Source organism: Pinus tabuliformis, chromosome 8 (assembly GCF_031772625.1).
Source record: "Pinus tabuliformis cultivar Carrire ecotype Pingquan chromosome 8, CPIR1, whole genome shotgun sequence".
Taxonomy (NCBI): domain Eukaryota; kingdom Viridiplantae; phylum Streptophyta; class Pinopsida; order Pinales; family Pinaceae; genus Pinus; species Pinus tabuliformis.
The window spans coordinates 222705541-222993898 of NC_142294.1; the positions used below are offsets into that span (position 1 = coordinate 222705541).

The 288358-nt window shown below is 37.8% G+C and overlaps 1 protein-coding gene across 2 annotated transcripts; it reads right to left on the minus strand.

Moving 5' to 3' along the window:
- Positions 1-60223: 60223 nt before the first annotated feature.
- LOC149234955 (uncharacterized) lies at positions 60224-169850 on the minus strand. Of its 2 annotated transcripts, none has more exons than XM_089372020.1 (11): positions 169213-169850; positions 143680-143757; positions 114365-116299; positions 74510-74595; positions 73193-74361; positions 71815-73072; positions 71454-71684; positions 71095-71219; positions 70881-70958; positions 70447-70784; positions 60224-61908 (listed from the first exon to the last, which is right to left on the minus strand). In XM_089372020.1, exons 1-11 carry the CDS (start codon positions 169279-169281, stop codon positions 60508-60510), a joined length of 6768 nt encoding a protein of 2255 aa, XP_089228146.1. In that variant the 5' UTR covers positions 169282-169850; the 3' UTR covers positions 60224-60507. The 2 variants fall into 2 exon arrangements, with proteins under 2 accessions (XP_089228146.1, XP_089228145.1); XM_089372019.1 differs by having other exon boundaries at positions 74510-74598.
- Between the last annotated feature and the right edge of the window lie 118508 nt (positions 169851-288358).

Consider the following 288358-nt stretch of genomic DNA (forward strand, 5'->3'; position numbering starts at 1 on the left):
GGAGAGATTGTTCCACATTATTCCAAGCAACAAAGATACATCCTTACAGCCACGGACTACTTCACAAAGTGGGTAGAAGCAATTCCATTAAAGGTAGCCAATTCTGATACAATCATTGAATTCATTGATCAATTCATCATCACCAAGTTTGGTGTACCAAATTCCCTTATTTTTTATAATGCATCTTATTTTTTGGGGAGTAGTATAATTGAATTTGCTCTCAAGAGAGGTTTTAAATTAAAATATTTTGCAAATTACTATCCTCAAGGTAATGGTTTGGCAGAGTCAACTAATAAGAATCTCATTAACATTATTAAAAGAATTGTTGATCAAAATCAAAATAATTGACATAAATCTTTAATATTTGCATTATGGGCAGATTGCATAACTCATAAGGCCTCAATAGGTACTTCTCCTTTTAACTTAGTGTATGGGAAAGAAGCTGTAATACCTTCAAACTTAGCACTCTCATCTCTAGCCCTAGTACAATTTATTGAGAGAATCCTTCTTCCTCTATCCAATTAAGATTTGATCAAATCCTGAAATTAGATGAAGAAAGAGAAAAGGCCAAAATCACTCATGCTAAACATCAACAAATCATTAAATCTTCTTTTGATGCAATTTCTACTGGTTCAAAAACATTACAAATTGGTTTGAAATGGGACAAAGCACATGAAGACAAAGGTAAACATACCAAATTTCAAAAGATGTGGCTTGGACCATTTCAAATCATTGAAAAGATAGGCTCATCAATGTTCATACTGCAAGATTTATCAGGAAAGAGAGATTCTCTTCCTATGAATGGGCTTATCTTAAAGAAATTATTTTCTTAAGGAGGTAACCCCTTCTTACCTATAAATATTCTTTATGCAAGTTTGTTTATTTTAGAAAATAATGTTGTAAATAGTCTTCCCTTGGCCTTTTACTATTTAAAAGCTCTTTAAGAGAATATTGTACATACTTGCTTTCAATAGGTGGAAAAAGGAAATGATTACAGTTTGGAAAGATGAATCAAACATGAAACTCTGAGAACCTCTTTAAAGTTTGTAAAATCTTTCAAAACCTTTAAAATATTGTAAATCATTCTAAGTTTTATAAAGTTGAGAAAGGTTATTCATAAAAAGTAAATACTTTTCCAAGCTTAGCATCCATAACTCTAAAAATGTCATCCATAAACTCTTAAGGAGAAATTCATTCACCCCATCCACTAAGTTTATGATTTTTCAGAGTGTAATTCTAAAATATGTCTGATATAAAAGATAAGAGGTCTCATCATGAGCCTGCTTACCATGATCATAGGGAACTAATCAAAATTAAATTACCAATACTGCATATCAAAACAGTGTAATGGTTTATAATCATAAGACAAGGGGTCTCATTACGAGCCAGCTTCTTCAGTTCAATTGCAACCAGTGAATGGCATTGTTATAAGCTGGCTCCCAAACTAGGACAATGGATTTTTATCTTAAAAAGTTAAAGGAATATAAAATCAAAAAATATATATGTAAACATATCTTTATGGATTTATCTTTCAAAATTTATACTCTTATATGGACGGGACAATGAATGATTGATGGTCAAAAGGTAACCATGTCGAGACTATAGATGTTTGCTGGCAGCAGAGGCACTACCTGTGACAAAAGAGTAAATTTAAAAGCTAAGTTGGAGGAGCCCCCTACTTTATCTTTATCAACCAATCAAAGCTTGAAGAAACCAAAATGTTTTTATTTTTAATGGATCGTAAAAGAAATTGCAAAAAATTGTTATATTATTTAGAGTTAATTTTTATTTAACTATTCTTAGATGGTTTTCTTTATTCTCAATTGTTTCCAAACTAAGAAAGTTTTAAATATTGAATTATTTTTTAGAGATAATTGTTTCTCCTAGTGAATCGCCAATTGTTGTGCTATACAACAACCCTCCCCATTTCAAAAAAATATATATAAGACTTTAATAAGAAATGTGTCCCCTTTAGAAATAAATAAAATCAATAAAATGTTTGAAAATAAATTTTTATAACAGGTCATATAAAAAATTCTTTTAGGGTAGGTTAGATCGCAATCGCAATTTGCAAGACTTTTGAACCCATGGAATTCCTTTCAAGAAAATCCGATCCAATTTGAGTCATAATAAAACCTTATCATAAAAAAGCTTCATCAAAGGAAATAATTATAAAAGCAAATTATTGTATCGCATACATCCTTTATCTCAATGGTGGACTTAAAGTGTTCCATTGAGATCCATCGATGCGATAACTCTATCGAAAATCGCATATCGCTACTCATTAAGAAAGTGTCCCAAGTGTTCCATGGAAAACCTCCAATGCGATAAGCCGATCGCAATCGCGCATCGCTAAAATCATAAGACACATCCAAAAAGCTCCTTTGAAATCTTCTGATGCAATTTCATTATCGTATATCGCGCTTTCGATAAAGGTAAAACATGAAGTATTACAAACATGTGCAGTTTAAAGTTATAAGTCAATTATAAAGAAAATTTAAATGATCTATCAATTTTAAAGCATGTCGCCTCCCCATGCCAGCTCATCACTGATCGCAATCGCAAACATGCAAAGGAACCATTTAAGCATGGCACTTGTAACTCCTGATCTACAGTATGCGATTATCGCTAATCGCCAATCGAGAAGTCACGATAACCATTCTAAAAAGGACCGTTATAAATTTGCGATGAGATGTACCATCACAGCATTAAAGTTTCACACTGGAAGTTATGGGGAAATCATTAAGAAGCAGTTATGGTTGAATCCTTCAAAGATTTCATCTGTGGTGGCTTAATATATCATAGATCTATAACATCTATTACGCTTAATTGCTGTTAGTCTTGTGCGTTGTGTATTAGCTTTTAACAAGTTTTTCCACTATTACGTCCTTCTGTTTCATTTTGCAAAGTGAATCTGAAATCATCAGTCCAGCAAAAATGTCTAAGAGATCTCAGAAAGTAAAGGTCCCGGTCATAGCGAAAGATGAACCAACAAAATTGGTACTGATAGTTGATACTACCTGTTTAGGCCTTCGCAAGACTTCATGGGAAGGCATATATAATCTACTCGAAGCTGACAATCCAACCGAAATTGAAGAAGGAGGAGTAACGGCTAATTCAAGTGAAAAATTAGAAAATACTCTTAAGGATTTAGCCAGCTCCTTCCTCCACAAAATAGTAGCCCGTGCGAAAGTGTTACCATACAATGACCTGGTGAGATGGGTAATAGAAAATATCAACATAACCGACAAAGCATTCTTTATAGCCGATGGAAGGATGTTTAGGACATTCAGCGAAGAAGATGTCAAGAAGATGTATCATTTGCCGAACCCCTAGAAACATTACAACAAGGCATTTTTAGAAGCTTTCGCCAAGGAGAATGATGTAGAGTCAAACACTATCAAGCAATGGAGACATTTCCCAAACAAGCATAAGCATGAATCCTCTGGTATGTACTCCATGGACTCTTTATTATCTCCCTATTGATATGTTGGTGCTATGATATGTAGACACTTTGGAGCCTTTGATTCAGCTAGATTTTCCATAGAAATGGTGCCTTTAATGGAAGCAGAAATTTACTCTTTTATCATGGATTGGGCAACCATTTTATTAGATAAAATGGCCAACCAAATCCTTTATTATGGAAGAAACAGGTATGTAACTACCCGAATAATACCCCCATTCTATATGAGCGCCTACATTATGGATACCATCTGTTTCAATTTTGACTTCCCCATTCTAGGTTGGAAATGGACACCTCAAGAACTAACTCCTATTCACATTTATCATAAGTATTTGTGGAAGGCCCATTATAAAGATCATATATATAGAATTTGCCATGGTTTTGTTTTACCCATCCATCAGGCCATATTCAAAAAACCTGCTCCTTGGTTATCTGATGAGGCCAGCATTGACCTAACATCAATCAGCAGTTGCTTCGGTGAAGAAAACTTCACCTATGTCAGACTTTTTGGCAGCACCACAGATCCACATGTTCTCCCATTGTAAATTCCTGATAAGCTATTGGCCAGAGGACTAGCTCACCAGATAATAGAGACAGGAATGTCCAGGAGCCTCAAAGATTCCAAGAAACAAATGTGGCCTACATTTCCCCTCCGCTATGGTACTTACTCATTGCATGATTTCAAACATGCTGAGAAATAAGCACAGAAGATAAAAATTCTAAAGTTAGCAGTCATCCCAGCTAAGAGACAGTATGACCCAAACGAAGTGGCTTACAACTTTACCACTTAGGTGAAACTTTCCAAATTTGAACATGAGAAAGATGACTATGATGACTTGTTCACTTCGGCTTAGTCATTTTCACAGGTAAAACATCTAGCAAGGATCAAATTAGGAGCAGGGGAGATGGATAAGTTTATGCAGTTCAGGACACAAAGGTTACAAAACATACCTCTGGATTTACTGAACACTACCCCTATGGTGCAGCAAGAAGGCCATAGTGAAGAACACACTACTAAGAAGATTCCTGAACAGGAGCAAACAAATGAAAAGACCAACGAGCTCCTAGATACCAATGTGCATATTAATGCCCACTTAATCAAGGAATGGAAGCAATTTGATCAGCAGATCAAGAACCAAAATGACTCCCAAAACATCACTATACCAAAATCGCCCGCAACACAGGAGCATATTGTTACTAGTACTTTAATTGAAGGGGCAGTCAGCACAATGAACACTCAGCATGATATTTAAATAATTCCAGAGAATCCTTCCGAAGAGATTGTATTGAAAGTGGAGGAAATACCACCCCTGGATGTATTTTACAGTCCAAAGCATAGGTTTGTGGTCAAAAGACAGAGGAAAAAGAGGAAAATTGACTAGGGACCATTCTCAACTCCTCAAGCTGAACTGATGAATGTGGTATCGAAAGACTCAGAAGTTAATCCTTCTGAGGATTTGACTAAGTTATCTCAATATGCAGGTGTCTATACAGTCGCTATAATGGACAAGGCCTTCAAAGTTAGCCAACTAATCAAAGAAAAGGATCTAAGGATCACCCAACTTAAAGAGAAAATAGCAGTGGAACAATAGAAAATCAGTTAGCTTGAGCAACAGCTAACAAAGCAAAAATAGCAGAATGAGCAACTGAAAGAACAGTTAAATCTGGAGAAACAAAAGATCGATCAACAGGCTCTCCAGAAAGAACAAAAGTTGTCTCAAGAACTCAGCAAGCTTCAAGTGGTACTTCAGCAAGAAAAGAAGGCCAAAGAAGAAAAAATCACACAGCTGCAATATAGGTAGAGAAATTCAAAGGTTATCCAAAGATTGATGAATACAAGAAAAAATCCTTGGAATTGACTGAAGCCTTATCTCGGCAACTGAATATCTTTTGCCATAAAATATCATTGATTGACCCATTTTTCATCATCACTGCATCATTCATTGAAGAGGCGATTGACACCAAGTTAGAATTTGAAAATGCAGATGATAAGGTCACAAGATTTCTCTCTTGGCAAAGTACAGAAGAAGGCATGGCTGCTAATCTACCAAAAATCCAAGAATTGCATAAAGAAGTCTTGTTTTCGGAGTGGGAATCACAGTTAATAAAGGCCGAAAGAGCTACTTCCAGAGCCAAGACTCCAATGAACAGTGTGATTGAGTTGATAAATGATAGCTTATATGGTGCTAAATTGACCTCCGATTGCTCCCCAAGAAAGCTCTCGAAAGCAAAAGCGCTAGAAAATCAATGGAGACAGCATTTGGCCAGCAAAGAAGAAAAAATTGGCAAAGTGCAAAACTTGACTTGGGATGCATTTTGGTTCTTCCTAGTCAAGCCGCATAGCCAGAAAATGGCCACCAAATGCCTTGTCGACACTGTCAATCGCATGGTTTCTGAGCTTTCAGATGCCACATACACAGGTCAACTACATTCCAGGCTAATTCATCGTCCGAAAATTGAGGAAACGCTCTCAATCTATCACCTGTGAATGCAAGAGAAGAAGTAGATACAATGAATCAGTTCAAAGGCTATCACACTGTTTTTTTCATAAATCAAATCCCAGATTTTCATGTTTGCAGTTTCAACAGCTCAAAATGATTTTTATTGACATTTGGTTTTTATTTTATTATTTAAACCCTTTCATGTCTTTGAAGAAAGGGTCCTCAATTTGTATAAAACTTGACTTGAGAAGTTATGCTTTTGTACTTCTGAATATATTTTTATCAGTAGTGGATAAAGGTTCTGCATTTTTGTGAAGAAAATTTTTCAAGACCTGCACTTTGTTGGCATTATGATTCTGGTTTGGCTCTATGGTACAGGTGTTGTACTTGATGGCAACTCACTCAAGTGGCAAAACTCTATTCAGGCTCTTAAAATAATGGAAAATAAGAGGTTCGCAGGTGCATTGTTCAAAAGGTGCAGACCCACAGGTTCGTCGTCCAGGGAGTGCGGACATACCCACAGGTTCACTGTTCATAAGGTGCGGTTCCCCAATTCACTCACTCCAATGCAGCGAAGCGCACTCACATGGGGTTTCCTATGTTTGGCCCTTGGTTTTTAGCTCGTCTTTTACGATCCTATGGTTTTGGCCCGTGGTATAGGATCTCATTTATTGAACCCCGGTTTGGATCCCTTGTATTGGTTTTTGATGGTTTTGTCCCATGGTGTGGATAAGGGTTTGACTATAAAAGGGGAAGGAGATCACATGGCTGGTCACTTGTGAAAAATTGAATAACTTAAGATCTGAAATTTTGGGTGTTTGGTTTTAAAAAATCTAAGATCTAAATCAAGGAGAAATCTCAAGGTGAATCTATTGATAAGTCGTGAACTCTCGGGTGCATGATCAGGTCTGTGGATTTGATTGACTGTGGCACATTGGAGGACTGTTAATTTGGCCCTAATCAGAGGTTCGCAGGTGATCCACGGCGTAGGTGCGGGGGTACGCAGTACAGGAGAAGACGCAGTGCGGGGGTACGCAACACATCAGAAGGCGCAGTGCGAGGTACGCAGCGCAGAAGAAAGCAAAGTGCGGATATACGCAGAGGCACAAAAGGAATAGTGCGGAGGTACGCGGTCTGACACACAGTGCAGTGCATATCTGAGTTGAGGTACGCAATTCAGCAGAAGGGGAAGTTGCGTTGGTACGCAAGCAGCAGAAGTATAAAGTGCGGATCTACGTAGATCAGGCACAGAAAGGCTGCAGATACCCGCAGATTTATATTGGTGAAGTTGCAGACCTGTCTTGAAACATTTATTGGTTGTCTTTTATCTATTGTTGCAGAGTTCTGGGTTTAGATTTATGGTATTACTTTTCTGTTTACAGCATTCTTAGTAGTTGGGTGATTCATTAGTTATATAAGGAGATTGGGTGATTTGCATGTACTTGATGATTATTTGATCTTCTTGGATCCAGTCTGAAAATTAATGAAACGTGGTCCTTAAAGAAGTAGAAGAGCAAAGGGGGTTGTAGCTCCCTTCCAGGAGGGACTGGAAAACGAGAGAGAGTTGTAGCTCTCTGCAGGTTGTAGCCTGCGTACTGGTAAAGGACTGCACCAGTACAAAATCATTGTAAAAGAAGTTTCTAAATTGAAAGAAGATAGAGACATATTGCAGCAGGTGGTTTTCACCCACATTGGGTTTCCACCTTATATCTGGTGTTCTTTGGTGTGCTTATCTATTTTTCTGGTTCTTGTTCATTATTATATGGTACTGACATACAAATTAATGATCAATATCTGAAGAATAAATTAAAGTATAAATCTAGAAGGCATATTGAAAAGAATTTGATAATATTGATTCATCCCCCCTCTCAGTATTATTTCCAACAATTGGTATCAGAGCAGGTTCTTCAGAAGAAACTTGATCGCTTGAAGAAAGATCTTGCATCATGAGCAACTACGAGAGGGAAGCATCAATCAGGCCACCGATTTTTGATGGGACAAACTTCGTTTATTGGAAGGTAAGAGTTACTGCCTATCTTCAATCTCTTGGTACAGAAGTCTGGGATATCATAGATACAGGGTATACTTTTCCTTCAGCAACTCCTACAGATCCGGCTGAGAAGAAGAAATATGAAACAAATGCAAAGGCGGTCAATACTCTATTAGGATGCCTATCTCAATCAGAATTTGTCAAGGTAATGCAGTTTAAATCTGCAAAAGAGATATGGGACAAGATTGTTCTGAGCTATGAAGGAGATGATCAGGTAAAAAGAGCAAAACTTCAAACCCTCAGGATTCAGTATGAAAATCTCAGGATGTATAATGATGAAAGTGTGGCTAACTATTTTCTTCGTGTAGATGATATTGTTAATTGTATGAAAAAATTGGGTGAATAAATAAAAGAGGTTGTTGTGGTTGAAAAAGTTCTAAGATCTTTGTCCCCTAGGTTTGAATCTAAAGTTTCTGCTATAGAAGAAAAAGAGAATCTACAAAGCCTTAAAATGTCACAGCTGCACGGAATTCTAACTGCTTATGAAATGAGGAAAGGAGGTCCATCAGACAGGAGAGAAGCTGCCTTTAAGGCTTCAGCAAAGGCGAGTACTACGAGTCAGGACACGTATCAGAAGAAGAAGAAGAATCAAATTTTGTCAGAAATCTCCAACGGGGTATTGGACGATTCCGAGGAAATTTACCTTTCAAATGCTTTTCTTGTGGGAGAGTCGGTCACTATGTTGCCAAATTTCCTCACAAGGATAAGATTGACAAAGGAAAGGAACCTGTTAGATGGAACAAGAAACAGAATGCAACTAAGAAAAGTTACTACACTCGTGAAGACAGTGATGGACTATCAAATAGTGACGAAGATGAAAAAGGTAATGATTATAAACTTTTAATGGCCTTTGAAGATGATGATTACATGGATGCTATAGATGTGGATGACTTTTATGAAGATATTTCTAGACTCAAGACATGTTTAGAAGAAAAGAATGTGATCATTGATACTCTGCAATTTCAACTTGATGAAAAAAGAAAAATCTCTTGAGAATTTAGAATGTGAAATTGTTGGCCTTAGAAAAGAAATTGAGAAAACAAAGGTTCTTAATCTTAAGTTTGTTAAAGGATCTGAAACTCTGGATGAGATTATCAATGTACAGCGTTCTCCACTAATCAAGACAGGTCTAGGTTATAATGGAGAAACATCTCAAGCATCCACCTCAAAGAGTTATCTTGATGCAGCAAGGAGGAATGAGCAAAAGCCCAATGGAGATCATCAGGTAAAGCAAGGACGAATTACATCAAGAACAAACAGAGACTACCAGGTAAACCAGGGGCAATCCATCTTAAGGGTGAACAAAAGCTACAACCAGCCACAGGTAAAAACTTCTCAATTTGCTTCAAGAATGGATGACAATAGAAATTACAATTATTTGGCTAGTAGATTTGATAATCGCAGAAGTTTCTTCAATGGCCAATGTTTCTCTTGCCATAAATTTGGTCACAAAGCAGCTCAATGTGTTGCCTATAAGACAATCACGACTAGAGAAGCTCAAAAACAAAGAAGTATGACCGGGATTACGAAAAGGACCTATAACAATTTTTCGGCCCTTGAAAATGAAATTGAATGTTCTATTTGTAATAACTTTGGTCATGAAGATTCTGAATGCAAGAGCAGGTTTCGGCAGACAAAGGAACAAGCCTCAAGCACCCGAACATGGAGAATAAAGGAACCACAACCAGAAAGATGTGGGATAGCTTTTTATGCAGAAGGACAGGAAAATCTATGGTACATCGACAGCGGATGTTCGAAGCATATGGCAGGTGATAAAGAAAAACTTGAATCATATACTGCTTTAGAAAAGGGTAAGAAAGTTTCTTTTGGAAATGATACCCCTACAGCCATAAAAGGAAAAGGCATTGCTCACTTGAAAGAAAAGGTCAAAGCTGGAAACGTTTTGTATGTTGATGGCTTGAAGCATAATCTACTGAGTGTCAGTCAGATGTGCGATCAAGGAACCGAGGTAATATTTCGATCAAATGGATGTAGCATTCGTGATCTTGATACTGGAGAAACAGTGATCAAAGGCAGAAGAACACCAAACAATTTATACATATTTGAAGAAGGACAACAACAATGCTATTTGAGCAAAGATGATGAAAATTGGTTATGGCACCGGAGGTTGGGGCATCTAAGATTTTCACAAATAAGGAAAGCATGCAAATACCAGGAAGTTCGTGGTCTTCCAGATATAAAAATTCCAGACAACACCATATGTAAATCATGTCAGTTTGGTAGGCAAACCAGAACTAACTTCCCTGAGAAGGAAGGATCAGCCAGTAGGCCTCTTGAACTAGTCCATACAGATGTATGTGGTCCATTTAGGACAAGGTCACCTCGAGGAGAAGAATACTTTATATTATTCATTGACGACTTCTCTAGGATGGTTTGGTTGGGACTTATGAAACACAAGGATGAAGCATTCGAAAAATTCAAATCTTTCAAAGCCTTGGCTGAAAACGAATCAGATCACAAAATTAAGTGCCTTAGGTCCGACAGAGGTGGGGAGTTTACCTCAAATGAATTTTTTGATTTCTGTGAAGAACATGGAATAAGAAGGAAATTCTCTACAGCTAGGACTCCTCAGCAAAATGGAGTGGTGGAAAGGATGAACAGAACGGTCCAACAAATGGCTCGTGCTATGCTTGATGAGTCTGGGACTCCCGCAACCTTCTGGGGTGAAGTTGCATTTGCTGCGGTTGTTATTCTCAACAAAACAAATGTCAGAGTGAACAACACTCAAACTCCTCATGAGCTCTGGTATGGTGAGACTCCTTCGGTAAAGCATTTCAAAATTTTTGGGAGCAAATGCTATATCAAGAACACTAATGAACAGCTTGGAAAACTTGAACCTAGAGAAGATGAAGGCATTCTCCTTGGATATTCTCCCCACAGCAAAGCATATAAGTGTTACAATAAAAGACTTGGAAGAATTGTTGACAGCATTGATGTAGTGGTTGATGAAAAAGGATACATCCCTAGGCAAGTAAATCATGAAAATATCGAAGAGGATGAAGACTACTCTCCAAATCAGAAAAATGATGAAGAAGAACCTCAAGAGGCACCTGAGGAGCACATAAGGATAGAAGAGAAGACTCCATCTAGGTACGTTCAAAAGAATCATCCAGAATCTCAGATTTTGGGGCTGAAAGAAGCAGGTGTACAAACAAGAAGAACAATTGCAGAAGCCTCAAGCTATTTGGCATTGCTCTCCTCCACTGAACCACAAAATGTAAGAGAGGCATGCAAAGATGAATGTTGGGTCAAGGCGATGGATGAAGAACTTGAGCAGATCGAAAAGAACAACACTTGGGAGTTGGTTCCCAGACCAAAAGATAAGAATGTCATAGGGACAAAATGGATCTTCAAAAATAAGTTGAATGAAAATGGAGAAGTAATTAGAAACAAGGCCAGACTTGTGTGTAAAGGGTATGCTCAACAAGAAGGAATAGACTTCGAAGAAACTTTTTCTCCCGTTGCTAGACTTGAGGCCATCCAAATGTTCCTTGCTCTCTCAAGCTATCAAAAGTTCAAAGTTTTTCAAATGGACGTGAAATCAGCCTTTCTAAATGGGGACTTAGAAGAAGAAGTGTACATTGAGCAACCAGATGGTTTCATCCTTGGGAATGATCCAAATCTTGTATGCAGACTAAAGAAGGCTCTCTATGGTCTTAAACAGGCTCCAAGGGCTTGGTACTACCGTTTGGACAAATATCTTCGTCAACAAGGTTTTTCAAAGGGGTCAGCAGATAGCAATCTTTACATAAAAATTGAAAATGACAAATTACTAATACTTGTGGTGTATGTAGATGATATTATCTTTGGCAGCAATGAAGAAGCTATGAGTCAAAGCTTTGCCTTGGTAATGCAGAAAGAATTCGAAATGTCTTTTCTTGAAGAACTGACATATTTTCTTGGATTGCAAATCCAACAAAATGAAGGCGGGATCTTCTTGTCTCAAACCAAGTATCTCAAGCAGATTTTGAAGAAATATGGCATGGAAGATGCAAAACCAGTATGTACCCCCATGGTCACAGAATGTAGCCTCAGTGCAAATGATGAATCAGCAGCAATGCATCAACCAACCTACAGATCTATGATTGGAAGTATACTTTATTTGACAGGTACCCGACCAGACATCATGCATGCAGTGGGAATAGTTGGAAGATTTCAGGCAAATCCAAAGGAAACTCATCCTCAAGCAATGAAGAGAATTTTCAAGTGCCTTCAAGGAACTCAAAACTATGGCTTATGGTATCCTAGAGATACAGATATCACACTTCATGCTTATACAGATGCAGATTGGGCCGGAAGCGTGAATGACAGGAAGAGCACAAGTGGTGGTGCATTCTTTATGGGTTCCAGATTAGTATCTTAGTTCAGCAAGAAACAAAGTTCGATTGCTTTATCTACAGCTGAAGCAGAATATGTGGCTGCTGCATCTTGTTGCACTCAACTCCTTTGGATGATGCAGACCTTGCAGGATTTTCAGATCACTTGTACTCCACCTATCTCCATCTTATGTGATAATACAAGTGCAATCAGCATTTCAAAGAACCCAGCCATGCATTCAAATACCAAGCACATACCGATCAAGTATCACTTTCTCAGGGAACAAGTGCTTGAACAAAAGGTCAAGTTGGAGTATGTTCCTTCTAAGGAACAAGTTGCTGATATACTCACCAAACCATTGCCCAGGGAGACCTTTGAATACCTCAGGCAAAAGTTGGGGGTTGTTGATGCATCATCCTGTTGTTGAATCTCATCTGTTTCAGAGATTGTTTGTTGTACGCGAGGTTCATATGGGGTATACGCGTACATTTGTTGGTTTATGGATTGGTCGAAGATCGCATAGCACTGGTTCAGGGGGAGCACATATAATGCATTGTTGGCATTATGGTAGCACAGAAGGCGAACATTGATGTTGATCTGAATATCGCTGCAATATGTCTCTTTCGTTCATGGTGTATGGTGGATTATGGTTTGCAAATCTGGTTTACAATCAGGGGGAGAATGATCAGCAGAACAAAGACTTAAGCATGGTCTCAGGGGGAGCATAACCCTTTGCCCTTAATGTCAAAGGGGAGAATGACGATGAGGATCTTGAGGTTGCCATCAAGTCCAAAGGGGGAGATTGTTGGCATTATGATTCTGATTTGGCTCTATGGTACAGGTGTTGTACTTGATGGCAACTCACTCAAGTGGCAAAACTCTATTCAGGCTCTTAAAATAATGGAAAATAAGAGGTTCGCAGGTGCATCGTTCAAAAGGTGCGGACCCGCAGGTTCACCATCCAGGGAGTGCGGACATACCCGCAGGTTCACCGTTCATAAGGTGCGATCCCCCAATTCACTCACTCCAATGCAGCGAAACGCGCTCACGTGGGGAATCCTATGTTTGGCCCTTGGTTTTTAGCCTGTCTTTTACGATCCTATGGTTTTGGCTCGTGGTATAGGATCTCATTTATTGAACCCCGGTTTGGATCCCTTGTATTGGTTTTTGATGGTTTTGTTCCATGGTGTGGATAAGGGTTTGACTATAAAAGGGGAAGGAGATCACCTGGCTGGTCACTTGTGAAAAATTGAAAATCTTAAGATCTGAAATTTTGGGTGTTTGGTTTTACAAATCTAAGATCTAAATCAAGGAGAAATCTCAAGGTGAATCTATTGATAAGTCGTGAACTCTCGGGCGCATGATCAGATCTGTGGATCTGACTGACTGTGGCACATTGGAGGACTGTTAATTTGGCCCTAATCAGAGGTTCGCAGGCGATCCACGGCGTAGGTGCGGGGATACCCAGTGCGGGGGTACGCAGTGCATCAGAAGGCGCAGTGCGAGGTACGCAGCGCAGAAGAAAGCAAAGTGCGGAGATATGTAGAGGCACAGAAGGAACATTGCAGAGGTATGCGGTCTGACACACAGTGCAGTGCGTATCTGAGTTGAGGTACACAGTTCAGCAGAAGGGGAAGTTGCGTTGGTACGCAAAGCAGCAGAAGGATAAAGTGAGGATCTGCACAGATCATGCACAGAAAGGCTGCGGATACCCGCAGATTTATATTGGTGAAGTTGTGGACCTGTCTTGAAACATTTATTGGCTGTCTTTTATCTATTGTTGCAGATTTCTGGGTTTAGATTTCTGGTATTAATTTTTTGTTTACAACATTCTGAGTAGTTGGGTGATTCATTAGTTGTATAAGTAGATTGGGATTTGCATGTACTTGATGATTATTTGATCTTCTTGGATCCAGTCTGAAAATTAATGAAACGTGGTCCTTAAAGAAGTATAAGAGCAAAGGGGGTTGTAGCTCCCTTCCAGGAGAGACTGGAAAATGAGAGAGAGTTGTAGCTCTCTGCAGGTTGTAGCCTTCGTACTGGTAAAGGACTGCACCAATACAAAATCCTTGTAAAAGAAGTTTCTAAATTGAAAGAAGATAGAGACATATTGCAGCAGGTGGCTTTCACCCACATTGGGTTTCCACCTTATATCTGGTGTTCTTTGGTGTGCTTATCTATTTTTCTGGTTCTTGTTCATTATTATATGGTATTGACATACAAATTAAATGATCAATATCTGAAGAATAAATTAAAGTATAAATCTAGAAGGCATATTGAAAAGAATTTGATAATACTGATTCACCCCCCCTCTCAGTATTATTTCCAACACACTTTTGTATCTCCTGGAAGTTTTCTCAAATAAGAAGGTGGAATCAGAGTGTTATTTGCATTGGAAAGACTCAAGTGCCTTGTTTCCTTATGTGATGAAGCATTCCTTTTTAAAATTTGCTATTGTTGATATATATATGCTCTTCAAACAATTCTTTATCATGTCATTTCTGAAGATTTAGAATTGTTATAATTTAAAGATATATGTCAGCGATATACATTGTTATGAATGTGATATGTTTTTTATAATTACTTTGTTTAATTTCTTAAGAAAAGTAATCATTATATATGAATGCATCTTTTAATTGATAAGTAAGCCATCTATATGATTATTTGTCTATTAGGAATAATCAGAAATCGCATTGTTAATACATTACCCGGGTTAGATAAGTATATTTGTATATTTTTGAGTTATAAGTTAAAGCACTTATCATCTTTATTATACATTATAAAACAGTCATCCATCAAATCATACATTGCTGGGAAATTGGTCCCATAATATCCAGTCGCAGCCATCATACCAAATGGAAAAGGAGTTGTACTAAGGTCCGGAGCGGGTGGTTATCCCCAATGTTGGTGCTAGGATTTTAGAAGTATCAACAGGACCGTTCAAGATTGTTGAAAAGATTGGAAATAATGAATTCTTGTTAGAATTACCTCCTTAATGTGTATGTATTCTATTGTAAATGTGGAAAATTTGAAGTTGTATGAACCTCCCATGATCATGGATCCAGAGGAAGATTCACAGATTCCTACTATTGATGATTTGACACCTGAATATATGAACGAGTCGTAGGAAGATACCATCTTGGACAGGAAGGTTCGATCTTCAAGTCTTGTAGATGTTGAATATCTTCGAGTGGGACTCAAGGGCATGAATCCGGGCAAGGCAAGGTGGATGGAGATTGGAAGAGTGAGGGATTTGTACCCTCACCTAAATCTGCTTAAATCAAACTTTTGTGGTCCAAAAGCTTTCAACTGGAGAGGATTGATCCAAGAGGATCTTATGTTAGTCCATTTTGTCCAAGAAGTCCATTACATCTTCAGTTTTCATCAGCTTCGTTAGTATTGTCTTCATTGTGCAGAAATCCTTCTTGGCGAAAAGGTGGTTGATTGAATGTAATGTTGTGACCAAATTTTGTAATGGTTTTAAGCCTAAGGTTAAAACCCTATCACTAATCCTAAAGGCCTAAATCCTAAGTCCTATGGACCTAGTGCATACATAAATCACATAACCTAAATTAACAAAACCCACTTTGAGACTATATGCTAAAAACCATGCAAAACAAATGTGTTACACAGTTCCTAACCTCGCAATCTGGATAACCGCAGCAGAGGTCCTAACCATCGAAGCTGGCGACATGTGAACAAAGTTGTTTTTGAATGCCTCGAAACTGCAGTAGCAAACTGTTGGAGATAATTGTTGTCACATGCAGTTGGGATGCGCGTCGGTAGCTGGAACCATCAGGATTAACTGCAAGGTGGCAGCCTGTGATTATACCGCGATGTTCACATGCTGACAATCAAACCTACCCACGTTGTTAGCAAGCCCATTAGCGAATTTGGATATCCAAAGTTTATTTTGGATGTTTTCAATGGGTTTTGTTCTATTTTAATTCAATCACCATGTAACTAAACTCCTAAGTGTCGTAAGGTGACAAGACTGAACCCCAAATACTTAATGCAGCACATTCATGCCTAAGTTTAGCATCAAGGGCTCGAATGAACCAAAAGAACTATAAATTCATCACTTTTATTCATGAAGGGGATATTGGATGTATTAGAGTGGTTTTGAAGCTTTGTAGTTAGATTTCTGTGAGAGAGAGACAAATTTGTTTTCAGTGTTTCTTGGTTGTCTGGAGGTGGAATTGGGAACCGAGATAGGCGTTTGAAAGCTAGGAGAGAGAGATTTTTGTTGACAGAGATTAAAGGTGTCTGTGAGAAAATTCAGCCTGGTTTTTTTACTGTGTAAAGACTTCCTTGGGTCATTCCTTAATAAAATGGATGCTCATCTTGAAAACAAACCTGGAGACGTAGTACATTAGGGACAAACTCCATAATCAATTTTTGATGTCTTCTATCTCTATTATTCACTGCAAATTAATGTTTAAATATGTTTCTTATGTTCTGGATTAAGTCATTAAATCAGTTGGTTTCCTTCTGTCTTCCACATTAAGCACTTAAGTTAACAATCAATTCATTGATGGAAAATATTCAATTCTACTTCAGTTTTGTTTATGATCAATATCAGATCATATAATTTGGTATCAGAGCAAGTTGCATTCTGTAGAATTTTTACCAGTGTATGTTAACCAGGTCAAGGTCACGATGTGGAGAAGGAACACTTGAGGAGTTCGATCCAGCAATTGGAAAGAAAAAAGTCACTCATCGATCGATAATGACAGGATCTGATGCAGGGGAAACTCCGAAAGGGAAGGTCATGGATCAGGAAGAGTTTCAGCAAATTTTTTTGAACATACAGCAAATGATAGGAGAACTCTATGAAGATAAGAAGGAGAGAGATGCAGCTTCTTCTTCAAAGACATCGAAGAAGCATAAGGGAAAAGGCGAGGCTAATAAACCTCCTTCTCCTCCATCATCTCCATCATCATCATCATCTTCTTCTTCTTCTAGTTCTGATTCTAAAACAGAAAAGAAACCTGAGAAATCATCTCTTTTGAAACTTGATGTTAGATTTGAACGACCTATTTATGATGGTGAAATGAATCCTACAAAGCTAGATAACTCAATTAAGCAGTTAGAAGTGTATTGTAGAATTCAGAACATTTCTGATGAAAAAACAAAAACTCAGTTAGCTACACCTAGAATGAGGGAACAACTTTAATCTAATGGGAAAGTAAAACTCAAATAGATCTAAAGTGGAAAGGTAGAGTTATCTCTTCATGGTCTAATTTTTTAAAAGCTCTCAGAAAAAAAATAAATAAATAAATAAATAAAATAAAATAAATAAATAATAATAATAATAATAGCAATAATAATAATAAATAATAAATAATAAATAATAATAAATAAATAAATAAAAAATTAAAAAATAATAAAAAAATTAAATTAAACTAAAATTAAATTAAAATTAAAAATTAAAAATTAAAATTAAAATAAATAAATAAATAATAAAAAATAAAAATAAATATATAAATAAAAAAAAAAAAAAAAAAAAAAAAATAAAAAAATTCTACCCTATGGGATACATGCAACAACCTGTTATTGATTGGTAGCATTTGAGGCAAGGAAAAGGGGAAAATGTTTAGGACTTTACTCAGGAATGTTGAGAATAGCAACAAGAAATGCTAAAAATACCATTTAGAATATTCTGATTTTAATTTGTTCTTGAACTAAAATTTTGAATTAAATTCAAATTTAGTCTCACCAACTACTTGAAAAATAATTAATTAATTCATCTTGAGTTAATTAGTTGGAGAAATTCAAGCTAGAAGTCTTTGTGAAGTCATGCAACAGTTATCCCTTAAATTAAGGAGATTATACCTTAATTAAGGAGATAAGGATGAGTTGTATTTGAGTTGTAATTAGTTAGCTCAGTTAACTGAGTTATGTCCAGTTAAATTAGTTCCAAACAGTTTGAGGAACTAATTGTGAGTTCAGTTAGTTAATGCATGCATGCATCAAACTAGTGTACTCCAGATAATTGAAGATTCTCTCATAAATAACTCATGCATGTCTATTCAGAGAAAGACCTAGTTGAGATTAAAGACAAGGACATTGTACTATCAGTTGCATGAGTTTTCCTATAAAGGAAACTCATCCATGCAGAAGGAATAAGGTTCCTTGAGGATTGCACATTTTTACAGGGTGTGAGATCAGTGTGAGTGATCAGTGTTACACTTGGTAACAGTAGGATCACCTAGAAGAAACAGCGCAAGGAAATAGGAGGCTTGGAGGGCAAGGGAGAAGGTTTGTAAGAAGCCTTTTTTGCCTGTGAGCTTCCAGGAGGATTGTACTAAGAGCTGGTTAGCTGTGGGAGCTAAAGCTTTGTGTAATCTTGATGTATTTCCACCTTGTATGATAATACAAATAGCGGGGTTTTTAGCTTAGGCTTTCCCCAGAGTATTCTTCTGCTTTTCATGTGTATTGATTCTCCTTCTCTGTTATATGTGTTCTATTTGATCTTGCTCAAAATCGATTAAGCTTCTGCAAGTTTGATTGTAGAAGTAGATTAAGTATTTTGCTTTAGTATATTGTGTAATCATGTTAATCTACAGTGAGAATTTCTACATGGTATCAGAGCCAAGTTTATCGGAGCTGAGAACAATATACTAGAGGAGATTTTGAAGTTTTGAGTTTTGGGCCGCGAGTTTGCAGAGCAGATTTGAAAACTTTTGCGCAAAATTTTCAGAAACAAATATAATATTTGGATTCCTGTGAAAAAATACCCAACATCAAAAAACAAATTGACTGATTCGAAGTTTGGATGAGGGAAATATCATTGACTTAAAGTCAGCTCTTTTTCCAGAAAATTCCATGATGGCGGGAAAGATGAAACAGATTGGTGTGCTAGCCAAGAACTTGTATGCACTTAAGGTAAAAGTTGCATGAAAATTCTTGAGGAGCAAGGCAAATGTTAGAGACTTGGTGGTTGAAAGGGAAAGTAAATTACCGCTCAACATGCAGCCCTAGAAAAAGTCTCAGACAATTGTGGAGGAGCCACAATTAGAGTCAGCAGAGCGATCACATGCAGCCATACCTCTAGGTGTGAGGTGGGGTGATGTGAAGTGATAGTCCCAAGAAGGCTGAAATTAGGCAGGGTCCATTGAGAGGTTTTATCCCATGGATCGTACCTTGCTACAGGAGCCCAAAGTACATAGCAGCGGGAGGAATCAGTGGGATTGATGCAGTCAGAGATCAAAGTGACAGAGGCTAGAGCAGTTAGATACTGAAGAGCACAGAGAAGGATTGACAACAGTGCAGAAAGGCAGAGTCAACAGAAATGCAGAGTTTTTTTAGTTAACAAAGGCAATAGCAATCAGAGACTTTGATGACAGATGCATCACACTGATTCAGGTTGGATTTTTTTTGTTTATGGAGATTGTTGGAGCAACAACACTAGAGAGAAGTGTTGCATGCAGAACATTCCAAAGGTTTAAGATCAGATCGAGTTGAATTCCTTTCTTGTTGAGAGGGAGTGTTGAGAATAGCAACAAGAAATGATAAAAATAGCATTCAGAATATTTCAAATTTAATTTCACCTTGAAATAAAATTGTGAATTAAATTCGAATTTAGTCTCACCAGATACTTGAAAAATAATTAATTAATTCATCTTGAGTTAATTAGTTGGAGAAATTCAAGCTAGAAGTTTTTGTGAAGTCATGCAACAGTTATCCCTTAAATTAAAGAGATTATCCCTTAATTAAGGAGATAAGGATGAGTTGTATTTGAGTTGTAATTAGTTAGCTCAGTTAACTGAGTTATGTCTAGTTAAATTAGTTCCAAACAGTTTGAAGAACTAATTGTGAGTTCAGTTAGTTAATGCATGCATGCATCAAACTAGTGTACTCCAGATAACTGAAGATTCTCTCATAAATAACTCATGTATGTCTATTCAGAAAAAGACCCAGTTGAGATTAAAGACAGGAACATTGTACTATCAGTTGCATGAGTTTTCCTATAAAGGAAACTCATCCATGCAGAAGGAATAAGGTTCCTTGAGGATTGCACAGTTTTACAGGGTGTGAGATCAGTGTGAGTGATTAGTGTTACACTTGGTAACAGTAGGATCACCCAGGAGAAATAGCGTAAGGAAATAGGAGGCTTGGAGGGCAGAGGAGAAGGTTTGTGAGCAGCCTTGTTTGCTTGTGAGCATCAAGGAGGATTATACTGAGAGCTGGTTAGCTATGGGAGCTAAAGCTTTGTGTAATCTTGATCTATCTCCACCTTGTATGATAATACAGACGTAGGTTTTAACCCTGTACAGAAATTACCTGCATACGAATTCTAAAACACAAAAAATAAACAATGCGAGAGCATAACACATAAAACACATATACACAGAGATTTTCCCCTGGATCCCAAAACCTAGACTACCAGCTTGATTTTTTATTATGTTCCTTTCAATGTTACAATACATATTTATACATGCCAAAGCATCCAATACCATGGACCGAAAACCATCGCATCCAATACCATGGATCGAAAACCATTGCGTCCAAAAAACATGTGCAAAAATCATGCACAAAACCATAGGTGGGTCCGCCCAACCTAACATAGGGTCCAAAACCAAAATTTTCTGGGGCGCTACCCCAGACCCCATAAAGTGGGGTTACGGGTGCCCTTCAAACCCCCTATTAACTATGTGGAAAGAATATAAAACAACCCAACATTCTACCACTTGTTGTTTTCTTTCCACAGGGGGCCACAAGAGAGCTTAGTCATTTTCCCAGCCCCGAAATACCCATTGGCTCTCTACACCAAGAGAACTTCTCAAAGCTCATAGATTTTGTCAATGCATCTGCAGTATTCTTCAAAGTGTCCACCTTTACCAGCAACACCTTTTTTTCCTCTATCATATCCCTCACAAAGTGATACTGAACATCAATGTGCTTTGTCTTTGAATGATATTCAGGGTTCTTTTCCAAGAAAATTGCACTTTGGCTGTCACGGTCTATCCTGACAGCTTCCTGTACTAACCCCATACTTGAATACAATCTCTGCAACCAAATGGCTTCCTTGCTTGCATGAGTGGCTACCATGTATTCTGCCTCTGTAGTTGATAGTGCCACTACAGATTGTTTCTTACTCATCCAACTGACTGCACATCCAAATAGGTTAAACACATACCCACTTGTAGTTCTTCTCTGATCCAGATCTCTAGCCCAGTCTACATCAACAAAGCCATGAATATCCAACACTCTGTCCAATCCTGGTCTTCCTTGGCAGCACAAACCATAATCACTAGTGCCACGCAAATACCTGAAAACCCGCTTCACTGCTGTCTAGTGCTCCTTCCTTGGTTTTGACATAAACCTGCTCAATACTCCCACTGCATGTGCAATGTCTGGTCTAGTACAGACCATTGCATACATCAGGGTACCGACTGCACTTGCATATGGAACACGGGACATGTCCTCTTCCTCTTCTTGTGTTTTGGGACACTGTTCAGCAGATAACCTCACACCTACAAGAATACGAACCTTCACCAATTTACTATCCTGCATATTAAACCTCTACAGTATTGTCTCGACATACTTCCTCTGGTTTAACCAGAGCTTCCTCTTTATATGATCTTGTTTAATTTCCATGCCCAAAATATAGTTTGCAACACCTTTCATGTCGCATTTGGAAGACAATTAGGTCTTCAAATCCTGGATAATTTCTTTGTCATTTCCAACCAGCAACATATCATCCACATACAAGACCAAATAAATAACACGGTCACCAATTAATTTAAAATATACACAGTGATCTTCTCTGCTTCTGGTGAAGCCAAGTCCCCGTATAAATGTATCAAATTTCTGATACCACATCCTTGGTGACTGTTTTAACCCATACAGAGACTTCTTTAACTTTGCATACCAGTTCTTTCTTACCCTTCACCGTGTTATTTTCAGTCTTCTCAGCCTTCCTCCAGTGATCAAACATGCTCTTACAAAGTGATTTTAAAGTGTCGAGGTCAAATTTTGTCATTTCAGTGAGTCTTCAAGAAAAATTTGGTCACTAAGTACTAGGTCTAGGGTTTGATTTTACTCCTGTCAAAGTTGTCCAAATGTCGGTCCATGTAACCATTCAGCTGAGTGTACCATCATTCAGAGGGTTGTCATCATCATGTCAAGTTCCACTAGGTAATTTTATACCTTGTTCATGCTTCAATTGCGCCTAGGCAAGGTTCATTTCCCTCTCCTAGGGTTTTGAAGGCAATTTCTCTTGGATGGTCAAATCATCGGCAAAACTTGTATCCTGATGTTCATACACCTTCCCCTATCCATAATGTACCTTATTAAACACTTCCCATCACTAAAATCCCCCAAATTCCTCATTTTCGCACAAACCCTGGTTTCTTGCTACAAACCCTATTTTCTAGGCTAGGCCTGTGTTTTGCCCTTTTGGACCCCTTCCCCCCACTCAATATTTTAAATTCCACTTTCCCTTGCTTCCTAACATCCCTTCTCACTTCCAAAAATTTTCTCAAGAATTTAGAAGCCCCTTATCCCCTTCATTTCGTTTCATTTCGACAAATCCCCTCTTCCACACATTGGGGTAGATTTTACTAAAATGATGTTTCTGAGCAATAAAATAGGAATTTGGAACAACTGAGAGAGGTTTTTGTCCAAAATAGGCCAATGAAGAAAAATCTCCTTCACGTTTTACACAGGTGTCATCGTTTTAGAGAAATAACAAACATATAGTTGCCTCGGGAGAATTGATGCACCTCTGAAGTGACCTTGGGAAAATCAAGTTTTCTCCTATATTGGTTGGCCAATGACTTTCTTGATGATTCAAATGATAGCTAGACACAAATATATTTCCAATTAGCTATCATTATCTCAATTTTGAGTTGAGGAAGACCTTCAAAAGTTGACTATAACAGCACTCTGCCTTTAGGCAGCCTCATTTGGCACATTTTGAACAGTGTTGGGAGATTTGATTTTTGATAGGGTAAATGAACTCCAAATTGAAAAATTCTAGTTGGGTTGGAAAGTAGGCTCAAATACCTTTCCAAAGAGCTATTCTGCACCCAATTTGGACATCTTTAAGGCCTCCCAAAGGCTCCTTCACAAAGGCGCAATGCACTGGAGAGGCGCGGCGCATTGGGCAGCAATATCCAGTGTAAATTTACACAGGCGCAACGCATAGGGAAGGCACGGCGCATTGGGCTAAAAAGCCTGAAATTCACTCAAAAAACTCTGCCAAATTGCAAACTTTTCTCAATCTTCTTGTGCTCAAGTAAGTTAACATTTCTCCCATGACCAATGAATGAGTTACCTTGGTGTTTATGGTGTTTTAGTGAGAAAATTTTCAAACCCTACCTCCTTGCAATTTTTCCTCAAAAACAATTGCTTAGGGTTTGAATTTTGAGCTTTTGTTGTCAAGTCCACTTCATCACTCCCTCCCTGATTTATTTTCCAATTTCATAAACCCATTCCCTAACCCCATATCCCTAATTCTCATTAACCCTATATCCCTGATTCTCATTATCCCAAACCCTAGCTACACGTTCCTAAATCCTAATTGTTATCCCAAAATCTAAAAACTATCCCTAAAACCCTTCTATTCCCAAAATTCCAGTCGGAAAAATTCTTAAAACCCCTCTTACCCTCTCCATCCACAGTTCCACCTATCACTATTCCTCTTGGTGGCAAAGGTCAAGGCACGTCATAAAATCACCTATCTTACATAAAGACAGTTCAAGGCAGCTCCAAGACATTTCATCCACTAGTAGATATGGCATCTGATCCGTCATATGATCATGGAGAGGAGACCCACAGTGATTCACCAATAGAAGTACATGCACCCAGGAGGCCTCATAGAGGTGGCAAAAACATAAAGAAAAACTGCCAAGCTGCCCAAAGAAGGAGGGTGGAGTTCACTTCGCTTGAGCAAGAAATCAACGCTGATCGAGAGTCTTGGCTCGAGAGAGTCAACATCCACTTAGAGAGGTTGTTGGACAAGGTTGATAAGGATCATGCATTGCTGAGACACATGGCTTTCCACTACATGGCACGGAACAAGGTCTGCAAGGCACGAATCAGGAATTTAAAGGCAAAATTAAAGAAGGCAATAAGGAAGCAAAAGAGGTAAAGGGAGCTTGATCCTCTATAGATATTGGCAAAAGCCTCTTTAGCCCAGCATGACACTTAATGAAGAAGCTCCAGCCCAAATTTCAAGAAATTTGGGACATTTTTGGCATTTTGACAAATTTTGGCACAAAAAAAAGGTTTTTCTCCCTATGCACCGCGGCACGTGGTGCGCGCTTTTGCTAGGGAGGTCCAAATTGCAGAAAATTTACATCATTGGATTTGGCATGAAAAATCATGACTTTTGGTGCATGGCCAAGAAGTTTGGGCAAGTTTTGAGTCCTCATGAGGTCAAAAACACTCACAAAATGACCTCACTGCCCCTATTTTGACACACAGGAAGTAGTCTTGGGAGATTGAATTTTTGGAGGGGCAAATGACATCCAAATTCAGAAATTCGACTTGGGTTGGAAATTAGACAGGTAGGGATTTCCAATGAGCTATCTTGGGCTCAATTTGGACTTCAGTAAGTGCCTCAAAATCAGCCTCAAAGTGGCCCAACGCATAGAGGATTTGGCACAGCGCATAGAGGATTTTTGCTCAATTTTTCACCTTCCAGCTCAGAAATTCGGCCAGTTTGACTAGTTTTGCTTTGTGATGTAATTTTTGATCTATCTTGATGTAATTGGATAAACTTGATTTAATTTTGGCACTTATTTACTTGTTCTAAAGGATTCATTCACTAAAAAGTGAAAATTTAATGAATGAATCAGTTTCCTACCTTATAGAGGCAAGTTGTTTTGATTGCCTAGATTTTAGTGCTTTGTTTAGAATTGGTTGAAATAGCTCATAGAATGATGAGCTCTACCCCTAGAGGCAAGGGAATAGTTTTGGCTTGTATATATTATGTAATTTCTAAGTCATTTTCAGGGTTGGACACTAGGGATTGCTTTGGCATATCATTGTACATTCTATCTCTACATTTTTTGCTAAGGAAAGACCAGGGTTTTGCAGCACTGTTTGCGATCCATGTGGCTTTATGTTTTGATGGTGTTCTTCTCTAAGTAATTGTAAGTTCATTAGTGTTATGTGTATCATTTTCCTGTCTCTTCTTCTAAATTTGAACAAATGAGTGATTAAGGTAGAATCCATTAACTTCTATGCTCTGCCTTTGAATTTGTTTAAATTTCCATGTTTTCATTTGTTTAAGGAGAATTCTTGAGACTCTCTTGCTCTCCTTAGCTCCTCACCAGTATAATCTATCCATTTCACTCAATTTAAAGCATCAAAAAAATTGCCTTCCTTGCCCCAATCAGAACTCTGCAGAAACTGTGCCTCATCCCCAGACCCAAATTTGCCTTTCCATTTTTCCAACAAAAACCCCCAAAAACTCAAACCAAATCCTTTGTACTTCATACTTAGCCTAAAATTAGTTTTTTACTCAGTTATCTCAAGCCCCATTGATTATCTTTCACTGATATTGACCCGGAGAGAGCCCTCTCCTGTCCTCGTAGGGCTAGCTACGAGGCTAAGCGTGATTTGATGTGGACCTAGAACCTTGTCTTTTCAGCCTGAGGCAAATCTAGGCTCCAACATAGTGGCGACCATACTGGGGACCAAAATTTTTTGCTTGTTGATGTCATTTGTTTTATAAGCTACATACGAAGCCTAAGGTTATGCCAAGAAGCCTTCGAAACGCTTTTTCTTTGCATTAGCGCAAGTAGATAAACGTTGCTTCAGTCAATCTTCGGTCTAGCTTGTAAACGTGACATAATTGCCCCAGTACATGTATCAAGTTCAGATCTGATGGTTGATGGTGGACAACGATCAGACATAAGAAGACTGAAATCATTCACCTGGTGACTCCATTCATTGAAAAATCAGAGATCAATGCTTCATGGTGACTCCACTGCAGGAAGATCAGTAGCTTTAAGATTTTCAAGATGGAACAGGTTGCAAGAAGATACACTCCAATGAGCTGAGATAACATTCCAGGTTTTCCAAATAAAATTCCGAAGGTAGATTGGTCAAGGAATTTGCCTACATTTAAAGATGATGGTAGGAAGGATGCTACTCTACATCTGGTTAGATTTCACATGCATATTCGCAAGTTGAAGGTTGATTTTCTTGAAGATTGCTTGATGAAGATATTCTTAGCCACTCTGGAAGGTAAAGCCCAATCTTGGTATGAAAGTTTTCCACCTACTTGTATTTATTGTTTAAAGGATTTTCAGGCCATGTTCATTGAAAGATATAAAGACTCTTATCCATCATTAAATTTAGTTAAAGACTGTTGCAAGCATGCTTATAGTTTTATTGAAAATCTTGATAAAGTTTATGAAGATGATAATTTCATGGATGATGAGATCATGGAAGCCCTGTACGAGAATCCATTTCAGCAACATCAAGAGAGCCTAGAGGATTCCCATCAAGAGGCTCAGGAAGCTTTGCAGCAGGATCAAGATCTTGGTACAATGGAAAATGATGAAAGAGAAGGTTTTGTTTCAAATCTGTCCATAGAGGAAGATGATATGCAAGAAAGTCAAGTTTCGATTTCAGAAGGTGATAAAGTCAAGTCAGCTATTTCAGATCCAGATTCAGATAGTGACGATCAAGAATACCTTGTGCTGAATCCCATCAAGGAGAGCTTTGTTGTTGAGATCGTTCTCAGTTCATTAGAACACAGCCTTCATGAGGAGGTAATCTAGTAATTTCATGAAAAACGAGATGAGATCTTTGTTCAAGTAAGTGAAAAATATTCTTTCGATAACTCAGTGATAAAGGATAATTTGATTGCCATGTCATATGAAGATGATCAACAATGTTTCCAAATTTCAGAAGATCAGGACTGTCATTCAGGTTTGTCATGTTTTGAAATGTTATTTCAAGAAGATAGTAATCGCTTGAGCAAAACAAAACAGAAAGTATTATCTCCCCTATCTGAAGATGAGATAGATCAACTCTTGAAAGGTCATGTTATAACCCAGGCTAAAGCCGATTTGCAGTGCACACATGGTCAAGAAAGTGTTGGTGAAACTTCTTCCTCTTTTGAAAATGATGATGATCTTGTAATCAGTTTTATAGATCAGCAAACAAATAATATTTTCTTTCACAAAGATGATAAGGCTGTCATGTTTGATAATCTTGAAGATTGTTTTTTGTTTAAGAATGACCTAGACCATGAAGTTGATGAATATGAGCTTGAGAGAGACAATATTCCAGGATTTCTCATGGTCAAGGAACCTACAGCTAACACTCAGATGGCAAAAGCACATACCTCTTTGTGCATTCCTATCCCTCGGAAATCAATTGTTCTTCCAGATCAAAATGGAGGGAGTACTTGTATTTTTGCAGTTGGATCTTTAGATAAGCCAGTGCTTCAGGAATTTCAATGTCCCTTTGGCATTCTTCTGCAAGCATTATAAGAGATAAATATTGCCTAGTTCATTATCATAAGCTTTGGTTTCAGTAGTTATTGTGAGTTGCCTATAGGTTCATCGTTCCGCCTGCTCGAGAAAAGTGAGAGCAGAGATTTGTTATGTAGCCATCTACTAGATTGGTTACATTGGAAAGCTCATTACACATGATTGTACATATTTCATTAGTATGCAGGTGGTTGTCATAATGATTTGAAATCTTGATGGACTGCTGCCCTTCAATAAGCTTTGTAAGTTCTTGTTTTAGTTAAGTCAGTCATGATTCATTTGTGAGTCAGTTTTCAGTCTTGTGGATAAGTTAGTTTGTGTCGGTTTTCAGTCATCCATTTCAGCTTGAGTTTTTGACTCCATTGCCCAATGGATAAGGCATTGGTCTGCTCTCCGAAAGATCTGCCATTCTTGGCACCTCCAAGGAGCTACCATTCCCATTGGAGCCAATGTTAGTTTCAATCTTTGTAGCCTTTCTCCAGTGATCAAACATGCTCTTACAAAGTTATTTTAAAGTGTCAAGGTCAAATTTTGTCATTTCAGTGAGTCTTCAAGCAAAATTTGGTCACTAGGTACTAGGTCTAGGGTTTGCTTTTACTCCTGTCAAAGTTGTCCAAATTTCGGTCCATGTCACCATTCAAATGAGTGTACCATCATTCAGAGGGTTTTCATCATCATGTCAAGTTCCACTAGGTCATTTTATACCTTGTCCATGCTTCAGTTGCGCCTAGGCAAGGTTCATTTCCCTCTCCTAGGGTTTTGAAGGCAATTTCTCTTGGATGGTCAAATCATCGGAAAAACTTGTATCTTGATGTTCATACACCTTCCCCTATCCATAATGTACCTTATTAAACACTTCACATCACTAAAATCCCCCAAATTCCTCATTTTCGCACAAACCCTAGTTTCTTGCTACAAACCCTATTTTCTAGGCTAGGCCTGTGTTTTTCCCTTTTAGACCCCTTCCCCCCACTCAATATTTTAAATTCCACTTTCCCCTACTTCCTAACATCCCTCCCCACTTCTAAAAATTTTCTCAAGAATTTATAAGCCCCTTATCCCCTTCATTTCATTTCATTTCATTTCGACAAATCCACTGTTCCACACATTGGGGTAGGTTTTACTAAAATGATGTTTCTGAAAACTAGAAGATGAATTTAGAAAAATTGAGAGAGGTTTTTGTCAAAAATAGGCCAAGGAAGAAAAACCTCCTTCACTTTTTACACAGGTGTCACGGTTTTAGAGAAATGTCAAAATTACAGTTTCCTTGGGAGAATTGATGCACCTCTGAAGTGACCTTGGGCAAATCATTTTTTCTCCTAGCTTGGTTGGCCAAATGACTTGCTTGATGAGTCAAATGATAGCTAGACACAAATATATTTCCAATGAGCTATCATGAGCTCAATTTTGAGTTGAGAAAGACCTTCAAAAGTTAACTGTAACAGCACTCTGCCATTAGGCAGCCTCATTTGGCACATTTTGACCAGTCGTGGAAGATTTGATTTTTGACAGGGCAAATGAACTCCAAATTCAAAAATTCTAGTTGGGTTGGAAATTAGACTCAAAGACCTTTCCAACGCGCTATCCTACGCCCAATTTGGACACCGGGAAGGCCTCAAAAAGGCTCCTGTAGAAAGGCGTGGTGCACTGGAAAGGCGCGGCGCATTGGGCAGCAATATCCAGTGTAAATTTACACTGGCACGGCACATAGGGAAGGCACGACACATTGGGCTAAAAAGCCTGAAATTCACTCAAAAAACTCTCCCAAATTGAAAACTTTGCTCAATCTTCTTTTTTTCGAGTAAGTTAACATTTCTCCCATGACCAACGAATGAGTTACCTTAGTGTTTATGGTGTTTTAGTGAGAAAATTTTCAAACCCTACCTCCTTGCAATTTTTCCTCAAAAATAATTGCTTAGGGTTTGCAGTTTGAGCTTTTGTTGTCAAGTCCACTTCATCACTCCCTCCCTGATTTATTTTCCAATTTCATAAACCCATTCCCTAACCACATATCCCTAATTCTCATTAACCCTATATCCCTAATTCTCATTATCCCAAACCCTAGCTACATGTTCCTAAATCCTAATTGTTATCCCAAAATCTAAAAACTATCCCTAAAACCTTTCTATTCCCAAAATTTCAGTCAGAAACATTCTTAAAACCCCTCTTACCCTCTCCATCCACAGTTCCACCTATCACTATTCCCCTTGGTGGCAAAGGTCAAGGCACACCATAAAATCACCTATTTTGCATCAAGATAGTTCAAGGCAGCTCCAAGACATTTCATCCACTAGTAGAGATGGCATCTGATCCTTAATATGATCATGGAGAGGAGACCCACAGTGATTCGTCAATAGAAGTACATGCACCCAGGAGGCCTCATAGAGGTGGCAAAAACATAAAGAAAAACTGCCAAGCTGCCCAAAGAAGGAGGGTGGAGTTAACTTAGCTTGAGCAAGAAATCACCGCTAATCGAGAGTCTTGGCTTGAGAGAGTCAACATCCACTTAGAGAGACTGTTGGACAAGGCCGATAAGGATCATGCATTACTGAGACACATGGCTTTCCACTACATGGCACGGAACAAGGTCTGCAAGGCACGAATCAGGAATTTAAAGGCAAAATTAAAGAAGGCAATAAGGAAGCAAAAGAGGCAAAGGGAGCTTGATCATCTTCAGATATTGGCCGAAGCCTATTTAGCCCAGCATGACACTTAATGAAGAATCTCCAGCACAAATTTCAAGAAATTTGGGGCATTTTTGGCATTTTGACAAATTTTGGCACAAAAAAAGGGTTTTTCTCCCTATGCGCCGCGACACGTGGCGCGTTATTTTGCTAGGGAGGTCCAAATTGAAAAAATTTTACATCATTGGATTTTGCATGAAAAATCATGACTTCTGGTGCATTTCCAAGAAGTTTGGGCAAGTTTTGAGTCCTCAAGAGGTCAAAAACACTCACAAAATGACCTCACTGCCCCTATTTTGACACACAGGAAGCAGTCTTGGGAGATTGAAGTTTTGGAGGGGAAAAGGACATCCAAATTTAGAATTTCCACTTGGGTTGGAAAGTAGACAGGTAGGGCTTTCCAATGAGCTATCTTGGGCTCAATTTGGACTTCAGGACGTGCCTCAAACTCAGCCTCAAAGTGACGCAACGCATAGAGGATTTGGCGCAGCACATAGAGGATTTTTGCTCAATTTTTCACCTTCCATCTCAGAAATTCGGCCAGTTTGACTAGTTTTTCTTTGTGATGTAATTTTTGATCTATCTTGATGTAATTGGATAAACATGATGTAATTTTGGCACTTATTTACTTGTTCTAGAGGATTCATTCACTAAAAAGTGAAAATTTAATGAATGAATCAGTTTCCTACCTTATAGAGGCAAGTTGTTTTGATTGCCTAGATTTTAGTGCTTTGTTTAGAATTGGTTGAAACAGCTCCTAGAATGATGAGATCGACCCCTAGAGGCAAGGGAATAGTTTTTCCTTGTCTATATTATGTAATTTCTAAGTCATTTTCAGGGTTGGACACTAGGGATTGCTTTGGCATATCATTGTACATTCTATCTCTGCATTTTTGGCTAAGGAAAGACCAGGGTTTTGCAGCACTATTTGCGATCCATGTGGATTTATGTTTTGATGGTGTTCTTCTCTAATTAATTGTAAGTTCATTAGTGTTATGTGTATCATTTTCCTGTCTCTTCTTCTGAATTTGAACAAATGAGTGATTAAGGTAGAATCCATTAACTGCTATGCTCTGCCTTTGAATTTGTTTAAATTTCCATGTTTTCATCTGTTTAAGGAGAATTATTGAGACTCTCTTTCTCTCCTTAGATCCTCACCAGTCTGATCTATCCATTTCACTCAATTTAAAGCATCAAAACGATTGCCTTCCTTGCCCCAATCAGAACTCTGCAGAAATTGTGCCTCATCCCCAGACCCAAATTTGCCTTTCCCTTTTTCCAAAAAAACCCCCAAAAACTCAAACCAAATCCTTTGTACTTCATACCTAGCCTAAAATTAGTTTGTTACTCAGTTATCTCAATCCCCATTGATTATCTTTCGCTGATATTGACTCGGAGATAGCCCTCTCCTGTCCTCGTAGGGCTAACTACAAGGCTGAGTGTGGTTTGATGTGGACCTAGAACCTTGTATTTTCATCCTGAGGCAAATTTAGGCTCTAACACACCACAAAGCCTTCATGTTGCTTCATGTATATTTCCTCTTCCAGATCTCCATGAAGAAACATTGTCTTCACATCCATCTGTTCTACCTCAAAATCAAAAGCAGCAGCAACAGATAAAAGTAATCTAATAGAAGTTACCTTAGCAACAGGACAAAAAATATCACCAAAATCAATTCCCGGCACCTGAGAATAACCTTTTACTACCAACCGAGATTTGTATTTCTCCACCTTTCCTTCTGCATTTGTATTCTTCTTGAACACCCATTTGCTGCCAATGGGTTTCCTTCCAGCCGGCAACTCCACTAGATCCCAAGCCTCATTTTTGTGCAAAGATGCCATCTCATCAACCATGGCCTCTTTCCATAGTTTTCCATCCTCTGAATCCACTGCTTCCTTCATATTTTTGGGATCATCATCAGCTGCAACAGACAAAGCAAAATTTGAACAGAAAGCAGATGGACTATACCTTTCTGGCTACCTTCTTTCTCGAACTGATCTTCTCACAGCCGGAGTTTGTGGCTCTTCATCTTCTGATTCCTCCTCTGTTGTAGAGTCTGACTCTTCCTCCTTTAGCTCAAACTCTATCTTCTCAGGTTCCTTTGGTTGGACTTCATGTTTAATAACATCTTTCACCTCTCTGAACACAACATCTCGGCTATACACAACCTTCCTTGTTACTGGGTTCCAAAGCTTATAACCCTGTAAACCATCCTTATACCTAATAAAGATGCACTTTTCAGATTTACTATCCAACTTGGTTCGTTTCTCCTTTGGAACATGTACATATGCATCACATCCAAATATCGTTAGATGTGAAAGAGAGGGTTTCTTACCAGTCCATATCTCTTGTGGAGTCTTATCCTCCAACACTAATGAAGGTGACCTGTTGACCAAGTAACATGCAGTATCCAATGCCTCTGCCCAGAATTCTTGTCCTAACCCGGCACCACTGAGCATGCTTCTTGCCCTTTCCATCAACGTCTTATTCATTCTTTTTGCAACTCCATTTTGCTAAGGTGTATATGGAGTAGTCTTCTGCCATGCTATACCACACTTCTTATATAATTCTTCAAATTCCTTACTGCAAAACTCTCCACCGTTATCTGTCATCAGCACCTTTATCTTCTTCTCTGTCTGGTTTTCCACTAGAGCCTTAAATTATTTAATCCTGTCAAAGACTTCATATTTCTTCTTAAGGAAATATATCCATGTATTCCTTGAGAATTCATCTATAAATGATACATAGTACACTGACTTACCCAGTGATGGAACCTTCACAGGTCCAAACACATCATTGTGCACAAGTTCTAATACATGTTTCGCCCTCTTACTACCAGAGGGGAAACTCACCCGATTCTGCTTCCCATATACACAATTTTCATAGAAATCAAAATCCAAAGAGCTATTACTCATACCTTCTACCATACCTTTACCATGAAGTATTCGAAGGCCCTTCTCTCCAATATGTCCAAGCCTTTGATGCCACAACATGGTATTTTCTCCAGAGACCACTAGATTTTCTGCTCCACTTTCAATAACCACAGAACTGTTGCACCCATCAATAACAGTGCTACCTTGCAGCTTGTACAGAGTTCCAGTCCAAACTCCCCGCATCAATACCAGTGCTCCCCGAACCATCTTGCAGGTATCCTTCTCGAACAATGTTTTACAACCTGCATCATCCAACTTGATTACAGAAATTAGATTTTTGGCCAATGCAGGAATATGCAAAACACCCAGAAGTGTTCTAACTCTTCCACCTTGCAACTTCAACTTTACCTTTCTGCGACCAATGATTCTACCCTTCCTATCATCCCCCAAGAATACATCACCACCATCATATTTCTCATAATCACAGAACCACTCTCTATGGGGAGTGAAGTGAAAGGATGCACCTGAGTCAATCAACCATGCCTCCTGATCTACATGTGTACTTGAAGAAGCCAAATACACATCCCCACCTTCATCTGAGGTGGTTTTCGCCTCTGCAGAAGGAGCCTCATCAGATCCCTTTCCTTTGTCAGGAGCTTTAGATTTACAGTCCCTTTTGTAGTGCCCTTCCTTTCCACATTTCCAGCACACCGCCTTTACAGGTTTTCCTGGAGATTTAGATCTCCCTTTAGATTTAGATCTCCCACTCGATGAATTATTTTTGTTTATGTTCTAGGACTGTCCTCATACAGACAAGACATCACCATTCTGGCTCTCCATAGTTTTCCATCTCATCTCCTCCGTCAGCAAGGCTGAGACTATTTCATCAAACTGTAAGGCAGTTGCATTGCTACCTATTGCAATAACCAAACTATCCCACGAATTTGGTAGAGAACACAACAAACTAATGCATTTATCTTCATCTGAAATTTTAATATCAACAGATGCTAACTGACTTACCACAATATTAAATGCGTTTAGATGCTCTGTCACCAAGTCTCCATCTTTCATCCTCAGGTTATACAGCTTTTTCTGCGGGAACAGTTTATTCACCAGAGACTTAGATTGGTGCGAAGTCCCTAACTTGTCCCAAAAGCCTTCGTCGTAGCTTCCCCTGATACATTCAACAATACTAAATCTGAGACACACAATCGTATTGTGCTCTTTCCCTTCTGATCCAACTTCTTCCATTATTCATCGGATACTGTCGTTGGTTTAGTACCCGGATCTACCATGATCCAGTGATCTTTATCCACCAACAGATCCTCCATCTTGAGTTTCCACAACTCAAAACTCTAACCATTAAATTTCTCGATCTCTATCTTTCCACTGCTCGCCATCTTCTTTCACCACCAGAATCGATCTCACAAATCTCCCATTGAATAGGGTCTACCACAGACCCGAGCGAAACCCCTCAGCAACAAAGGCATCCCCTTGAAGCCAAATCTGCTCTGATACCAAATGTATGTTTTAACCCTGTACTGAAATTACCTTCATACGAATTCTAAAACACAGAAAATAAACAATGCGAGAGCATAACACATAAAACACATATACACAGAGATTTTCCCCTGGATCCCAAAACCGGGACTACCAGCTTGATTTTTCATTATGTTCCTTTCAATGCTACAATACATATTTATACATGCCGAAGCATCCAATACCATGGACCAAAAACCATCACGTCCAATACCATGGACCGAAAACCATCACGTCTAAAAAACATGTGTGAAAATCATGCAAAAAACCATAGGTGGGTCCACCCAACCTAACATAGGGTCCAAAACCAAAATTTTCCGGGGTGCTGCCCCGGACCCCATAAAGTGGGCTTACAGGTGCCCTTCAAACCCCTTGTTAACTACATGGAAAGAATATAACACAACCCAACAACAGATAGTAGGGTTTTTAGTTGGGCTTTCCCTAGAGTATTCTTCTGTGTTTCATGTGTATTGATTCTCCTTCTCTGTTTTATGTGTTCTGTTTGATCTTGCTCAAAATTGATTAAGCTTCAGCAAGTTTGATTGTAGAAGTAGATTAAGTATTTTTCTTTAGTATATTTCATAATCAGGTTAATCTACAATGAGAATTTATACAAGGAATTCAAGAAGAAGATTTGACACTTGGTATTCCATTGAATACACGTGAAACTTTATTAAAGTACATTGGAAGTTTACATTCAGATTTACAGCATACATTGTTGATGTTTAACCCTGGTGACCTTGATGAAGTGTGTGTTCAAGCCATACATATTGAATCATGTGGCAGACCGTTCAGGTTTTCACCAAAAACATCCAGACAGTTGGAAATCAAGGATTCCAAAGACAGCAAGAGGAATATCAATTCGAAGGGAAATAGATGAGAGTTAGCTCAGAAGGAAAGTGAAATACCTACTTGTACTCACTACTAGAGGATCGGACATGATGAAGCCAAATGTTGGAAACTTCACCCAGAACTCAAAACAAAGAAGTTCTAGAAGAAAAAATGTGAAAAGAAGGCTAATGCAGCAACCCAACAAGATTTGGGCTCCAACTCAGGTGATGAAAGGAAAATAACCGAAATGGTTTTGACAGGTAGAACTTCTTACACTGGTTCAAGTTCTAGTACTTTTGCATCTTCTTCAAACATAAATCATTTGAATGAGGATACAAGGGTTGAATTATTTCATATAAGGATAACTTCTAAGCACAAAAAAATAGATACATTGGTTGATAGTGGATCATAGGCAAATTTAATATCTGAAGATTTAATAAAGAAATTGGGTTTGGAGACACAAAATCATCCAAGACCATACCCATTAGGTTGGCTAAATAAAGAGACTTAGATTAATGTCACAAAGAAGTGTCGTTTAAAATTTTCCATCACAACTAATTACATTGATGAATTGGATTTAGACGTGATTCCAGCAGACATATGTGGAGTAGTGCTAGGGAGTCCTTATCTTTATGATCGTTATGTAGTGTTTCATAGGAAAGAGCATAAATATCACCTTAATAAAGATGGGATTGAATACATTATCAGGGCACATAAACTCAAAACACAATTGGATTTAATTATTATTAATCAGATGAAGTGATTAATAAGTTCACATAAGAGATATGTACTCGTGGTTGTAAAAGAACAACATAAGGATCAACATGATGCTTTTTTAGGTTGTGAATCTCAGTTTAAAGATAGATTGGTTAAAGTGGTAGATTCTTTTCAAATCCTATTTAAAGAACCAAAACATCTTCCTCCTAAACAAGAAATACAACATGAGATACAATTGATGTCTGATGCCCCTCTTCCTAATGTCGAAATGTATCACATGTCAATTATATAGAACAAAGAAATAAAAAAACAAATCCAAGAGTTGATTGAAAAAGGTTTCATTCGACCCAGTTCATCTCCATGTGGCTCACCCATAATTTTGGTTCCTGAGAAAGATGGGACATGGAGAATGTGTGTCGACTTTAGGGCCTTGAACAAAATCACAATCAAAAATAGGTATCCTCTTCCCAGGATAGATGATTCACTTGATCAATTGAAAAATGTTGTCTATTTCACTAATTTGGATTTGCGTAGTGGGTATCATCAAATTCGCATTGCAGAAAATGACATCTATAAAACTGCATTCAAAACTAGGCAGGGAATGTTTGAATGGTTATTAATGCCTTTTGGTTTGTGTAATGCTCCAAAAACTTTCATGTGGGTTATGAATGATGTATTTGGCCCATACATTGATAAATTTTCCATAATCTACTTAGATGTTATCCTGATTTTCAGTTCCAGTATGGAAGAGCATGTTAGGAATGTTAAGCAAGTTTTTGAAGTGTTGCATAGGGAAAAATTGTACCTTAAACTTTCCAAATCTGAGTTTGGAAAAACTTCATTGAATTATCTTGGTTACATAGTTGGAGGTGTTAATTTGAAAATAGATCCATCTAAAATCGATGTGATTTTTAAATGGCCAAGACCACAGAATGTGATTGAAGTTAGGAGTTTTATAAGTGCAATTCAATATTGGAGAAACTTTATTGCTCAGTTTTCTTTGATTGCATCATCGTTACATGCCTTAATAGGTTCTAAAGTTTCCTTTCATTGGGGAGGGAAACAAAAAAATGATTTTGATACACTTAAGTGGAAAATCAGCTCCAATCTTAGCTTTACCAGATCTTCAATAGCCATTTGAAATTGAAATAGATGCTAGTGGTTATGCAATGGGTGTAGTTTTACTTCAAAAAGGGAAACCAATTTGTTTTCATTCTGAAACTTTTTCAAAATAAGTTATAAATTACCTTGACATATGATAAATAACTGTCTGCTTTGGTTGAAAGTGTAAAGAAATGGAAACAATATTTAATGGGTAAGGAAGTAGTGATTCACACAGAACATCATCTGCTTTAGTACCTTCAGTCTCAGACTAAGTTGCAACAATCTCATCATTACGAATGGATGGGATTTTTTCAGCAATTTCACTTAGTAATTAAGTATAAGAAAGGGGTAACAAACAAAGTAGCTGATATGTTGTCTAGACCATCTTTCAATGATTCAATAGTGCTACAGAATAGTTCTTTAAAACATGAAATTTATATAGAACAATATAGTACAGATGTTGATTTCAAAGATATTTATGAATCACTAACTCATGGTACTCAGGTGGAAGAATTCAATTATCATATTCATGACAGGTTATTTATCATCTGGGTAATTTGTGCATACCATAGACAAAAAGGGTGCATGTTATTTGGGAAGCACATTCTTCTCGCATTTCAGGGCATTTTGGTGTAAGCAAGACAATGGCACAAATTCAAAGGTATTGTTATGGGCCTCGTATGTATGAAACCGTTTTTAAGTACATTAAAGGATGTGTGATGTGTTCAACCAAAAAACCAAGCAATCGAAAGATTGGTTTGTACATGCCACTTCCAGTTCCTTTCTGACCATGGGACAACATTTCCATGGATTTTGTTGGAGGACTTCCTATGTCCAAGAGAGGGCATGATTACATGTATGTTGTGGTTAATAGATTCAGCAAGATGTGCATTCTTGTTCCATGCAAAAAGCAAGTGAAAGCCGAACAAACTTCACAAGTGTTCTTTCAACAAGTATGGGTTCATTTTGGGTTACCTACTTCCATTATTTTCTGATCGAGACACTCGTTTTGTAGGAGAGTTTTGGTCCACTTTGTAGAGACTCATGGACACAAAGCTAAATAAGAGCAAATATTTTCATCCACAAACTGATGGACACACAGAAGTGGTGAACAACTCAGTCATACATATCCTCTGAGGTTACTACAGTAAACATCCTAAACTGTGGGATGAATCTTTACCTTATGTGCAACATGCTTACAATCAAACCTTACATTCTTCAACTAATCGATCACCATTTGAAACATGTTTTCGGTATCTATCAAAGTCACCGATGGATTTCATGTTCGGTGAAGAAGATAAAGTGGGTGACATGATGATGCAAATAAAGAAGTTAAGTTCATTCAACGGATACAACATGTACATGAAGCAGTGCAGGATCAGTTAGAGAAGAGTCAGGCCATGTACAAAATGCGCCATGACAAGCATCAAGTAGGTCATCATTTTCAGGTCGGTGATCAGGTATGGTTGTATATCAATAAAGATAGGTTGAAAGGCGATGGTAAGAAACTGTAACCCATCAACCATGGACCTTTGAAGATTGTTCAAAAGATTGGAAATAATTCATTCTGGTTAGATTTACCTCCTTACATGCGTATTTATTCAGTTGTAAATGTGGAAAATTTGAAGTTTTATGAACCTCCCATGATCATGGATCTAGAGGAAGATACATAGATTCCTACTATTGATGATTTGGCACTTGAATATATGAATGAGTTGTAGGAAGATAACATCTTGGACAGGAAGGTTCAATCTTCAAGGTGTGGAGATGTTGAATATCTTTGAGTGGGACTCAAGGTCATGAATCTGAGCAAGGCAAGGTGGATGGAGATTGGAAGAGTGAGGGAGTTATAACCTCACCTGATATCTGCTTAAATCAAAATTTTGTGGTCCAAAATCTTTCGAGTGGAGAGGATTGATCTAGGAGGATCTTATGTCAGACTAGTTTTCCCAAGAAGTCCAGTTCATCTTTAGTTTTCATCAATGTCATCAGTATTGTATTCATGGTATAGAAAGCCTTCTTGGTGAAAAGGTGGTCGAAATTGAATGTAATGTTGTGACCAAAGTTTGTAATGTTTTTAAGGCTAAGGTTAAAACCCTAGCACTAATCCTAAAGGTCTAAATCCTAAGTTATAAGGACCTAGCGCATACATAAATCACATAAACTAAATTAACAAACCCACTTTCAGCCTATATGCTAAAAACCATGCAAAACAAATATGTTACAGAGTTCCTAACCACGCAGTCTTGATAACCATAGCAAAGGTCCTAACCGTCGGATCCATGGACATGTGAACAAGGGTGTTGTTGACCGCAGTAGTCAGGTGATCGTGTTGGAATCGCAGTAGCAAATTGTTGGAGATAATATTTGTCACGTGCAGTTGGGATGTGCGCTGGTAGCTGGAACTATCGGGATTAGCTGCAAGGTGGCAGCCTCCAGTTAGACTGTGATGTTCACATGCTGATAGTCAAACCTCTCCGCGCTGTTAGCAAGACTGTCAGTGGATTTTGATATCCAAAGTTTATTTTTGGTTTTTTCGATGGGTTTTCTTCTATTTTAATTCAATCACCATGTAACTAAACTCCTAAGTGTCACAAGCTGACAAGACCGAACCCCAAATACTTAATGCACCACATTCATGCCTAAGTTTTGAATTAGGGGCTGGAATGAACCAAAAACAATATAAATTCATAACTTGTATTCATGAAGGGGATATTGGATGTATTAGAGTGGTTTTGAAGCTTTGTAGTCAGATTTTTGTGAGAGAGAGACATATTTGTTTTCAGTGTTTCTTGGTCGTCTAGAGGCGGAATTGGGAACCGAGACAGGCGTTGGAAAGCTAAGAGAGAGAGTTTTTTGTTGACAGAAACCAGAGGTGCCTACAAGCACATTCAGTCTGGTGTGTTTTCTGTGTAAATACTTCCTTGGATCAATCCTTAATAAACGGACGCCCATCTTGAAAGCGGGCCCGGAGACGTAGTCCATTAGGGACGAACTTCGTAATCAATGTTTGTTGTCTTCTATCTCTATTATTTACTACAAATTCATGTTTAAATATGTTGCTTATGTTTTGTATTAAGTCATTAAATCATCTAGTTTCCTTCAATCTTCCACATTAAGCGCTTAAGTTAACAATCAATTCATTGTTAGCAAATATTCAATTCTACTTCAATTTTGTTTATGATCAATATCAGATCATATAAATTGGTATCAGAGAAGGTTGTGTGCTGTAGAATTTTTTCCAATGAATGTTAACCAAGTCAAGGTCGCAACGTGGAGAAGGAACACTTGAGGAGTTCAATCTAGAAATTCGAAAGCGAAAAGTCACTCATCAATCGACAATGATAGGATTCGATGCAGGTGAAACTCCTAAAGGGAAGTTCATGGATCAGGAACAGTTTCAACAAATGTTTTTGAACATGCAGCAGACGTTGGGAGAACTCTACGAAGATAAGAAGGCGAGAGATGTAGCTTCTTCTTCAAAGACATCGAAGAAGCACAAGGGAAAAGGCAAGGCTGATAAACATCCTTCTCCTCCATCATCTCCATCATCATCATCTTCTTCTTCTTCTTCTTCTTCTTCTTCTTCCAGTTATATTTCTAAAACAGAAAAGAAACATGAGAAATCATCTCTTTTGAAACTTGATGTTAAATTTGAACTACTTATTTATTATGGCGAAATGAATCCTGAAAAGCTAGATAATTCGATTAAGCAATTATAAGTGTATTGTAGAATTCAGAACATTTGTGATGAAAAAACAAAAATTCAATTAGCTACACTTAGAATGGGGGGAACAACTTTAGTCTTGTGGGAAAGTAAAACTCAAATAGATGTAAAGCAGAAAGGTAAAGTCATCTCTTCATGGTCTAAGTTTTTAAAGTCTCTCAAAAAACAATTCTATCCTTTGGGATACATGCAACAAGTTGTTATTGATTGGCAGCATTTGAGGCAAGGTAAAGAGAAATATGTTCAAGAGTTTAATCAAGAATTCAGGAATAAGTCTTTGGCACTTGGTATTCCATTGAATACATGTGAAACTTTATTAAAGTACATTAGTAGTTTACATTCATATTCACAGCATACATTATTGATTTTTATTTTAATCCTAATGACATTGATGAAGTATCTGCTCAAGTCATACATATTGACTCAGGTGGTAGATCGTTCAAGTTTTCACCAAAAACATCCAGGCAGTTGGAAATCAAGGATTCCAAAGACAAAAATCGGAAGAGAAATTTGAATGGAAAGAGATCAACAACAATGCAGAAGGAAAGTGAAAGACCTACTTGTACTCACTACCATAGGATCGGACATGATGAAGCCAAATGTTGGAAACTTCACCCAGAACTTAGACCAAAGAAGTTCCAAAAGAAGAAAGATGAAAAGAAGGCTAATGCAGCAATCCAATAAGATTGGGCTCTGAATTGGGTGATGAAAGGAAATTAACCACAATGGTTTCGATAGGTAAAACTTTTGACACTGGTTCAAGTTCTAGTACTTCTGCAGTCTTCTTCAAACATAAATCATCTGAATGAGGATAAAAGGGTTGAATTATTTCATATAAGGACAACTTCTAAGAACAAAACGATAGATACATTGTTTGATAGTGGATCACAAGAAATTCTGATATCTGAAGGTTTAGTTAAGAAATTGGGTTTGGAGACACAAAATCATCCAAGACCATACCCATTAGGTTGGCTAAATAAAGAGACTCATATTAATGTCACAAAGCAGTGTCATTTAAAATTTTCCATCACTGCTAATTACATTGATGAAGTGGATTTAATGTGATTCTAGTAGACATATGTGGAGTAGTGCTAGGGAGTCCTTATATCTATGATCATGATGTAGTGTTTCATAGGAAAGAGCATAAATATCACCTTAATAAAGATGCGATTGAATACATTATCAAGGAAATAAACTCAAAACACACTTGGATTTAGTTATTGTTAATCAGATGAAGTGAATAATAAGTTCAAATAAGAGATATGTACTCATGGTTGTAAAGAAACAACATAAGGATCAACATGATGCTTTTTCAGATTTTAAATCTCAGTTTAAAGATAGATTGATTAAAGTGGTAGATTCTTTTCAAAGTCTATTTAAAGAATCAAAACATAGTCCTCCTAAACGGGAAATACAACAAGAGATACAATCGATGTCTGATGCCCCTCTTCCTAAAGTCGGAATGTATCACATGTTAGTTATAGAGAACGAAGAAATAAAGAAACAAAGCCAAGATTTGATTGAAAAAGGTTTCATTCGACCCAGTTCATCTCCATGTGGCTCACCCATAATTTTGGTTCCTAAGAAAGACGAGACATGTAGAATGTGTGTCAACTTTAGGGCCTTGAACAAAATCACAATCAAAAACATGTATCCTCTTCCCAGGATAGATGATTTACTTGATCGGCTGAAAAATGTTGTCTATTTCACTAAGTTGGATTTGTGTAATGGGTATCATCAAATTCGCATTGCATAAAATGACATCTGGAAAACTGCATTCAAAATTAGGCAGGGACTGTTTGAATGGTTAGTAATTCCTTTTGGTTTGTTTAATTCTCTAGCAACTTTCATGCGGGTTAAGAAAGATGTATTCCACCCATACATTGATAAATTTGTTATAATCTACTTAGATGATATCCTGATTTTTAGTTCCAGTATGGAAGAGCATGTTAGGCATGTTAAGCAAGTTTTCAAAGTGTTGCATAGGGAAAATTGTACCTTAAACTTTCCAAATGTGAGTTTGGAAAAACTTCATTGAATTATCTTGGTTACATAGTTGGAAATGGTAATTTGAAAATAGATCCAACTAAAATCGATGTGATTTTTAAATGGCCAAGACCACAGAATGTGACTGAAGTTAGGAGTTTTATAGGTGCAATTCAACATTGAAGAAAATTTATTGCTCAGTTTTCTTTCATTGCATCATCGTTACATGCTTTAATAGGTTCTAAAGTTTCCTTTCAATGGGGAGGGAAAAAACAAAAAGCTTTTGATACACTTAAGAAGAAAATTTTCACAGCTCCAATATTAGCTTTACCAGATCTTCAACAGCCATTCAAAATTGAAACATATGCTAGTGGTTATGCAATGGGAGCAGTTTTACCTCAAAAAGGGAAACCTATTTGTTTTCATTTTGAAACTTTTTCTAAAGAAGTTATAAATTATCCGACATATGATAAAGAACTATTTGCTTTGGTTGAAAGTGTAAAGAAATGGAAACATTATTTAATGGGTAAGGAAACAGTGATTCACACAAATCATCATCTGCTTCAGTACCTTCAGTCTCAAACTAAGTTGCAACAATCCCGTCATTACATATGGATGGGATTTATTCAACATTTTCACTTAGTAATTAAGTACAAGAAAGGGGTAACAAACAAAGTAGCTGATATGTTTTCTAGACCATATTTGAATGCTTAAGTAGTGTTGCAAAATAGTTCTTTAAAACATGAAAGTTATATAGAACAATATAGTACAAATGTTTATTTCAAAGATATTTATGAATCACTAACTCATGGTACTTAGGTGGAAGAAGTCAATTATCATATTCATGATAGGTTGTTATATCATATGGGTAAGTTGTGCATATCACTGACCGAAAGGGCGCATTTTATTTTGGAATCACATTCTTCTTGCATTTCAGGACATTTTGGTGTAAGCAAGACTGTGGTACAAATTCAAAGCTATTGTTACTGGCCTCGTATGTATGAAACAATTGTTAAGTACATTAAAGGGTGTGTGATGTGTTCGACAAGTAAACCAAGCAATTGAAATATTGGTTTGTACATGCCACTCAGTTCCTTTGTGACCATAGGACAACATTTCCATGCATTTTATTTGAGAAATTCCTATGTCCAGGATAGGGCATGGTTACATGTATGTTTTGGTTGATAGATTCAACAAGATGTGCGTTCTTGTTCCATGCAAAAATCATGTGACTGCCAAACAGACTGAATAGGTGTTCTTTCAATAGGTATGAGTTCATTTTGGGTTACCTACTTCCATTATTTATGATCGAGACACTCGTTTTGTAGCAGAGTTTTGGTCCACTTTGTGGGGACTCATGGACACAACGCGAAGAAGAGCACAACTTTTCATCCACAAACCGAGGAACAGACAAAAGTGGTGAAGAGGATAGTCATACATATCCTCCGAGGTTACTATAGTAAACATCCTAATTTGTGGGATGAATCTTTACCTTATGTGCATCATTCTTACAATCTATCCTTACATTCTTCGAATAATCGATCACCATTTGAAGCGTGTTTTGGGTATCTACCAAAGTCACTGATGGATTTCATGTTCAATGAAGAAGATAAAGTGGGTGGACATGATGATGCAAATAAAGCAGTTAAGTTCATCCAACGGATACAATAGATACATGAAGCAATGCAGGATTAGTTAGAGAAGAGTCATGCCAAGTACAAAATGCGCCATGACAAGCATTGAGTAGATCATCATTTTCAGGTTGGTGATCAGGTATGGTTGTATATCAGTAAAGACAGGTTGAAAGGTGAAGGTAAGAAACTGAAACCCATCAAGTATGGACCTTTCAAGATTGTTGAAAAGATTGGAAATAATGCATTCCGGTTAGATTTACCTCCTTACATGTGTATTTATTCAATTGTAAATCTGAAGTTTTATGAACCTCCCATGATCATGGATCCAGAGGAAGATACACAGATTCCTACTATTCATGATTTGGCCCCTGAATATATGAATGAGTTACAGGAAGATACCATATTGGACAAGAAGGTTCGATCTTCAAGGTGTGGAGATGTTGAATATCTTCGAGTGGGACTCAAGGGCATGAATCCGAGCAAGGCAAGGTGGATGGAGATCGGAAGAGTGAGGGAGTTGTACCCTCACCTAATATCTACTTAAATCATACTTTTGTGGTCCAAAAGCTTTCAAGTGGAGAGGATTGATCCAGGAGGATCTTATGTCAATTTAGTTTGTCCAGAAAGTGTAGTTCATCTTTAGTTTCCGTCAGCTTCGTCAATATTGTCTTCATGGTGCAGAAATCCTTCTTGGTGAAAAGGTGGTTGAAATTGAATGTAATGTTGCGACCAAAGTTTGTAATGGTTTTAAGGTTAAGGTTAAAACCGTAGCACTAATCCTAAAGGTCTAAATCCTAAGTCCTAAGGACCTAGCGCATACATAAATCCCATAACCTAAATTAACAAACCCACTTTCAGACTATATGCTAAAAACCATGCAAAACAAATGTGTTACACAGTTCCTAATCGCGCAGTCTGGATAGTTGCAACAAAGGTCCTAACCCGTCGGAGCCATGGACATGTGAACAAGGGTGTTATTGACCGCAGTAGTCAGTTGACTGCGTCGAAATCGCAGCAGCAAACTGTTGGAGATAATAGTTGTCACATGCAGTTGGGATGCACGCCAGTAGCTGGAACTGCTAGGATTAGCTGCAACATGGCAGCCTGCGGTTAGACTGCGATGTTCACATGCTGACAGTCAAATCTCTCCGCGTTGTTAGCAAGACCGTCAGCGGATTTGGATATCCAAAGTTTATTTTGGTTTTTTTTTATGGGTTTTGTTCTATTTTAATTCAGTTGCCATGTAACTAAACTCCTAAGTGTCATAAGGTGACAAGACCGAACCCCAACTACTTAATGCAGCACATTCATGCCTAAGTTTGGCATTAGGGGCTCGAATGAACCAAAAACACTATAAATTCATCACTTGTATTCATGAAGGGGATATTGGATGTATTAGAGTGGTTTTGAAGCTTTGTAGTTAGATTTCTATGAGGGAGAGATAGATTTGTTTTCAGTGTTTCTTGGTTGTCTAGAGGCGGAATTGGGAACCGAGACAAACGTTGGAAAGCTAGGAGAGAGAGATTTTTGTTGACAAAGACCAGAGGTGCCTACGAGCACATTCAGTTGGTGTTTTTTCTGTGTAAAGACTTCTTTGGATCAATCCTTAATAGAACAGATGCCCATCTTGAAAGTGTTCTCGAAGACATAGTCCATCAAGGATGAACTCCGTAATCAATATTTGTTTTCTTCTATCTCTGTTCTTTGCTGCAAATTCATGTTTAAATATGTTGCTTATGTTCTGGATTAAGTCATTAAATTAGTTTTTTTCCTTCAGTCTTCCACATTAAGCACTTAAGTTAAAAATCAATTCATTGTTGGCAAATATTCAATTCTACTTCAGTTTTGTTTATGATCAATATCAGATCACTTGGTTGACATTCTCTCACTCAAAAATTTGATCACTTGCTAGTATTCCCTTTGATTCTAGAATATACGCCACAAAATATGTTGGAGGAGTTATAACAAGTTGCGATCCAACTATTCCAGGAAGGTAGATATTATTCATGATTCCTTAAGCAATTTTTTTTATATATATCCCATTAGTTACCATTTCAAAAACAATTTCCCATCGTCTTCACAATGCTCTAGTTAGTAATTCTTCATATAACAACAAGTTTTATGGCTTAGTGCACTTCACGCAACAACTTGTTCCATAAGTGGCACTGAATCCATCCATGCATTTATCCACACAAAGAGTTCCTAACCAAAGTTTTGATACCAAAACGATGGCATCCAAAACCATCACTCTCACATTAAAAGCAAATTTTCAAGCATAACTTCACCAAGTACTCACAAAACAAATGCTTATTCAATATTGAAGATTGAGACTTCTATTGCTTGCCCAACAAATTAATTACATCCTTATTTATTCATGTAGAAGGAAGATCTAGACTTTTCTAGAGATAATTCCTCTCCTACATATTTGGAAGAAGTTGAGGAGAATCCTCTCAAACTCGGGAACCTATGTTAACTATATACTAAACAAATAAAATTAGTTTCAATTACATCTCTTTTCTAGAATTTTATACAATCTAATATTTTCTAGATCCTTCTTAGGCTTATAAAAAATTAAATACATATATTTTCATAAGTTAAGATGCTCCTAGATCACTTTTTCATATAATCAGTAAAAAGAAAAGCTTTAGCCCAAGGGGAGTAGTCTCGTGCTCCTGATTTATGAGAAAGGGGGAGAATTGAAAATAAAGAAAAGCATCAATTCAGGGGGGCATCCATTTTCCATTGATGTTAAAGGGAGAGAAATTGTAAACAAATGAAAAAGTTACAATAAAAAAGAGAACATGCAGATAGGGGTAGAGCCTCAACATTTTACCAAATTTTTCTAGATGTTTTCATCAATGAAAAAGGGGGAGATTGTTGAATAATGTGTTTCGATGATGTCAAAGCTAAGGGGAGACCAAGATGGGCACATGAAACCCTTTAGATACATGTTAAATTTAGGCGGAGACCCTAGCTATAAGTTGGCCCATCATTGAGGAAGTGCATGAATTTGTGAATCAACATGTATAAATAAAATGTTTGGAAATCACATTAAGGTATATCATCAAATTGATAATTTGAGGAAAACAATGATTGTGAGGATCTGAGAAGAGGAGAACTGTCTACAACCATAAAATGAAGGGAAAGAGTAAAGAGGAGATATGAGGTATGAGGAACATAGCAACAATGATGGTGTGAGGAGAAGGATAAAGGGGAAAAATATAGAGTTAGTCAAAAATCTTGAAGAACCTAAAATTCTATTATAATGTGAAATAGCTCATAAATCACTTTATTTTGGGATGCCTTGATCAGTTAACAGACAAAATAATTCCTGGCAAAGTGTGGTCTATCTATTGGGCCCTTAGCATATCAAATCTTTTAAAATGCCTCGTTCTTCTCCTAGTCACAAGGCACTTAAGGTTTAGCACCTGAAGGCTTAGGCCCCCTTGGCATATTGCCATATAAATGTTTTATCAAAATGCATGGATATGTGGATTATTATAGAAGCCCCTAGTCACGAAGGAGATAAGGTGTAGCCCTTAAGGGATAAGCACCCTCGACATATCAGCATATTGACACATTGCGTAGATTCACAGACTTTCCAATATCTCCATACCCGATAAGCCTTAGGTCATAGCACTTGATTGTGGGTGCTTAGGTTAAACATCGAAGGGCTTAAAGCCCCTTAGTATATCGACATATTGGCTATCAGGAGAATTGATAAGGTGCAAAAATTTAAATCTATTGATATTCTGATATCCTATCACTCGACCTCTGTTAACTAACATAAAGGTTGTCGACATCTGATTAGCTTATTTCTTGTCATCCATACTGCAAATGTTCATGTTTTTCAAGTGTTTTTAGTGTTAAATATTTTCATTTTTTTCCTATTTTGATGTAACCGTCCAAATTTCAAGTTCATCCCTTTACAATCTAGTAACAACATTTGATGTGAAATTTCGTGACAATTGAAGTTTGTGCAAAGGGAGCCCACCATATTAGCACTATTGGTTATATCAGTGCTTCCATATTTCTTGATATCTTGATATCCTGATATCCATCAGCTAACAGATCTGGGTAAAAAAAAAAATTATTGTATCTAAAGAAAAGGTTCTCATCAAAAGGATAAAATGTGTTTTTATGCTTAACAAATTTCGAGGTTTCCACCGATTTATAGGTATAATAGCACCTGAACATGTTATATGGGTATATGTTGTAGTTCTAAGAGATATAACCACTAATACAAGGAAAGTTAGATTGAAGGGAGCTACAAAATTTTGAATAACAATAAGCACTTACACCATGCTTGGTCGTATGTTATGAAACCAGCTCACAAAAAGATAGATCGACGACTTAGGAATCATCCTCTTCGAGGGGGAAACCTCCTTTACATTACACAAATGAAGAATTCTTGGATGATACAAATGACAAAACCTCCTTTCTATAGATAGGAGTCTAAGGGGTCACAATATAACCAAAGCCGACCTAACAATAATAATATATGGGCACAAAAATAACAATAGTGGGCTTCTATGGGGCACAATAATAACAATATGGGGACAATAGTGGCACAACAATAACAATAAGGGATTTAATGACAATAGTAATGGGGGAATCACTAGTATTATAGGGACTTAACATGCCCCTCTCCTTAAAAAAAAGTGTTATCCTCAACGCTTGAGTAGTTCTAGATGCTTCTCTAAAAAAATCTCATCCTCCCATGTGGAATCTTCAACAGGTAAGTTCTTCCACTTGATGAGATACTCTTAAATTGATCAATTTCGTAGCTATCAAGTTCTTGTTTCTTTGACTGCTTTAGGTTCCAATATGATTTTTCCTTCCTTATCAACTTCTGGAAATATTGTCTGAACTGGGAGCTTGTCACCTATAACTTTCTTTAAGCATGAAACATGAAAAATGGCTGCACTCAAGAAGCTGCAGGAAGCTCCAATTTGTATGCCATAGTACCTATCTTTTGCAACGCCTTGTATGTATCAAAATACTTCGATGATAATTTATTATCCTTCTTAGCTTGCTTGAGGGACATTTGTTTATATGGTTGTAGTCGTAGGAATACCCAATCACCTACATCAAAACTTCTTTCACTGCGATGTTGATATGCCTATTGTTTCATTATATTCTGCGCCAAGGTGAGGTTATCCTTTAAGAGTTGGATAACTTGTTGTTGATGCTCGATATGATCTTCCACTGCTTGAACCTTATGATTTTCTCTTAAATATGATGTGATGGATGCTGGATGATATCCATAAAGTGCCATAAATAGGGTCATTTCCGTTTCAGAATGGAAGGAAGTGTTATACCACCATTCAGCGAGAGGCAACCATTTGACCCAATGTGTATGTTTATCAGATACAAAGCAACGAATATATCCTTCCAAACATTTGTTTACTATTTCAGTTTTCCCATCAGATTGAGGATGATGAGATGAGCTATGAGCTAACTGAGTACCAAGACAAGAAAATAATTATGTCCAAAAATTTCCAGTGAAAATGGGATCTCTATCGCTTACAATAATCTTTGGGTTTCCATGTAGCTTTGGAATTGTTTCCATAAATGCAGTAGAAACTGTACTCACTTTAAATGGATGAGATAATGCAGAAAAGAGTGCATACTTGGTAAGTATGCCAACTACCACCATGATAACAATCTTTCCTTCGAACTTGGGTAAACATGTGATAAAATCCATTGAAACCTCCTCCCAGTGTTGGCTTGGAATGGATAATGGTTGTAATAGACCTGGGGTCTTAATTGTTTCAACTTTATTTTGTTGGCAGACCAAACATTCCACCACAAACTTTTGAATATCTAATTTAAGGCCATCCCCAAACAATTCATTCTTAACCCTGTGGTACGTTTTTAAAAATCCTAAGTTCCTTCCTAAGGGAGAGGTGTGTAATTCTCTAAGAATATTTTGTTTGAGTTGGGAATTCTTACATAGGTATAACCGATCTTTGTACCATAACGAATCATTTTTCGAGCTAAATGTATCAAATGTATTGGGATCTTGTATATTTTGAATGAGTTTCCACACTTCTTTGTCATTCTTCCATTCATCCCTTGCTTCGTTTATCCAATCTGGTTGGATAATAGAAATGGCGCAAATAAATGCTTCCACATCCTCATCCTTTCTTGAGAGTGCATCTGCCACAATATTTTGCTTCCCTTTTTTGTAGATGATTTCAAAGCCATAACCCAACATCTTTGTGACCCATTTTTGTTGTTCTTCTGAAGATAATCATTGTTCTAAAAAGTATTTAAGACTATCATGATCTTTTTTTACCTTGAAGTGTCTTCCCATTAGGTAGGGTCACTATTTCTTAAGTGCATGTAGTATTGCCAACATTTCCTTCTCATAAATAGCTTTGTGTAAATACTTTCCTTTGATTGGACGACTTTCGAAAGAAATGGGTCTTTCTTCTTGCATAAAAACAACACCAATTCCATTTCCTGAGGCATCACGTTCAACAATAAAGGTTTTTGTGAAGTTCGGTGTAGCTAAGACCGATGCTTGGTACATTGCCTCTTTAAGATGTTCAAAGGCCTTTGTTGCTTTTGGAGTCCATGCAAATGCATCTTTCTTCAATAATGTTGTTAGAGGTGCTACTATTCTCCCATATAATTCTTAACAAAATTATGATAATACCCTGTCAACCCGAAAAATCCTCGTAGATTCCTTATGGATGTTGGGATTTTCCATTCCTTAATGGTTTTAATTTTTCTAGGTCTACCTTAACACCTTCATGAGATACAATATGACCTAGATATTCCACCTCTTGTACTCCAAAGAAACATTTGGAGCTTTTTGCATATAATTGTTTCTCCTCTAATAATTTAAGCACCCCGTCAGCATGTTGAACATGATCCTTCCAAGACTTGTTGTAGATTAGCATATCATCTAAAAATACTAACACAAATTTTCTAAGGAAGGGTTTGAAAATGGAATTCATTAAACCTTGAAATGTAGAAGGTGCATTAGTAAGGCCAAAAGGCATGACCCAAAATTCATAATGACCCTCATGAGTTCTAAATGATGTTTTTGGAATGTCTTCACTCTTCATTCTGATTTGATGATATCCTGAACGAAGATCCAACTTGGTGAAGCAAATTGATCCATGCAATTCATCCAATAATTCATCAATGACAGGAATGGGGAATTTATCTTTAATAGTGAGCTTGTTGAGCTCCCTATAATCTGGAAACATGCACCATGATCCATCCTTCTTGTGAACCAATACTATTGGAGCGGAAAAATAACTTTGACTAGGTTGAATTATACCAACCTCTAACATTTATGCAACCATACGTTCAATTTCACTCTTTTGGACATAGGGATATATGGAAGGCCTGATGTTTGGAAGAACACTTCCTGGAATCAAATGAATAGCATGATCATGATCATGAATAGGTGGGAGGCCTTTGGGAGTCTCAAATACCTTGGAATGATTGTCCAAGACTTTTTGGAGATCTGGAGAAATAGATGATTTCGATGTGGGAACCTCTAGTGAACATAATTGTGCATTTATGCCTCATTGTTTTTTCTTTAGAAGCGTTGCCATTCCATTAGAGCTGATTATCTTTCCCGGTTTCCCTATGATACCCCTTAATTCAACTTCCTTTCCTTTTGAAAAAAATTTCATGAAAAGTTCTTGAAAATTAAAAGTTATTGTACCCAAGGATTGTAGCCATTGGACTCTTGGTACAACATCAGCACCACCCATTGGACTGGAAAGCATTGGGCTATTCAATACATATTCTCCCATGGATATCTTGATATTGTAGCACTTTCCTAAGCAATTTATGGTTCATCCACTTGAAACCATCACTTGACACTTTGGTGCTGGATATAGGAAGCAATTCAATTCCTCGGCTATCTTACAATGAATATAATTATGGGTACTTTCGGAATCAATCAACACTATTACCTTTTTCTTCTTGATATGCCCTTCTATCTTGATAGTTTGAGTGGTAATTCTAGCCAATGCATTACAAGATATGGTTGAATTCATTTCTTCTTTCTCTAGGGTTTGTTCCTGGTGTATATCCTCTTCTTTTGATGTTTCTTGTTCCTTTTCTTCCTCCTCCTCACAATCTATGTAAAATAATTTCTTCTCTGCACACTTATGATCTTTAGTGTATTTTCTATCACAACTGTAACAAAGCCCTTTTGCTCTTTTTTCTTCCAATTATTGTGGTGTCAACCTTGTAGGTTGTGGATGACTAGGGGCAACAACACTTCCATCTTTATGATTGTTGTTGGAAATAATACTGAGAAGGGGCGGGGGAAGGTGGGGGTGAATCAATATTAGTCAAATCAATAACTTTTTCTTTTCATACTCTGATTTATATATGCTACTTCAGTGAAGGTAACTCGCGTGTACACGCAACTGTATTTAAGGCAATCGGCGTATATCCAGCAAACTTATGATTCAGTGAATTCATCATATGTTGATATTTAATCAATGCATCAGTACTTCATTAACCATATAAACAGTAACCGCGTGCAATAAAAACAGAGCAAACCATCACACATAAGAAACACACATGAACACCAAGATTTAAGGTGGAAACCCAATGCGGGACAAAAACCACCTATTGTTGTCTTCTTTTAATATAAGAAAAACCTGTTTACAATCTTGTATTGGTGCAAACTCATACTAGTACACAGGCACCCACCTGTAGAAGGCTACAACCTTCTCTCATTCTCCAGCTTCTACTGGAAGGGAGCTACAACCCCCTAGCTCTTGTACTAGCTGATCCATTTACTAATACGTAGGCTCCAACCTACAAAAAGATCCAACCTTCACTCGTTTTCAGCTGCTACTGGAAGAGAGCTCCAACCCCCTGGCTCTTGTACTAGCCGATCCATTTACTAGTACATAGGCGCCAGCGTACAGAAGGCTCCAACCTTCACTCATTTTCCAGTTGCTACTGGAAGGGAGCTCCAACCCCCTGGCTCTTGTACTCGCTGATATGTTTACCAGTATGTAAGCGTCGGCCTACAGAAGGCTACAACCATCTCTATTCCTCCAGGGACCACGTTTCATAAATTTTCAGACTAGATACTCTTGGAACCCAACACCACAATCTGAAGGCCTCGTTTCATCAAATTTTCATATTGGACCCATCAACAACATTGAAGCTCATAATCAATCACCACTGTAATACAACCATTAAATACATCTGCATCAACCAATCATTGAAACTCAATCATCAATATCTGAATCAACCACAACTAAATCAATCATTGAAAACCCATCATCACTTAAGCAAATCACAATCAATCAATCTGAACATTCAAACCACAGTCACCAGAACACAAAGCAGAACCCAGAACTCTGCATCAACAACCAGAACCAACTGCAACTTCAAACATCATATTTCATAATGTATATGCTACTTGGATGTGACGAACCAACGTGTATACATGCTTTTATCAAAGTGAACCAGCGTACAGATCTGCAAATACTAACTTAAAAACTTCACAGCTATTCCAGACTTCAGTCATACCCAGATCGTAACATTTACATAATAAAACATGCATCAGTATTCATATCTAGACTATCCATGATCAAACCACATAATGATAATTCATTTCAGATCCTCATCCATCATTAGATCTCATCCCTCATCAACCGCTAAGGTTCATCCTTAGTTCAGATCAAGCAAAGCACTAGAAACCCATAACATGCATATTTGTTTTTTATCTCACTCTTCATAAGATATTCATTGCGTGCTCACTTTGGCCTAATGATCTTCTCCTCCTTATATGGTTTTATGCTTTTCTCAATACCTTGGACCAAAACCACTTAGGACCAATACCTTGGACCAAATACCTAGGGTCAATACCTCACACCAAATACCTTGGACCAAAACCTTGGTTTTCCAACATGTACGCTCTTTTTTCTCTGTGATAGTGTGTGTATACATATACGCTCCTTTTGTTTTGTTAACCCGCGTGTATACGCTAATTGGACAAATTGAACCAACGTATACTTCTTAAACCACTCTCTTTCTTCAATCTCTGGAGTCTGATCTATAAGTTAACCTGTTGCACTATGAACTGTCATCTGAGTGAGTTGCCATTTATCAAAACTGAATTGACCTATGAGTGAGTTTCCATCAAGAACAACACTTGTATCATAATGCCAACAATTGTGAGTGGCAAGCTTCCTTGTTGCCATAATTTCGCTTTCCATTTTTCTTGCCAACCTGAATGCTTTTTCTAATGAATCAAGTTCCCAAAGGCAAACCTCATGTTGGATGTTATATTTTAAAGTCCCTATGAACACATCAATCCTATGCTCCTCTGGAATATCTTTTACCCTTGTATTCAATTTCTTAAAGCCATCAATGTGCTCCATCATTGAACCCTTTTGTTTGAGATTTATCAATTGGCTAAAAAATGTGTTTTTTTTGTATCCTCATAACGTGCTATCATTTCATCCATAAAAATAGCCCAAGTGAAAATTTGTTTATGAGAGAAAAGTCATCGATACCATACAAATTGATTTGGTTCCAAATATAAAGTTGCAATGTGTACCTTTTGTGTGTTTTGCACATTATGGAGATCAAAAAATTGCTCCATCTGTAGTATCCATGATACAAGATCCTTGCCATCAAACTTCCTCATATTGATCTTTGGAACATGGTGGTTCTTCGATCCAACATTAGAGTCTATGAAATCGTGATTAATATTTATTTTGTTCTCATCATGAGTTTCATTTACTACCCTTTCGCCATTAGTAAGCATTTCTTGTAGAAACTTTATCAAATATGTCTTCAAATCTTCCATCTTAGCTTCCACCCTTTTCTTTAAATCATCCATCTTAGCTTCCACGCCATCTTAGCTTCTACGTCTTTCTTTAAACCATCCATATTAGATTCTACGTCTTTCTTTAAACCATCTATCTTAGCTTCCACGCCATACATCTTAGCTTCTACGTCTTTCTTTAAACCATCCATCTTAGCTTCTGTTACTTTTTGTGCGAGTGAAATTTGTTGCACTTGGTCTCGTAATTTTGATATATCATGTTGCATTTCTCCCTCTTCTTCATGAGTCATGCTAGAGCTTTTAGGTTGCTTACTAGTTGTTTCCATTTTCTTTCTTCGAGGTATCAATCACTGATAATATTGCTTCACTATGCCCTTTGAATTCCTTCAAACTAATTTTTCAAACCAAACTTATGCAAAAAAAATTAAAAACTACATTTTTTTTCAATTTATAGGAACTCGATATTGAATCTGTTGTATCTTTGTAATTTTGGATCCCCAAGGTCTAAAATTGTTTCCTACGGTAACCCTTTGAGTATTCTTTCTAACCCCACAAGTCTTATCAAGATTGAATTCTCCAATGAAGAGTTATGCTAAATCTCCCAGGATGCCTTGATTATAGACTGGTTCAGTAGAGCGAGCTTGTACGAAGTGCCACGTGTCATTGTTTTGACCTTAAGATCTGAAACTGATACACAGAGAACTACAGTTTGTTCTCTTTCTGTAACTTCTTACAAAATTTCAATCTGATGCTCAAAAAAAAATTATAATGATTTTCCTCAGGTCATTTGTTTGAGATATAATTCGGGATCCTGTAAAAACCATAACTTCCTTGGATCATATCTCCAAAAATATAGCGAGACAAAATCTGAAATTCAAACTCGAGGTTCAGAGAGATTTCTGCTCAAATGGGTTTTTTTTTTCTCGCTTCTGAAACATCGCAGAAAAAAAATTTATAGCGAAAATGCCACGATGACCTGTTTGGAGCAGCGAAACCCTAGAATCCAAGCTCTGATACCAAATGTTATGAAACCAGCTCACAAAAAAATAGAAAATATAGATCAACGACTTAGAAATCAGCATCTTCGAGGGGCATCCTCCTTTACATTGCACAAATGAACAATTCTTGGATGATACAAATGACAAAACCTCCTTTCTATATATAGGAGTCTAAGAGTCCCAATATAACCAAAGCCGACCTAACAATAATAATATAAGAGCACAAAAGTAACAATAGTGGGCTTCTATGGGGCACAATAATGACAATATGGGGACAATAGGGGCACAACAATAACAATAAGGGATATAATGACAATAGTAATGGGGGAATGACTAATATTATAGGGACCTAACATCGTATGTGGTGCTAATACATTCAAGTGCGGATTGAAGGGAGTGCCCACATAACAAAGCATCATAAAGGTGTTGCACATGCACTATAGGTGCAAAAGCACAATTGAGAGGCATATTTGGTAGCAATAGGGTTATAGTATTAGTACATGTGGCATAGAGTACTTGGCCTTGTAAATGCCAAGTCTTGAAAGGTGGGATGAAGGAAGCATCTAGTTGTATAAAGGTTTGCAAATTGGTAACATGGGTAAGTTGCAATTTTAAATACATGGTTTGAAAGAAGCACCCGCTTCATGTGACAAAGCAATACAAAGTGATTACGAAGTTGATCATTGAAGTACAAAGAAGTTTACAGAACAGAGAAACAAAAGGGATTGGTGCCTCCTATAGGTTGGTGCCTACAAAGAACTATCATTTAAAGAAGATTTGTAGTTTTCTCCTTAAAGGGTTTCCCCATATATCTTGCGTTTCATGTTCTGCTTGTGAAATTAATGTTTTATGATGTTTGAATCTGTGAAATTAATGTTTTATGATGTTTGAATCTTTAAATAAGTGAAAAATGTATTATACTAAATCACCACTACCTTCTTAGTGTAATTGTGAATCCAACAAAAACAAAGTTGAAGATCAATAAGAAATTTGACAAAACTAATTATCAAGATTCTCTAATATAAATTATGGTCTTTCTTGGGATTCTAGTAGGAAAATGTTAGTCTTTGATCTTTGTGGCTATGGTCATTGTCTTGTCAATGCTAATATAACTTCCTTCCCTTTTTCATTTGGTCATTGCCTTGTCAACTGCTAATAGAGCTTCCCTCCCTTTTTAGTATGGCTATATCTATAATCAATTTTTTTTGTGTATTTAGTTAGTTTATAATAGCAACTTTTTTTAATTAATTATTATATTATCTTATATAAATATCACATAGAAAAAGTGAATCCATGAAATATGATTTCAATACAACCTCAAGGTGAGATAGATGAAATCTAGGCATGTCTTGGTTTTGCTAGTACTAGACATGAAATGGAATGATCCAAATACAAACAACATGGATGCTCATTGTAAAAATATGGTGTTGCTTTAGCCTTGCATTTGGAAAGTAAAGTAAAATATTTACTTCTTGAATGTCAATCCATAAGGATGAAAGAGGTGATGCAAATTGCCATCCTTCAAAAACAATTGGATGTATGTGAAAGGTGAGATAAATTATTTGCATATATCAAGCACTATTTCTTTTGCATCAACAATCCATGTTTTCATGGTTTAATAGATTCGATTCAGGACAAAACATTTAGGCATACCCTTGCTATCTTAAATGGATGGGAAAATAATATTCTTCTAGTAAAAATAAATGAAATTCATGACATTTGAGGCTAGGATAAGGTTGTCATTTAATGTGAAACATTTGCTTCCTTTTTATATTATAAGTTTAAAATTATGCTTAAGAAAATCAAATAGTGGGATAAGGTTATCATTTAATGTCACATAACTAGTTTTTCTTTTTATTACAAGTTCAAAAAGGTGCCTAAAAAAATTGAAGGCAATATACAATCCTTTAGATACAACTAAATGATTAGAGATCATTTCCTTATTTTATTCAAACCTTCACACCTCAAATTCTAGGTTTTTGGTTTCTTATTTCCTATTTTTCTTTTTTAAAGTGGACTTCACACCTCAAATTCTAGATTTTTCGTTCCTTGTTTCTTATTTTTCTTTTTTAATAAACCATAATGCATTCACAAATTTCACATGGAACAATTTTGTTATTGACTTCTAACATCTTCAGAAACTACATTTTTTTCAATAAAACTTGTTAGGTTTTTCAAACAATATCATTCCAATGTTCCTTTAAAGGTTATATTTATTTATCTATTTCAACCACTTCACAGAACAATAGATCCAATATCACACGACTAGTGGAATTTCAACAGCTATATAGATAGCAAAGTAGCATAAGTCCAACAGAAAATAAAGTAACCAATCCAAACGCACAGTTGATGTTAATCATATATAAGTAGCAAAGTAACATAAGTCCAACAGAAAATAAAGTAACCAATCTAAACGCACAATTGATGTTAATCGGAACTCAATGCAGTTTCAATTATTGCCTCCAACTAATCTGGGGATATAGGGATGGAGGCTTTAATCTGTCCAACTCCCAGATCGAGATTTCACATTTGCGAACCAAAAAAGAAAAAATCTCTCCAACTATAAACCCGCTTAATAACTAAGATTGCCACATCATGAATCCATGAGCATTCTCTGTAGTCTCTCTTTTTTTTTTCAGGGACTAACTAGATAAATTAATTTATTTTTCATTCGAAAATGGTATCATTTTCAGTTCACTGCAATGTGAAATATTCACTATCAAATAAAAGAATTCACAGGACATCCGCACTTACAAAATTAAGTTAATTTAGTCCTCTTGGATGTGTTTTTTTTTTTCAGTAAGAAAAAAATGCAGAGATTTGTACTATAAAACAAAAAAAAGTACATATTCCATGAGATCTGATAATATTTCCTTTGGATGTGTCTATATTATCTCTGATAATATTACCTTTAGATCACGATATGGACCCAGAGTACAACAATTTTTTACTGCCATCATTTTACGAAATAATAAATCCTATTTCCGAAAAAAAATCTACGCATGTAAACCATGTATTTTTTAAAGCTAAAAGTTCCTCTGTAATGAATGTAATAAGTCTCCCTTTAGCAGCTTGTTTTGTGATTTTGTTTCTCATTCTGTTTGCAATTTTAAAAGTGTTGTCCTCTTTACTAAGAAGCTGCCCATGTTTACTTTCAAATTGCCATATTCAGTTCGTCATCCCTTTAAGACTTGACAAATAATAATTTTGGCAGAAATATGTCCGAGCCAGTGAATGCTAAATGATATACATAACCAGGATTTTCTTTCAAAATTGGACAAGATTTTGTTATACTACTTATAGAAAGATTTTATTGGAAGGAATTGAACCAAACAGGGCAATAAAATTCAGAAAATCAATCACCATCTTGAGAACAAAAATCTACAAAGCCAATTCACCTCTTCACAACACAATTTAATCTGCAATACTTTGGTCAGTGCAACACATTTTTATGTGAGCTTAAAAATGCTTTGAAACGCAAAAGCTTGCCATTCAATATTCAAGCAGAAAATCCATTTATTACTGGACGATGCAGTCGATATGATAAGATTTGTATTCTTTCCTCTAGTTTTAAATAAATTCATATATACAAGTTCACTGTTTTATAACAACAAAGAGAATCAGCAACAAAGGGTTTGGAAGAAAGAGATGGGCACTGAATAAACTCTCCAAATGAAGTTCCACTGTAAACCTCTGTCCACATGGGTAAAGGACAAGGTAAGATTTTTTAGCCGTTTTATGAACAAATTGGGTAGCATATAATGCATCTCACATGCACCTCAGATATTGCATGTCTTCAAGCACATTGAACAAAATCGACAAGGATTACTAAGAAATCACAAGATCATTATCTCAACTGAATTTTCTAATCAACAATCTACACGACGTCCAAAAAGACAAATTGATGTATTTACACTACAGTTGGCTGGGTTTGGCTGATCTCCTTTTAGAGTCTTGGCGGTTTGATCTTTCTGGGACAAAGGAAACGGAAGTGACAGCGAAAGAGATGAACCGCATTCATTTCCTTCTATTAAGCTGCTTTTTATAGGACTATTTGGTAGCAAGCTTGTGGACGAAGTTAAGATTACTGGATTAGAGGAACTCTTCTTTCCTCCTAAAGACAGCTCAAGAATAGGTATATTCAGATCTAGTTTCTCCTGAATATTTTCTTCAGCGATGGCAACAAATTGACCACTTGAAGAGGGCCCAGAAGAGTTCTGTTTAGAACCACATCCAGTTGTCCACTCAGAAGGTTTTGATCTGTAGTTTACCCTGATATCCTTGGGACCTGAAAAGGACATCATCTCTGTCACTTTGGAATCATCAGCAACAGATGGTTGGTAATCTGGATATACTTGTTGAATATGATGTTGAACATGGGTTCCACTGAAGTCCAATGCAGATTCATAATCAGGAACCCTATTCAAATCAGCAATTTGGTAAGTACGAACATCTGCCATTTTTGGCTCTGCAGATATACTGCCACTTTCACCTCGTTCTTCTATACTTTGTCTGCCTTGTATCTCACCTTCACTCTTCTTCAATTTCCTCTGCTCTTCTTTTTGACCTACAGCAATATCGTTTGATGACTTTTCTATTGGAGAACCAACAAATTCATGAATTTTCTCATGAACTTTCTTCCCTGATGAGGATTGTAGATGATTAATGAGGTCCAAATCAGGACACTCCATTTGAATATTTTGCTGCTCATAACTATGTATCTGCAATTTTGGAGAGTGCGATTGTACTCCATCTCCAGGTGGTGAACAAGTGTGTGAAATATGAGAATGATACCTTTCAGGCCTGCCATCCCTACAACGCTTTGATTTATGGTTGATGTAGTCTTCCTGTTTACTTGATGAAAGACTCATTTCTTTCTCTCCTTCAACTACAATAGCCCAGTTATTCTCACTGTCTTTTTCATGCAATCTGCTTTCTTGATCCATATCACCATCGTTAGGTCTCAACCTATCAAATTCCATCTCCTTTGTTCTCTCCATTTCACTAACATTTTCAGAATCTCGTACTCTTCTTTTTCCCATACCAATCTCTGACCGTTGACCTGGTGAATCACTGACAGCAATCCTGGAAGTAACACATGAATAAGTTAACTTTTCTGTGGAACTCAAAGAGATATCTGATGGACCGGGAGTGTATCCTGAGTTAAAGTTGATCTTCTCTGTGTTACAAGTTTTATGTGAACTTGAAACCTCTTCATTTGTTCCTGAATCGACTATCTTTCCACTTCCATCTTCTTGGGTGCTCTTACTCTGCACAATTATTTTTATTGGTAAGGATACCCATCAAAAGCTTCAAATACACAGTTACAAAATCAAATATATGTCCAATTATTGAAAACTAAAGTAAATAAGACAACTAATATTTTGTCATCAAAGCAATCAGAGAAACTCCTAAATTTTTATAGCAGCGCCAAATGCACTTATAGATATTTATCATTTGCCAATGTGCTGCATCTCACCTCTGTCAGACAATGGACAAGATTAAACCAAACCAAAGTACCTGACAACACTTACGTTAACGGTTATACTAATTATACTGGCACTTACAGTAAAATAGGTTGGTCTAAATTTATGTGCTTCATTTCAATCACATCGGAATAACTCTACAGGTAACCAAAAAGAAGTTTATCATTTAAAACTCCTCACTTTGTCCTTCACATAATATATAGAGTATATGGACCTCCCATAGTTAAATTTTTCAAATGGTAAGAGTGAAAGACATCTTTAATCCAGTCGAAAACAGTTTACAAGTAGAAAGGAAAGAAATTTTAATGGACGTCTAGAAAAGATTATGCAGATTATCAATTATCAATAACGATTTTAACTTTATCAAATTGTCAGTGATGGTACATGGCTGACTAATAGTAATATGGGTGAAATTTTTCCTTTTCGGTTATAACTTATAGTTATGCTCTTGTGATCTTTAATGATTTTGATTCTTAACTCTATTTTTTTATTTAATATAGACATATTTATATATTTATTTGTACCTGATGTTTCCCGGCATATCCAAATCTTGACTTTTCAAAAATAGGGTGGATCCATATCTGGATCTGAATCCGCATCCGTAACTTGGTAACTCAGTTTATGGGGGCATGTAGGGATCATTGACGTGCAGATGTTTAAGATTTCATGGCTAGTTTGAATTCCAATGTACTATTCCTTCAATAGGTCCTTGGTTTCAAGTTTCCCTTGCTCATGAATAACTGGAATTGGTGTACATCATTACCTCCCATGAGGAAGGTAAATGTGTAGAAATTTTGACTTAGACCCAACCCGGTTTCAAGTTTAGTGAAGTCACATCATGTTTAATGCCCAACCCACATGTTCATTTGCTGCTGTCATAAACATGAAATTTGAATACTTCATAAAATGAAACACATGAATGATGAATCTAATCTAATTTTTGCCTTCTGCTGAGATAAAGTTATAAACCACAAGCAACCCACAAAAATTTTACACGAGATTTTTGGTCAATAGTCCCTAGAAAAACCCTCAAGGGAAAACCTGTGAGAGAGAAAGGAATTCTTATTTCTTTCCGAGAAATTTACAGCAATTATTACAGCATTAAATGCAGGCTTATCTTTTAGAATTCGTGCCCAGAATTCCTAGAAATTAGTGCTGTAGCTGCTCCTTGATTTTGTTCCTGAAATCCCCTCAAACTTCATGCCCAGCTCTCTTGAAATTCGTGCTACTGTACTTCTCTGGCAGCCCTATAAATCTGTGCTGCTGTCCCTCGAAAATCATGCCCAGCTTCTTGATTTTCACGCTGATCAGACTGCAATTAACGCAGTCACTCCCTTGAAAATTTTGCCTAGTCCCCTCAATTATCACACTGCTGTAGCAGCTCTGACAGCCAGCAATAAATGCCTGTCAAACCACCTCGAAAAACACATTGACACAGGCAGACACTCAAATTTCATGATGTTACTTGCCTCAAAATTTGTTTCCTCTCCTTCCTGTACTTTGTTGCTGTATTGTCTTCTCCTGCTGTACTTGCTCTCTCATCCCCCTTCTCTTCTCCAAAGCTCATGAAGAATGCATGCAAATGGTGCCTTTTCCTCCCTTGAGTTTCCTTTTTGTTCTCTCATAATGAAAATTGACCTAACCCTATGATGCAATGGTTGAGATTAGATCTTAGCCATTGAGATAACGGGTGGGGGTTTAATCTCACATTGACCCACTTAAGTCACTTTATCCCCTAAGTCACATTTTCATTTAATATCCCAAAAAGTCACTTTATGACTTTATATCTCATAAAGTTATGTCAAGGGGTCATGTTGGACACTTTTTCCTAGCCTAGACACCAAGCCTTAGGAAACACTTGTGCTTGGCACACTTTTTCTAACAAAATGGGGGGCTATTTGTGCTATAGCTTCTAGTTTAGCTCTTCATATTATTGATGAAGGGGAAGACCCCATGGCCCACTGTTGTTGGATGACCATCCTGCTCGCTGGCAAGGCATAGGGATTTCGTTTAGTGCATGCTCCCAATGATACTATCAGTTGTACGCAGCTCTGGCATTGGATGACCCATGTGCTGCTTGCTATTGAGTGGATCATCTGGGAAAATTTCAACATGGTTGAGAAGAACATGGAAAATGTTGGAGGGAAGGAAACTAATACTTCAATTTAATAAGAAACAAGCCTAGAATGATAAAAAATGACTACTAGGCAAGCTAGAGGTTGTGAGGCCAAATGAACTTTGCATAGGCATGTTGGTATACATGGTCAACAAATGACTACTAGGCATGCCAGAGGTTGTGAGGCCAAATGAACTTTGCATGGGCATGTTGGTATACATGGTCAACAAATGACTACTAGGCGCGCTAGAGGTTGTGAGGCCAAATGAACTTTTGCATAGGCATGTTGGTATACATGGTCCAATAGACAGCTTAGTTGGTACTACATTCAAGCTAGACTTGACTAGTTTTATCCAATTCCTATGCAACTACATTCTTTTGTATTGGGTGACACTTTGTTCATGTGAATTTGTCCATTACTAGTTCTAGTCATTTTCCTGTATCCACCTATATGGTAATTGGTGCTTATAGTCAACATAAGGTCCCTTCTATCTTCAAACTAAATATCTCACTTCTTGAGTCTGCACACTATCAAAAGCACAATTGCAAGGTGTGTGATTTAGTGCCTCCCTTATAAGGTATAGTGGATTGGTTCTTTGGTGTGAGGCGGCTATTCTTCACACCACCAAGTTCCTTTGGGGATGGGGCAAGATGGTCAATAGAAATGGGAGAGGTAAGCAAGACCAACTATGAAATCAACTTCAACTTGCACAACAAATGGTTGAAGTGGATCCCTTTAATGCACAAATTCAACGGGATATGAGTGAAATAGTGTGGGTCTTTGAAGATTATAAAGCCAAAGGGACCAAGATTAGGGGTCACGTGCACGGTGCAATGGATGGCTGATGGGATGCACCTTCTAGGTTTTTCTTTCAGCACTTAAAGTGCAAGCATAAATCCAAGCAGATTCATGCACTTTCAAATCCTAGTGGCACCACTCTAATAGAGGATGATCTAGTTATTTGATAAAAATTTCATAAGTATTTTCAAAATATCTTCATGTTGGTTTATCCTTGCAGGATGCTTCCTAAAAAAGAATCCTAGAAGGGACCATAGCTAGATATTTTGGGATCCCTATTGATCTAAATGTCTCTCTTGAAGATACATAAGATCAGGCGTTGCCTAAAGTGAGGAACAAGACCAAGATGGCCTAATAAGGAAATTACACTGATTGGAAGGATTGCAGTATCTCTTGAATTCTTGCAACAAGCCATGCAGACTATTTTGTTGTTGGTATCCCAATGTGTCCAGTTATGATAAGCTGGAGTGGATTCTCTGTAATTATCATTAGGGTAAACCAGGTGGGAAGAGGGGGCTTCCCTTATGCTTTTTTGGGAGTTTTACACCTTCGAGAAAGACAAAGGATGTTCAGGGCTTACAAAAATCTCACTGATTTGCACAATGAAACTAATTTTGACAGCTACGTGGATTGTTAGATGCAGACAAAGTGATGTTTGTCGAAAAATCCTCCTAAGGCATTAAATCATGGCAAGTTCTCAAATTTTTGGTATGAATCATGACAATTTTTCAGATTTTTCACTCTGATTGACATTGTGTGCAATGCCTTGAACTTCATAATTGAAGGATCTCCTATCCTTGAGAGAATATGGAACACGCAACAAGTAATCTCTCAACACCTCTCTTCGAACTTTCAAAGGATGAGACGTGGCAGAAATTTGACTTTTAGAAATGTTTCAATTTCAAATCACCTGCAGGGTCAGTGGGGCCACCTCTTCAAGCCTAACATGTAAAAGCCTAACATGTAATCACTTGCTAGAAAAGGTGTCCTCACAGGTCAAATCTTTGGGATAGTGAGAAAGTAGATTGCTTTTCTTGGAGAGATCTTGCTGGGAACTACAACCTTTACAAGAAATGTAGAAGTATTATTATGGACATCATTTTGGTCATTGACCCAAGTGACAAGTTCAAACTTCAAAGAAACCTTAAATTTTCCAGAACTGTGCTAGAAGGAAAGTCTCTGCCAAGCCCATATATAAGAATGACACCCATGCTATCTATGGGTCAATCAAACAAAGAGCATCATTTGCACAAGGAAAAATATATATGGAAATTAAACCACCAAGAAGACAAATGGCTTAAAAAGCATTGACTCTATTTAGAGGGCTCTTTGTGCTTTTAAGCTTAGAGTCAAGGTTGGCTCACTGTCTGACATGGCAAGTGGTCTCTCAACACCTCTTGGAACTTTAAACAGAAAAGGCATGCCAGAAATTTGGCTTCTAGAAACATATGGTGTTTCAGATCATCTGCAGGCTCACTGGGGCCACCTCTTCACGTCTGATCTGAAATCCCTCATTAGAAAAGGTATCCTCACATGATCAAATCTTTGGGATAGTGAGAAAGTAGATGAGTTTTCTTAAAGGATCTTGCTCTGAACCACAATCTTCACAAGAAATAAAGAAATATCATCATGGAAATCATCTAGGTAATTTACCCAAGTGACAAGTTCAAGGTGGCCTTAAATTATCCAGAACTGTGCTAGAAGGAAAGGCTCTAACCAAATGGAAAGCACATATATAAGTATCATACCCGTGCTATGTATGGGTTGATCAAACAAAGATCATCAATTACAAATAAGGAAAACTGCAGATAGAAACTAAACCATCAAGAAGACAAATGGTTGAATTTTGAAAGGATTGACTCTATTTAGAGGACTCCTTGTCCATTTAGGATAAGGGTCAAGCTTGGCTCACTCATCTACATCGAAATTGGCCTCTCAACACCTCTCTTGGAACTTTAAAGGATGAGACATGTCAGAAATTTGGCTTCTAGAAACATATGGTGATTCAGATCACCTGCAGACTCATTACGGCAACCTCTTCAATTCTGATGTGAAATCCCTTGCTAGAAAAGGTATCCACACAAAATCTTTGGGATAGTGAGAAATTAGATCAATCAGTTCTCATGGAAAGATCTTGTTCGGAACCACAACAATCAGAAGATATATCTTAGTATTATTATGGACATCATTTCAATATTGACCCAAGTGACTGAAAATTTCTAAAATGGAAATCCTACTGCAGTGATTAATATGACTTCTTCTACTTATTACTTCAGAGATAAGTTATCTACTGTTTTCTTACTACAAATATCGAAACATATTGTACTGCAGCCTTCACAATTAAAACATTGCAGAAATTAAATGTAAGAAAAATGTCGGCACATATACAAACATCATAAAATAGTTATTTTTGGACAATTGTCCCCGGAAAAACCCAATGCGGGAAAATCAGTGCAGCAGATGAGGGTTCTATTATTCTTCAAAAAAAATCAACATGTACAAAATTTCACCCAGTAGTATAGCACTGAGAAGTATTTACAGACGTTCCTGAACAAGTGTCTAACCCGAGAGAGGTTCCTTGACCCTCTGCATCTCCCTGTCTTGCCCAGCGTCAATTTTTCTGGCCTCTGGACTGGCCTGCGCAATGGCTGCATCACTCAAGCCAGCGCTGCCTCTCCCAGCATCAATCTGCCCAGCGTTGTTCCTCTTGCTACTCTGTGTCTTCATCCCTGTCTCCCTCACTGATGTTGAACCCTCTTTGTCTTTCCTCCACCTGCAACTCTCCCTTTGAATCGATTTTCTCTTTCCAAACTTCGACCAGTGAGAAAATCGATTTCTCTTGGACAACTGAGTATCTGCTTAGTGTGTTTTCCAAATGACCCTCAAGTCCCTTCTTATATCTTCCTGTTGGACAACCAACGACCTAGATTAAAACATAATCAAAAGCTCATATCGTTTTGACTTGATCCATGGCTTTTTCTAGAAGTTTCACTCCTTTTTAGATTAATACCCATTAATATTTTAATTTTCCTAAGTTTAGACTTAGGAACCCCATTAAAAATATTAATTAATTTAATAAAATCACTTATGGGTGGAATTTCCCAAAATGCTTTCTAGGCTGAGTTACTAGGAATCGGATCCGGATACGGATATGGATCCGGATCTGGATCTGAATCCGGATCCACCAATTTTTTGAAAAACTAGGATCCGGATATGGCAGGGAAACCACAAGTACAAACAATATAAATATAGTTTTATAATTTTAAAAACAAACTCTTTATATAAAAATAATATAATTTATTATTATATATATATATGAAATATGATATTATTAATGTATATTTAATATTAATTATTATGAATATAATTATTATATATATAATTAATATTTTAAATTAATAGTCTTATAATTAATGTATCATTTATAATTATTTAACCGTAATTATTTAGACAAGTTTAAATTAATAATTTCTTATTAGTAAGTTACTTTATAAACCATGTCACTTTAATAAACTTTACTTTTTAAGTTTTGAATGGTTGATAAAGTTCACATTTAATATAACTATGCCAAATGGCCATGGTTTATAAACATTACTTTTTATATATTTAAAATACCATGTTAGTTTAACACGTTACGTGTTTAATAGGTTACTTTAATATTTCTCGATATAAACTTTACCTTTTACCTTTTGAATGGTGTATAAAGTTCACTTATAACCATGCCAAATGGTCATGGTTTATCAACATTAATTTTTATATATTTAAAAATCTATGCTGAAGCCTCATTTTTTAACTCTACAAAACAAAACCACAAGAGTTAAATCATCGAACTCTCCCGTAAAGTTTATGTGAGGACATGTCGTAAAGTTTATCTGAGGACATGTTGACTGGAAGGAAATATACTTATGTGAGGACACGACTCATCACGAGGAAATGCCGAAATGCAGATATTGGCGGGAAGGTAAAGCCCAAAACGCTGATCCATCTGCCTGCAACAGCGAGATGATGGGAATTCGATTTTCAATTTTACATTAACCCTAACCGTTGAAAAAGCCTTCGCTGGCCGAGTAATCCATTTACCAGCGTGAAACCCAAAAAAATCCATTGTCTTGTCTATCCTACAGTCAACGAGTTGACGCAGGTAACACGGTGTTGTTGACCTGTCATCCATACGAATCTTGGGCAGATCCCAACAGATCCGGATCCAAATCCGTATCTGATCCGGGGATCAGCGGATCCAGCACCCAGGCCTGATGGATCCGGTTACTTAGTTTCTAGGTTCTTTGGAATACTTGTGCCCAAGCCTCCCCGCAAAATTTGAGGCTTAGAGCACATCTGATGCCTACCCCAAATCAACAGTGACAAATTCAAAGTGGCCTTAAATTATCTAGACTCATGGTAGAAGGAAAGACTCATGTTAAATGGCAAGGACATCTATAAGTATGATACACACATTATGTATGGGTCGATGATCAAACAAAGAGCACTTACAGATAAGGCAAACTATAGGTTGAATTAAACGATTAAGAACACAAATGGTTTATAAGGATTGACTCTATTTAGAGAGATCCTTCTGCTTTTAAGCTTAGAGTCAAAGTTGGCCAACTGTTTTGCATGCCTTGCCAAGCAAACACGGGCTAGCTAGATCAGATCTCACTGATGAACATTTGCTGTGTGGAAGAAAAAAAGATTTGAAACATATCTTCTAGGAGTGTATCTTTGCTAGATCTCTTTAGAAAGATATCTCATCACATTTCTGTGTCTTGTCTCCCTGCTGCCAGCACTAAAGGGCATTCCTTCTCAGAGACTTAGTTTTATGTGGAGAAATTTATTGGCCCTTCAGTTCATTTTTGCTTAGACTGACCACTCTCTTCTTCCTTCAGTCAAATCATTGTAAACTTTAAACAAACTTTTGAAGTACCACTAGTCATACAGGAGTTTTGCGTTCCATAACTTAATAGAAAATCTTCCAATTCATGAAGCTGCTAATGGTTTTTCATTATAAAGTATATAAGAGATTCTGACTGTAACACCCAGTGTAATATGTTAGCTCTTCTTGCATGAGTGGGAAGAGGGGAAAATCCTTGTACTGTACCTTACGAATCTTTTTACCTTATTCTAATTCACATGCACATGGTAAATAGAACATTAGTAAAGCCCAAAAAATTCCATTTCTGCCATGAGCTACTGCTTTCAACCTTGATAATTCTATAGTTACGAAACATTAAAAAACCCCACCCATGTGAAGGATATTGCTGGCTTGAAAATGTGAGAAGTAACTTTCAAATTGGGAGCTCAGCTTTAGATTAACATTTAAGCTATACTTTAATACTATTCAAAGCTCAAACCATTTCTATCCATTTGTGTCCATCTCCTCTATATGTCTTCAGATATGAAAGAAGAGTACCTGGCAAATGATATGATCCTTTACATTACAAGGCTTCTTTGCTGTGAGAGTCTCAAAACCGGGTGGCAAATCAAGATCACTGAATCTCGTTGAATTATTTTCAACTAATACTAAGTGGGCAGAAGAATCATCATCACTCTTCTGTGCATTGCAGACTTTCCTGTCTTTAACAGAAGATGTATTTGGGATGTTTAAACAACTGCCATTTTGTTTTTCACCCTGATCTGAAGCAGATGGTGACAATTCGTTCCCCAAAGTTCTAAGAGCCCTTGCCCGGGTACATGATTCTCCACCTCCATCCTTCTCAGAATCCATGCCTTCTGCTGCAGAAAATGCAGCTGTTGACAAATAAAGATGAACTCATGAGAAACTATTTACACAAATTGCTAAAAGTTAAAGGACATTTTCTCAAAAATTTCCCTGAGCATTGTCACCTGCACATGTAGATGATTCAGAGCAACTTGAATTTCTTCCCCTAAAAACACCCCACAAAAAGAGAAGTCTATTCCAACCTGGATACAAAGAGACAACAAATAATTAAAAAAACTTGGAAGGATTGATAAAACAAAAAAGGATGGGGAATAGTTGGAAATATCCAATAAAATATAAAACAGAGAAAAAAATCAAATGGGAAATTCTGTAACTTACGCTGAGATTTTTGTGGAAGCTGATTTGAGGGAAAAACTAGAAGCTCAACACCATCAAAGTTTCCTCTCAGAGCAAAGTCGTTCTTGAGTATATGCTCAAGGAGTAGTTGGTAGGATTTTCCATAGCTAAAAGATACAAAAATCTAGCTTTAATCAACTAGGAAACTCATCAAACACGAGGACTATTGACAAAAAAAAATTCCTCCTTGAAATGACAAGTTTTTTCCTCAGAAAATCAGATTAAAAAGGTTGATCACAATAAGTAAAAAGGGTAAAAAGGTCACAAAAATTTGTTTGAGAAACTAGATATGTAAATCAACAAGTTTCACAAATGTGATCATGAACATGTTATCTCTATACCTCTCATGATCTTTGGCAAAAAAATAGAGTGCAATACTCTCATCACTTGGGTGACTGTATTGAAACTGCCATGGCCAGGAGCTGCAGCGAGGAACTTCCTCTAACTGGAGTTTTGAAGAAAACTTCTTCACAGCATCAAGTACTTTTGGTGCTGCACAAGTCGATGCATGAGCTTGTATTCCACCAAAATAGTTGAAAGAATTTTCCTTGTTTCTCACTTCAAAGCCACCTCTGCAAAATGGAATCAAAAATGAAACCCAGTGGAGGCAATGGCAACCTCAAACATACATGTACAGATGAATATGATGAATCCAAAACAACTTTAACAGAAAACCTTTAGAAACAACAGAAGGTATCATACTGCCATAAAAAGTTGTGCTCTGGTAAAATTGTTGCTTTAACAGTTTCTGGATGAGAAGATTGCGGACGTGGAACCACTCTCGATTCTGTATGTGGTTGGTAACTTGCATCTGAAGCAGAGGGCAGGCGATAAGATGTGCTTCCTCCAATGGCTACAACTGTACCTTCTGCTGGAAGAACTGCAGGCTGGGTGATAGCAGTTGTTGAAATATGACTACTATCCCTAGAAAGAAATCGACCTTCACCCTCTTCCAACCTTCTCTGGTATAAATACTTCTGACTATTAGCAACCCAATCTGTTCTCTTCCTTTCATTAGAGCCTGTGTGTGAAATACTCTCTTCATTAATCTTTGAAGCAGCACTAGAATGATTATACAAAGGAGATTTCCATGGCCTAGATGCCGAAGTTTGTGGTGCACCAATGGAACAACCAGCCAAGTCCACGTTTGAAGCAGAAAACTCCTGGTTCTTTGGGTTCTTAAAATCTAGCTTTCCATTCAAGTCTGTGGTGCCCTTTGAGAGTAATGTAGAATTCAATTTGTGGTCAGCATAGGACATTTCCCGAATTCCAGAAACCTGCCTAGGTGAATCACTCCCTGCCCACTGGACATGGTCTCTTACATCAGAGTCAAAATTCAGTTGTTTTTTCCCTGAACTTTGACTGTTTTTACATTCTGTAATGTTACCTGGAAATGCAATCTCCTCTGGATTGTTCAATTTGTGAATGCCATTATCTGAAATTTCTTTTGAGCTTCTTGTAGGAGATATACGAGTAGAAACACGGGAACGGTTACTTCCAGCTTCTGCAGGACTATGTTTTGTACAAGACTGAGCAGAATGACCCAATTGTTTACACTTATAGCACCTTGTAGTTCCCACCACCGATGTATGATTTCGTGAAGACAGCTTTAAAGTGGAAAAGTTCTCTGAATTGCCACTCTTCTTAGTCTCCTGAACAAGATTATTATTTGGTGATGTTTTGCTATGAAGACTTCCACCCTTTTTACTATGCTCAGAAGGGTAACCTTCTGCTACCACTCTAGTGCAGCTGTTCCTTTTACTATCCTCAATGGAGGAGGAAACATTTCCCTCTGCCATTAATTTCACTAAAGAAGTTGTGTCTGTGTGAGACAAGCTTTTTAAATTCTTTGCTGCAATGTTATGCACCACCTCAATTGAGGCAGATTGCTGTAATTTGTTTGTTGCAGCACCTTCTTGAGTCCTGCTAGGCAATGCTTTTAACTGTGCCTGTCCCTCACCTGAATACACCACAAACAAGAATAAACATAGCCAATGAAATCTTTTCTAATTAGGAAAACTGAACAAGGCATGACAGAATACAAAAGCATTACACTTTAAATCAAATGTGCTAGAGGTACCTGAAGACCTTATAGAACTATGCTCTTTCTTATTGGAATGAGGTAACACTTGTGTTGAAGCAACAGCTTTTTTTTCTTCAGACCGTATTGACTTAGATGAATCTTTTATTTCACATGTCAATGGCTTGACACATATACCATCTGTGGCAAGATTTTCAAAATTTGCTACTCCTGTAGATACTGGATCGCTAGATATGCATGAAGGCATTGCCATAGATTTGCTTCTTGAAATATCTGATACATCTCTTCTTACTTTTCCAGTTCTCATTTCTTTTATTTTTACATTTTGAATATCGGATGTCAGCATTGATTCTGAAAGGGCTGATAAATTTGAATTTGTTGTGGATTTCAAAGATTTGGAAAATCCCCCAACTGTGCAGATGTTGCTCGTATTTTCTCTAGCTGCTTTACCATGATAACCTGATTTGGTGAAGTCATTTACAATCTTGGGGCTTGCAGATAATTTCTCAATATTGCTCAATCTTGCAGGTGGCAAAGTTCTATCTGTTGATGATTTACCAGTAAGTGCAGCAAGGCCAGTAGATGAAACACTGTTACCAGCCTTGCTTGTCCCTGTGAATGCTGAAGGGTCAGTGGCCAAACCATTCGAAGAGACAGATTTGTTCTTTGAAGATTGCAACTTTGTAGATGAGCTTGGGGAGGAGGCTTTCAATAAAGCTGAAGAAATATCACTGTCATGAAGACTACTGCTACTGCTCAATGAATTTGCCGTTGGAGATACAGTAGTAGATATTTTTACTTTCGTGATATTTAATGCTTTGAATGAGTTCTCCCGACAAAGGATAGGCTTTGCATTTGAAATTAAAGAGCCTGAATGTCCATTAGAAGCTTGAAAGGCCAACTTTTTCATTGGAGGTCCCACTTCAAAACCCTCTGCCTGCCTTTTTGTAGACACTTGAGAGCTCAGAGTATCTTTAATTGCTCTCTGTCTATCAGGTCCTAACTTCATTTTGTCCAATTTAGCTGAAAGCCTAGAGCGTGATGTACCATAGTTATGTTTCCTGCTGGTCAGGCATGCCGGCTTCAACATCATTCTCAAGTTCGGAGGTGTCTCAACTCTCTTGACATTTGCATTCTGCTGCAACTTGCAGCCTTCACAGAGCCAATCACCTTCAGGTACCTCATCTAACATAATTGGCATGCAGTAACTGTCAAAAAATAAGTAAATAGGAAGGTATTAGACATCAGAACCCACGCATCTGAAGCATCTTTGCAAAAGTCTTTTTAGCTAATTGCAAGAAACCACACATCAGCTGATACCAGTCTATCCTTCTATTAGTAAACTAGAATACATACATGTGTTCAGCACCATCATTACACATGCTGCAGACAGCGAGCATCTCTTCATAACCTGTATCCCCACAAATATCACATACTTTAACCTGCTAATAGAAACAAGGCAACAGTAAATAAGGATCAATATAGATTATACTATTGAAATGAATGTCCAATGTCTTGATCAGTATAAAAATATCCAAATAAAGACAAATTCCAGAAATGATAAATAAATAAATATATATATATATATATATATATATATATATTATAGTGACCCAAAGGAACCCAGCAGGCCCTGACACATAACTACTAGTAAACCTCTGGGGGTCTATGGCCCATCCTCTTCTCCATAAACCGGGTCACAGCCGGGGACATTTGAACCTTGGATCTCTCAGTTTTCACAGATTTCAAATTACTTCGATCACCAATTGAACTGTCCTCCTGAGAGGATAAAAATATATAAATTTAAAAGGAAAATATTGATGTATTTTTTTTTAATGATTCATCACTCTACTAACATTCTTATTTATTATAATTTCAATCTTCAGAACAATCTTCTTTACTGAATAATTCATCTCCAGATAGAAGTGGATAATCCTCTTGAAACAGTTCTCCCATTATCAGAATGCCATTACCAGCACTAAAATGGCAAGCGCTCTTCAAAGCAACTTCCAACATTTGCAAAAATAGGTCATGTCCCATAAAAAGATGTCAACGCAAAAAGACACAGGTCATCTCTTAGTTATTGTAAATCAGCCTTTAGCTGATTCAAATTTTATTCAAAGCAGGTCATCTCTTAGTTATTGTAAATCAGCCTTTAGCTGATTCAAATTTTATTCAAAGCAGGGTTGTAGGAACCGTTCCCCTCCCCCCAGTTCAGGAGGCAGATTCACGTCCCAGACAGATCTGCAAGAGATCATTGAGTGGAACAGCGGTTCTGATTTTGCCCTTTTTTTGTGGTTCCTGGACTTTCAGAACTGCCACCAGTCCAGGAGGTGGATTCGCGTCCCGGACAGATCTGCAAGTGATCATCGAGTGGAACCACGGTTCTGATTTTGCCCTTTTTTGCGGTTCTTGGACTTTCGGGAATTGAAACTGTCACCAGTTCAGTAGGCCTGAACTGTGGTTCCAGCATGGTTCCACAGGCCAAACTGTGGTTCCACCACAGTTCCAGAAACTGCTCGCACAGTTCTGTGGGGCATTTTCTTTTTTTATTTAAAATTTTCAAACCACTATGTGAGGAACCATGATCCCTAGACACTCCCAAGTGGCTCCCTTGATGTTCCTTAGACAATTCCTAGATGCTCCCTAATGGTAATGTTAAATTCTTGAAGTAAAAAGATGAAATATCTTTCATTTTCATCAATTTACTTAACAGTTTTAACATTACCTTGAATCCTTTTACCTAAATTTTTAGCATTACCGTGAAATGACTCAGGACGTTTTAGAGTGGTTCCAACCTCATCGGACTTCATATGGAGAAAATACAACTTCGTATCCCATTCAAAATTCAACAATGTTAACAATTTTAAAGATTTCAAGATCAATGGGATTGTGGCATTTTAGATTATATCAATGTTAATAATATTGCCGAAATGTCGCTGATATTCGGAAATATTGCGATATTTCCGGAAAAATGAGATATCGCCGAGTAAATATTGCGATATTTTCCGTTTTGAAAATATCGCAATATTTCTGAAATATCGGCGATATCTCGGCAAAGTATTGCGCGACGACCTAAAATATCGCCAGGCAAGCTGGGCGCGGCTACAAAAGCAATTTTTTTACTTTTATTTGCTCATTTTTCTTTCTTAGTCTTGGAGAAGGAAGGGGAAGATCTTTGTGGTGGTTTTCAAGGAGGTATTGAGGATCAAATAGCCATTACCATCACCAACCAAAATTTTGTTGTGGATCAAAGATTCAAGAACAGTGAAACAAACTTCATTTCTTCCATTAACAGGTATGTTCTTAAAAACAACTATGTTAAAGATTTTTTTCATAGAGTTAGGGTTATGCTTGCTTTCCTCTTTGCCTACCAACATTTTGCTTTTTTGTTTATTTTCTATTTGCTATGGATTTTCATGCCCATGAGCCAATGCAAGAGTTTTCTTTATATTTGGCCAGCAAGCTTCATTTTTCTTTTTTAACTTTCTTATGCACCCTCTTATTGTCATTTTTCATTGCAAGTAATGTAGTAAAAAAATTATTTTTTGAAATGAGTTGGCTATTATTTTTTGTGTATGGGGGTTTAACGCTATTTTTTTGTTTTTTTGGTGCCCTAGGTTTGAATTAATCCACTACAAATATGCCAAAGCCATTGGACAACCCATTTTGGGTGTATGGGGAACCTGATGGTGGGAAAAATCGGGCATATCTAACATGAAAATTGTGTGGGGACAAGATGACAGGAGGCATTTCGTGATCGAAATACCATCTCGCTAGACTCCCTGGACATGAAGTTGGTATTTGTTAGGAATCTAGTGTGGAGCTTATACAAAAATCTCTTCAATAAATTGATGAAAAATTAAAAGAGAGAAAGAAAGAAGAGGCAAAAAGAAACAAGGCTAAACGTGCAAATAAATCGCTTGGGATATCTTCTTCCAATTTTGACGCTGAGGGTAGTGGGAGGGGCTCCACAACGTCACCTACTAGTGCTAATGTTACTGGGAGTGGGAGGTCATCCTTTAATGTTCCATGAACGGGACATGGAGCACAACCTTCCATAAAATCAATTTTTTAAAAAATGGAGAAGCAAGAAGCAAATAGAGTTGTGGGGAGGTGTCCGTTCTGGAGCGACTTACCTCTCAGCAACCCCAGAACCAATCCATTTTGGCAGCCAATGTGTGATGTTATAGCTATTGTGGGCCCAAGGTACAAAAGTGCTACATATGAGGAGTTGCGGGGGCCAATCCTTCAAGCAAAAAAGAAGGACATCAACACTAGATTGGTGGAGTTGAAACAAACATGGGAGGTGTCTGGATGCATAGTGATGTCTAATGGTTGGACAGATAGGAAGGGTAGGACCCTTCTAAATTTCTTGGTATATTGTCCTAAAGGTACCAATACCATGTTTATTAAATTAGTGGATGCATCAACACATACGAAAGATGCAGCGTTGATATGAGTTGTTAGAAGGGTTCATTCGGGAGATTGGTGTGCAGAATGCGGTGCAAGTCATAACATATAATGCGGCTAATTATGTGTTTGTCAGCAAGATGCTTATGGAGAGGCATTGCACATTGTTCTGGACTCCATGTGCAACACATTGTATTGATTTACTGCTTGAGGATATGGGGAAACTCTTCTTCATCAAGGAGGTGATTGATATGGCTAAGAGATCCCCAAGTTTATATATAACCATGCTTTTGTTCTTATCATAATGAGGAGATACACTAGAAACAAGGAGTTGTGGTGTCCTACAATTACACGTTTTGCCACCAACTTTATTGCTCTTCAATATTTGCTTCAATGCCAGTTTGAGTTGAAGCAAATGTTTGTTTTTGATGAGTGTTGTGATTGTAGATACAACAAGAGACAGGATGGCAGGGCCATTGCAAAAATGGTGTACATTGACACATTTTGGCAGGGAGTAGAAGAAGTGTGCTCAGTTAGTGAACCTATAGCAAAGGTTTTGAGATTGGTAGATGGGGCGAAGCCTGCAATGGCTTATTTGTATGATGCCATGGATAGGGCCAAGGAGGCCATTCGTGCTTATTATGCAGACAAGGGTTTTTCTTGGCTTAATAGACAAATGATGTTATGAGATGCGATTGATAGTCGATGGACAAGGATGCTTCATCGACCCATTCATGCATCAACACGTTTCCTCAACCCCGCATTTTCATACAAATGTGGCTTTGATTTTGATGGTGAGGTGATCGAAGGGCTCCATTCTTGTATTCATAGGATGGTACCTGATCCTAAGATTTGTAGCAAAATCAATCACGAGATACAATTTTATCGAGATTGCGTTGTCTGTTTGGAATTGATGATGCTATTAGGGAAAGGATCCTCTTCATGCAACGTAAGTGACAAGTCATGACTCGTTAGAAATTTCAATTTAGAATTTACTTATTTATAATTCTAGATTTTTTAAATTCAATTATGTTTTATTTGAAAGTTTAATTATGTTTTAAGTTTTTAACTTTTTTATTTCTTTATTTTGTTGTAGATATTTGGTGGTGAAGCTATGGTGCAAGGGCACCAAATTTGCAAAAATTGGCCATAAGAATCCTGAGTCAAACCTATAGCTCTTCAAGGTGTGAGCACAATTGGAGTGCATTTGAGAAAATAAACACAAAAAAGCGCAACAGATATAACTTTGAGCTTCAACCTTCGGTTGATCAATTACATTTATTGTAATTTTAGTTTATGACCCTAAATTGTCAAGAGTCAAGACTCATTAGTTTTTTTGACACTCTTACAGTTTAGAGTTCTCACGCTTCAATGATTTAGTGTATGTGCATTACAATCTTCGACTTCGAGTGAAGCAAATAGAAAAACCAACAGATCCATATGCCATTTCCTTAGACAATATTGACGTATTGTCTCAGTGGAGGGTGGAGTCTAAGGTGCCCATCTTGGAGGAGTCACCTACATGGTTAGATAAGCCATTAGTACAGGGGAAACAAGAGGACGACTAGAGAGAGGAGTAGCACGAGGAGGAGGAGGAGGAAGAGGAGGAGGAGGGGGAAACTGTGGGAGTGTCATGGTTAGATAAGCCATTAGCACAAGGGAAACAGGAGGAGGAGGAGGAGGAGGAGACTATGGAAGTGTCAGCGTAAGCGCCATCTGCTATAGATATAGGAGAGCACAACTCCATACCCAGTAGTCATTATTTGACATTAGGTGTAGGGTCAAGGCCTTCTACTGCTAGGGGCAAGCCAGGAAAACAACCCATCATGTTTTCCTATAAAAGGGGGAGAGGGCACTGATCTCAGATAGCTAGTTGCTAGTTTTATTTGTTTTGCTACATAAAACTCATGATGATGAGATATTTTTGTATATGTGATGTTATTTTGTATTGGTTCTCCAAATTTGAGTCCTTGATTGGACAATTATCAGGGATCGACAGGATTTGGTATCACCTTTGATGTATCATTTTTATTTTACATCCACTACAGCATATATATCAATGTTTTCTTCATATTTAAGTGCCAATGAGTTTATTTCATGATGTTATTGCTTTATATATTTAAAAATATGAAAAAAAAATGAATATATTGTGCATTTTTTATGTTCGTTGATATTTTCTGATATTTCGCTGATATTTTCGTCGATATTGCCGAAAAGATGTTTTCAAGACCTTCGCCGATATTTTGTCGATACTGATATTTTCAACACTGGATTATATCATGAATGAGGGCATGTGATTGGCATTTAATCAAGAGCACCAAGCACTATATGTACCTCGGTGTTAGTGGTGTTGATTGTTGAACTCCTTTGTCACGGCCTTAGAAAAATGTACCCTTCACTCAAGTCAAAATCATTGTTCAGGTTCGTTAAGCTTTTTCTACCATATTATAAGACTTGAATTAGGCAGTTTGATCAAAATTGGCAATGTTGACTAAATTCATATTCTAGATGGTTGATGCTCGAATAATTAATCATTAATGTACTAGGGATGCCATTTCTAACTTGATTTGTGTACAATATGCATGCTTTGATATATTCTGCAACTAATTTGGCACTATGGATGTTTTCTTGAATATAAATGCAATGATATATATATATAGCCTATATCCATCTTTACTCCGGATATACCAAGCACCAAGAGGGATCAAATATCTTGGAGTACAAATCTCTTTTATAGTGAAAAGAGATTTGATCCCTCTCGGCACTTGGTAGACCTAGAGTTAAGATGGATCTAGGCTGCTTAATCAAATATTTATCATTTACCATAGATATTAAATCTAACTATATAAACATTCACATAAACACTTTTTCGCAATTCCTGGACTTTCATAACTGTGACAGTTTTGAACTGCGGTTAAGCAGGCCTGAACCACGATTTCAGTATGTTTTCGCAGGCTCGAACCACAGTTCCACGAGACGTTTTCTTTTTTTCTAAATTTTCAAACCGCTATGTGAGGAACCATGCTTCCAGGTACTCCCAAGGTGCTCCCTAGACACTTCCTAGATGCTCCCTAATGGTAATTTTAAATTCTTAAAGTAAACGGATGAAAATGAAAGATAAAGAAGCGTCTAGGAAGCATCATTTTCATCTTTTTACTTAGATTTTTAACGTCACCATGAAATGACTCTGCATGTTTGAGTGGTTCCAACCTCATCGGACTTCTTACGAAGAAAATAGAATTTCATATCCAATTCAAAATTCAGCAAACTTAACAGTTTTTAGGATTTCAACATCAATGGTATTGTGGCATTTCATTATATTATATCATGTTTGAGGGTATGTGATTGGCATTTAATCAAGAGCATGAAGCTCTATATGTACCCCAGTGTTGGTGGTGTTGATTATTGAACTCCTTTGTCATGGCCTTAGCAAAAATGTACCCTTCACTCAAGTCAAAATCATTGATCAGGCATGTTACTCTAGATATTTTTTTGAATATAAATGCAATGATATATATATATATATATATATATATATATATATATAGACGCTTTTAACATGCTTCACTTTCGAGGATTTTTGGAAAATGAGACTTCTGATGCTTCACTTCCAAAAAACATCCCTACTTCGTCCCCGCTTTGTGCAACCTTGGTTCAAAGCCTCTACAACTTCCCCATTTCTACAATTCTTCCAATATTAAATAATGGAATTCCATCATCATTTCTTTGAAGCTTCTAATGGTATCCACGAACTTTTATTAATGCCCACAAATGACGAAAAGAATAGGTCAATAGGACTGGAAAACACAAATAGTTACAAGCATAATGTGCAAGTGCTAAGGCCATCCCTGAAAGCTAAAATTTAAAGAGATATAAGTGAAAATAACTAAAAGGAAAGTAACAAAGGATGACCTCACTAAGTAAACCCTAGACAGAGAGAGACACTACTTAACAATTGGTATAGAGGTAGATGTAAAGGAGTGAATTGAAACAACATTGTTCGCATCAATCACTCTAAATGTACCAATGTAATGCTTAATAAGGTCCTTTGGGGAGTGTCAATCTAGTGAACCCAGATCAACAAAATAACAATCCAATAACCCAATTCAAATAAGAACACATATATATCAAGAGTGGATAATCAAATAAGCGAATAATGAATGAATGAAAGAAGGAGAAGTGTAGAACCATACATGTTATTAAAAAACATCATAGACACTGGCCATTTTGGTGGCAAACCCCTACAATGATAATTGTATATTAGTCTACCCTACATTAGACTTAGTAATGAGCGTTTATGTTCACTACATGATTAATACACATTATGAGCACTTTACAATTTGGTTGTCTAGGATGACCTTACAAGAATAATTGAATATCCATTAGCCCTAGTAATGAGTACTTATGTTTAGCATAGTTGGAGACGAACAGAACCTAGATAGGTGAGCTTGGTAGGAAATCAAAGGCAATAGGTCACGAGGTTTCATAACATTAAAAGCCAAAGAGAAGAATCTAGTAATAAATGTCTAGCTGCCTAACTTGAGCTGCAAGTTTGACCCATCCTGAAGGAAGGCACACTTCTCTATCCTCGTGAAAGTGGTTCATCCAGTCACAAAACAAGAAGATGTGTGCTACTTCATCAATCTGACATCATATATGTTCAAGGTAGCAGAAATTGTAGGGCACTTATTAGTTCTAGTTGTTAAGATAGTCTGGGAAAAAGGAGATGAACAACTTGGGGGGAGGCACTAAAGAAATCTTTAAAGCAGTCGTCAATGAAAAATCAGCTCACATATGAAGAGAGCAAGGAACTTATAATCAAGATGGTGGAAGAGGGTAGTATAGGCAATGATACCACCCGTGAATCTCAATATTTGGAGCATATAAAGATGAAATGCTCCTCACATTCTATCTCTTGTAGATGGCACAACTAATAATATATTGGAGATGGCATAATCCTTGTTTCCTGAAAGAGAGGGAAAAGAATCTCTTAGGTACGTAAAGTAGGTTTCTAATCCTTATTTATTGCCTTTTTTGTTCCTTTTCCCCAAAGGCCAACTAGAGAGTTGTAGTGAATTAGACTAGGTTAGAGATAATAACACACCTAGTTAAGGGTTTTCACCCACCTACGAGGGAAAAAAAACCCTAGCACTCCTACCCAATTTGTTTAATCACCAAAGGTATTGGTTTAATCAATATAATGGTTCTTGTTTTCATTTTTTGCAATGGGTTGAAGAGCTAGCGAGGTTGTATTCATTTTTCTTGCCCCTTCACTTTCTGATCTCAAGCAAGTTCATTAGATACACATAGTGTAGAAGAAACTCAATCTTTCTTTCTTCCTCTATCTCTAATTAATACGTTTTTGCAATAAACTTAATCAAAGACACATGGTAAAGCCTAAAAGACCAATTGTCAATCACTAAATATGGGATTAAACTCTTAATTAACTTAGTGGTCTCCGTCGGCTATCAAACTCAAGCACTCTTGACATCATCGACCTCCAGCCTTGGACTTGTTCACTCAGCCTTCTACATGATCCAATTATACACATGTTTATGAGGTTGTCCTAAGTCTCTTATTACTGTATCCTTCTTTCTTTCATTTTATCCTAGATTTAGCTTTCCCATTTTCTAGGAGTTGCGTTTGGCTTCCCACATTGTACTTGCACTGGTTGTATCCTTCAGTCCAATTGACCTATTTATGGTCATTCATTGGACATTAATAAAACTATCTTATCGTATCTTATCTCAAAAATGGGTGGCAACTCCAATCCGTTCAAGAAACCTTTAGCTTGAAGTTTTCTCCTTGTGGTAATGTGGCAGATTATAAACAATTTTTTTAATAAAAAAATTACACATTGGAATTACATATAAATACTTATTAAATAATATGATTTGATAATTATATGAATGAGGATGTATGGCATTTAAATGTTGAAATTTTGTGTTCCAATGAAAAATTTCGCCTGAGAAAATGCCATAGATCTACACCCAAAAATGTTTCATCGCTAAGCTGAATCTGATTTCTTCAGAAACCCTATTCAAACTTCCAAATCTGCAACAACAAATCATCACAGGAAACACACAAGTGTGGACACTTGCAACACTTAATGGTTAGCTCATTTCAGCAGCTATCAGGGAAAGATCTAACCAACAAATCAGATCTGGAAATGACATTACCAATCAGCAGCTAAACCTGCAGTAAAATCAGATCTAAAAACACATATTAAGCTTGCCAAATCAGCTTAGCATTCAACCCAGCTGTCCATTGCATCAGCATAATAAACCACTGAAGTTCACCCAAAATCAGATCTATATCAGATATGTAACATAATTTGGGACAGAAACCAATCTCTTTCTATTTGACATGACAGATAATCACAGTATAACAAAACAGTTCATCCCAGGCTGGAAATCCAAAACCCTTACAGCTCACCCAAGTGTAGAAAACCCTAGCTAGTGCACCACATGCTTATCACTAGCAAACCCTAGCTTCACTTCATTGTTGGAAATGCAGCAAGGACTGGCTTCTTTGACTTGTGCCTTAGTCAAAGATGGCAATTTGAATTCAATCTCATAGTTGCTTGAGTTAGCTTTCAGTTTACATGTGTGATGTGGCCTATCACTGAGCTATTGTCAATTAATTCAAGTTAGATGGCATACAGTGTGTTGTGGACTAGTTGATGGCTAAAATTAGCTGTCTAGTGGAGTTAACTCTAGTGTTTGTCAATTAACTAATCTCTAGTCCTAGAATAGAGATAGACATGAGTTTAGTTGATTAGTTGAATTTGTTGAGTAGTTGAATTTGTGTTCACTCAACTTACTCTCAGTTAACTGCAGCAACTGCTAAATTTATCCCTAGTAGATCATGCAATTTGAATTGCATATTGAGATTGGATGAAGGCACAAATTGTAATTCATTATTGTACAACAGGTTCTGGTGTACAGGCTTCCCTAGTAGATCATGCAATTTGAATTGCCTATTGAGATTGGATGAAGGCACAAATTGTAATTCATTATTGTAAAACAGGTTCTGGTGTATAGGCTTGGTTGAGCAGGCAATGTTAATTCTCTTGGGAATTGCGCACCGAAATAGGAGAAATTCCTATTTTTAAGGGGCAGATTTAGGCTAGGAAATAGGAGCTTCCTAGCAGGCCTTATTTGCCTAAATGTTGGGCAAGTCTTGTGTAGAGTTGATCAGTATTGCAAGAAGCTTCAGGCTTGAAGCAGATTCTATGTAATAGATCAGATTGCTCAGTTGATTCAATACAAGCAAGCAAGGATTTTTCCCAGTTGGGTTCCCCAGATAAATTGTGTTCTATGTGTGATTGTGTTTATATTCATTGTTTTCTTTCCGCAAAATTTTGGTAGAGAAATCTTGTGTCTTTTGAGATCAGTTTGCTCTCATTAGCAGTTGCAAGGTTTCAAGGATTTTCTACATGGTATTAGAGCAAAAAACAAGATAGAGACCAAGTTCCTTGATCAGATTCAAAGTGCGTTGGAGAGAAGATCAGATAGTGCAGGAATCTACAAGTGCGGGAAACATGCCAGTCTATGGTTTGAGGACAGAGCATGCCCTAGAAGGGACTTCGAATTTCTGTGCATGGAAGGAAAAAATGGAGGTTGTGTTAGATGATAATGGGGTTTTGGAATACATCAAGATTGATATTCCTAAACCTCCTGCATCAGATTCACAACAACACGCAATGGAAGAAAGACATTGCCAAAGCTTCGAGGATGATCCTAGAAGGAGTCAGAGACCATATTGTTCCAAATTTGAATGGGAAGGAAACACCATTCCAGATGTGGAAGACCCTTGTTGATCTATTCGAAAGCAGTAGTGATGCCAGAAAACTTGCTTTGAAGGACAAATTGAGGAACATTCGAATGGGTAAGAATGAGCCCGTTGTTACATATCTATCCAAGTTTTCTCAAGTGAGGGATGAACTTGGACGTGTTGGAGAGACAATTCCACCAGCAGATATTGTGAGGCTTGCTCTTCTTGGGCTTCCCAAATCTTGGCAAAGTTTCCAGGATGCAATGAATGGCAGAGATAAGCTCCCTAATTGGGAGAGACTATTGTCAAATCTTGTGTAGGAAGAGGTAAGGAGGAGCACAAGGGATGGAGTCTCAACTAGGACAGATGATGAGGAAAACTTTGCTTTAGCTGGTTAAGGGAAGAAATCCAAGGGGAAGAAGGCCCAAGGCAAGAACGAATCTAGTCAGAAACGGAGGCAAGAAAAAAAGGATCTTAGCAAGATCAAGTGTGTTCATTGCCATGAATTTGGACATTATGCTACAAAATGTCCAAACAAGAAATCCAACCAGCAGCAGCAAGAGGAGAGGCACTCTCTTCTTAGTTCGAATTGGATTTCTCTTTGATAGCTTGCATGGCAAGCTCAGTTCAAGGTAGTGTGTGGTATATTGATTCAGGGGCTTCATTCCACATGACAGTGAATAAATATTTCTTTAGCAGTTTGGAGGAAAAAGACATGCACTTCCATATTGAGCTTGGAGATGACGGCAAATACATGACCAAAGGAGTTGGTACGGTGAGCTTTAGGAGTCTGGTTCCCTTCTCCATCTCAAGAATGTGATGTATGTTCTAGGATTGAAGAAAAACCTTGTCTCAGTAGCAATCCTTGAAGACAAAGGGTATGATGTAGTATTCAACAAAGGGAAGGCCTACCTCAAGCATTCTGCTTCAGGACAGGTCAAGCAGATTGGTGTCAAGATCAAGAACCTCTACAAATTGGAGGTTGATGCATGCGCAGCCTTGAGCAGCAAGGCAAAGTTTGTTCAAGGTCGAGATGTTGGAGAGCTCTGGCATAAGCGCATGGGACATCTACATCATGGAGCATTGAAGGTACTTCAGCAGATTACCACTAGGCTACCACAGTAAACCCTCGATCAGTGTGATGTGTGCAAGGGATGCACTCTTGGCAAGTATGCCAAATCTTCCTTTCAAGGCCGAGATAGCAGAGCTAGAGCTATTTTAGAGAGAGTTCATTCAAATGTTTGTGGCCCCTTCTCCACAGTTTCCATCGCCAAACACAAGTATTATGTGATCTTCATTGATGATTTTTCTCATAAATGTTGGATTTATTTCATGAAGAAGAAAGATGAGGTATATTCCAAGTTTGTGGAATTCAAGGCCTTAGTGGAGAATGAGACAGGGAAGAAAATCAAGTCCCTGAGGAGTGATAATGGAGGAGAGTATATCTTGAATGCATTTCAGAAATTTATGTGTCAGGAGGGCATTAGGAGAGAGTTGATTGCACCCCATAATCCTTAGCAGAATGGGGTTGCAGAGAGGAAGAATAGGAGTATTGTTGGGGCTGCTAGAGCCATGTTGCATGATCAAGGGTTGCCCTTATCCTTGTGGGAAGAGGCTTGCAACACTGTTGTGTTCTTGCAAAATAGGAGTCCTCACAGAGTTCTTGGGATGATTAGGAGGCTTTCATTGGTAGGAAGCCTGATGTCTCCCACTTTCACATTTTTGGGTCCATGGTGTATTGTCATGTGTCCAAAGATGGCAAGAAGAAGTTGGAGCCCACTGCAGAGAGGGGGATATTTATGGGCTATACTAAGACAACTCATGTTTACAGGGTGTACATTCCCTCTCTCAAAAAGATTGTTTTGAGAAGGGATGTGAGATTTGATGAGGAGAAAGCCATGAGGAGTTCTCTAGAGCAAGAGTTGAGCACATCACCAAATGAGGAGCTTCTAGCTCCCAAGGAGGAGCCTCAGTCAGATTCACAGAGTCAGTCCTTGCCTAAGGGCAAGAGGACATTCTAAGAGGATGATGTGGAGCCACCACATAATGAGGAGCAGAGAGCAAATCGAGTACATAGTGACTCCCAGAGAAGGGAGGAAGAGGACCAGGTTGGTTGACAGATTGTTGCAACAAGCTCAAGAGCAAGTTGGATAGACAAACACAGATCACCAAATAGATACAAAGGATACATGGCACTAATGACAAAGTTGATAGAATATGAGCCATCTTCTTTTGAAGAGGCAACTTCCCAACAAGTTTGGGTGGGTGGATGCCATTGTGGAGGAGTATGACTCCATCATGAAGAATGATGTTTGGGAGGTTGTGCCTAGACCTGAGGGCAAATCAATTATTGGCTCCAAGTGGTTGTATAAGGTGAAGCATGCGACAAATGGTAGTGTGAAGTACAAGGTCAGGTTTGTGGCCAAGGGCTTCTCACAGATTAAGGGGATTGATTATGAGGAGAAGTTTGCCGAAGTGGCAAGGTACTCATCTATCAGGACCATACTTACATTTGCAGCACAGTTGGGGTGGGCCATACTTGCATTCGCAGCGTAGTTGGGGTGGAAGATCCACCAGATGGATGTCAAGACTCAAGACAACTTTCCTTAATGGAGTGGTTAAGGAAGAGATCTACATCAAGCAGCTAGAGGGGTTTGAGAATTTCAACACAGACACGTGTGTCGCTGAAGAGAGCTCTTTATGGGCTCAAGCAGACACCTAGAGCATGGTACACTTGCATTGATTCATATCTCGTAGGATTGTGCTTCACTAAGAGTGACGCAGATGCCAACCTATAATATATTATGGTAGATGACAGTCTGCTCATCTTAGTTTTCTATGTTGATGATTTGATTCTAACAGGAGATGACAGTTTGATCTAGGATTGCAAGGAGGACCTTACAAGAGAATTTGAGATGAAGGATATGGGGTTGATGCACTATTTCCTTGGATTGGAGGTTTGGCAGGGTGATGGAGAGATATTTGTTGGACAGGGGAAGTACACCTCTGAGATCCTTCAGAGATTCCACATGCAGGATTGCAAACCCATGGATACTCCTCTAGCTACTAATTGGAGGAAGGATGATGCCTCCACAACAGATGCAGTAGATGGTACAATCTATAGGCAGTTGATTGGGTCCTTGATGTATTTGGTGAACACAAGGCCTGATATTTGTTTTGTAGTGAACCAGTTGAGTCAGTTCATGGTGGATCCTTCTAAGGTCCACTGGAAAGCTGCAAAACATGTTTTGAGATACCTTAGAGGCACAATAGACTTTGGATTGTGGTACAGACAGACTAATGGAGTGAGGCTTCAGGACTTGATAGATACATAATGGGCAAGGCATCCCACATATAGGAAGAGCACATCAGGAGGAGTCTTGGGTATTGGGTCATCAGCAGTTTCTTGTTATAGAAGGAAGAAGAGATCTATTACACTCAGTTCAATAGAGGCCGAGTACATGGTTGCTAGTCAGGCAACATGCGAGGCTATTTGGATGAGGAAGATCTTGGTAGGACTCTTCAATCAGGGGATGGAGCCTACATTGATCCACTATGACAAACAAACTTGCATAAAACTCACTGAGAATCTAGTGTCTCATGACAGGTCCAAGCATATAGACATCAGGTACCATCATCTTAGAGATTGTGCAAAGCAGGATTTTTATGCTACAGTACTTTCCTATAGAGCAACAGGATGTAGACATCTTGACCAAGGCCCTATGAAGGGGCAAGTTTGAGTTCCATAGAGGCGAGATTAGGGTTATTTAGAATCCCTTCCTTGCTAAGAGGGAGTGTTGAAATGTAGTATGGAATGGTCTCTTTGACTTGTGCCTTAGTCAAAGATGCCAATTCGAATTCAATCCCATAGTTCCCTGAGTTAGCTTTCAGTTTACATGTGTGATGTCGCCTATCACTGAGTTATTGTCAATTAGTTCAAGTTATATGGCATATAGTCAGTTGTGGACTAGTTGATGGTTAAAATTAGCTATATAGTGGAGTTCACTCTAGTGTCTGTCAATTAATTGATCTCTAGTTCTAGAATAGAGATAGACATGAGTTTAGTTGAGTAGTTGACTTTGTGTTAACTCAACTTACTCTCGGTTAACTACAACAAATGCTAAATTTAGCCCCAGTAGGTCATGCAATTCGAATTGTCTATTGAGATTGGATGAAGGCACAATTGTAATTCATTATTGTACAACAGGTTTTGGTGTACAGGCTTGCTTGAGCAAGCAGAGCTAATTATCTTGGGAATTATGCAAGGAAATAGGGAAAATTCCTATTTTTTTAGGGGCAGATTTGCACTGGGAAATAGGAGCTTCCTAGCAGGCCTTATTTGCCTAAGTGTTGGGCAAGTCTTGTGTAGAGTTGTTTTGTATTGCAGGGAGCTTCAGGATTGAAGTAGATTCTATGTAATAGATCAGATTGCTTAGTTGATTCAATACAAGCAAGCAAGGGTTTTTCTCAATTGGGTTTCACAAATAAATTGTGTTCTATGTGTGATTGTGTTTTTATTCATTGTTTTCTTTCAGCGAATTTTTGGTAGAGAAATCTTGTGTCTTTTGTGATCAGTTTGCTCCCATTAGAAGTTGCAAGGTTTCAAGGATTTTCTACATTCATTCTCCAAAATATACATCAACCCAAATGAAGAATCACACAACAAGAGGTTACATTCTCTTTATGCTTTCTCATCTATTGTTAAAATTGGTAACTAGGGCCAAACTCCATGTGGGTCATATTATTTATGGCAGTTGATACTTTTATGGATCCCTTTCATTGAGAGGCTATGTCACAGGGTTCGGCGAACCTGAAGCTTCAGGTTCGAAATTCGGCGAACCTGTAAAAAAAATTTGAAGTTCGTTCAGGTTCGCCGAACCTGAAAGCCGAACCTCAAGTCGAACTCGAACCTCATCGAACTCCATCGAACCTCAACGAACCTAATCGAACCTAATCGCGAACTTAAACAAATTTTTTGAAGTTCGGCGGTTTTCTTGACGGTTTTCTTGGCTGACTGTGGTACACGAGCTTGGTTTTGTGAAGGCAACTATCACAACATAATGCTACAGGAAACAACATAAAACTCATAAATAAAAGTGCAATTGCACACCGAATAATTGCACTGTTTGAATCTAAAAACTCCATTGATTTGTTGTTCACCCCAAAAAAGGAAAACGGGTAAACTCACTACGCAGAGAAGAAGTGTGGGATGAGCTCACTACGCAGGGTGGCTTTTATAGATAAGGGACACTGATTACTTTGCTTTGAGAATGTAAATCTGGGAAACAGTCGAGACCTGCAACGTGCCTCCTTGATTATGAATAATATACTCAAAATATTTAACAGTGTCCTATTTGAAATCGGACTTTTGAATATTGAAGAACATTGAAATTTGATTGTTGCAGGTGAGATAATTACGTGAAACAACTGGCTTTCTTTAATTGACAATTACAATTTATTTGTGTGTTTAACAAATTTGTGTTCGTCAACTTTACGAAAATTGCATTTCCAACAACTTCTGGGATATGGGTTTTTAAAAGAACAATGAAGTTTGACTGTGACTTGGTATCTATATATTCTTTTATATTTAACCGGTGGTCTGCTCGACTATAGTCTATATTTAACAGATTCTGGTTAATTAACTTTATAAAATTGTATCAAAGGCTATAAAATGAGATATCTAACTTATTAAACTAATTTATAATGTATGGATTACACTGAGATTCTCGATTCTTCAAATAAAATATATAATAGAATTTTGTATAGGTTAAAGAAATGAGCATTATGATGGTGAAATCCAAAGTTTTTCATCATAAATATATATATATTGAAAAATATGTATAGTCGAACCTAATGCCGAACCTCATTCGAACCTGATCGGAAAATTCGAATTCGAATCGAACTTAATCGTTGTCGAACTCGAATTCGAACTCGAACCGTGTGACATAGTTGAGAGGTATAGGATTGATCTAAAGATCATCCGATTCCGATAAGTATTTATGAAGTCATAAATTTATTTATGTTATGGACAAATTGTTATGTCGGCCAGCAACTTATGTAGGCTCAGAAGCCCAACAATCATGTCTATTCAACCTCTACATTTTAATATAAATAGAAGAGGACTTCAAGTCATTTCTACACACACTTGGATCTCTTCCTCATTGGAACCTGATCGGAAAATTCGAATTCGAATCGAACTTAATCGTTGTCGAACTCGAATTCGAACTCGAACCGTGTGACATAGTTGAGAGGTATAGGATTGATCTAAAGATCATCCGATTCCGATAAGTATTTATGAAGTCATAAATTTATTTATGTTATGGACAAATTGTTATGTCGGCCAGCAACTTATGTAGGCTCAGAAGCCCAACAATCATGTCTATTCAACCTCTACATTTTAATATAAATAGAAGAGGACTTCAAGTTATTTCTACACACACTTGGATCTCTTCCTCTCTCTACTTGTCTTTGGGTTTTAGTAGGAGGAGAGATCCTAAGGAAAAGCCGGAAAAGCCGAAATTGCCAGAAAAGTCGGAATAGCCGGAAAAGCCAGAAAAGCCGGACTGCTGGAAAAGCCAAAAAAATCCGGAACTACCAGAAACGCTGGAAAAAGCCGAAAAAGCAAGAAATATCGAAAAGACAGAAAAGCCGAAAAATCTAAAAACGCTGGAAATGTCAGAACTATGGGAACTGCTGGAAAAGCCGGAACTACCGGGAACTGCCGAAACAGCGAGAGCATCTATCTCCGAAGGAAGGCAGCATGATGTATGAGATCATGGGCAGCATAATAAGCAGCATGATGAGATGAGCATGGGCAGCATAATGATGAATGAGATCATGAGCATGGGAAACTTGATGATGAATAAGACCATGGAAGATGTAGCATGATGAGCAGCATGAAGATGAGAGCAGCTTAGTCATCAAGGTTCAACACATGTGACAGTACAGCAAGGTGTCACACGGTAATGTGCAACAAATTGACGAGATGCAACTCTATGATAGGTGAACAAATCACCTTAGAGAATCAGTTGAAGCAATATGTCTTCCACTGATCTCATGTCGATATCAAAAGTCAAAGTGATTGACTTCTATTGTAAATGTACTCTCTCTCACTTTCTCTGCTGAATTTTGAAGAACATAAAAGAAGAATTGATCAAGGGTTTCCCCACATTGGGGTTTGTCCCTAGCTAGCGCCACATCTTGTGTCCTCTTGTCTTGGCTTGTCTTCTACGATTTATATTTATGTTCTATCTGCAGTTTACTTTATGCTGATGTGATTGCTAATGTGGAAAAGAAATTGAAATAAAATTGTTCTAGCATAGAACATACCTAAAATTAACATGGTATTGGAGCTGAGGTGAAGATAATGCCCAAGCAAGAGTGAAAGAGCAATCACCAAAGACAATAGGGACAAGACAAAAGGATCAATGAGTTCCACATCTCTCTTCTAAGTTCGCTAAGGGTGAAGTGGAAGCAGAGAATATTATCAGAATGGCACAGCGGAAGATCACTTCATTGGGAAGTTTAGATCTAAGGGTGGAAGGAAAGGCAGATGCCTTGGTTGCAATAAGTTCGGCCATCATGCAAAGGAGTGTCCGAATAGCAGAGACACATCTCTTGATGAAGATAACAATCATTCCAGGGACATATTCAATGATCAGAGGAATGATAAGTAATGCAGGTCATCAAGGAAATGGTCGACTCTTCAAAGAAAGCAACCCCAGAATCTCTTTTATGTACCTGATCGCAAGAAGAACCTGGTGTCCATCTCGGAAATGGAAGTTTAAGGTTTCAGGGTGGCACTCATCGATGGAACGGTACGTGTTTGAAAATAGATTTTTTTCAAAGATGTTTTAGAATTCAGGGTTGTATCAAGTCCACTAGGGACCATGTCCATTGGCTCAACAACGGAGGTCTGTGAGTTAGATGGTGACTGAGATGCCTGAATTCAAAAAGAGCATGAAGGTACATGTCTGAGATGTACCGAAGGAAAATCTTACAAGGGGACTATTCCCCTCATGTAGCAGGTCCACAGGTTGGAACAACCCAAGGGGTCTGAGATTGATAATCAGGAATCTCGCATATGCAGGTGGAAGAAATCCCTCTATTTCTTGAGCAAAACACCCTGAACATAGTATGAGAGGATCGATCGTTGTCTGATAAAGCTGAGATTCACTAGGAGTGAAACGGATCCAAACCATCCGAAGGTTGTGGCTGATAGACCTCTCATACCAGCACCTTAGGAGGATGACCTACTTCTAACAAGTGCAGACCCTCTCAATTGTAGAAGTAAGAGGGAGTTGGATTCCAGATGTGGAATGGTGAATTGCAAGCCTGTGACTACCTCGAGGATCTTAACTTTCAGAAGTTATATGGTAGTGATGTCAGACCAAATTTTGGAAATGCCTCTGAATCTCATAAACTCATTTGCGTTGATGTTCTTGGTGAACTTCCATCCGGACATATGTTTTGCAGTTAGCATGGTGAGCTCATATTTGGTTGAACCTCGCTGGATTGGCGCCAAGAATCTTTTGAGATGTCTTCGGGGCACAATCTCTTATGGATTGAGATACACTGCCGGAAATATGAAACTGCATGATTATTCGAATGTTGATTGAGCAGGCAGTGTGGATGATCACTAGAGCACTTCTTAGTGTTGTTTCTCTTTGGATTCTGCTTCGATATCATGGATGAGCAGGAAGCGAAAGTCGATTGTTATAAGCATCGCTGAGACCGGATACATATCTATGAGTATGATCTCGTACGAAGTTGCCTGGTTGGGGAAGCTCTTTAAGTGAGATGTTTTTACCACTGTGATTCTCTGTGACAACTAGAGGTGGGATTTGATTATTGAGGAATCCCGTATTCGACGATTGCTCCAGCAGATAGACATCAGATACTACCTTATCTGGGATATGGTAAGTCTATGAGCAAGGAAGCTCCATCGCTATGAGATGATGTACAGGTCGCTACACTTTGTCTAAGCCCTGGGGGAAAGATCAAATCTGTGATTTTCCCGAACGACTTGGAGTCGTCAAGAGACCCTTGTACAAGGGTCCTGCATGTTGTATACATTGAGCTCTAGGGGCTTGTGGTTCTTACTGGAGCAACATACGACCACAGGGTGACTCACCCTCCCCTGGTGGTGCGCACTGGGACAGGATGATTCGCTCTCCTGTGGACAGGATGATTCGCTCTCCTGTGGACAAGATGATTCACTCTCTTGTGGGACAAGATGATTCGCTCTCTTGTGGGACAGGATGATTCGCTCTCCTGTGGACAGGATGATTCGCTCTCCTGTGGACAAGATGATTCGCTCTCCTGTGAACAAGATGATTCGCTCTCTTGTGGGACAAGAAGATTCGCTCTCTTGTGGGACAGGATGATTTGCTCTCCTGTGTAGTAGGATGATTAATTCTCCTGTGAGGTTTGGATGATGTGTTCTCCATGATGATTGTGTAGCAGGATGATTAATTCTCCTGTGAGGTCTGGATGATGTGTTCTCCATGACGATTGTGTAGCAGGATGATTAATTCTCCTGTGAGGTCTGGATGATGTGTTCTCCATGACAATTGTGTAGCAGGATGATTAGTTCTCCTGTGAGGTCTGGATGATGTGTTCTCCATGACGATTGTGTAGCAGGATGATTAGTTCTCCTGTGAGGCCTGGATGATGTGTTCTCCATGGCGATTGTGTAGCAGGATGATTAGTTCTCCTGTGAGGACAGGATTGATTAAGTTCTCCTGTCGAGGCATCCTACCCATGCAGTCTGGGACTCATGGGAAGTACCTCTCATCTGATCAATGAGCAGGGAAATGAGGATAGGGACCATAGTAGTACCGATGGACACATCGTTGTATCTACCGTACTCCCTATGCTAGGATGACCTTCATTGATCTGGGATCAATGATACTGGTCTGGGATCAGTGGTAGGAGTTGTACCCACTATGACACTGACTTCGGGTCGATTGAGGACTGGTCTGGGACCAGTGGTACATACTATGAGACTGACTTCGAGTCAGTAGAGTACTGGTCTAGGACCAATGGTAGGAGTTGTACCTACTATGACACTAACTTCGGGTCGGTTGAGGATTGGTCCGGCAGAGCTGAGCAGAGCAAAGCTGAGCAGAGCTGAGCAGAGCCAACAAAGCTGAGCAGAGCAAAGCAGAGCCGAGCCAGCAGAGTCGAGCAAAGCAAAGCATAGCCAGTAGAGCAGAGCATAGCCAATAGAGCTAAGTAGAGCTAAGTAGAGCTGAGCAGAGCAGAGCTAGCAGAGCTGAGCAGAGCAGAGCTAGCAGAGCTGAGCAGAGCAGTGCAGGGCACTAATAGCAGAGATAGTACAATTGGACATATGGATCAGCGGAGGGAGTTCTCCCTAGTTGAGAGGATTGATCTAAAGATCATCCGATCCCGATAAGTATTTATGAAGTTATGAATTTATTTATGTCATGGAAAAATTGTTAAGTCGGCCAGCAACTTATGTAGGCTCAAAAGCCCAACAGTCATGTTTATTCAACCTCTATGTTTTAGTATAAATAGAAGAGGACTCCAAGTCATTTCTACACACACTTTGATCTCTTCCTCTCTCTACTTGTCTTTGGGTTTTAGTAGGAGGAGAGATCCTAAGGAAAAGCCAAAAAAGCCAAAAAAGCAAGAACTGCCAGAAAAACCGGAAAAACAAGAACTGTCGGAAAAGACAGAATAGCCAGAAAAGCCAGAAAAGCTGGAACTGCCGGAAAAGCCGAAACTGCCATAAAAGTCGGAACAGCTAGAAAAGCCAGAACTGCCAAAAAGTCGAAAACGTCGAAAAAGCCAGAAATACCGGAAAAGCCAGAACTGTCAAAACTGTTGGAAAATCCGGAATTGCTGGAAACACTAGAAAAGCCGGAAATATCGGAAAAGACAGAAAAGCCGAAAATGTTGGAACTGTCGAAACTTCCGGAACTACCGGGAACTGTCAAAACAACATGAGCATCTGTCTCCGAAGGAAGGCAGCATGATGTATGAGATCATGGGCTGCATAATAAGCAGCATCATGATATGAACATGGGTAGCATAATGATGCATGATGATATGAGCATGGGCAACATAATGATGAATGAGATCATGAGCATGGGCAGCTTGATGATGAATAAGACCATGGAAGATGCAGCATGATGAGCAGCATGAAGATGAGAGCAACTCAATCATCAAGGTTCAACACATGTGACAGTACAGCAAGGTGTCACACGGTAATGTGCAGCAAATAGACGAGATGCAGTACTATGATAAGTGAACGAGTCACCTTAGAGAATCAATTGAAGCAATATGTCTTCAACTGATCTCATGCCGATATCAAAAGTCAAAGTGATTGACTTCTATTGTAAATGTACTATCTCTCTCACTTTCTTTGCTGAACTTTGAAGAACATAAAAGAAGAATTGATCAAGGGTTTCCCACATTGGGGTTTGTCCTGGCTAGCGCCACATCTTGTGTCCTCTTGTCTTGGCTTGTCTTCTGCGATTTATATTTATGTTCTATTTGCAGTTTACTTTATGCTGATGTGATTGCTAATGTGGAAAAGAAATTGAAATAAATTGCTCTAGCATAGAACATACCTAAAATTAACATCTATCCTCTTGTTAATAATAATGAAGTGATGCAACCCTTCTACAAAGTGAGAAGGAATGAGCTAGGAGGGTAAAACAACAACCCTAGGCTAGGTCCATAAATGGAGAATGGGTGCAAAGTAGAACACTCTACATGTACCAAGTAGGTAGGTATACATCCACAAGAACCAACTTACCTACTCATAGTTTTATGCAGAAAATGCATTGTCCTAGCCCAAGTGACAAATATATGAGAAGTGAGCTGAGGAAAAACTCCCTCACGAGACTTTCTCAAATTAAGCACTCTCCCTCCAAGCAAATTGCTATCTCAAATTAAGCACTCTCCCTCCAAGAAAATTGCTCCTTACACTCAAAGTGCTCTTACTATTGAAAATAATGAAGAACATCTTTAGAGCAACCAAAACTAGCATTCCCTTTTTGCAAGGAACCAAAAATAATAGTAGCCTATATACAATGGCCATTGTAATACAAAGTACAAAAGGACAACAATGTGTGCAAATTTACATAATTTAATTCACAAGTTTCCAACAAAAAAGAAATTAAGTAGAACAATCTTTCTTTTTGTGTTGTTAAAAAGATCAAAGCATGAACAAACAAATGGTAAACCTAAACTAAACAAGTGTCTCAACTCCTCCATGACACAACTAGTTCTACACTAGTGCTTGCACATCCTGCCATCCAATAACATTCTTTCATATTCTTTGCTCTTAAAGTAAGGAGGAAAAAAAAACTCTATCTAAAATGGATGCCAATTCAATTTTCAGATCATGAATGGATTTAGGGTCAGATCCGAAGTTATCTCCCTTTGTATGACATTAACTATTCCTGGGATTTGTGGAGCTCACACAAGCCTAAAGTAATTGGCGATCTTGCTATTAAATACATTTGCTTTAGCTATCAGGAAAGGATTAGATTTGGTATCTATTGAAGTTTCTAAGTTTACTTAGTTTAGAAACCCTTCATGCACTTTTTCTGATTTATTCCTACCTACTTGTTATTTTCCTTTAACAAGTTATTTACGAAGTAAATACTGAAAATAAACGCTAGTGCATGCTCAACATATTACAAATCAGCAACTAAAAGAAACAAGAACAAACACACCACATGACACCATTATTTTTGGACCAATGTCCCCGAAAAAACCTAATGTGGAAAACTGGTGCAGTTATTTGAGGGTTTTCTTATTAAGCAATATCAGAGTACAATCTGGGTGCCAAAATTGGCCTACCCAACAAAGAATTTCCTTGGTAGTAATACCTCTCAGTTTGAGACAAATTTCTTGGCTGAAACCTAGGAAAATCCTTCCAGCAACTCCTCATCAACAATCTATCCCAGAAACCCCAGCCCTTTCTGGACTGTATCAGCCCCTCTCTGCCTCACACTAGCCCTGCGTCAGCCTTTCTTGGCCTGCGTCAACCCCAGGAGGCCCCTGTGTCAGCTTCCTGGGCCTCTGTGTCAGACATGCTGGCCTCTCTGGTGCTCTGCGCAACACTTGGCTGCCTCTGCGTGGCCCTGCATCATCCCTTGCTGGCTCTGCGTCACTCTCCTTGGCTGCTGCGCTACTCTCCCGGCACAATCTCTGCCTTCTCTGTTTCTTTGTACTCAATGCCCCTCAGTTGCTCTCCCGATCACTAATTCTATCTCTCTTAGCAAACCCCGCTCTAGAGAATAGAATGACTGATCACTCTGGTGTATTCTCCAAGTGACCCTCAAGCCTCCTCTTATACTTTTCCTATTGACATATCAACAACCGGGATTAAGTCCCTTATCAACAGCTAAGATTAGATCTGGCTTGATTTGTTTCTTTTGGACCATTCTAACATAGATTCATATTAATACACATTAATATTTTATTTTCCCTAAGTTTAGACTTAGGGACTCCATTAAAAATATTAATTATTTTAATATCTCCTGATCTGTTTAGAATTTGCCCAAACCCTTTCTGGGTATTGGAGATCTCATGTGCCCCAACCTCTCCACCAAATTTCGTGGCTAGAGCACATTCGATGCTACCCACAATCAACAGTATCTAGCGAACATGATCCCTCCCAAGGCCACAAGGCAGCTCACATTGTTGAAATTTCCAAGTTTAACTCATTAGAAATTCTTCATGTATTATCTGGTTTATTTCTTCCTACTTGTTTAATTACTTAACAAGTTATTTACCATGTAAATATTGAAAATAAGCACAAGTACAATATCAACATCTACATATCATCAACTGAAAGAAAACAAGCACACAAGTGACACCGTTATTTTTGGACCAATGTCACCGGAAAAACCCAATGCAAGAAACTTGGTGCAGCGATTCAGAGGGTTTTATTATTATGCAGTTCTCAGAATGCAACTAGGGTGCTAGAAATGGCTCACCCAATGGAGAATGCCCTCGGCAGTAGTACCTCTCCTTGGAGACAAATATTCCCGCTGAATAATCACCAGATGAACAATCCCACAGCAACAATTGCAGCTCCCACTGCTCTGCGTCACTTTGATAGGGACTGCACCACCCTATCCGGCTCACCAGCACCCAATCTGTCCCACGAAATCCTTCCAGTGCTACCTCTTGGCCCTGCGTCAACATCTGGAGCCTCTACGTCAGCCCCTAGACCCTCTCCGTCTCACACGCTGGCCTTTCCTGGCTCTGCATAGCACCCAGCTGCCTCTGCCTCAACCTCTCCGGGCTCTGCGTTGTCATTCTAGTACCAACTCTGCCTCTCTATTATGTATTCACTACCCCTCTTTGTTGATCATTGATTCTATCTCTCTTAGCATACCCCGCTCTAGAGAATAGAATGACTAATCACTCTGATGTGTTCCTCTTGGCCCTGCGTCAGCTTCTGGAGCCTCTAAGTCAGCTTCTGGAGCCTCTGCGTCAGCCCCTATACCCTCTACGTCTCACACGCTAGCCTTTCCTGGCTCTGCACAGCTCCTGGCTCTACACAGCTCCTGGTTGCCTCTGCGTCGCACCCAGTTGTCTCTGCCTCAACCTCTCCGGGCTCTGTGTTGTCTTTCTGGTACCAACTATGCCTCTCTATTATGTATTCACTACCCCTCGCTGTTTATCCCAGATTCTATCTCTCTTAGCAAACCCTGCTCTAGAGAATAGAATGACTAATCACTCTATTGTGTTCTCCAACTGACCCTCAAGCCTCCTCTTATACTTTTCTCGCTGGTCCATCAACGGCTGAGATTAAATCTCTAATCAATGGCTAAGACTAAATTTGGCTTGATCCATGACTTTTGAAACATTCTAACCAGTTTTATATTAGTACCCATTAATATTTTATTTTTCCTAAGTTTAGACTTAGGAACTCCATTAAAAATATTATAATTTCTCCCAAACCGGTTAGAATCTGCCCAAACCATTTCTCGATCTTGGAGATCTCATGTGCTTTAGCCTCTCCACCAATTTTCATGGCTAGAGCACATTTGATGCTACCCCAAATCAACACTCCCTCTTAGCGAGGATTGTGCTCTAGTAATACTCCACACTGAGCATCACTCTGATTATCCAGCATCAGTCCCTATGTTGATGCTAGGCCTCCCCGCCCAACATCCTCTGCACTGTTGCATCCTGTACTGCTGCCCATGGCCCTGCCACTGCCACTGTTGCATCTGTACGACAGCTCCCTCTGCATCTATGTTGCTATTGGTCCATCCTCCCAACACTGAAGCACTGCATCCCCTCTCATCATGCTACATCATACTGCTCATAGCACTGCCACTGCTAACTGCTGCACTGCAACTCAATTACCGAGAAGTAAGTAATTGATCCACCCAACTCTAACATCCTTATCAGGCTAGAGACACTCCCGACGCTAAAGCTCCTTTTGTCGCTAACAAGTGCTCCCTCTACCGACCTCTGCGTTACTACAACAACTCCCTACATCTCGCACCGTTGCACACCTCTCAGTGCCATCATGCACTGGTGCAATACTCCTGTGCCTCGCACTATTGCAGCCTACTAGCCTCGCGTTGTCCCGGGACTACCGCACTGTAGCACTCTCTGTCGCTCTGTCTGCGTCCGTCTCTACTAACATCCATCAGTCGTGCTACTTCTCTTCAGGGCTCCCATAGCAAGGTATAATCCAAGAGGTTGGGCACCTCAAGGATCCTGCCCCTCATCCCCTATAGTTCGTCTGACTACAACTCGATGCCTTCTCACTTCTTCTCAAGTGGTACATGAGCACTCATGGCACAATCGTCATCCTCCTCGACTTCTTTCTTCGCCCTCGCTGGCACTGCCTTAGTCTCAGAAGCCTCTCCCTTACTCTTCTTCCTAGGACACTGGTTCGCAAAATGACCCAGTTCCCCACAATGGAAGCATTTGACCTTGGAGAGGTCCTTCTTCTTTCTCTTCTCCTGCTTTCCCGCAGATGCTAAAGTTGCATCCTCTTCTTCCTCCTCCTTGATTCTGACCCCTTTTCCACTGCTCCCTGCCTTGGTCACCCGTCTGATCTCTTCTTGACGAAGAGTCGCCTGTAGTTCCTCCCAATCTGGAAGGCTCGACCCGCCCAGTATGATCTGGACAAATACCTCCCAATCCTCTGAGACTATGTTCAATGCGGTCCTCACCATCAATTCCTGATTCGGCGTGGCCCCTATGGAAGTTAGCTGGTCACGGATCTCCTTCAATCAACCAAGGAAGACATCTATTTGCTCTCCCTTTTGCATCTGGTATGACCGCAGCGGATTTTCAAGTAACATCTTCCTCTGCACAGAAGTACGCTGGTACAATTTCTTCAAGGCATCCCACATCTCATTTGTCGTGTCCTTCTCAGCAATATGCGACACCACATGATCCTTGACCCCATCAAGGATGATGCACTTTGCCTTGGCCATTGCCTCCTCGTACTTCTCATTTTCAGATGGGTCAACTGAGATCGCTATTGTTTTCAAGGCGAAGTCCTTGATGCAATATATGTCTAGAATGGACAAGATCCTGGCCTTCCAGACCACGAAGTTGGATGCTCCGTCCAATCTATCCTGATCTCTCAGTCCATTCACAGCCATTATGCTGCTCTTCTTCCGACTCCTTCGTGTCTCTCTACTTCCCTCCTGGAAGTCCTCTGTTCGACTATTGCTGAGTCTCTCAACTTCCCGTTTGGAAGTTCTCGGTTCGAGTCCCTCTGAGTCTCGATTACCCTTCTGGAAATCCCTCCTCCTTGGTCTTGCCCTGTTAGGTACTGTTCTGACCACAATACCCCACCAGCGTCGCTCCACAAATTACCCACAACCCCTATACCCCAGCAACTGAAGGATTGAGCCACTTGGCTCTACGCAATCAGGCAATGGAAAATCATCTCCCCTAGCCAACTGCATCAGCCCTCCTAGCCTCTGCGCTGCCTCTCTCTCGCCCAGAGTGATGACATAGTCTCTCTACGTCACTCCTTCCTTTGTCGCCTTCTGCACGGATCAGCTATGTCACTCGGGAGAGTTGAATCTAATGTTATTGCTCTGCTAGCGCTGATGCCTTTAGTTATCATGTGATTTGCAACCACACTTTGATACCATGTTGGAATTTCTAAGTTTAACTCATTAGAAAATCTTCCTGTACTATCTGGTTTATTTCTTCCTGCTTGTTTAATTACTTAACAAGTTATTTACCATGTAAATACTGAAAATAAACACAAGTACAGTATCAACATCTACAGATCATCAACTGAAAGAAAACAAGCACACAAGTGACACCATTATTTTTGGACCAATATCCCCGAAAAACCCAATGCAGGAAAACCGGTGCAACTATTCAGAGGGTTTTATTATTATGCAATTTTCAGAATATAACCAGGGTGCCAAAAATGGCTCACCCAACAGAGAATGCCCTCAGCATTAGTACCTCTCCTCGAAGACAAAGATTCTGGCTCAATAATCACCGGATGAACAATCCCACTGCAACAATTGCAGCTCCCACTGCTCTGCATCACTCTGATAGGGACTGCGTCACCCTATCCAGTTCCCCAGCACCCATTCTGTCCCACGAAATCCTTCCAGTGCTGCCTCTTGGCCCTATGTCAGCTCAACTACCCTCTGCGTCAGCTTTTGCAGCCTCTGCATCAGCCCCTAGACCATCTACGTCTCACACGCTGGCCTCTCCTGGCTCTGCGCAGCTCTTGGTTGCCTCTACGTAGCACCCAGCTGCCTCTGCCTCAACCTCTGCGGGCTCTGCGCTGTCTTTCTGGTACCAATTTTGCCTCTCTGTTACGTATTCACTGCCCCTTGCTGCTGATCACTGATTCTATCTCTCTTAGCAAACTCCGCTCTAGAGAATAGAATGACTAATCACTCTGGTGTGTTCTCCAACTGACCCTCAAGCCTCCTCTTATACTTTTCTCGTTGGTCCATCAACGGTCAAGATTAAATCTCTAATCAACGGCTAAGATTAAATTTGGCTTGATCCATGACTTTTGAAACATTCTAACCCAGTTTTATTTTAATACCCATTAATATTTTATTTTTCCTATGTTTAGACTTAGGAACTCCATTAAAAATATCAATTATTTTAATATCTCTCAAACCGGTTAGAATCTACCCAAACCATTTCTGGTCTTGCAGATCTCATGTGCTTTAACCTTTTCACCAATTTTCATGGCTAGAGCACATCTGATGCTACCCCAAATCAACACACATGACATTGGAACTTGGTAGACAAAGTATCCAAATCCCTCCTAATGAAAATCATGTTGATATTCATGATTTTGAATATTCTTTTCTCTAACATTTTTTGAAAAAGAACAAACTATTGGTGTAATTTTTAAGTCGAACCCTACCAAAATTTGTGATTATGGGTTGGGCCAAGGAGGTTTAGGGATTGTTGTCGCACAAAATGTCTAGGCACTGCGACAGTGGGTCAGATTGGGGATCAGGGTGACATCCCTCGATATGAGCCGTTGTCACAGTGTCTAGATGAGGATCAAGGTGACATCCCCCGATCTGAGTCATTGTCGCAGTGCCTAGATATTCTGGGTGCGACAACAGGGACCATATGCATGATTTGTGACCTAAATAATATTTTTTTCAGTATATGTTTGATGATGAAAAGAAGTGTTGCAAAAATCGCAATTTGAATTTTCCTTGAAATTATTAAATTGAAGATTAAATCGGCGATTTTTTCATTATGAAAAATTGTGATTGTATTTTTTGTAAATTTTTTGTATATTATGTTTTTTTTTCTAATTTTGCCAATTTTTACCAATTTTATCCTGATTTTTATGATTTTTTCTTTTTTCCGAACCTCACCGATTTAATCTCGATCGCGATTATCGCAACATTGATGAAAAGTGTTTCCATGAAGTGATCCCTTGTGGCCCCTAGAAGTGTCTTGACACCTCAATTGTTTTCATCGAATGGCATGAAGATTCTCCACTAAAGAAGCATCAAAAGCTATATTGTTCTAATTTGCCAGAATTTAAGGACTCTGTTAAGGTTCATCCTTGACCTAAGCGTTGTGATAGAATGACTGAAACTTATTCATGCCTCAATGTCCTAATTGTTTTGCAAAATACTATCAATCCAAGACCATTCACTCATTGTTCTGTGTATTAACATCCATTGTACCCTTGTTGTTTATGATAGTTGGGGCTTTACCTTCATGCTCTTAATCACTGTGGTATTAGAACAATGATAAGCTTTTCCTTATTTATTTCTTTGGAACAATTCTAGAAATTGGTTATAACCAAAATTCAATAGTGATCTTTACTTCATTATAATATCTGGTCACTTTGGTTATACTTTGAGTTTATCGTTGCTCATTACTGTCACCGCTGAGTTATTGTTATTTCTCCTTTCGAAAATTCAAAGTGCACTTCAAGTCAACTCTAAAGGAAGCATTTTAATGTTGAAAAGTCTTTAAACATCTGATATTTTCTGAGGTATGACTTCTTCCTGTGGTTTGCACATTCTCACACAATAATACATTGAAACTTTCACATGACTTTGGTGATATTGCAAAGGCTGGCTGTAAGGGCATAGTAAGTCGTGAGGTAGGTTGTGTAGGCAGGTGGATAGGTCTGTCTATTCCTTGCAATAGGTTCTGTTCTTATAATTGAGGAAGAATATAATTGTATCGGCTCAACCATACAAATAAGTGATACGTGGTACCCAGAAGGTTCTATGTGGTACCAGAATTCATAAGGTAAATGGAAGAGTTGTATCATGCATGTCATCCTGAGAAGAGGTCTCTAATCTCAATTATACATAGAAATGGTTAAGAATTGCACTTGTTTTTGTCTGAGACTTAATGTCTTGCCTAGCTACTGAATTGGTCACTATTGATATGACAGCGTTGAGGGTACTATTGTTGACATTCTAAATGTTCTATTCACAGTGTTATTGCTATGTTCTCGCACGAATTATTATTCCCAGAAATTTATTTTATTATATAAATAAATTCTGAATTGTTGGAAAATGAAATCACTGGTATTTTAACTTCTAGAAATTTATATGCAGCGGAAATAAAATCAAAGATCAATTACATTACAACGGATAAACACCCACGGGCCACAACAATTCTCGTTTATTAATTAATCTCAGGAAAATCAGGGTTTCAACCCTGTTGCCTCAAAATCTAGCAGGTTTTATGAGGGTAAGACCCACAAGGCAATAACTAGACCAAGGGACAACAATGAGGTGTGGCCCACTGTCACCACAGCCACTACCTGCTACTCTTTTCTGGATTTTCACCACTAGGGAGGCTTCCCTTTAGTCGGTCGCCTATGAGGGGTATGCTTAGTCCAAGGAATAAGGTGGCAAGATAGGCTTATAGAGGACAACTCTTCCTAAGGACAAGGCTCAAGTGAGATAAAGGAAATCCGCATCCTCCAATGTAGCCAATTCGGGCACAAGTGATTTAGGGATTGATGAATAACAAGCCAAATAGATCAACCTAGAATCACAAGGCCAAGAAAAAGCTTCCAAAAAATGAATATTAGCAACCAATGGAACAAGAAGCCTTCAACAAGCCCCAAGTTCAAGCCTAGAGCAAACTAGGGCTTTTCTAGGGCAAGGTATACCAAGGGCAAAAGAATTCAGCTTTGAAACGGATGGATTAGCCACTAGAAGGGGGGGCTTATTTTGAGGCAACAAACACTCCTTCCAATCCTTGCACAAGTCAAAGACTCGAAACCTAGTCCAACTCATGCCTTAGCCCTAGCTAGCGGCTCATCCTTGAGGGACCGAAAATCAGATTTAAGATGAGTTTTGTAGGTAATCAACAAAGTGAAAAGGCCAGTGCCTAGTCCTTGGGATGATGGAGTCTACGAGAGTGAAAAATATGCCAAGTCTTTGTAAGGAGTAAGGGAATGATGAAACCCTAAGTCTCAAAACCCTAGCTATTACTTTTGTGAAGGAACAAAATCACTTGAGAGAGTTAGTTTAAAGATACACAGAGGGGATTTCCATTAACATTTTACTAGTGGGTAATGCATACAATGCTATCATATAGATTCCATACATTGATTTTCAAATCCAAGGAACACTTACAAGATAGAATGCATGTACAAGCCTTTATTGCTCCAAAGTAACATCTCCAATACCAAAAAAATAGCTCCAAATAGCGAAGTACATCATAGTGTCACATCTCCACAAGAAATCAAGAAGGTTGAAATTCTCCAGGCAGCCCGAAATAGTCAAAAATGATGATGATCCAATACAATGAGCCTATCCTCTATTTATATGAGGATTAGGACTAACAATTAGCGTACAAAAGCCCCTAAAACAAATTTGATGCTAAAATGTACTTGGGTTACAAGCCAACCCACTAGCTTTATCATAATATGCCCTAATTAGCCCACATGTATGAATCGTAAGCTCTCTCATGCTAACGTCATCAACAATAAATGCTCAAAGTGCCATGTCCAAGGGTGATGAGGTGTCCAAAATGATGCAATTGCATGAGAAGTCCATGATTTGAGGGTTGGCCCTCAAATTTACCTCAATACCTCTTGTGGGGTCCCAAGATCTAATTGGGGCACCACAAAATGGTCTCCATGGGTATCCAACAATTAAGCAAGGCCTCCTCTGCTCCGGCATTAGGGGATTCTTAGATGCAACAAACCCTCCATAGTCTCTTAATGTGAGACCATCCTCGTCTGGCCTCTGAATCAGTTGTTGCCCATCACGTTGTGTCAAGGCCAGCTTGGGGCATGTTGGGTCTAGCTGTGTCATCTTGAAGAATCCTCAAATTTGGGTCAAAGTCAACCAATGTCCTGGGTGTTGGAGGTGCTCTAAGACATGTGTCATCTAATGATGCTACTAGAAGGCTCAAAACTCTCAACGCTTCACCTGCCTGTGCCAATATACTCCTCTGAGGGGCTTGGATACCAGTGGAGTAGGTGCTCAAGACCTGGGTTGCTAAACCACTTGACAAGAAAAACATAGATTCCAATGAAAGAAACGATTCATTGGGGACCAAGATTAATAATGCATCTAAGTGAACCAAACTTGAATGTTAAGGGCAATTTAAAACTTCAAATAAGGATCCCCTTCCAAAATCAAGTCCCTAATCTGGCAAAGATGTTCTCTCCCTACATAGTGGTGGCTAAGGCCAACCTTATGAGGTGACTCCATCCCCTAAGGGGAAGTAACATTTCCCTGGTCCACCTTTCAATTGATAGGTGTTAGTGAATAAAAATGATGAAAATGGAGGTGATAAGACCTCATGGACAAGTGCCATGGTCAAAGGGACCAACTGATGGGGTGTCCACATCCTGAGGGGATAGATGTGAGGAGGGAGAATTCGTAGATGCGTGAAATACCAACTCGGCCTTGGTTTTCCCACCCCTCTTGTGCGCCTTTTACTTCTTCTTGTTTTATTCCTTGTATTATTACATATAGCTCAAGGGTTGGAGCTTGCTTTGTATGATGTAGCAGTTTCCTTACCCCTTTAAGATGAGTCAATATATCGCTCATCAGGGCTAGGACATGCAAGGGTTCCTTCTTTTAATGTAACAAAGCAACATGTGCTCGGGAACCGAGTGATGGCCACATGAGCGAGGTAGAGCCCATGCTAAGCTTTTGGCCACATGTTAATCTTTGTGTCCCTGGCCATCTTTTCATTTTGACTTTTCTTTTATATCATTGTCGCCATGATTTGCTCTTTCAGTTTCTTTTAGTTGCATCAACCTCCCAAGGCAAAGTTTTCGATCCCTGCCAAGGTACATGGACATATCAGTGCTAAATCCTAAAGAACCAACAACAAGTTGTACCTGAAGAATGAAGGTGACATATGGGTTTATACCGTGAGATGGAAAGTGTTAAGTATGGTATATGGGAAAACGAAACTACATTATCTCAATCCTAGCTTTCTAGGTAGTGCCCCTCCTATACACTAAGGGCCTTAGGGGAGGTCCCACTAGACTAGGATCAAAGATTAACCCCCCCAAGTAAGGTGAGTGAACAAGAATGTGGTCAAGGTCTGCCAATGTTCCAGATCACCCCATAATCCATACTAAATGCCCAAAAATATAAACAAGTATAAGCACCCGATTAGAAAATTATCAAAGTACCTTTCAAGTGGAAGCCCACCTTCGTCCAAGTGCAAAAGTCGAATGGGTGAGAAGCACATGGTTGATGCGAGTGGCAAAGACATATGGCATATCATCAACTAATGGTGGTTGGAAGGGCCTTCTAGCTATTTGGTTGTCCAGCAGGCTGTCAAATGTAGGAGAAAAGTTTTTTCCTAGGGGGTTATACATTTTGGTGGGTAACAAAACCACAAAGAAATTATAAGGAAATATGCATTGACTAGAACTTGTACCTTGGTCCCGGTGGAAGAATTTGGCACCAGGAATTTCGGCCCACTAGAATTATCCACTGAAGAAATTCGACCTGGAAAATTTTGGCCCACCTCTCACCAGCACCTTGGCCCAGTGCCTTTGCTTCGAACAACCTCTGCACCTCAAGAACGTATGCCCTGGCAAATCGACCTCTCCAATAATTCGACCTCCTCACTTCAGCAATTCAACCTTGCAATCTCCAACACTTCGGCCTCCTAAAAATGCTCTCGAATCCACCTGCACTCTTCCTCCTCTATGCTACAAAGCCTCTTGCTCTAGAGAAAATCGCTTTCTCCACTTGTGTGTCTTCACCTCTCCCTTACATTTATTTTATAATCTTCATCAAGCCCAAATCCCTAACCCTAATCTCCCTTCTAGAAGATCTAGGAGATCAATGGTTGAGATCATTTCTAAGTCACTTAAATAATTTCATTATTTATCCTTAGAAATTGACTTAATAGTCCACAATAATTAATTGACTTTAATTATTGTACTTTTCCTAAGTTAGACTTAGGAAAGAAGACATAAATCACTTACTTCAAGCAAGCACCTAAAGAGGCAATAAATCATCTTCTACATGCTAAAACACAAGCCTATCCAAAAGACCTTACGAAGCTACCATAAGCTTCAACATTACCCTAGCATTTTTCATGACAAAGCCATAATAAGTCCAAAGAGATGTAATATGGTATTGGTATCCTAGGCCTATTATGGTCGGCCATGTCAAGTCCTTTTAGTCTCACTCTTACGACCTTTTGTCCTAGATAGGATTGGAGGACTTGGGATGGATCTACTTGGACAAATGGTTTAGAGGAACCATTGGTTTTCTAGACATTACTACACTATGTAGGGCTAGTCCAACCAATGTCTTGAGCACACCTATGTCTTTCCCACATGGCAATGTGTCATAGAGTTTGTATGCATCTTTTGGCCAATGTATAGTATACATGGAAGTCTCAAAGTTCACAACAGTCCATGTTTTATTGGGCACTGCACGGATCCCAATGCACAAGGCTCTTGAGACCAAAATTCAAGAGTAGCTCAAAATGTTCATCAAGAGGCATAGGTGACTGCAACAATGAATTTTTGGGAAAAAGGGTTACTTCAAGAAAAATCACTCCTCCAAGATGGGCATACTCTCTCTTCTAGCCACATGGGGGTTAAAAACGGTCGAAAGAAGGTCATTACTTGACAAGCATGGATAAACTTTACATCAAAGTTGAAGTGAATCATGCTCTAGAAAAAACCCAAATGCCAAAATCCATCAATCAAGCAAAGATTTACCCATGCAAGCAAAAATCAACCTTAGTGCCAGCTCACACATGACAAAATTCAAGCGGGCCTAAAGGTAATGTCCTAGGTCCAAATTGGGCAATTGATAGCTCGTTGGAATCCTCATGACATGATCTACCTTCCTAAAGCTAAAAGTTAGACAAATATAGAAGGGTATTTTCTTCACAAGGCAATTTTTGGAACTAGTCAAAAAACATGCAAACTCACAAGTAGGAGTAAAAAAAGGTTCAAACTAGTTGTTGGAGCCACCTAAGCTAGTCATTGGGCTACTATTCCTCTCATTTAGCTCAATCAAGGTCAAATCAAGCTCACACATGGGAATGCAAGGCCCGACCATTTCCTCTCAAAGCCAAGTCAAGCCTCTTGTGGGTTAATTAATCTTTTTTAATGCAGAAAATTATTTTTATGAAATAACTTAGTCTCCAACATGTAGATGACAAGTCAACTACTATATTTTGGGAGGGAGTCAAACTAGCCATTACAAAAAAATTATATAAGGCTAGATCCTCTTCCCATTAGTGGTTGTTGAATTGTGAGATCATATGCCATTCAATAAAATAAATTTTCAAGTGAACAATTTTTGGGGGTTTATTTTTCTAATCTTCTTCTTAGTTTCATGTTGCAATAGTTCTTAATAGGATAGATATCAGTACTACATATCACTACAAGGCAGTGGGTTCATCCATTAAGGGACAACGGTCACGTGGAAGGGGAGATCAGTGCACTAGACTCTAGAGCTCATCTCACTCTTTGTTGGCATAAAAAGATAATCAAACCCAACTATTAGACAGACCCTTATCACAGTTCTTTCAGGTAAGAGTGAAATCTAGCTTGGTTCCATATTTGACTCAGTGGTTGAGGACATCTTGAAGTAGACAATCTTTTCAGAGATTTTGGAAGCTGGTACACTATTCTAGACTAGAATTGGGTGAGATCATTGCTAAACTCCAATCCCACTCTCTACTCCAAGGTGAATAGCTGACTTAGAGGAGGTTGTGATTGCAATCCGACATTTGGAAGGTAAGCAAAGCTAAGGAAACCCTTACTACAACTACCAATTGCAAAACTTATTCAAAAATATCTCTTTCTTTTTTGTTTTATACAAATAAAAATAAAAAAATAATAATAAATTCCTAGCTTGTGTTTCAATTCTATCTTCTAACTTTATGCAGTATACCTATCTTATACTCCAAGATAGTTTACCCCCTTATTTTTTGCAATAATATCACGAGGGTATTAGAAACATTTTGCAGACCTACAGTTTGCTACTGCCATATTCACAACAGATGAGGGAAAAAATCCACAAGGGACTTATCCAATGTAAGTACTTTTGACCAAGAACCCCTTTATTTATTCCAGATTTAATTACATATCATATCACTATTTTTTTAGAGAAAAGAAACATTTTACCACTAAGGAGATTTGATCCCTGCTTTCCGCAATTGGTTTCGAAATTGCTGAAAACTCTAAAATACTTGCAGATCCAAAGTGCAAGGCCATTTTTATCGATACTTATTTACTGCTAATGTATTTCCACCCACAAATCCACCAATTTATATGTTTTCACACTTGTGAGTAACCCCCAAAGTGCATTTTCTTGCTATTTTCTGCAATTTTTTCCATACTTTTGTAAGTCTGAAAAGTCCAGGGCAGCAATCTAATCATCCATTTTCAGCCACTTACCAAGAAGTCACTCAAGGAAAATCTTCCTTAATTGGTAAGAGCATCTATGACTCGACTTTGTACTATTTCCCGAGTTTCATTTTAGGTTTGAATGATATTCTACTTGCTGATTTGTGTTATTTCTGCATTTAATTTCACTTACAGATCAGTAAAATTAAAACAATTAACTCCTACCTTCACCTGGGCATCATAGTTAGACATTGGTCTACTCATCTTGTCTGAAGTGTTCTGTGCGTATAGTAGGGAAGCCTCCCTAGCCATTTGTAGGAATTGGGTTTAACGAGTGGAGACTTGTGCCAAGGTGACAGTGGGAATATCTCCTGTGTAGTACCACCCAGCACATCGTGAGGACCCTGAGGAGACTGCTAAACCAGTCGGTAACAGGTATCATTGTTGGGTGGCCCTTGTTATTATCTCTTTGAGATTACCAAGTACATTTACAATCTCTGTCATAGTATTTACTATTTTTGGCATTTATTTAATGGTTTCTAAAGACTGTATTCTTGCATGGTGATATACCACACTAAATGTTCAGTAAATAATTGTTGTGGATATCTCTTCCCCTCATGGTTGATTGCTTATCTCTTCCCCTCATGGTTGATTGCTTCAGAAACATCATTCCATTTTTTTATCAATTTCATTAAATTACAAGCATAACTTATGAACACGATTGTTGCAAACCTTGGTTGAACTTAATATCAATTTCTTTGCTATACTTTCTCTTGAGTGAAGTTAGTATATATGGGAAGATACACTTGAAAATCAGATCTGATTTTTGGGTGGCCTATAACTACCTCTGGAAGTTTGGTGTGATAATCTGATTCTGAACATTGCAATACATATATCTAAATAACATCAGCTAAGGCATTAAAAAGAATGGATATAATCATTGATATGACTTGTGGTGCATACAGTTAGTTACTGCACCAAAATTTTCCTGACTCTTTGTGGTTTGCACATAGAACAAATCCATTCATATTTATCTCTGAGATATCTGCTCTTTAGTGCTACAACAATTGCACTTAACTCTCCGTGGTTCACTGATAATATTTCTAAGATATTTCACTCACTTGAGGTTGCAGTCTGTGTCCAATACACATGCATTGAAGTATCTAAGCGTTGCATCAGATATATATATATATATATATATATATATACATACAGAGAGAGAGAGAGACCACTGCTGAATTATTCATCACTGATTTGCAACAGCATTATGAAAGTGTGAGATGAGTAAAAAATCAGGGTAATGTATCGGACAACTTTCTTTGAAAGTGTATAAATGATGGATAAATCACTCCTCACAAACATGATTTGTGTTCTACGATACGATATCTTGCTGTAATGATGGAAATTTTTCTTTGAGCAAGAATATTTTAATTTCCAAGCATAACACTTTGAAAGTCTTTCGTTTAAATTGATCTTGTTGGCAATTTGGTCCTCTCCCATCGTAATTTTTCTCTTGAATACCAAATCGCCTTAGTCAAAGTCTAGCTAGACGAACTCACCCTTCCTACTGCTTGACCTAGCTTAGCTTGACTTTTAGGAAAATCCTCCTTATGTTAAGAAGCTCTTCCTCAGCCTTAAAGTGAGAGGCTATACCATCAAGGTGACAGTGGGTGGCTTCCCTGATAGTTGCTCCTTGGCTCTCCTGCTAGAATTAGGACTTCTACCTTAAGCGAGAGTTTGAGTTGCAACATGTACCAGGGTCCCATAATTGCATAATATGTTCAATCACTCTCACTAGTTGACCCGTACTGTATTTATTGCCTTCTGCATTAAACTAGTTGACCCTTATACTGTTAAATTTTGATTGCACTGAATAGCTGGTTTTGATTAGCTAGGACTTACTATGTCTACTGGCCTTAGGTTCAGTTACCTGCCTTTTCTTTGTAAAAAGTACCTTTTCTGGATATAAAAAGGTCATAATAAGAATTTTATCCAAAATATAATGTAGGGAACACATCTACCAGCATTTCCATTTTGAGACTCTGCAGCATTACAGAGTTATCCTGTCTCCATTATCACAAGTTGCACTGATCCATACTAAGGATAATATTACAAAAAGTGAGCAGAATAGTATATACTCGGTTGTAAAATGTAAATAGGGTTTTCCCTTTGAGCAGAAATTCCCCCCACAACTCCCCTTCCCCACGCCACACCTTTTCTAAATAATTATTTCTTACAGAATCTCTTTGGCTAACTTGCCACATTATGAGTCACACATCTATGCTATTCAAGACTTGAACCTGTCATCATCCACACACATTCAAGAGCCTTTGAACCCAGGTTTCCATGTCAATACATGCCCGATCATCTCACTGCGTACTGCGAGACCACACTTCCATGAGAAAATTTGCCCTTCTTTAGCAGAAATGGGGGACAGTTTCCTCAGTAGGGAGAAAATGAAAACGCTAAAAATAAATTTCATTTATGTTAGAAAAATTTCTAGCAATAAGTTGATTTCTGGTGCTTCTCACATTAGAAAATTTATTCTTATTAAGTAGCCTATTGTAGGTTAGTTTCATAAAAAGCTAAATATCTATTTTTTTTCTCAACTTTGCATTTTTCAAACAAAATTATAGTATAAATATGTAGAAATGGAAGTGAACCTCACATCAGGTACTCAAGAGTCAAAATTCACAATGGATATCAATACTTACATCATCCTCCACTGAAAGAGGCCCACAAGTTTTTTCGAGGAGTGACTGGCATAAAAGTGAATCTTCTGAACAGCTCGCCATTTCAGAGGGGCCAACATTTATGTTCGCTTTATCAATATGAAAATCTTCTTCCAATTTGATTTCTGTGTCATGAAAAGTGTCTTCTTTGGCAACTGTTTTTACTTGCTCCCCATGTTCTAGTTGACGATCTGGACCCACTTCAATAGGAACATGGTTTATGTCATTTCCAGATTCAGAACATATACCTGGCACACCTGAGATGGCTCGAAACCCAGAAGAAAAATTACTTTTAACACATTCATCTCTATGATAATCTGGATCCTTGGGAAGAACTTCTGGCAGAATAGGTGCAACATCTTTAGCCTCCTCCACAGTACTAATGGGGTTTTTGGTTGAAGATATTTCTGTAGGTTCTGGGGAACATGTAAAAACGAAATCATCCTCCTGCTGACAACTTGAGTGTGCTTCAATCTCCTTGGTAGTTACAATGCGTTGGCTTGCATGTGATGTTACAGAAGATTGTCCTGGTGTTATTGAATGGGGGAATGAAGAAAATGCTTCTTGTGAAATATTTTCTTCACCAGGGTGTCTGTTTGAAGGTTCCCCCTTATGCAGGGAACTGGAGGAAGAATGGTCCAAAGGGCCATACTCAACAGCCATATCCACATGTTCTACACCAGCTAAAGACAAACTATATCCTGGAGAAGAATGGTTGCAATATCCATCTGCAGTTGTTTCAATAGCATTTGTAGATGTCCTAGCCTCAATGTTAGCATTGTGCAAAAGAAGTTCATCCTTGCCACAAGCAAGTTGCATTTTTCCAATTACATCCACCGTATCTTCAATCTTACCAAATGCCTCCTTCCCAGAATGCATTTTTCCAAGTAATGCACTAGTGGTCACATTCTCAGTATCGACCATGCTGGGCGAACCACTCATTCCCTCTGCTAATGTAATATTTGTTTCTGCATGTGATTCAGTATGTGTTGCTGCCAGATTGTCTGTATTTTCTAGTTTAGTGGGATTCTCTTTAATATCTTCAGCATTGCATAAATCCCCATTCAAATGAGTTTCTAATATTCCTGCACTTTCACTTGCAGGCAAATGCAAATCTGAATCAAAACCGTTGAAGGACTTGAATGAAACAGATGCAGTTAATTCTGGCAATTCCTTTGATAGAGTTTTTTCTTCGGTAATTTGATTTTCTACACTTATTAGTGGCATATTACATGTGTCCGGGCTCTTTTTATCTGAGTATGTCTCAATACTATCAGAATCTCTAGAGTCAACCTTATTTACATCATTTGGTTCAACTGAAGGTATCTCCCTTTCAGCCCTTACCTGCTCCTTCACATTATCCTCATGACAACATGGATCAATATCTCCATTATGGGGGTTACCCACTGATTTTAAAATATCGAAAACTTTGTCAGTGGAGCATTTCTCATGACTTTCTTCTGACTTTGTTTCAGAAGAAGGGATCCCTTCCTTAAAACTTGATTGAGATATTTTTGTACCCTCTAAGAGCTTTTCATTTCCTTTAATAATGCTTGTTGACTTTCTTTCTTCTACATCCTGCTTATAATCTGCATGGTTCCTTGCCCTATCTGTCTTCCTTATTTTACTTCCCCTTGCCCTTCTTGTATTTCTATTCACTCTTGTCTTGACAGTGCCAGAAGTTTCTTCTCTTTCGGCAATATTTCTAGTTGCCGATTTTTCTATACAGTGATCATCTGAGGATTCCCTTGTTGTTACTCCCATCCCACTCAACCGTTCATCACAAGTACTACTAGGAAGGTCAACAGTACATTTTTGTATTTCATTGTTGCACTGTAAAGAAGCATTAGTTGAAGTGGAGCAGTCCATAGTTGCAACTAAACTCTCTTCCACAACTCTGTCCTCTGTGCTGCATGGCTGCAAAGAAAAAAAGATAATGTGAATCATAGAGAAATTAAATGTCAATTTACATTCTTAGAGCCTACACAATTAAAAACTAGTGCAATCTTTTTTGTTGAGTCTTCGTGCTTTGGTTATTGCAATATATTATATACACAAAGCACACAGCATTTTGCATTACATTTATTGACAGAAAAACTGAGTGAAGCATTTACTGAAACCACATAATCTTTCTCAAAATACTGCCACCATATCTAAGTAGCTGCACAAAGAAATTGCTAAAGAAACTGTGAAAATCACCAACCAGGTGAAGGAAACAATTGCACTAAGCTGTTTAGATTTCACGGATAGTTAAGACAGGCCTAACTTGTAAATTAAGATAAAAATAAATAAAAATTTACTTCCAAGAAAATAAATGCAACAATATTTCTTCACCACAAGTATTAATACAAGGAAAAATTTCAGCAATCATTACAGATGAATGAGGGCCCATTTAATGACTACAGAACTCTAAGGTAGTTATTCAGTACCAGAGTACTAGTAAGTTCATGCCACATAAAAGAAGCAAAGATATCTTCACCTCAATCAAACTTATGCAGTGCTTGTAAGATTTGTGAATAGCATTGACCTCTACATGATTGGACGAAAAGACTGTTGTTTTCTAGATAGAAGTAACCTGAACTAAGTTAATTATCCCAATAAATGCAATTTAATTGTTGTCTACAGTATTAACTTCTTGTTAAAGCGACAAAAACAATTTGTTTAATAGAGGAAATACAAAATCCTTTTGAACACCAGAGTAGAAGTACATGAACATTTCTTTTCCTCCAGTGACGGATGTGATATAAGTGAAATGGAAATGGAACCCACAAAACATCTGAGAAATAAACTAGAATACTTTATTCATCATTTAATCACAATTTTCCATGCCTGACAGTAATTTGAAGGCTGAAGTCACATAAAAATGTTCCAGCATTGCCTAGCAGTGAGGGCATGATATAAAAAGTAAGGTTCTAGCCCATAAACATTATTTACTCTTCACAGTTACCAAACTACAAAGGAAATCACAAGTAAGTCAAATACAAGTAGAATAAATACTAAAAGCTGTGAATCAAAATGTAATCTTCAATCTACCAAACAAAAGAATGTTATTTGGAAAGGTGGTCCATGTTACCCACCAAATGTGGGTAACCCATAGGAGAAAAATTTTCTCCTCATTTGAAGGCCAACCAGCCAGTAGCCCTATGATGATCAGCACATAGCATTATGACAAGAATTCTCCACCCATTGCTCCAGTCAGATCTCTGCCCCATCAGGCATTTTTCTTGAAGGAAGGTGGATCATCTCTCAGCAGGTACTCTAACCATTCTTGCAATCATGTGCTTTCATTTAATGTTATTGGCATATCGATATGGATCACGGGGCTAACATGATGGTTGACCAATCTCGATTGTATCCTTGTTTCCTCACTTCACTTGAGAGGTTGGTCTTTGACTGTAGTCCAGTGGGACCTCCACTGAGGCCTTAGGGCTTAGGAAGGGCACTACTAGGGAGGCATTGATTGATATACTATGTCCAAGGTAATCCACGTTTACCACTTTCCAGCTATCCCAATTGTACATCTCCATTCTTTAGGTTGGTAGTCAATGGTCATTGGGATTAGCACCCTATATCCACATCCTTGAGTAAGGACTTGCAAACTTGGCCCCAAAGGTTGATCTAGCTGAAAGATAAAAGCATATAAAGCCAAAATGAACGAAAATGAAAATTGCAAAAGATGGCTAAGACACTATTTAGCACTGGGGAAAAAGCCTAGCATGAGCTCTACCCCCCTTATTAGCCATCATCCAGCTCCTCAAGCATTTAAAGCTTCATCTAAAGAAAAGAACCCATGAATGTCCTATTGACAAATCTAGGGCATAGAAATTAGGTGATTTTTGTTCTTATTATAGCTGCTTGTGAATGCTTTTTACTTCTTTAGATTAGGTTCTTCTCTTTACTTAGATTATTATATTGTTCTTCTTCATCAAACAGCTACCAATGCATAAACAATAAAGAGACAAGAGACACAAAATGAAGGCGATCATCCAGGGCCAAAACCTCTCCAACTTGAGAGGAAAACCTAAACGAATTCTTATTCTTATAGAGACTTCAATTGACGAATACCAAGACCAAGACCCTTGACCCATTTGACCTCTCCAAGACCAAGACACAAGACCTCTTAGTTTAACCTCTTCTTCCTTAAGTCAACAAAGGTCAAACTACTTGCTTCTCCTTCCTTCTCAGTTATCTTTCAGATCTCGGCTTTTGGATCAAATCTGCAACCCTCAGCCTCTTCAAAAATCCTAGTTGCAGCACGTGTGACGGATGTTGACTAACTTTCACTCCTTGTTTCCCTTCGCTTGGATGGATAGACTTCCTTCTGCAATTCAACTTGAGGACTTGCTTATCTTTATCCTTGATTCGGCTTCTAGGATAGCAGTGATACCTTCGACCCTTTTCTGCAATAGATGATCCTCCTTTCTTCGCACGAGTGGAGATATTTAGCCCTAAACAGACCCAAAGATAACTCGGCTTCCTTTCCTCCTTTCTTCGTTGGATGAGATGGTTCTTCTTGTGATCTTCGCACCTATTTCTTGCTTCAGATTGCTTGACCGCAATCTTGTCTTCAAATGGAGGTCGAGTTGCCCTATATATAGTGATTTTCCCATCAAATAAGTCGACTTCTCCTAGTGACAAGGCTGACATGCCTTTCTAGAAATTTCTTTAGGCTGACTTGAAGGAGATGTTCGAACTTTGAGCTTGGTATTGACTCTTGGAGGGTCTTTTAATGACTCATATACATATGTAACATGCCCAATAAGGGTCTTTCATACATGACATAGACTCAAATGACTTTTATGTCATGATGACTAATTCTAAAGGCTCACAATGGGAGCCTTAATTAAAAATAAAATTCCTTGCTCATGAAACCCATGAGACAAGCATTACAAAAATAAATTTATTTTCTTCTTTACATCAATTACATAAAATCACATGTCATTATGAAGACCGAACCTAGTTACACTTTTCAACACTCCCTCTTAACTAGGGAGGTATTCATAATCCATACAAGGTACTTGGAAATTCTCAATCTGAAGAATTCTCATAAGAAGAGTCAGATTGGTAACCCATCTGTGTAGCATCATATCATCCAGCATTGTCACATAGCAAGGCCTTGACTAACCGCTCTGTCTCTCCACGAGATCAGAGCACAATGCTATCGAGACTAATGATGTATAGACACCCTTATCATTGTCTCTGTCAAAACATACCCCACCCGGGTTCTCTCAGAGTATGTTCCACTAGGACTATTCTTATCTTGGATTCCCAGTCCTCAAAGAATATCGTTTCTCTACGACTACTCTTATTTTGGATTCCCTAACTCATCTTCAAAGCGTATCGGATGCCAGATGTTTACCCAATCCTCCATTCTATCTTCCCAAGTGAAGACAAGAATGATGTGTTTATCTCTCCCTCTCAACTTTGGAAGGACATACCCATTCCATTGAAGGAATGTACCCATTCCTATAAAAGGAATGTACCCAAGCTCCCTCTTAACTAAGGACTTGACCAAGCTCCCTATTGACCAAGGACTGCTTTCAGCAGCTCTCTAGGTGGAGATCATGGGACAACCAGCTACTTGTAGAACTCCTTCCTTTGATGTCATGAATTTTTTTTGGTCATAGAGTCTACATCTTTCGGGACTTCTTCGTAGGGCACAGACCATCCATCACTTTTATCCATGAGTCAGTCATGTCATCATTCCATTCATTGGAGAGTGATCCATTAGTTCATATATGGCCTTCCTTCACGCCATGTTGCCTTCTTCATGCCATGTTTCCTAAAGGATCTTTCATCCTGCTACATGGTCATCGGTATTGGAAGACATCCACTATTCTTCCCTTAGCAACCTTGCATAGGCCAATCCAGATATCATTCAAAAATAAGAAATGGGCATTCAATCATAATTACCTATGTGATGGTCTTTCACCATGGCATCTTCTAATTTGCATCAGCATCTTGCATACACATTGGCACATCTCCAAAAGATATATGTTGTCAAGGGTCTCTTTCTTTTTCAGATTTCATCAGAGTCTTCATATCTTTCATGGAGATATCCTACTCAAATATCTCAATCCTCAGATGTCGATTGCCTTCTTCTTGGCATATTCCACGATCTCTTTCCTTCTTTCTTCACACATTTTTCTTCATGTGAACTTTTAATCAGAGTTACACCAATCACAATCAACAACCTCGTATTTCATATTATGTTGATTTCATCTAGTTAATGTGTGACCCATGCCTTGCTGCATCTTTCAAGGAGGAGATCCTTTCTTTTGATCATGCTCTCAAGATAGAGTATTTATCCATGTTACCTACAACCATATAACATGACTCTAAAAAATCGAATACAAACATACATACCTAATTTTCTTGTAAGTCATCTAGACTTCCTTCAGCAACTTCCTTAATTGAAAGAACTTCAATCCCTTGATCTGCTTCACCTCTTTTGTCATCATACCACCATACCATGAATTCCCACAAGTTGGAATTCTTGATGAAACACTTGCTTCCTTTTGATTGGTGAACCTTCTGATGAAGATTCCAATAGAGGATATTAAGTATCCTCATCCAGCAAATGTTCCCTTTTGACCAATGTATGATGAGCTTTGTGCTAGATGACTTTTCCTTCTTTTTCCCATAAGTGCCACTTATGCTTCTAATGAGGTTACCAAGAGCTATATCCTTCCACAGGTGACTGCCATAGACTTCTATTTCAGTTATTTTTCCCTATGATCACGAGCTCTTGCTTTTGATGCTTCTATGATGCCATGATGCATCCTATCATTTTCCTTAGTGATTCATCATAGCCATATCTTACATCAAAGAGTTTGAAAATGGGAACTTGAAAAGAACTAGGTGAGGAAGACTATCTCAATCATAGTAGAGATCTTTTACTTCCTCTTTCTTGGATTTCTTCCTTTTAGCTTCCTCCACTTCTTCGGTGATATGGGCTTCTTCTCTACCTCTTTTGTTATTGTCCTTCTTAAGCTTAGGATAGTGTCTTTTGTAATGCCCATATTCTTGACATCCATAGGATTGAATCTTAGCCATGTTCTTCTTCTTTTTCTGAGGACCAAATTTTCCAGACTTTCCTCTTCTCTTTGCCATAGCAACATATGCTTGGTTTTGCTCACTGGATCCTACATCAGTTTTTGCCTTTAGTTTGGTTTCTTCAATTTTGCATAGAGACCACAGATCTTGGAATGGAGTAGCTTCTTTCTTCCCATAAATACTTGAAGTAAAGTTAACCCACTCCTCTAGTAGTGCATTTAGTACTATAGTGGTCATCTCCTTGTCAGACATTATTTCACCCAAATCTTGAAGTTGATCCCTTATTTCAGATATCCTCATAAAGTATGAGGCTATTCCTTCTTCTTTTGATATCCTTAGCTTGTAGAGTTCTTGCCTTAGAGAGATAACTTCTCCTGCAGTGCTTACAGAAAACAACTCTACCAATTTGTCATATATTTCTTTTGAGGTGTCGAGTTTAGATACATATGGAATGAGGGGATCCTTGATGGATTCTATGAGAATCCTTTGAGCCCTCACTTCCCCTTTCATAAACTTTGCAAGTGCTTGAGCATCTTCTTTCGATGGTTTGGTGATAGATCCTTTGACATGATCCATAACCTCATTTTCAATGAGATTCAGATCCATCCTCTTCTTCCATGCAAGATAGTTTGAACTTTGAAGCCCCAACCAATTTGTTGCTTTCCTTCCAAAAACACATTTTGACAGATTCAGACATAAATATAATTACTTGTGAAGATGCCTCTTTCACTTGATTTCTCCTTGAATTTGATAATGCTATAGTTAATAGAAAACTTCTCCTTGATAAAGATAGTTTTCTTCAAGAATGATCCTTATCCCCACAAAGAGGGAGATCACTTTAGATCCTTTGACGGTGATGTCCTTGTTCATAATGATGACTTCTTGGATGATCTTCTTCAATGGTAAGGTCCTTGCTTCAATGAGAGGAAATTGCCTTAGAACTTTTGAAGATAATGACAGCGTCCTTGATCTTGCTTCTCTAGGATGAATAGTCTTCAAGAAACTTTGATTTATAGGTCCCTTCAACTTGAGTTAGGCCTTCGTGGTCTTTTGAGGATCTCAACGTGTAGACTTCTTCTTCGATCTAGGGTTTCTGACACTTCTTTGTAGATCTTGACTTCACTTTGATATCCTTTGAGATTTTATCCTTGAGTACTTGTGTGTCCCTTGATGAGATGCCTTGTGCTTGATTTGTCACCTTAGCTCTGATACCATGTTGAGAAATCTAGGGCATAACAATTAGGTGATTTTTGTTCTAATGATCACTGCTCGTGAATGCTTTTTACTTCTTTAAATTAGGATATTCTATTTACTTAGATTATTATAGTGTTCTTCTTCATCAAACAACTACCAATGCATAAACAATAAAGAGAAAAGAGACATAGAATGTAGGTGATCAGCCAGGGCCAAAACCTCTCCAACTTGAGAGGAAAACCTAGACAAATTCTTCTTCTTATAGAGACTTCAATTGATGAACACCAAGACCAGGACCCTTGACCTATTTGACCTCTCCAAGAACAAGACACAAGACCTCTTAGTTTAACCTCTTCTTCCTTGAGTCAACAAAGGTCAAACTACTTGCTTCTCCTTCCTTCTCGGCTATCTTTTAGATCTCGGCTTCTTGGATCAAATCTGCAACCCTTGACCTCTTCAAAAACCCTAGTTGCAACACATGTGATGGATGGTGACTAACTTTCACACCTTGTTTCCCTTCGCTTGGATGGATAGACTTCCTTCTATAATTTACCTTGAGAACTTGCTTATCTTTCTCCTTGATTCGACTTCTAGGTCAGCAATGATACCTTTGACCCTTTTCTGCAATAGATGACCTCCTTTCTTCACATGTGTGGAGATATTTAGCCCTAAACAGACCCAAAGATAACTCAGCTTTCTTTCCTCCTTTCTTCGTTGGATGAGATGGCTCTTCTTGTGATCTTCGCACCTATTTCTTGCTTCAGATTGCTTGACCGAAATCTTGTCTTCAAATGGAGGCCGAGCTGCCCTATATATAGTGATCTACCCATCAAATAAGTCGACTTCTCCTAGTGACAAGGCCGACGCCTTTCTAGAAATATCTTTAGGCCAGACTTGAAGGAGACTTGAGCTTGATCTTGGAAGGTCTTTCAATGACTCATACACATATGTAACATGCCCAATAAGAGTCTTTCATACATGACATAGACTCAATTGACTTTTATGACATGATGACTAATCCTAAAGGCTCACAATGTGAGCCTTAACTAAAAATAAAATTCCTTGCTCATGAAACCCATGAGACAAGCATTACAAAAATAATTTTATTTTCTTCTTTACATCAATTACATAAAATCACGTGTCATTATGAAGACTAAACCTAGTTACACTTTTCAACATGTCCCAACCTCAACGAGCAAGAAACTATTATATCTTGAAGGGGTATCGGAAAAGCATAAAACAAGCTTGTGCTCCTAAGCTATGCACCAAATAAAGAGAAATCATTAAATTAAAAGGCCCACTAGGGGATTGGAAAAAGAAGACCCAAGAAAAGGGTAACTCGCGCCACTATGATTGCTCCCTCCTTACATCATTACGTTCAGGATGTTGGAACCCCATTAGTTGGTCTTATGTCTATTGTGCCTTCCTTGAAGTCTCTCCCACTCCACAACCACAATATCACACACACCTATGGACTAAGTTACCACGTTTGGCAAACAAAATCGTTCAAGTCTGATGTTCGTCGAATTTAATCTCCAATAGAATTTGTTTGATGGGGTTTGTCAAACATCAAGCCAAATTCGAACCCATACATGAACCATTAAATTTCCCTAAATTTCTCTTAACATTCACAGAAAATTCGCTTGAAAGTTGTCCAAAATTTAGTTGAAATTCTTGAGAAGTTCGAGAAGGGTTCAACTTAAAAAAACTACTTTCGAATCAACAATACATTCTACTCTTCACTCTTGACCTCACAACAAGCCGTAACGACACGATCTAAACCTTTAGTCTTGTTCTGAGTCCCAACTACTCCCTTTATTTCAAATCGATCTACAGTGTGCCATTGACAACAATCCAGGACTACTTATATTGGTGTTCATCATGCAGCTGGTGTCATCACGACATGCCCTTGACAAAATCTATGACTGCTCAGATTGGTATCATTGTGTGGTTGGTGCCTTTGCATAATGAATGGGTCTACCTCGTCGAAGTTCGAACAGTGCTACTACTCACGAGTCATTAGTAGTCTCTATCTCTAGTGTTGAGCTAACTTGTTAAGTCATGAGTTAGGCTTTGAGTCGTGAAACCCATCACCTTATTGCACATCGAGGTTTCATAAGTCATTTTGCTCCTCGACTATGGTTTGAGACCAGGGTTTCATAACTAATTTTTCAAATTTAGTAGTATGTCAAACATAATGTTGAATTTTGTTACCAAAATTTTAATTGTCGAAATTTTATCGAACTTCAAGGTCGTCGAACTTGAACATGAACATGAACCAACTAACTTAGCCTACGGTGATGGGCTAACCTAGGAGATGTCACTCCCCTTGGGGGTTGAAAGCACCAAATAAAGTTGTTGACCTGATCTAACATAGGTGAGATACCTTGTTTACAAGCCTTGATCTAGTTAGACAGTTAAAGGTGAGTTTTGTGTAAAGTATTTATGTGCCCTTAACATTAGAAACGGTTCACTATGATGCCTTAATGGTTTCATGTTCATAATGAAGGTGATCTCACTTGATCTTGAGAGGCTTTGTTCAAACTTCAGGTCATTTCACGTTGTAACAAAGATCCCTTGAGGAATAGCTTCATTCTTCCTTAGCACCTTCAAGGGGATTCTTTTCCTTGTTCTGAGACCAAACTTGACTATGTGGCCCCAACGTTGCCCCTCTAGAGATGGGCGTTCAACCCTTAGCAACTTCCACATGATACTACACATCTTAATGAACCTCTAGATGTCGAAACACTAAGCTTGAAAGCTTTGATGTTGGACTATTTGATGATGTGCCCAGATGGACTCAAGACCCTCCAGGTTGGCCTTCAACCTATTTGATGGATTGTAACTTGCTCTGAACCCATATGAGGATGGTAATCACTAAGATGACTTGGGAGAGCTAGCACATTTCTCTTCGATGCCAACAAAAAGAGGTGCCATGTCACTTCCAAATGCATGAAAAGGGTGACGCAAGGACTCTTTTTGATGAAGTCATAATGGACGAGGCAACTTTTTGAGATGCACACATGAATTTTGTTATATTTTTAAAGCTATTTCAAGGTCGGCTTGTGACTTTTGACCTAGTTGAACGCTCAAGTAAACTTGTTTAGGGGTTTTTCTTTTAAAGTCATGAAAAAGTGACTTTTCCCTCATATAAATAGAGGGGAGTCACTTTTCATTTTGATCATCATTCATCATCTCACTTCTCTCTCTTTGGAAGTGTGCACTAGCTCTTGTCTTCTATTCCACTTGGCCACAATTCAAATCTATGGCGTAAATTTGTCTTAGAGAAGGATTTTTGCATGAGGAAGGTTCCTTTAGATAGATTGAAGAGATTCTTGTGAAAAATTTGTAAGTTTATTTCTTATCTTTTATATTTTGCATGCTATCATAGGTGGATTATGGTTTCTATATGTGCCATGGTTAAAATTCTTATATTTATCTTGAAATCTTAATTCTTTGTGCCATGTGAAATTGATTTCCTTGAATTCTTCAAGAGAACTCCAAGTTGTGCATCTCTTAAATTTAAAATCTCCCTCTTAAGGAAGCGACTAGGGTTTGTAAGAAGAGGCTTTTGCCCTTTCACCCACTTCATCAAGGATGTCTCCATTAAATTTGTCCTATGTAACTCCATTGCCCATTTAGATTAAGGCAATAGTCTAGGTAGTGTTGATAAATCTCTTTCTATATCTATTTTGTATTTCTTCTCTCCAAAATTTTAGATATCTAGGGTTAGGATTTCTTTGAAATATTGCTAAACAATAATTCTACTTGATGTGTTATTGCGCTTTCAGTAGGGATTGCATTTAATAATTGGTAAAAAGAAAAATCTAGCATTTATTGCATTATAATACCCTAATTCTAGGGTTGACATCATCATATGTTGTTGTTTTATGCATGTTTCAGCTATAAAAACTCAATTGTGAAGCCTAAACCTTGCATATCTAATTGATAGTCTTGATAATTTATTGATTTATCATTACAAGGCTATTTATTCTAGTTGTTATATGGCATTGCATGCCCTAACATTGAAAATCTATCAAACCCTAACTTATAACAGCTCTCTAATTTACTTAATAGGTCTACAAATAGAGTGCCCTCCTAGCTTCTCCAATACCCTATCCCAGTCATTGAACCTTTCCATCACCTTAAACCCTTCTTGTCGAATATCCTTTACGTGATCTATACATAGGAAATCCTCCCTTGTAGTTTATTTGCCACATAATAGCTGGAGAAAGGTTGTTAAGGTGACAACGATATTCGATCTCTAGTTGCCATAGGATCTAGGTTTGCCTAGTGAGGCTTTGAACTAGGCCTACTAGATATTGCAGTTACGTGATCTATACATAGGGAAGCCTCCCTTGTGGTTTATTTGTCGTTGATAGTTGGAGAAAGGTTGCTAAGGTGACAGTAGTGGTCAATCTCTTGTTGCCACAATGTTTGGGTTTGCCTAGCGAGGCTTTGCTAGTGCACATGAAAATGGATGTTTTTAAATTTAAAAACATGGTTGAAGCCATAATCTTGAATGATAAAATAGAAATGTGAAAATGAGTATAGTATAGAAGTAGCGAGTTTTTTGAATTGAGGAAAAAAAGGTTTATGATTCAAAAAAACAAAAAATTAGGTAAAGAAAGCAGCCCATTTTTATTGAAAAATAAAAATAAAATAATAATAAAAAAAATATGTAGAGGCCATACTGGGTGGCCGACAAGCTGAAAACCAACATAGCTATAGCACCAGACCGGAGCACAGATCGACCGATACAGGGAAAACAAAGTCAGTTGTGTTGAGAAATCTAGGGCAGTGAGATGTGGGAGATTTCTCTATTAATGATAACTGCCTGTGAAGACTTTTTACTTTTCTTAGTTAGATTCTTCTTCAACTTAATTATTATTATGTGTTCCTCTTCATCAAAGAGCTATTAAACCATAAAGAACAATGAGACAAAGGACACAAGATATAGGTGATCAGCCAGGGCCAAAAGCTCTTCAATCTTGAGGGGAAAACCCACCAGAATTCTTTCTCTTCTTATAGACCTTCAATTGACAAATTCCAATAACTTTGACCCTTGACCAAGACCAAGTCACACCTTGCTTCGAGTAGCTTTCACAAACTTGACTTTCAGCAGCTTCTTTTGAAACTTCGACCTAGCCAACAACTTTTTCTGCAACTTCAACCTGCCCAACAGTTTCTTCTGCAACTTCAACTTGTCCAACAGTTTCCTTTGCAACTTTGACTTGACAAGTAATTTCTTCTGCAGAAACCCTAGCCCTTGCACGAGTGAGATATGATGGTGAATTCTTGCTCCTTTCTTCTTCGCTTGGATAGATTCTCTCTCCTAGAGAATTCGGTTCCCAAAACAGCCCTTCTTGATGACCTATCTTCACTTCTGCAACTCGGCTTTGTTGCTGCAATATGTGCCCTAATTCCTTTGCACATGTGGAGAGATGTAGCCCAAAAAAACCCAAAACAACTCGACTTTTCTTCCTTCCTTCGTCTACCTCTTCTTCGCACTTCTTCTTGTCCTTGTGATCGAACTTGCGTGAGTGAAGTGTGTCTCTAAGTGAGGTCAAAATCTCTTTTATATAGGGTTCTCAATGGGTCGAATTGCTCCTTTTGGGTCGAACTTGTCCCTTCATGTAGGCCGACTTGATCTTGCATTTATGACTAGGTCTTGGAGGGTCTTTGACTCATTTTTTACTTAAACAAATTATTTTTACAATATGTAACATGCTCGAAAGGGTCTTCCATACATGACAATGACTCAATAGACTTTATAACAAACCTATAAGCACTCAATGGGTGCTTGACCTAAAAATAAATTTCCCTTGAGCATGAAACCCATGCCTCAAGAACAACAATAATAAATTTATTTATTTATTCACATTAAATATATAAAATGATGATTACATATGTCATTATGAAGACTGAACCTAGTTACATATTTCAACACTCCCTCTTAATTAGGGAGGTATTCATAATCCATACAAGGTACTTCGACATTTTCAATCTGAAGGATTTTCATAAGAAGAGTCGAATTGGTAACCCATTTGTATAGCATCATATCATCCAGCATTGTTACATAGCAAGGCCTTGACTAACAACTCTATCTCTCCACAAGATCAGAGCACAATGTTGGCGAAACCAATGATTTATAGACACCTTACATCATTATCTCTCAAGGAACCACCCAGGTTCTCTCAGAACTATTCTTATCTTGGATTCCCAATCCTCGAAAAATATCAATCCTCTACGAGTACTCTTATCTTGGATGCCCTACCACATTCTCAAAGAGTATCGGATGCCAGATGCTTACCCAATCCTCCAATCTTTCTTCCCAAAGTTAAGACAAGAATGATGTGTCTATCTCTCCCTCTCAATCAGGGAGGATACACTCATTCCTATGAAGGAATGTACCCATTCCTATATAAGGACTGTACCCAAGCTCTATCTTAACCAGGGACTTGCTTCCAGCAGCTCTTTTAGGTGGAGATCATGGGACAATCAGCTGCTTGAAGAGCTCCTCCTTTCAATGTCATGACCTTCTTTTTCATCATTTTGGAGTCTTCATCTTTTGTGACTTCTTCGTAGGGAAACGACCGTCCATCACTCTCATTCATGAATCATGTCAGTTATGTCATCCTTTCTTTCATTGGAAAGTGATCCATTAGTCCATATCTAGCCTTTCCTTCATACCTTGCTACCTTCTTCACATCATGTTTCCTTCAAGATCTTTCATCCTACCACGAGTATCAGTTGTAGATGACATCTACAGCTCTTCCTTTGGTAGCCCTGCATTAGCCCATCCATATATTGTTCAAAAATCAAGAATGAACATTAAATCAAACTTACCTTTGTGATGGTCTTTTCATCACGACATCTACTTGTTGTCACATCAACATCGTGCATACATATTGACACATCTCCAAAAAGATATTACATGTCAAGGGCCATCTTCCTTTCTAGACTTCATTGGAGTCTTCATACCTTTTCCCTGGAGATGTCACGATCAATTCTTCTAGTTCATTAGATGTTGATTTCCTTTTCTATGTGACCATAGTTGCACCTTTCACAATCTCTCCTTACTTTCTTCACATATTGCATCCTAGGAACTTCCATCCATAGTTCCTTTATTTTTGTCAACCACCTCATATTCCATATGAGGACTTATTATGTTGATTTCATCTTAGTCAATATGTGAACCATGCCTTCATGCATCCTTCCAAAGGAGGAGATCCTTTTCTTTTGATCATGCTCATGAAGTAGAGCATTTATCCATGCTATCTGCAACTATATGACATGACTCAATTTTATCAAATAAGAGCATACATATCTCATCTCTTTCTTTTGGTCATCTAGACTTCTTTCGACATTTTCTTTGATCGAAAGAACTTCAATCACCTTGACCTACTTTACTTCTTTTGACATCATACCATCATCCCATGAATCCCATACAAGGTGGAATTCTCGGTAAGGCACTTGATTCTTCCAGTAGATGAACCTTCCAATGAAGATTCCAACGAAGAATCTTAATCATCCTCATCCTACAAATGCTCCTTTTGAATAATGTATGATGAGCTCTATACTAGATGACTTTCTTCTTCCCATAAGTACTATTTATGCTTCTAATGCGGTTACCGAGAGCTACATCCTTCTATAGGTGACTGCTACAGACTTCTATTTCAGTTATCTTTCAAGCTTCTTTATGATGATGTCACAAGCTCTTGCTTTCAATTGTATGCTTCTATCATGCCATCTCCTAACAGGATGCATCCTATCATACTTCTAAAGATTCCTACCATGATAGCTATACAGAAAACTTGAAACGCAAACTCAAAAAGAGCTAGGTGAAGAAGACTGTCAATCATAGTAGAGATCTTTTACTTCCTCCTTTTTGGATTTCTTCTTTTCAGCGTGATATGGACTTCTTCCCTTCCTCTTTTGTTGTTGTCTTTCTTAAGCTTTGAAAAATCTCTCTTGTAGTGCCCATATTCATGACAACCATAGCATTGAACTTTCGACATGTTCTTCTTCTTTTTTTGAGGACCAAACTTCCCTTTTCTTCTAGCCATGGCAGCAAATGCTTGAGCTTGCTCGCTTGATCCTACATCAATTTTGCCTTCAACTTAGTTTCTTCGATTTTGCACAATGACCATAGTTCATTGAATGGAGTAGTTTCCTTCTTCCCATAGATGCTTGATGTGAAGATGCCCCATTCCTGTGGTAGTGCATTGAGCACTATGGTAGTTTTTCACCACTCTATGTCAACTACCCCATAGTTGTACACTTTTTTGCGCATGGATTTCCATCATGTCTGAGCACTCAGATGATCCACATATTCATCATTATCAGCTATATGTACACTGGAGTTTTGTAAACCCATTCTGCATTTTGTAATGTAAATGATCCTAGTAAGACAAATGTATGTAACAACCTAGGTAAATTTATTTTTCTGATGATGATTTATATCCTAGGAGGTTTTTAGTCTCACCGATTCATGTGTGCTTCTAAACAAGGATGATCGAGCCTCACCCCAAAGCTAGGGTGGATTTTGTCGTGAGGATTTTAAATAAGTCCTAGTGTTATTTATTGAGTCTTTGTAAAATTGATTTGGGAATAATTCTAACTATTTGGTTAGATTATTTTATTACAAGTCACTTAATCTACTAGATCATGTTTTGTGTCGCAAATATGGGTAATTATCGAGGGTCTATAACGAACAAGTGTTCCCCCTTCATGGGTTAGAAATGTAACATTTCATGTAAAAAATATTTAGTGCATGGTCTCTCATAGCACCATGGGTAAATATTAAAGGGTTGGAAAAATCAATAATCCCCTCATGAGTAAATTAATTAAAATTTATGGCTAAAATAAATTAAAATGCTAAAGCCAGAAATTTAATTAATTTAGGTCCTAAGAAAAATTAAATTCTCCAACATTTAAAATTTGTGGGTTTTAAAGCTAAGTTGCACAGAAACGGATACGAGAACGGATACAGATACGGGGTTTGAAATAGATACGGCAAATTTTCAAAAAATCTGGATATGGTATGGCAAGAAACGACACATAATATATATATATAGATATATTAAAAATAAAAATTTCACATTTCAAAACCTAGATTAGATATAAACTTTAAAGATTAAAAAGAGTAAATACATATTACATAATCAATATCATCTATGATTCTATTTCTATGATGATAGAGTGAAATGAAAATCAGAGTTCTGTAAACTTATATGATATATGAATCATGATATAAATTATAATCATATATCAGACTTCAAAAAACTTAAAAAGACAAGATAAGCGCACTGTAACTACTTATCAGTCATCCCACAAGATTAGTCAAGCAAATTTTATGCCAAGAGCAAACTTCAAACTCAAAGCACTAATTATATCAGCATGCTGCAATTTTATATCAGACCTTCTAGAGCTCATATGTCAATCAAAAATATGACGAGGTCAGCCCACGAGATTGCTCATAATTCAACACTAAATGCAAGGAAGAGAAGCAAATATATAGTTTGATGCTAAAGTTTAAACACATTAAAAGAGATGCCACTGTGAACAAGAAGCTAGACTGTTGTAGCCTACATCAGACCTCTACAATTTTTGTATCAGACTACTAACAGTAAAGATTAGTCACCAAAACTTCTATAAAATGATAGCCAAATGCTTCACAATTATAAAATGAGTGTTCACTGTTATGTGACTAATTTAGAGTATGTTTAGGGTTGTTACTATGGCTTCTTTTGATGATTAAGGTCTGTAATAAATTTGTGGCATAAGATAGTGAACAAATGGCTGACAATGGATGAAAAATAAGGCTATACAAGCAAGGGGGGATATCACTTCAAACAAAGCAGGAGATAACCAAACTGCTTTCTCTATGTTTTAAAGATACATATTATATCTCTATATACTTTAAAATTTTAAATCAGTCCCTATAGAACTGGACACTCTACATTGTAGAGTCTTTGAAAAGTAGTAAAACTGTAAAACTTTATGACCATGGTCAAATGACAGAAGTATAGCAAAGGAGTGGAAAGAAAAGTGTTCGTAAGGCTTCCAATCTGGTTTCCAGGACAACCAAATAACTGCATAGAAAAGCATGGAAATTGAGTACTACATTCATCTGGGACAACACAGTTAGCAAGTAAAGTTTAAACAAATAATAGTTTACATGCACATTAATTTGATGACTTGAATTGTCTTAAGCCCCTGTTTCAAGAAAATTCACCTAAACAATTACATCTTACAGGACATCAGGAAGAAAAGCTTGGAGTATTTCTCAACTCAAACTATGATACTTTTTATTTATTAGCCCCAAAACACTGCATAATTCTATATAGAAAATGGCAAATGGCAAACAGCAAATGGCAAATGGCAAACAGCAAATGAAATGGCAGCAAATGGCAAATGAAATGACTTGTTTTAGCCTTTAGGTTTGCGTAAGTTTAAAATTAAAAAAAACCTGGTTAGTTGTGTTGTTCCCGGCTAGCAAATACGGCGAATCCAGTAAAACGTTTTTTTTCAGACAAAACATATCATGAAATTGGCATACGTTTTAATTTTTTTTAAATACGTTTCAACATTACCCAAAGCGTTTTAATTTTTTTTTAAACAGCAGGTATTTTTTACAAAAACACCGGTTGAAAAAAAACGGCCCGTATCCAAGGAAAAAAAAGGAATAAAAACGTTTTTTTGGCGTTTTTCTGATCTTTTGTACCCGGATCTGTATCTGAAACAGGAAAACGCCATTTTGGGGGTTAGGGTAGCCGTTTCTGGCAACTTAGTTTTAAAGTTTTTAATTTTTGGAGGTCCTCGGCAATGGGAATATTGAAAACTTCAAGATATTTTGAACCCTTGGGCCATAAGAGTTAAGTCAAAGTCAACCTTTTGCAGCAATTAACTCAAAATACTCATTTTTTAGTTAATTAAAAAGAAATTAAAAGTGAAACTCGAATTTCCTCAAAAAACAACTTTATTTCAATGGTGATGATTAAAAGATCATTTCATATTCATCAAAAATTGAAATTGTTTTGACAGGGATCAAGCCAACTAGCCGTTGGAGACTTTTTCTATAAATGAAAGGCCTCTCTCCATTATTTGGATCCAATTTTTCAATTGTGTACTTGCTCTAAAAAAGATCTTGTAACCTTTTTCTAGTTAATAAAACACAAAGACTTTGGGGTTTCAGATTGTGGTGTTCCTCTTTCAGATTTATGTGGTAATATTGTTCTTAATACTTTGTTGCTTTTATTTGCATTTGCTGGTTAATAGCCTTTGAGGATTGATCTGTGTACATGTATCTTGCACAGATTTCTGGGTTTTTAGAATATCATTTTGATTTGATAGAAGTAGCAGGTATCTCTATTTCTTGATGATTTTATGATCATTTTTAAATCTCTATTAATCTAACAATCAGATCTAAGTGTGCAGAAGTTATCATTCGGGATTTGGGCGTTTGGGGAAGTCCTCAGTTAGACCAACTAACTTTCAGTTTGCAGAATCTAAAAAAGCCCATTGTCTTTTTAATTTTTGAAGTCATTTTATAGAATGTTTTACTTACAGGGTTTTTCTTAGGCTTGTGCCTCTTTAAAATTTCAAACTTATTTCTAAATATTGTGCATTATTTGTTTAAATATGGCTAATAGAGGGCTTTGATCTGCAGATCTGCAGAATATTATTGTAGATTTGTAAATAACAAATTTCTAATTCATTGGGGTTCTGGGTATTTTATATTTTTGCATATAAAAGTTTTGGGTTTTTATCTTTTGTTTGTGCAGGAACACTTTCTGAAATTGCAATTGATACTTTTGGATTCCAGAGAGAGATTCAAGCCCCGGAGGGCATCTCCATTTTATTTGCAGGTTGAGGAGAAATTTTGAAAGGATCGTGGGAAAAATGTTTTTAGGGCCCTGAGGCCCTCCTCTCATTTTTGGCCTCCCTCCTTCACGGCAACCCATACTCCTTATCCCTCCAACCTTACGGCTTCCACCCTCAAGTCTTCCCTCACCAAAAAATTTGTTCCTAAATTTTTTTCTAAAAAAAATCTTTTTAAATTTTTTTTTGAAGCTTTCCATTTGGAATTGGAGGATCTCCAGTGATTTGGGCAGCATAACTCCAAGTGGCTTCATGCTCCAAGTGGCTTCAAGCCCCTAAGCACTGACCGGTGCACACTCTCTAACCTTTCCTCGTTCCATTTTGAAAACAAGGTTAATACTAGCATAGATTTGCAATTAACTGGAGTTTAGCAGCAGATTCAATTTATATTTTTATTGTTGTATAATTGCAGAAATAAAAGTTAACTTCAGTAACTTTTGCAAACAATTTTCTGAAAATTGTTTTAGTTTTTAGATCAAATACATCAATAGATCAGCAAGAATTGAACTTAGAAATTTTTTGAATTTAACAACAAATTTAATTTACATTTTTACTGTTGTATAATTGTAAAAATAGAAGTTAGCTTCAACAACTTTTGCAAACAAATTTCTGAAAATTGTTTTACTGATGTTCAGTAGTTTATTTCTGAGTTTTTAGATCAAATACATCAATAGAGCAAAAAGAATTAAACTCATAAATTTTCTGAATTTAACAACAAATTTAATTTACATTTTTATTGTTGTATAATTGCAAAAATAGAAGTTAGCTTCAGTAACGTTTGCAAACAAATTTCTAAAAATTGTTTTACTGTTATTCAATAGTTTATTTCTGAGTTTTTACATCAAATACATCAATAGATCAAAAAGAATTAAACTCAGAAATTTCTAAATTTAACAACAAATTTAATTTACATTTTTACTGTTGTATATTTGCAGAAATAGAAGTAAGTTTCAGTAACTTTTTCAAACAAATTTCTAAAAATTGTTTTGTTGTTGTTTCGTAGTTTATTCCTGAGTTTTTTAGATCAAATACATCAATAGATCAGAAAGAATTAAACTCGGAAATTTTCTGAATTGTAGTTATCAGTCTGTCATTTAAAATTTTATGTTGTTATACATAGAAATTTATGAATATTGCATGGTTACAAGATTGTTATTTTAGAATATGTTGTTGGCTCTAACATTTGATATAAGAGCAGATTACTAGATTGATATTTCATTAATGTGATCTGAGATTAAAACATTTAGTTTAAATTTTTAAGTTCATTTGTTTTTACATGCTTATGCAAATAGGACTAATCTAGATTTACTTATGCATCTAATGAGCTTGATTGAATATTTCATACAAATGAATTTTTTAATTTAAAAGTGTTTTATTCCAGCATTTTACATTTCAGTCCATTGTGCATTTCAATAATTATTTGTGCAAATTTTACATTTTGCAGTGTTGGTATAAGTACTTGCTTTCACATTTAGATCACCACCTTTCTAAGCCTTAAGTTGAGTAACATTTAATACATATTTTAGAAATAGTTTTAGGCCCTCATTTAACTAAAATTAACCAAGTCCCTGCATCTCACATAGTTTTAAGTTTTGCATTTGCATATGAGACAGTGGAGTCTTTTCAGCAGCAGTTTCCCATGTTTTACTTGAACCTTATTTTCTTCGCAAGATAGTTGACTCCACAAGGCACTGGTATCACTTTTTTCAAATCATTTTGAATCCTTAAAATATTGTGCAATCTAAAACAAGTATTGGTTGCTTAGTTGTGTCTCCCAGGTTGGTTGGTTCCCAACTAATCTTTCATTTTTCCATTTCCGTAGGGCCTACCCCCCTTCGTCTGCTATTGGGAGACAAACTCAAACGGAGTGAATGGGGACCAATGTGACAGCCCCCGATCTGAGCCATTGTCGCAGTGCCTAGACATTTTATGCGACAATAGTGGTCATTTCCTTGTCAGACATTATTTCTCCCAACTCTTGGAGTTCGTCTTTTATTTCTAACACCCTCGTAAAGTATGAAGTTATTCCTTCTTCTTTTGATATCTTCAGCTTGTAGATTTCTTGCCTCAACGCGATCACTTCTCCTGCAGTGCTTACGGAAAACAATTCTACAAGTTTGTCATATATTTCTTTTGATGTTTCTAATTTTGATACATAGGGAATGAAGGGATCCTTGATGGGTTCTATGAAAATCCTTTGAGCCCTTACTTCCCCTTTAATGTACTTTGCAAGAGCTTGAGCTTCTTCCTTTGGAAGTTTTGTGATTGAGCCCTTAACATGTTCCACAACTTCATTTTCTATAAGATTCAAATTTGTCCTTTTTTTACATGCAAGAAAGTTTGAAGCCCCAACTAATTTGTTGCTTTCCTTGCAAAAAGACATTTTGATAGATTCAGATGTAGACATAAATATACTTACTTGTGAAGATACTCCTTGATGAGAATATCTTCAGCCTGCTACCTTCTTGAATTTAATGATGATATTGGTAATAGATTACTTCTTCTTGATGAAGATGTCTTCTTTCAAAAAGTGATCTTTGAGCTAATGAAATGGAGCTCACCTTGAATCCTTGATGATGGTAACACCTTTGTTCTTTCCTCCCTTAGATGAGTAGACTTCAAGATGCTTCGGAGAGTAGTTCTTTCTTGGAGATAGGGTCTTTGAGTTTTCCTTCTTCAAAGTGATGATTGAGCAAGGTTCCCAAGAATGTTTTAAGTGTAGATGCCTTCTTTGAACGAACTAGGGTTTTGACTTCCTTCAAGATGATGATGTGATCCTTGTCCTTGAGGTGCTCTTGGGGTGAGTGGCCCTTCTTGATGATTGATGCCTTTGATGATCTATTAGTACTTTGGTACTTGATTGTCCTTTTATGAGCTGCACTCCTTGACTTGTCACCTTATCTTTGATACCATGTTGAGAAATCTAGGGCAGTGAGATGTATGAGATTTCTCTATTAATGAACACTGCTTGTGAAGACTTTAATTTTCTTAGTTAAATTCTTCTTCAACTTAATTATTATTATGTGTTCTTCTTCATCAAACAACTAAACCATAAAGAACAATGAGATAAAAGGCACAAGACATAGGCAATCAGCCAGGGCCAAAACCTCTCCAATCTTGAGAGGAAAACCCACCATAATTCTTTCTCTTCTTATAGACCTTCAATTGATAAATTCCAAGACCTTTGACCAAGGCCCTCCAAGACTAAGTCACACCTTGCTTCAAGTAGCCTTTGCAAACTTGACTTCTAGTACCTTCTTTTGCAACTTCGATCTACCCAGCAGCTTCTTCTGCAACTTCAACCTACATAGCAGTTTCTTCTGCAACTTCGACTTGCCCAGCAGTTTCTTCTGCAACTTCGACTTGCCCAACAGTTTCTTCTGCAACTTCAACTTGCCCAGCAATTTCTTCAGCAAAAACCCTAGCCCTTGCACGTGTGAGATATGATGGTGAATTCCTGCTCCGTTCTTCTTCACTTGGATAGATTCTCTCTCCTAGAGAATTCGATTCCCAAAATAGCTCTTCTTGATGACCTATCTTCACTTCTGCAACTCAGCTTGCTGCTACAATATGTGCCCTAATTCCTTCACACGTGTGGAGAGATTTAGCCCAAAAACAAAACCAAGAAAACTCAACTTTTCTTCCTTCCTTCGTCTCTCTCTTCTTCGTAGCACTTCTTGTCCTTTTGATCAAACTTGAATGAGTGAAGTGTCTCCAAGTGAGGCCGACGTCTCCTTTCTATAGGCTTCTCAATGGGTTCAATTGCTCTTTTTGCGCTGCCTTGTCCCATCATGTAGGTCGACTTGATATTTGCATTTATGACAAGATCTTGGAGGGTCTTTGACTCATTTTTGACTTGAACAAATTCTATTTACAATATGTAACATGCCCGAAAGGGTCTTCCATACATTACAATGACTCAATAGACTTTATAACAAACTAGAAGCACTCAATGGGTGCTTGACCTAAAAATAAATTTCCCTTCAGCATGAAACCCATGCCTCAATAACAACAATAATAAATTTATTTTTTCTTTTCACATTAAATACATAAAAACATGATTACACATCACTATGAATACCGAACCTAGTTACATATTTCAACAAGTTGAATGTGGGCAACCAACAGCGAAGGTTCAAGGCACAATAGTGAGGGGTCAACAGGCCATGAAAAAGATCGTTGTCAGTAGCCGACAGGAGAAAGATGCAACAAAATCACACGCATAGATCGTCGACCACGAGATCAACCACTAAGAACAAGGAACAGTCGAGCCGAGACCGCAGAGTGACTGCCCACAAGACAGGGAGATTCAGATAGCGAGTAGTTAGAAGGGTATAGTCAACCACAAAAACACAACACCCGCAACAGAATCACGCACACGCAAAGAAACAATCAGGTGGAGCAGCAAGGAAATATTCGCACTAGAAAAGTTCAAGGTCACAGGCCAACAAGATGGCACAGGTTGCAAGGAGATACAGTGGTCAAAAAGCACCGTCGACACTAAGGACTGGGCAGACAGTGTTTAATCGAGGTTTGTCAGCTGATATAGAGTCAATCCAAGCAACAAAATGTAGCAAGCAATCGATGTTTCCATTATAAATACGACATCAACTCTATACGCTGCCACCAATCGAAAGCAAGAGGAGCTCAGAGAGCTGGTTGTGAGGGGCTGATTTTTTTTTTGTTCAGACAAGGTTATTAAAAAAATATTGCTATACTTCCAAGTGTCTAAGCAACACTAGTGATTTCCAGACAGGGCGCAGGAAGGCTCTGGAAGTGTGCAAGAAGTCTCGAGCAGTGGGCAGTAGGCTCGGGCAGCAAGCAACAGTCTCAAGCAACGGGCAGCAAGGTTGGGAAGCATGCAAGGGTGAGAAAATTAATCGTTGGTTAGTTTGACAGAATAGCTACTAGGCTATGTTATGAGGATAGGTTGGACGGGGCAGTAAATTTTCGCCCGTGGAAGGAGTGGATTGTTCTATTATTTCAGTAGGAGTTATGGGACATCATGGAAAAGATTGTCATAATTCCTGCAGATCTTACGCAGTTCGCTGAGTTTAATAAGAAGAACACAAAGGCCAAGAGAATAATCTTGGACTCCATTAGAGACTATGTTATACCTAATGTGACAGGGAAGAAGTATTCCTATGAGATGTGGGCATCTTTAGCCAAGTAGTACCAGAGTACAAACCAAAATAGGAAGATGATGTTGAAGGAGAAATTGAGAAACGTCAATATGTTTGAAACTGCCACAGTTGCATCATACCTAACCAGGATCACTTAGATTAGAGATGATTTGGCAGTAGTGGGGGGGAGGACGAATCCAGTTTCTGGCTCGTGTTGTAGAATTAATGAGGTAGGTGGTGCATAGAGAAGACATTAGAATGAACATTTGTGAACCTTAGTCTGTTGCTTATCAGCTGCTCTACTCAAAAGTGAACTACTGATAGTTCCTAGTTCTACAACTTGCTTGGTCTAGAGAAATTGACTTTGTTTTACAAGAAGCAGAGGTGTTCACTATGACCATTAAGGAAGGGTATTTATATTTAATGGTGGTATTTAGTACTTTATATGGTTAAGTTAAAAAGAGTCTATGGGGTAGCTCAACAGGTTGCGCCAACGTTGCTGAGCATTTGGCTAGGTCCGTGACAACAGATGCCTGGTTTGAACCCCGCTGGGTGAAGTGCACTAGTCTAAGCTGATAAATAAGGATGTCATCTATCAATGTGGGGAAGAATCCATTTTTTTTCTTGTGAGGTTTTCCTTGGAAAAATAAATAGTTATGTTACAAGTAAACACTGTAACAAAGTCAATTTATTAGAGTTTAGTTTAAGATAGACATTGAAAAATTTCTAATTATAGGAATAGCAAGAGTTACTCCATGTACCCACATAAAATATTTGTTTTGGGAACATGAAGTTGTATTATTCAAATGGCTCTCTTTCTCATTTTCTGGTGTACATTTTCTGCTGTTGTTCTATGTGATTACTGACCTGGAAATTAAAATGTTTACAATTTTTTCTATATTTCATGTTTCTAACTGTTTGTTTTTAAATACCAAGTCTGATTTATTTCTCTCCGGAATTGTTTTATACCCAGAAAAATATTTGTGCTCAAATAAATTCTGAAACTGCTGGAAAATAAATACTCTGGTATTCATAAATTCACAATAAAATTATGCAGCAGAAATTAATAGGAAAATGAACCACAAGACAGCAAGAATTTTCAGGTTTCTGCCCAACAAATCTTCCTTCACTTTTATTAATTAGGGGCTTGACCCACAGAGAAATACACGGAAACTAGAGCAATAAATTGATCCTGGATATGGCCCTCTAGATTTTCAGCCTAAGTGAAATTCAGCCTGTAGATATTGGCTGCTATGGAAGATAAATTGGCTTTGGCAAATGTCAACCTGCAAATTTCAGCCCTCCTGGCTGTACGGCCTGCACACTGGAAGTCTCACTTTCATAGCTGAAACTCAGCTTCCAAGTCTCAGCCCTCCAGCAAACTTGGCCTCCAAGTCTCAGCCCTCTAGCAAACTCGGCCTCCACACAACCCAGCTGGAAAACTCAGCCTTCACCCACAGTCTTGGCCTGCACAAGAATCTCAACCTCTCTCCTCCAACTCTCAGCCTCTCTCTCTCCTCAAGCTCGGCCTTCACAAATTTTCCTTCCATAAAACCCTTTCCGCACACCTTTCCTTTCTCTCCAGTCACTGAGCCTCTCACCCCTTGAATAAAAGCGCTTCCTCAATCACAATGTGTCTTCACCTCTCCCTTAGGCCTCCCTTAGGCTTATTTTATAATTTCATCTTGAGCTAAATCCCTTACCCTCAATCTCCAAAGAAATAGATGGCTAGCATTAATTCCTAACCCACTTGGATCAAAGATAGAGAATAGATATGAGTCACTTAAATAATTGAATTATTTATCCTTACAAACTTAGTCCAATAGCCAACATTAATCAATTAAATTAATTAATGTGCTTTTCCTAAGTTAGACTTGGGAAAGAAATCATAATAATCACTTACTCCTCTCAAGCAAGCACCTAAAAAGGCAATCTGACATCTTCTGCATGCAAAGACACCAAGCCTGTGCAGAAGCACCTGTCCAAGTTAATAACATCAACACTAACTATATAAAAATAAAAAATATTACTCCCTGTATCAGGTGTCAAGGAGGGGATCGGTGGCGAAGGGCATGGCCACCACTCCACCAAGCATAAACGTGGGGAGCATGGTGCAGCCCTCCCCCCGTGTTAATTAATCAAGTTACACAGGACCTAGCACATGTTCACACAACACTCCATACAAATGACAGAGGGTATACATCATTGGGTTTCAATGCCTGAGGATTCGGCATTCGTTTCAAAGTGCAGATTCCAGAAATGCAAGAGGAAACATCCAACACCTGCTTTGATTAATAGTATCAGTCTAGTGCACCATGAGAATTCATCATTCTGTGAGGTAGAGCACATTTGGTCTGTGTACCAACCAATTCTGGCATGAGCCACGTTCTAAGCTCCGATTCGGGTTCAATTATGGCAGTAAATCAATGATATTCATGGGCTCATGCTCTCACATGTGGATTTCATTGCAGGGCAGCACGAAATTCTGGTTTAAATTATCAGCTCAGGGGTGAACCGTGAAATTCATTGTTAATATGTTGTTTCTATTTGCATCCAAGCTCCACTCCAGCTTTTCAGTCTGTCTTTCAGTTACTTCACCCCGGGTCAAGTGTCTACTGGCTCTTTAATTGCTTCCTTTCGCCGTTCAAGTCCTGCCACCTTCTTTTTGTTCCTCGCCTTCCTCCTGGGCTCGGCATATGTTTGGCTGTGAAGGAGAGTCCCGCGCCTCCTCTGTTTGATGTCTTCCTGAGTTGGCTCCAGACTAGTCTAAACTCTCACACCTCTCTAGCCCATCCTTATATTCATTCCTTGTCTCTTTAAGTTACATTTTGAGCCCTCCCCTCCCCCTACCTTCCTCTTGGCTTTGCCCATGCCCATCTGAATTTCGATCCCGATATCCACTTGCTAGGTAACCATGCCTAGACAGTGACCTAGGTCCAGAAAAGGAGTGGCTTACTATCATGACATGGGTTCCCAAACTCAATTGCATGCACAGGCTTCAGCAAGGTGTTACAGAGATCATACTCCACCTCAAATTCAAGAGGAAATAGCTGAGGTGGAAAGGGAAATAGCTGTCGAATGTGGAAATTGCAGGTGACTTCACTGACTGAATCTCAGATGTCGAGCACACAATGGGAAGACTTAATCAATATATGTACAACATAGATATCTATTGGCTTGGGAGAGTCCTTCTGGGAAGAAACGAAGCTCAGGAAGAAATGTTGTTGATGTTAGATGAATTGCAACTCACAACTAAAGGACTGGATCGGCCTCTGCAAATGATTGAAGGCCACCTGGGCCTCCCTCTAGATCCAGGTTGTTCACCAAGGAGAAGCAAAGAGCCCATTGCTGTTGAAGAATCGGACTCTCCCAAGATGGGTTGACGAGTTATGTTCACTCTACTGCTGTCTACTTTTATTTTTGGTTTTCTAGTTTTTCAGCTATGATAGCTAAAGCAGGCTACAAGCCTCATAGTACCTATGTTGTAATTTTGAACTCTCAAAACAATGTCAATTTTTGGATGCTGAAAATGTTTTGCCACTGATCTGGTTTCCCTAGTGGCAGACCAGGGCAAACCAGCATGTCTGTCTTATTCTGTTTCTAATGAAATGAATTAGTTTTAACTTTTACTTGCAAGAAGAAAAAACGAAAATATCACAGTATTGTCTTTTCCCCATTCCTAAAATTTTGAAGGTGCCATTTCAAAAACTGTAACTGTTTCCCTGTTTCAAGTTACTTAGAAAAGAACTGTTCAAACATGATTTTATTGCCTGAGACCAAAGTTCCATATGCTGTTTTAATCTTAACACAGTTATGTTTTTATTAGGATTCACAAATTATCTGGGCCAAACTTTTGCAGCATAATGAAAGAAATACCTGGAAGGTGAATCTCCGATTTAAAAAACATATTAACATGCATCTGACATTGTATATTTCCATCAGCTACCGATTGCACAAACTAGATCAGTAAGACAGCTTGTTTTGATATCCAGCCTTATTCCTATGATATGTTTGAATCTGTAACTCCTAATATCTTACCATATCTGTTTCAAATTCAGGGCCAAATTCATCCGGAGGTCCTTGCATGCGACAATTTCCTTGAAGTATGGGAGTTACCTGCAGAAAATTAATGCATGAGGTACAACAAAATTACCGTAATAAAGATGCAAGCGTTAACATTAAATAGACAAGGGCAACTGTAAGATAATGCAGACTCTTGGTCCAACATTGTAACACAAAATAAATTATTCTGAAACCACTGATGTCTTTTTCTCCCATACTTCAGCCAATCTTGCACAGTTAAACTCAATGTTATTTTCCCTAATTGTCACAGCCAAACATGAAAGATGCCCAGAAAAATAAAATAAATATATAGACAGAATTAAGTTTGCATAGGAACAGCATAATTATCATATTAAATAACACGAAGTAGACCCATTCTAAAACCACTATGCTTTTCTCCCAATTCAAATATAACATAATTTTCCTTCACATCCTCAGGAGTCAGAAGATATATGAAACGCACACTACAAAAAGCAGTGCTACTAATAGAAAACACTCACACTGGGTAGAATTTTAACAAGAGTTTATCTTAGTTCCAGAGGTGGGCTGGATGGATATTTAACAAGAATGGGAATACTGTATATTATACAATGCAGTCAAATATCCAGCTAACCAGTGTCATTCTTGTTACCTTCCCATTTTTTTAAGTTTGCTTTTCCAAAGATGGCATTTTTTGCCCACCGGTGTGTGATCTAGAGCCAAGCAGAGAGTGATCAGGCCTGTATTAAAGCAGAGACCTGGGTTCAAAACCCCCCAAGTAGGTGAATATGAGGCCAGGTGCAAGTCCTGCATGATTTTGATGGCACAAATATGCCCCTCATGGCGCAGAAACTTAGTTAAGGGGATTATATAAGAAGTATTTCTCAAAAGAACTATGAATTTTGTTATATTTTATTTTGCATCAAAAGCAAAAATCTCACAAAATTTCTGGCAGTAGCTTTTAATGCTGGGAATGATTTAAATATCCCTGCAATCAGAAAATTTAGTGCCTTTGACAATATTCAATCTTTATTTGAAAAATGTTAGTGGCTTCAAATTATGAATGCCTTCCTCAATGCAAGCTTCTAGATTACTTTAATTGAAAATAACAAGTGCAGGTATACGTATAAGCATACCGGGTATGCAAAGAAACCGGATTCGTCCCCCCCCCCCTCGTGTACCGAATCCCACGAATCGGACACGATGCTATAGGACACGTGTCCGATTCTTGTGTCCAGCATGTCCTAGAACATGGGATTCTCGTGTCCAGAATGTCCCAGCATATCCTGAAGTGCACCCATCTATCATTGTTGAAGATTTCAAATACACAGTTTGCCTCTTCATTCATCATGTTGAAGAGGTTGAGGGAGTCAAGACTGCTCTTGGGGCCATGGTTATTTCAGAGTTTCAGTCTTTTTGGAGAAAGATAGATCAAGAAACCTCAAAAAGAGTCAAGGACATAGTGTTAGATGATGCTTGGTGGGAGAGGGTAGATCTCACTATTAAGATCATGGACCGTATCATTGCTTTGCTACGATTTGTAGATACAGACCAACCCATCCTAGGAGAGGTTTATGAGGGATGGTATTCCATGATTGAGTCCATGAGGACCATTATTTTATAGAGTGAGTGCCTTGAGTATGAGACATCGTCAAAGGCCTTCTTCACCACCATACAGGGTATTATTGTTAGATGGGACAAGAATTACACACCTTTGCATTGTTTGGCTTACTCATTGAACCCAAAATACTACAGCCATGAGTGGCTGAATGGTGGACCTTCCCGCAGATTCCCTCCTCACATAGATGGTGAAATTTCACAAGGGAGGAAGGATACATTGAGGCAGATATTTCAGGATAGAGCATCCCTTGATGAGGTGGAGGATGTCTTTGCAGAGTTTTCCACTGACACTGGGCGATTTGCAGGCTATGATGTTCTTAGAGACAGGGGGCTAAGAAGCCCTATTTTTGGTGGGCAACTCATGGGGCAACGAGCCCTGCTCTACAACAATTAGCAATGAGGCTCCTCTCTCTGGTAACATCATCCTCTTGTTGCAAGAGGTATTCGAGCACATATGGGAATTTGTATTGTGTCAAGACAAGCAGGCTTGAGTAATCCAGGGCAGAGACAATGGTGTATGTGCACACCAACCTTTGTCTTATTTACAAGCAGAGGGATGAGTGGCTGAAGGGAAAGAAAAAGTGTTGGGATGTTTTTCTTGATGATATGGGTTTGGACAGCAATGTTGAGTTGGCATTGGCCAATTTGGATCTTAATGACACAGTGCTAGAGTCTGTCACTTTTGATGATGATGATACTCTTAAGGGGTCACCCTCCACACCAGCAGATGCAGAGATTTCATTGGATACAGAGGAGGAGGATGAAATAGAGAAGAGCAGTGGTGACCATGACAGATTTTGATGATGTTGATGATGATTGATGACTGATGAGTTACCTACTACCTTGAAGTTGTTTTGTATTTGCTATTTCTATTTTTCATTGGTGTTGCTACTACCTATGTAACACATTTTGATTTTGATGACTTAATGAGAAAACTGCAGTTTGAAGTTTCTTGTCTTTCTCCTATTGGATCATTGATGAATTTGTCACAATTGTATTTGTATGCGTAATGTTACTTTGTAAAACTGACAAATTTTAAATTTACAATGTGGAATCTACATCTATGTCTAAATTTTTATCATGAATGAGAATTTGTGTAAGAAATATCCAATTTTTAACATATATATCTATATATATATATAGATATATAACGTGTCTTGTTCCAGGGGGTCAACGTGCCCGTGTTGGACACTTGAATCTTCGTGTCTCGTGTCCCCGTGTCAGGTTACTTAGCGTGTAATATGACAGTATGTACTGCATCTTTTTTATTGTAGATCATTATGATCTGGACAACTTAGCCCACTACATAAGTGCATAACATGTATTAAAGTTCAGCACAGTTGTAATCAAAATTTCCCCCTCCGGACAAACACACCCAACTGTATGAATAGTTCAGCCAGCATTTCCTTTTTGCATGGCCTGGTATAGAGATATTTTCCATTGTCTATAGTATTATGTATCATTTGAGTTAAGTTCCTTGTTTCACACAATCTGAGATGAGCTTGGGCTTTCTAGAAGCTATTTTGGGGTCATGGAATACACTGTGGAGATAACTGCAGCATACATTTCAGCTGTGTCTTCCAACTATTGTTGATTTGATCATGGGCGGTTGCTAGTTATAATTTGTTGTTGATGCTATACAAGGCTTTTATAGTGCTCAATCTGCCCCAAAATTGCCCAAAATGGAATCATGTTGCAAATTTTGGCATCGGGATAAAATTGGCAAGGGCCCAGAAAACCAAAAACTCATAAAAGGTGAGAAAATATCGGTGAAAATCGGCAAACATTGGCAAAATTAGATACCACCAAAATATCGGTAAAAAACAGCAAACATTGACTATGCCAAAAAATCGCAGTTTTTACGAATTTTTCGTGATAAAATCAGGATGTTTGCAACATTGAAATGGATGCACTAGACTGGAAATATTTCCATCTTTCTCTATGTATATTTCTAAATTCTAACCCCATCTCTGCATGATATTGTTGACATAATTAGCATTTACTATTCATATTTTTGAAGTACAGTAATGTTGTGAGGGTTTACAGGAATTAGCTTCTGAATTTGGTTTTTGCAAATGTAATCGCATAGAATGCTTCTGCCGCAACATTTATCGCCATTAAGGGTATCAATCATGTGCACATTATGATTATAAGTTTATTGATTGCATTATGAAACAAAAATTCATTAGACCCAAAAAGGACCACACATAATTTGTAAACCCTAGATGAAACACAACCATAGGAAATAAAATAATATGAAATAAGGTCGGCATGCCCTTTGGGAGAACCTGGCTACTTGATTATTTACTTCACTTAATATTTGACACAATAAACTCATTGAGCATACGGTTCTAATTGCAATTCATGACAAGTCAGCTAGATTTGCAGAACCTGCAAGTTAGGCCATGTTGCTGTGCAGATAACAAAGCCCATATTATTGACTTAGTCTATGACATGCATGATATTAATCGACTGGTTCTTAGCATCAAAAATAGCACCCCTGCATCAGCAATAAACTATTGGCTATAAACAGCTAACTCAAAAACAAAATCATGTTTACTACCTCCAAAAACAAACAAGATATCAGATCTTGCAATTTTAAGTGAGCTTCAATTCCTTTTTTTATCTTGCTCTACTCCTGTTGTGAGTAGGTCATCCACATATAGTAGTATAATTATTGGTTCTTCTGGACCACCTTAATGTATAGATTCGGATCTGCAAAACTCTTGGTAAAACCAAGTCTCAAGAGGTATGCATCCATTCTTGCATACCATTCTCTCGGTGCTTGCTTTAAGCCATATAGAGCCTTCTTCAACCTACAAATATGAGTTTTCCTCTAATTTATTTCAAATCCTTGAGGTTGCTCAATGTAGACTTCCTCATCAATGATCCCATTCAAGAAAGTTGTCTTGACATCCATTTGATAGATGTTCCATCCCATAGTAGCAGCCAACGAAACAAGTGATCTTATTGTTGTATACCTAGCTGTGGGAGCAAAGGTTTCCTCATAAGCAATCCCTTCTTTCCGTGAGAAGCCCCTTACTACAAACCTTGTTTTTTATTTGTCTATGCTCCCATTTGCAACATGCTTTATCTTATAACTCCATTTTGAAGTGACTATCAATTTGTCACTTCCTAGGAACAATCTTCGATACATCATTCTTCATTATCGACCGGTATTCTTCCTACATTGCATTCCTCCATTCTTGATGCTTAGTTGCATCCTCATGGGAGGAAGGTTCTGCCTCAATCAGCTTTGTCATATATTCAGCATATCCAGAATACCTCTTTGGTATCTTACTTTCCCTGGATGTCCCTGATGTTGTATGTCCTTCTGCCTCTTGAAGAGTAGTTTTCAACCAAACAGGCCTCTTCTGATTTTCTGGAACAATTACTTGTTGTATAGGCTCACAAGGACCTTCAACATCTTCTTGAGTAGGTGCTTCTTGACCATCATTGTCCCTAGAGATATCCTCAAAGATAGGAACTTCTTCTTCATCAAAGTCAACTAGAACATCCTTTGATTTCTTGTAAGCTATGTTTTCATCAAAGATGACATCTCTGCTTACCTCAATTTGATAATCCTCCTTAATATAGATTTTGTATGCTTTAGATGAAGCACTATACCCAACAAAGATGCCCCTTAGACTGGTAGGATCTAACTTCTTTCTTTTATCCTTGGGTACATGAATATAAACAGGACACCCAAATATACAAAGATGATCCACACTTGGCTTCTTTCCTGTAAATGCTTCTTTCGGAGTCATGTTGTTGAGGATCCTATGAGGACTTCGGTTCTGCAAGTAAACAACTGTCATACATGCCTCACCCCATAAGAATTGAGGAATATCCTGATCATGCAACATAGCTCTGACACATTCCTCAATAGTACAGTTCTCCCTTTCTGTCATACCATTCTGTTCAGGATTGTAAGGAACAATGAGCTCCCTCTTGATTCTTGCTTCCTTGCAAAAAGCTATTAATTCTTTGGAGGTGTATTCTCCACCATTATTTGACCTTAGAATTTTGATCTTTCTCTCGGTTAGATTTTCCACTTCATTTTGAATACCTCATCCTTGTTCTTGAGAAGGTATAACTGAGTCTTTCTTGAGTAATCATCACTGAAGGTTACATAATATTGATGCCCACCAAGAGACTTAACTGCCATAGATCTGCATACATCTGAGTGTATGGGATCCAAAATTTCTTTAGATCTAGTTTCACTACTTGCAAATGGTTTCTTTACATTCTTTCCTAGAGCACATCCCTTACAGGTTCCTTCATGATCATCCTTTATTTAGGGGATGCCAATGGCCATTTGACTCATAGACGGCAAAATCTTATAATGAAGGTGTCCATACCTTCTATGCCATAGTTCAGAAGCACTCACTTCTAAGTGAACTAGGGCTTGAGCTAGAGGTGTCGAGTCTATACAATGTTCCCTCACAACCCCCAATTACCCTTGCTTCATTAATGCTAAAGCCCTTATCCCAAACCAAAACCTTGCCATCAACAAAAACAAGAAAGTAGATTTTTCTTTAAAACCTAGAACATATAAGATGTTGTTGAGGTAAATGTTTCCACCTGACTCGAGTTCGAACGATGTAGAACCAATGCCTTTCACTAAATAGCACTTGTTATCTCCAAGTTCGATAGAGAGATGAGATTCCCTTAGATAGGGTTTGGATTTTATTGCATTCTCTCGTCATATGCTTGGGGGCACCACTGTCAATCACCCATACATTCTCGTCCTTGAATGTGCCAAATAAAGTGAAGAAACAAACTTCCATCTGCTACTTCCTTTGCAAGCTTGGAGATGATCTTCGATAGATACCTTTTGATAGATGTAACGAGATCTTCAAGAATCTTGAAACCCTTTCTTATAACCCTTTCCATAGTACCAGTAAAGATGTGATCTTCGTTCTCCTTCTTGCACCTTAGCTCTGATACCATGTTGGAAAATATGGAGACTTGCATATTATAACTTATTTTCCTTGTCTTCATAATTACTTATGATGTTAGATGTTCTTTTATTACTTTAATGTTGTTCATCAAGCAATTACCAAAAACAAGAAGATCACAAAAACACAGAGTACACAAGATATAGGCTCCACGCCAAGGCAAAATCCCTCCAAGGGGAAACCCGGAAAATGCTTCTCTTCTTTTTTAGAATCTGCTTACAAAAGACGCATCCAAGACCCAAAGACCCAAGCCAACAAACCCTCCAAGCCCCAAGCCCACCCCTAGCAAGATCTCCTTGAAGACAACTTCCAAATCTTTGATACTGTTACACTGCTACTACAACTTCGACCCCTGCAACAAATTTTTCAGCCCTGCAACATCAGCCTGCTGCAACTGCTACAAAATTTTGACCTCCTACAACTAGCAGTTCACAAACCCTAGCAAGACAAGAGAGAAAGACTTCTTTGGGAAATTTCGACGTTGGCTACTCTTCTTTGACCTCCCAGCTACTCTTATTCTCCTTCGCTACTACAGATCAAACTTGTTTGAGATGAGTGTGTCCAAATGAGGTCAAGCTCCCTTGTATTTATAGCCTTTCTTGAGGGTCGAATAGCCCTCCTTTAGGCTGACTTGATCTTGCTCTTGGGCCGACTTGGTCTTGGGTTTATCCATGGCTTTTACATGATAAAATAAATATTTTCCTTCATTACAATGAGTCCAAATGGGACAATGACACATGACCAATATTATTCTTTATCCTAGAAAGACCTAGAAGCGCAAAGAACATGCTTTTGACCCAAACTTGAGTATGAAACCCATACTCCAAAATAAAATATAATTATTTTTCTTTCATTTTTCTTTCTTTATAAAGAATATACAATGTCATGATTACAATTGCATCATAATGAAGACTGAACCTAGCTACAATTTTCTACACTAAAAACCAAAAATTAATAATTGTTTATTCTAATTGTTGTTGTGGAGGCACTTTAATGGAGTTAAGAACCCCTAAGTCAATAGTTGGAGAGATATAAATATAGGAAACCTAAGGAGAGGTCTCAACACACATTGCAATTCATCTTGTGAAAACATTAGCCTAGTAAAGGAGTTGTAGATCTGAGGAAGGACGAGTTTCTAAGGAGAAGATTTCGATCTCTGAAGAAGGATAAATATCCTTGTGTGGTTTGTTTGCTTCAGAAGAAGTTTTGTGCTAGGATTATCTATGTTTGTGGTGTTAACACCCAGGTTGTTCCCTATGACTCCCAAGGGAATACGGCCGGGGTAACCACTAACCAATCTTTTAATCACTGTTTCTAGCCAAACAGTGATCAGAGAGGGCTCTCTCTTTATGATTTATATCTACAGTGATGGTGTTTTAGGCTAGGTATTGAGTACAGGTCATGTTTGTGTTTCGGTTGATGAAATTCCCTTAGACTTCAGTGATGTAGTTTTTAGATATGTTGAATATCATTGGGCAATGGAGTCTGTGGCTTAATGTGTTTGAATCTGTGAGATGAAAGATGGAACTTACAGGGCCATTTGGGTGTTTAATAGAACAGATTTTTGATTAAAAGACTGGTAACAGGTAGCACGAACAGTGAAAGCATTTAAGAATTTTCACTATTTATCTATATGTTCCCGACAGATAGCTTTAAGAAGAGAAAACAGAGGTCTTAGGGGGCAAAAGTTGAATCCCTGAGAATGACTGTTACAATAAAAACACAGTTTTGAATTGCAGCAATTAAGAATTACAATTCTGTTACTGTATATGAGGAAAACATATATAATAGCTCAGTTTGAGTCCAGGGTAAACATGGTTAAATCCTGGTACTATCCTTTCACCTCGCTATCAAGTGTAAAACATTAGAACGACAAAGAGAACAAAAGACTCAAAACAGACACGATAAGAGATTTGAGAATACTTATAGTTTTATGCAACACCCATGGAATCCTGTAACATGCATCCTTCACCACAAGACATCAAATACACCAAACTTCTGGAAGTTCCATTCCTCCTTTGTATTAATTCTCTGAAAATATTACAGCAGATGGAAGTTATCCAAGAGAAAATTCCAGCAACCCCTTATGCGTTACTAAGGGGGGTATATATACGGATTTACATTTGGAATAATATCTGAAAGAAGAGTAAATGCCTCATAAATATGCTGCCAACTGCTAGTGAGCAGTAGCCAAAGAAGTAAATGAAGAAGTAAATGCAGTAGTAGCTCTTAGTCCTTTAGCTGTCAAAATCTGTCAGATGCTGTTGAATTTGTAGCAGTTGTAGTCGGCTGAAGGCGTGTGTTTCAAAATGTGGCTAGCTGTCACTGTTAGTGATGAATCACCTTTTAGATATTTTCCAGTCACTGACCACTTTATACTTGTCTTGCGGTGACCTGAGCTGGCTTTTGACCTGGAGTTTTGAAACTACTGTGGCAGAATCTGGAGCATGGCTTGCCACCAGTCCTCCTTGGGCATTTGATGCCTTCGCATTTTAATCAATGTCTCATCAAGCTCTGTGTATTTGAAAAAACTTGGAGGAGTTTCAAATAGATGATTAACTTCATTTTCAATAAAAAATGACCCTTCAAGCTGAGTGTACAAACTCTGTCCTGTAGGAGGAATAGTTTCTTCAGAAGCACTGCTGGATGCAGTGATTTGATTTTCTATGTACGCGGCCATCCTATTTGTAAATTGATCTCTGTTGATCAATTTCCCTGTACCGCTCAATAGGCTAGGCATTCCTCTTGCCTGTAGCATCCCCATTCTGAGCTTGAAGTCTTCAACTTCAGTCTGTATCTCATAGCTCCTCCTTTCTGCTGTCTGCACATATCCTCTGAGTGTTAGCACCTTTTTGGTCATAAGGATGGCTTCCGTTCTGTTGGTGATTCCAACTGCTGCCAGCTCATCTTTGTCTTGCCTGTTCAGAAAGTCTATCAGTTGGCTAGCTTGTTCAGGTCTATTTCCTAGTGCTGTCTTAGCCCTCTGGATATCTATCTGAGCTTGCACAATTAAATCCATATGTTCATGGATTGTTTTGAGTGACTTCCACTGTTTAATCATGCTTTGGGTGATTTTATTCCATAAGATCCTCTTGATCTCAGCCATGGTGTTTTTGAGATCAAGCTCTTTCTCCAGGGCTTTGATTCTGTCCTTTTGGGTCTTGATCTGTCTGCCCTATTCTGCCACTGTCATTTTAGACTGGTCATACTTGGCATCTATCTCTGCCAGTTTTTCTTTTGCCTTCCTTATCTCATCTGCTTGTAGCTCCATTTGCTTAACAGCCTTAGTTAGTTCTTCTATGCTGGGCTGGTCAACTGTATTTGCTGTTGTAGGGGCCACTGCTGCCTCAGAGCCTGTTGCTGCTGTAGAATCTGTTGGGGGAGTCGGTAGTGTGGATTCTCCCTGTTTGCCCTGAAATGACTTCTCCAGCTCCTTCTCTAGCTCTTGGATCCTTTGATCCTGCTGCAATAGTAGATCAAGTTGTTGATCAACTTGTTTTTCTTTTTGCAGTTCAGCTGTCTGAGGATGTTCTGTAGGTGACAGCTTCAATCTCCTCTTCATGGCATTGAGATCATCCTCTTTTTTCTTCAGGAGGGCTTTTACCCCGGTTGGGTCACTAGGGTTATGCCCTAGATCAACAATAATCTCTTCAAGAGATTTTATCCTGTTATCCTTGGCCCTGGAAGACAATCTCTCAAAATCCAGTTGAGTATTTGTGTGCTTCAAGGATTCTTTCAGCTCATGAGCTAGTGTGGCCTTATCCACCAAGGTGGCATAGACCATTTCTCCAGTCTGCTTATGGAGCTCAATTTGGTCCATAGGATGTATGTCTTTGGCCAAGACCTCCACCCTTGTTTTGATGAAATCAGCAGTGGACATTGGGTTGGGACCCTTAGGTTTGAAATGGCTGAATATCATCTTCTCCTCTTTGAAGTCGTAGACCGACATCAATCTTTCTTGTTGGGCTGGAGTGGCATCTATAAATTGCTTGTAAACCTCAGCCCTCAATAGTTCATTTGCTGCCTTGATTTCTTTGAAGGTGGCCTTAGCACCTTTGAGCTTCTGGCTTTGTTGAGAAGAAGATGATACCTCCAAGCCAAGTTGTAAATTCTGCTCCTGCTGAAAGGAGCTAGTCCCTGTGTGTTGGCTGCCCTCCCTATCCTTGGCTGTATCATTGAAGACATCTTCAGTAATGTCTTCTACTTCTGGGGAGTCTGCCCTCTGCCTTTTAGCTTCTGGTTGTTGGGAGGATCTACTGAGGGGAGTGGACTCTTCTCTTTGTCTTTTGGTTCCCCTTTCTTCATGTGCAGGGGTCTGTAAAATTGAAGTGGTTAGGGGCTCCACTTGAGGGGGTGGTGTCTGCAATAAGGTGGTTTCTGGCAGCCCAGTTTGTGGCTGACCGGTTCGTTCTTCTTGCTGCCCTGTTTCTTGCTCTGGTTGTTGCTTTCCCTGCTCTGACTGCTGCTTTTTTGCTTCATCTTCGGCGTCCATTTTTCCCTTTCCCTTATCCAAGCCTGGTGCTGTTGTTGGCGGCGCTGTCCTGGTAACTGAGGTTCCTCCTCCTGATGTTTGAGGCAGCCTGAACGGTACCTGGGTCACATAGTCCAGGTCAATAGTTTTTTCAAGTTCTTTCATATTTTTAACTATTTTTTCCTCTTCAGACAAGCTCTCAACAAGGGTATCCAACTGCCACTCTTGTAAGTTTGCATACTGTTCTAGATGTGGATAGTGGCAGTGTTTGATGGCTAGGAGTCTGTACTTTGTTCTCCTGGCAGTGATGAAACCTTGAGGGTCATATGGGACCCACCGGAAACTGTAAGACAACTTATATTTGTCTTTTAGGATCGAATCTGCAGCCTCCCATCCTTCCTTCTTATTCATGATAAAAGGGCCCAGCTCATTTTTGTAGTTAAGGTGTGCTTTTTTCTTTGAGCTGTGGAAGTGAGTGAAGTCTGACTGGATTAATTGCCTGTAATATTCCAAGGCAAATAATCTCATGGGAACATACTTGGGTAGTCTGTATGGACAGAGCTCACACCCATACACTCTGAACACAGTGTGGTGTTCATATAGGTACCAATCACCTATTTTGTACTTCTTAGAAAGCTGTAAAGCTTTCTTGATCTCATTTGATATTCTAGGTGGAGGGGATTTCATAAGTATGCTGGAGACTGGGTATACAAACTGATCTACAAATTCACAATAGCTGTAGGGTGAACTTGTGATTTCATGATAGACTGAGGTCCAGAATATGACTGATCTTTTCTCCCCTTTGTTGTCCAGCCTTCTGATGTAGCATGGGAAAGCTTCAGAGTGATGATACATGAACAGGTGGTAGATGTATGCTGAATATCTAAAGACTCCTTGTCTGTCCAATTTGCACAATTGATCATGGATCCTATTGGCTATGAACTTGGCAAAGTTGTACTTTCGGGCAGGGGGTTGTCGTGGGCTGTAGGCAGATAGCATTACGAGCATGGCTAGATCCACATGCTTGCTGTTCTGGTAGCCTAGCACATAGGCTATCATGTCCAGGAGCAGCCTGCCTGAGTCATTGAAGTGCTCATGTGGATAAGGAGGTGGCCCTGTAGGCTGGTTCTCAGGCCACATGTAGTTCCTGGTGACCTTCTGCAGCTCTTCACTGGTCATCTTCTCACCTGCTTCTATTAAAGATCTCATGGAGAAAGGGACTAATAACTCTGTCTGTTCAAAGTGCAGCATTTTGTTGATGGTGTCAGCGTTTATATAGAACAAAATCCTCCCTAGTTGAGTGTTGACAGCTCTGTGCTCCTGATCATAATTTTGAGCACATAAGTGAATGATTTCAGGGAAAACATTCACAGCTGGGAGGCAGTAATAGGGCAGGTTTGACTCCCATATCCCATCTGTACCAAGTCCTGCCTTATAGTCTTCCCTTAATGTGGTGAAGGTCTTCAAAAAGTTTCTGTTTCCCTCAAAATCATTTATGAGACAGTCTTTGTCAACTAATGGCATAGCTTCCAGTTCCTTATTGGTTTGACTCAGTGGAGTGACACTGAGGGAGGAGGATGCAGATGCTGCCATGATACAGTCTGAAAGTGTGCAGCAGGATGCAGAGCTTTGATGAATCTCTTGAAGACTTTTGAGCAGCAGGTAGGTGCAATTGGTGTGATGTCTTCTTCGGGTGTGAAGTTGTTCTGAAGCTAGCAAAGTACTGATGATTTTCAGGAATGTGGATTGTCTAAGGGAATGTTTACTGAGGTATTAGTATTTGTACAGGAAGAGTGTAGGTAACCAGTACTTGGCAAAAAGGAACAATGCCGGATACTTCAGGGCGATTTCTGCAGTTTTAACCCGCGAGCTGGTTTGTACAGAGCTAAATTGGGGCTTAATGGATGGCACAGGTTGCTTATGTCTGATTTGGGTGCTTAGGTAGAGCTAAATTTAGAGTTTTTTTTTTTTTTTTTTGGCAGACTTTAATGGTGATTTTGCAGAAAATTGGAATTCACGGGCAGAATGGGAGAAAACGGCAAAATACCTGGCAAATCGACCTGGAAGCTTGCGGGCTGGGTTGCAAAGGCTTAATGCAGTCAAGCCTCGAACTTTGAACGGTTTACTTGTCGAATTTGATGGCTGAATGCAAGATTTCGCGGCAGCAGGCTTGACAACGGCTAGTTCAGCTTCGCATGCAAAATAAGCGAAAAATATGCGTTTAGCCGTTTAAAACGGTAAATTTGGCAAAAGTATGAATTTGGCGCTTTTCCGCCGATGACGTCAGCATGACGTCATGGCGGGGCCCAGGTGAGGGGTGACGTGGATGCTGAGGTGTTAGCCAGGTCGGCAGGACACGGTGGCGGGCGGGCGCAAAGGCGGGCCCGCGTGGAGGACCAAGGGACGATGGGGCGGGCACCGGCGGGGTGACGTCAGAGCGGCGTGGACATGACGTGTAGGCATGACGTGTGGGGTAGCGGTATACGGGGTGGCGGTAAGTGGGTTCCCCGCACCACCTTTGGGCAAAGGCGGTAAGTGGGAGGAGGGCTCCGAACAACCTTACCGTCCGCCACGCGTCCATTGTACGGGATAGGTAAAACCGCTTTCCCCGGACGCTAATTGTCGGCACATCGAAATCTGAAATTGACCGCCCACCCTTAGATCTGGGCGCTGGAGATCTGACGGCTGGCGGGCCTTCCGACTGGTCGAGCATGTTGGGGAGGGGTCCCGCCAGCGCAATAAAATATTCAGTTTAATTTTTGGGCGGAGGACTATAGGCAAGTGGGTTTTTTCGCAGCTTTGGGTTTTTTGGGCCTTTTCAGGGGTTTTCATAGGAAAAAGGGGGTTTTCTGTGCGCTTTCAGCAGAGAGACGGTAAGGGCTTGAGGGACAGGATTTCTGCTCATAACCAGGGGTCAGAGCACATCCAAGACAAGGTTGACCACAGTCCCAGGTGGACTGAAGTCTCCTTGGACCATTTACTTGGCTATAATGCCAAAAGGAGAATATGTAGATAATGCTGGGATTTATACACCTTGGTGTTAGTAATATTAGGGAGAAAGGCGATATAAGGGATTTGTACAATAGGGTTAGTGTTAGTTGTGGAGGAGGGGGTAAGTGGATGTGGAAATCATTGAGTTTATATGAAACAAGCTTGGTTTCAAGAGTAGATCAAAATGAAAAGAACTTTTAGATAAGAAATGTGGCTTTTACAGATCAAGAACCACCATGAAAACTTAGTCTTTTCCATGAATCTCAGGCTAGTGAGGGAATGTTAGAAATGAAATTGGAGGGGAGTGAGGGAAATTAGTCATGCTTCCAGCTGTAATCTTTTGCCTTGCTGCCCACCATCACCAACCTTGCAATGATAGGGATACCTTTCTGCAACCCCTGCTACCTACCCAGCTACTTGCCTAGCATTTTATTTCTTCTTGGAGGGTGCATTTGGACTTGCAGACCCTTACTTGCCTTTTCTTTTCCTTGGCTTTTTCTTTTGCTTTTTCTATCTACTTCTACCCTTATCTCTTTCAAGGTCCCAGATTAAGCTGTTGGGATCCTTTGTTTCTCTACCTGAACTATTTGTCTGCCAAGATTAAGCTGTTTGGACAGACTTCTTTCTCTATTCTACAACTCAAAATTGAAACATGGCATGATCCAGATTAGACTGTTGAATCATCCAAAAATTTTGTAATAAGGACCTCAATATTTGAAGTATTTCACACACCTCTGATTTCCTGGAAATATGGGATCTTTGTAGTAACAAAGCAGAGCATATTTGGATTTTCAATAATCAATCATGAAATATGAAACCTATTACTATAGGTATCCAACATGTGGATGAGAAAGAAGTTGCCTTGACCGAGTTTTGTCTATAATTTTTGGAGAGGCCAAAGCCCTAATTCTCTGTGGTAGGAGGGTTGAAACTTGAAAGGTTTGTATGAAGGCAAGAAAATAGGGACGAGTTTCCTCAAAACCCAATGCAAGGCCGAGGCTGATATAGTCACTACAGGCTAAGATAGATGGTTTGAAACTGAGGTTGGGAAGCTGCAGGAGTTTGTTTCAGGGTCGAGAAGCCTTAGAGCAATGATTGCAAAGGGCCGAAATTCCTCATGCCTAATCAAAGGCCAATGAAGGAGTAATTGGCTATGTTTTGTTGTAGATGGCTGCAGAGATACTGCATTAAAGCGTGTTCATGAATGTTGGATTGGTCAATGTTTTTAAAGGGCTAATATACAATGAATAGTAGGGCTAATTCACTGTGAGAAGCAGACCTATATGCAATGTTTCTTGAAGGATAAAGATCATTGTGAGCAACTATGCGCAGAGACATTGAAGTAGCGATTTCTCTGTGAGATAGGAGACAAAGGACCTGCCAGGTGTCAAGACAAAGTGGACTGAAAGGGTTGATTTGTAAGGGCATCTTCAGCAAGTAAGTCAAGTTTTGTTCTTGTTCTTGGGCAGATTGATAGTCAAAAGTAGTTGACTTCAAGCCCTAGTTGTTCTTGTATCAGGGCTTTGTAAGGGCCATGATCCTTGGTATGAGATCCCTATGTTTGTTTATTAAAGGAGTAATAAAAACAAGTTTTGGGTCAAATATATTCTTGTGTACTTTGTTGATTCACTGTTGTTACATTTATGTTGTGCAAAGTTCTTGAAGTTATGTATTTCAATGTGTTTATGATCGTGATTAGACATAGACCTAGTCTGAGATACTAGGGAAAATCAACACCTGAGTTACCCTTTTGATCAAAATAGATGCATCAATCTAAACCATGTAAGCATTGTTAACTCAATAAGACCAACAAGCAGTTTTTCACTTAGAAACATTTTTTTGTATCAATGAATAAGTGGTTTTTCACTTACAAACATTTTTCATAGTAATGAAAGTATCCAACCTACGATAAGGATATGCATGATCATACAACAATCAAGTAATAACAACATCGCTTGCTAAGTAGACCATTGTGCACACTGACCATAAATTGTTGCAAAAGAAGATCAAGAAATACTTATTATGGAATCTCTTTCGCTAAGTTGTTACCTTATGAAGGGTGTATCTATGCTATCAAATTCATTGAGGACTTGCACCTAGCCTCATCCATGTCAATTGGCAAGTTTTGAACATAGTCTCTACATGAACCTAGCTTAATCACCTTGTTGCTTGCCACTAGACCACGCTCCCATGGGATGTTAATGTAGGCCACTATGTGCTCATACAAGCCCGAGTCTCAGAATTAATACAAACGCAACCACCTCATTGCTTATTGTTAGACCATGCTTTCTTGTCTAGATGAAGAATTATTGCCACATATTGATCAACAATTGCTCCAATAGTTGCAAAGACAATGTAAGTTACAAGAAGTTCACATCTAAAGTAGATAATGTAGAGACAACAATTAAATCTACTCATCAAGTACAGGAAGGAAGCATCAAATAAAGTGGTTGATTTCCTATCTCGACCATCAATATAAGCAATTAAGACATTGGTTGATGAAAGGTTGGATGAGTTCAATGATTTGAGTGCATTGGACCACAATAACAAAGGCTTTGATGCAACCTTTGCAGGTTATCAAGCAACCCAAATGAAAAGATTTCATCTTAATAAGAAATTGTTGTACTAATATGAGGCATTACATGTTCCACATATCCAAAGAGTAGGGTTGATGCAAAAAATAGACCATTCCAAAGTTGTTGGCAACTTTTAAGTAAGAAAAGCAAAAGACAATTTAAGGAGGCATTTCTATCACCCGAAGATAGGAAGCACCATAGAGAAATATGTAGAAGGATGCAACCTTTTCAACACTTTGAAGATAACTTACAAAAAGATACCTTTATGTTCAACTCTTTCCGTTCCAAGAAAACCTTGGGAATCTATATCCATTAAACTCTTAGAAGGCCTATTGGCTTCCACTAGTAACCACTACATCTTGGTCATTGTTACAAGGTTCAATAAGATGGTGATACCGGTAGTAGGTACCATGCAAGAAGATTATTACTAGCAATGAACCATAGGCCTATAGTTCAAGAATGTTTGGCTAAATTTTAGGTTATCAACATCCATCAATTCTAACATGGGCAAAAATTCCTTAAATTCACATTTGTAATGCCCTTTGGTTAGTCACGGATGTTAGTTTGAAGAAGAGTAGACCCTTTCATGCATTGAATGAATTTTAAATACATGTAGTTAGTTGAAGTTGTTGATGTTTGTAGCTCAAGGCGGGTGCTTTTGAATAGGCCATGTGTCTAGGCGTGCAAAATTCGCCCACAGTCTCCTTAGATACTTGCTCTAGTGTGAGCAAGTTGCTAACATTGTAACTTAGCCTAAGTCTAACTTAGGAAAAAGCACATATTGTTATACAACCTTATTGAGCTAAAAAAAAACTTAAGAAAAGTAAAACAAATTAATTTAGTGATTATGTTTTAATCTTAGCTATTGATCTCAAGTGAGGCAAGATCTAATCACTTTGGAGATTAGAGTTAGGGATTTAGCTCAATTAAAAGTTATAAAAGCAAGGCTAGGGAGATGGGAAAGTCACACAATACAATAGCAAAAGATTGAGAGAGGTGTCTCAGTGAGGAGTGCGATACTCAAGTGCTGGGTCTGAGGAAGTGTAGAAGGAGAGCTTGGAGATCCAGATCAACCAAAGGGATAGAGGACCAATCTAGGGCCTAATCTGTTGGATCAAATCCAAGACATTTTGTAATATGTAATCTTTATCAATTGGTCCATTATCCCAAAACGGGAGCCCAAGTAAGTTTAGATTATTAATGAAAAAATTTGATTGGGCAGAAACTGTGTGTCATTTTTATGAGATTGGTTATTTTATTTTTACTTTTGTTGAATGTTATGAACCTAGTTGTGTATGTTATTCAATAGATCTACAATCTATTAAGTTAATAATTTATTGGGTGCTAGGTTCAAAGGAAATATAACATGTTATCAAAGCAAAATCTCTGAGTAAGCCGATCTCAGAATCACAAGAACTTAGGTTTGGCCGCAACCATATGTGGCAAAAAGGAAAATTTCAAGTCAAGGGCCATATGTTGTATGGCGGCCAAGGTGAAAAAGAAAATCGGGCCGAGTATACAAGCCTAGTTTAAAATATTTTAATAATTGAAAAAAGGGTGGGGGATGTAATATCCTTTAGGAAAAAATTGCCCATATGGTTGAAAAGAGCATAAGACAACATTGTACCAGTATCATAGTATTTCTTCTATTTTGCAATTAGAGATAATATTAAACACTCAAACAAAATAACAAGTAGTTGCTTTCATCAACATTCATGCAGTTATAGCCAATCCAACCATACATAATAAAATTATGTTGCAAACATCAACATTGAGATAAAATTGGCAAGGGTCCGAAAAACAAAAATATCATAATAATCAAGAAAATAACGATAAAAATTGGTAAATATCAACGAAACTAAGGTACCACCAAAATATCAATAAAAATCGACAAGCATCAGCCAACCCAAAAAATCACAATTTTGCAATTTTATTGCAATAAAATCGGGATGTTTACAACATTAATTACAAGTCCACAAATTTTCCAATATCAAACCAAAGTTTCAATACACAACGATGGTTGTTGCAACAATAGACCCTATTGTCCTAATTCTATTGTTCTAACCATAGTAATAGCACCGTGACTTTGTTGCTACAGGAAAATCAACCAAAGTTTGTTTACTCTACTGCAATTCAACAGTGCTTGTCATTGCTCAAAATTGCTCCACCAAAAGCTTGCTTCCTACAAGAAACTCCAACATAACTTTGTCACTACCTTGTTGATGTTAGAAGAACCCTACCAAACCTTGTTGTTGTCAAAACGCCCTAAGGACCTTGTTGCTGCCTAGAATGGAACACCGCTACCCAGAGTAACTTCCTCAACGTCAGCCTTCACTTTGTTACCTCATATATTGCTTCAAAGACGAGTTGCAACCACAAGATAGCTTAGTCAAACCTCTGTTGCCCTAAAAAGAGCCTCAGGAGATCACGTTACTACAGCATTAAGTCTATGCTACCACAAGAAATGCCCTCAAGATAGGCCAAACCTCAAGTAGATAGAGGGGTATTTTCTGCCCAAAACATGCCTTAGATTCAATGTGCTTGTCACAAGAGACACATCACGATGGGTCACAAACACAGGGAGAGACTCAAGGGTATTCCACTAACAATTAGCGTCCTAAAACTATTGCGCTTCCACAGTAAACACTTTCGTAGCTCAGGGATATTTCGCTACTCAGGCAGCACCTCAGAATCCTCATTGTCTCAGAAGAGCCTTACACTGGCCTATGTTGTCACAAAGTTTCCCTTTGTTGCCTTGACAAGACCACAAAACGTTGCTGCCACAAATTTACTCCCTCGAAAACAATTGATTGCCACAAACAGAGGAATGATGCTTCAAAAATTATACCAAACAGAGTAGGTACAAGGGATTGACTAGGGTGGAATCTTTCACCACCAAAACTAATAATAAAAAAAGGGGTCCTAAAACTCTCCAAGAGCCTCAACTCAAAAATCAGAAAGATCCACAATCCATGATGAATAAAATGATTCTCCTCTTTCCTTTTTACAGATTTCCTTTGGGGCCTTCCCTCCTAATTTTAATTTGAGGGGCTAACAAGTTTCCATCCATTTTGCCCCAAATTTGGCTTTTATTACAAGATTCCCTCGATTTACCCCAAATTATCTAATGTTACCCCAATAACATCAAATAATAGGTTCCCCCCTTTACAAATAACTGTAGCCTACGAAGTTAGATAGGCTACTTCATCCTCCTTAGGCAATTTAATTAGAAGAGGACATTACAGGGGGGTGGCGACTATGGTGGCTGATGGACCAGTTGTTAGCCGACCAACCTATAAAATTTGTTGTCATCCAACAGTGGAGTTTGTGAAATATCTAGTCGCAGTGAGCCACATGCAAAAGGGGGTCAAAAATCCAAAGGTGGCTAAGGTCGACCGGCCTACAAAAGAGAATATGGCACGGAAAGTGCAAATCACTGCATTCTAAAGAGTACAACGAAAGGGATGAATTGTCAACTGGTTGACTCAATGAATTACGAGAGGGGTTGAATTTTTCTTTCAAGTAAAAATAAAAAAAAAAAAGTTAGTTATTGTGGTGGTTAATAGGCCAGCCGCTAGCTGAATCACAACCACCAAGAACCTACACTTGTGGACAGAATATAGCCACCGGAGAACTAGTCACAACACAATGACAACGAGCTGGGGTTGGCCATAGAGGAGACCCATGCAGCGAGGAAGGGGTTGGCGATTGGTGGCCAATAGTTGCCCAACCACACCACCATCAAAACAGTATGCAGAGAAGGGGTGGCACTGCAAATAGGTTGGGGGAGCCTGCGAGGCCAAAGGATGTCTACAGATTACCGGTTGCAGAGGAGGACAACAACCAAGCCACATGGAACATGGCAATCTACAGCTGCGATCAACACATAGGCAGTCGCCAGCTGAGTCGTCATGAGCCAGGACATCAGTCGCTATCACTCATACAAGAAACCATCCATGATAGGTAAGTAGCCAACAGAGACAGGGTTGGTCGATTAGACATTGAATCGGGTGCCAATGAACCCTAAGGTTTACAACCGAGCAAGCTGGGGTTGGTCTAGGTACACCATTGCAAGAGAAACAAATCCCAAAGTAATTATGTGGCCGACATAGCCGTCGCAAGGGATCGACAGGTCAGAGTGTTCTGCCATTTGTGGAAAGTTCAGCCTAAAAGTGGCTTCCTAAGGAAAAATAATAAAATAATAGCTGAAATAATAAAATAATAGTTATGAATTTTGGAGTGAAAAGAAGAAAACTACTTTTTTAATTGTATTTTTGGCATCCAATGAGTGTGTAAACTTGATATCTGAGTAAACCCATAAGGAGATAAGCCAAAAATACAATTAAAAAAAAAAACAGTTTTCTTCTTTTCCCTCCAAAATATTTACATGTATCTCTTTTTAAATTTAAAGGATTTTCATTGGTTTATATATTGTATACATGAAAATTTCATGGGCACTTTTAGGTTGAAATTTCTTCTAATAAGAGAAGCCAATCGAGCAGTGTTGTGGTTGAAGGGCTCAATCAACATGCAGGAGCAATTAAATGTGTGGGTCCAACTACGTATAGTCGTCGGATGTTAGGGCGAGTAAAAGAGAACAATTTGTAGACCGCTAATGAAGACAATGTTTGGCGGCAACGAGTTGCAACAAGGAGAAATTGCAGCAAAGATGGTCATCCATGAACGGGGTTGAGTGCGCTGTGAAGGGGCCAGCCATGAGAGGGTGCAAAAACATTAGGCAGGGGATCTGTCGTGACAAGCACAAGTTGGCATTTATAGCCAGCAATATGGTACGAAGGAAAATACTATGTCTACCAGCAAGATTTCTAAAGGTTAGCCCTTAGAGGGAGAGACAGAGACCATACCAGTTAAGGGTATGGCATGGATGTCTCAAAGGACCAAGACAAATCCATAGGAAAGATCTTTGCAGATTTATAAACAAGCAAGGTTCTTGCAGGCGTTAGGACAAATAAAGTAGTGACAAAGAATAAGGAGCAAGCAACTACGAAGGTTGAGCAGCTTAGAGGGAGTTAACCTTCAAGTTCGGGAGGGGAGGAGAAGTCGATGAATTCCTCCCAATCTGTCAAGAAGGTATCTTGGTACAAGATGACCTTACAGGATATTCAAGAGTAGGATGCTTCTACGAACCAAACCAAAGACAGTCAAATTTTGAGGATGTTTCCAGTAGCAGAGGGTAGGGAAGGCTTCCAATTCAGGGGGAGCACCCAAGGCAGCAAATTTAGGATCGAAATTTGTTCCAAGTGGCAAAAGTACCTCCCTTGCTAAGAGGCAGTGTTGATGTTTGTAGCTCGGGCAAGTACTTCTACACAGGCCTATGTGCCTAGGCCTGCAGAAGTCACCCACAATCTCTTTAGATACTTGCTCTGGTGTGAGCAAGTTGCTAATGTAACTTAGCATAAGTCTAACTTAGGAAAAAACACATATTATTATGTTGGCTTATTGAGCTAAAATAAACTTAGGAAAAGTAAAGTAAATTATTTTAGTGATTATGTTTTAATCTCAAGTGAGACAAGATCTAATCATTTTAGAGATTAGGGTTAGGGATTTAGCTCAATGAAAAGTTATAAAAGCAAGGCTAGGGAGATGGAAAAGACACACCATACAACAACACAAGATTGAGAGAGGCATCTCAATGACGAGTGTGATACTCTAGTGTATTGGATCTGAGGGAGTGCATAAGGAGAGATTGGAGATCTAGATCAACCAAGGGAATCGAGGACCGATCTAGGGCCTGATCTGTTGGATCGGATCCAAGGCATTTTATAATCTATAATCTTTCTCACGTGGGCCATTATCCCAGGATGAGAGCCCAAGTAAGTTTGGATTATTAATGAAGAACTTTGATTGGAAAGAATCTATGTGTCAATCTTATGAGATTGGTTATTTTATTTTTGCTTCCATTAAATGTTAAGAACCTATCTATGTAAGTTATTCAAGTTATTCAATAGATCTACAATCCAAAAGCTTAATAATTTACCGAGTGCTAAGTTCAATGGCAATCTAAGAGAAGCATGGTAAAGTTTTGAGGATCTATTGTCAACAACACTCTAAGTCTTAGGATGAACAATCATCGTATGTATAACATAACCATGATAATTCCATTAAAAGGTTACCATTCAAAGCATGTCTATAAATCCCTACCTTACGAATTTTGGGCATCACAATGCAAATGAAAGTGCTAAGCATCATAAATTTTGTAGGCCACATGGGAAAATCACGAAGAATACGGGGAGCAAGTCTCTTCTAAAAGACATTAAAGATAATCATCATAGATTGGGAGAGAGATTTGCTTAAGAGGAGTGGATTCTTATGCTACAATGGCATTGCTAAAGGTAGGAGCTTCTCCTCTTTGAAGCAAGATCTAATGTTAGTGAACATGGACCAACATATTTGCCCAAGGAAATGATAGCATTCCTTTCTATTTTTCTCTAAATGACCAATCACCCATCATCTTTTGGGTTCTTCAGCATTCTTAAAAGGATCGATGTTGGTAAACTTTTAAGACAATGTATAATTTTTAAACGAGATCCTCAATAACAAGGCATACCCTACCTGGTTGGTGGGAATGGTCCATCCCTTGGTGGAGTAGTCTATTCCACTGTTGATAATATCGGCGATATTCGGAAATATCGCGATATTTTCGGCAAAACGATATATCGCCGAGAAAATATCGCGATATTTTCTGTTTTGAAAATATCGCGATATTTTCAAAATATCGGCAAATATCGGAAAATATCGGCAAAATATCGCGATATTTTGAAAATATCGGCAAAATATCGGCTATATTTTAAAATTTGAAAAAATTATTTTTTATGCTTGCCGATATTTGCCGATATTTTGCCGATATTGCCGATAAGATATTTTCTGGACCCTCGCCGATATTTTGCCGATACCGATATTTTCAACACTGGTCTATTCCTTAACCATGCCTTGAGGTCTTAGGTACTTAACCTTGACTTTACCAGTAAGAATAATGTATTCATCATCTAATCAATAAACCAAAGATCATATTATGTCAATTGAAGGAAAGAATGCCAAGAGTGAGGTGAAGAGTGCTCACCTCCCAAAACCAAGAGGTGAACAGGCTTATCACTGAAAACCATGCATTAACGAGCATAAGAGGCCCTATAAGAAACTCAGAGAGATACAAGGAACGACATAACAAGCACCAAGTTATAAGAAATTCACAGAGAGGTACAAGGAACAACACAACAAGCACTAAGTCAAACACAAGTTCCAAGTTGCTGATCAAGTATGGCTGCAACATCCAAAGCAAAGATTTCAGAGGAAGCACTTCAAAGTTCAAACTGAAACCCGTCCACTACAAACCATTTTCGATTGGAGATAAGAAAATAGTGACCACTTAAAAGTTGAATTTCTCAACATACTTAAGCATACATCCTATATTCAATGTGGAGAAGCTCATTTTATCTGAAGCCCCTGTGCTAGATCAAGAAAAAGAGGCTCAACCCCATGTCCAAATGCCTTAACTTAAAGATGGAAGACAAAAGATTACCCACAGCTTAGAGATGAGATAATAGATGACATCATTTTCAAAAAGAGCATTATGATCCATCCTCAAATTATATCATATTCAATATAACAAGTCACATTCAATTCAACTTGACACCAAACAGCACCATCAAGCCATCAACACACTATAATCAATTTTGGATCATAATCATAGAGAAAACTATAAAGATGGAGGTAGTGATCATCTGGTGGATTAATATATGTTAACATTTCAACAAGGACATCTCTATGCAGTATGCACAAGTCAACATCAAGTGTTATTTGGCATTAAACGACCATTAACAATAACATCAAGTTGGCTCCAACACAACACACAAACTGATGCTGAGATAAAGTGCTTGACACTGACATGACAGGTGTGGTTAGACGTGATACGAAACTGTATTTACTATTAGTTACAAACTGCCACCTATAACTAACAAGCAACTGTAACGAGAAAGGAGATCTTGAATGTTCAGAATCAAGGACTTCGTAGAGGGCAATTCAAGGGGATTTTCAGGAGGCAAAGAATTAAGACCAACACTTTTGTCCTAAAGAATATAGCAGGTTCATCAGATCTGCAACGATGTTAATTGGTAATAAGGCCAAAATTTCACAGTAGAATATCCCATGTTAACAGTTCACTTGTTTGATCATCTCAAATTGGTCATTGGCCAACCATTAAACCTCTCTCACTAGTGTACGTCCCATTTGAGTATAAGAAAAAATCACTGTTCTGTTTGTAAATAGAGATGTTTCTGATGGGCGTAGGACAAAATTAAGATGCCTTCTTTAACTAAGATTGAGAGCTTCATTATTTGATGTTTAAGATACCCCTCCGAACCAGGCAATAATAAAGCAATAATTTCATCTATAGAAATAGATGAAATATGGAATTTTCAATTTACCACAAGTTTACAATATACATAGCAACTCATTTATGGATACCATCGATAAAAGTCAACCTATAAAAAGGGTCTAGAACAGCTCTCTTATTTCATATAACCCAAATGATGAAAAATAAAATTTAAAGGGTAACGGCCATGTTTTATAGGTCCTGACCCAGCAAGGCCAGATTTGGCGTATAAGAGCCCTTGTGGGGACACACCAACCATAATCCCAAGCATACACTTGTCAGTTGCATGATTAGACGTAGAGAGTGTACGGATTACAAATTGTTTCAAAGCAAAACCCAGAATTGTATAGAATTTATCTGTAGCCAGAGATTGCAATTACTGAATAAATATATTCAGCGAACCGGTTAACAAAACAGAAAACAGCGGGCTATAATTCAACTTTAAGCATACGAAAATTTTCAAGTAAGCGTATTTAAATATCTAGCAGAAAAATGTAAGTAGCTTTTAAATTCATTACGCACCCGTGGCTTGGACATCTTGACAGTCCGCTTGTACAGCTCAACCAAACTGCGTTCTTTTCGCTTGCCCATGTTGATCACCAATTGAATTAAATTCAAAGCCTTAAATTAAACCCTTGCTTGAACAAGGGGTTTCCTAAAGGCCTCGAATTTACAGGGACGGGTCAGGGTTTGAAACCGGGGGACGATCCCGGAATTGGAATGGAAATGAAAGGCAAACGATCTGGGCCTGCCTGCAGATTGGTACTACAGAAGCAGAAGCACCGATCTGGGCAGAGGGGGCTGGGGGTAATTGGAATGATTCGTTCCTTAATCGTGCATATAATTGGGTTTCATCCGTATTGAAAAGATGGATCTTTTACGCAGGAGAAGAAGAATTGGGTGGCCATTAAATGTATTTATTGTGTCGAATACATGGGGAATCTGCTGAGTTGGGATATCCCATGGCTCGAAAACTGGTTAACTGTTTGAAGCCGACGAAGTTTAATCGACTGTAGAGGATCGGATTCGATCTCTGGATCGGATCGATGAGGTGATGAAGAAACCCCAAGAAAACGCAACTCAAACCTCCTTGGGCTCCGGTATTTGTAGAAGAAATAGAAAACTGGGGCGAGGGGGGTCGGAGATTAATTGCAAATACCTCCAATTCCAAAGCTCGTTTTTTGGGTTTGTTAAGGGCACTTTTGTTGTTGTGACTACGCGTGGTGTGTCATCATGTTATTGGTGATGTGTACGCATCCCATAACCATTCATCATTATCGACGCCATCAACTGGACGATATTTTATTTTAATTACTTTCAAAATTTTATGTTTTCCCATATAAAATGCCACTTCGATTATAAAAGATTTTATGTCTATAAAATGCTATGGACTTTCCTAAGCTAGGGTTTTTAATGTGAAATTATGGAATAGAGGAATTTTGAGGCTGACTTATTTAACTTATCCACCTGTACAAAACTAATATTCGCAATAAAATATTATCTTATTTTGGTTTTTCAGAGTTTGGTTTTTGTTCGTTAATTGCATGCCTTTGTTATGACACACTTTATGATTTAATTTATTATCATTGAATTAGTTTTTAAAATTTGTGATGAGCTATTTCATAAGGGTATATTGCGATATCTTATTTTTCATATAAATAATTGTTAACGAATCGATTGTAAAATTTTATTAGAGAAATAATTTAATTAAATTAGAATTTAAAAAAATTAATAATTTGTAATAATTTAAAAAAAAATATATATATATATATATATATATATATATATATAAATTATAAAATAATTATTTTAGAAATTTTAATTTTATATATAATATTATTTTAATAAATAAAAATATATGGATGTTTATGAACAATGTCTTAAAAGTTAAGAAAGTGGAAATATTGGAAAATGTAAATTTATATATATATATATATATAAATTATTTTATATTATTATATTATTTTAATTTTAATTTATTAACATTACATGATATTTATTTATATTTAGATTTAAATATTTATATAAAAATGTTTTAATAATTTATTTAATACAATTTTATATAATAAAAAGAATTGTATTTTTTTTAATTTCTTAATTTGAATAATTATTTTTATTTTTATTTTTTTATATTAAATCTAATAATAACATTATATTTTTTATTTTTTATATTAAATATAATAATAATATTTGAATAACCATATTTATATTTTTTTAATATTAAATTTAATAATATTATTATTTTTTATTTTTTTGTATATTAAATATAATAATAACATTATAAATAGTGATTATTGAGAAAAACAATTGCATTAATCTTTTGTATGGAAATCATGTCACCTAGTCAAATATGGAGAATGGGACACAAATGGAAGGGTTTAATTTATATGCACACGTGTTATGACGACGATGAGAGTAGTAAAGACTAGTGTTTAAATAGCCTTCCTTCACTCATTACCATCATTCACTATGTGATGGAAATTCATTGTGATTGGTGCATGCACCGTCTCACATTTAGGATGGTAACTTTAAGCTACTCTTGACACGAGACGAGGTTCGATGTTGCAATCATTATTGGCCCTCCTCAACAGAGATTTCACTAGGTAGATTTTTCAAATTTGACTTCGCTTGTATGTTACTTAAGTTATATCAACTTCGTTTCAATCTCTTAGTTCCCCTCACTCCTACGGCTTTTCCCCGCATCAGTATGCCTATCTCTAGCTCTTTTTGTCACCCTCGCCTATTCTACACAAAGTGTGTGTTTCCTTCCTCTTATCACCTTAATATAGCTTGCTTTGAATGAGTCAGGTTGCCAATCTCTCCTCAGTCTTTCGCTCTATTCGGTCAATCTGCCTTGTCCCCTTAATGACCTTTGAGTGCACATGTACATTAGTTTTTGGTCAATCTTTAGCTCTCTCTCTCTGTTGAACCATTATGCCCCCTTTGTATCCCTCAAGCATCTTATCTTTTTTTATATTTTATTGGTCTCCTACTCTCTCTATATATATATTGAGTAGCCTTGCCCCTCCTCCCTCGATCCTTGTTGTGTCTTTCATCATGCTCGCTCACTCTAGTACGGATTTTCGAAAGAAAGACTTTATCCCTCGTACACATGCCCAACCTAGCATGACAACCTTTTCTAGCATGTATTGGAAGCACACCTCTTACTAAGATCGGAAGGAAATGTACGCAACATAACAAGAATACCTAGTGGTACGGAGGTTTATGTCTGATATATAGGTGGAGGAAGATGTCAGGTAGTGGATCCCTATTATGGGAAACACGCCTTCTAGACAAACCCAATATATGCAAGTAATGGATCTATATTCGCAAATAAAAATTATAATGGGTAAGGACTTGGTTGAGAGAAATGAATCCCATAAGGAGATTCTTCTCTACATTGACGACTTACAACAATAGGTTGATAAATTAGATAGTAAAGTTTCAATCTTAGCCAAGAAACTGGCAAACCTAGAATTCCACAGTAGTGAAGAAGATGAACAACCTCTTGCCCTCATCCAAGTGGACTCCCCCAACTATTAATTATGCTCTATATTTTAATGTTTTTGTTTCTAGGAACCTAGTGTAGGCTAGATTGTCCTGCGAACAATTGTTACTATGCTTTATTTTCCAGTTCTATAGACAACTTAAGACTTGATTATTTAGATAGATATTATGTGACATTTTGACTTATTTTTATACTTTTTGGTTTGGTTTCCCTAACAACATACCAGAAGTTATAGACATGTAATGACTTTTTTATTTATAATACAAGGTTACAGTAATTTACAAAAATAAAAATAAAAATTATAAATAATATCATTAAGATATTTGTTGAATAAAAAAATATGACATTGTAATGAATATTAATAATATTTGTATATATTTGTCCATAAATTGTATGCATTTTAAAGGATTGTACCCCAACTAATCCTATTGATATTAACTAGGAAGTCCAACCCTCTCACCATTCTAGATTCTAGTATTGTGATGTTGGAATTCATATTGGAGAAAAGTCCATCATCCCATACTATCTAATGTATTGATTACATTTCCTATTCAATATTTCTAGTGTTCTCAAGCCTAACTTTTTTGGATTACAAGTAGGTTTACTTATAATCTATTTTTGTTAATAAAACTCTCGCTAGCTCCTTTGATAGGCTAGTGGAGGATTTTAATTTTGTACACTTTTGACCTTAGAGAGGCACTTTACAAATTTTTTGGTCTAGTGGAGGATCTTAATTATATACATTTTTTACTCTAGAGAGACACATTATAGCCAAGAATGAGGGAGATATTATCATGTAAAGTTACATTTAAAAATAATAAAATAATACTTATATCAAGTAATTAATAATAATAATAATAGTAATAATAATCATCATTGTCATCAATATCATCCACTAATAAATTACTTCAATTTCCACTTTAATTTACATCAACTTTAAGCTCAGAGGTTTAACTTAATTGGTGTCATGGGTTCAACTGTCTCTGCACTTGGATAGTAGGGGTCACAAATCTTTTGGGTGGTGAACCACATAAGAAAAAGGTCCATGAATCATATAGGAAAAAAAATACAACTTTATAGAGGGATAAAGTAATTGAAAGTAAAAAAAATGCTTAATTGGTGTCATGGGTTCAATTCTCTCTGCACTTTCACGTAGAGGTCACCAATTTTTTGGGTCCTGAACGACATAAGAAAAAGGTCCATGAATCACAAAAAAAAATACAACTTTATAAAGAGATTAAAAAAAAAGAAGGAAAAAGTTAATATATAATTTCTTCAATTACTTAATATGGAGTTCAAAGATGTTATACAAATATAATATTATTAATATTACATTATGTATAATTCATTTTATGTTCAATTGATATGCAATATTTAAAACAAAAATATATTAACAACAACAAAAAAACATTTAGTGTCATCAATAAATAAAATATTTCATGTTCATAGAAAAAGGTCCATAAATCATATAGGAAACAAATTACAACTTTGTAGAGAAATAAAGTAATCTAAAGTAAAATAAAAAAAATAGTTAACATATAGTTTCTTCAATTACTTAATATGGAATTCAAAGATGGTATGCAAATATAATATTATTAATATTACATGATGTATAATTGATATGCAATATTTTAAACAAAAATATATTAACAACAACAACAACAACAACAAAAAACATTTAGTGTCATCCATAAATAAAATATTTCATGTCCATATTAAATAATATAATTTTATATCAACAAAATTTTCTTATATGTACACTTTCTATTGTGAGAGACATGTGTAATTGCTCTGAGAGGCGCTCTACAACCTACCTAGTCCATGAGAGAGGGAGATGTTGTCATGTAATGTTACGTTCTACAACCTACCTAGTCCATGAGAGAGGGAGATGTTGTCATGTAATGTTACGTTAAAAAAATTTAATTGTGTCTACAAACGCTCTACAGCCCACTGCATGAGGGAGATGTTGTCACGTAAAGTTATGTTTAAAATAAAATATATGCCCGTTAAATAATGAAATAAAGAATATAAGTGAGACCCACTGCATGAGGGAGATGTTGTCATGTAAAGTTATGTTAAAAATAAATAAAAATATATGCCCATAAAATAATGAAAAATAAAGAATATAAGGGAGATGTTGTCACGTAACATTATGTTAAAAAAAATTGTAAATAGGCTTATTAATGAAAACTAACTAATATAAGGAGATGTTGTCATTATGTTAAGAAGAAAACAATTGTTCAATTAAATTTTTGAACAAAAAGTACGTTGTCACTTAAAGTTATGTTTAAAATAAAATATATGCCCGTTAAATAATGAAATAAAGAATATAAGTGAGACCCACTGCATGAGGGAGATGTTGTCACGTAAAGTTATGTTAAAAATAAATAAAAATATATGCCCGTAAAATAATGAAAAATAAAGAATATAAGGGAGATGTTGTCACGTAACATTATGTTAAAAAAAAATTGTAAATAGGCTTATTAATGAAAACTAACTAATATAAGGAGATGTTGTCATTATGTTAAGAAGAAAACAATTGTTCAATTAAATTTTTGAACAAAAAGTACTTATATACAGTTATATTGTTAATAGAAAAAGGAAATTAAGTGTGGACACAATTCAAAAAACCAAAAAGAGTATAAGGTTCATTTAGCAAAGAGTATCATTACCAAAGTTAAAGTATGTTTCATCTTCAAAAATGCTTAATCTATATAATTTGTAACCTATAGTAATGAAATGAAATTATTTGTTTGTACCTTGCTTCACATTAGGATAACAAATTCACCAAAGTGTAAATCTTACCAACACCCCATTCCTCATTCCAATAAATCATAAGTCAGCTCTTATTAAATGTAAAATGTTACGTGAAATTGGAATACTTACAAAACTAAAATATGAGCTCCTATTATGTGTAAAATGTTACGTGAAGTTGAAATACTTACATAACTAAAATATTGTGAAGATGTTACGGGAGATGGTAAATTTTATGAAAGCGAAAAATAATTAGTTTATCATAGTTAAAAATACTTTTGTGTGAGTTAAATTTTCTCAAAGTAAAAACAATAAGTATTTTTAATATACAAACCAACATAGATATAGTCCAGATTTGTTAAGAGTTCAGAGGGATCAAATCTCTCAAGGTGCAAACCTCTTTTTTGAATGCAAAACTTGATGAAGGGTTTGCACCTCTAGAGATTTGATCCCTTTGGCGGAGCTTGATAGATCGGAGTTAAGATGGATATATGTTGGTTTATTTCATTCTTAAGATGGAGTTGATATGTAACATCAAAAAGATATTTAAAACTAAGAAAAGTTAAATTTCAATATGTATGTTGAGTAAAAGATTTTAACATCCAATACATATAAAAAAAAGAGTGAGAGATTTCTTATTCCATTAATAGGTTCTTTCTACTTCAAGGTATGAACTAGATTTGTAATTCCTTTAATGTTTAATATAAATAGACATGTAACATCTTAAAAAAATATTAATAACAAAAATAAGTATATATATCAATTTCAGCATGTCACTAGTTTAGGTAGGGAAGAAAACAACATATAGAGGCACATTAAATCTTATGGATATATGTTCTCTACTTAAGAATATGAAGGGGCATGTATTAACATTTTAATGTAAAGAAAGTGAAACATAAATAATTTATTTCAATGTCAACTATGTAAATGTTTTATAAAATAAGTGGAGAAAAAAAAACTTATAGTAAAATATTTTATTAGTGTATTGCTCAAACTAGCATAGACGATCCATCTTAACTCCAAATCTACCGAGCTTAGAGAAATCAAATTTCCTGTTGTGCAAACCTTCCTTTAATTTTTGCATTTAAATAGAGGTTTACATTGAGATATTTGATCCTCTTGGGGCTTGTAGATGTATCTATGTTGATTATATATTATCCGAAATAGAAAGACCCCTTTGTTAACTTTTAAAAAGTAATACTTTTAAGTTGAAATATTTTTAAAAGAAAATAATAGAATTAGTAAAATATAATGAAATTGTAAATGAAAAATTAAAAGTGTTTGAGTTGAACATTAAAATTCTTAAATAATATCTCATTCACTTGTGCATTGCTTATCCCATTCATTCAGCATGTGACTTTTAAAGATAAAACACATGTTTTTAACCATTAGGTAGTTTTAGGTAGTTTGTGATTTTATAATATTCCCCCACCCCTAAGTTAAACCGTGTTATATTATGGTAGTTCCACATTTCACTCATTTTATTTCAATATATGAGGGTTCACTTGTGCATGCCCTATCATATTCATTAAGTATGTGACTTTTAAAGATAAAACACATGTTTTTAACCATTAGGTAATTTGTGATTTTATGATATTCCCCACTGCTAAATTACTTTTTTTCATTTTAAAACACATTAAAAAAAAAAAAACTCTTTTTTCTATTTTAGTTGGAGAAATGGGTAACACCATGGTTCTCTTACTAGTATAAGGTCGATGCCACTATAACCCATGTGCAACCACACAGCCCAAGAACAAAGCATGTGTAAAGTGTGATTTGAACCTATGATAAGTGACAAAAACCCTTTAAGAATAAATTTGTTGGCCAGCTAACCAAACCAATAGAAAAAATTAAAAACTCTTATCATATATAATTATATTGAATTATATTAAAACATATTTCAATAAAAAACTCTTATCATATATAATTATATTAAAACATATTTCAATAAAAAAAAATAATAATATTAATGATCTTTATTCTAAGAAACTCTTACCCTATATAATTATATTAGAAAATCATTGAATATCTTATAAAATTATTTTTATATGTATACATAGAGAAAAAAACTTCATATTAAATATATTTACTATTATAATATTTTTAATAATTAAATATATTATATAATAAATTTTATATATATATATATATATATATATAATTTAATCTAATCTATTTTAAAAAATATTTATAATTTAATTTTAATTTTTAATAATATATTATTTTATTTATTTTATTCTAATAATTATAATATAGATATTATTAAATAATAAATAAATAAATTATAATAAATATATATATATATATATATATATATATATATATTTTTGATCACAATTCACCCACATCAGTTTCCTTAAAATGTGCATTCAACATAGTTTCCTTAAAATGTGGATTCAACATAATTCACATGGCAGTGCTAAAAAAATATTCTATATAAGTGCTACTGAAGATCTTTCAATTCACATTACATAATCTTATTTATTTTATTATCATATAAATATATTTAATATTTTATTAAATAGTAATTAAATTTATAATTAAAATAAAATAAAAAAAATATTATTTATTATATAAAATTATTTATCAATTATAAATTATTTATATTATTTTTTGTTTTTAAAATGTGTGAGTTTTTTTAGAGATTATTTAGTCTTGATCCATGGTTTGAGAAACGATGAAAGCTATTAAAATTATTAGGGGATTGCATCTAGCCTAGGCCACACCAACTTTTAACATGACTGAATTTTTGTGTACAAAGTTTCAAACGGATAACCTTCACATAGTAGAATGAGTTAACAGTACACCCATCACCATCTATTCTAAGCCTCATAGACTATATTATTTATATTATTAAATTTGAAATATATATATATATATATATATATATATATATATAATTGTGTTTTAAATTTTTATTTTATTTAAATAAAAAAATATGATATTGAAAAAAATCCTAATTAAAATATACCTATAAAAATATAAAAGTCATTATAATTATAATTAATAAAAATAAAATATTTACATTATCATATTTTTAATTAATAAAAAATATAATAATTTAAAATAATTGTGAAAATATAAATATTTTGTAAATAGTAAAAAAAAATTATAAGTGTATACATCATTTGTTTTTATTATAATTTGATGGCATTTTTATTATTTTTATAATTTTAATTTCAAAAGATTATTTGGACCAATTTATTAAGATTTATTATTCACATATAAAATGCATAGATGTTAAATTTTTCCAAAAATAGATATATACAACATCATCAACATCATAAAACAAACTTAAATTGATTTATTTTTATTTTATTCTAAAATTAATTATAATTAAAATCAATTTGATAAACACCATTATCATAATAACTTATTTTAAATTAATGAGTTATTAATTATATATATATATATATATATAATTATAATTATAATTATAATGTTAGCCCTTCTTTATTCTATGTAAAAATAAAATAAAATAAATCTTTAAATGAGAATATTCCATAGTGTCTCTTTAGTACAACTTTTCAAAAACTACCTATTAATAAGCAAAATACCCCAAACATATATGCATATAACATTATTATATATATATATATATATATATATATATATATATATATATATATATATATACATAATATTTATATTATTAATCCATCAGCCACTGCTCCCCCTTCCAGGTCTCAGCAATCCAACCATTCTGCCCAATTCACATACCAGTGCTCTCTGAATCGACCTATTATCATGGCCACCATTACAGTCACGTTTCAGGAGGAGCCTTCCAACGATGAAGGACGTCCCACTCAAGTAACGGAGAAGAGTGATACTACTCAGGGCGAGCCTTCTGCAACACAGCAAAATCGAGAAACTCTGGCGAAGGAAGACACGGGTGAGTTGCCAAAAGACGAAGATGACCTCGATGCCTATAGGTGTCTAATTCTTGAAGAACACCCGTCATCACCAAATGACAACTAAAGCAACACGCGTCTTCAGATTTCAGTTTCTCGGCAACCAAGTCTATGGGTTTACTTTTGCATTTTTTAGCAACATAGTTAGTTTTAAAACTGAATTCAATAGAATACCGCTCTATGTTCACAAGCTGGTTTCCCCTGCGAGGGCAGCAAATTTATTTTGTCTTGGGCTGGTTTCCCATTTCTGGGCAGTCTTCATTTTGTTTTTGTTGCAATATGCCATGAACCTTGGTTAAGAACTGCAAAGGCCAGAGCCTCCTTGTATCATTTTGTTACAGTAATAGATCTTAGACTTATTTAGAAAAAAATATTTATATCATTAAGAATCACCATAAAAAAATTGATTCCACTTAACATATATACCATATAACATAAATATATATATATATATATATATATGAAGTTAATTATTACATAATATTTATGTTATTAAAAATTAATATAAAAAATAACACCCTCACATAATGCATCTATTACTTCAAATTGGGGATTGAACATCCATTGCTTTCATCCCTTCCACTCTTTGAGGGTATACTTAATAGATACATAAACCATTGGTAGCTTCTTACATTTATGGATATGAATACTCCCATTTGGGTTTGTAGCTTCGTCATGACACTTGCAATTATGGAACTTACCTAGTTCTAGTCACTTCTAAAGGATTCAATGTCCACACTAGGTGATGGAAGTCTAGGACTATGATGAACCTTTCTCTTGGCAACTTATTATGATTCAATTACTTCTAGTTCAGATCTCATCTGATGTTGGCTTCATTCTCACTCAAAAATGGCTCGCTAACTCCTCCAACCTCCAACGTCATTCGTTGTGGCTCTTTCCTACGATCTTTGCTAGGAGTGATTAATGGTCTCTGCCATGTTGTTTTTTTGGAGGATAGCTTTTTGTCTAGCTATCATGGCTCATGGAAGACATATTGTGATGACGTCCTCACCATTGCACACTCGCTCATGCTCAACAAGAGGCTAAATCTCTTGTGATAATTTATAATCATTACATTCCTCTTACACTCAAAGCAAGTATTGATTCGATTGAAGTTGAAACTTGATGTTGAATTCTTAGAGAAACTAATCCCTTTTGCTCACACAAGCACCTCCATAACTTGGGACACCAAATATATATAATATATATATATATATATAGGAATAGATAAAAATGATTATGGGAAATCTCTTGGTGGAAAGAAGTGATGAATAATGGGCCATCCTACTAGAGTTGAATGAGCTACAAGTGCAAATCAAAGAGAATGACCACACAATTTCAATTTACCCACCAAAGAAGATGGACTAAGGTACCTATGTCTAGATTTGCAATTCTTATGAAAACCTCCTCTAGTTTAAGCTTTGCCATGTAGTGTCTTCTTTGTTTTGTTTGGGTCTATTTTTGTCATATTGGGAAGCACCTGTTCTCCTACATTGACATTTAGGATATCTCTCTTTTAGTTTTGCTTTTCCTAACTGTACTTATGAATTAATAATGTTACTCACAATATAGATTTATCATACCATAGGAATAAAATCACTCTTTTTCCACTATTAATTTGGGTTTAAATGGACAAACCAACAAAGCAATCTCTATATTAATTTTTTTTTTTTTAATTAATATATATATATATATATATATATATTTCAAATTTATATTTAAATAGAATAATAAGATTTTTTTTTTTTAAGTTTGTGTTATTAATTAAAATTAATTGATTTCTTAATAACTAGTAATAATCCTATTAAAAATATTAATGTTTCAAGAAACATAATATACTTATTAATATTTTTATTATTATTTTAAATTATAATTAATAAATTTATTTAAATAAATTAATAAATAAATATAGAAAAAAAAAAAAAATTAATTATTAATTAACTATATTTTAATAATAATAATAATAATTTCTCTTATATTAAAATGAATTTATTATTTTCATCGATCAATTTTTTTAAATAATAATAAACTTTAACTTTACATAACCCAATAAGACATATTATGTATATACTTTGAATTCAGCTAAAGATAATACATTTTCTTTGCATTTATCCAATTGCATAACTACTTTTATAAATTTAATCAAGTGAATAAATTAACACTAAAAGAAGATCAAATATTATAACCCTTAACTTCAGTATTTAATAAATATATATTAATAAAGAAAACAAAACATAATAATAAAAACGATTTCGTCTAGAATGCAATGACAGCTTGTACTCAAACTGGAGCTTCAAACTGATAAAGCGAGAGTAATATGTTTTGGGTTTCATGGAACTATAATCATCTACAGATTTACACGAGATGTAGATGTATTTTTTCGCCAAGAAAATCCGAGTCGGGCTGTGCTATGTCCAATTATCTATCCCTGGGTAGTTTTAGTAGGGGAGTAGGAGAGATGGCCACAAAACAAAACTGCAGTTTCATATTTAAAAACATTGTTACGTCGCTTTCATTCTAAAGTTGGGCAATAACCAGCTTCTGCGACTGTAAAGTCACGTCAGTCCAACAGTATCAAATAATGAAAAAAATATATAAAAATTCTGAAAGGTTGAGTGTTTATAGGAGTAAATATATCGGTTGTCACGTTAATTTACGTGATGGGCTGCGTGTTTTAAAATTATACAACGAAGCAACCAAAGCAAAGTACGAGTCCTGTTTGTTAGATAGATAGATAGGGATATAGTCGAAAACATCACTTAATTGAAAATTCAAATATGAGGAGCTGAGTTACAGATAATTGAAAAGAATAGGTGATGGAGACTCTTAACGTGAAGTTCGGGTCCGCTGATGATAGCTGCAAGGAGAAGATGTTACGCTACTTCTTATTCACTAGCGTGCAAGGCACGCTTCATTTGAATGATTGTTGACCGACTTCTTTGCATCCTTATGGTAGTTTACGAATGGAGAGAAAAATGGCAAATGTAATAATACTTTCAATATTGATAGGAATTTGATATTAATTTGTTAAGAGTAAAATATGGTTTAGATAGTCAAAATGACAAGTAACGTCCAACTGAAGCACGGGATGGGATTTGACGATTAATTGTTTTATTAAATATAATAAGAGAAGCAGTTTGACAATTTATATGTGTTTCTAAATTCCAAATATGATAGAAAGTTGTGTGATAAAACATACAACCAATTACAAAATCGGAAGACCGAGAAATCCGAGATAAGGAAATATATTTACATTAAAAATGAAAAGCCAATAACATCAAGTAAAAAGTAAATAAGATTGATTCTCGTATAATTTTGGTTTTAGGTGATAATAGTTTGATAGTGTAGTTTTATGAAATTAAAAATAACGCCCAGCTAAATCATTTTTCATCCCACATTAAGATTAATGCCGAACTAAGCAAAAGCAGCGGTTGGGAAAAAAAACTGAACGCGAAGAGCCACAACGTGAGTGATTTAGGGCGTAATTAATAGCAACTAAAACAGAAGTTGCGTTCAAAACCATAACGCGTAAGCTGCAAACACATCTTCCAGCGTTCAAAACAGTAAAAGAGTGTTTAGATAATTTTAAATCATTTGAATTAAATATTTCTCATGAACTGCAAATGAAACGTCAAAAGCCGTCAAAACATGTGAATAAAATATATGTGATGAACTGCAAATGAAACGTGAAAAAGCTGCGGAAAGAAGGATATTATAGAGTTAGGAATATTTGAAACATTTAGAAATAGAGTGTATGTCTTATATGAAACATGAAAAAGCTGCGGAAGATTTAGGAAGATTCGAATATGAAGAAATGAAAAAGACAGCCTTAATAGATTAGTCCCGGAGATTCCTCGTTGCCACCTGCGTGTGCTTTACACCTTACTCTAACATTCCAAGAAGCGAGGTGCTTTGGTACAACGTGATAAGAGTCGAATGTGGCATGTGACGGAGGTGTTTTCTTCTTCCAATATGGTTGTGTGGTAATGATCTGGTGTACAGAGTGCATATGGAAATATGATAATTATTATAAAAATAAAAAACGAAGGTGTTTTCTTCTTCCAATATGGTCAGATAGGATCGTGTGGTAATGATCTGGTGTACAAAGTGCATATGGAAATATGATAATTATTATAAAAATAAAAATAAAAATTATATATGGAGAGATATTTAAAGATTTTCATAGATATTAAGATTTTCCTAATTTTTCTTTCTATCTCCACTTTTAATAAAACTATATTAAGAAACGGGTGAGAGGAGATATTAGGAAAATCTAATGATGGGTGTTAGAGGAGATGTTAGGGAAATTTATGAAAGTAAGAATTGAGGGAGATATTAGAAAAATCATATTAAAAGGAAAGCTCACAAAGAAATATTTGGAAAATTTTAGTAAGATTTTTCTAATATCTTCTTCAACACCCACCCTCTTTATTTCACAAATATCACCACACTCTTCTGTAAAGATATTGATTTTTTTATATATAAACTCAAAATAAAAATAGAGAGAAATTTATTAGAAAAGTATTATATAAAATAAAAATAAAGAAATATAATAAGAAGAAAATTACAATCATAAACAAAAAAATTCAAAATACCTATATAAAAAAAACATTTGCATAATAAAATACTAAAAAAATCAATATCCAATATTTTTAAATCTATTTCTTTTCTAATATAATTTTGTTAATAGTTATTCTTATATAAATGTTTTTTTAAATTCTCCTTAATCTAAATACATTTCATACAATCCCTTATAAACTACCACATATGATATACAAATAACAAGAAAATTAAACATCTAGCATTAATTTTCATGAGAGATTTTCCTTAATTTTCATTGCTCATAAGCATGCAAATCATTTTAACTTGGTAATTGACACTCAAACCCCTTGGACTTTTTTGGATGGATTATTAGAAGTAGCTCCTCCTACAGAAAGACCATGAGGATGGGTGATAATATTCATCTCTCAAAATCACTCACTCAGCTTATACTTTGGCATTATCTAATCAACCAAACTGCACTTACATCCACAAAATTGGTCTTACTCCTTGCAATTGAAAAAAGAATTACTCATCTTCATGTCCTAGGGAACCCTCCCCTTATTATCCAATAGGTGAATCAGGAAGTAGATATTAGAAATTTATTATTACATCCCTTCTTATAATATGTGATTCATTTCACTAGTTTCAATCCCACTTCTTCACCCCTGTGAGCATCACCCAATGCAATGAGTGTTAAGTGGACTATTCAAAAATCATGAGAAATTAGACAATTACGACTACTTCTCATGGAAATGGTCATAAATGAATGACTTACTTAACGCAATTGAATCCCAAAATGACATCTAATACAATCCTCTTTTACTCAAACTATATTTGCTCATGTTTGTAGGGAAAACAACAACAAAGCTAACATTCTATATAAAGACAACCACAAATTGCAGGATGGAAATTAGGAAATCCAAGCAGCCCAACAAAGATACAAAAGTGTTAATACCTTTCTTAGTATGGGTTTTAAAAAAGAAGCACATGACTCCCAATTATGTAATGATATAAAAACATTTTTGAAATATTGGCTCATTAATATTTCACTCAACCAACTTTAGAAAAACATATTGGCTCATTGAGTTTATGTTCATGTAGTTTTATTAATCTCTAATAAAATTCTTCTATTATTTTGATGGAAAATGATCTGATAATGAGATCTAAGACATTTATTAAGGTATTACAGACTCATGTGCAGGGATATGCCTATGTTACTTTTTGCAATGGATCGATAAGATTGCGAAATACATAGACAATGAAGCAGGAAAAGAAACATGATAGACAACACACATAAACACAGCAAGTTTAATATGGAGTTCACCCAAAACTCCTGGGCTACATCTCCTTGTCCAGCCTTTAGTGGTGGACTCTCTATTATGTCTTCAGAAGCATAGTTTTACAACAGTATGAGCTCAATTTGAGTCTCAATACACAACAGATACAACAACAAGAGTTTTTTTTGAGCCCCTCAAGCCTCGCTGAGTACACAGACTCTCTCTATCACTCTCTGTCTCTGTCTTTGCTCTGTCTCAGCACTGCCTTCAATACTGCCTGCCTCCATTTTCTCTCTGTTTGTGGCTTTAAAGCCAATCTGCACTGACTGTTCATTTCACCTTCTTGGCTTTCTGTCTCCCGGCCTCTGTTCACTCGAATCCCTCTTTTAAGCGTTAGCAATCATGGCATAACGCCTTTTGGGGAGGTGGCCACCTGTTCTGCAACGGATGAGTGCATCGGGCCTTTGAAATCCCTGAAATGGCCATTCTCTGTTTACACAGAGAAATGCATTCAAAACTGTGAAACTCCACCAAATTTCCATTTATCGGACTTGAAACATTATGAATCTGCCTTATAACTTCTATCGAATCCGCCTTTAGGTTGACTTTGCATCTCCACCATTGATCTGGGAGATCTAGATCCAACGGTTGTGGTTCATTTCGGGCGGCCCTTTCGTACGGGGGTTAACTGCCCGATGAGGGTGGTTTTCTCTCTCCTCAGCCTGGACACATGGCATCCAATGTATGGGCTCAGGCGGAGCCCAGCCCAAACCACTTACCGCTTTGTTCCTCCCGAAATCCCACCTGTTTCGTGGATTTCCTTTACATTTTGAAAATACGTAAAAACACTAAAAATCTCGTAAAAATGGCTTTGGGCGGATTTGAAATATTATTCATTTTCATTCCCAAACCCCTTCATGTCTGGGTTTCATCGCATCGGCGCTTCCCTTCGCATTTCATTTAATAAACGAAACATGTGAAAATACATTAAAAATGACAATTGACAGATCTCAAATCTTATGAAATAACGTTTATATTCCCATCGGGTCCGGCTATATATATATATATATATATATATATATATATATATATATAGAGAGAGAGAGAGAGAGATGTGCATATAGCCCCGCTCCATTGTATTTTCCGATTGCAATATCGCGATGCGATTGACCGCAATCGCATATCACGATAATCCTGGGCCATTTGGTGAGCGCTCTATTCGTATTTGCTGACTGCGATTCTGCGATGCAACATGGGTCGTCGATCTGCGATACGCTGATCGGATATGGATCATTGATCGGCCAGATCCGACGGCTCTTGTACATTCACTGTTCAAGCTGCTGATAGCTCTGTTTTCACTATTTTCTTGTGTTTTTCGCATCCCGATAGTGTTTTCCGATGTTTCTAAGGGTTCTTCCCATGCGATTGTTTTGACCTTTTGAATGATTTTTGAAGACTCAGAGAGTTCTTGGATCCATTTCGGATCAGAAAAACATATCCATGTAACTATAAAATTTTATCATAATATATGCAATTTATATAAATGACTTTTAAAATAGTTAATATATATTATTTTTTATTAAACAAGTATACAATATATTAAATATAAAATTAAAGTATTATTTTATTTTATTTATAATGATAATAATAATTAAAATTTATTAAGATTGAATATGGTTTATCATATTTTTAGAAAGATAAGAGATTACTTAGAATTTTTAGTGTTACAAAGACGATAAACTCTTTCATCCCATGTTTTAGGAATTGATTGATGCCCAATTTCACTAAGGAACTCATATGAATTTGTTCTTATTTTAACAATATATTTTCTTATTTACACTAGTCAAGATAAAGAGATACTCTTGATTTTCAATCTTTCCATTGATTACTTCCTTGTAATATCTTAGTTTCATTTTTTCCTCTAACTCTTTATCACCCCAAAATTACCCCTTAAATTTTGATGTAATAGTATTTTTTATATTATCGTTATTCAACATAATAACCTCTTCTTTTGTCCCCCAATGGTCTAGCCATGACTGGGCATTCGTATGCCATCCCTGTTTTTGTCAGAAGTGGTTTTAGCTAGAGTTAGAAGCAATTTTAGAAAACCTTTTATCTTCCATGTTGTTTAACCTTTTCTTATACATGAGATACCTAGTCATAGCCATCCTTTTAGTGGGGGCCAAGCTTACTTCAATGAGGAATAAATGATAGGGTGTATTTCCTTTAATTTTGAGATTATAGGTTATAACTTGTTTTTAGATGTGTCCTATCATCCTCCACGATTTTCTAGAGATATTGCATCCTCAAACCTCAAATTCATATAAAACAATAGGGGTGACAAGAATCTTCAAGAGGAGTATTTTTTAATCTCATATTCAAATTATACTAAATTACGATTGTTTTCGAGTCCATAATAAGTTTTCTATCCTTTATATATATTAGTCTCTCAATGGTATAATTCCAATTGAGTTTTTGAAAGATATTGATTCCAAGATATTTGTATGAAATAATTTCTTCCAAGTTTTTGTTGTTATACATGAAGGTATCATATGTTATATTTTTGGATATAATTATCATGGCTTTTATTTTGTCAGTATTAACAATCATACCCATCTTGGAAAATCAATCTTGGAGGATTCTTAGATGCTTGTCAAGATCATAATGACTTCTCACCAAGAGAATAATATCATCATCGTAGAGAAGAAGAGTGATGACTATATTAGTGAGAGTGAGGTCAACACAACTTGCTTTTTACAAATACTCTTCTAACTTATCAATATATATGTCAAAAATGGTAGGGGACAAAGGACACCATTGTTTAAGTCAAATATTACAATTAATTTCTTCTTACCAACCCTTAGTGATCCTAAACTTGGCAATAATAGTCTCATACAACCTTATCACAACAATCCTCAACTCAAGTGGAACCACTGCTTCTTATAACCTCTTCCAAGGGTGAATGGTGTCAAAAGATTTTATGAAGTCAACAAAACAACAAAGTAGATCAATTTTATTATTATGGCTCTCCTCTACAATGACCTTGAGAGTAACAAGGTGGTACATAGTAAAATGATAACTCCTAAGCTCGACTTGGAGTTTAGATCTAATTAAGGATTTTCATCCATAAGCTAATCTTCTTTCCAAAATAATTTTGTACAAATTAGATAAAATAGGGCTAATTATAATGGTCCTATAATTAGAGGGAATGCTTTTATCCCCACTTTTAAATATGGGTATTGTTGTCACTCACTGCTCTACAAGTTATCAATCACCCATAATATAGAAAAGTAGTGAAGTCTGAAGCCATTTACCAGGCCGCAAGAGATCCCAGAGCTTAATCAGACCCTCTCCATTCCATAGTGCTCGAAAAGAGTTTTCAACGGTATATGAAAGTCCAAGAATGGACTTTTGAATCAGAAGTTAGAGCATGCTAAAGTTACCCTTGGAAAGATCGAAAAACAAATAAGTTGACCAAGAATAAAGGAAAATCGCATATTAGGACCTGGGAGCTTATCGCAAATCGGTTATTGGCGGAGTCCCACAGGCAGGAAGTATCGGCGGGGTTAGGAGATCGGCTATCAGTAGGTCCAGGTGGAGCAAATATCGCATATTGGCGAAGTCCGGGATATCGGCGTATCGACGATCTGAGGGGTTGCCACTCTAAAAATGCCCGTGACTCTGCGATATTGCAATGCAATGATAAATCGTCGAGGAGGTGTCGAATCTATTTAACAAAGGAATTCACGAAAAAAACCAAGGTTGGGCAGACCATTTTCTCTCTCCTCCTGGGGGCCACGTGGCGCAATGTGATTGGTACTTATGGTTGACATGGAAGCTGACGTCATCAAAGACGTGGCCGTACGGGGAACATGTGTCACTCAGTTTTCGCGTTTTCAGGGGTCCTATGGGGGCATTTTCGGGTGACATGTGTCACCACTCACAGGGTGACACATCACAGTGATGACATCACCCCGCGGATCGGCGATCACACGAAGTAAAGTTTATTCCTTCGATGATTTTCCTTCCATGCCTGTGATTGTGATGTGCAGGGGATCCTCCTAGATGCGATATGTTTTATTTGTTCTATCTCATGAGGATTTCGCGTCTGAACAAGTCGACCCGGGCAATGGAGAAAAGGTAAAGGGCCTTTCCCTTCCCTGCCTACGATTGCAATGTGCAGGGGATCCTTCTAGATGCGATATGTTTTATTTGTTCTATCTCATGAGGATTTCACGTTTGAACAAGTCGGCCCACGCTATGAAGAAAAGTTAAAGGACCTTTCCCCTCCCGCAGTGCGATTGTGATACCTCCGGTGGGCCCAACCCCGCAGATCGACGTTCGCAGGGTTCAAAGGGAAATCTTAGTGGTAGTCCCCGGAAAGCGCTGAAGTGCGAGATTTTGTGTAACAAAGAAAACAAGCCCCTGGGCACGGGGCTAAAGGTCTCAGTGCCTGATGGATAAGCCCTTGGTCACGTGAGGAAAACAACAGTATAAGGGGTTAAACTTAGGGGGGCTAAGGAACTTTGAAACTTGTCATTATGCAGCGTATGCAAGAGTAAAGGCCCTGGTTACAGCAAGGCTCCGAGAGCATGGTATAGGGCAGTAAAGTCGTGATGGGTTGACAATTATGGCTTTAAGGGAAGCAGGTGTTGCATTCAAAGCCGGGATGGGCCGATTCAGAAAGGCTCACTGTGACACGAAAACGATGGGATCAGTACCGAAAAGTAGCCATCGCCTTCAATAAGGGAGATGAAGCATTCAAAACCAGGCATGGACAAACCCAAAAAGGGCCTATTGTGACACAGATACGGAGGTCGGTGCCGAATGAAATAAAGACAAAAATGACAGAAGTTGGCCAAGCTACACAGGAAGCCATACCATGAGCAAGCTAGCTCCTGAAGCAGAGACGATTATAGGATGGGCAAGGAGAGGTTTCATTTATTTTTATCTGATTTGTTTACTTATTTATTGTACTGTAACGTGCCTCCTTTCAAAGAGGCATTTAATTTTGTAATGTTTTTGGGCCACAGAGCCATCTATGATTGAGACAACTAGTCGACCCGATAACTGAGGCTAGGCCAGAGATATTTTGTTGTAATTCATATTCTTTCTCCTCTCTCCAGATAAGTAGGGGAAAGCAAGACTTAAGAAAGGTTTAGAAATTCTAAAGAAAACTCTGACTGTAATTTTCAGACTGTATAATTTCATAATACAAATTTTCCAGAATATGAAGGAAATGGTGGTGATTCCCCCTCCAAGTATTACAGTATGTTCTCCCTCTGTTAAAACCCATTATGTTCATGTTTCTTCTTTGAATTCATGCAATTACAGCTGTTAGAAATATTTCAAGACTTCCTCATAGATTCACTGGTATCAATATGTTATGCATGTGTCTGTAAGTTCCTCACAAATTCATTTGTATCGACATTGTTAATGCTAGTGCCTGCATGGGTTATTGAAATTATATCTTTAAGAGTTGCTCTTCATGAATCATAGCACACAACCTCTCTTCTACCCATTCTATGTACTTCTGACTCAGATAAGTACAGGAATTCTAAAGCTGCAAGCTCTATGTGTTATGCATAGAATTCTTGATGTTGTAAGCTCCATATGATGAGTTACTCCTTCTCCTTATCCTCTATCATTGCTCTGCAAAAGTCTATTAAACTGTAAGTCCTTGGACTACTCGGCCTCCACTGTTTTATACATATTTATGAGATTTGTATATGGGAAGAAGTACCAAGAAATTCATGTCTTACTCCTTTAGAGTAATGAACCAACCCATTATATATACATATATGTTAAACACACATGGGCAACCAGAAATATGAAAGATAAAACATGCAAGTACATTTTTTATTAACATGAGATATACATTTATAGTACATTGTTGTGACTGTTGGGTTTCACATCCCAAGGTCTCTTGGACTCCTTTTGTCCATTCAGCTTCCACACTAACCCATTGAGGATTAGGTGTCCAACATTCCCCCCTTAATCCGAAGGGTTATGTATGAGTCCAAGAAGAGAGCTGAAATACAAAATGTGCAAAAATGCATGGTAGCACTAGGCTGAATGTGCTCTCTGAAATGTTGGTATAAAGGGCGGTGGTTTAAGGATGACCACCAACACTGGAACGCTTAGTGCGGTTCCCGGAACTCTTCCAAAACTGGCAAGAAGCTGAAGTCTTCTGCTAGAGGAAGTGCTCCTATTGTTTTGAAGAGGGAAACCTTCAACCATGAAAGGGAGGTCTCACCCCGCATAAAAGGGAAAACTTCAACCTGAAAAGGGAAGTCTCAACCTGTGATGGTTTAAGGATGACCAACAACTCTGGAATGCTTAATGCAATTCCTGGAACTCTTCCAAAACTGGCAAGAAGCTGAAGTCTTCTGCTAGAGGAAGTGTTCTCAATTTTGTTCCTGGAATTCTTCCAAAACTGGCAAGAAGCTGAAGTCTTCTGCTAGAGGAAGTGTCCCAGATTGCCAACTGAAGGCATGCTCAGGGGCATCTTTGTCTCTGGCTACAACTCTGAAACTGGTGTGGCAGGTTGTGGCTCAGGCTCGCTTGATGTGGCTTTGAAGCTTGTAGATGACCATCATTTCCCCCCCTTTCAGATACAAGGTGAGATGATGGAGAAAACTCAACTGCAAGACTGTTCAATACTCTAGAACAAGTTCTGACATGTGTTTGGAATATCTTCTTGGCTGTTGATGCCCATTGCCAAGAAGCGATCCATCCAAGATGAATCTTTGTTCTTGCAGGGTGTTTGTTTCTGAAGCATCTTGTTGGTATCATCCTAAGCCCCTTTTTCCTTCCCAGTTTCACATCATTTATCCATACATTTTCATCATTTACCCCTCAAAATCCTTGAATATTGATTATTAATTGTTCTATAGTTATTAAATTGCATAAGAATTAATTTAGGAGTTTTATGTTCCAGAATTAGAGGTTTTTGATGACTTGACTACAGGAAGTACCCACAACCTGTAATGAGTTTACCGTTTGACATGTGGCGCAGCGGATGAGCGAGAACGAAAAGCATGGGCGAAAAGTGGAATGTCCAAGGATGGACAAACACCTATCTTCCATCCAAATCGAGCCTCCTATGCATGCGGTCAACTTCAGTCAAAGCAGGGTACTCTGGCGCATAAAAGCAGCAACAGCATTGTTCTATTTTCATTTTGATTTTTGTTCTTTTTGAAACTTATGGTATGGAAACATTTTGCAAAAAGCTATGTAAAAACGCGGCAACAGCACTATGTACATTCACTGCATCGATGACATGGCTGTATGAACGCATGTGTAAATACAGTTAGTTAAATGTTTTGAAGGTTAATTAATCAGTTGTTGAAACATTTGCTCAGAACAGAGTTTAGTTAATACACAGAACCGGTTACAGTCCCAACGTGTGTTCACTCTTTTGCATTGGTTGATTGCTGAACGGTGGTAGTCAGTATACCCTTAGGCGCGGACGGGCCCTGCGTCCTTTGTTTGGTATACTGCTCTTCGTTTTGTTACATTTCATTTCAGTTTATATATATATATGTTTGCACAGCGTTGTATTAGTTTCAATCTATATGCTTACACAGCGTTGTATTGGTTTCGATTTATGTATCACACAGGTTGCATCATAGTTTCGATTTACATAACTGTTGATTCACATAGCATATACGCTGCAGTCATATGAGCTTTCGATTCCTTTATGTTTTGAGTTTCATTACATGTATATGGTGTGCGCATCCGAAGGGTTTATTGTTATGTTGAATGGTCAGCACTAGGATCTGGAACGAGAATCTTGTAAGGGATTTGGTCCTTGTGTGATTTACAGATGCATGCTCATAAACTCTGCCTCATGTTCTTTTTATATAGTTTCATAGTGTAAATATCTTGCATGCTGTGTGTGTTTACTAAGCAAAGGTTTTCTGAGTGATACCTCTGTAAGGGGGTTAGAATCATTGCCACAATCATACACAGTCTTTAGATTCACAGTTTGCTTTGATAGATGCATTTCATAACCAGCATTGTAGTCAAGTACACCAGTAGGGTAATCTAGGTGTGTGAAGGATAGGCTACATATCACGGTCTTCCGTAAAGAAGCCTTGCAATTTACCTCATAATCACCTGGGCGGTAATTCTTTATGTCTATATATTTTAGACCACGCCTCTAAGCTTACGCACCTCGGTCGATATTAAATATAGAGTCCAGTCTAGCACCCTAGCTGGAACCACTACATTTTGGCGCCGTTGCCGGGGAGGCGTACGTGAAGAATTCAAACAAGCAAAAAGAAAAAAAATTTAAATTCACAAAAACCAAAACACAGTTAGAATCATGTTCATATATGCCTAGACTTAGGGACAATCAAGGGAGATTTGTGAAACCCCCCCACCATCTTAACACTAATCCATCATCATCTGGAGCAGACTCAACACCAACTGAGGAGGATATTCAAACATTAGCTGAGAAATTTTATTCAGGACAGCACAGTACTCTTGCTAAGAGAGAAATTCTGTTTGCACATAAATCACAGCAGCACCCTTTTCCTAAATCTTCTACCCAAGGGAAAAGTAGCACCATTACCAAACAATATTCCTTTCTCTCTTTTCCACCAAGAGACACTAAGAGACCAAGCAAAATGGCTGAGGAGGGATCTGGATCAGTTCCCCATCAAGAGGAAGAGGAATCCACTTTTAAATTCCCTATACAAGAACCACAGGAGGATGAGGAGATTAAAATGAAAAATATACCCCCATCCGTGTTACCCAATTTCTATGGTATGGCATCAGAGGATCCGGACTCATTCTTATTCGAGTTCGACATTGTGTGTCGCACTTATGGTTATACAGATGATGCTCACAGACTGAGATTGTTTCTAGCCACATTAAAGGCAGCAGCCTTGAAATGGTTTATGGGGCTAGGGGAACATGCCATAGTAGATTGGGATGGCATGAGGAGGATATTTCTGAGGAAATATCAGCCTTATTGCAGATCCAAAGACTCTAAAGATGACATCTTTAGAATGAGTCAGCAGGAGGATGAAACCTTAGAAGAATATCTAGAACAGTTTGTTTATAACTTGCAAAAATCTAAACACCGAACCATGCCTCCTGATCTAGTCCACACAATCTTTTTGAAAGGTATCAGGGAAGAATACATGGATGATCTCAACTTAATGGGCAAAGGTGATATCTCTGCCCTACCCTTTGAAGAAATAGCTGAACTGTGTGAAAAATATTCAAGAAGTAAAGCCAAAATGGGAAAGAGGACCTTGTCATCTAGGGTCATAAAAACTGCCTCTGCTAGTGTCACCCGGGCTGAAATTGGTAATCTTTTAGAAGAGTTCAAAACAGATTTGTTGAGTACTCTAGGAAATCAAATTGATACCTTAAAAGCCAAAAAGAAACAAGAGGAAGAAGACAGTATCATGGCCATTTTCTGCCCCAAGTGTCGCAAGAAGCATGCATTAAAAGACTGTCCTTTAGACAATATACAAGTATGTGCTTTCTGTACTGAGCATCATGATATATTTAACTATCCTAAAGTTAAAATTGTGCAGAACTGTAACATGGCAGCCAGCACAGAGATGGAGAACGTGTACTACATGGGTGCAAAGCGACCATGGCAACCAAGGCAAGCACCCCAAGGTATGTTTCCTAATCAAAATATGCAATTTCCTATGAATGATCAGATGTATGCACAAAACTCATGGAATATACCTATGCCATGGTAGCATGGAAACCAATCACAAAATCAATGGAGACCATCTCAACAATATCCCCAATCCTACCATCAGTATCCTCAATCATACCCACCTTACTCACAGCCATATCAGCAGTACCCTCCGTCATATCCATCACATTCACAGCCATATCAGCAGCACCCTCAGCCAGTTGCTTATCAGCCCCAACCTTCTCAACAAACTTTGCCTGCTCCTCCACAAATAAATGTCCCACAACTTCAATTTCCAACTAATTCACCACCTCCCAGACCCACACAAATACCTGCTCAAACTGTCCCAAATCCGAACAATAGAGCAGAGAGGCCAGCTTATAATGTAGAGGAAGGAACTTCCTACTCCACACTGCCTTTACAAAACATTAACCTGAGGTCTGGTAGGATCCTCCAAAAGGATTCTCCAATAACAGATCAGCAAGGAGAAAACTTAGAAAAAGAAAATGAAATAACCACTCAAACACAACCAAGCAGTGAAACCAGAGACAAACAAATGCAGTCACTGCAACCACCTTTTCCGGACCGTTTGGTCCAAGTCAAACCACCATTGCCTCCACCAAAATTTGATGTCTTGGATGAACTTAAAAATGTCTACATAAAAATCCCTTTGCTGCAAGCTATAAAGGACATTCCTATTTACACCAAAGCCATCAAAGATATGTGTCTAAAGAAACCTGCTAGGAAGAGGATTGATCCTCAGACCATTCATGTTCTAGGAAATTTAGCAGGCCTTATGACCAATACCATCTCCATGGAGAAGTATGTTGATCCGGGCATTCCAAAAGTGACCACCATCATTAACAACATACGGATCCCAAACACTTTGATAGATCTTGGAGCTGCAATTAATGTCATGACCCTTGAAACTATGAGAACACTCCAGCTTGTGAATTTGCAACATACCACAATTGTTCTTGAACTAGCTGATAGGTCCAAAGTCATTCCTGAGGGGATTTTGGAAGATATCATTGTTTCACTGGACTCTTGGGAGTATCCGGTGGATTTCCTAGTCCTTCAACCCAAATCCAATCTAGGAGGACATCCTATCATTCTAGGCAGACCATGGTTAGCGACTGCTGATGCATTTATTGGATGCCGATCAGGTAACATGATTATCTCTAGAGGGACCAAAAGGAAACAGCTCACCCTCTATCCATCAGCGCAATCACCTGCAGTCACACATAACTTGTGGCTTGATGACAAATTTAATGACAAAGAGGAGGTACAATCTGTTTTTAGCATTGACCAGATCTATGATTTCCATGAAGATAATATTGATTTGGTAGAATTATTTCTCTCACAGCCTGATATATCTGAAAACTTGAGAAATGAACAGTATAATGCTGCAGATGTACTTCTAGCTCAAAACTTTCAAGAAACATGCACTATCCACTCCTTGCAGTCTACATTTCATGACATCTTTCCAGTTCAATCCATCACCAATACTCAGAGTCAAGTCATAGAGATCAGTCCAGGCAAAACTTTAAACATAGGCAACCACCTTGACTCATCTCAACAAGAAAAATTGATTAGACTCTTGACAAAGTACCAAAAAGCCTTTGCATGGGATTACACTGACATGCATGTGATTCACCCCGACACATGCACTCACCACATTTACACTGATAGCACCATTAAACCGGTGAGGCAACCGCAACGAAGAATGAACCCCATGCTCCAAGACATTGTCAGAGAAGAGTTGCAAAAACTCTTGAGAGTCAACTTTATATATCCTATTTCTGACAGTCAGTGGGTATCCCCATTGGTTATTGTGCCTAAGAAGAATGGAAAGTGGCATATCTATGTTGACTACAGACAGCTGAACAAAGCCACACTCAAAGACTACTTCCCACTGCCATTCATTGACCAAGTGTTAGACACCCTAGCCGGCAAATCATCGTTTTCCTTTCTTGACGGTTTCAGTGGCTACAACCAGATCCGGATTGCCTCTGAAGACCAGGACAAAACCACCTTCACTTGTCCTTGGGGCACCTATGCCTACAATGTTTTGCCATTTGGACTTTGTAACACTCCAGCTACATTTCAGCGAGCTGTGTTAGCTATCTTTGCTGATTTGATTCATGATTGTGTTGAAGTGTATATGGATGATTTTTCAGTATATGGCAATTCTTTTGAACATGCATTAGAAAATCTAGAAAGAGTTTTGAAAAGGTGTATTGAAGCTAACCTGTCCCTCAGCAATGAAAAGTGCTTCATGATGCTAAATGAAGGAATAGTGTTGGGCCATTATATCTCTTTTCAAGGCATCCAGGTTGACCCAGCCAAGATACAGATTATTGCTGATTTGCCTATTCCACAGAACCAGAGAGGTAAGAAGTTTTCTTGGGTATGCTAGCTATTACCGCAGATTCATTGAACATTTTAGCAAGATAGCCTTACCTTTGTTTAAACTTCTTGCCAAAGATGTACTTTTTAATTGGACTGAGAACTGCCAACATGCATTTGAACAACTTAAGAAGAAACTATCTACTGCACCAGTCCTGAGAGGGCCTAATTGGAGTTTACCATTTCATATTTTTACCGATGCATCTGACACTGCCATAGGTGCATGCTTAGGCCAAAAAGAAGAATCTTGTACATATGCAATTTATTTCATTAGTAAAAATCTCACACCTGCCAAGCTTAACTATACAGTTACAGAAAAGGAAACACTTGCCATCATTTATGTTGTGAACAAATTTCGCCATTACATAACTGGTTATGAAGTCTTTGTACATACTGATCACTCTGCCATTCGACATCTCATGAATAAACCAATAACTAGTGGCAGAGTTACCAGATGGTTACTATTGCTGCAGGAATTTAACATCACAGTGCTAGATAGACCAGGCAAAGAAAACCAGGTGGCAGATTTCCTCTCTAGACTGCAAAATCCAGGTGAGATTGTTCCTGTTGAGGACTCTTTTCCGGATGAGCACTTATTCGCAATTTCCATAGTAACTCCTTGGTTTGCTGATTTAGCTAATTACTTGTCTACAGGTAGGACACCTCCACATTTCACTGCAAAGGAAAAGAAAAGACTGATCAAACAAAGTGTTAGATATTCATGGCTCAATGGCGATCTCTTTTACACTGGTTTTGATATGATCATTAGGAGATGTGTCCGAAATGATGAGGTAATTGACATTTTAAAATCTTGCCATGATGAACCGTGTGGTGGGCATTTTGCAGCGAAGCGGACAGCCTTCAAAGTTCTTACTCTTGGATACTATTTGCCATCCATTTTCAAGGATGCCAAGAAGTATGTAAAGAGTTGTGACAGCTGCCAAAGGATGGGCAGACCCACAGCTACGGATCAGATGCCCCTTCAGCCCCAAGTTCACTTAGAACCATTTGATAAGTGGGCTCTGGACTTCATAGGACCGATCAACCCAGCCTCTAATGGTAAGAAGTACATCTTAGTGTGTACTGATTATGTCACAAAGTGGGCAGAAGCAAAAGCACTGGTAAGAGCAACCGAACACACAGTAGTCAATTTCCTTTTTGAGGAGATCTTTGTGAGGTATGGAGTGCCAAGAGAAATTGTCACTGATCAAGGTACCCAATTCACCTCTAAGCTCATGAAGGACATCACAGACAAGTACCAGATAAAGCATAGGAAAAGTACCCCCTACCATCCACAGGCCAATGGGCAGGTGGAATCAACCAACAAGACTTTGGAGGGGATCATTACCAAAACTGTTGCAATGAACCGCAAAAACTGGGAGGAAAAGCTCAAGGAGGCACTCTGGGCTTACCGGATTACTTGGAAAGATACCACCGGATTTACACCATACCAGTTGGTGTACGGTAAGGATGTCATGCTTCCTATTGAATTCCAAATTCACACTTTTAAATTAGCTGCAGATTTACTCATTGATTTGGATCAAGCACAGAAAGAGAGAATCCAGCAGTTGAACCAACTGGATGAGATGAGGCAACAAGCAGAACAAACCACCACCCTCATGCAAAAGCACAGGAAGCAATGGCATGATTCACACATTAAGAAGAAGCACTTTAAAGAAGGTGACTGGGCTCTGCTTTTTGATTCAAAATTCAAGGATCATAAAGCTAAGTTCACCACCCATTGGATGGGCCCTTATGAAATCGTTCAGGCTTATGACAATGGATTAGTAAAACTCCAAACTATTGATGGCAAAGGTCATTATTTCACAGTCAATGGTCATCGCCTGAAGCTGTACAACAAGCCCATCAGCAAACAAGATTTTCTCAATACATTATCTCAGCAAGAAGAGGTTGAGGTACTGCAGCCCTCAGCTGCAGTATCACTGCCTTAGTTTTATTTTCTTTCAATTTCAAAATCAAGAAAAAATAATAAGAAAAAAAAAACAAAAATAATAAAAAAAATATATATATAAAAAAATTAAATAAAACAAAAACTCAAAAAAAATAAAATAATAATGGGTTAGATGTGAAAACCAGTATCTGGCACAATCTAACCCCGAATTCCTACCTGAAAACCAATTTATTGGCGGGTATGAATTCTATTTCTGTTGTTCATTGTTTCATTTCTCAGTTGTTTCATGACTTGAGGACAAGTCAAACTTTCAGTCGGGGAGAGGGAGACATCTGTTCTGTTACTTTTATCTCTCCCTTGTAAATTCTTCAGATTTCTTATTCTATATTTCACTGTAAATTTCCAACATCAGCTTGTTACCAGCATTCTAGACTTTAACAAATAAGTTGTTCTGTCATGATTTTCAGAGGGACCTGGTTATAAATAGTTTGCAGGGGGACCTGTTTTGTTCAGACACATATGCTATCAACACCATCAATGCAATGGGACCTGTTTAAGATATTCAGAAGGGACCTGTTTTAAGCAATTGACACCTGTTTGAGACATTCCAGCCAGCAGTAGGGACCTGTTTAAAACATTCAGTTGGGACCTGTTAAAAATTTCTTGATATCAAAGGCTACTTCAACAGACTTCCACCAACACTCCAGCAAATTGCAAGCTCAGTAAACTTGTAATAATACAAAGAGCTGCATGAACATCTTCAGTTGTTCAAGGGACCTGTTACAGTTTTCTCAAGGGACCTGTATCTTCAAATCTTCCTAAGGAACCTATTGCATCTTCAGTTTTCACAAGGAACCTATTGCATCTTCAGTTTTCACAAGGGACCTATTACATTTTCAGTCTTCAAAAAGGGACCTGTACATTCAAATTTTTCAAAAGGGACCTGTTATATCTTCAAAACTTTTCTCAAAGGACCTGTGTATTCAACCTCCCTCAGAGGACCTGTCAAAAGAACAGTCAAAAGGATTAGCAACTCAGCATGTCAAATGATCAACAAAGGAGTAATGTATTTCTATTCTTGGGCATTTAATTTCCTAGATTAGTTTTAATGTAATTTTGGTGACTATAAGCTGTTGTAATTAATTTCAAGGACACCTTCATACATCCACTTACCACCCTTTATCCCACCAAGTTTCATCATTCCCTACATCCACCTATCCCTAACACCCATCACCAACACATATACCCTCCAGACATACCAACATTCTCTATGATTGAATATAATTGAAAAGGACACGTGGTGAACTGTGTGTTTGTTAAAAAATACAAAGGATGAGATAGAAGCGGCCTATATATATTCTTTACTCCATACAGTCGAATCATAACAAACGGCCTATATGTTTTACACCACACACACACCCGAATTATAACCTCGCCACCCAGCATTGCTACCCAGCATTATAGCTCAGCACTTTCGGTACGCTCTCAGCGTCCTTATGCTAATATGCATACAAGCGTACAACCCTCTGTTTTTAAATTGTATGATTACATTGTAAGGCGAGTACAGGGTATTTCACATCCTCGGTTCCCATAACTTACAAAGCGAAAGTTTGAAGCAAGGGACGCGAGGAGATTGTCATCATATGGGTAGAGTTACAACGTAAAGGAGTGAAGCAAGGAACGCTGAGGCGATTGTTACCATTTGAGTGGGGTTACAAAGTGAAAATTTGAACAAAGAGCGCAGAGGAAAGTATCACTGTTTGGGGTCGGTTTACACAGTGAGACCGGTGAGCGCCGAGAAGGGAAGCATCACCATTCTACTTCTAACACCCACAGCAGTCATATCGACCAGCTAAGCACCATAATTGAAGATTGAAGGAAGCTACATATACCAGGTAACCGACTTGACATCTCTGTGTTTAAATTCTAAAAGTGTAGACAGAGAAGGGTTAGAGGCATAACCCTCTGCCATCACCATGACTAATAGAGTTGAACCTAGTACATTCGATAGCTCACAGTACCATAACGATTGCATTGAGATTCTTCAAGAAGCACAGTGGTTACCTTTTCTGGAAAAATTCCATGGGAGCAATGAAGAAGTCACAAAACAATTTGCCTTTACCTTCAATGGAGAAAAGGCCCTAATAGGCACCTTCTCCTTCAGAATCTCAGAGGATACCATAGCTCAGGCAATTGGACTCAGCCCTGAGGGAGAAAAATACTTTAAAACTAAACAATTCAAGGAGAAATCATGGACACAGTTCATGTCCAGGTCTAGAGTTTCCTCAGTAAACTGGAAAAAGGGGGTTCCAAGAAGTTGGTTAGTTCATCCTTGGGATGAAATGGTCTACATTATCCAAAAGTTTATAACATGTGAAGGTAGATACAGCATTGTTTATCTCTATCACATCAAGCTACTCCTCCATCTAAAGAAACAATGTGTAATCAGTGTGCCATATTTTCTGCTGCAAAGTTTAACAAAGATGGCCAAAACTATCCAGAAACAAAAAGGGAATGAGGACAAAAGTCTATACCATTTTGGCCTGATTAAAATCCTCATTGAACATGAGTTGCAGAAGCGAGGGAAGCCATGGAAAGAATTTTTAACTGTCAACCAGATCAGAGAGGAGGAGGAAAAAGAAGAGCTGCAAGAAGATTCTGGGTTTATGAAGGATATAGATGAGGAAATTCCAGTGTCCAAGGCCAGCAGAGCACCTCAACCTGAGGGCAGCATAAGGACCAGAAACATGCAAAAAGAGGATGTCAAGAGAGCTGAGAAAGACAAAATCTTCACCACCTACTCCCGAAGATCAAGGAGAACATCAAAAACTCAGCTGCAAGAAGACCAATTTGAATCTCCTGCCCCTGCCCATTTGGATGTTGAAAGTGGTGATCATTCACCACTAGCACCAGAAGTTAACATAGAGGTGGAAAGCCATAACCAGCAGGAGAAATGTTCACCACCTCCTACCAAGAGACAGAAGAAGTTAGAAAAGCAAATTGAGGAATTAAAAGAAGAGCTCATGGAAGCTAACATGTTGGAAAAGGTTATCAAAAGAGAAAATGAACTGCTCAGGGTACAAAGCAAAGAAGTACAGAAGACAAATGAAAAGCTAAAGGAAAGGATCAGTGAGTTAGAGACTGAGCAATCTGAGATTTCCAACTGGGCCACTAAGTGGTACAACCAGAAAAAGGCTCTTAAAGAGAAATATAAAAAGCTGAAGCAAGAGCTCAAGGGACAGAAGGATCAACAGGTGGAGAAGAATGTAGATACCCTGCTCAAGGCAGCAGAGATCCATGCAGGCACAGAGTTCAAAGGGAGTACCTCTGGGGTAGCATGAGGACATGCTAAGTCCTTAAGTCGGGGAGAGATGTTGGTATCATCCTAAGCCCCTTTTTCCTTCCCAGTTTCACATCATTTATCCATACATTTTCATCATTTACCCCTCAAAATCCTTGAATATTGATTATTAATTGTTCTATAGTTATTAAATTGCATAAGAATTAATTTAGGAGTTTTATGTTCCAGAATTAGAGGTTTTTGATGACTTGACTACAGGAAGTACCCACAACCTATAATGAGTTTACCGTTTGACATGTGGCGCAGCGGATGAGCGAGAACGAAAAGCATGGGCGAAAAGTGGAATGTCCAAGGATGGACAAACACCTATCTTCCATCCAAATCGAGCCTCCTATGCATGCGGTCAACTTCAGTCAAAGCAGGGTACTCTGGCGCATAAAAGCAGCAACAGCATTGTTCTATTTTCATTTTGATTTTTGTTCTTTTTGAAACTTATGGTATGGAAACATTTTGCAAAAAGCTATGTAAAAACGCGGCAACAGCACTATGTACATTCACTGCATCGATGACATGGCTGTATGAACGCATGTGTAAATACAGTTAGTTAAATGTTTTGAAGGTTAATTAATCAGTTGTTGAAACATTTGCTCAGAACAGAGTTTAGTTAATACACAGAACCGGTTACAGTCCCAACGTGTGTTCACTCTTTTGCATTGGTTGATTGCTGAACGGTGGTAGTCAGTATACCCTTAGGCGCGGACGGGCCCTGCGTCCTTTGTTTGGTATACTGCTCTTCGTTTTGTTACATTTCATTTCAGTTTATATATATATATGTTTGCACAGCGTTGTATTAGTTTCAATCTATATGCTTACACAGCGTTGTATTGGTTTCGATTTATGTATCACACAGGTTGCATCATAGTTTCGATTTACATAACTGTTGATTCACATAGCATATACGCTGTAGTCATATGAGCTTTCGATTCCTTTATGTTTTGAGTTTCATTACATGTATATGGTGTGCGCATCCGAAGGGTTTATTGTTATGTTGAATGGTCAGCACTAGGATCTGGAACGAGAATCTTGTAAGGGATTTGGTCCTTGTGTGATTTACAGATGCATGCTCATAAACTCTGCCTCATGTTCTTTTTATATAGTTTCATAGTGTAAATATCTTGCATGCTGTGTGTGTTTACTAAGCAAAGGTTTTCTGAGTGATACCTCTGTAAGGGGGTTAGAATCATTGCCACAATCATACACAGTCTTTAGATTCACAGTTTGCTTTGATAGATGCATTTCATAACCAGCATTGTAGTCAAGTACACCAGTAGGGTAATCTAGGTGTGTGAAGGATAGGCTGCATATCACGGTCTTCCGTAAAGAAGCCTTGCAATTTACCTCATAATCACTTGGGCGGTAATTCTTTATGTCTATATATTTTAGACCACGCCTCTAAGCTTACGCACCTCGGTCGATATTAAATATAGAGTCCAGTCTAGCACCCTAGCTGGAACCACTACACATCTGTTTGAAGAATGACTGGTTTTATGACAGTGCTTACATGGATGAAGATCAAAACAGTGATCTTTCATATGGCCAACTCGGTCACAGTGTTGGCATTTCACGATCTGTTGTTTTTGTTGTTGTTGTTGTTGTTTTGGAAGAGGGGCAGAATCTGGAACAGCTGGAGGTGAACTGTCATGAAGAGCAGGTGAACTATCATGAATGAATCCAGCACTCTGAAACTGAATGGGCTTTGAGTAGTCTGGAATATGAAAGGACAAGTCCTTGTCATATCCAAGACCAGTTCTGTGCTTGTTGTGGACAAGTTGTTCCCAAGGTCTGATGATGGGCTTGGGAAGTGCAGACTGAGTTTCTGCATCTGCATGGACAGTTGCTGCTTTATGGGGTACTAAATCTGAATGAACTGTAACATTATTGTCTCGCTGTTGATGGGTTGCAGTCTCAACGTTCTGAACAGAAACAGGTTCAGTATGACGTCTATTTGATGTAGCTCTTCTTGTTGTAGCTGTGATTCAAGCTGCAAAAAATCAATCTTTTCCTGTGCATTATATAAGCATGTCTGAATTTCTGAGAGAGATCCTTTGCTGATTTGTAATGTGTCATCAACAGTAGATTGTATAAGAGTTTTCATGAACTCTAATACTTCACTGATTCTGGCCATTTTTTCTTCAATGTCAGATTTACACCTTAAAAACTGATCACAACTACTACTCAATGCAGAAAAGTAATACCCACTCACAGTATACAGTAATATCCTTTATAAATGTCAGCAAATGATCAGTGTGCAACCAGCAAGCACTAATTACAATCCATTACATAAAAAATGAGAGTTTACTCATGACCAACAATATGTTCTAACAATACAACTGACTAAACTTTTCTCCATAAAAGATTACAATCAGCCCACCAAACTCTTTATGCAGCAGTTGAAGCAAGGAATTAATGCACTATAATGAATTTTAAATACAAAGCCACACTGGGGCAGCAGCAACTGCAAACTTGCTTGAATCCTTCAAATACTAGAAAGCGTTGTCACAGTAGAAATACCAGCAGTAAACTTCTCTATTAGATCATCCTCTGTGAGATCAAGAACTTCAGGATCAAATACCAATCCATTGTTGTATACAGACTGCACAATTCTCTTGAAGCAAAACTCTCGAGGAATTTTATTTGTTTTCCCAGTGTCCTTCTTTGGAATCCGTCTTGACTTGTTTTCAAAGGCTTCGATTTGTCGACCAAGCGTAAAATACCCGTAAAGCTTATAACTTTCTAGAGGCTTTATCCATCGTTGTTCTCTTCCACTTTGAACCAGTACAAATCACGTGAAGCAGATTTCTCAAGAAACTTCATTTGGTTAATCTAACTGCCATTTCTTCGAAAGCTAACACTTCTGGAAATAAAGCAGTCTCCTAATATGTGTGTAGTTGGGCCGACTCCTTGTGCATACTGCAAGCAACATCATCGTCCAATCGAGGATACATGTCTTCGTGCTGCTATAGCAAAGCGCTTAATAATAGTACAACTTGAGCGTTTTCTACCAATCTCAGAGAATTGAACCTTCTCTTGGAAAAACAACAATAATTACCAAAATCTGTTAAACACACACAACCTTCAACGCACAATTACATGGAAATTTTCATGGAAACCAGCTCAATGCATATCATACGGCATTCACATGTCACTAGTTCCATCAATAATATATTCACGCTGCTTCAAACCTCAACGCAGGAGGCTAAGACAACGCACAGGATGCAGAATCACGCTCAAGAAGAATTAGCACAACATTGAAAGGAGCCAACACAAAATTTCATTCAATTGCAGAGTCACTAGAGTTTTGATCAGCGCTCAAGAATCTAGCGTTCGAAGAATCTCGGTATTTTTTTTTTTAAAACAAGAGCAGAAGCAGCGTTGTTTACCAGCAGTTACAGGAGCAGTTACCATGTTCACCACGCTTCCGCTGTGTCAGCAAATGGTTCCTCGGTTGTAGACCTCAAGGGAAATTCTCAAGGGGATTTCTTTCTGCATAGGTATTCCGTCTCTACCCTTTCGACCGATTTCAGCGATGGACACGGTTTGCAGAATTTGGCCACGTTGCAACATTTAATTCAACCTCTGTCTGGAACAATTCGGCCTTAATACGAGCATCAAATGAATTGGTCTCGGCCTTTATACATTCAGGGAATTGTTCGGAACTTGCCTCTGTGGTAGTACACAGCCTCAGAAACGAATGTTCAACAACGTGATTATGCACAAAGAGGTATTCGGCTTCCGAAAAGATACACTCGGCCTCAAAGGATTTATTTGCTTGGAACAAAGAACTACGCCCCTGAATTTGTCTGCAATCTTCAATATTGACGGCCTTCAATTTCTCGGCTTGGGCATGAATTCAACTTTCAGTGAAGATCACGTCTCAGCTACGCAGGTCCAGTTCACAAGTGAGCTTCACCACAGGTGTACACAAGCTCGTTGGGGTTTTAACCAGAATTTAAACAACCAATGCATTCACCAAAATGAACACAGAGATTCAACGCTTAAATCGACCATAGCTGCTGCATTCTCATGTTGGTATCAACGCAGCGTTCAAAACTTATTCCGCTTTTAACGCGTTCTTCAGCAGTTCAACGCTTTCCAAAAGCTCAGAACAGAAGAGAAACTTTCGTTCAAGTGATCGAATCCCTCAGATTGCATGACAGCTTCCAGTCGCGGTGGTGCAAAGAACAAGAAGACGCAGAAGAGGTCTCGGCTTTGGCATCGGCTTCAAAGGGTGGTGATGCTTTGATAGTTTGGCTCCGAATTGAATTGAGACTCAGAACTTTTGTAATCTGGATCGGGAAGCATTTCCAACACAGCTCGGAGAGACAGCAGTTCGTTTCTCAAGATTTGTATGCGATAGACTTCAAAGCCTCATAATCATATCAAACAGCAGAATGAGAGAGACGAATAGATTACGCAGAGATTGGAATCTAGAAAGGGCTCGTAGACTGCAACTCTCTGGCAAAGCCCGCGTCCATGGCAGAAACGTTTATGAATCAGTCATCCGCACAGTCATAGTATGCAATGATACCATGTCAGGCGCAGCTACCATGTCAGAAACGTTTATGAATCAGTCAGAGAGCTGAACAGTCAGACAGATCGCAGTGGCGCAGCTGAAAGGAATATGGACAGATGCGTTATATGGCAGAGGCAGCATGTCAGGCTATTCACACAGACAGCGCAAATACCATGTCAGGCTATTCACAAAAAATTTTAACGTACAACGCTTCTGTCTGGACAGTATGGACAGATGCGTTATGAGGCAGCGCTGGAAAAGAATATGGCAGAGGGCCAGGACTGCTCACAACAGAGGAATGGCAGCGCTGATAGAGGTAACATCCTCTATTCTAAGAAATGCTCAGAAAAGTATAATCAAGAGGAGAGCATTGGTTTACAAAGGCCACAGAAACAGGTGGCTCACACTGGAGCAGGGCAGGAGATCGCCCGCTCTGATACCATGTTAAACACACATGGGCAACCAGAAATATGAAAGATAAAACATGCAAGTACATTTTTTATTAACATGAGATATACATTTATAGTACATTGTTGTGACCGTTGGGTTTCACATCCCAAGGTCTCTTGGACTCCTTTTGTCCATTCAGCTTCCACACTAACCCATTGAGGATTAGGTGTCCAACAATATAGAATATGAGTGAGGTCTCCCTTTACTATGAATCATTTGAGACTCCAAATTTAGATGTGCCCAAGCACTGGTCTTGTAAGAAATCTAAGGTTGTCTCTAGGAGCGACAATAGGTACAATGAGTTTCTATGTCGAAGGCTTAAACAAGCCTTCCTTCACATTCAAATTGAAGAGCTTGTGTATGCAAGTGATGAGAATATGCACTCATATTTTAAAATTTTAGCTTGGTAGCCTTCAACATCCTTATATGTTCCCATTTGCAAGTCACTTAAACCCAAACTCTATGCCTTCTAAAGTAAATATTTCATCCTTTATAGGAACATTTGAAATGATGTTTATAGCATTAGGGGATTTATAAATATTTTTAACGTAGGAATTCCAATTCTTTAAGGGAATCATATTGTTATTTTTAGTTTTACAAATTAGAATTTTCCTCCAAAATTTCCTAAGGTTAGATTTACATAGTTGCAATAGTTGTTTTTTCTTTCAATTTATATAGTATTGTTTCTTCCTAAATTAATAAGAGACTCGCATGTATTAATATTATCAAGCTTTAAAGATTCATTAAAAGCATCCCTAATTGCTTTTCTAGAAATTTTACAATCATTATCATACCAAGATTTGGTTGTTCTATTATTCTTACATGACACATTGATATAAACTTGTCAATGGAAATGGAGAAGGTTGTAGTAAAATTACGATAAAGGTAATTGATATTGTCCATATACGATAAGAGGTTTAAATCCCTATTTAAATCCATTAAGAAGAGATAGGTTCCTTAAATGCTCAACAATCTCTTGTGTGGGGCTTTTGTGCATGCAAAGTTTAGAGTTAAGATTAAAGCTCTATGATTGGAATTAATCTCATGGTCATTTAAGATGTCAAAATTTACTGTTTGGTTAGAAATAGGAATATATGGGATATTACATAATCAATGACATTATTTTCCAACCCATGGATACAATTCATTTAGTTGGAGTTTTCCCGCTTAATTACACCATTGTAAACCATTAGATTTTTAGAATTACAAAGATTGACTAGATCAATATGAAATAAATTTTCAATGAGGTCTTCACAGTTTTTTTTTTTTTTTTTTGTTGTTGTATATATTAGCTAAAACAAGGTCCTCATCTAACCATAGATGATTAGGTTTTGAATCATTACCTAGAAGAATATTTTGGTTGGTTGCAATTCTAGCATTAAAGTCTCATAACAAGAGGATATTACATTCATTCATCAAAATGTGAATATCTTGTTCGAGTCTTTTACAAAGGAAATTTTTATCTAGAATGTTTTTCTTATAAAAAGGTAGAATAAATAAGCATGAAACAACAAATCACAATATAAATCATCTTAGTATTAATGTCATATATTTCTATCCAAAGGTATTGATTGAAAAGTTATATTTTGTGAATCCATGATGAAAAACGCTCCATTTATATAACAAGCTATTCCTCTAATCCCTCTACAATAGTATTTATTGTGCCATGCTAACTGCAAGATGAACCCAACTATTTGAGGGATCTTAGAATCCTCATGTACCCATGTTTCAACTAGAAATATATACTATCAATTTCACTTGGGACCTAACTTAACAGAAGACCTTTATACCATGGAAAGTCATGGTAGTTCCAAAAAGAATTTGGAGCGTTATACATTCCTATCTATCATTACCAGTCTAGTATTTGTCCCTAATAACAACTTTCTATTTCCAATTATCGTCATTTTCCTTCCTTCACCACTTCCTTTACCTATTGAACCTCCTTTGTTAACTCCTTGGTCTATTGGAATAAGGTCTTCATTTATAAAGATTCCTAACTCTTTAAGGTCATAGATTACTAAGTATACAAACTTATGGTCAATATTGTAATAATAATATTTTTAATTTTTTTATATTATACTAATTACAAATTATTTATAAAACTTTTTTATTAAAATTTCATGTTTTTAAGTTAAAAATATTATGAAAGAATATAATGAAATAAACAAAGAAAATAAAAACCCTTATTATATTAAAAATGTACACCTGCCCAAGTGGGGTGCTACAATGTTATGGCAATGAAAATGAGGGGAGTGCACGCCCCTCCTCACTCGTAGCCACATGCTATGATGGTGGATCCCCAAGCATCCTTCTCATGCAAAGGATTGGGAACATGAGCGGAGTTGGGTGTCAAAAGATGCAATGCATTCATGGTGCATTAAAGGACACGACTATGGGAAGGATGACCAACATGATGGTTTGATCAAGGTGCCCTCAACTCAACATGGAGGAGATTTTCCCACAATCACGACTCTCTCAGAAGATAGTGAGGTCTTACAATAGCTCTAACAGCTCAATGACATAAAATTATTAGGGTAATTTCCTAATTCATTCTCCTAATCTTCTTATTGCTTGCATGTCATTTGTAGAGCTTTATGGTATCTACTGTCTATTAGTATTGGTACTATTTTTATGTCTCCTTGTCAGACTCGAAAGGGAAATCCCCTTTGCGGTGCACTCACGTTGAATACAACTCCGCAACACCCTCCTCTCCTTTCCTTTAAACCACCCCTCTCTTTCTTCATAGTCATGTGAAGGTGGTGGAAGTCATTGTAGGAGTCAAGCATGCCAACAGGGAGAAAGAAGAGGTTGAATCCATGGTAATTGACTTTATAGCATACCTTGGTTTAAATGACAATAGAGGCACTAGATTCCACCACATTGTGGAATTATATTGGCATACTGAAACATTTGTGGCTAACACGTTGTAATATTCCATTCTTTTGGATATGGTCAAAGTGGATGGAATCTGCCCATGGTATTTACTGTGGTATTTGCCCATGGTATTTGCCTTCATTTTTCAAGGGAAAATAATAAAATATCATCTCTAGATAGTCCATCAAGCCTATAAAAAGGGATAGGAGCCTAACAATGTGAGCATCCAAAGTTATTTATCTATTTTGTCTTTGTTGAGAACTTGGCGAGGCCAGTTCTAGTTTGATCCTAGGGACGAAAACCCTGTGGGTGAATTTGTCTCGTGGATCAATCTAAGGTCCACGATTGTGCTTCAACTTCTTGTTTTCTTATTTTATGAGCAGTCGTGCATGTCATTGCAGGGGTCTGATATTTATGTATGGGCATATACTATTTTCTTCCATTAATAATATGAATAAAAGGGCTGTAGTTCTAGATCCCATTTGTATTCTTGTTTCTTGCTGGAAGATTTTTATTTAGAACAATAAAATGTGCTAGATCTGTCAAAATTTTTAAGGTTTGGGATCTTACAGTGGTATCAGAGTTTGTGCATCCTGCCAGCCTAAGGATTTTTTGTTTGCGGGATCGTCGTAACTTCGATGGGATTCTTCTCACCCTAGTGACAGTCTCCATCTTCGGTGGTATCTGGTATCACCCTAGTTGGTCTCTTACTTTTCAGTTAATTTTGAAGTTTTCCTACTTCCAGTTCAAAAATCAGATCTAAATCTATATTGGGGTAGAGAGTTTCTCGTTTTAAAAGAAATTTTCAAAGTTTTGGCATTGGTCATTTTGGTGGTTTGAGGCACTGGTTTATTGATTTATTTCCATGATACTTACCATTGCAGGATTAAGGTTGCGCTGCCATTTGAAGCAATGTCGAGCCATATCGTGGTCGATTTTCTTATCATAGTGCATTGTTTCAGGTAAAGACTCAAGGGTCGATTTATTGACTTTGTCAATAAGGAACGAGTCACAACTTTGTTGCCACATACAATGTGAGTCATTTATCGCTGGACAAGATGGTCATTTTGAATTGAGAAAGGCTACCTAGGAGGTCGCATCGGTTGGGAAGAATCAACGACAGGAGATCGGTGTTGGGTTGTGTTATATTCTTTCCATGACTAACCTACGTAGTTAACTGGGGGGTTAGAGAGGGGTGGAGCCCTCCCTTTGTTGTGTCAATTGCGCAGCGGGGGGATCATAGGGGGTTTAAGGGGGGCGGGCAACCCCCCTCTACGGGGTCTGGGGCAGCGCCTTGAGGAAAAATTTTTTGGACCCTATATTAGGTTGGGCGGACCTACCTATGGTTTTGTGCATGGTTTTCGCACATGGTTTTGGACGGAATGGTTTTCGGTCTATGGTTTTGGACGTGATGGTTTTCGGTCCATGGTATTGGATGCTTCGGCATGTATTAATATGTATTGTCACATTGAAAGGAACATAATGAAAAATCAAGCTAGTAGTCCCAATTTTGGGATCCAGGGGGAAATCTCTGTGTATATGTGTTTTATGTGTTATTTTTTCGCATTATTTATTTGCTATGTTTTAGAATTCGTATGTAGGTAATTTCTGTACGGGATTGAAACCTACATTTGGTATCAGAGTTGTTTTGGCTTCAAGGGGACACCTTTGTTGCTGAGGGGTTTCGCTAAGGCCTGTGGTAGACCCTGTTCAGTGGGAGATCTGCGGGATCGATTCTGGTGGTGAGAGAAGATGACGAGTAATGGAAAGATAGAGATCGAGAAATTTAATGGTCAAATATTTGAGTTGTGGAAACTCAAGATGGAGGATCTATTGGTGGATAAAGATCAGTGGATCGTAGTAGATCCGAGTACTAAACCAATGGGAGTGTCTGATGAAGAATGGAAGAAGTTGGATCAGAAGGCAAAGAGCACAATACGATTGTGTGTCTCAGATTCAGTATTGCTGAATGTGTCAGGGGAAGCTACAGCTAAGGCTTTGTGGAATGGGTTAGGGACTTTGTACCAATCTAAGTCTCTGGTGAATAAACTGTTCCTACGGAAAAAGTTGTATAACCTAAGGATGAAAGATGGAGACTCGGTGACAAAGCATCTGAACGCATTTAATATTGTGGTAAGTTAGTTATTATATGTTGATATTAAAATTTCAGATGAAGATAAGTGCATTAGTTTGTTGTGTTCTCTACCAGATTTGTGGGATAGTCTGGTTATTGCAATAGGTAGCAACGCAACTGCCTTGCAGTTTGATGAAATAGTCTCATCCTTGCTGATGGAGGAGATGAGACGGAAAAATATGGAGAGCCAGAATGGTGATGCCTTGTCTGTACAAGGACGGTCCCATAAGAGAAACAAAAATAAGTCATTGAGTGGGAGATCTAAATTTAGAGGGAGATCTAAATCTCCAGGAAAACCTGTAAAGGTGGTGTGTTGGAAATGTGGAAAGGAAGGGCACTATAAAAGGGATTGTAAATCTAAAGCTCCTGACAAAGGAAAGGGATCTGATGATACTCCTTCTACAGACACGAAAACCACCTCAGATGAAGGTGGGGATGTGTACTTAGCTTCTTCAAGTACACATGTAGATTATGAGGCATGGTTGATTGACTCAGGTGCATCATTTCACTTCACTCCCTATAGAGAGTGGTTCTGCGAGTATGAGAAATATGATGGTGGTGATGTCTTCTTAGGAGATGATAGGAAGGTTAGAATTGTTGGTCGTGGAAAAGTAAAGTTGAGGTTGCAAGGTGGAAGGGTTGGAACACTTTCGGGTGTTCTCCATATTCCTGCATTGGCGAGAAATCTGATTTCTGTAAGCAAGCTGATGATGTATGTGTAAAAACAGTGTTCGAGAAGGATACCTGCAAGATGGTTCGGGGAGCACTGGTATTGATGCGGGGAGTTCGGATTGGAACTCTGTACAAGCTGCAAAGTAGCACTGTTGTTGTTGGGTGCAAAAGTTTTGCGGTTCCTGAAAGTGGAGCAGAAAATCTAGTAGTCTCTAGAGAGAAGACCATGTTGTGGGATCAAAGGCTTGGACATATTGGAGAGAAGGGCCTTCGAATACTTCATGGTAAAGGTATGGTAGAAGGTATGAGTAATAGCTCTCTGGATTTTCATTTCTGTGAAAATTGTGTATATGGGAAGCAGAATCAGGCGAGTTTTCCTTCTAGTGGTAAGAGGGCAAAACATATATTAGAGCTTGTGCACAGTGATGTGTTTGGACCTGTGAAGGTTCCATCACTGGGTAAGTCTGTGTACTATGTATCATTTATAGATGACTTCTCAAGGAATATATGGATATATTTCCTTAAGAAGAAATCTGAAGTCTTTGACAGATTTAAAGAATTTAAGGCTCTGGTGGAAAGCCAGACAGAGAAGAAGATAAAGGTGTTGAGGTCAGGTAACGGTGGAGAGTTTTGCAGCAAGGAATTTGAAGAATTCTGTAAGAAGTGTGGTATAGCACGGTAGAAGACTACTCCATACACACCTGAGCACAATGGAGTTGCAGAAAGAATGAACAAGACGTTGATGGAAAGGGCAAGAAGCATGCTTAGTAGTGCCGGGTTAGGACAGGAATTCTGGGCAAAGGCAGTGGAGATAGCATGTTACCTGGTCAACAGATCACCTTCATCAGCGTTAGGATAAGACTCCACAAGAGGTATGGATTGGTAAGAAACCCTCTCTTTCACATCTAAGGATATTTGGATGTGATGCATATGTACATGTCCTAAAGGAAAAAAGAACCAAGTTGGATAGTAAATCTGAAAAGTGCATATTTATTGGGTATAAGGATGGTTTAAAGGGTTATAAGCTTTGGAACCCAGTAACAAGGAAGGTTGTGTATAGCTGAGATGTGGTGTTCAAAGAGGTGAAAGATGTTATTAAACATGAAGTCCCATCAAAGGAACCTGAGAAGATAGAGTTTGAGCTAAAGGAGGAAGAGTCGGACTCTACAACAGAGGAGGAATCAGAAGATGAAGAGCCACAAACTCCGGGTGTGAGAAGATCAGTTCGAGAAAGAAAGCAACCAGAAAGGTATAATCCATCTTCTTTCTGTTCAAATTTTGCTTTATCTATTACTGATGATGATCCCAGAACTGTGAAGGAAGCAGTAGATTCAAAGGATGGAAAACTCTGGAAAGAGGCAATGGTTGATGAAATGGCATCTTTGCACAAAAATGAGGCTTGGGATCTGGTGGAGTTGTTGGCTGGAAGGAAACTCATTGGCAGCAAATGGGTGTTCAAGAAGAAGACAAATGTAGAAGGAAAGGTGGAGAAACACAAAGATCGGTTGGTAGCAAAAGGTTATTCCCAAGTGCCAGGAATTGATTTTGGTGATATTTTTTCTCCTGTTGCCAAGGTATCTTCTATTAGATTACTTTTATCTATTGCTGTTGCTTTTGATTTTGAGGTAGAACAGATGGATGTGAAGACAACATTTCTTCACGGGGATCTGGAAGAGGAGATCTACATGAAGCAACCTGAAGGTTTTGCGGTGAAGGGTAAGAAAGAACTGGTATGCAAGTTAAAGAAGTACCTATATGGGTTAAAACAATCACCAAGGATGTGGTATCATAAATTTGATACATTTATACGGGGACTTGGCTTCACTAGAAGCAAAGCAAATCGTTGTGTGTATTTTAAATTAATTGGTGATTGCGTTATTTATCTGGTCTTGTATGTGGATGATATGTTGCTGGTTGGAAATGACAAAGAAATTATCCAGGATTTGAAGACCTAATTGTCCTCCAAATTCGACATAAAATATCTTGGTGCTGCAAACTATATTTTGGGCATGGAAATTAAAATAGATCGGGCAAAGAGGAAGCTCTGGTTAAACCAGAGGAAGTATGTCGAGACAATACTGCAGAGGTTTAATATGCAGGATAATAAACCAATGAAGGTTCCTATTCTTGTAGGCGTAAAGTTATCTGCCGAACAGTGTCCCAAGACACAAGAAGAGGAAGAGGACATGTCCCTTGTTCCATATGCAAGTGCAGTTGGTAACTTGATGTATGCAAGGGCCTGTACTAGACCAGACATTGCACATGCAATGTGAGTATTGAGCAGGTTTATGTCAAAACCGGGGAAGGAGCATTGGACAACAGTGAAGCAGGTTTTCAGGTATTTGTGTGGCACTAGTGATTATGGTTTGTGCTACCAAGGAAGACCAAGATTGGATAGAATGTTGGATATTCATGGCTTTGTTGATGCAGACTGGGTTGGAAATCTAGGTCAGAGAAGATCTGCAAGTGGGTATGTGTTTAACCTATTTGGAGGTGCAGTCAGTTGGATGAGTAAGAAACAATCTGTAGCGGCACTATCAACTATAGAGGCAGAATACATGGCAACCACTCATGCAAGCAAGGAAGTAGTTTGGTTGCAGAGATTGTGTTCAAGTATGGGATTAGTACATGGAGCTATAAGGATAGACTGTGACAACCAAAGTGCAATTTTCTTGGCAAAGAACCCTGCTTACCATTCAAAGACAAAGCACATTGATGTTCAGTATCACTTTGTGAGGGATATGATAGAAGACAAAAAGGTGTTGTTGGTAAAGGTGGACACTTTGAATAATACTGCAAATGCATTGACAAAATCTGTGAGCTCTGAGAAGTTCTCTTGGTGTAGAGAAACAATGGGCGTTGCAGGGCTGGATAAATGACTAAGCTCTCTTGTGGCCCCCTGTGGAAAAAAAACAGCAAGTGGGAGAATGTTGGGTTGTGTTATATTCTTTCCATGACTAGCCTACATAGTTAACTGGGGGGTTAGAGGTGGGGCAGAACCCCCCCTTTGTTGCGCCAATTGCGCAATGGGGGGTCACAAGGGGTTTGAGGGGGGCGGGCAGCGCCCCAGGGAAATTTTTTTTGGATGGACCTACCTATGGTTTTGTGCATGGTTTTCGCACATGGTTTTGGATGCGATGGTTTTTGGTCCATGGTTTTGGACGTCATGGTTTTCAGTCCATGGTATTGGATGCTTCGGCATGTATAAATATGTATTGTAACGTTGAAAGGAACATAATGAAAAATCAAGCTGGTAGTCCAGTTTTGGGATCCAGGGGAAAATCTCTGTGTATATGTGTTTTATGTGTTATGCTCTCGCATTGTTTATTTTCTTTGTTTTAGAATTTGTATGCAAGTAATTTCTGTACAGGGTTAAAACCTACAATCAGGTCAATTTTTCAAGCAATGGTCACATTGATCGAGCATTACCGTTGCATGAAGATTATTGACAAATTCATGGGCCGACAGTCTATATAGGATAACATTTGATCCCATCACTCACCAGACTATAAGGGCCAACAAACCATATTTTGTCGACCACGAGTGCCGACACAGTGACACTGTGATTGCAAGGGTTGAGAGGACAACGTGCTAATCCTGGGGTTTAGAGAATCTCGACAACATCGTGAGTTGGTAGAAGGGTTGAGCGAATGTATTGTAGTTTGCATAAGCCGAAGGATTGTGAGCTATACGTAGTAGAAGGAACACGACTGAGATCTCATTTAAGGTCATAGGGATACGTTGTCTACTAATAGTATGAGATCCAGTTGAGTTGGGCCGATCCACTACTTTGTAGGTGTGAAAGATCCGAGGACGCATTAGCTTATCGTTACAAGGTGAATCCATCATTGGCTACAACGATCGTCTTATTGTGTTGCAGAAGGCAAAATGAGCATTTGTAGAACCACACAATTGTATTAAGGGCCAAGAACCATTTAGTTACTCCTGTTGCTACCAAAAATCCTCATTCAACTGATCTATTGCATCAACCGTCAGAGTTTGGGTGCATCACAGAGTGGAACCGGGTGTGGTCAATTATTCGTCCTTTGGGTAATTGATATAATTAACCCTCTGTCATTTATTAAAGAAGTGCTCCACTTAATTAATCTTGCTTGGTATATGTTCTATATATTACTAGGTATGCATATATGTATTGGTCAATTTAAAGGTTTCTGAATAGCGCTGGGAAATTTTACCCTCAGAAACATTACGGTGGGAACAAAAACTTGACTTCAAGGCCACATATCTCATGTGTGGAAATCCCGCAGTGACTCTCCTTTCAATTTTAACTGAGAAGTCTCATCAACAACAACAGAGTCGAATTTAGTTGTCTGCAACTCTAACCGGACCCAACATTTGGTGAAATCCAAATCCAACATTGTAACTTTATGAAGGGGCTTCAATATTATTAGTATGGAAACATGTGACGAAAAATGATGGTATCCATTCCCTTTCACAATTGCAGAGGATACAAGGGTCTGAGGCAACACCCACTATGACTTTCTCAAAGTGACCGGTTATTTCAAAGAAAGAAAAAATCCCTAGTGTTTGGAAGCTCCTCATAGTCCTACCACTCTTCCCTATGACAATCGAAGTAACTACACCAGGAGGAACTTGCAACTACCTTTGAAAATTGGATGAGATCTTAAGCATTTTTGTTTTCCTACATTCCATGGATATCGTGTGTTCCAAAGGTGTAACAGCCCTGGTGAAAAAATTCATGTAATAAAAGTTAATAAAGGAAAAAATAATAACCATGGTTGATGGGACACTTATTCCAAGTTGAATGTTGGGCAAGACATCCTAGTGTGGGTGTTCATTTGGTTATTAATGGCTAAGGAAACCAGCTAAGGCTTTGGAAAAGCAAAATGACATTTTTGGCACATTTGTTTATGAAAATAATGGAAATTAGGAGAAAAGGGAGGTGAAAGGTCACAGGTTGCATATCAGGAGGAAAATGAAGGAAAATAATGGAAAATGAAGAAAATAGAGGCCTCATTCATAAAAAGGCTTATGAGGATCAGTTGGTAACCTTTTGTCAGTTCAGTTTTGAAGCTCTCTCATTATTCTCTCTCTCTCATACTCTTGGATACTTAGAGTTTTATTGGAGCACTCTTGGAGGGTGTGGCATACTTGGATTTTTGGAGCAAGAAGCAAAAGGAAGAGTAGGAAAGCGTAACATGACATCGAGATCAACAACTACATCGAATTTTTCTTGCAGGTACTGAGTTGCATGCATGTTTTCCTCACTAGTTTTGGCATGCATGGCATACACATGAGGTTTGTTGGTTGTGATATATCATTGGCATGGTGGATGGTCAGGATTGATAGTGGATTACCTAGCCTTTCCATTTCCTGGATAGCCATGGTGATTGTTGATTTGTTTTCCTTGTTTTGTTTTGGTTGGTTCTCATGTTTCTTTAGCTTGGGTTGAGTTGTTAGTCCTAGAAGCCTTGGTTAGACAAACATTGTTGAAGCCCTGTAAGAACTTGGGCCGAGTTACTAGTCCTGGAAGCCTTGGCTGGAAAAATGCTTTGGAAGCCCTTGGTGGGTTGAGTTACTAGCCCTAGAAGCCCTAGTTGGACAAATGCTCTCGAAGCCCGGTAAAAGTTGTGGGTTGAGTTACTAGTCTTGGAAGTATCCCAGGTTTGGCTTTTGCATCATCAATATGAGGTTATTTCTCCTTGTAATTTTATGAGTATAATAGTAGTTATATGTGGTTTATATGGCTATGATTTCATTGGTATTTTTGCTGCTATTATGTTGGTTATATATATATGTTTTATGACAATAGCTATGTATGGCTCTCATCATGTTTTTACTGGTAAATGAATGCACAATGTATCTATGACCTAATGTATGAAATGGCAGTTGATGTGTTGAGGTATCAATGTTTCTTAATGATTCTCAGCTAAGTAGAAGACCCCTATGCTCAGATTTGTTATTTACCCCTGTATATTATATACTTGTGATATGCTTGACGAAATCCCTGTCATGGCTAGTAGCGATCTAGTCAAAGTCTTATTCAAGTAATTGCATTTGTATTGTCATTTCTATGTTATTTTACGGTTCTAAAGATGTCATTCAATTTTGGGCAGTGACCTAGGCTCTGAGCCTAAAAAAGCAGCTCAAATATCGGGACGCTGGCACAACGTTGTGAAAAATAGTCCTTAGATGCTGGCTTGCATGCATGTGAGAGTGTCCAAAGGTCCTTGGATGTTGGCATGCCCATAGCATGAGAACATCTAGAGGTCAAGTGGTCCAAAATCTCAGTGGGACCCTGGGGAATGGTTGGAAGAAAGGTTGGATTGGTTCATGAGGGTCCTAATGCTGATGTTGAATGTCTGTATGGTGTGTTTCCATCAGTTCCACTTCTTTATCGTGACTTGGGAGGTTGAATCACATCATAATGGCCTCAGGCCACATGTTTACCCCGGTTGGCCGGTTGCTTGGGTAGATGTGGGAGGAGGGTGTTACAGAGCGATATCAGAGCATGGTTCACCCCTCAGATTGGATGGGTTGTGCGTTGGTCATGCATGCATGTCAGTTGCATGTGTTTCTCTTATGCTTGCATTCCATGTGCTTGTTGCATTTGCATGATGTTGATCATGGTTGTAGTGATGTCACCATGTGGAAGTTGATATTTTCATTAAGGAGTGCATCATCATGAGTGTATGGCTCGTTACATGTTGTTATATGTCGCTTACACGTATCATTCTTGTATGCTTGGTTATGTTCTTGTATGTTTGGTTACATGTATCATTCTTGTAGGTTTGGTTACAAGTATTGTTCATTTATACTTGATTACATGTGTTTATGCATGTGTGTGGTTGGTTACGCATTGCTTATGCATGTTGATGTTTGCATGTGGTCAAGTGTACAATGATGTAGAGGCCGTTGTCATGCATGAGGTCGTGGTATGCGTTGTTGATAACGTCATGCATTAACGACTGGACCCTATCTAGAATGATGGTTGCATGGTTATATGCTTATGTGTTATGTTTCTATATGCTATCATGATTATGTTATACATGTATCACGCTGATTTGTTGATCTTGTAGACAAGGTATCCTCCCCAAGCTATACTAAGGTACGTTGGTTTATTGTGATTTGGTTTAACTGACATGATATACCTTGCAGGAAGAAATATCAAATGGCTAGCAAGATGGTAGACTACAAAGACTCTCCCTATGAATCAAATGCGCAGTAGAGTATTGGGAATTCTTTTGATTTGGCAGATACACTGAGAAGCTTAAAGGAAGAAATAAGGAGTTGTAAGGCAGATAATGACATAATCATACAAGCACAAGAGAAGCTAGCAGAGGTAAACACAGTGATACTTCAGATTTTGTCAAATTTGTAGTGACATAGACCACTTTGGATCAGCCATGAGCAGAAGGACAAAACTAATGGGGCATATGGTAGTAGGTTGCATGGTGGTCACAGGTCAGATAGCAATGACATGGTCAGAGATGGTAGATTGTTGAACACTCCGAATAAGAGAAGGGATAGACACAGGTACCATTCTAGTTCTGGTTATGACAGGCATGATGATCGATATCGTTATCATCCGTACAGGAGGAGTGATAAGGGATACTTGAAAGATGAGTTTAAGACAACAAAGCCACCAACATTTGATGGAGAGATGAAGAAATCACAGGATGCAGAGATATGGTTTCTTGGTATGAAAAAGTTCTTCAAGTTGCATGACTATTCAGAGAACAAGGAAGCCAGAGTAGCTACATTCAGTCTCAAAGGTAAAGAAGGCATTTGGTGGGAAGATGTGAAGAATGTCAGAGGTATACAGGAGGAGGACTTGACTTGGAATTACTCTGAGCAGCTATTCAAGAGGAAGTACCTATTAGATAGTACTTTGATGACATGGCAAAGGAATTCTATGAACTAAAGATGGGATCTAGGACAAATGATGAGTACACTAGCAAGTTCTTGGAGCTACTGTGGTATGTGCCCTACCTCAAGGAGGAGAAGGCCAAGATTCAGAGATTCACTAGTGGGTTATGAATGGAATTAAAAGATAAGATTGAGTTTGATGAGCCTAAATCATTGGAGGAGGCCATCTGAAAGCTAAATCATTGCTATGAACAGTTGAAGCGTAGATCTGAGACTAAGCTAGACTGGAAAGGTAATGCAAAGAACAAAGGAAAATGGGACAAGAAGTGAGTAAGACCACAAAATTCAGGTAATAAGGAGAATGTTTCACCACCTAAGAGGTTCAATGCATCTAACAGAGGACAATGACATCGATTTGAGGAGCAGAACAAGGATGCAGGCTAGAAGTCTATAGCGTGTTGGACTTGTGGCAAAGATCATTGCAGGGGAGATTCTCCACAGAATCAGGGTGGTAGGCCTCAAATATATAGTGCACATAACGAATAGACTGTTGGGGATGTTGGTTAGAGCGTTCCTCATATTTATGCAATATTGGATAACAAACATGCAGATCATTAGGCATTTATCATTAAGATGGACAGTAAGCTTTGTGATCAAGTTATTTCTATTTTGATTGACCTTGGATCTAATTATAGCTATGTTAGTCCTGAATTGGGGGATAAGTGTGGTTTGAGTAAGGAATTGCATGCAGAATCTTAGTTAGTGCAGTTGGTTACAGGTACAAAGAAGCGAGTTCATCATTGGGTAAGAGCTTGTGCATTTGATTTGAATGGTATGCCTACCGCAACACATTTGAATGTATTACTGTTGAGATCATACAGTATGTTGTTGGGCATGGATTGGTTACATGTTCATAGAACCAAGGTAGATTGCTATGACAAGGCCATTGAGTGTTTGGATAACATTGGGGAACCGAAAGGGTGGATAACATTCGCAGGAAAGGGTGTATGTAATTTGCAATGCACATTTCTAGTGACAAGGGTAAGGAAGTTGATGATGCATACATTTTGAGCAGGTACCCAATTCTACAACAGTTTAAGGATGTATTTCCTGAGGATATTTCAGAGTTGCCACCTCACAGGGAGGTAGAATTTTTTATTGAGTTGGTGCCAGGGGTAGCTTCAGCATCAAAAGCACCTTACAAGATGAGCACACCTGAGTTGGTAGATTTGAAGCTACGATTGAAGGAAATGTTGGACAAGGGATACATTAAGCCAAATGTATCACTATGGGGCACAACGATATTTTTTATGAAGAAGAAGGATGGTACTCTTAGATTGTGCATTGACTACAGGCAGTTGAACAAAGTGACCATCAAGAACAAGTATTTGTTACCAAGGATTGATGACTTGTTCATTTAGTTGAAGGGAGAAACAATGTTCTCAAATATTGATATAAGATCTAGATATCATCGGGTACACATCAAAGAGGAGGACATTTACAAGACATCCTTCCGAACCAAGTATGGGCATTATGAGTTTGTTGTAGTTCCATTTCTCTTAACTAATGCTATAGCTACATTTATGTGCTTGATGAATAGTGCGTTGAATCCATATTTGGATAAGTTTGTTATTGTGTTCATTGATGATATACTGGTATATTCTAAAAATTAGGAAGAGCATGCCAAGCATTTAGCAACATTGTTGAAGTTGTTAAGAGAGCATCAATTGTATGTTAAGCTCAGTAGGTACACTACTTGGGGCATGTACACTCCAAGAAGGGCATTGTAGTAGATTCAAAAAAGATAAGGGCCATCATGGAGTGGGTAGCTCTCAGGATTATAGATGAGGTGAGATATTTCATGGGGTTGGGAGGCTATTATAGGAGGTTCATCAGGAACTTCTCACATATTTCTTATCCTATCACATCATTGTAGAGGAAAGGTAAGAAGTTCAAATGGAAAGAGGAGTGTGAGGTTATTTTTGAGCAGCTTAAGCAGTTGTTGACACATGCACCAGTGTTGAAGATTACAAATTGATGAGCCAAGGTATTGCAACAAGAATGATGCAACTACCAGGGCTACCAACTTTACTTATCAACCCGGGGTTCGTACAAACTTGGAGGTGATAGTGCTATATGCACAAGTAAAAGTGAAGGTCATGCCTGTTGTCATTGCTCATCTGACAAGAGACCCCAGGGGTTCCAAGCCAGACTTCTATAGGGTCAGAAGAAGCTTAATTCTTTGATGGAAGAAGAGCAAATCTATTCTAAGAGAGAGCTACTCTACTGCAGTAATGAAGAAAACAACATGTAATGCTAAACCACACCATAACCTAACTAACCATCTAAACAGCTATGCTAAACATAATTGCTAAATCAACACTAACCTAATGCTGCTATCTAAGTTACAGAGGTAAAGAGCATTAAACTATACTAAGGTGTAAGAAAAGGAACTAAACTAAATCTGTTTTCAAGTAGAAGAGCAGTCGAAGATCGAAATTGGTGAAAGGAGGACGTAAGGACGCAGTAGTGCATAGGGACCGTTGGATCGATCAACGACCAGAAGATGGACAATGGAGATCTTATTGTGGGGGCTTAAGCAAATAGATGGATGAACAGGGTTAACGAACAGGATGAACAGCGGAGATCTTATCGCAGGCGATTTAGTGAATAGGTGAACGAACAGGGTAACGAAGCAGATGAACGACGAAGATCGTATCACGAGGAATTAAGTGAATGGATGGACGAAAAGGGTAATGAAGTAAATGAACGGCGGAGATCTTATCGCGAGGAATTAAGTGAATGGATGGACGAACAGGGTTAACAGGAGATGAATGGCAGAGATTTTATCGCGGAGATTAAGTCAAGAGATGGACGAACAAGATTAATCAGAGGATGGACGGCGGAGATCGTATCGTAGGAAGAAAACGTGCAGAAATGATGGAGCAGGTTTCGAAGGCAGTAAGCAGTTTCTCATGCGCCCTCGAAGCTGTAAGCTGTATTTCTGAATTTCACGCGATTAGCCTAACTGAGCAACACGTAACACGAGAAAACCACTTTTCTTGCGTGCTCTCTAGCAGATAACGGTCGTGCAAGAATCCGTGCGAGATTGTGCGATAGCCATCGAATCAGGCTAGACAGATCGATGGTGGAGATTGGCTAAGCTAGTTGGCGAGCGGGTGACGCGATAGCCGTTGGTTCAAGAGACATATCGACAGTGGAGATTAGAGCGCATAAAGTAGGTGGAAGACTTCGTGCGCGATGGCCGTTGGGTAAACTAATGAATTAGACAGTGATTGGTCAGGTTTTTTATGGATCAGACAGTGAGGAAATGATGCATGAAGAACGTGCTGAAGGAGGTTTCAAATGAAAACGACAGAAAAACCAGTGAGGGTGAGGGTGGACCGAGAGTGATGGAAAACGATGACAGTGAAACGAAACAAGTAACTGCGTCAAACAACAAACTCCAAAGCTCATGCGAGAACTAGAAACCTATGTTTTTGGGGTTGCTGAAGGGTCTCTTCCTCAAGTCATGGTCCCAGAGGGAGGAGGTGAGGCCGAGACACCTGCGGACAACCTTATGGTGATATTTTTCTCCTAGCTAACCTGTGAACTAAAAGAAGGCACAAATGGAAGTAAAATAAAGCACAACTAATCTACTCTACACTATTGTAAGCGGAATGCGCCTACTTAAGAAAATAAACAAAAAATCATGAATCATCTATGCTATATTGTGGTAATGGAAATGCAGTTACTTAAGCAAATGAACAAAAAAAGAAAGCTACTTAAGCAAATGAACAGAACCAGAAATCTATGCTAGCATACATGTACAATAAAGAGGAGCTTTGGCTGCTCGGGTTGGGCCCTAACCCAAGAGCTTCAGCCCTCTGAGTTAACTCAATGCTGGCTCAAAACAGAACTCATCTTTATTATAAAAACCATGGATTACATAACAAACTGTCACAAGTCTTGCAGCTCAGAAATAAAGTAGAGTTTTACAATAAGAATCTGAATCCTACTGAGGTCCTAAGCCTCTCTACTTATACATCTGAAGTCTCCAACGACTTCCTTCCCATTAGGGAGGCTTGGCTCCCCACTCAAGATAAATTGGTTTCTGTCACTTTCACTTGCTCAGCTGTCTTTTAGTCCTCATGATTTGGTTGTTTGCACTCCGAGCTAATGGAGGAATATTCGAATGGAGGGGTAGTAAATGAGGAGGATTTGCCTCCTATAATTCCTCTCCCTTGTCCCATTCGAGTTTTGACCAAGGTCTTTGCCACAGTTCCTTGCTTTTATCCTTTATTCCTGCATTTTTCCTTGATTTTACCCTTTATTCCTCCATTATATGCACATTAGACCACAAAGCAAAATATCCAACTTGAACTCATCTCATAAACAAAATATAATCAAAACTATGCAATAAGTTGTGAGAATAGTTGGTTTGAATAAGCTAGGAGGTGAATTAAGGCTAATTAAGGCCTATATAATTACCCAATGATGAGGCTCATCATCACCCCCTACTAAAAGTGTTGCTCATCCTCTCAGCAACTTAGTCAATGCCCATGTCCTTCATGGCTCTGGTAGCTGCTTTGACATCCCATGCTTCTGTTGTGGTCTCTTCTTCTTGTTTATAGAAGCCTGCTTTCCTTTCTACTTCTTCCCACTGCCTCTTTTCCTCTTCTTCTTTTCTCCCTTCTAGCATCCCTAGGAGTAGTGGTGGACTGCGTTATAGGCCTATCCAATTGACCTTCAACCTTTGCATTGATTGCTTATACATATGTGTCCTATTGAGTGCCTCTCTCAACCTTTGAGGGGAGTGATATTCTCTGATCTTCAAGCTGTGTGGCAGTGTTCTCCATCTCCTTTAATAGGCATGTATATTATCATCTCTTAGTAGCCTAAACATATCTCAAAATGTGAAATTTCTTGCTCTTGGGCAGCAAGATATCTAGGTGCCAGCTGAGGATCATTTGCAATTAGATTGTGGGTGTTGATTAGGGCCATGGGATTTGATTGTTCAGCTCTGATGAAAAGAGGTTCATTTTGCTCTCTGGCCAATATTCTTTTCATCTTTGCAGCCCTTGACTTCTCATGGTTCATCAATGATGCCAAAGCCATTAATTGTAGATCTCCTAGCTCTGCATTAGGATCCCAAATATTCATGTCTGTGAGGGCCATGTTGTGCAAGTAAAACTCAGCCATTTTGGCCCTATCCTCTAGTGCACTTTGATCACAAAGATCAATAAACTGCCTACAATCCTGAAATGGGATGGTGCCCCTTTGTGCTAGTGTTTTAATATGAAATTGCAGCCATTGTTCTCTGAGGTAAAAGCATAGGATTTAGCTGGCATCCTACACTGGATGGCCTCGGGGAGAGGCTGGCCAAACATGCTAGTTGGTTTTCCTTTTCCTACAACTGTCCTCTCAAGGTCCTCTGGAGACACCCTAGGTGACTCCTCCTTGTTTTCTTCCCCTTCTGTTTCGATGCCTTCTTCCTCTTTGACAGAAGGACTAACATCATAATGAGGGTTTTGATGTCATCCTCTGCTAGTAAGTCTCTGAAGATTGACCATTTTATAAGGATCCTGAGGTTTTGGAGGGCATCCTCAATGAGGATTCTGATCAAACCATGGTGAGCCAATTGTTGGGAATTCCCTTCCTTTACTTTGCTGCTGGAGTCTATGAGTGATTGCATCAAGAAATAGGGTATGCTGAGTCTTTGGTGAACTGTTGTTTCTACCCGAAATCTTAGTTCTTCGAGCATCCTAAAATGATAGCCATAAACAACACTGTATCTACCCTCATATGAGATATATTTGATGAGTTGGTAGCCTACCTCACTCCATGGGTATGGCAGACTGTCCCTCCTTACTCCATTTTTATCCTCTGTGGGTTCTTCACCTTCTAAAAAGAATTTCCCTTTTGCCACCTGATTGTTTGCTTTGTCTTCTTTTCTCCATGCAATTCCTAGGGGAAGTGTGGTGACCCTACTGATGAACTCTGGGGTGAGATCTATAGTGAGCCCTCTAACTATAATAGTGGCGTGGATTCTGCTTTGTGGAGTGAGGGAATAAGCAAATTCTTGAGAAAACAGAGTTTCATGTGTATGTAATCCACTAGCTTGTTAGAGGACTTCTAGTTCATTTGCTTGTAAATGGGGATGGATTTTTAGATCCTACCTCTTTAGAATGGTGGCAGTGGACAATTCTCTTGATATTCCCTCTTAAACCCCTCTCTGCCTATCCTGTAGACTGCCTCTGTGTATCCTGTAGACTACTCTTGTAGACTGTTCTTGTAGTAATTCTCTTGCAGAACGATAGATCCTTACTTCCAGTGGGTGGCTAGAGTTATGAGAGCTACTTGAGTGAGAGAGTTTCAAAGAGGTGGAATTCATGAATGCATGCAAACGATGTTTTGTTTCCTTTTATACCACCTCATCATTCCCACTCCTTGTAATTAACTCCCATAGTTGTTAAATCCATAGTTAACCACTTCTTGTCCTACTCCTCCTCTGTTCTTTGATTTGACTGCAACCATGTGTGAGAGGACACCCTGCTTTGTATGTGATGACTGAACGAAGGTGGCCAAGTTAACTAGACACCTTTTCACTTACAAACCAACTACCTTGTGACATTTACAACTTTTGATCAAATGATGCATATGAGTGAGTGAGTGGGATACTTACCTATGGTCTCAATGCCATGCTGCAGTTTGTCGAGGATCAGAGGTGCTGCGTTGTCCATTTGCTGCATGGTCATTCTTCTTCTTCCTCTTTTGCCTGCTAATGGTTTATTGGCTTTTGCAAGTGTCTGTGACTAAAGATTTGATGCCACTGCTGCTGTGGAGCTCCTGGATCATCCTAGTGAAGACTTTGTAGCTGATGATTGATATTCTGTGGGATAGGGTGATGATAATGGTTGAGGTGATTGGTTAGATCATGTCTAGTATGAATTTTGGGGACCTAACCAATCTACCATTCAGGGGATCCTGTAGAAAACACAATCTTCACCTGAATTGAAGCAATGAAGTGAAAAACAATGGAATTGATGGAGGGATGCATGGTAAGGAGTGGAGGAGATGAATATATGTGAGGCAGGGTTCCCTTTGGATATTCTCTTTACTCCTTAATTTTCTTTGTCACCCACCTGCAAATAACAATTATGTCTTTTTTCTTTCATTATTATATTTTTTTGAAAAACACCTAGGCTGCCTCAGAGAGGTTTTCACCCTAGGTATCTGCCCTGGGCGCCTCAAGGAAGGTTTTCACTTAGCCATCTTGTCCTTAGCTTGCCCTTGAATTCTTTATACCTAGAATCATATAACAATGCCTAGTCTCCCTCTTGAAATTGCTTCTCTTTGATATGTTTGGCATGCTAGATCTTCCTCTAAAGTTGAACTATCTCTGTATGTAGGAGGGCCTGCATTCTGAATTCATCCAAGCCATTCAAATGGAACAATCTTTCTTTTTGTGCATGACTGAGATCCAAATCTAGTTGGGCTGCCATCCTCAATGTGTTATATTCAAACTCAATGGACAACAAAGCCTTTTTCCCATAGACTAGCTCATAGGGTGTAAATCCAGTGGTGGTCTTCCATGTTGTATTATAGGCCCAGGTGGCCTCAACTAGTCTCTCTGCCCAATCCTTCCTGTTGCTGCTCACTACCTTGGTTAAGATGTTCTCCAGTGCCTTGTTGGTCACCTCCACTTGCCCATTAGCTTGTGGATGATAAGGAGTGGAGGTCCTATGCTTGATTTTGTGATGGCTGAGCAGTTCTTCAATCATGCTGGAGGTAAACTGGCTGCCTTAGTCTGTGACTAGCTCTCTAGGGTACCCAAATTTGTAGAATACATTCTCCCTTAGGAACTCAGCCACCTTCTCTTCTGTTGCTGCCTTAATTGCCTTAGTTTCAGCCCACTTAGTCAAATAATCAGTGCACACAATAATGTACTGCTTTTTCTTTGAAGGAGGGTTGATAGGCCCAATGAAGTCCATGCCCCACTTGTCAAATGGCTCGAAAGTCACTTGAGGTTGTAGGGGCATTTCATCTCTTGGAGTAGGCTTTCCCATCCTCTGGCACCAATCACACTGACTAATGTACTTTTTCACATCCTGATGAAGAGTAGGCCAATAATAGCCTGCTTGCAACACTTTGAATGTTGTCCTCTTTGCTGCAAAGTGACCTCCACAAGGCCCATCATGACAGGTCAGAAGGATGTCAAAAACTTCCTCTTCCCTTACACACCTTCTCAAGATTTGATCTGGGCCAAGTTTGAACAGATTTCCCCCAATCTAGGTGAAGGGGGTGCTTTTCCTGACTATCTTGCTCTTTTCTTTGGAGGGCAAGTTTGGTGGGAACTATGTTGATACCAAATAGTTTGCTATATCAGCAAACCATGGGGAGAGAACTGAAATAGCAAACAAATGCTCATCTGGTAACTGGTCATCCACCATTCCTTCTTCACCTACAAGCAGATTCATCCTAGATAGAAAGTCTGCAACAACATTTTCCTTACCAGGCTTATCAACAATAGTTAGATCAAATTGTTGTAATAAAAGCAACCATCTTATAATTCTAGCATTCACATCTGGTTTGTTCATTAAATATTTGATTGCAGCATGATCAATATGCACAAATGTTTGATAGCTTGTAATGTAATGCCTAAATTTGTTTAATGAATGCACAACAGCCAAGAGTTCCTTTTTGGTCACAGTATAGTTTAGCTTAGCCTTTGACAGGTTCTTACTGATAAAATAGATGGCATAGGGCAATTTCTCCTCTTCCTGGCCTAAGGTTGCTCCTATGGCTTTGTGTGAGGCATTAGCATGAATATGAAAAGGGAGGGCCCAGTTTGGGCCTCTAAGGATTGGTGCAGTGGTTAACTTACCCTTTAGAATGTCTAAGGCCTCTTGACAACTCTTTGACCATATAAACTCAGAATATTTGGCCAACAACCCAAACAAAGGAGAGGCCAACTTGCTGAAGTCCTTTATGAACCTTCGGTAGTATCTAGCTAACCCTAAGAAACTCTTGACATCTCTCTGCTTTTGTGGAGGTGGGACCCTTTGGATGATTGCTATTTTGTTTGGGTCCACCTACAGTCCTTGCTGAGATATTGAATGACTTAACACGGTCCCTTCAGTCATTAAGAATTCACATTTTTCTAGACTGGAAGACAGGTTCATTTCAATGCATTTGTGCAATACTTTGTCTAGGTTAGTCAGGGCTTCTTGAAAATCACAGCCATAAGGTGTAAAGTCATCCATATAGATTTCCACAACATCATGTACTAATTCAACAAAAATACTCAAGACTGCTCTTTGGAAAGTGGCAGGAGCATTGCATAGGCCCAAAGGAAGGACCCTATAGGCAAAAGTAACCTAAGGACAGGTGAATGTGGTCTTATCCTGGTCTTCTGGGCAGATTTGGATTTGGTTGTACCCACTGAATCCATTTAGGAAGGAAAAAAACTTCTTCCTTGCCAGGCCATCTAGCACTTGGTCAATGAAGGGTAGGGGAAAATGATCCTTCTTTGTGGCTTTGTTCAACTCTCTATAATCAACACAAATCCTCTACTTATGAAGGGTAGGGGAAAATGATCCTTCTTTGTGGCTTTGTTCAACTCTCTATAATCAACACAAATCCTCTACTTACCATTTTTCTTGGGAACTGACACTAAAGGAGAGACCCACTCACTGTCTGAGATAGGGTAAATGAATCTTGCATCTAGCAGTTTTTGTAGTTCTTCTTTGACTATGTCTTTAAGAGCTAGATTTATCATCCTTTGTGGTTGCTTGACTAGCTTGCAACCTTCTTTGATATATATGTGGTGAGTACACATTGAGGGGTGTACTCTCTTCATTTCCTTATAACTCCAAACGAAGGCTTCTAGGTTTTCTCTCAACATGTTGCATAACTTTTCCTCTTCTAAAGCAGAAAGAGATGGATTAATTTTCAAAGTTTTCTCTGGGCCAAATTCTATGGTTTTGACATGGAGTGGGTTGGAATTGGCCAAGCATAAGTCAATTGGATGATTGTTATGGGTTTCCCTTACTTCTTCTTCTAATAGTAATGAACTAGGAGTTGGACTTTGGAGCAGGTGTTCAATTAAGTCATCTTCATCTTGCTGTCCTCCTCCTATGGTTGCTTCCAAAGCATAAACTTAGGCAGAATAAACCTCATCTTCCTCCTCCTCCTCCAACCATAAAGGTAAATCATGCGCTAGGGAAGGTTGAGCAGGAGGTTATAGGACTAACTATTTGGACATATGCCCATTCTTGATGGTCATATTCCAAGCTCTGCAGCTAATGTAAGCATCAGTTGTGGCCAACCATGGCCTCCCAAGGATGAGAGGGTAACCAATAAGCTTAGCCTTAGGTTGGAGAACTAGAAAATCTGCGGGTACTCCCAGGAGTCAATGGAAACCATCATATCTTCCATAATTCCCTCCGGGGTGACTGTGGAATGGTCTGCAAATTACAGAACTGTTGTGGTCTTCCTAATTGACCCTTGGAGGTTGAGCTTGAGCATGGTGTTCTTGGTCATCACATTAATGGCAACTGCAAGATCAATCAGAGTGTGTGGGAAAATGGTGCCATTAATGTGCACATCTACTACAGGGCTTCCAGGGTCCAAATATTTTGGACATATTACCTACCCCAACATTAAGTCAGACAACTGCCCAATGACATTAATGGTAGGGGCATCCCTTTTTCTTCTTCCTGGATGCTTGAAGCATTTCTCCTTAATCAACTTATTGTAAATGGGAACATCTTTTATTGCCTGGAGAAGGGGGATCTTTACACATAGATTTTTCAATTCTCCTAGAAGTTCAGTTTCTTCTGGGGTACGCTGGAGTGGTTGGGCTAATCTCCCAAGAAATGGTGGATTTACTTTAAGGTTGCTTTCCTCTCTTTCTTCCTCAGCCTCCCTATCTAGAGAGGGAGGTTGGTTATCAGGGAGAATTCTCCTAGATCTTAGGCTAATCTCCTGGATTTCTACAGCATAAGCTGGGTATGATGTCTCTCCCCTGTATACTTGTTGAGCCTGCTTATTGTTTGGGTTCGGATTTGGCTGGGCAGGCATCTGGGGTTGCTTGGGTGGAGCAGAGTGCAAGAGTTGTGGTTGGGTAGGTGGTGGAGGCAATAGGGTTGGAACATTGTTGAATTGGGGCCTCCACCCCTGGAGTGGGGTATTCCACTGAGGTTGTGGCTGAACATAAGGTTGAAATGACTAGCTGGCTGGCTGGGAATGATACTAAGATGCATAGGACCAAGGAGGGGGTGTAGACCAGGAAGGATGAGTAGGGGGTCCCTAAGAAGGTATAGCTGTGGTTTGGTTGGGGTTGTAATATGCATGGGATGACCCTTGCATACCCTACTGGTATGGTCTAGGCCCAGGAGGTCTCCTTTGGTTGATGTAGTACAACTGCTCCGTGACCCCTTCAGCTCCTTGATATATAGCTTGAGTCCAAGTAAAGAAGGGCACTTGTCTGTGGAGTGGTTTTCTTCACAGACTGAGCAAATCTTAATACAGTTCAATGGACATTCATTCCTAGGATGCCTCTTGGTGCATCTAGGACAAAAGATGGCTAGGGCTCTTTCTGCTTCCTCTTGCTTCCTTTTGATGTTCATGGTGTCCAATTGCAAGGCAAGGGTTTGCAACATATCACTTTTGAAATCTTCCAGCATATTTCCAATTTCACCCTTGATGGATGAGTTGGAGGATGATGTATTGGCCATAGGTTGACTACCCTACCCTTTTTCCTGGTTGCCCTAGAATGGTTTCTAAAGACAGTCTTAATATCCTCATAGGGTAATTGGTAGATATCTCCTCCTGCTATCATATGTAAGGTATCCAGAAGATCCTCCCTTACTCCTCTAAGCAGGACCAACTTCAATGACTCAGGGTCAAGTGTGCACCTGGCCCTTTTGTAACTGAGCTGGAATCTTTCTTCATAGTCTTCTAAGGATTCATCCTGGCCTATGGTCATCCTGAAAATCTCTTCTTTAGTATCCTTTGACCTACAGTAGTCCCTATATTTGTTGTTAAAAGCCTGTTGCATCTGAGCCCAATTTGTGATGCTATCTCCAGGTAAACCCATGAACCAGCGCAATGCTGCATCCTTGAGGGTAGATGGAAACAATTTTAAATTTTGCTCATCATTTGTATAGTCATAGGTTCGACATATAACAACAAACTCAAATAGGAAAGTGTCAGGGTCCTCTGTGGTCAGGCCATGGAAATGAGGTAGAGCAGAGGGGCTTATATTCTTCATCTTAGTGTCCCCATTGGTCTCCCTGATGGGGAAGGCACCCTCAATTCTCTCTCTATTTCCTCTGTCATTTCGGTTTTCAGCCATTGGTTCAGTAGGAATGGGTTCTTCTTCTTCTTCTTCCCCTGTAGGTTCCTCAAATATGCAAAGTTCCTCACTTAAAGGGTCTTCCAATTCACCGTCACTGAAGAAGAGAGAAGGTTGACTATTGGATGCAGTGGGGGTATTTGACAAGAATTTCCCTAAATTGTCCCTATTCCTACGAGGCATGAAAGGAAATGTTTTTGGATTGGTTTTTGTAAGATTTTTTTTTTTAAAGTTGGAAAGTACTCTACAGAAAGGAAATTGTTGTTTGAATGAAAAACCACTAACAAGAAAAACTACTTGTTGAATTGAAATTCTACTTGCATAATGAAATTGCTGATTGAAGGAAGACTATTGGCAGAAAAATACCACTTACTGAATTGAAATTCTACTTGCAGAATGAAAAGGAAAACAGATAATGACAAATGAAAGAAAGGAAGCTACTAACAAAGAAACTACTCGCTGAATTGAAATTCTACTTGCAGAAATGGAAAGGAAAGCTGAATAATGACAACTGAAAGAAAGGAAGAAACTAGATCACTTTTGCAGAAATAAACTAATGGAAGAAAATTGGAGACTAGAAATAGAAGAAAGTAGTAATGACATTCTACATAGACACTTTCCCAACAATGACGCCAAAAAGTGACGAGCCTAGGTATTGCAACAAGAATGCTGCAACTCCCAGGGCTACCAGCTTTACTTATCAACCCGGGGTTCGTACAAACTTGGAGGTGATAGTGCTATATGCACAAGTAAAAGTGAAGGTCCTGCATGTTGTCACTGGTCATTTGGCAAGAGACCCCAGGGGTTCTGAGCCAGACTTCTATAGGGTCAGAAGAAGCTTAATTTTTTGATGGAAGAAGAACAAATCTATTCTAAGAGAGAGCTACTCTACTGCAGTAATGAAGAAAACAACATGTAATGTTAAACCACAACATAACCTAACTAACCATCTAAACAACTATGCTAAACAAAATTGCTAAATCAACACTAACCTAATGCTGCTATCTAAGTTGCAGAGGTAAAGAGCATTAAACTATACTAAGGTGTAAGCAGAGGAACTATACTAAATCTATTTTCAAGTGGAAGAGCAGTCAGAAATTGAAATTGGTGAAAGGACGACGTAAGGATGCAGTAGTGCATAGAGACCGTTGGATCGATCAACGAACAGAAGATGGACGATGGAGAACTTATCGTGGGGGCTTAAGCGAATAGATGGATGAGCAGGGTTAACCAATAGGATGAACAATGGAGATATTATCGCAGGCGATTTAGTGAATAAGTGAACAAACAAGGTAACTAAGAAGATGAACGGCGAAGATCGTATCGCAAGGAATTAAGTGAATGGATGGACGAAAAGGGTAATGAAGCAGATGAGCAGCGAAGATCTTATCGCGAGGAATTAAGTGAATGGATGGACGAACAGGGTTAATAGGAGATGAATGCCAAAGATCTTATCGCGGAGATTAAGTCAAGAGATGGACGAACATGATTAATTGGAGGATGGATGGCGGAGATCGTATCGCGGGAAGAAAACGTGCGGAAATGATGGAGCGGGTTTCGAAGGCAGTAAGCAGTTTCTCGCGCGCCCTCGAAGTTGTAAGCTATATTTCTGAATTTCACGCAATTAGCCTAACTGAGCGACACATAGCACGAGAAAACCACTTTTCTCGCGTGCTCTCGGGCAGATAACGGTCGTGCAAGAATCCGTGCGAGATTGCGCGATAGCCGTCGGATCAGGCTAGACAGATCGACAGTGGAGATTGGCCAAGCTAGTTGGCGAGCGGGTGATGCGATAGCCGTTGGATCAAGAGACAAATTGACGGTGGAGATTAGAGCGCATAAAGTAGGTGGAAGACTTCACGCGTGATGGCCATTGGGTTATTGGTCAGGTTTGTTGTGGATTGGACGGTGAGGAAATGATGCATGAAGAACGTGCTGAAGGAGGTTTCAAATGAAAACAACAAAAAAACCAGTGAGGGTGAGGTTGGACCGAGAGTGACGGAAAACGATGACAGTGAAACGAAACAAGTAACTGCGTCAAACAAAAAACTCCAAAATTCATGTGAGAACTAGAAACCTATGTTTTTGGGGTTGTTGAAGGGTCTCTTCCTCAAGTCATGGTCCCAGAGGGAGGAGGTGAAGCTGAGACACTTGCAGACAACCTTATGGTGATATTTTTCTCCTAGCTAACCTGTGAACTGAAAGAAGGCACAAATGGAAGTAAACTAAAGCACAACCGATCTACTCTACACTACTGTAAGTGGAATGCAACCACTTAAGCAAATAAATAGAAAACCATGAATCATCTACGTTATACTGCTGTAATGGAAATGCAGCTACTTAAGTAAATGAACAGAAAAAGAAAGCCACTTAAGCAAATTAACAGAACCATAAATATATACTAGCATACATGTACAATAAAGAGTACCTTTGGCTACTCGGGATGGGCCCTAACCCAAGAGCTTCAGCCCTCTGAGTTAACTCAGTGCTGGCTCAAAATAGAACTCATCTTTATTATAAAAACCATGGATTACATAACAAACTGTCACAAGTCTTGCAGCTCAGAAATAAAGCAGAGTTTTACAATAATAATCCGAATCCTACTGAGGTCCTAGGCTTCTCTACTTATACATCTGAAGTCTCCAACGACTTCCTTCCCATTAGGGAGGCTTTGCTGCCCACTCAAGATAAACTGGTTTCTGTCACTTTCACTTGCTCGGCTGTCTTTTAGTCCTCATGATTTGGCTGTTTGCACTCCGAGCTAATGGAGGAATATTCGAATGGAAAGGTAGTAAATGAAGAGGATTTGCCTCCTATAATTCCTCTCCCTTGTCCCATTCAAGTTTTGACCAAGGTCTTTGCCACAGTTCCTTGCTTTTATCCTTTAGTCCTGCATTTTCCCTTTATTTTACCCTTTATTCCTGCATTACATGCACATTAAACCACAAAGAAAAATATCCAACTCTAACTCATCTCATAAACAAAATATAATCAAAAGTATGCAATAAGTTGTGAGAATAGTTGGTTTGACTAAGCTAGGAGGTGAATTAAGGCCAATTAAGGCCCATATAATTAGCCAATGATGAGGCTCATCACAAATACAGACAAAGAGTTTGTAGTCTGCACAAATGCTTGCAAGAAAAGACTTGGTGGAGACCTTAGGTAGGATGGACAGGCGGTATGCTATGAGTCGTGAAAACTGAATGAGCGCAAGGAGAACTACCCCACACATGATCTTGAGTTGGCAACTATTATACATGTGTTGAAGATGTGGAGACACTATCTTCTGGGTAGGAGGTTTACATTGATGAGTGATCATAGTGGGTTGCAGTATCTATTTGACCAACCGAATCTGAATGGTAGGCAAGCTTGGTGGTTAGCTACGATCAGTGAGTTCGATTTTGAGATCAGGTACATCAAAGGTAAAGAGAACAAAGTGGCAGATGCTCTTAGTAGGTGTATATAGATAAATCACTTAGCAATTATGAACTCCTATGGGACAGACTTACAGGATAGGATCTTGCAAGCAGGTCAGCAGGATGTCAGATATATGGAGATTATGCACAAGTTGCAGCAGAGTACTGGTATAGGTACAAGTGGTAGTACAGGTATAGGTACATGTGATAGTACAAGTATAGGTACAGGTATAAGTACAGGTACATGTGCAGGTGCAGGCGCACAGGTTGTGGACTATTGCCTTACAAAAGATGGATTGGTTAGGTTCAGAGATAGGATATATGTGTCAGATGGTAATGAGCTCAAGAAGGTGATCTTGAGGGAGTTTCATGCGAAACCATATTTAGGTCACCCAGGCTATCAGAGGACATTGGCCGCAGCGAAGAGATTTTATTATTGGCCAAATCTGAAGTTTGTGGCTAGGTGTTTTGATTGTCAACGTGTGAAGGTAGAGTGTAAAAATCTAGGTGGACTACTACAGTCGATTACAATTCCAAAGTGGAAATGGGAAGTCATTTACATGGACTCTATCACAAGTTTGCTGAGGACAATGAGACAACATGATTCCATCATGGTTATTGTGGACAAGTTGACAAAGGTTGCACATTTCATTCCAGTGAAGTCTACATTCTCAACTAGCGATGTAGAACAGGTAGTCATCAGAGATGTGGTCAGATTGCATGGTGTTTTGAAGAAGATTGTGTCAAACAAGAATGCGAAGTTCACTTCCAAGCTTTGGAAGGAGTTATTTGCAGGTTTGGGCAAAAAGTTGGCCTTCAGTACAACTTATCATCTACAAACAAATGGACAGACAAAGAGGGTCAACAAGATATTGGAGGACATGTTGAGGATGTATGTGATGCATCAACAACGAAAGTGCGAAGAGTATATTCATTGGTAGAGTTCGCTTATAACAATGGGTATCAGGAATCTTTGAAGATGAGTCTGTTTGAGGCATTGTATGGGCGGAGTTGCAATACTCTTGTCAGTTGGAGTGATCTAGTTAACAAGGTGTCGATTGGACCAGACATGTTGGCAGACAAGGAATAAGAAATGCAGGTGATCAAGAAGAATCTAAAGGCAACACATGATGGTAAAAGAGATATGTAGATCGAAACAGGTTGTTCAAGGAGTTCCAAGTTGGGGAACATGTGTACTTGTGCATCAAACCGAAGAAGAGCTCCTTACATATTAGATCATGTGCTAAACTGGCACCACAGTTTTGTGGACCCTTCAATATTATTGAGAGGATTGGGCCAGTATCCTATCAAATTGCACTGCCTCTGAAAATGAAAGTCCATGATGTTTTCCATGTGTAATTGATTAAGAAGTACGTTAGAGATGCTAATCATGTGATTGACTGGTATGTATTGCAGGTGGAACCAAATGGAGAATTCCAGCTGGAGCCTCAATGTATATTGCAGAAAAAAGTGCTCATGCTTTGGAACCAAGCAATCGAGTAGGTTAAGGTGCAATGGAATACACTTTGGCCCGATGAGGCTACATGGGAGATGGCTGATAAGATGTAAGCCATATCCTTCCTTGTTTACCAGTTGATGCAAAGTCGTTTTGGTATGGTGTTTTGGTATATGTCTTGGCATATGTTTTGGTGATGTTGCTATATGTACATATGTATATGGATGTAAATACTTCCATGAGCTATGTTATAAAGCTCCAATAAGAAGTATGGGTGTCATGTCATTATGATGCTATGTTTGTTATGTTTTCATGTTGGTTTGCTTCTTAGCAAGTTGATCATTGTAAATATTGCATCAAGCTAAGTTATAAAGCTCCATCGATAGTATATTTTGCTTACGACAGTTTTGTGGTTATAGGTGTTGTTGAACAGTGAGGACAGTGTTCCCCCAAGGGGGAGGATTTTGTAACAACCTTAGTGAAAAATTCCATGTAATAAAAGTTAATAAAGGCAAAAATAATAACCACGGTTGATGGGACACTTATTCCAAGCTGAATGTTTGGGCAAGACATCCTAGTGTGGGTGTTCATTTGGTTATTAATAGCTAAGGAAATTGCTAAGGCTTTAGAAAGGAAAAATGGCATTTTTGGCACATTTATTTATGAAAATAATGAAAATTAGGAGAAAAGAGAGGTGAAAGGTCACAAGTTGCATGTGAGGAGGAAAATGAAGGAAAATAATGGAAAGAAGAAATTAGAGGCCTCATTCATAAAAATGCTTCTAAGGATCAGTTCGTAACCTTTTGTCAGTTCAGTTTTAGAGTTCCCTCATTATTCTCTCTTTCATACTCTTTGATACTTAGAGTTTTCTTGGAGCACTCTTGGAGGGTGTGGCATTGATGCCACGTAACTGACATCCTTTAAAAATCCCATGTGGACCTCTAAGTTATGCCCACATAACCTCCAAAGTGAAGCAAGGTTACACCCTTTCATAAATTCGGAATTAAAACTAATTAAATCCTTGTTCACTTAACTTAACAAAACCCCATCAAATTATCAGAACCCAAAACAATAGAAAACCCGATTATACACCCGATCAACGTAAAACAAAGATATAACCTGTCAATGAGCCCGGTTCCACTTCGACCGCATCCGACCGGATCTCAAATAGATTTAACCTGTGTTGATAACATATCGGGTCCGACTTTGACTTTGACCACTCTTACGGAGTCGATAAGGAATATAAATCCTTGATGTATAGATTTTCAAGTCCGTTTTTGAAATTAAAGTTCGATCACTTTATGACGCGATATCCGTTGGATATAAGAGGCCATCAAATCTATGGTTTGCGGGACTTCAACTAGCACACGGTTTAAAAATGGGCTTAACCCCCACAATCGACTGTGATATAAGAGTTTGAATATGAGATCGACGACTAGGAGCGAGTGCGGGGCTTCAACTACGATCAAGAAATCCGTACTCTCCTACCCCCGCAGTTGCTGTTCACCGTCGGATCTACCAGCCAACAGACGATCCTGACTTATTTTGGGGTTTCTTCACAAATTATCAATCAACTCAGTCTTTTGATGTTTTAGGTCTATTTCCTGTATTAAACCGCATGCACATTCATTATAGAACACTTATGATCTTCTCACAAACAGATCATCATTAATCAAACCTGTGATCAATGATGATTCATTCCTTCATTCAATCTTTGTTTGCTAATCTGGTAGTGATAATCCACACCAACCAGTTTTCTGCATTATATATAGAACACACACTCTTATCCTATATTATGAGTATCATCAAACACAGTAATTCTCAGATCCTCAATCCAGAGACTAAAAATTATAAACACACTCAATACTAAATTACACAAAGAAATACACAATCCACACTGTATTCATATTGATAAATATTTACATAAGAAACAGTCACACTCGACTGTTTCAGTTTTGCCCTCGCTCATCCATCCTATCTTTCCATCTGAATCTAACCCCTTCTTTCATTCCAAAAGATTACAACTTATACAAAATGCGGATTCATGAACCCATTTAGTTCAGATCCAGAAATATCTCATTCTTCCCTAAAGAATCTCTTTACTCCACTCTTTTCTCAAACAAATGATAATTTAAGCTTTCAAATCCCTCATATCCTATTCAAACCAGATAATCTAACTGCTTGGCCTGATCTCCACGCAGAGAGGATCAATTAGCTACTTATACCCTTTTCTGCTCAAATTTTGACAACAAATAAAACACTCTCCTACATTTAAATTAATAAAATTAATTAATCTCTTGTCTTCCAACCATTTGTTAGCCACAACATGTGATCATACCATCACATTGCTGACTAGGTCTAAATGCTCCTGCATCAGACTCCCAAAGTTGAAAGTTTTCATGACCTCCTGGTCATGTGTTTCTTCTGCTGATCATCCAATATCCCAAACTTTACTTTGTAACTGGTCATCACTTTCATCATGCTGTTGATTCAATTCTTCTGCCACTGTCACTTTTGTTCTTCCAGGATTCCAAATCTTATGTTGTTGCTATCCACTTTCCTTGCTAATACAAATTTCTTTTGTTAATTTCTCTTCCTTGTTGTCCCTCTTCTTAATTGACTTCATCTTCCACACTTTCTCAACTTCCTCTTTACAATTTGTTCTTAGCTGAACTCCACTGACATCTGTCTGTTGTACATTCTCCCTTACCATAGAAATTATGAAATTTTTGTCCAATTCTTCTTCACCTCTGTCATTTACAAACTATTGCTTGTACTCTACAACTTCCCTTTCATTATCATTAAATATAATCTTTCCCTTTATCTTATCAGGTTCATCTAATAACTTTTCCAGTAATTTGAATCTTCCCTCATCTCCAATAAGCATATCATTTGCATATGACTCCTCTTTCCTATATAAAACTGAATTTCTGCCACAATTATCAGATTTAAAGTTACTATGGATTTCTGTCTCCACAGATAACTCTGCCATCAAGTCCTTATACTGATCCTCTGCAAAATTTATAAAACTGTCAATAAATTTCATTTGAGCACTTTCCTGTTCATTACAAAATATTCCCTGTTTTGACACAAAAATGTCATTCAACAATTCAAGAATTAAAATCTCCTGAAATATATCATTGTGAAGTATCCTTTCACCTTTTGTACAACTAATTAATGTTGTTTCATCTTCACCTACAACAAAAACAAAATTCTGGTTTTCTAAAGCTTTTTCATGGTTTATAGATTCATAAAAATAATCCACTTTAAAATCATAGAATTCCTGAACTTCTGTATTTGTCAACATCATCATACATTCCTTCACATTTTCCACACTGTCTGGATTTTCTACTGAAGATACTTCATTCTAGTTATCATCACAAATTTCCATTTGTTTGTCTTCAACTTCCTTAATCATGACAATTTCCTTGTCAATACCATCATTCTCAAAAGTATTAAATACATGCTCAAAATATCCTTCTATTTCAACTATTTCCTCAAACAATTTCACTTCTTCATCAACATGCATGAGCACATTGTCCAATTGTTGTTCATCACCTGTCAAACCTGAAAATATACACATCATGTCAGTTTCAAAAATACAAGGCTCTTCATCTGAACTCTCATTGACCAAACCTTCATGCTCCTTTGAACTATTCGGATAGTTCACTAAGTTATTGAGAAATTCTTCCTCAACATCTCTGATTTCCTTTTCATCAAAGAAAACTTTTGGGACTACAGCTTCTTGACTTTGCTTGACAATTTCATCATAAGTCTGCATAACATCCCCCTGTCCTTCACAATTTTCTCCAACACTCAGTTTATCCAAATAAGACAACAATGTCTCCTTCTCTTCTATGATAAGACTTTGATCTTTCAAATATTTCCTTGACTTAACTTCTTCAGCTGAGTTCTCTGTGTCAGCTTCGCTTCTCTTCTCTTCACAACCCTGCAATGCATTAGCTTCTCTCCCTCTGTCCATTTTCCATTGGTTTTCTATCCATGTTAATATTCCTTTTAACATGATCCAATTTAAAGCTTTCACTAAGAGAAGACACAACCATTTACTCATACCTTTTAATTTTCTCCACCAATTGAAGTCTTGAAAGTCTTCCTGCACCTCCTTTTCTGCTTTTCTTGTCTCTCCCTCTTTCACAGAGTCAATTTCATTTGACTGCATACCTACAACTTTACATTCACACAAATAATTAATCCCAAAATTATGAGATTCTCTTGCATGTGAAGGTGCTACCAACACCTTTCTCTCACGCTGATCTGTATAGATCATCTCTTCGTCATTATCATCACTGTCATCACTGTCTCCTTCCCCGAGGAAAGATCCTTTCTCTGGTTCACAAATGTATTCTACTCCTTCATCCTCAATTTTTCAAAGCATTCATTTCTCAACAAACAATTCCCTGACAGACCACTTAACTCTTTTCCCCACATAAATTCCTTGTTCCAAATCTTCTCTGATTCCTTTCTGTACCAGCTTCTTCAAATGACTGAGTTCTACCTTCATCTCAGCCAACTCTATGTCCATTTCTTCTTTACTCATTCTTTTGAGTCCAACTACTTTGGCACTCTTTTTCCTTTGTCTGTGACTTTCCTCTGTACCCCTGTTATGACTATCAATAGTCAATTCCATTTCTTCCTCTGGTGAAATTTCCTTGTTCACTGGTGAGCTGCAACTAGCCCTTTCTTTCATCTATAACAAGTCTCCTTCATGCCTCACCAAACTTTTCTGAGTTTAGCCTTTTGGCATCTATTGGTTCTTTCCTCGAACCTTTCACTAACTAGCAATTCTACCCAGCACTCCTCTTGCTGGAATTGTTATCTTTAAGACAACTCTACCCACAATCACAATTGTGGAGCTGCCTCAACAACTTCTACCCAACCGCAGTTGGAAGTTTTTCTCAGCTTCTCTTGAACACTCCTTGCTCTAGTGATCTGGAATTTATCCAGGATAAAGAATTAAAGGTATTACAGACTCATGTGCATGGATGTGCCTATGTTACTTTATGCAATGGACTGATAAGATTGCTAGAATACATAGACACTGAGGCAGTTAGAGAAAACATAACAGGCAAACATGTAAACACAACAAGTTTAATAAGGAGTTCACCCAATGCTCCTAGGCTATGTCTGCTAGTCCAGCCTTCAGTGTCGGACTCTCTATTATGTTTTCAAAGCAGAGCTTTACAATAGTGAGCTCAATTCGAGTCTCACTAAACATATAAAATTAGTAGGACTTGGAGTACACAGACTCTCCTTACTGAAACACGACCTCTATTGGTCACATGATAGGCCTATGCCGAGGAGTTCGCTTGAACCTCTCAAGCCTTCTCTGGAGTACACAGACTCTCTGACTCTCTTTGGCTCTGTCTGGCTCGATGCTGCCTTCAGGTCAGCTCGGCTTCTACTCTCTGTTTTCTGCTCTTAGATTTCGGCGTCTAACTAACTCTCTTTCTGCTTTTCTGCCCCCTCTGTCTCTGTCAGTTCGTGGCTTTAAAGCCAGTCTACTTTTTTTCGGTTCGTTTCCGCTTCCCAGCGTTCTGGTTTCCTTCCTCGGTCTGTTCAAACTCCTCTGTTCTGCGTCATCATCACTGTGTAACACTTCACAGGGAGGTGGCCACCTATTCTGCAATGGGTGAATGTGTCAGGTTCCTTGGACACATTTGAATGGTTGTTATTTCCGTTTGCTCCAAGATTGCCTGCGAAATACGAATCCCTGCCAACGAATCGTCCACGTTGGACTTCAAATCCCATATAATCTTGCTTTATCATCTATCAAATCTGGTCATTCATCGGGACGCGCCTCCGCCGTTGATCTGGACCCCCCAGATCCTACGGTCATCTTGCATATCGGGCGAATAATTAGCTCGACGGTTACCCGTCCGATGTGAGCAGTTTTCTCTCTCTTCCGTCGAACGCGTGTCACTCAGTGTGTGGCATCGGGCAGGGCTCGGACAAAACTGCTTACCACCTCGAGGCCTTTCGATATCTTGCCGGTTTTGTGGAATCCACGGAACCAAATTTATTACTTTTCCACATTTCATAGTGATTTCGGGTCCCAGCACTTCGGGGCTTTCCTTCACTGAGGGGGATGCCTCGCGTATCAGAAACCACCCCTGTTTCTTGGATTAGCCTTTGGTTTTTCCAATTTGCACCAGCATGTGTTACCATGGGCCAATGATCTGCGTGCTCGACCGAGGGTCCTCGTTGCTTCACGCTGATCAAAATTGCAACTGTCACGAGGATTCCTTCTGATAGCTCGATCTTTCTAAGGCTTGAATCTGTTTGGCATAATTTGAACGAGTTTATGAAAACTTAGTGTTTAGGATCCCATTCGGATCACGGCCTTCCCACTGAAAAAGCTTTTGGACCACCAAAAGTTTATTTTTAAGCATCAATCATGTGAGGGTACTGATTCCTCGCTTGCCCAATTTCTATCCATTTCACACTGCTTGGCTTTAAACCTTTGAGTCCAATTCTGAGGTACTCAACATTCCCTCTGCATGTGGTCCTCACCTTCCTGTCCAGAACTGTATCTTCCTACAACTCATTAAGATATTCAGGTAACAGATCATCAATAGAATGCAATTGACTCTGCTCTTCGGGATCTTCAATTAATGAAGGTTCAAATAGTCTCAAGCTATCTGCATTAACAACTGAGTAGATGTGCATGCAAGCTAGTAGATCAAGGCAAAAAACATTCTCACCAATTTTCTCAAGTATCTTGAAAGGTCCATACCTTATTGGCTTCAGCTTCTTACCTTCACCTTGCATTCTGTCTTTGGAAATATACAGCCAGACTTGATCACCAACTTGGAAACTATGCTCCATCCGATGCTTGTCATGCCTCGCCTTGTACTTGGCTTGGCTCTTTTATAGCTGTTCCTGTACTGCCTGGTGAATCTCTTGGATTTGTTCGATGAACTTGGTTGCCTTGTCCACATCACCGTGTCCATCAACTGCTATGTCTTTACCAAAGACAAAATCCAAGGGAGACCTTGGTGTGAAACCAAAACAGGTCTCAAAAGGAGATCTCTATGTAGAAGAATGTTTAGCTCGGTTGTAAGCATGCTGCACATAACATAAATGTTCATCCCAAAGCTTGGGATGCTTGCTGCAATAGCCTCTGAGCAACTAGATCACTGTCCTGTTGACCACTTCTGTTTGGCCATCTATTTGTGGATGAAAAACTGTGCTCTTTTTCAGTCTGGTGTCCATCAATTCCCACAAGCTCGACCAAAATTTCCCAACAAATCGGGTATCTCGATCAGATATAATGGAAGTGGGTAATCTAAAATGAACCCATACATGCTGAAAGAACAACTTTGCAGTTTGTTCAGCTGTAATCTGTTTGTTACAAGGTATTAAAATACACATTTTGCTGAACCTATCCACAACAACATATAGATAGTCATGACCTTTCCTAGATTTAGGCAGTCCTCCAACAAAGTCCATAGAAACGCTTTCCCAAGGATGAGAAGGAACTGGTAGTGGAGTGTACAAGCCTAGTTTTCTATTACTGGGTTTTCTTTTAGCACACATGGTACACCCTCTTACATATCTAGCAACTGTCTCATTCATTTTTGGCCAATAACAAAATCTTTGCAACTGTGCAACTGTTTTACTTACACCAAAGTGACCTGAGATTAGAGAAGTGTGTGCTTCTTGAATTATCTTTACTCTTTCAGTTTGTGGAATGCATAGCTTCCCAAAATGATACAAGAGCTGGTCCTTAACATGATAATCCAATTCTCCTACTTGTTTGCCTTGACTTAAAGTTGCATACACATCTTTAAAATCTATATCTTGAGCATATTGTTCAATGTAGCTTTCATGCAGTACTGAATTATGCTCAAGTATAGTAGATGCATTTATGATTGGTCTGGACATGTCTGCAACTTTATTGTGTATGCCCTTTTTATATCTGATGACAAGATGAAACTGTTGTAGAAAACCCATCCACCTATAGTGTCTTGATCGCTGCAACTTAGTTTGGGAGTGTAAATATTGAAGTGGTTGATGATCAATGTGTATAATTGTCTCTTTACCCATTAAATAATGTTTCCACTTTTTCACACTCTGTACTAATGCATACAATTCCTTATCATATGTGGGATAATTAACTACTGTAGAATTAAATGTCTTAAAATGATAACATATGGGTTTATTTTGCTACATCAACACTGCTCCCATGGCATAGTCATTGCCATCCATTTCGATCTCAAATGGTCTTTGAAGATCAGGCAGTGCTAGTACTGGTGCTGTACTAATTTTTTCTTTTAAGGTGTCGAAGGCTTTCTGCTGTTTGCCTCCCCACTGAAACACCTTGTTCAATCCTGTTAAAGCATGTAAGGGAGCTGCAATTAAGGAAAAGTTAGAAATAAACTTTCTCCAATATTGTGCTACTCCTAGGAAGCTTCTAACTTCTGTAGCAGATTTGGGTTTAGGCCAGTTTACAATGACTGCAACCTTAGAGGGATCTATCTTCAATTCACCACCCCCTACTATATGACCCAAATAATTCAAAGATGTTTTGCCAAATTCACATTTTGAGAGTTTAACATAAAGATTTTCTCTTTTCAAAACATCTAGAGTCTGCTTAACATGCTTTAAATGTTCTTCCCACGTTTTGCTGAATATAAGAATGTCATCCAGATATACAATAACAAAATCATCAAGAAAAGGTCTGAGTACATCATTCATTACTCTCATGAAAGTAGCAGGAGCATTAGTTAAGCCAAAAGGCATAACCAGCCACTCATACAATCCTTGCTTTGTTTTGAAAGCAGTCTTCCATGCATCTTGCTCTGCAACTCTGACCTGATGATAACCACTATGCAAGTCCAACTTGGAAAAATAAACAGCTTCTTTCAACTGATCTAATAGATCATCTATGCGAGGAAGGGGATAACGATTTTTAATCGTTATTTTATTCAATGCTCGATAATCAATGCACATTCTCCATAAGTCATCTTTCTTTCTCACCAAGACAATTGGAGATCCACATGCCGATGTACTAGGCCTTATGAATCCTTTCTCGAGCAACTCTTGTACCTGCTTCTTGATTTTTGCATTCTCTAAAGCGGACAACCTGCACATTCCGATGTTAGGCAATGGAGCATCTTGCTGCAAATTAATATCATGTACTATTTCCTTTTTGGGTGGCAAACCTTTAGGTTCTTGAAATAATATATCATATTCTGAAACAACTTTTTCTAAATCATCTTGCTGTTTAGCATCACAACCCTCAAATACATTGGTTTTATCAGGTTTCTTTTCCTTTACAACCATCAATAAAAATTGTTTGCATGAATTTACAATTCTCTTCATTTGCCCTGAGTTTATGAGAGTATAATTATTCTTGAGCTTATGAGCTCTTACAATATATTCGATTCCATCTTTAACGAGTAGATACTTGTTCTCAACTCTATAGAAAATATTTTTTCTATCATACAAGTAAGGACTTCCTAAAACAATTCCACATATATCCAAAGGAACTATATCTAACTCAACCTCATCTACAAATGCTGACCCAAAAGAAAACTTAAGTTTACATTGTCTAGTCACTTGTAGCTTTGCTTTATCACATAACCAGCCTAATGGATATGGTTTCTTGTGAGGTGTGGTTAGTAATCCCAACTTCTTTACAATTGCTTCAGAAATTAAATTTGTTTGTGAGCCACTATCAAACAAATTATCAATCTTTTGATGATTGGAAATAACTCGAATATGAAAAAGTTCATGTATTTTTCTCTCATTTTCTTCAATATTAGTAGATTGTGCAGAATTACTAGTAGATGCTTCAGAATTTTTACCTTTGATACCTGTGGCTGCGATTGTTGTTTCGTCTCCTGAGTCTAACCCTAAATCCTTTTGAATAGCTGCAACAGTCTTCTTCTTCTTGCCCTCGAACTTCTTGGGTCTCAGCTCCAGATGCAGAATCCAGTAGTATTCATCATCATGCCCATCCTTCTTACAATGAGTGCATGAAGACTTGCTCTTTTATACAGTATTTGTCTTCCTCTCTTTCCATTTCTGTTTTCTTTTCTCCTTATTCTTACTTGTAGTGGGTTTGGATGATCCCCCAACTTCTGGGTTCCCATTCTTACCTCTAGCTTCTAGATGTGTAGCCTAGACGGATACCTCATCTATGCTAGTGGGATTAAACATGAGGATAGTGTGCCTCATGTAGCTGTGTAGACCACCTATATACTTCAGCAGAGTCTCAGGTGAATCTAAAGAAATTCATAGAATCAAAGCTCTTTTCCTAAATTCTTGGGTGTAACCTTGTACACTTTGCCCTTTTAATTGTCGAAGAGTTTGCCAGCTCATCATGGCTTACTGCATATAGGATAGTGGATAGAATTGCTTTTTAATTGCAGAAAAAAATTCACTCAAGACAGAGAATTTTACCATGTTTCTTCATGTTAGCTTGCGTCCTGCCTTCCCACCATACCAAGGCAGTGCCCCTAAGGCGTAGGCTGGCCAGCTGAATCTTACTCTTGTCTGAATCAATGCTCTGCACTCTGCAATAAACGTCAATCTGTCTGATCCAATTATCCAGCTTCTCTGCGTTAAACTCTCCATCATATATTGGTAAATCAAATTTAAGATCTAATTTAATCAAAGATGTCTTCTTTTTATTTTCAAGGTTATTAGGAGGTGTGAGAAAATTTTCTTCTTTCCCTTTGCATTTAGAGTGGTCATGGAGGAGAGATTCTTCTACTCCTTTGTCTTGTTTGGAGTTTGATGAATCTTCATCTCTATTTTTCTTAAATTCTCTATACATTTCCTCTACCATGGCTCTCATGGTCATGAAACTATCCATGAACTGAGGGTCTGATTCTAAGGGACTTTCTTCTGACATTTTCCTCTTAGAGTGGACTCTTCCAATTTCAGGGTTACCTTCAACCAACTCTCCTTCTCCTAATTTAAGCTTTGATCTAGTTAGCATTCAACAACAAAATCTAGCACAAGCTTGTCTAACCTTAGTAACCTAGAGCTCTGATACCACTTGATCTGGAATTTATCCAGGATAAAGAATTAAAGGTATTACAGACTCATGTGCATGGATGTGCCTATGTTACTTTATGCAATGGACCAATAAGATTGCTAGAATACATAGACACTGAGGCAATTAGAGAAAACATAACAGACAAACATGTAAACACAATAAGTTTAATAAGGAGTTCACCCAATGCTCCTGGGCTACGTCTCCTGGTCCAGACATCAGTGTCAGCCTCTCTATTATGTTTTCAAAGCAGAGCTTTACAAAAGTGAGCTCAATTTGAGTCTCACTAAACAGATAAAATCAGTAGGACTTGGAGTACACAAACTCTCCTTACTGAAACACGACTTCTATTGGTCACAGTAGCATGGCAGGCCTATACCGAGGAGTTCGCTTAAACCTCTCAAGCCTTCTCTGGAGTACACAGACTCTCTGACTCTCTCTGGCTCTGTCTGGCTCGATGCTGCCTTCAGGTCAGCTCGACTTCCACTCTCTGTTTTCTACTCTTAGCTTTCGGCGTCTAACTAACTCTCTTTCTGCTTTTCTGCCCCCTCTGTCTGTTAAGCCCCTATACTACTAGTGTAACCCCTTATTGTTATCAGTGCAACCCTCTCATTATATTGTTGTACCCATGTAGTCCCCATATTGTTATTATTGTGCCCCATAGAAGCCCACTATTTTTATTATTGTGCCCTTACATTATTATTGTTATTTCGGCTCTGATTATATTATGACCCCTTAGACTCTTATATATAGAAAGGAAGTCTTGTCATTTGTATCATTTAAGAATTGTTCATTTGTGTAATGTAAAAGAGGTTGCCCCCTCGAAAAGGCTGAATTGTAAGGCGTTCATCTATCTTTTCTATCTTTTTGTGAGCTGGTTTCACAACATTTGGTATCAGAGCTTTAGATTCTAGGGTTTCGCTGCTCCAAACAGGTCATCGTGGCATTTGCGCTACAACTTTTTTTCTGTGACGTTTCAGAAATGAAAAAGAAAACCCATTTGGGTTGAAATCGTTCTGAACCTCGGGTCCGAATTTCAGAGCTTTTTACGCTATATTTGCGGAGATATGATCTGAGTAATTTGGCCTTTTTGCAGCCTCCTGAATTACATTCCAAACAGGTGACCTGGGAAAAATCATCATAACTTTTGTTTTGAGCATCAGATTGAAATTTCGTAAGAAGTTACAGAAAGAAGATGGACTGTAGTTTCATGTGTATATTTTTTAGATCCTAAGGTCAGAACAGTGACACGTGGCACTTCATACAAGTTCGCTCTTTTGAAAAGGTATATAATCAGGTCATCTTGGAAGATTGTGCATAACTCTTTCTTGAAGAATCCAATTTTGATCACACTGGTGGCATTGGAAGGAAGACACAGAGGGCTACTATATGTCGCAATTTCAGAACTGGAAGAGCCAAAATTACAGAGTTATAGTCGTTTCAAGATCGAACTCCTAAAATCAAGAAAAAGCGATATGAGGAAGTTTGATGGCAAGGATCCGGTAAATTGGATACTTCAGATGGAGCAATATTTTGATCTACATGGTGTACCACTATTACAAAAGGTATGTATTGCATCTTCATATTTAGAACCGGATCAATTTTTATGGTATAAAGGACTTTGTTCTCGTAAACAACTTGTTACATGGTCAATTTTCATGGAGGAAATGATAGCACATTATGAGGATACAAAGAGAAACACCTTCTTTAGCCAATTGATAAATCTCAAACAAAAGTGTTCAATGGTAGAGCACATTGAGGACTTTCAAAAATTGAATATAAGGGTAAATGATATTCCAGAGAAGCAAAGGATTGATGTCTTCATAGGTACTTTAAAGGATAACATTCAACATGAGGTTCGTCTTTGGGAACCTGATTCATTGGAGAAGGCATTTAGGTGGGCAAGAAAAATTGAAAGCGAAATTATGGAAACAAGGAATCCCACCACTCACGACTATAATTATGGAAGTGTTTCTTCTCCTAGCCTTCCACAACCTACAAGGGTTACACCACAACAATTGGAAGAAAAAAGAGAAAAAGGGCTTTGTTACAATTGTGATAGCAAATGCACTAAAGGTCATAAGTGTGCTGAGAAGAAACTATTTTACATAGAGTATGAAGAGGAGGAAGAAAAGGATCAAGAAACATCAAAAGAAGAGGATATACGCCAAGACCCAACCCGAGAGAAAGAAGAAATGAGTCCGACCATATCTTGTAAAGCATTGGCAAGAATTACCACTCCTAAAACTCTCAAGATAGAAGGACATATCAAGAAGAAAAAGGTTCAAGAAGTGAAAGATCACATCAAGAAAGAAGAAATGAATCCAAACATATCATGTAATGCATTGGCCGGAATTACCACTCCTCAAACTATCAAGATAGAAGGACATATCAAGAAGAAAAATGTTCAAGAAGTGAAAGATCACATCGAGCAACAAGAAATGAATCTGACCATATCTTGTAAAGCATTGGAAGAAATTACCACTCCTCAAACTCTCAAGATAGAAGGACATATCAAGAAGAAAAAGGTTCAAGCAGTGAAAGATCACATCGACCATCAACACCAAGTTCTCCAACTTTTAAAGGATAACACCACTTTGGTGCAGAATCGAATGAAACAACAGGTAGGTCAACATCGCAGTGAAAAAAGTTTTGATGTAGGTGATTGGGTATTTTTACAGCTACATCTCAAGCAAGCTATTTATGAGAAGGAAATATTGGCAATACTACATGCACTTAAGAAATGGCGACCTTACCCAATGGGAAGACACTTCAAGGTAAAAATGGATCATGATAGTCTTAAATACTTTTTAGAACAAATATTATCTTTAAAAGAACAGAAAAAATGGGTCACAAATATGTTGGGTTATGACTTTGACATCATCTACAGAAAAGGGAAGAAATTTTTTGTTGCAAATGCACTCTCAAGAAAGGATGAGGATGTGGAAGCATTGTTTTGTGCTATTTCTATTATCCAACTAGATTGGATAAATGAAGTAAGGGATGAATGGAATAAGGACGAAGAAGTGTGGCCACTCATTCAAAAGTTGCAGAAGATCCCAATTCAAACAATATTGCCAGAACTTGAAGAGGAAGGAAAAATCATATTGGAACCTGGAGCAGTGACAGAAACAAGAACCCGACAGCTACGAAATCGATCAATTTCAGAGTATCTCATCAAGTGGAAGAACTTACCCACTGAAGATTCCACATGGGAGGACAAGAATTTTATACAGGAGCATCAAGAACTACTCAAGCGTTGAGGACAACACTTTTTGAACGAGAGGGGCATGTCAGTCCCCTATACTACTAGTGTAACCCCTTATTGTTATTAGTACAACCCCCTTATTATATTGTTGTACCCATGTAGTCCCCATATTGTTACTATTGTGCCCCATAGAAGCCCACTATTTTTATTATTGTGCCCTTACATTATTATTGTTATGTCGGCTCTCATTATATTATGACCCCTTAGACTCCTATATATAGAAAGGAGGTCTTGTCATTTGTATCATCTAAGAATTGTTCATTTGTGTAATGTAAAGGAGGTTGCCCCCTTGAAGAGGCTGAATTTTAAGGCGTTCATCTATCTTTTCTATCTTTTTGTGAGCTGGTTTCATAACACTGTCTCTGTCAGTTTGTGGCTTTAAAGCCAGTCTGCTTTTTGTCGGTTCGTTTCCGCTTCCCGACATTCTAGTTTCCTTCCTCTGTCTGTTCGAACTCCTTTATTCTGCGTCATCATCATTGTGTAACACTTCACAGGGAGGTGGCCACCTATTCTGCAACGGGTGAGTGTGTCAGGTTCCTTGGACACATTTGAACGATCGTTATTTCTGTTTGCTCCAAGATTGCCCACGAAATACGAATCCTTGCCAACGAATCGTCCATGTCGGACTTCAAATCCCATATAATCTTGCTTTATCATCTGTCAAATCCGGTCATTCATCGGGACGCACCTCCGCCGTTGATATGGACCCCACAGATCCTATGGTCATCGTGCATATCGAGCGGATAATTAGCTCGATAATTACCCATCCGATGTAAGCAGTTTTCTCTCTCTTCCACCGAATGCGTGTCACTCAGTGTGTGGCATCGGGCGGGGCTTGACCAAAACTGTTTACCGCCTCGAGGCCTTCTGATATCCTGCCGGTTTTGTGGAATCCACGGAACCGAATTTATTACTTTTCCGCATTTCATAGGGATTTCAGGGCCGGGCACTTTGAGGCTTTCCTTCACTGAGTGGGACGCCTCGCGTATCAGAAACCACCCCCGTTTCTTGAATTAGCCTCTGGTTTTGCCAATTTGCGCCAGCACGCGTTACCATGGGCCAATGGTCTGCGTGCTCGACCGAGGGTCCTCGTTGCTCCGCGCTGATCACAATTGCAACTGTCACAAGGGTTCCTTCTGATAGCTCGATCTTTCTAAGACTTGAATCTGTTTGGCATAATTTGAACGATTTTATGAAAACTTAAAGAGTGTTTAGGATCCCATTCGGATCATCTAGGCTGCTACATCTTCAATTGCTCACTTCCTTCTTTCATTCAGTAATTTCATTTACTGTTGGGTACTGTCACCTTTACTCATCTAAGAGTTTTTCTTGCTTCATATTCTTTAACATATCTCATGTGTTATGATGTTGATACAATTCATTCTTCCTTCCAACAATTTCGCTGCTTCCATTGACCTGTACATTCTTACCTCGATATACATCAAAGCACCTTTCAAACCTGCCAATTTTCCTTCAAAGATGTCTTAAAACTAATTCCCATTCCATCAGTTAAATCTTTGCCAAATGATTCAACTGTTCACTATTTCATTTAAACTTCTCTATTCAAAAGATTCCATACAGTCAACAACTATTCTTCATCTTACAATTAAGATTCAATTTGAAATTCACCTATATTTACAAATTCATGACACACTACAAATTCCTTCTGATAATCTATTGTAAGCAAATCCTGTCTTGCTTCTAAAAATTCCAAAATTCATTCCTTGTAGTGGTTCTTCTTTCAGTCCTATTAAACCCAATCTCTGTTCTTTCAACCATCAATATCATTGTCTTCAACAATACTTTAAACAATCCTTAATCATTAAAATTCTTCAAATCATTAAAATGATTTCAGTCATAACAATCCACTCTTCTATTTGACTTTAAATTCAAAACCTTCTACTTCAATTTTGCTTTCAAATCAAACCAATCATTTAATCAATTTACATGGAAGTTTCATTTGTCTTAAAGGAAATTTTCACTCCCTTGTTGTTCTCCAAACATCCAAACAAATATCTCTGCTGATAAAGGATTCACCTTTTCCCTGTTCTGATCTCAGTGTCCTTTGCATTAAATTCTTTTGAGCTCTGATTTTACTTTGATTGTTCTAACATGCAGATATCTCCAATCTTTAACATTATTGTACTTCTATGCAGAATCCTTTTCTGCTCTGATACCAAAAATGATGCCACGTAACTGACATCCTTTAAAAATCCCATGTGGACCTATGAGTTATGCCCACATAACCTCCAAATTGAAGCAACGTTACACCCTTTCATAAATCCAGAATTAAAACTAATTAAATCCCTATTCACTTAACAAAAGCCCATCAAATTCAGAACCCAAAACAATAGAAAACCCGACTATACACCCGATCAAAGAAAAACAAAGATATAACTTATCAATGAGCCCGGTCCCACTTTGACCGCATCCGACCAGATCTCAAATAGATTTAACCCGCGTTGATAACATATCGGGTCCGACTTTTCCACCAACTTTGACCACTCTTACGGAGCCGATAAGGAATATAAATCTTTGATGTATAGATTTTTGGGTCTGTTTTGAAATTAAAGTTCAATCACTTTATGACGTGATATCTGTTGGATATAAGAGGCCATCAAATCTATGGTTTGCAGGACTTCAACTAGCACACAGTTTAAAAATGGGCTCAACCCCCGTAATCCACTATGATCTAAGAGTTTGAATATGAGATCGACGGCTAGGAGCGAGTGCGGGGCTTCAGCCACGATCAAGAAATCCGTACTCTCCTACCCCGTAGTTGCTGTTCACCGTCGGATCTGCCAGCCAACGGATGGTGCTGACTTATTTTGGGGTTTCTTCACAAATTATCAATCAACTCAGTGTTTTGATGTTTCAAGTCTGTTTCCTGTATTAAACCACATGCACATTCATTATAGAACACTTACGATCTTCTCACAAACATATCATCATTGATCAAACCTGTGATCAATGATGATTCATTCCTTCATTCAATCTCTGTCTGCTAATCTGGTAGGGATAATCCACATCAACCAGTTTTCTGCGTTATATACAAAACACACACTCTTATCCTATATTTTGAGTATCAACAAACACAGTGATTCTCAGATCCTCAATCCAGAGACTAAAAGTTATAAACACACTCAATACTAAATTACACAAAGAAACACAATCCACAATGCATTCATATTGATAAATATTTACAGAAGAAACAGTCACACTCGACTATTTCAGTTCTACCCTCACTCATCCATCCTATCTTTCCATCTGAATCTAACCCCTTCACTCATTCCAAAAGATTACAATTTATACAAAATGCAGATTCATGAACCCATTTAGTTCAGATCCAGAAATCTCTCATTCTTCCCTAAAGAATCTCTTTACTCCACTCTTTTCTCAAACAAATGCTAATTTAAGCTTTCAAATCCCTCATATCCTATTCAAACCAGATAATCTAACTGCTTGGCCTGATCTCCATGCAGGGAGGATCAATCAGCTACTTATACCTTTTTCTGCTCAGATTTTGACAACAAATAAAACACTCTCATACATTTAAATTAATAAAATTAATTAATCTCTTGTCTTCCAACCTTTTGTTAGCCACAAAATATGATCATATCATCACATTGCTAACTAGGTCTAAATGCTCCTGCATCAGGCATACTTGGAATTTTGGAGCAAGAAGGCAAAGGAAGAGCAAGAAAGCGCAAGAGGACATCGAGATCAACAACTACAACATATTTTTCTTGCATGTATGTTTTCCTCACTAGTTTTGGCATACATGGCATATGCATGTGGTTTGTTAGTTGTGGTCTGTCATTAGCATGGAGGATGGTCGGGATTGACAATGGATTGGCTAGCCTTGCCATTTCCTGGATAGCCATGGTGATTGTGGATTTGTTTTCCTTGTTTTGTTTTGGTTGATTCTCATGTTTCCTTAGCTTGGGTTGAGTTATTAGTCCTGGAAGATCTGGTTGGACAAATGCTCTTGAAGCATTGTAACATCTTGGGTTGAGTTACTAGTCCAGGAAACCTTGGTTATACAAACGCTCTAGAAGCCCTTGGTGGGTTGAGCTACTAGTCATGGAAGCCCTGGTTGAACAAACGCTCTTGAAGCCTGATAAAAGTTGTGGGTTGAGTTACTAGTCTTGGAAGCCTTGGTTGGACAAACGCTTTGGAAGCCCTTTAAGGCTTGGATAGAGACTAATCTAATGATGGTTTTGTGATGTACGACCGTGAGGTGGAATCATTGTTTGATGGGTTGAGGTGGATGGCCTTTGGAAGTCTTGGATGATTTTTGATTGATGTGTTCTATGAGATCCCACATTCATGCTTGGAATATGACATGGGGGTGAATGGCTGAAGAGAGATTCGGCTCAACCATTCTATGTTCGGGTGGAACGTGAAAGTCCCATCCCAGTTTGAATTTTGCATCATGAATATGAGATGATTTCTCCTTATAATTCTATGAGTATTATACTGGTTATATGTGGTTTATATGGTTCTGATTTCATTGGTATTTTTGTTACTATTATGCTGGTTATATATATGTTTTATGACAGTAGCTATGTATGGATCTCATCACGGTTTTACTGGTGAATGAATGAAAAATGTATCTATGACCTAATGGATGAAATGGCAGTTGATGTGTTGAGGCAAATGTTTCTTAGCGATTCTCAGCTAAGTATGAGACCCCTATGCTCAGATATGTTATTTACACATGTAGATTACATATTTGTGATATGTTTGACGAAATGGCTATCATGGATAGTAGGGGTGTATTCAAGGTATTATTCAAGTAATTGCATTTGTATTGTCATTTCTCTGTTATTTTACTATTCTGAAGATGTCATTCAATTATGGGCAGTGACTTGGGCTCTGGGCTTGAAAAAGTGGCTCAAATCTTGGGGACGCTGGCACAACACTATGCAAAATAGTCCCTGGACGTTGGCTTGCCAGTCTGTGATAGCGTCTAGAGGTCCCTGAATACTGGCATGCCCATAGCATGAGAGCGTTCAGAGGTCAAGTGGTCCCAAATCTCAGTGGAACCCAAGGGCTGGTTAGAAGAAAGGTTGGACTGGTTCCTTAGGGTCCTAATGTTGATATTGAATGTATGTATGGTGTGTTTCCGTCGGTTCCACTTCCTTAATGTGACTTGAGAGGTCAAATCATATCATAGTGGTCTCTCGTCGCATGTTTATTCCGGCTGGCCGGTTGCTTGGGTAGATGTGGGGGAGGGTGTTACAAAAGGTGTCTAAAGGATTAGATCGAAAACGTTCAAAAGTGCACTAAGAATGGAAAATGATCAGTTTGAGCCTCTACATATACAACAAGACTATGAATATTAAATTTACAGAATAAAACTTATAAAATAAAAATAAAAGGAGAGAAATAAAGAAAGGGGAGAGGAGTGTGGAGAAATATTTTGGGCATTAAAAATAATTATTGTGCTTTGGGGGAATTTAATTGAGGCTTTAATTATTTGCAGGAGAATTTCTTCTACACTAGCTATTGCTTTATTGGGTTTTGTAGGCATTCAATTTCCTTGTGGAGACTGAAGATTTATCATTGATCATTTTCTCAAAGGGGTGTAAATCGATTTTATTGAAGAGAGCTGAAAAGAGAGAAGGAAGACTAAGTATTGAGATCCATTATGTCATCATTTTATTTTTGGAAATACCACAATAATCAACATAATAATACATCAGTTGATTCTCTGGGCCACAATACTTCGGTGGATAAAAAATGGCAACAACTTCCAGATCAAAAGCAAGGGCAGAACAACAAGCCTTTCTCTCAAAAGATCCATGCTATCCGTAAACAATCAAAGGATATATGGAAGGAAGATGTAAGAAGCAAGTATCTCTTTGAACTTGGATCCAAAATGTAGAGAACAAAGTCAGAAGATGGCCTCCTACTATTAGACACATTATACATAGATTTATGTCTCACAAAGCAATCAGATTGGAAAGGGTCAAGTTGGACCTCAAAGCCACCCATGCTTACTTTGATAAAACCTAGTTCCTGGAGCATTCTTGTGAAAATGTTAAACTCACAGTCGTTGCTTGTCTTAGTGAAATCTTAGCCTTAATAGTACCACAACTGCCCTACAATGATGACATCATGAGGAAGGTTTTTCGAATAATGGTAGGAGCCCTCCAAGGATTGGACAATATCAACCTTCTTACTTTCTCTCAAAGGTGAGAAATTTTAGAATGAATGGAAAAATCCACATTTTTTATACTTATGCTGGATCTAGAATGCGACGACTTAATCCTTTAGATGCTCCAATGCTTTTGCACTAGCATTACAAAATCTCATCCAAAATTTGTCAAAATAGACATGAAAAAGATCATGTCCCTAATCTTAGGAGAATATAAGGCCATCTGCAAACAATTGAGGTCCAAATTGTCGTCCATTTAGAGGAAGGAGCTAATTGTATCACCAATTGCATATGAACTAGTTGAGGGGTTGGTCAAATGGAACATCAAACTACTTAAGAGGAAGTTGACCAAAGAGGAACTAACAAGGATTTGTGGGGAAAACAAGAATGAACTAAGAAGGAAAAGTTATGCTTTGTATGCAAAGGATCGTGGGCACTTAACCATTCATGTCCATGTGATAAGAAGGAGGTAACAATGACAGAACCAAAGGAAATTCCTTCAGACCACGAGGATTCATCTGAAGGATCCGAGCAGTCAAGTACATATGATGAGCAACAACACAATGTTATTCAGAGAGACTTGCAGGACAATCTAATCATAATTAGTCAACTTGACAAAGTACATGGGGAAAGGAAGGAGGCAATTCTTCCTAACAATAATGTAAGGCTCTTATCTTCAGGAGGACATGCATGAAGAGTATGAGAAACCAAGTGTACATAAGAGTCCACTAGAGAATCCATGTTTAAAAACCAAAGATGATGGACAACAAATTGTCCCCGCAAGTGAAGAAGGCCAGGAAGAAGACATTCAAGGAGACTTAAATGAGGAGCCAATGATGGTAAACCAGTATGATTAGCATGATCAGAGCCATTTCTGGAGAGTCAGTCAAAGGTTCAAGTTGGAGCTATGATAGTTGAGCATTCGGTGCGGACAAATACAAAAGAATTCAGCAAGGCACCAGAATTTCTAGTAGAGGAATTTCAGGAAAAGATCATGCATTTCAAGACAAATCTTATGATGTTGAAGCACAGAGTTTGGACAGTCCGAGACACCGTCTTACAAGATAATAGAAAAATTGAGGAGCTCATAGGGGTATGTGTCGAATCAATGGGCAAGCTATCTAGTTTTGAGGAACGACTCAAGTTCCTCACAAGGCAACAAGAGGATTAGAGTTGGGAGTTCCAAAACAACCCTCTACAAGAGTGCATAGATAAGGATTGCAGCACTACCAATCTGCGTTTATACATATGGGATAATAGGGCAGAGTTCTACAAATGGATCATGTTGGGTGATCTGGTGGAGCAGCATGAGTTGAGCATCAGGCAATATCAACATGGTAGACTTATTCCATGTGCAAGCATTCATGCATTATATCCTTCCCATGAGATGGATTGGTGAGAGATTATGAGTTGGAACTCTATTGATGGGATACTCTTAGCCAAGGGAATATTGCAGCTTGGGCCCTTAAGCACGAGCAATGATGGAGGGTTGAGATGGTGTCATAACCCACAGGTCCCAGGACTTAGGTGGCATTAGGATCCAAGAGAATTCATTGGGGGCAGGATTGACCGGAGGATTGTTTGGGATCCAGGTATCGAACGATCCATTCAGGATCATTTAGCATGGAGGCATGGAATAACACATTGGGTTGTATGGGATCCTAGTATCAATATACATATGCTTTGTTGTGGATACAAGAGGATTGCTTGAGGACAAGAAATCTTTGGGCGGGAGGATTTGTAATATTCCCTTTTTTTGGATATGGTCAAAGTGGACCGAATATGCCCATGGTATTTACCATGGTATTTTCCTTCATTTTTCGAGGGAAAAAAATAATATGAAATCTCCAGGGAGTCCATGAAGCCTATAAAAGGGGATAGGAGCCTAATAGTGTGAGCATCCAGAGTTATCTATCTATTTTGTCTTTGTTGAGAACTTGGCGAGGCGAGTTCTAGTTTGATCCTAGGGATGAAAACCCCGTGGGTGAATTTGTCTAGTGGATCCATGATTGTGCTTCAATTTCTTGTTTTCTTATTTGATGAGCAGTCGTGCATGCCATTGCAAGGGTCCAATATTTATGTATGGGCATGTACTGTGTTCTTTCGTTAACAATATGAATAAAAGGGTTGCAGTTCCAGATCCCGTTTGTGTTCATGTTTCTTGCCGAAATCTTTTTATTTAGAACACTAAAATGTGCTAGATCTGTCAAAATTTTAAGGTTTGGGATCTTACATGCACTAGCCTCTCGAAACAATGACTAAAAGGTGATTTATCACTGCTTGGAACTGGTTAGAATCATTTTTTTTCTAATCACTCTTTCCTAGTTGGTTAAAAAGTATAATGAGAAAATTTAGATTGAATTTCTGAGTCCTTTAAAAACACTCTAATAATCCTTCATTATTCATCAACAAAAACAAATTACAACACTCCTCTTTAATTATTTTAATGATGTTTTCTCAAATTCCATTTTTATAAACTAATCCTCAAATATTCTATAACTACAAGTTCGTTCAATTTCCATACTTTAATTTTTTTATTTTTATTTTTAAATTAATTATCGCTCATATGCTTATCATTATGACCTATATATTATCAAACCTAATTTCCCACTTGGATAGGTCCCTCTAGTTTTTTGGTTTGTATGGATATTAAGATGCTAATCATAATTATTTTTTAGGTTCTACTAACAACAATAATCCTAAAACTTTTGCTTACTAATATTTCAATTTCACAGATTATATATATATATATATATATATATATATACATATTTTGATTATATAATAAAAAATTAAACTTACACGCACATATAACAAGAAAAGAGTTGTGTCAAGTCTCCTTTGATTTGTGTGATTCCTTGAGGGGAGATTACATTTTCATTGAGAGAAGATTTTAATATTTTATTTATATATATATACGATGTGACGGAGGTGAATAGGAAGTTAAATTTTTTAATAAAATTAATTTGAAATATTTTTTTTAACAAATATTATATTATATTTATTATTTAAAGGCTTGGATAAATATTGAAAGTGATTGTTTAAAAAAAAATTATATTGATAAAATAAAAACATATATAAAATAAAAAATAATTTGTTTATTTTTTTATTATCGGACAATTATGATTAACCTTCTGTTAGCCAAGTTATATAGTATTTTGGAAAACAAGTTAAGCATATGGCTTGAAAGTGAAGGTAAGCGGGCTAAAGGCCAAGCAGGTTTCAGAAGGCATCACTCAACAACAGACCACCTCGTTACGCTTAGGATCATTGCGGAGGAATGTCGTAATGATAAATCCAATTTATTTTGTTGCTTTGTGGACTTTAGAAAGGCTTTCAATATGGTTCCTGTTATCACCCCAAGAAACTCTCCTAGGTTGTATCTCGGAGATGCTCGGGAACATTACAAACTCAACAAAATGTTGGAAATGGATAAATGGAAAGAATGATGCTTGTTCAAACCAGATAACCACTTCTACTATGCTTAACTCTAGACATGGGTGAACACCCCCAGACTACAAGGCTTTAGATCACCAATTACTCACAGTTTGAGGATTAAGTGAATATGGAGAATACTGACCACACCAGCAGATGCACAAGACCATGTGATGGCCGGTTGCAACCAGTAAAGAGGTCTGCAAATCTATTTCCTAATGCACAAACAGGATGACAGCTCCCTAGCACTAAGTAAACAGAAACCTGCATAGCACATTCAATGATACATACTAGATTCTAACACAGAGGTGGGATAATAGCCCCTCTAATGCTAAACATCAAGAGCACATGAAAAATACATAACAAGCACAACCTAAAACAGAGTAGAAATGGAAAGTGAGCAATTAACAGCAAAAGAAGCTTGTATTAGCTGAAAATGAAGACCAGACGCTGCAAGTATCACAGTAGTTACAGTCTCCAGAAGTTGAACCTTACATCAAAACAACAACCATCAACCTTGATTACATCTGTGTTCTGGGTATATATAGAGTTTGTTTACAAAGATATTATGTTGTTCTATGCGTGGAGGGGTCATAATGGACCACCAACCACCTTAACTCTCTGATGGAGTCTCTGCTACGATCTGCTGGCTTTAATGAACAAATTGACCTTTTCTGTTGTTCGGTGGTCCTTCTCTGAGCAGGTGGCGTGAAATATGGATGAAACTCCATAACCATTGAATGCATTTAACTGCTCGAGGCTGGTCCTTTTCTTCTCGGCCACTCTGTTTGTTGAATGCGGTGGTTGAAAATTTGATACAAACAGTACTGGGACTGGTTATGCTCGTCCTTCGGATGCACAGAGAAATTAAGGAGCTTGGACTTCTTGGCGGGCGGACGAACTGAATGGAGGAACGAGGCTGACCGTCGGATTGCGTAATTGAATGGCGGAGATTGGTTCGCGGAAGCTATCGGGAGACATGAGATCGGGATGGACGAGGGCCATTGGATCTCATATGGTCAGATCCAACGGTGATCGGGGGCAGAAGCTGCGCGGGAGATAATGAGCGGGAAGGGCGGTTTTGGCGGCGAGCGGTAATTATCGCACTGCCTTTGGAGCTGCGATGGTATTCATACATGGGCTCGCGATCCACTAGAACTGCGACGCGTGGCGGATGTGACAGGAGGGAAACTGCTTTCCCCGCGGGTTAACGCGCGGGCGATTTGCGGGGGTGGAACGAGTGAATGCCGTTGGTTCGATTTGGTGGATGATTGGACGGTGGAGATTGGTTTGCGGGACGCGGGCCGTTGGATCATCGGATCGGCAATTTCTTTTGATAATTCTTTGGGCCTTATACACATGCGATCTGCCGAGTGCGATTAAACCTGCGGACCCGATAAAGGAATTAACCATATTTAAGACTTTATCGCATCGACAGAAGTCAGGGGCATAGCCTTATACATTTGTGCATGTGATTTTCCAATTGCGATGAGGAATGAAAGCGCCGAGGTTATATGGTAGGGTCTTATGGAGGTTTAACTTTGCGCCCGGGGACCTGAGGGAAAGCGAGTTTGTACAGGGTTTTGGAGGAAAAACAAAGATACAGAGGGCTAAGAGAGTATGAGGAAGCTGAAGGAGAGGAAGTTAAATGACTGCTACGAGCTCCTTTTTCTGCATAAACACATGGCCGAGCTGATATTTGGTCCTCCAAATGCTGAAGTTTGTAGCAGAGCTAACACTGGCTCCTTCTGGGGATGAGATCCTCCCTGTGAGGTCTCAAGAACTGCAGACCAATGCCTTCATACAAAATAAGCTTAAAAACATTGCCTAGTATTCCATTAGGCATGGAGTCTAATTAAGTCTATGCTAAAACCTGTAAAGAAAATGCTTACAATCATTAAGGCTAGAGGACCTTAAACGACACAAATCTTCAAAAACTAGCCATCTGTTGGGCCATCAAAACTGTTTCTCCTCCTCTCGGCCGATTCATCATAGATCTGCAAAATTGGATTTATTTGATCCTCTACCTCAAAGAGTTTAGGACATTTGACCTTGTCAGGTAGAGATGATCCAAACTTCATCCTCTCTCTATATGCTCTCCTCCTTGGATGTTCTTCATGGGGGCTTCTATACACTTGCTGAATAACAATGGTAGCTATGTACTTGTCTGTGTCATCTGTGGCCTGCACAATTAGTATGAATGGTGTACCAATGTGTTCATGTGTGGAGGACACAAAGACATCATCTGCTCCTTCATTTTTTTAGAACAGTCCACATCCAAGGAGGGATCCCAAGACTGTGCACCCTCTTCCTCTGTCATCTGGCAAGCTGCCTTTTCAATCTGTGTGGAGGCCATCTGGGCAGGCTTCGAAATATCAAGACTGAGATTATCAATGTCAGCCTCGGGCATTGAATTATGACCTGCCTCAGTGCCTGGGGGGCAACTTTGAGGGCTTGTCTTTTGAGCAGACAGAGAAAGATAAGATGATGGGGAGCTTTCTTCTTCCTTTTTGATCGCTGGTTTGGGGATAACAGTAGGCTGGTCGATTGGCAAATTTGCACAGTCATGGGAAGCTGGGCTGGCTTCGGGCTCAGACTCTTTGAGGATGAAGGGATTTGTTGCTACTTGCTTCTGCTGATGAGCTTGTTGTTCTGCAGGTACAACAAACTGATGAGTAGTGCCTTTGGATAATGCTTCTTCATAGGCAACTCTGGTTAGGAAAGGGGCACTGCCCTTGTCTTCCAAACCATGGACCTCATCCTCTTCTTCATATTGCTCTTCTTCCATGACTATATTCTGAAAAAGGGTTTTCACCCTTTTGTCTTCGTTTGCATCTTGATTTCTCTGCAAAATCTGCAGCTGATCCTTTGCTCCTCTATATGGATTTGGATTTGGAAGAGTAAAGGAACAAGGAACTCCTGCTTCCTCAGAATACTGCTCAGCCTCTAATCTGGAAACTTCAGAGGCTAATAACTCTATCATCCTGGCTAATTTATTGATCTCGGGATCAGAGGATGATGAGAGCTCTCCTCCCTGTCTTCTCCTATCAGCATCACCTTCGAGTCTTTCTGCAGCAATGATGTTTGCTTCTACTTCAAAGGCTGCATTTTGCATATCAACCAAAGAAGCACATCTTCTTTCTTTTAACAGCAGGCAGAACTGAGAATCGAAGGCATTGGCATAAGTAATCATAGCAGAAGTAGGGGTAGGCTTTATTTCACATGGTATTCTGCTGTACATATGGTTGAATCTCTTGTTGAAATCAGACAACAGCTCACCATCTTCTCTCTGCAAGTTCCCAAATTCAGTATGATAATAGAGCAGATCTTTATTATCCCCCCAGTGCTTTAGGAACACATCATCTAAGGCCTCAATATCTGCTATAGACCTAGGGGCTAATTCTCTGAACCATTTCCTAGCTTCCCCATCTAGGCTTTGGACAAAAACCCTCATCCACACATCCTCTTCATTGATATCCAGGTTATCAGCATAGCTATAAAAGGACTCAAGGTGCTCTTCAACTGTTACTCCTTCTGTACCAGTAAACTTAGGCATATATTCTTGATAATCTCCTGCAGGCATGGCATTCAAAGGAACAGGCAAGACCAAGGGTCCATACCTAGCAACAACGATTCTTTCTATCTTTGTAAGAGCTTGCTGACCTGCCATGACTGGGGTATATGAAAGGATACTGGTAAACTGAGTGGTATGGATCAATGAAAAGGATGACAAAGACAAAGGGATGCTATGGACTGTATGGGAAGCTTTCTTTGGACTGAGATCCAAAGCGGAACTAACTGAACAAGGAGCTCTATTAATCTCTGAAGGAATTTCTTTATTAACAGTGCTGGGCTCTAAATCTTCAAACTGTATATCCTAAGCTATAACCTTATCTTTCAGAGATGCGTAAGTTTTCTTAGGCTTACCTGATCTTGAAGCTCCTTTCTGCAAAATTTTCTTCTGCTTGACAATCTTCTCAGGGTTAGGCACTAGGTCAGCTGGTGATTTCTAAGGATTTCTCCGTGTATGTCTCACAAACTGAGCCAGGACTGAAACGTGGAGTCGCCACCAGGTAGGTTCTCCAGTAGAGTCGCCAGATAGATGATTACAACCAGAAATGTGCCCAGACTTTGTCTATCATCAAAATCTGGAATTGTGTCGTTCTCCCAGGGAAGTTGAGCTTCAATCTCCTCTCCCCGGCAACGACGCCAATTGATGTTATCACCCTAAGAAACTCTCCTAGGTTGTATCTCGGAGATGCTTGGGAAAATTACAAACTCAACAAAATGTTGGAAATGGATGAATGGAAGGAATGATGCTTGTTCAAGCCAGATAACCACTTCTACTATGCTTAACTCCAGACATGGGTGAACACCCCCAAACTACAAGGCTTTAGACCACCAATTACTCACAGTTTGAGGATTAAGTGAATATGGAGAATACTGACCACACCAACAGATGTACAAGACCATGTGATGGCCGGCTGCAACCAGTAAAGAGGTCTGCAAATCTATTTCCAAATGCATAGACAGGATGACAGCTCCCTAGGACTAAGTAAACAGAAACCTGCATAGCACATTCAATGATACATACTAGATTCTAACACAGAGGTGGGATGACAGCCCCTCTAATGCTAAACATCAAGAGCACATGAAAAATACATAACAGGCACAGCCTAAAACAGAGTAGAAATGGAAAGTGAGCAATTAACAACAAAAGAAGCTTGTATTAGCTGAAAATGAAGACCAGACGCTGCAAGTATCACAGTAGTTACAATCTCCAGAAGTTGAACCTTACATCAAAACAACAACCATCAACCCTGATTACATCTGTGTTCTGGGTATATATAGAGTTTGTTTACAAAGATATTCTGTTGTTCTATGCATGGAAGGGTCATAATGGACCATCAACCACCTTAGCTCTCTGATAGAGTCTCTGCTACGATCTACTGGCTTTAATGAACAAACTGACCTTTTCTGCTGCTCGGTGGTCCTTCTCTGAGCAGGTGGCGTGAAATATGGATGAAACTCCATAACCATTGAATGCATTTAACTGCTCGAGGTTGGTCCTTTTCTTCTCATCCACTCTGTTTGTTGAATGCGATGGTTGAAAATTTGATACAAACCGTCGGATTGCGTAATTGAACGACGGAGATTGGTTCACGGAAGCTATCGGGAGACATGAGATCGAGATGGACGAGGGTCGTTGGATCACATATGGTCAAATCCAACGGTGATCGGGGGCGAAAGCTACGTGAGAGATAACGAGCGGGAAGGGCAGTTTTAGCGGCGAGCAGTAATTATCGCATCTGCGCACCACGCGATCCACTAGAACTGCGACGCGTGGTGGATGCGACAAGAGGGAAACCGCTTTCCCCGCGGGTTAACGCGCGGGCGGTTCGCGGGGGTGGAACGAGCGAATGCTGTTGGATCGATTTGGTGGATGATCGGACAGCGGAGATTGGTTTGCGGGGCGTGGGCCGTTGGATCATCGGATCGGCAATTTCCTTTGATAATTCTTTGGGCCTTATACACATGCGATCTGCTGATTGCAATTAAACCTGCGAACTCGATAAAGGAATTAACCATATTTAAGACTTTATTGCATCAGCGGAAGTCAGGGGCATAGCCTTATACACTTGTGCATGTGATTTGTCGATTGCGATGAAGAATGAAAGCGCCGAGGTTATATGGTAGGGTCTTATGGAGGTTTAACTTTGCGCCCGGGGACCTAAGGGAAAGCGAGTTTGTACAGGGTTTTGGAGGAAAAATAATGATATGGAGGGCTAAGAGAGTATGAGGAAGCTGAAGGAGAGGAAGGTAAATGACTGCTGCGAGCTCCCTTTTCTGCATAAACACATGGCCGAGCTGATATTTGGTCCTCCAAATGCTGAAGTTTGTAGCAGAGCTAATAGTTCCTAGATACAACCTTTGGAATAGATTAGAAGAGCTAAAGGTTCCTCTCGAGTTGAGAGTTGCCGCTATAAGGTTATACGAGAATGTAATTGCCAAGCTAAAGAGCAATGAGGGGTGGTCGAAAGATATTAAGTGTAACATCGGAGTTAAACAAGGTTGCCCCCTCTCCCCTACCCTATTTGGCATTTACATCGATAAGCTCGAAGGCTATTTAGAGGAAGCAGGATGTGATGGCACAATCTTAGCTAGGATAGTCGTCATCCTTCTTCTCTACGCTGACGATATTGTTCTTTTTGCAAGGTGCCCATCTAATCTTGATAAGCAACTCAGGCTTCTTAAGGATTTATGCACTACCATGGGTATGATTGTTAACACTGACAAAACAAAAGTTATGATTATCAAATCCAAGAAGGACACTTACGCTAATTTTATGTATGACAATAATAATTTGGAGGAAGTGTATTCTTACAAGTACCTAGGAATTGATATTCATCACAAGCTCAACTGGAACCATAGCATTGAGAAAAGGATTAATGGGGGGTGGAAAGCTTATTTTGGTCTTGAAAATAATTGTAAAACAACAAACCTCGTAATGTGGGATAAAAAGAAGTTCCTCTTTGAAACTTTAGTCACTCTTGTTATCTTATATGGCTGTGAGGTTTGGGGTTGCAGCATCTCCAGAGAATCATGGAGAAAGATTGAGCAAATCCAGAAGCGTTTTATAACTTATAACCTGAAAATTAAAAGTAATACACCCTATCCTATTCTCCTTATAGAAGCAGGTCTTTCCCCTATTGAGAGCCTAGCTATGATTAGGTTTTTGCTGTACAAGCACAAACTCAATAACATAGACAATCATAGACTTCCTGAGCTAGCTTTAAATTCCAACCAAAACCACCTAAGGCTCAATCGGGGGTGGCATAAAGATACAAGGGCCTGGTTAAACTATTGGGAGATCAACAAGAATGATGCATTGCAAAACATAAATAACATTAAAGATATTGTTACTTCTAAGTTCAAAGAAAAAATGTGGTGTGAGAAAGATTTAGCGGCTAAAACAAAATTAAGTTATTATAAGAAGGTCATCAACCCCACCCTAGAAGATCAAAAGTATCTCTCTATTTTAACTAGCTCAAAGAAGAAAATTAATATAGCAAAGATTAGAACGAATTCTCATGAGCTCCATAGTGAAACAGGTCGTTGGGGAGTTCTTAAAATGCCATGGATGGAAAAGATCTGCCATATATGTGAGAATAGGAACATCGAGGATGAAAACCACTTCCTCTTAGAGTGCCCCGCGTACAACCACATTAGATCTCAGTGTCACAATCTTTGTTACAATACTGACCTTCCTAGCCTTTTACAATGTCAAAATTATAGTGAGCTTAGGAGACTTCTCTCCAAGCTTTTTGAGCATAAGAATAAAATCTTAAATCAAAATAAATAATTTGTTTCTTTAGGTCCGATACGTTAACCATCATCATCATCATCATCAAAATTAAGGATTTATATCATATTAAAAATTTAAATGGTTATATATTAATGAATAATAAATATAAATAATAATAAATACTATACATTATAATTTATATTTTTCCCTACACATTAAAAAAATAAAAACTCTATCAAATATTAAAAGTAAAAGTTATATAAAAAATATAAAAATTTAAAATTTAAAACTCTATCAAATATTAAAAATAAAAGTTATATAAAAAATATGAAAATATAAAATTAAAATGATATAAAAATTAAAAATAAAATAACATAATTTATTTTCGTAATTATCTAAAAAATAATAAAAACTCTATCAAATATTAAACTCTATCAAATATTAAAAATAAAAGTTAAATACAAAATATGAAAATATAGAATTAAAATTATATAAAAATAAAATAACGTAATTTATTTTCATAATTCTCTAAAAAATAATGGCATTTTTCAAAGAAATTTCTATTTTATTAATTAAAAATTTATATATTTGATATTGCTTTATAAAAGAAAATATAAAATAGAAAAAGTTAATCATATTATATGCAACTATTAAAATTTTAGATTTATTATTTTATTATTAATTAAAAAAATGATCATTATAATTTTATTTTATTTTTTTATAAAATTCTAAATAATTCATAAAAAACATTATTATTATTATTATATATATATATATATATATTCTTGAAAAAATAAAAATTGATATGATATATCAAAATTTTTATATTAATTTGTTTTTCGTTTATTTTGTTAATCGTCTTTGTATTATAAGGAAAAACCATTTTTTTTGGGAAAAAAAGATAGAAATATGCAAGCACTGATTATGGAACAATAACATGAAAGAAAGCCGACTTAGAAATGAAATTCCATGGAGCTATGTGTTGTAACATATTTTGGCACACCAAATGATTTTATAAATGCACAAGTTGCTAGTCTAAATGCGCCACAAATAAACATCAAATGTGTTTTCATGGCAGAGGAGTAAAGGCTTTTCTCTTAGGTTTATATGTCAATTAGTTGATATTAATCCTATTTCTAAGTTTTAAATCCTTATATCACCCCTCCGTTCACATTACTATCCACCTTCATATCCCTAAGTATTAACACCCCTCTTATGTTGCACATTCCCCAACATTGCATTAAATAATTTCAGTCGGCCCCACCGGGTATCCCGTCACTTCATTAAACTCCATCCACTTTCCTTCCATCCCTCGCATCTCCCTTCGAGCTGATGGCCCATATTCCTCCTCGGCCCTCTCTTACCGTCCGAAAGTTATCAGTGGGGGGGTGTGTCCGAAGTCGGTAGTTTTGGAAACTGCCCTCCAAAACTGCTTCTCCCCCATCCTAGTCTTTTGGGACTTAAAATCCTGAAACAGATTACTACCCGAACTTACTCCCGAACGTGGTTTTCATCCAACCATTTACCGCCGCTCCCACGTCATCGTCCACGTCCGCTCCCATGTCACTTCCTCTGTCTAATCAACCACTGCCACTTATCTCCTCCTGCCTCATCCCGCTCTCGCTTACTGTTCCATCCCACGCCTTCCTTCTGCGTCCACATCATCTCCTACCTCCACGTCATATGTCTGTCTCATGGTCGGCTGAAATTATGTTTTTTCGCCATACAACACAGTAATGTCAAACATTTCTTACAAACCAATGAGAACGTATTTTCAGAAACTGAAAGAGGTTTTTGTTTCTGACCTCCTCATGTACAAAAAAAATCTCTCATTTTTCTAATAGTTGCTATGGTTTGGGAGATACAAATGCATCTTTAAAGGCATAGTTTCCAGAAATTTCTTGTTTCAGCCACCGCTTTGCAAAGCCTATTGTGGATAATACGAAATGAATTATGGTAAAAGGGAGGAGGTTTTTGTTCCGCAGATTCTAATCTACAAAAAATCTCCCAGTTTTGTAACAACTCTTATGGTTTGGGAGATTTTAAAGAAACTTTGAAGACATATGTTCTAGAAGTTTCCCTGTTTAGTCGTATTTTTGCAGAACAGATTGTGGCCAATAAAAGATGATTCTTGAGTAACTGAAGGAGGTTTGTGTTCCTAAGATGCTAAATTACAATAACCAACTTCAGATTTTACACAACTATTACATAATTAGAGATACAAGTACATATTCACAACCTATTTTTCGGACTGTGTAAATTCCTTTTTTAGACATCTTTTTGCAGAAAGTATTGTGAACAATTGGAGTTGTATTTTGGGAAACTGAGAGAGGTTTATCTCAATAACATATTCATCTACAATAACCTCTCTCAAGTTGTACAAAACTATCTCGGATTGAGAAATACAAATGCATGACTGGACCCTATTTTGTAGGATTTCGGGAGGAAAATGCTCAAAGACAGTTAGGCCACCTCATCAACTAAGAGTTGCAATTCAATTCGAATTTCTCTTCTTTGTAAACAACAATGAATAATGATAGTGCCAAGTAGATACATTAGCTTTTAATGTCCTATATTTCAGTTCTATTTGTGTAAAATAGTTTAAGATATTTGTAAACAAATTTGGATATTTTTTCAAGATATTTTAGTTTAGAATTTGTATAAATACTTCATCAATTGAAGTAATTGGGGTAGGCTTTTGATGCCAAAACTCTTAACTCTGTAATAAAGCTTGTGTTGTAGTTTTTCTAATGAAAGCCTTATGGCTCTAGTTTTGACAGAATTTTATGCTTTGAGTACGTTTTTCCAGTTTTTCATATCTTATTTCTACACATGATTAAAGTGTTTATAGGAAGGTCTGCAAAATCATTATCTTTAGAAAGAGATTTGTTTATTGGACTGTTTGTTCATCATAACTCCTCTTTAACTGGTTTTTGTTTTGTGCTTTCTGATAGCCATTAAAAGAGATTAGCTTATTAGGCTATTTGTCTGAAATAGCTCCTCTTAGAATTGGTTTCAGTCTGGCCATTCTGTTTCCCTTTAAATCTATTTTGTTGGGTTGTAGAAATCTTCTACACGCATCCAAATCTTCCTAGTGGTAAAGTAATCAGTATGGCTACTCAAATATTAGGAATATCCTTACATTCTTTTGCCAAATTCTTATACAAATCATGTCATTTTGTCAGGGTTGAAGCTAACACTTTCGAAAGGAACCCTGTGAGAGAGCCTTTAAATCATGAGTAGGGATTATCATTGATCGCCAACCACCCCCAATTAAAACCATAAATCTGGCCATTGTGCTTCAAAGGTTGTTGTTCAGTGACAGGTGAACAACGTTAAACAAAGCCTCGTAACAACTGAGGGAGCCCCCTCTGGTTCAAGGGCCAACTTGAACCTAAAGGCTGGTTGAGTTGGTTTCCTGGCGTAGTTTTTGCAGCCAAGGACTGCCTATGGGAAACAGGTACAACATTTGGTGCCGTTGCCGGGGAGCAAAGTAAAAATCTTTCTCCGAGGAACAATAAAGTTTAGATCTATTTCTTGCTGGTGAACAAGGAATAGGCATTTGTATTGGTTGCATTATTTTCACCTGGCGACTCCACTTTGTTGGATGGCGATTCCACTAGATTACCAATCCCACTCTTGTTTTGAAATTTCAGCTACCTTTACTGCTATGCAAAGTTTGTTGATACTTGCAGTAAGCAGTGTATGTTTCTCCCTCTCAGCCTTAATCAAAAATCTAAAATGTCAGGAGAGGATGCAACTTCTAAAGGATACATGTGAGTATAGGTTTTCTATTGGAATTTATGTTCATATTGTATATATTCTTCATATTTTCAATTGTTGGCAACGTGGTTTGTCAATAAATCCACTCCACACTTGGTTACATTGGAAAACATATTTCACCTAACAGTGTAAGCTTTTCCAGTTCAGTTAGATGGAATTATGGGGATTGGATAGATATTCGGAATTTCAGTATGCAGTAGATCAGTGTGCTCATTGTTTAATGAATGGTGTGATTTGAAGAGTATATGATAGATCAACTTATATTTTCAGTCTTTAGAATTTTTCAGTTTTCAGGTTTGAAAGAGTATTTGGATTAGTGCTGGCATATGGTTGCATTTCATAGTTACAAGTTGTAGTATACACTAGCAGGCTATTCAAATGACAGGGTTGATCCAGGAGAGTTGGTTATGGCAGATGATGGTTGATGATCAAGTTTACAGTATGACTCCATGCCCAATGCTAAAGGCAACTGATCTGATTGTTCTCTGCATCCCACAAGGGGAAGCAATCCCCATTGGAGTCGATGTGGTAACATATTTTGGCACACTAAATGATTTTATAAATGCACAGGCTGCTAGTCTAATTGCGCCACAAACAAACATCAAATGTGTTTTCATGGCAGAGGAGTAAAGGCTTTTCTCTTAAGTTTATATGTCAATTAGTTGATATCAATCCTATTTCTAAGTTTTAAATCCTTATATCACCCCTCTGCTCACATTACTCTTCACCTTCATATCCCTAAGTATTAACACCCCTCTTATGTCGCACATTCCCCAACATTGCATTAAATAATTTCCGTCGGCCCCACTAGGTATCCCGTCACTTCATTAAATTCCATCCACTTTCCTTCCATCCCTCGCATCTCCCTCCGATCCAATGGCCCATATTCCTCCTCGGCCCTCCCTTGTCATCTAAAAGTTATTTGTGGGGGGAGGGGGGAGGGGTGTCCGAAGTCGGTAGTTTTGGAAACCGCCCTCCAAAATTGCTTCTCCCCCATCCTAGTCTTTCGGGACTTAAAATCCTGAAACAACTTACTACCCAAACTTACTCCCAAATGCGGTTTTCATCCAACCATTTACCACCGCTCCCACGTCATCGTCCACGTCCGCTCCCATGTCACTTCCTCTGTTTAATTAACCACTGCCACTTATCTCCTCCTACCTCATCCCGCTCCCGCTTACCGTTACATCCCACGCCTTCCTTCTGCGTCCACATCATCTCCTACTTCCACGTCATATGCCTGTCTCATGGTCGGCTGAAATTATGTTTTTTCGCTATACAACACAATGATGTCAAACATTTCTTACAAACCAATGAAAACGTATTTTCAGAAACTGAAAGAGGTCTTTGTTTCTGACCTCCTCACGTACAAAAACCTCTCTCATTTTTCTAACAGCTATTATGGTTTGGGAGATACAAATGCATCTTTAAAGGCACTTTTTCTAGAAATTTCCTGTTTCAGTCACCGTTTTGCAGAGTCTATTGTGGATAATCCGAAATGAATTATGGTGAAATGGAGGAGGTTTTTGTTTCATAGATTCTAATATACCAAAACCTCTCCCAGTTTTGTAATAAATCTTATGGTTTTGGATATTTTAAAGAAACTTTGAAGACATATGTTCCCGAAGTTTTCCTGTTTAGCCATATTTTTGCAGAACAAATTGTGGCCAATAAAAGATGATTCTTGAGGAACCGAAGGAGGTTTGTGTTCCTAAGATGCTAAATTACAATAACCTACTTCAGATTTTACACAACTATTACATAATTAGAGATACAAGTACATATTCACAGCCTATTTTTCGGACTGTGTAAATTCCTTTTTTTAGACATCTTTTTGCAGAAAGTATTGTGAATAGCTGGAGGCGTATTTTGGGAAACTAAGAGAGGTTTATCTCAATAACATATTCATCTACAATAGGCTCCCTCAAGTTGTACAGAACTATCTCGGATTGAGATATACAAAGGCATTACTGGACCTTATTTTGTAGGATTTCGAGAGGAAAATGCTTAAAGACAGTTACGCCACCTCATCAACTAAGAGTTGCAATTCAATTCAAAGTTCTCTTTTTTGTAAACAACAATGCATAATGATAGTGCCAAGTAGATACATTAGTTTTTAATGTACTATATTTCAGTTCTATTTGTGTAAAATAGTTTAAGATATTTGTAAACAAATCTTGATATTTTTTCAAGATATTTTAGTTTAGAATTTGTATAAATACTTCATCAATTGAAGTAATTGGGGTGGGCTTTTGATGCCAAAACTCTTAACTCTGTAATAAAGCTTGTGTTGTAGTTTTTCTAATGAAATCCTTATGGCTCTAGTTTTGACAGAATTTTGTGCTTTGAGTATGTTTTTCCAGTTTTTCATATCTTATTTCTACACATGATTAAAGTGTTTATAGGAAGGTCTACAAAATCATCATCTTTATATAGAGATTTGTTTATTGGACTGTTTGTTCATCATAACTCCTCTTTAATTGGTTTTTGTTTTGTGCTTTGAGACAACCATTAAAAGAGGTTAGCTTATTAGGATATTTGTTTGAAATAGCTCCTCTTAGAATTGGTTTCAGTCTGGCCATTCTGTTTCCCTTTAAATCTGTTTTGTTGGGTTGTAGAAATCTTCTACATGCATCCAAATATTTATAGTGGTCAAGTAATCAGTTTGGCTACTCAATTATTAGGAATCTCCTTACATTCTTCTGCCAAATTCTTATACAAATCAAATTGTTATGTCAGGATGGAAGCTGAAACTTTCAAAAGGAACCCTGTGAGAGAGCCTTTAAATCATGAGTAGGGATTATCATTGATCACCAACCACCCCCAATTAAAACCATAAATATGGCCATTGTGCTTCAAAGTCTATTGTTCAGTGACAGGCGAACATCGTTAAACAAAGCCTCGTAACAAATGAGCGAGCCCCCTCTAATTCAAGGGCTAGCTTGAACCTACAGGCTGGTTGAGTTGGTTTCCTGGCGTAGTTATTGCAGCCAAGGACTGCCTACGGGAAACAGGTACAGCATTATGTTCCACCTCCTCCTCAAATATTGTAATGGACATGGTGCCCACTTGGAGAGGGTATCATCCATGGCTTTCAGTTTCTTATGGATGTGTGTAAAATAAGTCCACTCAAAGGAGTGCAAAGCTTCATGTATATGTTTTCAAGGACAACCTTTTTGTTGGCCTAGTCAATGACAAGTTTGGAATCTTCCAAGCTTTCGAGATTTTGATATTCTTTTAGTAAAGCAATGGAGAGTGATAAATTCCACTTTGTTGTTTATACCCCAGCTAGGAAAGTAAAAGACCTATAAATATTAAAATTGTTTAAGATGTAAAATCACAAGAATACGACATGTTGGATGATGACATTGATAGGTCCCAAAGAACACCTACATCTAGTGAAAGACTGACTATAATCCTTTTCATATATATATTTGGAATCACAATTGGAAAATGAATTCAATTTGTATTAAGAATATTGTAAATATAAATACAATGTTAAAATAACTGGATTCAGTTTCAAGGGTTTTTTGGACTCTAGTAACTGATTAAATTACACACCATAACCCTAACATATTAGGTGTCCAACATTCCTTCCTTAATTTGAAGGGGTGTATATGAGAGTCCAAAAAGAGAGCTCAAATGCAAAAAAAGCATAACAACCAATGGCTTAATGAGCTCTCTGAAATGGCGGTTTAAGGAAAAACCACAAACCAAAATGTCAGAGAAATCGAGGTCTCAACCAATGGTGGTTTAAGGCTAACCACCAACTCTGGAACTAAAGCTCGAAGGTGTTCCTAGAACAATTCCTAATCTGACTAGAAGTTGAAGTCTTCTGCTAGTGGAATTGCTCCTTAATAATGATTTGAAGATGACCACAAACTGTAGCAGGGACCAAAATATTTTGTAGGTGGTGGTTTAAGGTAGGCCACCAACCAAAAAACATGCTCATGGAGCATGAATCTATCTTTGGCTATAACTCTTAATCAGGCTATGGCTATCTCTGGTTGTATGCTCAGGTAGCAGGTTCAGGTTGTGGTTCAAGATCACTTGATAAACCTTTAAATGATGAATCTTCGAAGATGGTAACTGACCATCAATTCCCCCATGTTAGATACATGGTGAGAAGATTCAGAAACCTTCACTGCAAGACTAGTTAATACTTGAGAACAAATTATGTCGTATGGTTGATATATTTCCTTGGTTGTTGAAGATCATTGCCAAGAAATGATCCATCCAAGGTGAATCTTCGCTCTTGCAAAAGTTTTGTTTCTAGAACATTTGTCTGAATGATGATTTTTCTTACCACAATGCTCACAAGGGTGATGAACAAAACATCGATCTTTCACATGGCCAACTCAATCACAATGTTGGCATCTGAAAATCTATGGTTGTGGAATAGAAGCAAGTGAAGGTGGATCATCCTGAAGGAATCTAATGCTGTGAAACTGGATGAGCTTGGAATATTCCCAAATATGAAAGGACACATCCTTGTCATATTCGAGACCAATTATATTCTTATTGTTCACAACTTTTGCCCACGGTTTGATAAATGTCTAGGGAAGTGCAAGTTGAACCTTCACACCTGCATGGAAATTCACTCTTGAAATGGCTCCATTATTCTGATTAATCTTTGACTGTTGATGGGAGTTAGGCTCAAACAAGGAGTTGTTTTGAATAAAAACTAGTTTAGAATTACAACTCTTCTTTTGTAGTTCGTCTTGTTGTAGCTGAGACTCAAGTTGGAAAAGCTCAACCGTCTCCTGTGCATGATGTAAATAGATTATGATATCAACAAGAGTGACTTTGTTGATATTCATTGTTTCCTCAGCAGTAGAAAATACGAGATTGTTTAGTAACTCTAAAACACTATTAATTTGAGCCATTTTACAATAACTTATCTTCATAAAATTAAGGGTGTCGACTTCAACTGAAAATGCACGTGCTTACAAAGCAAATTTAACAAGTGAAAAATGGATAGTTGTTGGTATAATATTCTAGCATCCTTAGTACGATCCTTGATGTAGTGGCCCACTATCGAAACGTTGTTAAAATCTAAAGAAACATCAATTTCATCTATATGGGAGTGTTTTAAAATGATGAAGTTCAATGAACAGTACTAATGAGCTTAATGTTTTGTTTTTTCACCACCAAACAAATTAGTAATGTTTTTCTAACGCTTTTTTTTAGGATGAAAAATACTAAAAACAAACACCTTCAGAAAATGTGTCCGACCAGTCAACATGCTCCAATTCAGTATCATCCCCACAGTGTGATCATCTCATACATTTCTTTCAAATTCAATGAAATAATATTGAAGCCTGCCATGAAATCGTCCAACCTTGAGGCTGCATCTTGTTGTATTACAATTTTGTTTTTTTGGTTGAAAATTTCAAACAATAGTGTAGACACACCTTCTGTTGAAAATTTGTCCGCGATCTTCTATTCTCTGAAAGAATAAACAATTCTAATAGAAAAAATTGTTTGCTACTTGACTTACTGTATTCTGCATCTATTTTCTAGGCTTGGCACATCAGAGTTGGTTGTATAGCAGTTCGAGAATGATCATTAAAGTGACTAGTGGCAAGCCACATAAAAGAAAAAAATTAAGTCAAATTCATGAAAAATTGAAGGTGGTTCCCTCTCCCGAGTTCCATCACAAATTGCTACAATAACTCAAAAGTGAATTAAAAAATATGCATGTTGATATCATTCGCTACCAAATATTAAATGTTTAAACATTAATTAGTAGGCAGTGAGTGGTATTGCAATGTCATACCTTCTTGCAATTTCAAGAGAGAAAATTTGTGTCACCTTTCACTGTTAAATCCAACAACCATAAATATCGCAAGCAAGGGAGTCTCAATTCCGTTATAGAGAATATTTTATCACTAGAGGAAATGACCACTAGAAAAGCAACAACAAGGGAGTCTAAGCAGGTATTGAATTGGAGTAGAAGAGAGCACCTACGAAATGAGGTATCGAAGCCAACCCATTCATCAATGCCAAAATAGTTCAAATATCCTACATGGGTGCATATATTGATGGGTAGAAGGGTAGCAGTAAAAACAACGACAAATAGTCTCGACTTCTTGATCACCAAAACTGGTTTTCATCGTATACCCTTCAATTTAGACATCAATAAAAACTGATATACATACTTACAACAATGTATTTAGAGTATTTATGGACATCAACAATGTACTTATAACATATACAACATATATGTCTTTACAACATTCATGAATTCCAAATTATTTCGGCAAAGGTAAGCAAGCACAAAATTGTCTTCCGAAAAAATTCTTTTAAGACAATGCATAACTAAAAATTAACAATCAAATAGAGGTTTGACCTACGTATAGTGGTTCAAACACATATACTGGTTTTCTCCTTCGTGTTGTATGCTAGTTGTATCTATTGAAGATTGAAGCCAATATGAACCTGGGACCTGTGGAGCAACCACTAGTCTACGCTTCAATCGGTTAATTTTGAGCACAATCACCCTCTTATTTCTCTATTGCATGTAAAGCACTCAACTCTAATGGTAGTCCACCTTCCTCCAACGCAGTCTCTTTGTTCTTTACCAGAATATTCACACCAAGGTTTCAAGACCAAGTTCTAAGAAAGGAGGAGAGCTCAAGAAGGCCACAAAACTAGTGGCTCAAGTTAATCAACAAAACAGATAAACCGTTGGTCTGATACCACTGTTGGAATCATAATTGGAAAATGAATTCAATTCATATTAAAAATATTGTACATATAAATACAATGTTGAAACAATTGGATTCAGTTTCTAGAGTTCTATGGATTTTAGTAGCTAATTACATTACGCACCATAACCATAATGAATCAAATGTCAAACATACATACCCATTGTTCTAAATTAATATAAATTACTTTAATTTTTATATATTTTTTTCTTATTTTAACTTATTACTATTATATATAATATTTATAAATTAAATACATTTTAAAATTTCATTTATTTGAATATTAAATAAAATTCAAAATTCCATCACTTACAATATAATAATTTTATTTGATATATTATTTGAATATTAGATATATTTTAAAATTTCAGCACTTATAATATATTAATTCTATTTATAATAGATAAATTTTGTTTGTTTAGTTAACAAATTTTGTTCATTTGGTTATTAACATGTTAAAATATAGAAAACATAATTACCTGTTAAAAAAAGGAAGTTATAATAAATAAACGATAACATATAGATTTTTTAAAGATTATTAATAAATTTTATTTAAATTATTTTTATAATAATAATAAACTGGTTTAAATTTGTAATAATATATCAAATTCTTTATTGATAAATTAAAATCATTTAAAAAAATAATAAATTGAATATTTCTAAACATTATAATGCAAAAGTAATAATCATCAACTATCAAATTTGAATATATAGACTACATAAAATTTATACAATATATACATTATATGAAAATTATATATTTATCATCATAAAAAAGTTATAATAAACCAAAAAGATATTCTAATAAAAAATAAAACATAATACAGCAAACACATTATACAATATAAAAAATCACATTAAGTAAATTATAGATTCAAACTTAAATAATTAAATATGACGACACTGCCAAAGAAATGGCTCAAGCAAAATGACTTGATCCAACCACCATAAGTCATTTTAAATTGGAGTATTTGAATTTCAAATTAGTCTCTATACATCATTTTAAATAGGTAAAAATAATTAAAAGGAAGTTAATAAGTTGAGAATTTGTTTAATTTATTTGGACATATATTTAATATTTAATATAAAGAATGTAGAGGAAAATTTAACCCAACATCTAAATATAATTAATTTGATATTAATATTATAAACATAAATATTTGATATTGATATTATAAATACAACATTTTATAGAGAAAAAAATTCAATATAATATCCAAATAACATCCAAATATAATTGATTTGACATTGCTATTATAAATAGAATATCTTATAGAGAGATATTGTTTTATAATTAAAAAAAATATATATGAAATAATTTTAAGAAGTTGCATTAATTTAAAGAAAATTTATCTTTCACAATTAAAAAAGATAGAAAACAAAAAATCTTAAAATATAATCTTTACTTTAAAGATAATTTGTTGAAAAGTCTTAATATAAAATGATTGACAAAGACTTGAAAAAAAACAAAACAAACAAACAAACAAACTTTTATTGATTATGAATTTGTGGATAAAATTTATTATTGACAAGTCACATTCAATTCAATTCAATTCCAAATCCTAAAATCAAAACATCAATATATTGCAATCAATTTGAAGACATTTTTAAGCTTAAAATCCCTTTCACTAAAATTATAACATTCACATTCTCTATAGATATATAAATATATGATTGGTTTCTTCTATCTAAAAATATTTTTTAATTGATATAAAATATTTTTTAAATATTTTATTAAATTTAAATTACACACTTTATTTATATATATATCCTTTTATTTATAAAAAAATTTAAATTATATTAATATATTTTATTCTTTATATATATATCCTTTTATTTATAAAAAAAATTTAAATTATATTAATATATTTTAAAGAATAAAAATAGATGTTATTTTTTTATAAATATTTAAAATATACAATAAAATTAAAAATAAAAAATATTTTTTCTTAAATAAAAAAAAAAAAAAACATTTAATAAATGTGCTTTTTTAAATTAAAAAAAATAAATCATATATGAAAATCTAACATAAATCATAAAGTAATATTTAAGATGTTTCTCTAAACCACTATCACAAAATCGTAGTTAGTTTTTGGGTAATTCTCTCACGCTAGCGAATCATAAAACCTATATCGCTCATGTATATCTCTTTTATAGATAGAGGATAATTTTTTAATTAAATAAAAATAATTTAAATTAGCATAAAACAATATTACAATGTTTTATTAAACTGTGGGTAACCTTATTAGATGTTTAAGACGCCTCTCTAAATCAAAGTAGTAATAGTTTCTATGTGGAAATATGGGTTTTCAATTACTTAACAAATTACAAAAAATAAATAAAAATTAACTTAATTAAAAGTGGAACAGTAAACAGTTGAAAAGATAAATTAAAAAGTAGAAATCACTTTACCAATATTCATATTTTTCAATAAAGACAAGCACCCAGAGAATAAAGACAGCTGGCTATAGTCCAACATTAAGAATATACTTAAGTGTACTCTAGAGTTAACGAAAGAGATCGGGTATAGCCCACCATTAAATATATGCGAAAGCTTTTAAGACCAAAAATAAATAGGGTTCAAAGTTATTACGCACCCGTGGCTTTGACAGCTTGACAGTCCGCCTGTACAGCTCTCGCACAATGCGTTCCTTTCGCTTTCTCATGTTGACTACCAATTTGATTGTACCCAAAGCCTTCGCTTTAACCCCGGTTGGGCTCCGCGCTTTATCAAGCCCTGGAATTACAGGAACAGGTCAGCGGTTCGAATCCCATGGCGAACCCAGAGTTCGGAAAGGAAATCGAAGGCAAACGATCTGGACCTGAGAGTGGGTTGGTATTACAGATCCATGGGAGAGCAGTGAAATTAGAATGATTCGTTCCTTAATTTTCCATATAATTCGGCTTCGTCCAGCACTATATTAACCGAGCAGCCGCTGCCTGCATTTATTGTATTAGGGTTCCGCTGGGATGGGGATATGACAAGGCTCCAATGATAATAAAGTGCAGAGGACGGGATTCGATCTCTGGATCGAATTGGTAAAGAGACAAAGAAACCCCAGCCCCGACTCTCAAAGGTTCGCCGAAGAGAAATAGGAAACGGAGTTGGAGAAGAATCACAAATATCGAAATTGGAACGAGGATATTATTGGTTGTTTTTGCGCGCTTTATACGCGTACGTGTCATCCTATCATTGAATCAGCTGTACACATCTCCACTACCATTCTTACTTATCCTCGTCATCTTCACATGCTATTTTAACATTTTATTTTGTATTTTGATAATATATTCTGATGCGTATTTATTTTTTCGAGCAAGTCTCTCATACAAATTATTAAATTATTATGCGATTAATAATGTCTATTAAGCGAGTTATTGAAATATTGTTCACAAAATTTTGTTGAGTTTTTAGTGTAATTTTTTAAATTCTAAGTTTATATTCATTTTAATTTCGAATTTCGAATTCCAAGAAATCACTCTATATTTAATTTATATCACTCTGTAAATCAATTTATATTCTTTTTAATTTCGGTGCGACAAGGAGTTAGAGAAAAAGAAAATTAAGATATATTATGAGGAGATGATCTATTCAAATATAGAAAATAAAAAAGATTTGTGTTTAAAAAAAAAAAAAAAACATTTTTTTTATTAAACACAAATCTTTTTTAAGCATGATATATTCATAAAAGAAGATTACATATTGCAAATGCAAGAAGCATATGCAGAAACGTGGATCGAGCCACTTACAAAAATACTCCAAAAGAAGTATCCAGAAATGCCCTCTGACAGGGCAGCAGATAAAGGAATAAACCCCATAAAATCTGCTTAACAGATCCCAAATAGAGCCCCAAAAGGCCAATATTTGCCCCAGAAAAAACAAGGCAACCCATCTATAAGGTGCAGAAGAGACACCAATGCACCAAGCAGGCAAGCATCTGAGGATAGAAAATGAGAGCAACCAGCGCTAGATCTGTCCGCCCAAAACGAAGGGAGAGGCACGAAATGAGGAAGAGAGCAGCAAAAGTAGCCACTCCTTCCCCGCCCCCTCAAAACTCTCCACCCGAATCAGACGAGAAACATAAGAAGAAACACTGCCTCAATCATCCACATCTGCCTGCAGAAAAAGACCATCGGAAACATCCATAGAAACGGCACGAAACAGAGCAGAGCGTCGTTGTTCCCTCAACGTTCCAAAGGATATGTCGTGGCCAGAACAATCCAAACTGCCGCCGAGAAGGAGAAGACCCACCGGAGCAGAAACGTCATCGGGGGCAGAGGCGGCAAGAGTAGCCACCTCGGCCCTGCTCAGAGAAAACTAAAGGATCAGAAGATGAAACGAGCCTGCAAGACGAAACCCTCTCTGCCTGCCTCTCGCCGCTTGCCTCTGGAGAAACCCCGCAAAGTTGCCGCTCGCCTCTGGAGAAGCCCTCGTTCGCCTCTGGTGAAGCCTCACCGCAGCTCCCCTCGCAGCAAACCCTCAGTGCTCACATTAAAACCCTCAGCGCTCGCCTCTGGAAAAACCCAACTTTGTGAAGCCCTCACCCCCTGTGGAGTCGCCGGTGATACCCACGCTGTTCTACCGCTCGCCTGTGAAGAAGCCCTCGCTGCCAGTGGAGAAGCCCTCGCTGAGAAGCGCTCTCTGAGAAACCCTCGCTCGCCTGCGGAGTCGCCGGTGAAACCCACCATTAGTATTATAAAAACAAGTTTTTATGAGCTTCATAGCGAAAAGATAAAATCTCTTCCCTATAAGAACAAGTTCTTATGAGCTCTATAATGAAAAAATGAAATCTGTTGGAATGGTAAATTTTTTCTCCATATATATTTTTTTAAATAATCTTTCTTATTCTCTAATAAATCTAAAATTAATATAAAATTACATTGATAATAAATAATTTACAATTAATTTATTCAATAATAATTACCAACAATTACAACTGCTTTATAAAATCATAAATCTAATTCTCTTAAGGATAATACAATTATATAACTAAGCCACTGAACCAATGATCACATACCTACATTGTTGAGTTGTGTCTAATTTTTTTTAAAGTAAACAAAAAGTATAATGTCACATACCTACATTGTTGAGTTGTGTCTAATTTTTTTTTAAAGTAAACAAAAAGTATAATGTTCTAAATAATAAGATGTGGTTACTTGGGTGAAAAATGCGTCAAATTGAATTGCGTATGTTTAAAGTCATGGGAAGGATTGGCCAAAGCCAGAGAAGGTTTAAAGCTCCGCACGCTTAGTAGTTAGTTATGCTTATGACTCATGCCCGTGGGTTAATGATGGCTTTTATGCTAAATTTTGTTTATAAGCTCTCCTTTATTTTCAATATTGATTGCATTGGCTACTGGGCACTCATGGTGGAGAATGTTTGGATAGATATTAATATGGGAAGAAGTGGTTAAGGAAGTTTAAACCAAATTGAATTTATTGTTTTTTTCATATTTGATATTGTGTGGTTTTGTAAGGTTAGGCTTAAAAGAGTTTTTTTGGTTTTTGGTTATTATAGAGTGTTATTTTTCTAGATGGTATTTATAGCAATTGTTTTTAGGTGAGTTTTTTTCTTTATATTAGGAATCTCTCGAGTTTGTGCTTGTAAACTCCTCTATGAGAGTGCAATATACATGTTTATCACTTTTTCTTATTGTTTTTTTTTTTTTTTTTTATTGTTTTAGGAAGTTGTGTAGTGTCTAAGATTTTCTTGAACTATTATAAAGTAAAGAAAGGTATTGATTTTATGTTTCTGGTTATTATATGGTGTGTTTCTCTTTAGATGGTATTTGAAGTCTTGGCTACTAGGCAAGTTCTTTGGCTTTCTTCCTTCCCCTTCTGCAAGAGCTCAATTAGCAGTTGAGTGCTCAATAATAACTTTTGTAACTAGTACCCCTCTATTCATAAGGAAATAAATTAGGCTAAGGAGGAAGAAAAGATAGAACACATGTTTATATGCGATACTGAAGTTAGGATATCAAAGAATGCAACTAGATACATATATACTATATGCTTGTATTTGTTGCTGAAACCATTATGAGAAACGTGCTTGTGGAATGATAGAAAAACCCAATAACAAATCCTTGTGAGTATAGAAGATGTGCAAGTGTAATTCAGGAAACTCAATAACAAGGTCTCCATGCTAGCAAAGAAAGTTGTTGACTTAAAATTCTCTATTTCTGAGGAGAACACTCAAGCAAGCACCTGTCACCATATAGATGGTCTCTCCATCAAACAAAATATTCATTCTATTTATTTTTGTTTTCTATATGAAGAACAACAAACCTACCAATCATGAGATATATAGAACTCAGTGTTACACCAAAACTCTAAACTCTATCATATTCTTTAGTATTTAAAGAAGAGAAATATCTTACATTCCATTAATATAGACAAAAAAAACTCAAGATTATAATCTTATTTCTCTATTAAGGTATCAATAATCACAAAATTAATACTTTATTTTTATTTTTCTATGTATTAATATAAATCTTTACATAAGAATGATTACAATAATAATAAATATTTTGTTAAGCTAAAAGGTTAAAGTTATAGCTATTAATTATTTGTAAAAACTTATATTTTATTATAATAAAAAAATAATTTTGTTAAGCTAAAACATTAAAGTAATAGCTATTAATTATTTTGTAAAAACTTGTATTTTATTATAATAAAGGAAATTGTAAATACTTTTGATGTTAGATATTTTATATTTTATTGTAATAAAAAAAATTATTACAATAATGATCTTTGATATAATATTTAATTTTTTATTACTTAAAAAACTTTATTCAGGGCGTTATTGAACTAATTATTCTTAAAAAATTAGTTTTAAAGAATTTTTTGTTAAGTTATATATATATATATATATAGAAACTTTTGTCCTTGAAGATATCTGATTAGTCGTGGTTTTGAATGACTTGTTCGAAGCATATGGATAGTTAGGAAACTCAGCATCCATTTGTACCTATAACCATTTAACCATAATAGAAGGGGTTCACATGTATGAAACCCTTTAATTTAAAAATAAGTTAAAAAGAACCGAAAATAGAACTAAGTAATTAAGGAAAAATGAATAATAAATCAGAGAAAAGGTGGTACAATACCTGGTAGAAATTATCCTTGTCCATAGAAAGTTATGATGTTGAACTGACAAGGGTTAAATTCAACATGTGCACCTTCCATCAAAACCCTGTGAGGAATCAAGTAAGAAACCCATGTGTTCAATTCCATCGAAACCTTGTTAGGTATTCCGTCAAGAAAAACTTTGTGTTAACTTTAATATAAACTCTAAGAAGATAATAAAAAAAACCCTCTTACAACTAAAATGTTGAATGCATCATATATCCAAAGCCAAAAGTTAAATAAACCTATGATAAAGATGGATAGCAGGGTATTTTTGTTATATCCTTTGAAAGAACTGCAGTACCAAAAAAAATTGTTAGCCAAAATTTTGTTATTTAAGGTTCATCGAAAGAAAACATGTGAATCCCAAAGAAAATGATTAGTCATATTTCTTTTCCACATGTCTGATAAAAAAATAAGAAAAATATCAACCTATAAAACCCTCGACAACATAAATTCATCAAATAGACCATGAAAAATGTTTATGTGTTACTGCAACCTGAGGTATTGTCGTAGGGTGGAAAGGGAAACCATAATCCCTAACGAAACACACACTAGGAGGGTAGTCAGTCAAATGAGTAAGGAGTTTGAACCATCAACACCATCCATATGCCACATTCCATCTAAGGCGTCCATTTATGACCCCGTCAAATGTATGGGTCAGAGCATTGAGTTGCATGTGAGACATGTATCCCAAGTTCCACCTATCAAGAATTCCAAGTATGAGCCAGGGAGGGAGTTAGAATGCTAACACATTTGACTTTAGACCAAAAGGTTGCTAGTTCAATTTACTTCTGGTTCAATTTCTAATTTCCACATTGTTATAAAAAAAATAATGATGGGCATAGTAAAAGATTTGGACTATGACGGTGATTCATATATCATATTGTATGAGGGTTCAATGGTTAATATAAATCATAAGTATAATTAGTGGTAAACATGTCTCAAGTTCGAGTGGTCACGAGGTGAAGACAATGTGGTGCTCTCATAATACCTAAACATGTTTTCTTTGCAAGATAAATGATGCATCTTGTGGATATATAAGGTTTTCTTAAGTGTTGTGGAACCCAAAGTTAATGGTTCAAGTCTCATTATTTTTCAATTATCTCTCTCTCTCTCTCTCTCTCTCTCTCTCTATATATATATATATATATATATATATATATATATATATATATATATATATATATATATAGTTAGAAAGAAAATGAAGCATGACAGTAAGAGTGCCCCTATGCTCAAATCACACTTAGGAATATACGCATGGCGAGTATTTCCTCCAAATGATCTTGGAAGTATAGAACCTTTGTTTAAATAACAAACTTTTCTACATTTACCAATGACAACATTGCAACATTGATAGAGTGGAAGTAACATTTTTTTTAGTGTGAAATTTTGGAGGTACATTACATAATGCAACATAATGTTCCTGTTTATATAAAACATTAAGCATTATATCAAGAGATAAACAAACTTGGAGGGAATATATGAACACAAAACATTATATCAAGTTGCTACTAGATAAAAATAATGTAAGTTATTTTTAGAAGATGAAATCATAAAACCTAAATTATTAGAAAGGATACACACGAAATTGTTGGAGCAAGAGGAAACAAAGTAGGGATTGAAGAATAAGGGAATTTGGTTGGTTAAGGGGGATGATAATGCTAAATTCTTCATAAATTCTACAAAACATATGAAGAACATTAATACAATATTGGATTAAAAAAACAAGGAGAGTGCAAAAGTAAGAAATTTCTACATATAATTCTATTCCAAGCACTTGA

Coding starts and splice junctions, on each gene's coding strand:
- LOC149234955 (XM_089372019.1), bottom strand. CDS start 169,281: ATGGGCAAGCGAAAAGAACGCAGTTTGGTTGAGCTGTACAAGCGGACT. Junction 143,758..169,212: donor TCAAGATGTCCAAGCCACGG/GTGCGTAATGAA, acceptor AATTTTCTGCAG/GTAACTCCCATACTTCAAGG. Junction 73,073..73,192: donor TAGTTCTATAAGGTCTTCAG/GTACCTCTAGCA, acceptor TGGTGTATTCAG/GTGAGGGACAGGCACAGTTA.